At 37.6% G+C, this 224677-nt stretch overlaps 15 protein-coding genes across 27 annotated transcripts; 3 read left to right on the top strand and 12 right to left on the bottom strand.

Moving 5' to 3' along the window:
- Positions 1–738: 738 nt before the first annotated feature.
- Positions 739–13671, bottom strand: calb1 (calbindin 1). The gene is made up of 11 exons (XM_065298497.2): positions 13456–13671; positions 13123–13199; positions 9714–9788; positions 8010–8090; positions 7742–7798; positions 7425–7502; positions 7280–7335; positions 7146–7185; positions 7012–7065; positions 3378–3449; positions 739–2165 (listed from the first exon to the last, which is right to left on the bottom strand). The coding sequence occupies exons 1-11, from the start codon at positions 13532–13534 to the stop codon at positions 2052–2054; spliced, it is 783 nt and encodes a 260-aa protein (XP_065154569.1). The 5' UTR covers positions 13535–13671; the 3' UTR covers positions 739–2051.
- A 4917-nt stretch (positions 13672–18588) lies between these two features.
- Positions 18589–33704, bottom strand: pnp4b (purine nucleoside phosphorylase 4b). Its single transcript, XM_065298494.2, has 6 exons — positions 33556–33704; positions 32132–32304; positions 28662–28765; positions 21931–22106; positions 21645–21835; positions 18589–19526 (listed from the first exon to the last, which is right to left on the bottom strand). The coding sequence occupies exons 1-6, from the start codon at positions 33576–33578 to the stop codon at positions 19282–19284; spliced, it is 912 nt and encodes a 303-aa protein (XP_065154566.1). The 5' UTR covers positions 33579–33704; the 3' UTR covers positions 18589–19281.
- A 23046-nt stretch (positions 33705–56750) lies between these two features.
- Positions 56751–62419, bottom strand: tdp2a (tyrosyl-DNA phosphodiesterase 2a). Its single transcript, XM_065298490.1, has 7 exons — positions 62362–62419; positions 61729–61845; positions 60587–61159; positions 58158–58249; positions 57966–58084; positions 57462–57632; positions 56751–57372 (listed from the first exon to the last, which is right to left on the bottom strand). Exons 2-7 carry the CDS (start codon positions 61755–61757, stop codon positions 57088–57090), a joined length of 1269 nt encoding a protein of 422 aa, XP_065154562.1. The 5' UTR covers positions 61758–61845; positions 62362–62419; the 3' UTR covers positions 56751–57087.
- Positions 62420–63511: 1092 nt separating this feature from the next.
- On the top strand, positions 63512–81098 carry kiaa0319 (KIAA0319 ortholog). 3 transcript variants are annotated; one of them, XM_065298484.2, is made up of 21 exons: positions 63514–63728; positions 64042–64153; positions 64332–65050; positions 65962–66118; positions 69645–69743; positions 69830–69927; positions 70024–70111; positions 70190–70285; positions 70932–71064; positions 71401–71629; positions 71919–72054; positions 72165–72294; positions 72670–72818; positions 73879–74030; positions 74733–74871; positions 75032–75191; positions 75308–75444; positions 75532–75654; positions 75812–75902; positions 76591–76682; positions 78337–81098. In XM_065298484.2, the coding sequence occupies exons 2-21, from the start codon at positions 64105–64107 to the stop codon at positions 78492–78494; spliced, it is 3135 nt and encodes a 1044-aa protein (XP_065154556.1). In that variant the 5' UTR covers positions 63514–63728; positions 64042–64104; the 3' UTR covers positions 78495–81098. The 3 variants fall into 3 exon arrangements, with proteins under 3 accessions (XP_065154558.1, XP_065154557.1, XP_065154556.1); XM_065298485.2 differs by lacking the exon at positions 69645–69743 and having other exon boundaries at positions 63513–63728; XM_065298486.2 differs by lacking the exons at positions 75532–75654; positions 75812–75902; positions 76591–76682; positions 78337–81098 and having other exon boundaries at positions 63512–63728; positions 75313–75444.
- aldh5a1 (aldehyde dehydrogenase 5 family, member A1 (succinate-semialdehyde dehydrogenase)) lies at positions 80374–85899 on the bottom strand. Of its 3 annotated transcripts, none has more exons than XM_065298488.2 (11): positions 85814–85899; positions 85076–85344; positions 84457–84540; positions 84150–84320; positions 83932–84048; positions 83647–83790; positions 83381–83524; positions 82952–83110; positions 82667–82830; positions 82309–82367; positions 80374–82134 (listed from the first exon to the last, which is right to left on the bottom strand). In XM_065298488.2, exons 1-11 carry the CDS (start codon positions 85827–85829, stop codon positions 81923–81925), a joined length of 1539 nt encoding a protein of 512 aa, XP_065154560.1. In that variant the 5' UTR covers positions 85830–85899; the 3' UTR covers positions 80374–81922. The 3 variants fall into 3 exon arrangements, with proteins under 3 accessions (XP_065154560.1, XP_065154559.1, XP_065154561.1); XM_065298489.2 differs by having other exon boundaries at positions 80375–82134; positions 85076–85358; positions 85814–85885; XM_065298487.2 differs by lacking the exon at positions 85814–85899 and having other exon boundaries at positions 85076–85782.
- A 470-nt stretch (positions 85900–86369) lies between these two features.
- Positions 86370–88612, bottom strand: elp6 (elongator acetyltransferase complex subunit 6). 2 transcript variants are annotated; one of them, XM_065298495.2, is made up of 8 exons: positions 88408–88612; positions 88209–88332; positions 88045–88123; positions 87893–87963; positions 87563–87687; positions 87276–87471; positions 86644–86796; positions 86370–86574 (listed from the first exon to the last, which is right to left on the bottom strand). In XM_065298495.2, the coding sequence occupies exons 2-8, from the start codon at positions 88260–88262 to the stop codon at positions 86452–86454; spliced, it is 801 nt and encodes a 266-aa protein (XP_065154567.1). In that variant the 5' UTR covers positions 88263–88332; positions 88408–88612; the 3' UTR covers positions 86370–86451. The 2 variants fall into 2 exon arrangements, with proteins under 2 accessions (XP_065154567.1, XP_065154568.1); XM_065298496.2 differs by lacking the exon at positions 88408–88612 and having other exon boundaries at positions 88209–88393.
- A 359-nt stretch (positions 88613–88971) lies between these two features.
- On the bottom strand, positions 88972–95394 carry gabpb2b (GA binding protein transcription factor subunit beta 2b). Its single transcript, XM_065298491.2, has 8 exons — positions 94899–95394; positions 93950–94057; positions 93700–93867; positions 93380–93574; positions 92835–92982; positions 91528–91674; positions 91326–91444; positions 88972–91244 (listed from the first exon to the last, which is right to left on the bottom strand). The coding sequence occupies exons 2-8, from the start codon at positions 94055–94057 to the stop codon at positions 90885–90887; spliced, it is 1245 nt and encodes a 414-aa protein (XP_065154563.1). The 5' UTR covers positions 94899–95394; the 3' UTR covers positions 88972–90884.
- Positions 95395–95547: 153 nt separating this feature from the next.
- cdc42se1 (CDC42 small effector 1) lies at positions 95548–111267 on the top strand. Its single transcript, XM_065298498.1, has 5 exons — positions 95548–95669; positions 96514–96827; positions 102354–102458; positions 109360–109438; positions 109520–111267. The coding sequence occupies exons 2-4, from the start codon at positions 96774–96776 to the stop codon at positions 109426–109428; spliced, it is 228 nt and encodes a 75-aa protein (XP_065154570.1). The 5' UTR covers positions 95548–95669; positions 96514–96773; the 3' UTR covers positions 109429–109438; positions 109520–111267.
- A 4690-nt stretch (positions 111268–115957) lies between these two features.
- Positions 115958–131789, bottom strand: bnipl (BCL2 interacting protein like). Of its 3 annotated transcripts, XM_065298508.2 has the most exons (11): positions 131693–131789; positions 131518–131570; positions 128441–128521; positions 126913–126983; positions 126197–126448; positions 124573–124764; positions 124384–124486; positions 124164–124295; positions 118347–118433; positions 118156–118254; positions 115958–116847 (listed from the first exon to the last, which is right to left on the bottom strand). In XM_065298508.2, exons 2-11 carry the CDS (start codon positions 131559–131561, stop codon positions 116823–116825), a joined length of 1086 nt encoding a protein of 361 aa, XP_065154580.1. In that variant the 5' UTR covers positions 131562–131570; positions 131693–131789; the 3' UTR covers positions 115958–116822. The 3 variants fall into 3 exon arrangements, with proteins under 3 accessions (XP_065154580.1, XP_065154579.1, XP_065154581.1); XM_065298507.1 differs by lacking the exon at positions 131693–131789 and having other exon boundaries at positions 131518–131686; XM_065298509.2 differs by lacking the exons at positions 131518–131570; positions 131693–131789 and adding an exon at positions 129413–129603.
- Positions 131790–131948: 159 nt separating this feature from the next.
- prune (prune exopolyphosphatase) lies at positions 131949–149540 on the bottom strand. 2 transcript variants are annotated; one of them, XM_065298506.2, is made up of 8 exons: positions 149401–149540; positions 146476–146580; positions 146020–146222; positions 144713–144897; positions 138037–138195; positions 137712–137806; positions 136269–136427; positions 131949–136151 (listed from the first exon to the last, which is right to left on the bottom strand). In XM_065298506.2, exons 1-8 carry the CDS (start codon positions 149401–149403, stop codon positions 135741–135743), a joined length of 1320 nt encoding a protein of 439 aa, XP_065154578.1. In that variant the 5' UTR covers positions 149404–149540; the 3' UTR covers positions 131949–135740. The 2 variants fall into 2 exon arrangements, with proteins under 2 accessions (XP_065154578.1, XP_065154576.1); XM_065298504.2 differs by having other exon boundaries at positions 149412–149540.
- Positions 149541–149833: 293 nt separating this feature from the next.
- On the bottom strand, positions 149834–166267 carry myo1eb (myosin IEb). The gene is made up of 27 exons (XM_065298501.2): positions 165983–166267; positions 164457–164594; positions 163189–163278; positions 162848–162942; positions 162661–162748; positions 162261–162350; positions 161783–161914; positions 160768–160902; positions 160492–160624; positions 156598–156794; positions 156369–156449; positions 156162–156248; positions 155728–155811; positions 155457–155624; positions 154435–154520; positions 154027–154108; positions 153243–153448; positions 153010–153154; positions 152804–152918; positions 152382–152551; positions 152103–152248; positions 151496–151642; positions 151256–151413; positions 151041–151115; positions 150762–150948; positions 150504–150679; positions 149834–150404 (listed from the first exon to the last, which is right to left on the bottom strand). Exons 1-27 carry the CDS (start codon positions 165983–165985, stop codon positions 150328–150330), a joined length of 3291 nt encoding a protein of 1096 aa, XP_065154573.1. The 5' UTR covers positions 165986–166267; the 3' UTR covers positions 149834–150327.
- Positions 166268–167838: 1571 nt separating this feature from the next.
- pi4kb (phosphatidylinositol 4-kinase, catalytic, beta) lies at positions 167839–184307 on the bottom strand. 2 transcript variants are annotated; one of them, XM_065298502.1, is made up of 12 exons: positions 184168–184307; positions 181488–182524; positions 175208–175252; positions 172336–172563; positions 172011–172238; positions 171821–171930; positions 171636–171740; positions 171427–171550; positions 170929–171194; positions 169887–170019; positions 169685–169805; positions 167839–169606 (listed from the first exon to the last, which is right to left on the bottom strand). In XM_065298502.1, exons 2-12 carry the CDS (start codon positions 182517–182519, stop codon positions 169425–169427), a joined length of 2574 nt encoding a protein of 857 aa, XP_065154574.1. In that variant the 5' UTR covers positions 182520–182524; positions 184168–184307; the 3' UTR covers positions 167839–169424. The 2 variants fall into 2 exon arrangements, with proteins under 2 accessions (XP_065154574.1, XP_065154575.1); XM_065298503.1 differs by lacking the exon at positions 175208–175252.
- Positions 184308–186242: 1935 nt separating this feature from the next.
- Positions 186243–193696, bottom strand: selenbp1 (selenium binding protein 1). Its single transcript, XM_073811551.1, has 13 exons — positions 193517–193696; positions 193074–193197; positions 191832–191888; positions 190978–191090; positions 190704–190889; positions 190455–190575; positions 189780–189962; positions 189240–189425; positions 189068–189142; positions 188626–188747; positions 187316–187408; positions 186943–187061; positions 186243–186646 (listed from the first exon to the last, which is right to left on the bottom strand). The coding sequence occupies exons 2-13, from the start codon at positions 193075–193077 to the stop codon at positions 186484–186486; spliced, it is 1422 nt and encodes a 473-aa protein (XP_073667652.1). The 5' UTR covers positions 193078–193197; positions 193517–193696; the 3' UTR covers positions 186243–186483.
- Positions 193697–195687: 1991 nt separating this feature from the next.
- pogzb (pogo transposable element derived with ZNF domain b) lies at positions 195688–212897 on the bottom strand. 4 transcript variants are annotated; one of them, XM_065298512.2, is made up of 21 exons: positions 212724–212897; positions 212135–212212; positions 211840–211967; positions 211576–211692; positions 211104–211285; positions 210381–210489; positions 210044–210292; positions 209608–209787; positions 209400–209506; positions 208978–209264; positions 208437–208585; positions 206430–206530; positions 206149–206295; positions 205570–205704; positions 203662–203834; positions 203440–203580; positions 202911–202961; positions 202712–202824; positions 198929–200590; positions 198622–198655; positions 195688–198200 (listed from the first exon to the last, which is right to left on the bottom strand). In XM_065298512.2, the coding sequence occupies exons 3-21, from the start codon at positions 211961–211963 to the stop codon at positions 196481–196483; spliced, it is 5781 nt and encodes a 1926-aa protein (XP_065154584.1). In that variant the 5' UTR covers positions 211964–211967; positions 212135–212212; positions 212724–212897; the 3' UTR covers positions 195688–196480. The 4 variants fall into 4 exon arrangements, with proteins under 4 accessions (XP_065154584.1, XP_065154583.1, XP_065154585.1 ...); XM_065298511.2 differs by having other exon boundaries at positions 211104–211288; positions 212724–212896; XM_065298513.2 differs by having other exon boundaries at positions 202911–202958; positions 211104–211288; positions 212724–212896.
- Positions 212898–213418: 521 nt separating this feature from the next.
- Positions 213419–216696, top strand: LOC135788978 (retinol dehydrogenase 13). Its single transcript, XM_065298516.2, has 7 exons — positions 213419–213681; positions 214132–214266; positions 214354–214545; positions 214658–214819; positions 214993–215112; positions 215273–215477; positions 215591–216696. Exons 1-7 carry the CDS (start codon positions 213621–213623, stop codon positions 215688–215690), a joined length of 975 nt encoding a protein of 324 aa, XP_065154588.1. The 5' UTR covers positions 213419–213620; the 3' UTR covers positions 215691–216696.
- The last annotated feature ends 7981 nt before the right edge of the window (positions 216697–224677 follow it).

Genomic DNA, 224677 nt, shown 5'->3' with positions numbered 1-224677 from the left:
AAATGTTTTGTTAGCTTTTCTTCTATGTCATAAAATTTCAGAACCCCCTGTGTGAGGAAGAACAAGTTCTATTTATTGTCAGTTTTTTATGTATTGTGCACATACATAATTATTGTATAAATATAAATATTTAACGTGTCTGTTACATTTTGTTAAGGTATTTAAAATTATCTGACATAGTATTATTACTTAATGACATTTGTATGGAAGTTTAATGTAATGTTAACCCATAAAGCTAGGTAGTTTCTTAAGTTTGATAGTTATTCTGCTGTGTCATGTTTATGACAGATTTATGACAATTTATGATGTATTGGTTTATGTCAAGTTGTCATAACAAAGAACATCTTAAACTATTTCATCTTTGCATTAAAAATGACATAATTCAACAAATGACACTCAATGACAGTGGTCATAAATGTGCATACAATCTCCTTCATGTTCATGACATGTATCTTGTCATGATTATAAATGTGTCATGTCAGTCATATGAACACCCCTTCAAGTAAAGTGTTCCCAAACCTAGACAAAATGTGACTGAAGGTCCGAAAGGTCAGCTCTTCAATTTTCCAGATAAGATCGTTGATTTTGGACAGGCATTACACTGGAGTCTGATTTTTTATTTACTGAAACAACATAAAGTAGGGTTCTGATGCTGTTATACTGAACTGATCTGTGTTTACAGAAGGAAAAAAACATATATTATGCACAGTAACGCACACAAATGAATTTTTAGGTAGCCAGTCTTTCAGTAATTTTAATATTTTCTTACACAGTGTCTATGGTGTTCAGCATAGAAGAACATGTCATTTAACAGTGCAAAATAAGGTCAGAGACAGGACTGGGGCGATGCATTATAATCGGCATGTGCCTACAGTCATAACACTGGTCTAAAAATTGTGTTAAACTATTGACCTTCAAAATAAAGTGTGTTAATTAACATATTTTGATTAGATAAATTACAAAACAGGTGATAAAGGGGCTGTTTGGCTAAAGTTTTCAAGATACTTCATGATAAAGATTTCCAATTATCTTTACCCCGGCGGGTATATCTGCCCACAAGGGAGGGAGGGGGTGTCAGATGATGATCATGATGCCTCGTAACCTCTCGACAAAGTACAGTAAAACAATGAAAAAGGTACCATATGAAAGTTTATAAATGTATCTTCACTTTGGTCTTTAATTGTGAGGAAACATTTGTCTTGGCCAGATCTACGCATCATACAGAAACATTTGGCGGCTTGTGAAAGTGTCATTGCCTAACATTTCCAAGGAACAGTCACATGATATTTTTCCTTAGAAACAATTCGGTCAGTTTTTTTATGAAAAAGCATGAAAATTTACATGATAACTGTAAAATGATGGTTGCGGCACCATTCTCCTTGCTTTATTACATTTTGCGGTAACGTTATGGAGCATAATCGGACAATATTTGGAGGCAATTTTGACCTGAAGCTGTATCTCGGAAACTGAAGCCAATTAACACCCAGGACTTAATTTCCCTTTACCCAATTCTAGTAAAATTTAGCTACTTTCCTTGTAGACAAGTGTAAAATCCTCAAGAGCAGTACTTGCCATCTATAAACATGCATCACAAAAGTATATATAGCCATTTCAAGTTTAACACAAATCCCACCAACAGGCCATGTTAATCATCATTCTGTGTGACATTATTGCTTTCGGCTATGATGTTGTAAGATAAATAAGTTATTAATAAGAATACTCATTATTGGCTCTTGGCATATATTTTTGATATTAAAAGTACGTATGGCAATTGTTACTGTGTTTCCTCTTTGTTAAAGATGTTTCATGTCTGTGGTGCGCATGGTGCGGTTCATAAGTTTCGTATCTGTGTCGTCATAAAAAAATCTGTACACTTAGAAACCGTATAGAAACAGCAAATCGAAAATGATGAGTCACTGCTTGTGGGTCTATGTGAAGTCAATGTTAAAGGTCACTGAAATGTGCATACGATCTAGCTGCTTTAAACGTCACAGATGAACAGTGGGTGTGGTTCTAGGATGGTATGAGAGGCGTGGGGATTGTGGTGGGCTTCACATCTCCTCTGCACACAACACCAGCGCTAATTCTGTTCTGTACAGCTTTCCTCCATCGGACAGAGCCATGATGGCGCTTTTATATATCGGGATTTTGTTGACTTCTAGCACCTGTTGGAGAAAATTGTCATTAGAAGATCTCTGGTTTAAAAACTCAAAGCAGGACAGTATCTTTGGATGTCAATTGACATTCATCTGACCTGTTTGAAAAAGGTACAAAAGGCATCACTGGGACTGTACCCTTAAAAAATGGCGCTTTTCCATTGCATAGCATGGTTTGGTTTTGGTCGGGTCAGCTTACTTTTGGGGGCTTTTCCACTGGGTGCAGTAAAACATGATACGAAAACACTGTAGATCACTGATTGGTCTGAGAGAATCGTCACTACCAGCATCATCGCTTTATTGTAAAAGATTAGCTTTACCTTCATGCTAGCTTGCACGGTCTTGAGTAAACCTGTTGTCATCTGTGCTTTGCTGTAAGTTCCCAAACTCCAATTTAGTGATGAAAAACATCCACAGGTTGAGAATCAGGAACACCATAACAGTTTTTTTCAGACTTGCAGTTTGTGGCGGCACATTCTAGACGCGCACATCCGCATATATGCTTAAATGCAACTTAAATGTCAAGTGAGACAGAGGTAGTGATTAACGTAATGTGCAAACATCTACTTGTGGTGGTCAATTTTAATTTTGTGGCGGACTGAGAAATAAATAAATGTATGGGAATGTACAACAGCGCTCTCACTTGTATGATGTCACAGCAGTAGGCAGAGCAAATATAATGACACGCCTATAAACCCTCCCACTACGAAGTGTTACTAAACTCGATGGAAAAGCTAACCAAGCAAAAGTTAAGTGAGCTGACCCGACCTGACCCAAACCAAACCGTGGGGTACTATGCAATGGAAAGCGCCATAATATATACCTTTGAGGTACTAATTTACGCCGTTAAAGTAGAAAGGTGTACCTTTTGAAAGGGTACCGCCCCACTCACAGCTTTTGTAGCTTTATTTCTGAGAGTGAGTGTATTGTACCTTAAATATTAAAATAATGATAGTCATCAATAATATGTTATTTATTATAATATGTTGTTTAATAATATTAAATAACATAACAGTTATTTCCCTGGCTGCCTCTAAAGTTGCAAATTTGCATGCATAGCCCACGTAAACAGCAGGAGATTTGATTTGCAACCTGTATTATCATGCTATTATGTGGAAACCCAAGCTTACACAACGGCTCCAAGTGAGATTCAAAATATATAACCACTGTTTGTCTCGTCTGAAAAAAATAGGTGCGAAACCTCAAAAATAATTGGCTTACCTTGTTGTTTTTCTCGCAAAGATCTTTGAGAAGGGCATCAAGCTCATTTTCATCCATGTAACCGTTTCTGTCCTGTGAGAGGTGAAGAGCAGGGTGAGCAATAACAAGCAGACATATGTGACAGCAGCCGAGGAAACTCGGCGTCATGCCACTTTACCGTCATTTCCCATATTCCCTGCTAGGACATTAGTGACGCCTCATGCAACGTTCTCTCGGGAGAGATTGAAAATCAGGCCATTGAGGATCGGTTTTGCACAGTCAATGCAATGACATGCTGGGTCTCAGGGTGCTCATTTGGCCCTCTGAAGAATTAATAGCCAGAAAAACTAGGCTTGTAATTTCACCCTTCAGAAGATTTGAAACATTGAGATTTACTTAAATAACACAATATACTTTGAGTTACCTTTCATAAGGTTTAACAAAATAGTTAGTCCTGAAATAAAAATGTACTAGTCCATTCCATATATGCCATAGGTTTGTTTGTGTAAGGAACAGACAGTATACTAAATCTGTATGTGAACGTGGGCTAGATGAGATCCTTGAGGGTAAAGTAATGCTGGGTACACACCAAAAGATTTTTTACATCTTATGAGATTTTCAAAATGTGATCGACCACAAAAATGAAATAAAACAATCCTAGATTTAACCATTTTGCTCCTATAGTGTATGGTGTGCCATGATGTGTCAAAGACAGCACACCACACATAAACAAATTTTCAACCAGAGTCTCGATTGTGAACGCAGAAAATCTCACAAAAACTTGCGAGACTATAGAATAAGCACGGTGGACGATATGCAGGAAGAAATTTTACTTTGTGAAATTTCACAATTTTCACTTTCCACATCAACTTCACTTTGTGCTGCGCCATGACGCATCATCTCGCTTTCTGATTGTATATTGCTTTCGTTTCACGTTATATTTTCAAGAGTGTGGGCACGTTTGTCCTCTGGGTTCCCCCTATACATCAGGATTTCTGATCTTAAACATTAAACATGTATACAAAATTATTTTCAAGAAAAAAATTCTTAGTATTTTTGTCTTGTTTTTAGTAAAAATAACAAAAAATTCTTAAATTAAGATGCTTTTTCTTGATGAGCGAAACGACCCAAGGAAATAAGTCTAGTTTTCTGATAAAAAATATCAAATTTAAGTGATTTTGTGCATAAAACAAGCAAAAAAATCTGCCAATGGGGTAAGCAAAAAAATCTTGACAATTTTTCTTAAACACTAAATTCAAGAAAAATTTGCTTACCCGATTGGCAGATTTTTTTTGCTTGTTTTCAGTAAAAATATCTAAAAATTCTTAAATTTAGATGCTTTTTCTTGATGAGCAAAACAACCCAAGAAAATAAGTCTAGTTTTCTGATAAAAATTATCAAATTTAAGTGATTTTGTGCATAAAACAAGCAAAAAAATCTGTCAATGGGGTAAGCAAAAAAATCTTGAAAATTTTTCTTAAACACTAAATTCAAAAAAAAATTGCTTACCCCATTTGCAGATTTTTTTGCTTGTTTTCAGTTAAAATATCTAAAAATTCTTAAATTTAGATGCTTTTTCTTGATGAGCAAAACAACCCGAGAAAATAAGTCTAGTTTTCTGATAAAAATTATCAAATTTAAGTGATTTTGTGCATAAAACAAGCAAAAAATCTGCCAATGGGGTAAAATCTTGAACATTTTTCTTAAACACTAAATTCAAGCAACATTTTCTCACCCCACTGGCAGATTTTTTTGCTTGTTTTATGCACAAAATCACTTACATTTATATTTTTGGTCTAAAAACTAGACTTATTTTCTTGGGTTGTTTTGCTCATCAAGAAAAAGCATCTAAATTTAAGAATTTTTAGATATTTTTACTGAAAACAAGACAAAAATACTAAGATTTTTTTTTCTTTTTTACTTAGTATTTTGTCTTGTTTTCAGCAGAAATATCTAATAATTCTGAAATTAAGATGCATTTTCTTAATGAGCAAATTTTAGAAAATAAGTCTAGTTTTTAGACAAAAAAATATACAATTTAAGTGAATTTGTGCTTAAAACAAGCTAAATTATCTGCCAGTGGGGTGAGAAAATGTTGCTTGAATGAAGTGTTTAAGAAATCTTATTTTTAGATTTTTTTTCTCACCCCATTGGCCCATTTTGCTTGTTTTAAGCACAAATTCACTTAAATTGTATATTTTTTGTCTAAAAATAAGACTTTTTTTCTAAGGTCATTTTGCTCATTAAGAAAAAGCATCTTAATTTAAGATCTTTTAGATATTTCTACTGAAAACAAGACAAAAATACTAAGTAGAAGTCATTTTTTGCAGTGTAATATTTACGCAATCGGGGCACCACTGACCTTCCAATCAGGTTCGGATACTCTTAACACACCTCACACTAATGGAAAATCTGATAAGATAATCTGTAGAACCATCAAGATAATCGGGACATGGAAGGGACACCCCCTAGGATTGTCGGAAGGGGGAAAATCGGCCTAAAATCAGCCCGATTATCTTTTGGTGTGTACCCAGCATAAAATCATTACTGAATTGAGTTAAAATCATAGTTCACATTTTGTTCCCATGATCTGCACAAATAGACCAATATAAACCAAAACGGCAACTGAAACAGTTTATTGCATTTATAGATCATGCGTAAAAGTCCCGATCCTTCTTTAAAGCAACACTATGTAGTTTCCATGTAAAAATGACTTACAGCTCCCCCATGTGGTTGAAAAGCACAACAGTTCCTGGTATCAGACACTCTTCTGCAGGCAGGGGGAGGGGCGGGGCTGTGTTTCCTACCCTCCACCGACACTTTCAGAGTGTGCTTGTAGCAGCTAGGAGGCTGCTCAGGTTGCAGCAACAGTACAATTTGTCCAGTTAAAAGTTGTTCTATCACTGAAATAATTTTAGAGACATTATTTAAAGGTAAAAAAAACTACATAGTGTTGCTTTAAAGATGCGAAATCGCATACAATAGCTTCTCAGAAACATCTCATGTTTAAGCGACTTTCCTTGCCATTAATGCTTGGATAACACGCCTGTGTCTCCTTCGGTTAAAAGTAATGACTAGTGCGGTTGGTGCAAAACACGTAGGCTAAACCTATAATTCGTCGCCATGATTTTACAAAAATGACGTTTTAGTCGGTTAATGAAACTGCATCATCAAAGCATCTACATTTAGAAAATATTGCTACATTTTTTGCACAAATTTGTGATGGAAACCAGGCTAGCGACGCGTGTGTGTTGGAAAATGCCTTCAATCTTTATGCATATGTTGTCTTTTGTAATGCATCATTACCCCTCTGTATTTTCTAAAGATGAATGTTTGAGACTATCTTCCTGTGAGTTTGCAACCTAAACCTGCCAAGCTAGATCAGATAGATCAGGGGTACTGTCATGAACAGTGAAGAATTCACTCCATTCATGGACATTGTAATAGATTACAATTGAGCCTGGACCAAATGCATCAATTGTGTTGGAGGTGATATACTGACAAAGTACTCTCTTTGCATACTAATGGCTGCTTTTACAGATACTGTGGCTGATCTGTGCTTTTTTTAGTGCATAAAACCTACCAGGACTGGGTTTGAAAGACATTGTGCTGTATTTTAAGGTTGATGGACTTGCAAAGACCCTCATGTACGTACCTGGTCATATAACTCAAAAATCTTGTTGAACTCTTTTCTGGCCATTTTTACACCCTGGTGAAAAGAGGTAAACAGCTTGTTCAGTTTGAGTGTGTAAGCTCAGAGAGAATTTGACTGAATTGAAGGATACAAACCTGAAATTTGAGTAGAAAATTCTCTGGGTCTGGTAACAGCCTGTTTAAAAATAATGGAGGCCACATTTACTTTTATCTTCTCAAAGTTAAAAGCCAGCAATACATATTTATGATGAAAGTGCAAATGTACTAACCTTGCCATTTCTGACAGACATAATTTTCCATCTTTATTTGAATCGAAAATCTTAAGCTGAAACATTAAAACATATCTTCTCTTAATATGATGAAGCTCTCCAATGTGGCATTAAATACAGATTATCTGATAACTAGCTCTCTTACCGTAGTCTGTGTGTATTCTTCTAATTTCTTCTCATCATATGGTTTTTTGGCCTTCTGAAGCAGATCTTTCAAAAAGTTCTAAAAAACACAGCATCATTTTACACTGTCAAAAAAACCTGTACCTTTTCTGTCGCTGGGGTAGTACCCCAAGGTTCCGGTTTGTACCTTTACAGGAATACTAAACATAATACAATGTTGTATCTTTTGGGGGACATTACTGTACCTTATGGACCTATCATGTACCTTTAAGTGCAAGAAGAAATTTTACAGTATAAGCCACTGTATAATCTTTTGAATGTTTAAACAATGTTTATAACCTTAAGTTCATCAGCTTCAATGTATCCACTGTGATCAGCATCATAATTTCTCCAGGCCTGAAAAAAAAAAATAAGCAGGATATGACATCACAATAAAATAAAGCACATCCTTAGCATTAATTTGGCACTACATTAGCATACTGTAAATGCTTTCATGTCCAGCTGTAAATATTGCTCTGTGCAGTAACAGTGTATATGGTTGTAATTTCGAAATATAATCATTTTCAGAAGATGATTTTAGTATATTTCATTAAAAAGCATTGTGTACCTCCATAAATTCTGCACAGGACTTTAGCTGTTGTCTGAAAAATAGCAAGAAGTTTTCTTCTGTGGGTAGTATTTGTACCAACTGCAAGAGATGATAAAGAAATAAATCAGATCAACATACTGGATAAAACATTTCGGTCGTGTCTAATTTAATGTATAATGCAATAATTAAACGATATATGCATTAATTCATACACTTTAAAAGTGCTGGGTTGTTTCAATCCATAGTTGGGTCATATATGGACAAACCCAACTGTTGGGATATAATAACCCTATGCTGGGTTGTTGTTACCCAACTATGCAACTTTTTTTTAGAGTCGAGGTAAGTGAGGGTAACAGTATCAGCTATGAAGAGAAGTCAGTTTATAAAATGTCTAAAAAAAGGCTACTGAATCCGAGGGTATCCATGCGTAGATAACATCTTTTAACAAGATCCTCCCGAGAGACCTGTGGACAGCTGCACAGATTTTCAAAAATCCATCTGCCCTTTCTTACTAGGCAATGCTTTTTTCAGGAAGGATGGTCAAATGTGGCCTCAAAAGTAGTTTTGTATGGCATACATTTAGGCCTGGGACACACTGGACAATATTTCTTAAACTTTTTTAAATCCATGGGAAAACACAAGACCCCACACGTGACATAATGACTATAGTAACAGTTTCAAATTGATGAATATCAATATCACAGAAACACAAGATCAAACGTGACTTGAGAAAAAAAGTCAGTAACACTGTAATTTCTACAGAATTTTTTTTACAGTGTTAGGGTCACGCCCCCTTTCGATCGTTAAGGGTGCAAATCGGGCTTAAAATCTTCACGTGTGTGGCCAGCCTTAGTCTCTTGTTGAAATGTAGTTTTTTATGTTATTTAAGGCTTTAGTGCCTCTATCCAGCAGAGTTCAATCTTTTTTATTAAAATACAAACAGAAAATACAGGAAGTATGTACAAAAAAAATTATTTTCAGGACTAAATGTCTTCTTAAGGCATCGTCTGTGTTAAGTGTGACCTCCCTTGGCACAAAATACATCTTGAGGGTTTTTGAGCAGAATGAAGTAAAAAGACTAATTTCTTTACAATTAGAAATTAGGATTTAATTTTATTTAGGTTTAAGAGATCCTGCAGTCTCCTGCTATTGCTCAAGTGGAAGGGGAGTTTACCCAAAAAACTTCATATCAGTTTACATTTTTATACAGTTTTAATACTATACACATTTCCTGTATTTTTTGGATGTATTCTATTAAAGAGACTGAGAAACAATTATATATGATCACTATAAGATTGCAAAAACAACAAATCTAATTCTGGCATGGTGGCCTAAGACTTTTGCACAGTACTGTATATCTACATCACATTCGACATCTGTGAAATCCTGTCTGAAGTCTCATAATCTCATTTTGAGCATCAAACTTTGATTTCAGTTATTGATTTCCATCCTTGACACAATCTCAGTCAATATAAAAGATATCAAGGGTATTTTTTCACAGAATATTCTTTACATTTTGTAGGATGATTTTATTTGGAAAACAGTCAAAATGACTTTAGCTGGGTTTTCACGGTCAGGGCAACATTTATGCATTCAGCAAACGTTTTTATTTATATGGACTAACAGAGTTTTTGTGTGTGTGTGTGTGTGTTCTCTAGGATCTACTTTTGCATACAGTATCTAGCACAATGCTCTCTACCAGTTGAAGTACAGGTTTCTTACCTCAATGATACCTATTTTCCCATCAGCATTTTGTTCATATTTCTCCACAAAGGCCTTCATTTTGTCTGTTAGTTCCTGCGGGGAAAAAGCATTCAATAAACAGGCAGTCCTCAGACTGAGTTATTCTGTAACTTTCAAGCATTCTAAAAGAGCACATCGTCCTGCTGTTACATTTCATTTACTACAAAAGTTTTTGGTTGATTTGTTTTTTCCTCAGGAAGCCGCTGATGTGTAAGAAATCCAATCCGCAAAGACAATTACACATGCTGTTATCTTCAGCCCTCATTGCACAGTGCTGATTGTGTTTTCATTCTGCACTTCACACATATGGCAGAATCATCTCAGGTAACAGGGCATCTTGGGTGATTCAAGAAGAATGAATTAATTTGAATCTAATGTACATAAACAATATTAGCATTAACAATGTTATCTGAATTACTCTACGGAGTTGTCTGAACAAACAGAGTTGTTTTGTTTGCTGTTAACAAACTGGAAGGTCCCAGAATGCATTGCAGCATGAATTAATTATACATTTATACACACTAAAAACAAACAGTGCTAATAGCACTAAAAGTGGTTCTTGGCTCTTAATCACAGAGGAACCATTTTAAGTGCCATTTGGCACCTATGACAAACCTATGAAGAACCATACGGTGGCTGTAGCACCACATATGGTTCTACACCGGTGCTACTTAATCGTTGCTATATGGCACTTAAAATGGTTCTTCTATGATTAAGACTTAAGAACCACTTTTAGTGCTATTTAGCGCCGTTTGTTTTTAGAGTGTACTCTTACAGAGTTTGTGAGCAATTTAGGTAATTTAATTTCATTTGGATTTATTTTTACTTTATTTCTCAGCCAATCTTAACACTGTTAAACAGGTCTTTACTTTAGAACTATTTATTATATGGGTGGTTATATAATTGCTAGTACATTTAATGTCTAAAGTCATTTTTCTGCTCTATCTAATGGTTATATATTTTATTATAATAACTTATTATAATAATTATTATTTATTATAATACCTTGGTACTCATTGTCATGGATCACAAAATTTTACTGGTAATAACAATATAATAATATTTTCTGTACAAATGTGTCTTATAGCTGGAAAGCTTGAAATACCATAGCTTGGGAAGTCATTATTTCCAGTTGTCCAAATTAGTCAGGGTCAGTTTTGTTTCTTTCAAAATCTGTTACCTAGGTAGAGTAACAGTGTTGACAGTCATGTATGTGTGTGTGGGTATGTGTGTGTTTCTCTGTGTATGACTGCCAGTTCTGTTTCATACTGTCACATATGATTTTTCACAGTGTAGCAGGAAACACATACAGCAAAACATATTAACTGCATGCCCCTCTTTAGCATTTATCATCCAGCAAAATCACACTTGTAAGCAAAAAAATGTGCACTGCTTCATGTCTTTTTAAAATTGAATTGAGCCAAGGTGGGAACACATGGACAATGTATATCACAAGTAATGCTTGAATAAAAAAACAGAATGTCATAGAGGTAAGAAATGAACCAGAGGTTGGTTCTCCTCAGTTTTGTGCATTACCTCATCCTTACACCTTACGGTCCAAAACTCATTGACACAGGGATCTCAATAAAACAATGCCACTGGATCAAAGTAGTGTCGTACAGGGCCATAACCAAGGGTTTACTTGGGATTTGTTGTGTGTGTGTGTATGGGGGGGGGGGGGGGTTTGCAATGGGCATGTTAAATACTGATGACATGCAAAGCCACTGGTGTGTTTCAGTGATATCCTGGACCTCTGATAAGTTTTAGCTTTCAAGCTGTTCCAGAAGTTGACCCAAAATCGCAACTTGAATTAAATATTCCAAATCTATGGGTGGTTTCCCGGACAGGGATTAGACTAGTCCTAAACTGAAATAAATGTAAGAGCTTTCCAAACTGAAAACATCTTGCACTGATATTTTGCCTGAAAATGCACAGAAGTAATGTTTTTGATAAGGCATGTTTGTTAAAACTAGGAATATTTCCTAAACTAAGGCCTAGTCCTGGCTTGAGCTAATCGCTGTCTGGGAAACCCGCTATGAGTCTGACACCCTATATGGATGTGTTGCATGTCATCATGCACATATGATCAAACTTTCAGGACAGGAAGTTAAAAAAATCATACAACTTCCTTGACTAATTCTAGGCATAAAAGACTCAATTAACAAGAAAAGGTGCAACATATTAGCAACATGTCTTATAAATTAGCCATAGAGATTCCTTAGGTCACCACCAGCTAGTAAATACAATAACTAGTTTGTATAATCAAAAATACATTATTTTATTGTTATATGTAGTGTTTTCAAGTTAGCAAATTGTATGAGTGACATGGCAGGCACATTGGTGTGGAGGAGAACGAGACCTTCAGCCTGTGTGCTGGAGCACAGCCCCGGCCCAATTTAAACCCTGGCCATAACCCTGCATGACCCAATATTCAGATTGGTGATCGAATAAATTATTTTCGAAACTCAGTTTTTGTCCCATCCAATCCTAGACAGTGAATGTGAATGTTGCTGGTTCAAGTAAGCTGCATGCACTCGCTATCATCATTTCATGTGCTGTGACCTTCAGCAAAGCATTTATTCTCAGGTTTCTCCAGCAAATTTTTTTCTGTAACGAGTGCTATTTTATGTTCTTTGGATGACAGCATCTCCCATGTGACAAATTACTAAACTTAATAATGAAATAAATTCTAGATGTTCATTATAAATCATTCAGCGCCTGTCTGGCAATGTGCCCCATGTTGTTTGCATTTCAACAGCCTAAATTTCTATTTTCCCAATCTAATAACATACTGTTCACGTTGTTTTTATGTCAATTCATTATTTTACATTACGTCTAAGAAATGACAACCAAAACATTGCAGCTACAATAGGTTGCTGAGTTATTGTACAACAAAAAAGTATCCTCTATTTAGCATGTAATCCAACAGCAGATGTGACAGATGCGGGACAGACTGACTCTGGTGTGTTTGTCTCTTTCTCTCACTACTGTTTACACATCTGACAACAAATTGCTTCCTCATGTCTTAAATAGGAGAAATCCATCATATTGTATATTATTATAAATGCTTATGCATAAAGTCACTAAAATTAGGAAGTACTAATGCCTTACAAAAAGGTAGCACTGTAGTAACTGCGCCACTCATTGTACTAACCAAAAATGAAATCAATGCACACATTTTGAGGATTGAAACAGATTTCAGCATATTCTGCTCCTCATTTTCATTTAATATTTCTCTTAATGTTTTCTGCAAATTATTACTGCTATAAACATATTATTATAATTTACTCGAATTAGTGGTACTAAAGCACAACATCTTATAATTTACACCTAGCCTAATTTCAGAAGACCAATTTTATGATACCAACATCAAAACTGTGTTACTCACCAATCCGGCTTGTTTTCGTGCTTGTTGAAGTTCTTTGATAAAATTCTGCAACTCCTTACCCTCGATATATCCATTACCTGAGAGCATTCACAGCCCAAATCAATGACACAGCACACTTTCATTTCACAGAAGATGACAAAAAAATCTGAAATGAGTTAACAATCTTTCTTTTGCCCAAATCCTCACAGGTTATTGCACGTCAACTAGGTCGTATTAGACAAACTAATATAAACAAACTTTAATAAACGAGCCGTCAAAATAATCCCCAATCGTTCTTCCTCAAAAATTCTTTAGGCTACTTCATGAAATCCACAATATAAGGAAAGCAATTACCATCGTTGTCATAATGATGGAAAATATCCAGGAACTGTGAAGCGGAGATTTCTACTCCTTGGAGGTAAGCGTTTGCCATATTTTTGCCGTGTATCAGTTGCTTATGTTTGCAGGGTGATGCTGTGATTCTGGATGTGTGATGTCTCCGGTATTTAAGCGCTGTTGCGCCCTCCTCCTCTCTGATGCGCGCACCTCTGTCTCCGCGCTCCGCAGGTAAAGCGCGCACTCCAGTGACTGTAGCCTACTGCTGAGCTGCACATATGAGACGCATTCAGATCAGGACTGATGTGACAGAATCAGCACATTGATTCTCTGTTGAAATTAAAATAGAAACCGTGGAACATCTGGTTACAAAAAAATGCTATTTGGCAATCTGACACGCTGTATGGCACCATGTTCATTTTCGGTTTCAAACTTCATAATTATTTAAAAAACCCTTTTGAGGTTGCTCTCTTTTTAGACTTTCAAAGCCAATGGACACTTGGAGAATATAAAATTGAAGTTCAAGGTACAAAAAATAAAGAAGAAGATGAGTTTACCTGGGTAACAAAAAGAGAGACAAAGATACTGACATTGGGTATTGGAAGGTATTGGTGTGCTTTTATTCTTTTTTTATGCTTTCTCCAAAAGTTCAAATTAGCCTATACTGTCTGAATGCTGTAAATGTAAAATTATTGCATTTGTAATTTTATAATAATTTAATAATACTCTAAATGAATTAATAAAAAAATTATAATCAGTGATTTGAGATAATCAAATTTCCATTTTTTTGTGAGATTTCAATGCATCACTGAAATTGATATATGTGTTTTAAGCTGATACAATGTGTGAATTTCCAAATATTTAAATATAACACATGTTCCTGTAGTTCAACTGGTAGAGCACTTATGGGTTCGGTCCCAGGGGACAAACATAAAATGTACTTTAAATGTACTGTTAGCTTTGAAGGCGTTTGTCAAATGCAAAATATACAATACAATAAAATATACAACATTCAGTACCTGAGGAGATTTTTTTCATTTGGGATCTGGGTGCAGTGTAGAAGCAGTTAACAAGATGTATGACTTTGTTACAGAAAGCACAGCTAATAACTTTAGGTCTGTCAAGGTCAAATCCATAATGCAGTAATGTGAAATGCTCTGTAAAAGCCAACAGCTGCCTACTAAACAACCTGAACCTTACACCTTACAGAAATCACAATCTGCCCTATAAGGTTCAAAAGACAAAATCTTCTTTTTTGCAAACCTGAAAAAAATTTTTTTTTTGTTTAAGCATTGCGTTTCTTGTTTGTTTTTGTCTTGTTTCTCTTGTTTACAGAACATTAATTTCTAAAAAAGCAATGACATAGGAGGTAATTGCACTCCATATGTTTTTAATGAGGCTCCCCCCAGACAGACTGGCACTAGCTCTCTGTCACTGCATCCTGCCTGGCAGGTAGGCAGACAGAGAGACAGATAGATGGACAGCTCTCCACACAGGTACCCTCATGCAATTACAAACCTCACTGGTAACCTGACAGTGAGTAAAATGACCTTTAATTACATGGTGCAAATCCAGATGTTAATAAAATACTGTTCTTACATTTTTATGAAAAATAGACACTATGCTGCCATCCACCCTACTGTCCGAGATAAAGGTACAAATGCTGTCACTGGGTGGTATCTATCTATCCATCCATCCATCAAGATATGTTGTAAATGTTGTATGTGGACATTGGTAGATGAACACTGTTTGCTGCCTGAATTCATATAAGTTGGCTGACACATGTAGTGTGAGCAAAGGCCATTATGAAACACTACTGCAGAGTAATATTGTAAGGACCTTGCATCACACTTTAACAAGCACACGCTGGCACCTGCACATGTAAACAACCCATCTACACCCAGGTGCTTCTTTTACCACAAGGCTGTTGAATGCTTCATTCTGATTGGTTAAGAAACGTTCTACAGGTTTGCATTATTTTTAAGTAAATGCACAGTTCCAGGTCCATCAACCAAATTTCCATATTTGTACAACAAGTTTAACTGATATGATGTATCGATTTAATTTCAATAAATAAGGCATAAATATAAGTGTGGTAAATAAATAAATAAATTGAAGAAAAATTAACAAATTTTTTAAAAGGAAAATTAATACAGTAAATAAAAACTGATTGCCTGCTTGTTTAGTTTTTTTTTTTTCATTTCTGATTATATAAAACTAGAACAAAGAGGGCTTTTCAAATTTTAAAAATAGTTCCCCTGGGTTAACGTTGTAATTTGCATATTTGCGATGTCAACTGTCATGATTGGACAAATAAAGTCGTGTCAGACTGCTTCCGCATCAGTGACAAAACATCACGCAAATCTTTATTAGCTGGTGCGCTTTTTTTAATTCAATTTAGAAGTTTTTCCATCGTTTCAGCGTCATTTTTCAGGTTTCCCTCAAATGGTGAAACGGCTGTTTACATAGCGTGCGGAGTTTCTGTGGTGAGTGTTCGTTACTGATGACCAGTGGACTGTACAGTATCTTCAGGTACATGCTCTGTTTCTGATTGGCTGTCTGTTGCTATCATTCTAACCTGCTTCATTTTACAATGTAACATACATGTTAGCAGGGTTTCATAACCCTGGGTTAATATCGCTTCTAAAATACAAATAGACACTTTTACAGCCCACGTGATCAAATAGACTGGCGCATTTTAGCAACAAAAGTGTTATTCCCCATTGGTTCTAACATGTTAGCAACTCAGAAAGTTTATTAGTTGCGTTTGGTTGCACTAAATAATACTAATATACGTGTATTTGTATCTGGCAACTTTATATTTGGGCGTCTGCTAATGTCTTCTATCCACTTCAATATAGTACACGGATATGGTAGCTGTGATAAAAAGTTGATAAAGTAAATTTTTTAAAAATAACTTTGTCTGTGTTGCTTTACTGCTGATTCTTGCCAAACTTCCGTTGCCAAACTGCGCGCGCATACGTTGCCACGTCATCAATGTGTACAAACAGTAAAAGGGTCTTTGGGAAACGCTCCTTAACCCAGGGTTTATAAAGGCAACCTGGGGTTAAGCGCAATGTGAAAAGCCATTTGGTATTTTCAAACTAGAGCACACTAGAACTCAATGTGATTTTGCATTATCATTTTAAAAGCCTGAAAACTGCCTTACAATTAAAAGATGTGAGCAAGGAACCATTTTTGGGGTAGGCCTATTTTTTTGTCTTAATCACTCATGCATTTACTTTATATTCCCTGCATACAAAATTGTGTTTTTGTTTGTTTTCTTGCAGGAATTGTCTTTGTTAATTGCATATGGTGAAGTAATTATAATCTGCATAATGCTTACATTTATTTGTAATATTTCGTATCTTAGTCATTTGCAAATAAATCCAGCCTTGGTTCTAGCTCAATAACTTTTAGTATGTATGATTGCAGCCTGGACAATAAACATAAAGTACTTTTTGTCTATAAGATCCTTGTGTAGCCCACTGCACAAATTTGTTATCAGTAACCACACAAATATTTCATCCGGGGTGTTGGAAAAGCTACTGATCCTGGAAACATTTGGAGCATGTCCGAACACTTAGATTATGGCACAATAAGCATTTTCTTCTCTGCTAACATATGTAAGAGCTAAAAGAGAGTTGAAGTTTAATCTTACTGTAAGCTCAGTGAGGGATTAAATGCAGTCTAAAAAGTGTTTGAAGACCCATTTTTCTACCAGAACTTTTCAGAAGAATGGTCAGAAGGGACCAATAATTCATGCTGACTCAAAAAAGCAGAATGCAGCTGTCTGCTTTAAATTATTTTGAGCCCGTCAGGAATTTACTTTCCGTACTTGAAATGCACAGAAAATCAAATAGGTTATGCCCGCAATGACAGCACAGTCAAACTCTTGATTAAGTAAAAATCTATTTTATTGATTGAAATACTCATTATAAGATGGTGCTAATTAGAAGAATGACCCTTTGACCCTCAAAGTTGCATATTAGGAGAGTGAATTCATTTTGCTTTGGCAAACAATATTCAAGTCAAGATTGCACAAGCTCAAATAAACACCACAAACTTGACAACTTTTTTCATAAAAGAGATGTTTAGAGAGCTACACTGTGCAAAAGTCTTATGCCACCATGCTCCTATTAGATTGGATGTTTTTGCAATTGTATAGTGACCATAATTATTTCTCAGTCTCTTTATAGGAATACAACCAGAAAATACAATAAATGTGTGTGTACTGTGTAGTATTAAAAACAGTATAAAAGTATAAGCCGAAGTGTCAAGTATTTAGGGTAAACTCCCTTCCACTTGAGAAATAGCAGGCAGGATGTCTTGAACCTAAATGAAATTAAATCCTAATTTCTAATTCTAATCGAATGACTTCAGGACTTCAGTCTCCTCAAAAAAGCTCAAGAACATGTGTTTCGTGCCAAGAGAGATCACACTAAATACTGACTGATGCCTAAAGAAGACAATTATTCCTGAAAAGTGTTTTGTTTTTAATTTTGTGTACAAATTTCCTGTATTTTCTGTTTGTATCTCAATGAAAAGAGTGAAAAATAAATATGGATGGACATTAAAACTTTGCTAGAACAACAAAGCTGGTGATGATGGCCTAAGACATTTGCACATTACTGTATATTTATTATACGGCAGTGATGGTTGAATAGCCGAAAGCTGTAAAAGTCAAAAGATCAAGTATGAAAGTGAATGATTTTCCTGTACCAAAAATGATTATGATAGCTAAATTATGCAATTAGTGTTCTCGAATATCAACCCCTATCTTCTTTCGGTATTCCATTATTTTGTTTTTATAAACCTGTTAAGCCGACAAAGATAAATCTGTTTTTAATGCATCACAGAGCAAAGCAAAGTAAAAAATTAAAAACCTGGCATATTATGAATAATTGGTCAGTTGTGATTTTGCTGATGCAAGTCTTCAAAGTATCTGTTTACAAAAGTCATTTCAAAATTACAGTAATTTTGATTTGTCAGCAGTATTACAGTATGTAACTTCCTCTGAACAACACTTTATCTCAAGTAAAACTTCATTTAAAATACCTGAAGGAATTGATAAAATGATTATTCAAGATACCCACAGTAGTCTTACTCGGGGGTTTATAATACAGCTTCTTCTTACAACATCTTAACATCTTAACTTGCATCAATATAATTTTATTAGTTCTCAATAAAAGTCAATATATAAATCCACTATTTTAACATCCATGCATCTTCATTTTAACAGGGCTATGCTGATTTACAGTGCAGTATTAGAAAAACATGAAAATCCCACTTTGGACATCAAATACATCCACTCTAAAAGCACCACAGGATCTTCTGGAAGGTTTCAACCACATACGCTGCTGATAAATTCGACCCTGCCCGTGAAATCCAAGGTAAAGTCTCATAATTTAATTTTGATTTCACTCATTGATTTTACATTGACTCCAATCTTTGACATGGCCTTACTCAGTCGATATTAAAGAAATCAAGGTTATATTTTCACAAAATGTTCTTTACGTTAAAGGCGGGGTGCATGATTTTTAAAAAACACACTTGTAGCCAATCAGCAGTAAGGGACGTGTCGACTAAGCGAGATCGTTGTCTGAGTTGCTTATGTGTGGGGCAGGTCTATCAAAAGAAGATCCAGATTCTATTGGGGTAGGGACGTGTTTGTTTGGGTGATTTAAATGTTAACATTGGCTTTCAGAGATCATGCACCCCGCCTTTAAATCACAAAAAAATGACTTTAGCTGGATTTTCACAAGCAGGGTCACATATAGGCTTTAAGACATTCACAATCACATGACATCTATAATGCAATTGGTTCAGTTGGTTTGATGGCCCCTACACCGCATTTGGGTAGATGCAGTTGTTATTAATGGGCTCCACTTGATGAGAACGAGCAATGAATGTGATGAGAACGTTCTGAAGCATCTCAGCTCTCATCTTGCTGATCTGCAGGACCTCTTCATGATTGACCTTCTCCTCCCGGCTGTAGTCCAGAGAAACCTTATTGGTGATAAGCGAGAGCCCCATGACCCTCAGTCCACAATGCTTGGCTACAGTCACCTCAGGAACCGTGCTCATGCCTGCATGGACAGCAGGAGAAGATGGTAATGAGAGGGGAGGAACCAGAAAATCTCTAGTGGCACAGTAGGTTCTTGCATTGCATCATTATATAGCAAACACAGTCTGGATCTTACTTAATACTTAATGAGGACTATTGGGGTCCTGTTGGAAATATGGACACCAAAACTGTACCAAAACAGGCCGGTTATTAAAAAGGCTAGCACATAACCCACAGTACTGCTGTTTGGTAATCTAAGCCCAATTATCTAACATACCCTTCAGCTCATCAGAGGACCAGCAGTGAGTGGTTTATGCCAATCATGTGGCCACAAGCACTGTTGAGATCACTGATTAACCAAATTAAATTGATTGAAGTAGTCTTCGGGTGGCCCTAATCTCATCAGCTACAAGGGCAGGTTTGCTCTGCCTGCCACAATATGGCACATCATTATACATTTTTTTTATAAATGACCTATTAAGGTAGAAGCACTGCATACAAAGAAAACCTCTTTAAAGACATCTCAACACTGAAGGGTACCAATATGCCCACCATCTGATCTAAGTGTGTAATATGCATGTAGCTTGGTTTTGCGGTCCTGTAACACTCAGTTAAAAAAACATGCTAATACAGTAGCACAGCTTCATCTCCTCGTGAAAAAAAGCTTTTTAGAGGGACTGTATGTCACACATTTCAAATAAAACACTACTAATGCTTTTTTTGAGGTGAGGTTTGGGAGCACACTCTTAAAGGAAAACACCACGTTTTTTAAATATTTTACTAAGTTTTAACCTCAACTTAGATAAGGAGCATAAAAACGTCAGTTTGGAGCCAAGGCATGCGCGTCCGTGGGGCCAGAGGCGGAGCCGCGGTATCAAACTTCCACCCAAACGCTCGCGCGACCAATCAACCACGCAAATCATAACGACACGCCCTGTTTCTATAGCATCAAATTACAAGCTAAAATAAAACTTTCCACAATAATGAACACTTGAACATATTTCAGCGTGATAACATCTACTTGAAATGACCAAAACCATCTTTGGGAAAATTTTATTGGAAGTGTAAATAATTTTTTTATTTAGAGCAGAGTCCCATTCGGTTTATGACTCTTACTGCAGCAGCCAGCAGGGGGCGATCAAAGAGCCAGAGGCTTCACTTTTCAAGGCTTATGAGGCACAACCAAAATTAATACATACCTATGTTTTTTCAATACATGCACTTAATCTTTGTACAGCGCATCGTGAATGTGTTAGCATTTAGCCTAGCCCCCTTGGGATCCAAACAGGGATGAATTTAGAATCCACCAAACACTTCCATGTTTTCCCTATTTAAAGACTGTTACATGAGTAAGTATGGTGGCACAAAATAAAACGTTTTTTTTAAGCGGATAAAAATGAGAACTATATTGTATAATGGAAGAGCACTTAGTTTGCAGCAAGTCAAAGTGCTGCAAACTAAGTGCTAAGTCACAATCCTCTCCAGGGTGCGGTTACCCCTATTGCTTGTATACTTTTTTCTACCACATCTTTTCCTTCCCTTCGCCTTTCTATTAATGTGCTTGGACACAGAGCTCTGTGAACAGCCAGCCTCTTTTGCAATGACCTTTTGTGTCTTGCCCTCCTTGTGCAAGCTGTCAATGGTCGTCCTTTGGAAAATGTCAAATCAGTCGACTGAGAGACCATTTAAAAGCATTTTCAGGTGTTTTGAGTTAATTCGCTGATTAAAATGTGGCACCAGGTGTCTTCAATATTGAACCTTTTCACAATATTATAATTTCCTCAGATACTGAATTTGGGATTTTCCTTAGTTGTCCGTTATAATCCTCAAAATTAAAAGAAATAAGCATTTGAAATATATCAGTCTGTGTGTAATAAATAAATAAAATATAAAAGTTTCACTTTTTGAATGAAATTAGTGATATAAATAAACTTTTTCATGATATTCTATATGATATATAGAGTAGAGATGCTAATTTAGTAAACATATCTATGGGTTATATTTGGGGTAATGGACAAACGACCTAAATGCTTGTAAGGGTTCTTATGGAACCATGCACCCAAAATTAGTTCTTCTATAGCATCATGAATCTCCTTTATTTTCAAGACTGTATTGGCTTGTGTGTTGTGGCTGTCCATACCCACTGAGTCGCTTCCTAAGATTTGCAGCATGCGTGCCTCAGCAATGGTCTCAAAGTTTGGTCCACTAACCATACAGTAGACCCCCTCACGCACAAAATTGGAGTATCCTAGCTCAGCAGTGATGTCTAGAGTAAGCTTTCTCAGGTCTTTGCTGTAAGCATCAGACATACAGGGAAACCTGATCCCAAACCTTAAGAAAAGAGAAAATTTTAGAGTTAGCCTTTTCTATACAATGGAAAGCAGCGCATAAATAATTTCAAATACTGCTCACTCCATCTCCCATACCGTTCATCATTGGGTCCACACAGTGGGTGCTGTCCAGCAAACCCAGGCAAGTTAATATGATCCTTAATGATCATGATGTCTCCCACTTTAAAATCTTGACAGAGACCTCCAGAAGCATTAGTTACAATAATGGTCTCCACACCCATCAGCTTGAAGATCCGAACCGGAAATGTGACCTAGAAAAAAGAAGAAACAAACTGTCATTCGCCACAGATAATCTCCATGTACTATACGATCACTAAACCCTCAGGGGTGGTTTCCAGAATATGGATTATCTTAAACCAGGACTAAACCTTAGTTTAAATAGGAAATATAACTACTTTTAACAAACATGTCTTCTAAAAACATAACTTGTGTGCATTTTGAGGCAAAATAAAGGGAACTGATGTATTTGAAGATATGTCAGTGCAAGTTGTTGTCAGTTTGGACAGCTCTTACATTTATTTTAGTCTAGGACTGGTCTAATCCCTATCTGCGAAATTGCCCCTCAGTGTCCACATGACTGTGGGTGTCCTATAACATATCATGGGATTTATCCCCAAGGTAATGGATGCAAAATGTGCCATGGTTTTCCACAGTGGCTATCCATAGTTTTAGCAAGGATTCAATGTGATCCTCTATGAAAAGTCCAGGTTTTATCATCTAATTACAAGATTAGGAGTAAACTTTATTTTAAAAGATAATGTTTTAGACAGAGATACAGTATATTGTTGCTGTGGTCAGTAACTCACAAGTGTGTTCTATCAAAACCAGGTGGAATTTTGAACAAATGTAAAACGACCTCAGTGTAATTTTACTTTAAACTTAAGTAGTAATTTGTTACTTTCGACCCCACCTGCAGGGACGAAAGTAACACACAGGTGGGTCAAAAGTAAAACAACAAAACAAGATAGATTTTTGTGTTACACGTATTTTTATTAAATATAACTATGACCTTGTTAATATGTAACTGCAAACATATTTTGTAATTTATCTTTGTAAAAAATAATAAAAATACATTTTCATTTTTATATTTCAGTTTTATCAAATGTTTCAAAAGCAACCAACAGTACAAACTTAAATTGTTGAGAATAAAAAAATTTTTAACAGTTTGAACACTATGAAAATGAAATTAAATCAAATTAGAATAATATAAATTTTTTACATATACAACAGTATTAGCAGGGGGACAAAAGTAACAATTGTTACTTTAGACACAACAGGATCTCTTCACATTTAAACTCTCAGATTTACTTTTATTTTGAAAAACTCAGAGAGGTCAAACTTCAGGATGTGTTAGAGCACTAAATAACCTGAAGATTGATCAGTACTGTAACACATGAAACGGGAAACACAATGAGTTATAAGAAAAAATTAGTGCTTTGGGAATTTACTTATCATGGTTGAAAACACCTTTCTGGATCTACACACGGAAAACGGGGAGTAAATAATGCGATATTTGTCAGCTCTGTCAAGGATAAAGATGCTGTCATAGTGTTGGATGCGAATGTTATCAGGGCTCTGAGAAAATCGCTTTGTTACTTTCGTCCCACGTTACTTTTGCCCGGTTCTCTCCTACATTATGTAGAATAGAAGACAGTATATCACAAAAATAGCTGGGGTTTCAAAGGCAGGGTCACAATTGAAGGAGGCGCAATGATATTGCCCGAAAATAGCACCTTAGTAACTTTCAATGGCAGGGGACTGTTTCCGGCACTGCGTAATATCATTGCGCCTCCTGCAGCCAGGTTACGGCTGCAAAGTCAATGATTATTACGCTAGAATGAGAGTATAGCTCCTAGCCATATCTGCCTAGAAAATCGCAACTTTTAATTTTCAGTCTTTTCAATCAGTCTTAGTACACAATGTAGCTACAGAAGAGTCAAGTTTTATATAAGAAAAATATCAAAACTCTTTAGTTATTTTTTATCGCAATGCTAATGGTCTAATCAGATTCAATGGATTGTGCTAAGCTATGCTAAAAGTGGTTGCGCCAGACCTGGAGATTGACTGAATGGATTCCAAAATGGTAAAAATCAAATGTGTAACTCTAGGGAAGCTGGAAAATTTGTATATTTTTTTTAAAAAGTGAAGTGTCCCTTTAAAGGAATAGTCTACCCTTTTTCCATATTAAACTATGTTATTACCTCAACTTAGACAAATTAATACATGCCTATCTTTTTTTAATGCGTGCACTGTACAGCGCTTTGTGAATGTGTTAGCATTTAGCCTAGCCCCATTCATTCCTATGGTATCAAACAGGGAAGCCACCAAACACTTCCGTGTTTTCCCTATTTAAAGACTGTTACATGAGGAGTTATACCAGTAAGTATGGTGCCACAAAATAAAACTTTTTTTTGGTACCATAGGAATGAATGGGGCTAGGCTAAATGCTAACACATTCACAACGCGCTGTTAGGGTGGCCATTCGTGCCAGTTCCGCCGGACACGTCCCGAACATGTTTTCGGGTTCGCTCTCCGCGCCGCGTCGCGTTGGTCAACCACATACGTCATCAAAGTTTAATATTCCGGGTTCAATTTCAGAAAAGCAACCATTACATTTCAAGGTAAGAATGAAACTACAATGATTGTATGTCTTAAAAGAAATAAATCTTCATTTTCTAATGTATTTTAACTGAAATGTGAGAACCTTGATGACGTATGCGGTCGAGCAACGCGACTTCCGGAGAACAAACCCGAAATCCTGTTTGGGACGTGTCCGGCGGAACTGGCACGAATGGCCACCCTACGCGCTGTACAGTGCACGCATTGAAAAAAGAGAGGGACGTATTAATTCATCTAGGTTGAGGTAATAACATAGTTTAATGTGGCAAAAGGGTAGACTATTCCTTTAAGCTTTAGTAATCCAAAATGGTATACATATAGGATTGTAGAGCAGCGTGCCATTAAGTGAAGTGTCAATATGAGCAGGAAATGAACAATGAATCTGCAGGCTCAGTATAGCGCAGCACAATAGAGATGTCACAGTCTGTCAGCTTGTCCTCCATCTGATGAACCAAAATGGATATGTGGGGCAGCCACATGCAACATAGCCATTACAACTGTACACTTAAGGGTCATGAAGGTGCACAGGCACATTTTCAGAAAATACACTCCAAACCACTGCTTTTTAAATCAAAGCCAACATCTTTATGGGTTGTAAACTCTCAGAAATGACTATATTTGAGTCTCTAATGTTCTTGAGAGAATTGACCTACAGTAGGAGCTACATTATATAGATGGTTCATTGATAACATATCACTGGTTGATAAATGTGCAGTAGTAAAACTTCACTTTAAATTTATATGAAAGGAAGGCACACTATTTTTTTTTTAAATATATGATTTGCTAATCTTTCGTGCCTTTTAGGATAGATTATATGCTGCTTCAGTGTGTTTATATGGCAGAAAGAAAATAGACATTATGACATTAAAAACAAAACCAATGGTTTTGAAGGCTAGAGGTTAATAAAAGAGGTTACTGATGGCTTTAATACCTTAGCATCACATTAGGAGTGAAAGGCTCTTGCCTGGCTATGGTGACCATGGCAACTGATTGTAATGCATCGTGTCATGTTGTCAGGGCTGCAATTATTGTAAATGTCCCACTACAGGGCAAGAGGTTGTAGATTCCTCTGTAATTTGGTAAAAGTGGCTTCCTGGCCCTTTGTGCAACAGACAAATTGTTCCCCTGTAGACGGATGTGCATTTGGCTTAGTTTGAGCTTTAGCTAGAAGCTCAGACAATCTTTACTGTGTTTAGGTAAGTTTAGCCAATTAAGACAAGTTAACTAACCAAACATAAATTAACTAGAATATGGGGACAAAATGGTAAATTAAAATGCCCCCTAGCTTTAACCCCTTAAAAAATACACCTTTGCACCTAAATGGTTCATATTAGTACCTCAGAAGCAGAGTTGTAATAAAGTAGTAATTTTACTTTCTAGATATCTGTAAATGTACTTTATCAGTGTTTTTCTTAGGAAAGCATATCACATTCGTAAGCTTGTTTATGGTAAGTTTAAAACAGTTTAAAATCCCTTAATTTTGTGCTGTTTAAACCATCAAATTGGACTAATACTGTAACATCTATGACTAACAATTTCGTTTTGAACATTACATGAAACCTTACATAATGAAATAAAACAATGTCATCAAACGCAACATTTATAAGACTTGATTACTTTACCTCATCCGTTAACACGATTTCTTGCTCCCGTCTGATTGATGGCCATCAGCGGTTGAATTAAATACAACAAATCCCATAATTCCATGCTGCTTTAGTGTCATAAATCAATGTCATTGTTATTTTTTTGATCGTGCGCATTCTAGCGGTGGATTCTACAAAGTTAAACTTCTACTTACACTTACTTTAGTCAAAGTAAAAAAGCACTAGAATTTTAAGATAATCATGTAATAAAGGCGGGGGGCATGATCTCTGAAAGCCAGTGTTGACATTTGAAATCACATAAACAAACACGCCCCTACCCCAATAGAATCTGGACCTTCTTTTGATAGACCCGCCCCACAGATACGCAACCCAGGCAACGATGTCTGTTAGTAGACACGCCCCTTACTGCTGATTGGCTACAAGTGTGTTTTGGTACTTGGCCCGGTTCCCTTTTCCAAAGCGTTTTCCAAAAATTGTGCACCCCGCCTTTAAATGAAATTTAATAAAATATAGTGAAATACAAAACTGTGATACAACATATAAGCCAATTAAACCTCTTAAACGTTTTGACTTTTAACCTATGAAAACAAATTTAACATGACGCATTAACATAAACATATTTGACCTCATTTTTTAAAGTATACAGATTGCTGCATAGTACATAACAGTACATCAAATGTATGCATATTTGTGGTACATATTAGGACCTTTTTAGAGGGTACTGACCTAGTGATAGCATGGGACCATTTTTGACCTTATAGCCAATAGTTCTTCTATGGCATTTTAGCACCTTTATTTTTAAGAATGCATGTTAATCTGTTTCATACTTAACATGCTAACACTCTAACGCAGGAAAGAATGCAGAATAATATGTTAAAGTATTTGGTTTGGCAATATGACGTCCAGAAAAGATGTGCACAATAAGCTTTTCACCAAACGTCACATGAACATTTGGCATTATCTTTATGCTCATTTTAATTTAACATACTGTAGCATGCAACAGACTACAACAGCAAACTGACAATGCAAGGCTGTGATTTGAGAGTGACAGTGGCAGTTTGTTTCTCCTCTGCACCTGCATTCTCAGCATTCATGCCGTGTGCTTCCTGATTGTGACAGATAAAGTTAATGGCCCATACAGGAGGTAACAGCTTCGCTCTGTTTTGCAAATAGGATCTGTTTTCATCGAGTTCTTGTCCTTGAGGTAATGTTTTGAGGAACAAAGGCCATTGAAAAACATGTAGTTCAAGCATTGATGACATAAAATAAACAAGGACTTGTCATTTAAAGTTCACTTCAAGAAACCCTTGCATATGCAAGCAAGTATTATAAATGGATAGATCCTAAAAGTCAATTGAGGCTGGTACAAGAATAACAGAGGCGAAGAACATTAAAGGGATAGTTCACCCAAAAATGAAAATTCTGTCATCATTTACTCATCCTCATGTTGTTCTAAACTAAATTTTTTTTTTAATGAACACAAAAGAAGATATTTTGAGGAATGATGGTAAACACACAGCATATAGTGTCCATTGACTTCCATAGTAGGAAAATAATATTTTGGAAGTATTGTAATAAATGATGAAGAAAATATTTTGATAAATGATGGAAAGCACACAGTTGATGGTACCCATTAAATTCCCTCATACTTTTTTATTCCTACTATGAAAGTCAATGGACACTATATGCTGTGTGTTTACCATCATTTCTCAAAACATCTTATTTTGCGTCCATCAGAAAAAAAGACATTCATACAGGTTTAAAACAACATGAGGATGAGTAAATGATAACAGAATTTTCTTTTTTGGGTGAACTCTCCTTTTAAACATGTTGACGTTCCTTAAGATTAACTGGTAGAGTTTTGTGTAAGCAGGACAAAAGGTTGCAGGTTTGATTCCCAGGGAACACACATAGCTCATAAATGTATATTTTGATTGTACGGCTTAGTTTACGCTGAAGGTCATAATGCTCAGTTCACATTATCATTTATATGCGACCGTATACGTCCCTTAAGGCGGGGTACACGATCTCTGAAAGCCAATGTTGACATTTGAAATCACCTAAACAAACACGCCCCTACCCCAATAAATAAAATCTGGACCTCTTTTTGATAGACCCGCCCCACACATATGCAACCCATGTAACGATGTTGGTTAGTAGACACGCCCCTTACTGCTGATTGGCTACAAGTGTGTTTTGGTATTCAGCCTGACTCCCTTTCCAAAGGGTTTTTCAAAAATCGTGCACCCCACCTTTAAGTGATTTGCATGCACAGAATTGTGACATCTGTTGTATTTCAATGGTGTAAAAGTCAAATGTAAATGTGACATGGCAGTTCAGGCTGAAGTCGCATCGCAATTCATCAGATATGTATCCGATTTAGGACCACATATGAAAGTAGCCTGGGTCTGATTTGAAAAAATCTGATTTGTGCTAATAAGACTATCATTAGAAATCAGATATGGGTCACATTTGGGCCACTTTCGCCACTTTGGATAAAAGCTTCTGGCAAACGTGTAAATGTAAACATTATACATAAGTCACAAAAGTTATAAAAAATATGTGTTTGTTAAATCAGCTTACCTTGCACAATGAGTAGCCCTCATAGAGATGAAACCTTCCTTGCATGAAGACACAGGACTTGCCTTTGATATGACCAAACACAAGACACCCCTCGTGGCCAGGAACTATGCACAGGACACACACATCAGTAAAAACATCTACATTAGGTACATATTTTGCTCAAATGATATAATATTATATTAAATTAAACTTTATGGGTTGCACTTGGTCTAACACGATGTAATATATGAAGCGGCGTGTGATGATAAACTGCAGTGCACTGCGCTCTAAAGCTGTCTTTGTCTGATAAATAACCTCATCCTTTAAAGCATTTACTCTTTGCTCTTTTCCTAATATATTGCGTCTACCCAAGGAGAGGAGATATCCATCTGATGATGCATTACTCTGGAACAAGCACATAAAGGGTCACATTCTGCTATCCAAAAGTGCAGCCATCTAATCCTTTTCTGAAATGTAATGTTAATTGACTAATGATGACTTTTCCCAAGTCTCAGACTTGGAGATCCTGCTGGCTTGGCTGTATTTGTAAGAAATTCATCGATTTGCATTTGTTTACTCATTCAACATACTGATGGTCTCAAACAGCCAATCAAAAGAGTCGTTTCCGGTCCTTCGGGAGGACTGCTGATGTCATCGCGGATGGCATTACCAAGACTGATCATCATCATCGTGCATCATTAGAGGAGTAACACAGGTACAACAAACTTTGTTTTCTAAATTTATAAGCCAGTGGGAGACTGCAGTTTGTTTGTGGCTTCAGGAACTCGTATTGACATGCTTGCAGGTCGACTGAGCTAAGTGAATGAGACCTTGTTTAAATGTAACCTTGAATTCTGGCTGATGAGATTTGTTTGGCCCTAAAACCTGCAGCGTAATGAGGTTCTGCCTGGAATAATAGCTCTATTTTAGGGGCCGATCTGTCTTTCCTTGCTTGAGCGTTGATAAATGGCTCTCACAAAAACTATAAGGGCTCAGATAGGGAAGCGTTACCCTCAGCGTGAAATTTATTTCCTGTAACCCTCCGAAAATGAATGAGCAAATGAAGTTCAGCGCATGCAGTCTGATTTTCATTTTAATCAGACGTCACGCAATTTGGCTAAACAATATGGGTAATGAGAAAAGTTTGGAGATAAATATAGCACTGCTTCACATTTCTTAATTACCTGAACTTTGCTTGAATAAAAAAATAATCATTTGTGAATATTTTTAAATAAAATTGACAAACAATTTAATAAAGAATGCCTGGGTGCAAATATATACCCATAAATTAAATACAATCAGTGACTTGGTAGCCCCAATATCTGTCACTTAAAGTTTATGAAATCTGATATTCGACAGATTTAGACACATTGAACATATTTAAATGTTGTTCTTACTCTTTTAAGCCACGATTTCAATGCACACACACAAGCTACAGGTGGTGCAAATACGATCTCATGCATCTGAACACTTCTCAAGATTATTCACCTCACCGTATAAATATTTAAATCTGTCCGAGATATCATAGTATGAACTCCCTGTGGCAGATATTAGGGGCTATTTTTGCTCCGGTCATATTTTATTCATAGTCAGTAGTTATTCATTTTGTAGCTCATATTACCAAGACCCGTGAGTAATTTGTTAGCCACACAATGCAATGAGAGACAGAATAATAAACTTGATTTCTGATTCAACAACTGCACTTTTATAGACTTGAAATGTTGGCGAAAATGACTAGGGTGTGTAAATTCACAGCAAGACATTCACATCATTTACTTTATTATGTTTACATTGAAATCAAACTTCCTTAAGCCAATAGAATGACACAGGTTCTAATCACCTATTGCTGAATCATATTTATTGCAGATATGTAGTAACAAAACTATACTATTAGTATCAAAAATATAGTATAACCCAAATAAAACTGGGTATATGTTGTGACTAAAAACATAAATCAAACTATGTTATATTTTACCATCTTCAACCATGCTTGAAGTGTACTTCACTGAAAAGAATTATTCATTCAAATTACTAAATTTTTTTAAGGTAAGTGGTTGCAATCACTTTATTTAAGCTACATTTAAACAAAAAAAAATTAGAAAGGCAAAACAAAACAAAAACTTTTGTTTAAATGTAGCTAAAATAAATTGATTGCAACCACTTACCTTAAATAAATTGAGTAAATTAAATGAATCATTTTTTTCAGTGTTCTGGCATTTTATTAGCTTCTTGATATCTCACCTTAGGATGTATTCAAAACAATATTGAAAAAGTTCCCATCTATCTATATTGCTTTATCTTTGTTATTTCTTCCAAGTCATGCATTTAAAAAAAGTGAATAAACTGATATGTGTCGTTTTTGCCAAAATAACTTGGAGATGTACCATATTCTATCATGTAAGCGAGGTCAACAGGTGTTTGCTTTTATGTCTTTTACATCTAAAAGTATAAGCATTGTCTATGCTTGGGATATGGTTAGACGTCTATTACTGTGGGTTCACACCAGATGCGAGTTCAACGATTTGCATGAGTAGATTACATACAAAGTCAATTCAAAGACGCGATCAGGCGCATCATTCGCATCGCCCCGCGAATTGGGCGGCGTGAAAACAATTCCTTCACGCAAGTTGAAAATACTCAACTCAAGTGAAAAATTTGCATGACACAAAGCTAAATCCCGCGAGTAATCTAGAGCGAGTAACGCAATGCTACGTGTTTGGTGTGTACTAGAGGTCTTCTTGGGTCCAAAGAAATTTACCCGACCCGAAATGACCCAAATCACTTCATACCCGACGTGCATAAATATATATATATTTTTTAAAGAAAGACCCGACTCCAGACAATCCCGAAAAAATAAGATCCGAGTCCGACCCAAACTAGTGGCAAATTTTTTAACCCGACTGAATCCGAATGTAAACGGCACTGACGTGTGTGCATTCTGCAGATCCACACGCAGCAGTCAGACAGAAAGAAACCCCGATGGCCTCGCAACCAATTTGGCAAGCTGCTCCATTTGTTTTACTTTGTTGTCTTATGACGACACCAAGGTAACCGCTAAAATTTACATTTAAAATTGACTGACATGTCTATCTAAACGAAAATTAACCTACCGCAAGCCACACAATGTCGCAAGCGCCCTTGGCAAACAGATGAGAGGTTTGAAAAGAACATTGATGCACACACGTGAGAGTTCGGGTCTTCTCGGATCCGTTCGGCAAAAACACATTTATTTTAAATTACCTGAGACCGCTATTATTGTACCCGAACCCGTGTCCGAGGCACATGTGAAACTTTTAGACCCGAAACCCGATTGGGTCTCAGGTCGGACCTCAGGTTATTGGATCTAAGTGGACCCGTGAAGACCTCTAGTGTGTACGTTAGAATTTCGAATTTTTCCTTTATCCAAAATTGCTTGCTTGTTGTTATATAAATTTTTTTAACTATGGTTTCAGCCATAATTCAGCTACAATATGTTTCCATAACTCCAGTACCTGTGCTTACTGGGAAATTAGGAATGTCCTCATAGCGGAAGGTCTGTTTGTTAGAGACGTTCTCAGCGAGGAGCCCCAGACCCGAGCCGCACACGATGGCGATCTTCGGCCTGTGTCTTGTTCTGCTCATTAGCCATTCGGTGGTCAGTTTACAGTCATCAAAAGAGCAGCAGCTTGAGTGAGAAAATGAGAAAGAAAGATGAGCTCCTAGACAATCACAAATCATATCAGACAAGGTCACTAAATGACAATTTTACTGTCTGTTAATTACCAGCTGGTGTTTACAATCAAATGATCTACAGTAGTTCGTCAAAAATTCAAGGCTGCGTGATATAATGAAATCACAAAAGAAATTTTAAGAAAAGTAACAAGTAAAATCACTTCCTAAATGGCTAAAGAAGCTTTTAGATATGTTCACTGTATTGATTACATTTTTATTACATTTATAGGCATTAATACTGTAGCAGATGCTTTTATTCAAACTATGACTTACAATGGTGAGGAAAACAATGTAGAGATTAATCTTAAGGAGAAAATAATGCAACATGATCTCACAGAAAGTTGTGTTATTGTGACGAAAAATTGCATTAATTTATTCGTGTCCATGGCACAAAATTTAGCTTTATTTCATGCATGGAGCACGAATGTCTTTGTCGTGTCACTCGCACAAATTTATATTCATAGTTGGCACGACTTTCTTTTTGTGTCATTTTATGTTTTGTTTTCTCATTTTTTCCTACTTTTACATCATTGTCACTTAGGGTTAGGAATAGATTTGGGGTTTGGGGTAGGATGTACTTTGTTTTTGTTCCGCTTTTAAAACTATTCTCGCCTGGAGTTGGGGTTAGAGTTGGGGTTTGGGTCAGAATGTCTAAAAATGTAACAAAGTGATTCTAACCCCAAGCGACAATGGTAAAAAAATAGGAAAAAACTATGAGAAAACAATACATAAAATGCCACGAAAAAGAAAGTGCAACGGACACGAAATTTATAGAAATTTTTGCAAGTAACACGACAAAGACATTCGTGCTCAAGCCATAAAAAAGCTGAATTTTGTGCCATGGATACAAATAAAATAATCAAACTTTTCGTGGCTATAACACGACTGTCTGTGAATTAATATGAGAAGTGAAATACAACGTATCAGTTAATGTGGTAATAAATGTTGTATATTTTCAAATGCTAAAAAACAGCATAAAAGATAAATTAAAAGCTTTTAAAAAATAAATTATAATAGAAACCAAGTCACATATTTCAAATTCTAATTTGAGTCCAAAAACACATGTAAAGCAAATTATCTGCATGCAATAGTCAAGGTTCTAATTTATTTAAGTAAATGTAATATTTTTTCAATAGTTAGTCTCTCTGTATGCATTATTTATAAAGTAAATTATATATATATATCACATAAGAGTAAGAATTACCATGAGCTTTCCTTGGTGTGCATGATCTCAGTTTTTGGTAGTCATAAACTTAGAGCACATGGAAAAAAATAACTTGTACTGTATGAGAACAGATAAGAGAGAGAGAGAGAGAGAGAGAGAGAGAGAGAGAAAACTAGATAGCATAACCTGTCAATGGACTGTATGGTCTCATCTCATTGGCTGCATAAATGGTGCGTGAGGAAACCTCCATATTCATTCCAAGAAATTAAAATGTCCCCTGAAAAAACATGACTTTATACACACTGAAATGAATGAAAACAAACAGACAGGTATAGACAGCTAGTATACAGGCAGTGTAATGAATTTCCTTTAGTTTATGTTGTAGGTCTACACGTAACTCTTATTCAAAATGTTGCGTTTATTTTACACCATGTTCAAGTATTCAAACACAACTGAAGTTTGATTTAAAAACTATAACCCAGATGGGTCTGTTCCTGAGGGAACTTCTAGACCCCAGACAATGTTAAATCCATAAATGCCTAAAGAAAATGGCAAGAAAAATAATGAAATAATTAGTATGCATTTTTAATAGATAAAGCTGGAGTATACTGCAACTCTTGGTTTAAAAAAATATATTTTTTGTGCACTTACGTATTTTTATTTGTACATTTTAAAGTGTGCAAGCAGTGTTACAGAGTATAGATTAGTTCAATTACGCATGTGTGTATTGTCATATGTTTGTTTTTATAAAAAAAACTTTTAAATGACATTATTCAGACTAATCCTTTTTTTCTCATTTGCTGCATTTTTTTATGAGACATGTTTTGTATAGGGGCTTTTATTGAGCAAGGGGTCCAAGGTAGCACCTGTTAATGAGTAATACTAAGATGTTAAATTGCGTAAGTTAAATGTTTTCCAAAGCAAGCTGACCGGCAGGGACATCCATGTGAATGGATTAATTATTTATTAAACTTTACTGGGTTCAGATGGTGAAAAGATTACTTTCCCAAGTGCACATTTTTAGCTGAAAGGGAATGTACGGAAGGGTAGTCACGAGGTTTGTGTGGCGTTTTGGCGTTAATTTACTCTAAAATCGGATGTCGCTTATTCCTGCTGTGTTGTTGGTTTTGTGTGTTTTTTTTTTAATCTGATGAGGCATTGCAGGGGTGACAGGTGAGACTGACCGTGACTGTTAGTCCAGATGCACAGTCTGCCAGCTGTCTGGCCAACATAAACTCTCAGTCGGAGCCGCAGGGTCCCTTCAGTTAGCAAACAAGTACCTACAGGAAAAAGTAGTGTGTACTTTTTATGCACAGTCCCCGCTGCACGTGTCTGAAGTGTTTTGCAGGTTTTTGTGGGGTTATATAAGGTACAGTACGGTAAATATTATCCTTTGGCTGAAAACCACTGCGTTTATGAGTTCATCAAAATTGGGTAAAATATGGACAAACTGTAGGTTTAAATTTACCCAAAAAAGGGTCATATTTGATCCAGCCATGTTGAAAGCCCAGCTTTCATAGAGTGTATATTGTTTTCTAAGGTGTATATGCCTTTCAGATGTGCACACTGACTGTCTGCACAGGATTCATTATATTGTTGATGGCATCTATACCAACTTATCCTTTCTTATTTTTTGTCCATTATCCTAAATATGACCCATCCTCCTAGATCTGATAACCCCAACTGAAACCTTTAGTATTTTTATTTTTCATTTAGTTATATTATGTTGTATGTTTTTTTAAAGGTGCAGTGTGTAGATTTTAGTGGCATCTAGTGGTGAGGTTGTGTATTGCACCCCTTCCTTTCGAAGCACATAGAGAAGCTATGGTAGCCGTCACAAGACAAACATGTCATCGTTTGAGATAACGAAGTGACAAACACGCTTTATAGAAAAGTTTGTCCGTTTAGGGCTACTGTAGAAACATGAAGGCACAAAATGGTGGCTTCCATGTAAGGGGACCCTCAGTGTAGATACAAACATCTTATTCTAAGGTAATAAAAACAATACAGTTTATTTTGTAAGGTATTTATACAACACAGTTATCTATATTATATTGCATTGCTGTCTAAAGATCCTTCTAAAATTTACACACTGCACCTTCAAGTGATTTTAAATGTTTCTGTCCTTATGGGGTCACACATAAACAAAACAATGCTTGATTACAAATGTAACTCAATATACAATTTCACCCAACGCTGACTTTTTGTATTTGCTGTCATTGTGAGTGAATCATCTACCTTGCTGTGAACCATTTATCTTGAGAAGATCTGAAAAATTATGCTTGCATTTTAATTACAATATAATAAAGCATGCACTCAGAAGTTCAATGAAATTTCCTTTGTTTCCAACGCATCGACTGTTTAAGTGTTTGTGTTGAGGTGTCTTTGTGTTTTCAATGCATTATATAATATTTCCTAATGCTTTCCTATTGTGAATCTTTAAAACAAGAGCTTTAAAATCAAAGTTGGGCTTGAAGCTTACTATAATTAACCATCTGAACTTTGTTGAGAGCAAAGATTAATGATCCATCAACCCTAAATAAATTCACTGGCTGCCCTTGCTGAACTGTCTGATCTGTCAAGCCTGAAATCTCTATAGAGTCCTGTCTGTTTTTTCCATAAAAAATAAGTTAAGATGACTAGACTAATGACATTACTTTACAAAGTGTCAACACTGTCTTACTTATGAATCAATATGCAATCATTGTGAAATAGCTATTCCATCTTCCCACTGTCAGAGAGCAGCTGGAAAAAAGCGATGCAAAAAAGTCTCATCTTTTTTTCGTGGGGTTTTAAATCAATATGGCTTCTGCATTTTGCTTACACTGTACTTTGATCGTCTACAAATAAAACCCAGCCGGAAATCAAGGCCACTATGCGTGAAAACTTGCAAAATAAGATTGCGCATACAAATAAGTCCTCAGGACAAAAGACACCGCATATACAAAAACAAAAAACTGGTTTCTTTATCTGTGCATCATATCTAGAACTATAATTTATTAATATTGACAGATACATTTAACATTAATACAGTATAGCCTCAAGCATTTTTTTTACTTTGTGAAAACGTATATGAAAAGAGAACCCAACATACTATGAATTTGTCTTTTCTTTTCTTCCTACAGTATAATGGTTATGTGCACGCACAAATATTAAGGAACAGCAACTCCAAACTTGAGTGATGTAAGTGTAAATGTAAAGACATTTATACCAAACACTCAAAAGCCATTTTCTCCGACTCTGAATGTCTTGTGTAATGTCACAGAATGGTATTACACTATTTCAAAAATGTTTAATGGTCATTAATTCAGATCAAACGAGTGAACCACCAAGGTAAATTACTTTTAAATCAAATGTGAAACAACAGCTTTTATTTATATATAAAAAGTGTCAATCATTTCAGATATTCATCACATCCCCATTACATTTTTGATGCTACAAACTTTGTGTTTGAAATTTAATAAGGCTGTTTGTTTACCTCCTGATATTAATTAGTCTAATGAGTTTAGAGATTATAGTTTAAACAAGCCAAATACATATATGCAATTTTCCAACACTATGTTATCCAAAATATCCAAGGTCATTATATCTATGGTTACATTTATTTTAAAGGTCCCTTTCTTTCTGTTTTTTTGAAGCTTTGATTGTGTTTACAGTGCGCAATATAACATGTGTTCATGTTTCACGTGTAAAAAAAAACGTGGTATTTTTCACACAATTTACTTATCTGTATAGCGCTGTTTTCACAGTCCTCAGAATGGGCTGATGTCGTCTTTGTTCTATGAAGTCCCTCCTTCAGAAATATGTGTCGAGTTCTGATTGTGTAGTTTGTTTAGTGTGTTGTGATTCGATAGCAGCTCAGCTTGCCGTTAGCTTAGCTGGCGACTGACGAATTCCTGTGGGTGGAGTTTAGTCAAAAAACTGTTCTACTGACGTCATTAAAGCAGGAAGTAGAGGGCTGTAGTCCAAACCGGCCGTTCGCTGTAGGCTTTGAAAGGTGAATTTTGTTAAAGAAAATGAAGAGTTTGGTCCCAAACGCGATGAACGCCATTTAAAAAAAAAACATTAGTATTGTATCAGGTCAGTATTTAAAAGTTAATTCTTAATTTTACGCAAAATCCAATATCAGCCACGTTATTCTGTCATCTTTTCTCCCTTTTTCCACAAAACGCCTTTTCTGCAGAATGCAATAAATCCGCTTAACCAATCACAGCGCACCATTCCACGCATTGTTGAATAAACAGAATCCTTGTTTTCTTCATCTTGTACTTTGTGATCAACCAACAAACAAAATAATATTTTGATGGCATTGCTAAACCTGTGGTGGTTTTCTGTGACAGGAACATCAACATCTAATCATTTACGCGAGAGGCACTCGGGAGACAGAAAATGCAGACCCCAGGGGATCTTATGAAAAACTTTCCATTATTTTACGTGAAGCCAACAAAAATCGAACGGGACCAAAACATTTTACAGCTGATCGCTGTAAACGCCAACGTCCCAAGTATAACCGCAGCAATGACACTGTTTTTAATATGACAAAGTAATGTAATTTATGTTTTTTTAGCAGTAGTCAACTTAATGAATATAACATGGCAAAGATGAATGCACATTTATAGATGGATTCAATTGATTTATAGCATTTTGAAGAAACACTTGTCATTGATTTATTGCATTTTGTGGAAAAAATTATCAGTTTTTATAATAAATCTTTGAAAATCAAATTATGCATTTGATTTTTTATGTTTTTATAACCTAAAGATGCTATGTGAAAGTTTGTAAAAGAAAATAGTGGTTTTCATCTTGTCATTTTCTTGGTATAGAAAACGTGTTTTTACCAAAATTAGTCAAAATGGATTTACTGTGTTTTGGAACCAAACTCTTCAAATATATCGCCTGGCAGTGAACTTTGAGCTTTATCATTTTACAGGTATTATTTATGCTATTATAGCAACATTACACACTAACTAGGGTTTAAAAATGGGATCAGAAAGAACGTGACCTTTAAAATGCACATGTTTATATTCATACACTATTTTTTTTTTGTGATTGACAATTGCATTTACTAAGAGGTCATACAGTTTACTATATGCTGTGTCTTTTTCTGACAGTGTAGAGTGGGTTCTCATTTTCCTAGCATTTTCTTGTGTGCATGCTATCTAAAGTTTCCCCAAATATAATGAGATGGCACTGCAGTGCTTGGGTATCCCATACTGAGCCCACTTGCCGGAAACAGTGAGTGCTGACATTACCTCATGCATTTATTTATACAAGAAATGAAGAGAAGGAATATATAAATGTCGTGTGAACTTTTGTATTTCATCTGGTAGAATTTTTACAAAGATGTTACAAAAGGTAATTTGCCTACTGTTTATCTTTTCAAGCAGAACTGCGGTTAGACATAATTTTCCTTTTGTACCCAAAAACACATGAGTACTTCACATAGTAAATAATAATGCTCAACAAGAGTCCAGTTTGTATGGAGTGCAGTCAGTTAACCACCCCACAGAGTATTAGACTAGTACTTCAGGGGGTTAATTAGACTGAGGTACAGCATGCTGATTGATTACTCACTACAGAGAGTCATGGGGGCTTAGCATGGCGAAAGGTCAAGAAAAGCAAAGGGTGTATTTACACTGAAAATGTAGAACAGATGCTCTATGTGAAATGGCTAATACAGAATTATCTAATGAAAATGTTAAAGAGCACCAATGGTCCGATTCACGATTTTACATTTCCTTTGGTGTGTAAGTGTTTATTTGTACAGGGTTTTCAAACTTTTTGTGTGTGTGGACCACTATGTGTAATCAAACATTTTCGCGGACCACCTCAAAATACTCATAATAAAATATGTCTACACAAAGTCCTGAATTAATCTGCACCTCTAAATAGGCTTACTAGCTCTTGGATATAGTCAACATATCAAAACCTTTGGCAATTTAAGGGGATTATTTGTCTTCAGAGTTTTTAAGTCCACTTAACAGCACATCCGCAAAACATTTCAGAAACACGAGATCAAACCACCAACTGGACATTAAAATAATAGCAGGCCTTATTCATTCCATTTATAAACATTTTGTTTCATATAAGCTGCCTGGCTATGAATGAATTAATGAATTTTTTATTTCGAACTATTAAAAAATAAATTAAACAAAAGACAGCAACACATGAAATATTCATCAATAAAATAAAATATATAAAAATAAAAACAAGTTGTCAAAAGGAAAAGCCATTGGAGTCCATTTGCCAATATATCAATAAAGGCTTACATATTCTTATATTATTAGAATATGTTTTATATATCTTGTATCACACTGAAGGGGCTTATTTCACGATAACTACCGGCTGCCTCTACATTATCCAGCTTATTACACGGCTACTTGCCACATAAGAAAAAAAACTGGACATGAATATGAATTTGAAACATTTTATTGGCATATTTGTTTTAAATTAAAAATTTTATCCTTCTGCGAAACTTTGCACAGATGCATAAAATGATCGTAATACCTTATTAAGATCCTCTGCTTCATACTTGTCTGTCTCCATTTTTTCTCTTTTAGCCAGTCTTTGAGAAGTTTTAATGCCCATTCTGTATTTTTTTGTGTGTTGGCTTCGTAGCTGTCATGCTCTATTTTGTCAAGTTGAGTCTCAGTAAGCTCTCTGTGTCTTGTCGTTGTTCGTTCTTCTATCCACTGTTTAAATGTTTTGTTTTTTCCGTACATGTTAAAATTATGGTTGTCCAGTGTTTGTCACAAGAAGGCGCCAAACAGCTAGTAATCTTTATTGGCGCGGAGCGATTTTAATCGTACAAGTAGTACCAGCTATGCGTTATTACTTTGGAGCGGTTATTATTTGAAAAGAACGAACCTGCAAATGTCTCAACTGACCAATCAGAATCAAGCATTCCAGAGAGCCGTGTAATAACAAAAACTAATACACACTTACATATCATGCTATAGTTTAATTGGGATTAAAAAAGAAGCAAAGGTTGATTTTTTTTCATTGTAGGGTTGTTGTGTCCACACTTGCCAACACAAATTTATGTCCAAACAACTTGTAAAAGTGAATTTTGCATAATAGGTCCCTTTAAAGGATAACTGGGAATAACTGTTACCTGGTGTTGAAGACCACCTTGGTATGAGCATACAAATTGTTACCTTTAGGCAAGGATATTGCATGTCAGCGAGCGAAGGTAAAGCAAGTAACAATCACAGGTTAAGGACCAAGTGAAATAGAAACAATGACCTCATCAAAACAATAGAAATTATACTGGAGAAACGGCCACTGTTGCAAGTGGTCCACTTACATTTTACCCTTTATTTTCTGTGTGGCATGTTATTAAGAAAAATCTGTACCACAATGCCCCAGGCATTTTTGTATCACAGATACAAACACCATCTCAGATTGTTGGTTGTAAGGATGACAAGGTTAGATTATGATGACATCATGCTCTCTGAAGAGGTCATTGGTGAGAATGACAGCTCAGTGATAGGAGAACAGATTGAACCTCCACTATCTTGTCTGTATTATCTCAACCATTTCTGTGTAATCTCTTTTTGAAGAGATTCCTCTCTCTGATTCACCTCTGTGCAGAGATGCATTTTCCTCTCTGATCTTTCATATCCGGAAAATATCACTGAGGCAACATATTGTGATCATAATATGACCATTATGAGATATGGCTGGGGAGATGTCCAGCGAGAATCATTCATCAGATGGTGAATGTGTGGCAGAGATGAGAAACTGTGGATCTGCGCAATTACTTTTGCCACAGATTCCCATATTTTACAAAAGCTATAAAATAATATATGTAGGTTATTGAGTACTACTATGGACCATACTATGAATAGATAATGTAGATTTCACTTTATGATAAGGTTTTTTCTGCATAAATCCTTATTTTCACAACCGTGACAAAAATGTACATTAAAGGCGGAGTCCATGATGTTTGAAAGCCAGTGTTGATATTTGAAATCGCCTAAACAAACACGCCCCTACCCCAATAGAATCTGGACCTTCTGTTGATAGACCCGCCCCACACATACGCAACCCGGCATTTGATTTGATTTGATTGGCTATAAGTGTGTTTTGGTAGTCGGCCCGTCTCCTTTTCCAAACCGTTTTTCAAACATCGTGGACTCCGCCTTTAACTAACTAAAGGATGTGCATAGGTTAGGGACTTTGTCTCTGCATTGCATAATATCCCAGACAATCTGATAACATGCATAAGCCATACAGTAGGTTGACCTCTTGAAGAATATTAACGTCAAACATTGCAATTTCTTGTTTAGCCAATGGTGTGAGTTCAGGGGGCGACCAATCCGTGCATTTTATTATTTTGTGCATTTGACCTATGAGAAAGCAGTAAGGGTCAGTCCTCTACTGCCTGACAAGTGATGATGCTTATGTATTTCAGGAATGTGATTAATTCTGTTTCGCCTCACCTGAATGGGAGACCCACGTGGTTACGCATATATTTGAATTCATTAGGGACGTTACAGACAGGGCTTGTGTTTGGGTGATCCATCGCTTTATTAGGAAAGGGTGGCCTTTTGTTCCTCAAATGCCAAACACTATACATGAGTGCTTCAACCAGGCTGTCTGAGACAGAGATGAGGTCTCATCCAAAAATACAATGAGACAGAGGTCAGATAAAATCAGAAAGGGTGGAGGACATTTTCGGTGTCTGACAGAATTACTAAATGACTGGAGGATATAATTTGGTAAATAAGTGAATTCATTTAACCTTCCTGTTCTGTAGCTATTTTAGATGCATTTACACCTTGCGTGTGCATTATTTTCTTATAATTCAACGGCCCGTCGTCAATTATTCCTTATACGTAAAGTGTGGTTGCACGACACATTCATTTAATTACGTTTTTATACACACTGAAACGTAATATCAACATATTGACAGGATACGTTATACATTAGTTATTTGCGTATTAACAGCTTTACAGATATGTATGTATTCTTATTCATAAATTCAAAAATAATCACAAGCATTGACGTTTCTTACTCATAATAATGACACATTTTTTGTCGTTTTGTCTGACTTATTAATTTAAGACCGTTTACTCATTTACCTAACGAAATTTAAGAGAAATACACAATACTTCACTACACAAAACAAGACTACACTTTAAAACCTTTTAAAAACATAAAAACATTTCTATAATCATTTAACCAGTTTGTTATATTTAGTTTGTTTGCCATGACACACAAAGGGCCCTATTTTAACGATCTAAAACGCAAGTGCGAAGCGCAAGTGAGTTTGTGGGCAGATCTTGGGCGCTGTTGCTATTTTCCCGGCGGGAGAAAAACTTTGCGCCAGGCGCAAATCAATAAGGGGTTGGTCTGAAGTAGGTTCATTATTCGTGGTTTGGGCGTAACGTCAAATAAACCAATCAGAACACTATCCAACATTCCCTTTAAACGCAAGGGCGCAAGTTCCATGGCGGGTTGCTATTAATATGACGGACTTACCAGGCGCACGCCAGGAGCGGTTCACAGCCGAGAAGACCGACGTTCTTGTAAGAACAGTCAAAGACAGAGAAGTTGTTTTGTATGGGGATAGGAGAAACTCGCCCAAATCAGCGTAGGTTAAACAGGCGTGAGAGGAAATAGCCACAATTGTCTCATCAGCTGGCATCCCCATCGTTGCGCCAAGCGCTACAATGATGTCAGGGGACGGGGGAATCCCAAGCTTGCCAGCATAAATCGGGCACGCCGTGTAACGGGAGGTGGATCTGCCTCTACACAGACGCCAGCAGAGGACATCGCTGCGTCCACCCTCACCGCTGAAAGGGTTTGGGGGCTTTGGAATCGGACCCAAGAAACGCAAGCAAGGTCCAACCCCAAAGTACTCTTACAAATCAAGTTCATATACATTAAGGTTTCTTATGAAAACATTTTAATTATTATTTACATAAAATAAACGTAATACAGCCACACAACAAACTTATGAAAATATTGTAATCGTTATTTGCATGAGAATTTTTTAATGCACCCACACAATAATTAAAAACAATCACCACAATGTTCACCACTATGATTCCCCTTATCTCATGTATTAATATTTTTTATTGTAACAATTTATGATTTGCAAAAATAACTGTTGCATCTGTGTAGATTAGATAAGCACATTGTGTGCGCGTTGTGCACGCTATACATTATGGTCAAGCATGCGCCCTTAAAATAGCATAATGAACCAAGCGCAACGCGCCACTGACTTTAGACTAGTTTTTTTTGGTCAGTGCCGCAATTGTTTTTTGAAACTGCAAAATAGCATCAGGGATGGTTTGCGCCGCAACACGCCTCCTTTTTTGCGCTGAACCGCCCAAGGAGCGCAAGTTCATTCCCTAGTTTGCCGACGTGCGTCTGTGGAGGGAAAAACCCGCTGTGCGGCGGTGGAAAATACGAATGATACATGCGTCACTGACAAAGTCAATTGCGCTGGGTGCAAGATAGGGCCCATTATGCGTTTTCTCCTATGCAACAATAATTACACCAAATTAATTCACAAAAAATGTTGACATTTTAAATCACCTAAACAAAAAAGGCCCTACCCAATAGAATCTGGACCTTCTTTTGATAGACCCGCCCCGCACATACGCAACCCAGGCAACGATGTCTGTTAGTAGACACGCCCCTTACTGCTGATTGGCTACAAGTGTGTTTTGGTAGTCGGCCTGACTCGCTTTTCCAAAGTGTTTTTCAAAAATCATGCACCCCACCTTTAAAAATCCATACTTTTGTGAGGAACAGATCCAAATTCAGCCCTTTATCCAGCAATCTTGATTCCAGTTCTCAGCAGCGACCATAAACGTCTCGCATTCGTTATGAATTTCAATTCAAATATTGCGCCTCAAGAAGATTTATGACACATTGCTTTACAGCTTACAGCATTGATATCAAACACTCTCTTGCGTGCTACATCACAGATTTGCAACACCGATTGTCGTTTTTTAGTCGACTTTTGAAATGTGCGCCTTCACAGAGAGAAGCAGCATTAATGTTCTCGTGGATTAATAACTTTAATACTTCTCTCTGTACTTCACATACTCCAGAGGGGACAGTGGCTAAAGCACATTGTCAATTTTAACTACTTTTGGTACTGCTTTTGAAATATCGCAATTAAATAAGTTGTTGTGATTACGTCTGTCTGTTATGCTTTTTATTTCTAACAGTACATAATTTAATAAACTGTTTTAGTTTTAGGGAATATTTTTAGGCAAGATCTTTGGAATGCTAGGCTGTTTACACTTGGCATTAACATGCATTTTCGTTGATCGGATCACAAGTGGACGACGTTAATGCCAGGTGTAAACGGTGTTCAAAACGTTTTGAGCTCGTCCACTTTCGACCACTTTCAACCACATCCAGTAGTCGAAACCACTTTCTATCGGATCGCTTTGGAGTTTCGGAACGCATATGTGGTTGAATGTGTTCGAATGTTCGAACAACCACACGCGACCGCCTTCTCTCCACCCATTTATCTAGTCTGAGGTATTAAAAACAAGTTTAACGTCTTTTTTTTACTTCTGGCGTGAACATACGGTGAACAGCGCTATTAGCCTTTCATTGATAAACCTAAAGCAGCTGATCTCCGTAGTTTCGTTTTGAAAGCGTGTGAAAGTTGCGCGATCCTATTTCATCAATTGCGCTGAAAATTCAGAGAAAGCTCTTACATACACACGTACAAAACACTGTGCAGCATGTTTACTTGCTAAACAAGCAGTGGACTTGGATTAGTTTGCGTCCATATAAACTCATAATTACTCGCGCTCGCGTTTGAATGACAGCAGAGAGACTCGCCCACCGTCTCACAGACCATCCCCTCACAGTATTCAGGACAGAAGGGGCGAAAGTGGACAAAAGAGACGGATTTAAATACCAGGTGTAAACGTAATGTGTCTCTCTCGTCCACTTGTGATCCGATCGATGAAAACACATCTTAATACCAAGTGTAAACAGCCCCCTAATATTGTTACTATATAAAATTCCTACACAATTCTGTCCTTTACGTTGCTTAATATTAAAAGAATACATTATGTATTTTTATATTTTTGGTTAGAGAATGGTTAAAATATACAAAAATCTTTATGGAATTAAATATTTGTAAATGTTTTACATTTTGTAGCCTTAAAAGTGTAAAAAGTGTAATATGACAAGAGATGAGTTGTTACAACTTATAAAATATAGTTGAAATAAGTCTTAATTTTATAAGTTATACCAACTCATCTCCAGTCAAGATAAATAAGTTAAAAGGACTTGTAAATCCTAATTGATTTTTTACAGTGTACGATTAAATGTTGCAGATATGTCTACTTTATGCTTCAGTTATCTATTTACAAAAAAGTATGTTTTGTGTTTTTGAAAGTTATGTATGTATTAATACTACATAATAACAGTAAGACCAGGCTGACTGTTGTTTTACAAAGATTTAATGTTATGTTGAGTTGTGCAGTTGGGGGAGTATATTGTTATTCTCATCTCAGTGCCGTTTTCACCCCGGTGTTATAATTTCATGGATGATCTAACACACACACACACACACACGCAGGCACGCACGCATACCCATACACACAAATATGTGCTGTGATGCTTGGCAGAGTAGCCCTGGGTCATCACAAGCAGATGTAGTGTGCTGCTTACACATCTGCTAAAACAAAAATGGAAAAATATGGGAAACTGTCCCTTTTAAAATTAATAATACATAATTTTTGTTATATGCGACCCTGTCTGTGAATTCAATTTGACATACAGTTAAAGTAGGTGGTGACCAGATGCACTTTCATCAAATGGCTTGGTATAAATGTAAAGACCACTAAATGATAATATAATCATATTTTTGGGTGAACTGTTCCTTTATTAGGTTTGGGAAGAATGAAGGTCATGAAGAATAAACAGTTTTTATTTTTGATACAACTGACAGTCGATTACTGTAAATCTGCAGAGGTTAGCTGGTCACACATACACAGGTGGTGCCTTTGAACTATCAATTCACATTGTATTTCTCACCTTTTGACCTGTTACCTTTAAAGCAATGGTTTTGATTCACTGCAGGTGAAAAATACAAATATATTAAACCAGTCATGGATTGAAAGCAATGAAGGCAACTGCTGCCCGGCCAGCACACACACCTAACATGATTTGAACCGTTATGACACTTATAAATCTCCTGCACATTTTGCCTTCTGCCTTTCCAGCCTTGTGTTTCCATGATTGGCTCTTTTCAGAAGGGAAGAACCTTCACATTGATATTATCTTGTCTGTCCCTCGTGCCAAGTGCTTTTATAGGCCGTTAGTTTTATAGTAATGCAGGTTGTAAATCTTGTGAAATTGTAATGGTTATTTAACTGATACTATCTCAGTACGATTTATTACTGCAGGACCTACAAGCTAAACAAAAGAACAGAAAAAGGGGGTGGCGGAGGGTATAAACAAAAACGTAATATATTTTTTCATCTTGTTTCCTTTTCGTCTCTTTGTTTCAGGTTTCATTTACAAATATGTATGTAACTTTTTTATGTTCAAAACTCTCTTTTGAAAGATTAGGTAGTGTAGAAGTTGACATTAACGGAAAGCTATTTTACATGCCATGGCTATAAATCTTTTTGGCTACACACATACAACCCTCACATTTTGAGGCACATTTGACAAATGATGTTTAATGTTATTTTTGTCAGGCTGCCACCTTGTCAGCTTTGAGACCAACATTGATGTGTGAATTTGCACTTGATATGAATTTGCATTTTATATATAACATTGTTTTTCATTTATAGTAATACATATATTTTTATTTTATTAGACCTCATTGTATATATGCAGTGTCCATAGGTCAGGTAAAAGAAGTATACCAGTATGCATATAAAATTCACCAAACAACACTAATGAAGGTCTATTGTTTCTGTAATTTTTGTTGCCATGCATGTGGTTTAGTTTTACCTTAAGATCTGATATGTGGTCGTAATATATAAATACAAATGTCCCCACTGCCGTCGTCCCGGGGCAGGTGATAATGAGAGTCTGGTTCCTGGGGGCACTTTGGTCACTTCAGACCTGCCTGTTCTCATGCGTTTCATGTGGTGTCCGTTTCATCTGTAGATCAGAAACCTTCAGGTGTCAGGAGATTAAACTTGGGGAAAATGGATTGCATTGCTGGGTGCCCTAACATGGAGCTTTTTGACATGGAGGTGAATTGTTGTAAAAAAAACAGTGTGATGGGGTAATAGCAGTTGTGTCAACATTAAATGTAGAAAGTCACATAATATGAGAAAATGTGAACAAGAATGGGCAATGGATTGAAACAGGTTTTGAAACATTTGGTACAGTCTGTCAGTGAGGTAAGTAAGGAGCATAGTAAGGCTTTATATTTTTTACTACACAATGTACACAGGATGTTCAGCTGCAAGTCTAATTCAAATTATATATTTTTTTGCTTTCAAACTCTTTGCTTTTTTTATACACGTCTGCAAATAATTTAGACATTAACAACAAGTAGGCTCAGCCAAGTGCAGCACTTTTTTCGGTCCACTTGTTAGACTTATGTTTTCATCTGTGCTATTCTGTTCAGCGCGTTTTTGTATTTGTTTGTGTTGTAACGATTTGCAGCGCATTTCTATATTTGGTTGCGTTGTTACGCTCTGCAGCACGTTTCTGCATTTTGTTGCATTATGACGATCTGCAGTGTGTTTCTGCATTTGTTGTGTCATGAGGATCTACATCGCTTTTCTGCATTTTGTTGCATAGTGACGACCTGCAGCACATTTGGGCATTTTGTTGCGCTGTAACAATCTGCAGCACGTTTCTGCATTTTGTTGCGTTGTGCGGATCTGCAGCTCGTTTCTGCATTTCATTGGATTATGATGATCTGCAGTGTGTTTCTGCATTTCTTGCATCATGAGGATCCACAGCACTTCTCTGCATTTTGTTGCATTGTGAGGATCTGCAGCGCATTTTTTGCATTTCGTTGCATTATGAGGATCTGCAGTGTGTTTCTGCATTTCTTGCATCATGAGGATCTGCAGCACATTTCTGCATTTTGTTGTGCTGTAACAATCTGCAGCACGTTGCTGCATTTCATTGCGCTGAAATTGTAACAATCTGCAACACATTTCTGCATTTAGTTGCACTGTAACAATCTGCAGAATGTTTCTGCATTTTGTTGCATTGTAACGATCTGCAGCGAATTTCTGCATATCGTTGCATTGTAACGATTTGTAGTACTTTTCTGCATTTTGTTGCATTGTTACGATCTGTAGCATGTTTCTGCATTTTGTTGCATTGTAACGATCTGCAGCGCATTTCTGCATTTCGTTGCATTGTAACGATTTATAGTACGTTTCTGCATTTTGTTGCATTGTAACGATCTGCAGAGCATTTCTGCATTTCGTTGCATTGTAACGATTTGTAGTACGTTTCTGCATTTTGTTGCATTGTTACGATCTGCAGCACGTTTCTGCATTTTGTTGCATTGTGAAGATCTGCAGCTCGTTACTGCATTTCGTTGGATTATGAAGATCTGCAGTGTGTTTCTGCATTTCTTGCGTCATGAGGATCCACAGTGCTTTTCTGCATTTCTTGCATCATGAGGATCCACAGCGCTTTTCTGCATTTTGTTGCATTGTGAGGTTCTGCAGCGCATTTCTGCATTTCGTTGCATTATGATGATCTGCAGTGTGTTTCTGCATTTCTTGCTTCATGAGGATCTGCAGCATTGTAACGATCTGCAGTGCATTTCTGCATTTCGTTGCATTGTAACAATTTGTAGTAAGTTTCTGCATTTTGTTGCATTGTAACAATCTGCAGCGAATTTCTGCATTCCGTTGCATTGTAACGATTTGTAGTACATTTCTGCATTTTGTTGCATTGTTACGATCTGCAGCATGTTTCTGCATTTTGTTGCATTGTAACGATCTGCAGCGCATTTGCTGCATTTCGTTGCATTGTAACGATTTGTAGTTCGTTTCTGCATTTTGTTGCATTGTTACGATCTGAAGCACATTTCTGCATTTTGTTGCATTGTAACAATCTGCAGCGAATTTCTGCATTTCGTTGCATTGTAACGATTTGTAGTAAATTTCTGCATTTTGTTGCATTGTTACAATCTGCAGCATGTTTCTGCATTTTGTTGCATTGTAACGATCTGCAGCGCATTTGCTGCATTTCGTTGCATTGTAACGATTTGTAGTTCGTTTCTGCATTTTGTTGCATTGTTACGATCTGAAGCACATTTCTGCATTTTGTTGCATTGTAACGATTTTTATTATTTTTCTGCATTTTGTTGCATTGTTACGATCTGCAGCATGTTTCTGCATTTTGTTGCATTGTAACGATCTGCAGCGCATTTGCTGCATTTCGTTGCATTGTAACGATTTGTAGTTCGTTTCTGCATTTTGTTGCATTGTTACAATCTGCAGCATGTTTCTGCATTTTGTTGCATTGTAACGATTTGTATTACGTTTCTGCATTTTGTTTCATTGTTACGATCTGCAGCACATTTCTGCATTTCGTTGCATTTTAACAATCTGCAGCACTTTTCTGCATTTTGTTGCATGGTGAGGATCTGCAGTGTGTTTCTTCATTGCATTGTAAAGATCTGCAGCACGTTTCTGCATTTCGTTTGCTTGTGAGGATTTGCGGCACATTTCTGCCTTTGGTTGTGTTGTGACGATCTGAAACGCATTTCTGCCTTTGGTTGCTTTGTGACAATCTGAAGCACGTTCTGTATTTGATTGTGTTGTAAGGACTTGCAGTGCATGTGCTGTGAAAATAATAAAGCTGTTATCTTTAGCTAGACGTATAGTTCTGTTTTTCCGCATACGCGCACCACCAGATTTTGTAATCAGAAGAGTGCCTGCCTACGGTTAGGTTGCACATGTGGGTACGGGAGAATGTAGTATGTACAGTAGCCCAGAAGATGCATTGCATTTTGTCACAATGTGCATGCATTGAATGTCTGCGTACACGTTTCAAGTCAAATAAACTATGCTTTGCAAGACCATGCACATATGTTCACGTACGTAAAAAAAGTAAACGACTGAATATTTTTGTCGCTTCACACTGTACTGAACAAGACCAACATTTCCTGCAGCATCCTCCAATCGACATCACAGACTGGAGCTCAGAGCAGCTGATAAAACTGATACTTTGTCCAGACTTTGTCACAGCTGTCTTATCACCTGAAGAGCCAATGAGGTGGCACTGGCAATTGTTGGGTTATAGGGTTATAGTGATGTGAATCGATACATAAAGTCAAACTTAATGACTAGCCTCCTTCATAATGATGAATAGAGTCCACATGCAAGTCAATGTAGGCCATCACACTCTAAATGAAAGGCATGCACACACATGCTTACATGCACTCAACCGTTATGAGCTGGATTTGTTGTCTTGTCCGTATGAGGATGATTTATTGCTGTGGACATTGTTTATTTGGCTCTGTAGTCTCTTTATGTTTCTGTGATGTCAACAGTCAATGCAGTAGTCACAGGTCATATAAAATGTCCTACATAGCTAAGAAACTTATCCCTAGGAGTTATACATATACCGATACTGTATTGTACAGTACTTTTAATCTAAAGGTGTATTGTATGTTTAAAGGTTTTTTGTAGACAAAAATGTAACTGTGACAACATATTAATCTCTTTCACTAGAAAACTGGAATTTAATACTTTTCAAATAGATGACTTATAGTTATTGTCCTTGATGTAAACTGTAAAAGAACAGTGCTACGCAATAAAAATAACAGTCCACTATGTAATACACAGAAGCTAGGTGATAAGGTCTGAAACATCATTTTATTTTTTTAATAAAAAGGTTTCGGCAACCACAACAGCAAGTTTTTAGTGTAAATATAGGAAAATGGATTTTTAAATGGTAAGGAAATGAGACAGAAGCAAAAGTATTATTGATCTGTTTTTATCGCTATGATCCTGTCATATGCATATCATTTGTTTTTCATCAAGCGATGACAATAGGAAGACAAATCAATGTTGTGTTTCCCTGAGGTTTTAATCAGAGCCTGAGAGAAGGACAGATCCAAATTATGGTGATTATAATAATTTATTTATTTTTTTTACAAAAATCTTCTCAGGAAAACAGTGGAATGAATTGATTTCTATGTTACGTTCTTGGCTGATGACAAAAAAGATGAATCATAATAAATCTTTCTCTCTGGTGGATCATAACTGGTAGTTATTTTTAAAATTGTGTCTTGTGGGTAATCAAAATCAGCTACTTGGAATAATAGGTGCACATTTGAGATTAAATGCAATTATTAAACAATTAAGTCCATTGTTTTAAGGCCACACGATAATTAAAAACTGCGTTGGAAATTTTCTTACGGAAAATGGATGGGAATTTCAATTAAAATGGATGACTGTAATGTCATCAGTTATTCATGATTACCAATGCAAAAGCAGCAGTTGAATATTAAAAGTGACAGCATCTACAAGCTAGAGGGGGGTTGCCGGTTGGTCACCATGCATGTTTTTTCTGCAGGTCACTGACATGGTGTTCATGCCAACCACATCCTAGAGAAAATATGACAGTGCCACAGTGCACCGCTGTCCAAAAATAGGAAATAAGGCCACCAGCTGTTAATTGGTCACTGCAAAAACAGTCTGTAAACATCTGTGTTTATGTCTGACTATTAGCCATGCAGATCTGAGATCAGTATAATGTGTGCAATTTCTCATAGTGGCACCACTTATGGTACATAGCAATATTTGACAAAGATATGGCACTTTTAAATATAGGTGCTATGAAGTGGTTCCTCTATAATTACAAGCCAATGAACTGATTTTTGCATGTAGCCATGATTCCATCACCCAGATTTTATGCGCATTTTGAAATATCGCATCAAAATCGAGTGATGGAAATGCCAAATAATCCATTAAATCACAAAAATGTCTTTTACGTTCGCTAGAGGTGTTTTTTGATTTAGGAGAAAAAGAGTAAATGCGAATAATGGGAGATTGAAACGCATTTGCCGAATTAATTCTGACGTAGCGAACATTAAACCCACGTGACTGACTGAGCTGTTTCCGCTGAAGATGTCTTTACCATATATGGGCCTCGACATAGTCGCGATTGCGATGTCCTTGCTGCTGGTGCCTTCATCAAAAATGCTGCATTCTTCCTTCTTAACAGTTTGGCAATTACAAGCTTGCCCCATCGGGACTACATGCAGTCCTGTGTCCATTTACCACGCGTACATTGTTTTGTTTACGGTTACTAGGTTACCAATACCACCGTCATTCGCTCGAACAACTTGATGGAAATGCTCATTATTTGCATTTCTTAGTTTTAAAATTTTTAAAAACCCTGAAAAGATTCGCTTCACGTTTAGATGGAAACCCAGCTAGTGTTTATATCAGTTTGGCCAAGCTAATAAATGGATGAGGTGTTTCCTTATGCAAATTTGTCAAATGTAAAGTGGAGGAAGCTTTCTGATGTCATTATTTTCTCTGTTAATCTGAACAGGCACAGGTGGAATGGGGAATGTCATGCCAACTTATGATCACACGCTGTCAAGTAATTTTACTTGTGATGTACAGTATGGGGGTGTGCATGGGTCCCAGATCTGTCAGTATAACCTAGAAAATAGCTGTGCATTATGTTTTTGAGGACTGGCATTAGGACATCCTCTTGTTTATAATGTAAGAAGATTGTAGTGAAATGTTTAGCACGTTTATCGTAATATTTAAAGCATAAATCTTAAAGAGTGACATTCATTTTTGTTTCGCACCCCTGTGTTATTGTAGAGGCAACCATATAAATGTGTGCAATAATAAGACCATATTGTTGTCTATAAGAGTATGCAAAACCAGGCAATAAATGGAAGAAAGCCCAATGTCCAAAAAATAGCTAATTTGAGTCAAGAGTCCCCTCATAACTCTTTATGATATAGGATTATCAGGCAGCCGTGCTGTATTGAATTTGTTCATTGCGTAAAAACTACATTTCAGTTATGGCCACACTGAAACATATCTTAAAATTAAAGGGATACTTAAAGGATTAATGGGTGTATTTTTAGGATACTGTAGTATAATGACTTAAGCTTTTCTATAACAGGGCATTAGTGATGACTTACAATCTTCCTAGTGGTTTTTATTGAATAATGCTTGAGATTGAATACCTCAATATGTCATTAATACCTTAGGGGGAGATTATATGCCAATTAATCTGAGTCCATGATTTATTGGAATAATGCAAATAGATTCGCATGACAGATCAATCCATTTACTGTTAAACATTTGATTAATGGCATTCCCATACAGTTTTAAACAAGACATTTGAAATTGGCAGTTTTTTATTATTCGCATGTTATTACTGATGTTTATTGATTATTAATTATTGTTAATTGAGGTAATGCTCACAAAATATTTAGGAAACATTGAGGACAAACATGTCAAGAAAAAAAATTAGATTAAATACTTCATGAGAGATGGAAACGATTTATCCAGCGGTTCTTTGTTAATCACATTCCTGAAACCTTGCCAGTGACAAAAAATATTTTTTTGCTGACAGTCTGCCACCTCTCTAAATTGGCATTTAACTTCACTGGCACATTTCAATTCTGTTTCGTGTAAGCAGTGAAGAGATTGTGCTGTAAATCATTTCTGCAAATAAAAACGGCCATGTTTCTCACCAAAGAATGTTTTCCCATCTATTCATTGAAACTTGATTGCTCACTGTCACCCATGAAGATTTAAGCCACCCTGTCATGACCCTGCCAGCCTGTCACAGTAATTCATAGTTTATGTGGCAGGATCGTGGCAATATCCATGTTTTGTGTGGTAGCACTTGGCCTTTGTTGGGGCTGTGTGCTGCCGTGTCTGGTCTCTGCCCCCCCCTTTTTTTCCTGGTTAATTATTGGTTAACTCCCCTCACCTGACCTTTCCTCCTTATATTGTTTAGTTTTCCCTATTTAAGGCCCCAGTGTGTTCTGTCTATTGCTGAAACATTTTGTTTGGTATATCTGTTACTATTACCTTGAGCGCTCTAGAGCTTGGTGAAGTTTATTAGTTAAGTCTGTTAGCTTAAGTCATAGTCAAGTATGTCTCGTCTTAGTGGGTGAACGATTCATGACAGAACGATTCAGCCAGTCAGAGACCCAGCAGGTTTCGGTGGACTCACCCAGGACCTTGGTGGACCGGCTGCTCATGAAGGTTTGCTTTCTGCGGGCCCCGCCGGCAGATTCTTTCTCATCTGCTATTGCAGCTCTTGTCTGCGCAGCCACAGCTACACCAGTCTGCCCAGCCCAGCCACAACAGTATGGGAAGGCGCAGCAAAAGCAGTCTGCGCAGCCGCAGCAACAGCAGTACGAGCAGGCGCAGCCACAGCAGTCTACGCAGCCACAGCAGTCCGCGCAGGCGCAGCCACAGCAGTACGAGCAGGCGCAGCAACAGCAGTCTCCGCAGCCATGGCAGCCTTCGCATCCACAGCAGTCTGCGCAGCCATGCCGTTCATAACTTCAGCAACAACAGTCTGCGCAGCAACAGAAGTCTGCGCAGCCACAACTTCAGCCACAGCAGTCTGAGCAGACACATCAGTCTGCGCAGCCATGCCGTTCATAACTTCAGCAACAACAGGCTGCGCAGCAACATATGTCTGCGCAGCCACAACTTCAGCCACAGCAGTCTGCGCGGCCACAACTTCAGCCACAGCAGTCTGTGCAGCCACAACTTCAGCCACAGCAGTCTGCGCAGCCACAACTTCAGCCACAGCAGTCTTCGCAGCCACAACTTCAGCCACAGCAGTCTGCGCGGCCACAACTTCAGCCACAGCAGTCTGTGCAGCCACAACTTCAGCCACAGCAGTCTGCGCGGCCACAACTTCAGCCACAGCAGTCTGTGCAGCCACAACTTCAGCCACAGCAGTCTGCGCAGCCACAACTTCAGCCACAGCAGTCTTCGCAGCCACAACTTCAGCCACAGCAGTCTGCGCAGCCACAACTTCAGCCACAGCACTCTGCGCAGCCACAACTTCAGCCACAGCACTCTGCGCAGCCACAACTTCAGCCATAGCAGTCTGCGCAGCCACAGCGTCCACAACTTCAGCCACAGCAGTCTTCGGAGCCACACTTTCTACAGTTATGTGTCATGAATAAAAACACATACAATTCAAAACAACAACATGATTTTGGTGTATTTGAAGTTTACGATTTTTGATGATGATCTTGAATTACAATAGTTTAAAAAATAGGGCCAGTAATCCTAAATCATTGGTTGATTACTACCCCATAACATATACCCTGATAAAAAGACCATCTTCAAAATAAACACACATAATATAAACTAACAAAGTAAATAAAAGTAATTACTAGTAATTAAAGTGTATGGTTCATATAGTCCATATAAACCAGACATGCCTTAAAGGGATAGTTCACCCAAAAATGAAAATTCTGTCATTTCTGATGAACACGATGGAAGATATTGAGAGAAATGTTTGTAACCAAACCGACCAGACGCCCCATAAGCGTTGCCACCCGTCCTGGTTTTCCCAGGATTGTTCTCTTTTTTGAGTCACTGTCCCGGAAAATTTATATTCTTTCCCAGGACACGAATTGTCCCGTTTTTTTTGTGAAAATGATCTTTTAAAGCAGATTTTCCTGGTTTCAAATTAAAGCGTTTCCTTCCACTGTTTCTGTGTTCATCCAATCCTGTGTCTGTAACCGGGTAAATTAGAACAGGTAACACAGTGGATTGGCCAGGCGTTTACTTTTATTTGATTGGAAGCTCAATTTATCGCCTAGCAACTTGGTCGCACACGTCGCATCCACAGATTCCACACACACATCGTGGATGAAATAGTTTGAGTTAAGTTGCTAGTCAGCTTTTAAAACGATCAATGGGGTTGGTCAAAGCTGTACTTCAAGTTAGATTAAACTTAAAGGGGCGGTTTCCCAGACAGGGATTAGCTTAATCCAGGACTAGGCTTTAGTTTAATTAGGAAATATAATTAGTTTTAACAACAATGCCTTAATAAAAACATTACCTGTGTGCATTTTGAGGCAAAACAAAGGGAACTGGTGTATTTTAAGATATGTCAGTTCAAGTTGTTTTCAGTTTGGACAGATCTTAAAAATGTTTTAGTCTAGGACTAGTCTAACTGTTAACATAGTATATTTGCAAATATTAGTTGATCCCCCCTCCAAAAATCAAATCAAAAATAAATTTCATCTGAGTGTCCCGGTTTTTCACAAATCAAAGGTGGCAACCCTACGCCCCATTTACTTCCAAGGGAACTCTTACTTTAAAGGATGCAACTTGCATAAGAATCACAGGCTTGAGGTTCCCTCTAGTGGACAAATAAAGCAATTGCATACTTTCACTAATGAACTGTACCATGCAAAAAACATAAAAGCTGTACATATTATTATTTTATTTTGCCAGATGTCCATAAATTATTATTTTATAGCTAATATGCTAATGTTTAAACTAGAGTTTAACACAAAGATCATTTACCAGCAATGACTTAAAATAAGCTTATGATACAGAGCCATTTCATTAAAATTTGTAAAGGCCATAAAAACAAAAATTGCAGACACAGACATTGTTGTTATGCCGACCCAAATAACAACGTACAAAGGATGCCCCAATGATCACTGATGAAATAGTCACACTTCAGCTTCTCCAGACCAATCAGGGTCATTGTTTCAGGCTGTAGCCGAGCACCTTCTGCTGCTTGCCTGAGGAAAAGCCGATCAAATCGTAGACGTATGGAATTAGGGATTTCGTTATTATCATTGATAGACGTGTCCCAGGTATATCTGCTTTCTTCTGGTTCCCCCAGCATTTCCCACACATCGTTGATACCATCCGGGAGCCCCCCAAGCTTTTTCACCTGTCATAACAAACACAGACAAATTCAAAAACCAAACTTTGATGCAGGATTAAAAAGGATTAAAAAAGTTTTAAACCATCAAGCACAACCTCCCAATCTCTAAGGTTGGTATCTCCTCCAAATATAACTGTATGGTCCTGCGGTGCCTCTTTCATCCATTTCCAGACTCGGCGTAGCTGGTTTAAGCGTTCCTGCGAGCTGGCCTTGCAGCTTTCCAAGTGAGATGTCATAATGCACAATGGATGACCTGAAATGCTAACCTAAACAAGCATGCAAAACTTAACAGATATAGGAACTTATTCCTGCATCAGTGTTGCACATTATGAAGTGAACGTTACCATTTAAAAGTTATAAGAAGTGGTGAATATTCTTTTAATCAGTCACATCCACATTAAATTATGACCTTAACCTCCGGTTTCACAGACAAGGCTTAAGGCTAGTCCTAGACTAAAACACATGTTTGAGGTTACAAAAATAGCTTACAAAACTTAAAGATCTTAAAATGTGCCGGTGCCATTTAACTATTGAACTAAGGCCTAGAACAGGCTTTTGTCTGTAAAACCAGGCCCACAAGCGGACGAAAATAGGCTTACTTTTGCTATTAGAAGATTTCTACCCATCTCTGTGGTGGGATACTTCACAATGTTGCTCTCAAGTAACTGCACTCTGTCCTTTCTGAGCAAAATGCCGGTGAAATAGCCCTCCTGACTGCCTGAAACGTGATCACAAAATTTGTTAGACAAAAGTAGCATAGAGAGTTTGTATATAGCTATGAAGATGCATACTTTGCAGAAACTCATAATCTTTCATAATGTTCTGCAATTGACTCAAATAAGGGGGAACCAGCTCCTGTAACAATACCACATCTGCACGGTACCTGTGAAAAAATGATAATTCAGTTATTTAAAGTCTTTTGAAAAAAATGCATTGAATAAGAGAATGTGTTGAATGACTTAAAGTTGATGTGTTTCATATTTTTAATGTTAACACATTCGGTTGCTGTATATAAACACAACTGTAGGTACAGTGAATCATTTGTCTAGGCATCTTAAAAAGACCAACAATGGCACAACCAATGGGGTCCCAAGTGAAAATAAAGAAATATACTTAAATACCACCAAGTACCAATGTATACATTTTTAGTGCATAGTTATTTTTTGTGATAAATAAAAGTGTTGAAGTTATACTATACTAGTCAACATTTGAAGTGGATCAATACCTTTCATAAAAGTTCTCTTACAATTTTACAACTTTGATGAAATGTTTGATCCACTTTAAAGCCCTGGCTAGGTCAGGTGGCCTTTCTGTGTAGAGTCTACATGTTCTCCCTGTGTCAGCACGCGTTTACTCCGTGTACTCCGGTTTCCTCCCACAGGCCAAAAACATGCAAGTTAGGTGAATTGGAGATACCAAATTGACCATTCACCAACATCTGTATGGATCAACTTGTGTATGGATTAACTTGTGTATGATTAACCAGTTCTCACTATGAATATAGCCATAGATGCCAGAATGGTGTAAAAAATTAATAAATAAAAAATTAAGAAAAAAGTATACTAGTAACATACTAGTAAATACCAATAATACTTCCATTGATTTTCAGTGTATTAAAATGAAAGGTGTCTCAAAATAGGACAATAGATGTTCTTAAAGCGTACCTCGACTATGAAGGCTTGCTTGACGTGTAATGGTTGTCGAGAAATAAGTAGCTACTATAGTTTTTCATGCCCGAATTTTAATTTTGATCATCTTTCATTTGTATGTTTCCTGTATTGTTCATCATTTATGTAACTCTTCGGTTCATACTGAAAGGGCTCAACAGATGATGTTGATATTCTTGTATTTGTAATGGCATGCTGGTGTCAAGACCACATACCACATACGCATCTGTGTGCATTTATAACTCTCATCTTCTGTTTCACATCATTTTAAAATCTACTTATATTTACCTCGCTGTAGCGTTATGACATTTGTACTGTTTTTAGTTTCACATTCATATACTCAATCCCATTGTTAATCTATTTAGCCATACATTTGCTTATAGTGATGGTATGCTTTAAGTTTATCATAAAAAGTACTAAAGGCTCTTTTTAGTGTGTGTGTTTAGTGGTTCAATGACGTGAAGTTATTTATTTCGTGTCTGTATGGATAAATTAAATATGAAAGTGTCAACATTTAAAAATATTAAAATTTGCAGATTACATTCTCTTTTTTGAGGACCAAGTCTAAAATTTCTGGTTTTATTTCATTTATAAAATATACAGCTTTTGGGGGATAATTGCAAAAATGTCAATGTGGTGTAACCCGTCTGTGTCAACTGGTGTAACTAGTTTTAAAAATATAAATATATTCATAAAAAATGTGGAATAAAACATAATTATTTAGTTTAGTGTAATATGATTTTTTAACATTCATTTTTACATCATTTGTCAAAGATTATTTAGAAAACAGAGCTGTTTTCAACATATGTCAGAACAAATATTACAAAAACGCATTGAAATATACATTTATAAATAACTAATAAAATGATATTTTAAAATGAAAACCGTTTTTGTCACTGACCCAAGTACAAGATTAGTGCGTGAAAAAGTACATAAATAGTTGTACTTAAATAAAGTATATTTTAGTGCACTTTTTTCACATAGGGAGTATAATACTGGACTTTCTGCTTGTTAAATCAATGGAGGTATTTAAAGGCGTGGTGCACGATCTCTGAAAGCCAATGTTGATATTTGAAATCGCCTAAACAAACACGCCCCTACCCCAATAGAATCTAAACCTTCTTTTGATAGACCCGCCCACACATACGCAACCCAGGCAACGATGCTGGTTAGTAGACACGCCCCTTACTGCTGATTGGCAGACTGCCTGACTCCCTTTTTAAAACTTAAAAGCTATTATTATATATAGTTATTATTTTGGATTTAAGTTAATCCATACACAGGTTGAGTAGGGACAATTTGGTATCTCCAATTCACCTAACTTGGATGTTTTTGACCTATGGGAGGAAACCGGAGTAAACCCACGCTGACACAGGGAAAACATGCAAACTCCACACAGAAAGGTCTCCTGCCTTAGCCGGGGCTCGGGGACCTTCCACTTGTGATGAAACACTTCACTTTTAAATGTAAATTAATAAAACATTGATAAGTTTAGCTACAAACACGTGAACATTGTATGCAACTTTAACTATTCAGCTGGTTATAAAACTCACTTTCCTAAGTGTGACAGCAGGCCTTTACATCGAGCAAAAACATCTTCTGGATCCAGGCCATCTATGTTCCAACAGATCACAGTCAGCTGGTTGCTTGTGGAACATGACTGAGGTTTCTGTTCCGAAGCAGACACATCCATGGAAGATTTTCCCCAGTATGCCTGGTGTAAGGGAAAGCTGGACATGATTGTCTGGGTTGGCTTGGATTCTGTTGCTGGTGAGTGTGTACTCTGGTCTGGGGGAGTTTGAGTTGACTGCGTTTGGACAGACTGGGTCTGGGAAGACTCTGTCTGGGTGGACTGGTCGCAGGTAGACCTAGCTGATGCATTCTTGCTTTTTTCTTGCTTTGATCCTGCAGACCTGTTTTTGTTCTGATTAGGCATCTGTTGTGACTGTGATAACGGATCTTTAACTGTGTTGCCAAAACATTCAGAATCTGTTTTCTTTTGGCATGAACTATTTTTTTTGTTTTTCTTCTTTTTCTTCTTTCCAGTTTTACCTTCAACTTTAATGTCCACAGGACAAGAAACATCACCATTACTGCTCACAGATGGCTCTTCTGAGCAGGTATGACTGTCAAAAAAAGGATGTCAACATTTGCATCTCTTTTACAAGTTTTCAAAAAAAATCATTAAAGCACATACTTTTTAAATCTGCTACGTATTTTTTATCCTACTCTAAAATAACCAGTTCTAGTAGTTCCAAAAGTAAGCCAGATTAGTAACTACCCAGCAAATAATTTGTCCAAACACAGCGCAGTTAGTTGGCAAAATTACATTAAAGATTATTACTGTTGCTTGCTGGGTATTATCCAAGTTGGCATTATACAGTGGCTATAATTTAAAACAATAATTAACTTATGTTCTACAGAACATAACAGATATTGCTTTGTTTGATAATACTTCATTTGCTTATACTGAATAATAAATTAAGGCCCAGTTTTTTTTTAAGACAAGACTTATAAATCTGACTTACTGGGGTGCATCTTGGGGCAAAAAAAACCCAATGCTACTTATAAATTTTAAGATCATGCAAGACTGCTCAAACATGTATTTTAGTCTAGAACTAAGCCTTGTCTTCCAAACAGGACCAAAATATTTTAATTTATTTTAAGATATAAATTAAAATTCTTGTAATCTTACCTTTGTGAACTGTTTGATTTGTCCTCCATTATAAGTAAGGAAGATATTTCAGGATCTTTTTTATTAGTTCTCCCTAGTGTGCCTTTTGAATTGACTTCTGCCTTTAAAGGTGTGATCCTGTTTAACAGTGATTATTGTGTAGACCTAAGTTAAACATGACGTGGACAAGTTTATACCACATTTTTGCAAAGCATAGTTAACGTATTACTCACCCACAGATAGTCACATCATGTATTGTTTAGGCTATAACAATGGGAAAAGATCTGCAAGTACATTTATAGCTAAAACCTAGATAAACTATGCTGTGTGTGTGTGTGTGTGTGTGTGTGTGTGTGTGTGTGTGTGTGTGTGTGTGTGTGTGTGTGTGTGTGTGTGTGTGTGTGTGTGTGTGTGTGATCTTTTATAGTTTAAATAAATGTACCTTTAGACAACTGACATAGTTGTGAACTGTAAACGGCTACGTACGCGATTATTTTATATTACTGTACATGGTCCAATACTACAATAAACCTGGCGTGCTAAAATGGCACAATTAAGTGAAATAAACACCAAATATAGCAATTAGCAACTGCGAGATGTTTTAGATACAAAGTCAAATCTACGAGAGACTGTAACATTTGATAAGCTACTTACTGTAAACCGTTCGTGTCTTTACACAAAACTATGCTCCTTTCAGTTGGCCCTACTGTATTTAGCAGTTTTAGCACGAAACAGTAGCTACAGTCTGTACGTCTGCAAATGTTCATACGAAGCTGCGCAGATCAATCGGCATATGATATTACTGTACCGCGAGAGGGATTCAAAAGCATAGCTCTCGCGGTACTGTGATGTCATATCTTATCTGTATGCGCAGCGCCGCATGATGTCATACATACATTTAACTTTCGATTTCCCACGTACCTCTCATTGTAAATTTTGTTAAATGAACGCTTGATCTTTTTTATACACTTGGTGGCAAATGGCAGTGCATGCAAATCTTATGATATTTTACAGTAAAATAAAGTCGTTTATAATATGAAGAGTTAAAGAATTGGTGCATGAAACAGAAAGACCCACACCCACAGTTCCATATGGGTGTTGATTATTTTCCGTAAAACGCACACATAACTCAAATGCCTTAAAATAACTACCCGAGCAATGTTTAAACGTGGTATAAGCGAAATAAGTGGGTGTGCATTATTTTCGAAAAATTCAACGGCCAATCTTTCTTCCGTAAATTAAAGTTGTTTAGGTATTTAATTAAATTTACGTAGCGAGAAATTTAAATAAGTGCTTTATTTAGACGCTTAATTCCCATTCTTTATTTATGTGTAATTATATGTTTTTCTAAATTTAGAATAATAGTAAATTTCACAAAAATAGAATAACAGAAATGTACATGGAACGAAAACTAAACCCATCCAAAATAATTATCAGTGTTATGTGTATAGTGTTGCAAAAATCGTATATGCAAGCCCACTTGGTTGACGACTGTATCTAATTTCAATTATTTCGATGTATTTTTACTGCGACCACAATTAAAGTACAATAAATAACTCAGGTGTTAATTCCTAAACACTTTATTGTATTTTTTTAGTCACTTTAGTTTCAACATATTATAAAAAGCGGAATTATTATCATAGGAGCCTGTTTTGGTGGTACAACCAATGTATCAATATAATATTTAATAACGTGATAACAAATAAACTGTATTAATTTTATTAATAATAAAGGTCTTCAATGATGAATGTGATGCGTTTCTGGTTTCTGCAACATCACGCGCACGTTGATCACGTGTCTCCCTCTCCCCTGCTCGTGTACTGACACCCCCTCCCGCATATCAACATTACAGCATCACTTCAGTGATATATCGGCTCCGCATCGCAACAATACTCCAGGCGTTAATGTAATTATTAGTAAAGCAGTATTTATAAGCACAGTGCAGGTTAGCAATGGTACAGATGACCGGATGATGATGACCATGGAAACAGATGCGTAAATAATAGCATCCATGCCGAATGGTAAGCAGCAACACACAATACCACACATTTTTGCTTTTGGCTTTTCCTAGAGTTTGAAAGCTTTGTTGCTTTTTTTTTGTTTATATGCGATGTATACCGTTTGTGTACAAGATAATACAATGTCAGTATATTGCCATGGTTAAAAGGGTGCTTTATTTTGGGGGTGGTGTGGATGTTAAATGTTGTTGTGCTGTTAACTGTACTGTACAATATTAAAGTGGGTCATCATATAATTGATTTGTGCTATATTTTCTTTGTTTACTTGTCTGTGCTCAATCCAATATTCTGTTTCTTCCCCTGTCTTTCACCTAAGACAACAATCTGAAGATGTGATGATTCCCAGAACCCAACCCTGTCAAAAGACAACAGTGCCATCATGAATTTTTCATCAATAGTCTTATTTATGCCTCTATTCTGGATCAGAGGTGAGGAAACATTTTTTCAATCCACACTGCCATTCAGGATCATATCTGTCAATCAACAAGATTGTAAAATAACAAGAAGCAATGTAATATCCAGTTTGATTATTCTGCAACCCTGGTATACTGCTTAAAGGTTAACATATCATCTTATATTAGTCTCTTAATCCTTTTGTTGATGCAGCTTCGGGACAGTGCTGGCAGGCCGCAACCTATTCAGAGAGTGTGGTGTCACCGGAGCTGAGGAGCAGCAGTATCTTGCGGGTTCCAGAAGTGTCGTCTTTGGCCCAGTGTGCAGGAGCCTGCTGTGATCTCCCGGGCTGCGACCTGGCTTGGTTTTTTGAACGCCGCTGTTATGTGCTAAGTTGCCAGCGCAAAGAGAACTGCCAGCCGAAGCAGAGACCCGGTGCTGACTCTCTCTTGGCTTTCCTGCAACGTGGGCCTCCACAGACATTGGTTCTGCAGTCTTTAGTGCGGGAAGACTCTTTTCCTAACCACTGGCAACCTCTGCCCAGGCACAGGGGCTCAGAAGATCCAATGAAGGACCTTGCCTTGTTGGAAGATATTCAGAATTTGGACAGCAACGATGCAGAGTATGCTGAGAGTTTTCGAAGTTTAGAAGACAAAAGAGTTGATGGTGTTGAAGCAAGGAATGGTGGGACACTAGAACACGAGGAGCGCCCAGGACTATATGATTGGCCAGTTCTTCAAGGAAAAGAAGAATTCAACCAATCAGAGGCAGAGATAGTTGGGGGAGAACTGACAACACTGCGGGGGGACCCATTGGAAAGTAGCACCTTATCCCCAAGCAACTTACCTGAATTGAGAAATGAAAGCAAATCGTCTCTTATTGAAGCAGAACCCACTGTTTCACCTTTGTTGACTACTATACTCAGCCTAAGGGTGAGTGTTGGCTAAACATTCTTACTTATTTTTTCAGATGGTGGAAAAACCTGTTTTGCAGATTACAGAAATTACCATGTTATTATAATCCAAAAAAAATTTGTCCAGACACTAATGGTCAATAGTTTGACCATTTGCTTTATGTCTAATGGTGATGTAGACTTTTTAAAATGTATGGTAATGCGGCTGTTCTGTTATAAACAGTTGCCAGTTCATAATCATTATCTGATAGTCTTGAGGTCAGTGGCAGCTCGTGACTGCTCTTCCGAGGGGCGCAAATTCAAAATGTGTGTTCGGAGTGTCATGTGTGTTGCTCGTGTTTTCAAAATATGTGTTTGTTGCATCATGTGAACCATGTGCATCACGTGTTTTGTCAAAATAAGTGCCTGCTGCACACGCGTCAAAACCGTTTACGATAAAAGAGACGCTCACGTTCACAAAACGCACGCAAGACACTCCCTTGACAGTAAACTCTGATTACGCATGAGATTATGCGAGTATCTGGCAAACGCGAGCGTCTCTTTTATCATAAACCCTTTAGACGCGTCTGCAGCAGGCACTAATTTTGACAAGACACGTGAAGCACACAGGTTCACTCGACGCGCTGAACACATATTTTGAAATAATGAACCACACACATGACGGGCGACATACAGGTTGTGATGAACTTCGCATCCTGCGCCCTCGAAAAAAGAAGTCACCGGCCGCCACTGCTTGAGTTTATATTATAATATTGTGATGTCATTAGGAAATGTGGCGCAGATGTACTCACACTCTCCGTGGCCAAATGTTAAATTAGTCACAGACAATCTGCTGTGTCAAATCTTTGTATAAAGAACGCATTATCATTGGCAGGATCATTCAATTTTTCCTGTGCAATTTATTTGTCTACTGCACTTTTCTTATTAAAGGTTAAAGAAGACCCTGAGAACATTATGTCTGTTAGTACTGAGCCCAACTCGTTTCAAGATATCAACACGGAGCCCCTGAAGTTTAGCACACTTGCTAGTTCCTTCACTACTCAGCCCAGCAATGAGCCCACATCACAGATGATCTCAGAAGAGCCAGGTACAACTACAACAATATAACAGCAATAGCATTTCTGTGCTGTATTATGAAAAATCAATTAAGTCTTTTTGCCCAATAAAAATATTTAAGTATCCTTAAACCCATTTGTGGCCGGTGACTTATTTTTTGAGGTCGCACGATGCGAAACTCGTCACAACATGTATGTAGCCCGTAATGTGTGTTGCTTGTCATTTCAAAATAAGTGTTCGGCGCGTCATGTGAACCATGTGCATAATGGATCTTGTCAAAATAAGTGCCTGCTGCACACGCGTCAAAAGGGTTTATGATAAAAGTGAGGCTTGTGTATGCTAGTTGAATCAGAATTTACTGTTAAATAAAATCTTTTGAGTATTTTGTGAACGTGAGCGTCTCTTTTATCATAAAACCTTTTGACGCATGTGCAGCAGGCACGTATTTTGACAAAGCGCATGATGCGCATGGGTCACATGACACAACGAACGCATTTTTGAAATTACGAGCAACACACATGACACTCATATTGAATATGCGGCCCTTGGAAGAGAAAGCACCAGGCAGCCACCACTGCTTAAAACGCAATAAGTTTACAATCAATTTACTTTTAGGTATGAAAGCGGTTACTGGTTACTTATATACATGTTTGTGCCTAAAGGGTCCACGTTAGTACCTCAGATGTACAAATTGGTACCAAAAATGGTACATATTAGAACCCTTTAAAGGGGACAGAGAATGAAAAACCATTTTTACCTTGTCTTTGTTGAATAATGGTAGTCTACCCGCGTTCACGAACATACAAAAAGTGCTAAACATGCTAAACATCTCAGTCTCATAGAAATTCCTCTTTTAGAAATGTCAGCCAGAAAACGGCCCAATCTGAGAAACTGATGCTTATGACATCACAGGCAACTCACTGCCCCTCCACTTTAAAATAATTGGCTACATTTTTTGAGTGGCAGCAAATCAGCCAATCAGTAATGAGATTGCAAGTTAAGCCAGTAGGGGGAGACAAATAGGTGCAAAACCACTTGTTTAAAATCCCCCACCCTAATAGAGCTATCTGAGAGAGGTTTTTAGGAAGCTTCTAAGGCATTACAGACCCAAACAAAAAAATGTTTGTTTACATGTCACATCACAGAACAAGGATAAATACCCCGTTCAATCATTCTATGTCACCTTTAAAGGGCACCGTCCCAGTTTCAGCTTTTGAACCTTTTTCTGCGAGTGTAGAGCACTGTAAATTGTATTGTAAATAGCTTTGGATAAAAGGGTCGTGTTGTTTTAAGAATTCATTAATGTGCATTCTGAAACAGGGTTTAAACATGTGGTTGGATAAAATATGGAGAGATCCAAATGTTGGGTTAAATTAAAAATCCAGATCCAAAAATCCATATTCAAACCTACAAAGTGCAACCCAGTTCATTAAACCCAGTAGTTGGGTTTGCCAATATTGCACCCGATCATTGGTTGAAAACAACCCAATATTTTAGACTGTAGTATGACTTAGTGAGGTTTTCAGTTTTGCAATGTGGTAAAAACAAAAAATGTAAAACTTAAAGGTGCAATGTGGGACCTCAGGAGGATCTATTGTAAGGTGACCAGATTTTTAAAATGAAAACCGGGGACATTTCCTAGTTAAAGGCACACAAGGCAAGTCTGAGTATTATTTCTCTACTAGCTCCCCCTAGTGTCTGGGAGTAAATGCTTTCTACATCTGAGACTTTACAAGACTGAAGGACACCGGGTCGGATACAGCGAACTTGCAAGTGGGGTATTCTTCCTACAGACGGTAGGGGCGGGCGAGAGAGTCTTCATTCGTCATGTAATGAATCATTTAACCATATACCGACTTACGAAGATGATTTATTAACATAAAAATGCTGCCTTGTGTCCCTTTAAATGGTCAAAATATCATTAAAATCTCATTTGTTGTTATCTATGACTTTTTATTGTTGTGGGTTTCTCTGCAAAAAATGACTTCTTACTTAATTGTATTTTAATTGTCTTATAATTGTCTTATTTTCAGTACAAATATCTAAAAAATCTTAAATCAAGATGCATTTTCTTGATAAGCAAAATCTAGCTTTAAGACAAAAAATAAATTTAAGTGAATTTGTGCTTAAAACATGCAAACAATTATTTTTCTTGAATTAAGTAGTGGTAGATTTTTTTGCTTGTTTTAAGCACAAATTTGATATTTTGGTCTATAAATTTGATTTATATTCTTAGGTCATTTTGCCATCAAGAAAATGCATCTTGCCTTAAGAATTTTTTTATATTTGTACTGAAAACAAGAGAAAAATACTAATAAGAAAGTCATTTTTTGCAGTGTTTCTAATTCAATTAATTGAACAATTTATGTATCCTAAAAATCTATTTTTTCCCGTTTTTTACAAAAGAGACATACCCCATCAAAAATGACTTCTAAGGTACTACTTCAGCTGATTTCATAACATTGTAAACGTGAAGAACAGAAGGAATAGTGCAAAATGTAAACATATTTAGCCTACACAAAACAAATGCTCCGTAACATACTGTGATCAGTTCACTTCATTGGTTTATAATTTTAATTTAACATGAGTATTTAGTACCTTAAGCCACCATAACTTTAGCTGTTTTCATATCTTATGATAACTTGATTGATGATTATGACGCTTTCTCGTGTGTCTCGTAGTAAATTCTTCATGCTAAATCAGTGGCATGCGCAAGTAATACGCAGCTCGCGGCACGCTCTGCTGGTGAAAATAATCATTACATGATTGCTCCGGTCTGGTACTACAAACGCTATGTTGATCGGGTTTTTCAGTGCATTTGCTGGTTGTTTTGGACATGCTGTAAAACGGGGACATTTCCAGGGACAGCTTCAGTCGGGGACAGAACACCAAAAAAACGGGACTGGCCCCGGAAAACGGGGACGTCTGGTCACCTTAATCTATTGACAGAAATGCAATATAACTATATTATTAGTGGTGTACAAAGACCATAATTAATTAATTAACTGTATTGTTTTTATTATCTTAAAATTAGCCATTATCTACATAAGTTGCGTGTCCCGTTACATGATGGAAGTCACTGCCATGTTTCTACAGTAGCCCTAAACCAGTGGTCACCAATCCTGTTCCTGGAAATTCTTCTTTCCTGCAGAGTTTGCATCCAACCCCAATCAAACACACCTGAACCTGCTAATCAAGCTTTTCACGCGACCTAAGAATAAGAGGCAGGTGTGCTGAAGCAGGGTTGGATCTAAAGTATGCATTAGGGTAGATCTCCAGGAACAGGGTTGGTGACCAATGCAGGTTTTCTGTCCCTATGTTGACTCAGACAACGACATGTTTGTTATGTGGCAGCTACACAGCAAAATCTCCAGTGTTAAATCTACACCTACCGTAGCTTTTCTTTGCATTTTGAAATCGAGGTTGGTTGGCCCACATTGGACCTTTAAGATACATGTTACCTTTGAGAAATGTGGACAAAAATTTAAATAAAACTTCAAGATTGATGAAATGCAAATGAAAGAGATTCTTTTCACTGATTCATTCTCATTGTTCAGTGAGAACCCTGAATGTGTCCATTGGAGACCCCATGGAAGTAAAGCTGCCTCTTAACACTGTTGAGTTGACAGCTTCAGTCAGTCCAGAAGACACTGCAGGTGTGCTTTTATAAAACTCTGCCTTTGTGTGACAGCATTCTGAATTATGCCGAATTACAATTTGAATAATTTCCCTTCTTTTTTAGAGGCTCCTTACACGTACGACTGGAGTTTAGTCGGTTTCCCAGATGGACATTATGGAGTGATAGAGGGGCGGCACAACAAGTCTGTCAAACTTTCAGAAGTGAGACTCAAGTCACTTTCATAATTATAATGATCATTTAGATCATGAGATAAAACGTTCTTTTCTAAAAAAAATATTTTTTTAAACATTTTGCAGCTTATTGTGGGTGTCTATGTTGTTAGAGTGGTTGTAAGGGGAAAGCAAGTATATGGAGAAAGTGTTTTGAACTTCACTGTACATCCTGGTACGTGACAACCTCTTTCAGTCATATTTGAAATTTTTGTCAAGTACAACAACAGGCCAGATTTACCTTTCTCTACAGCAGTGAATGTAAACATGCCTCCTAAAGCCATCACTTTGCCCGAGAGCCAAGATGTGCTTCTCCAGACTGACTCGGTTTTCATCATCAATGGCAGCCGTATGTAGCAGCTTCTCACCTTTTCTTTTACTAAACCCTACTTATAGATTCAAATATGTCACACATATGTCTGTGAAATCCAGGCTAAAGTCTCATAATCTACTTATGAGATCAGGAGAATCAAAGTTTGATTTCACTCATTGATTTCACATTGATTTTAGTCTTTGACATGGACTTACTCATTCAATATTAAAGGAAAACACCACCGTTTTTCAATGTTTTACCATGTTCTTACCTCAACTTAGACAAATTAATACTTACCTATCTTTTTTCAATGCACAATGTACACTTAATCTTTGTACAGTGCGTCATGAATGTGTTAGCACTTTGACCTCGGCGCGCAGTAACATCATCACTCCTGACTACTCTCTCTCTCGCTCAAACTTCCGTCAATATAACTACGCCCAAGTTGAAGTGCTGCAAACTAAGTGCTCTTCCGCCATACAATATAGTTCTGATTTTTATCCGCTTAAAAAATGGCCACACTTTATTTTGTGCCAACATACTTACTCGTGTAACTACTCATTTAACAGTCTTTAAATAACAAAGATTAAGTGTACGCATTGAAAAAAGATAGGTATGTATTAATTTGTCTAAGTTGAGGTAAGAACATAGTAAAATATTGAAAAACTGTGGTGTTTTCCAGAGAGCTTGGATGATGATGGGATTGTCAGTTATCTGTGGGAGAAGGTGAATGGCCCTCTATGGGAACCTGAGGGACCAGTTGACACACCTGTTCTGCTGTTAAAGAACCTTTCACCTGGTGAATACACCTTCAGGTACGGGCTTAGCTCTTGTCTTTAACACCCTATATATTATATAGAGCACATATGTAATATATCAGATGATCCAGCACACTACAGATGTTTATACTAATATTGCACCAGTTTGTCTTAGAAATCTCTGAGACAGTCACTGATGCTGTTACAATTACACTTTTTTTAGATATTGTGTCTGAATACACTACTGAAGTCAGATCTTGTGGTTACTGTAATTTCCAGTCTTCACTTTTCTACGTTTTGCTTTCTCAGAAATTGATGTCTGTCTCTGATGATTGGTTCATCTGGGATGTTTTTTCAGTTAGCTTGACTGTCCTGATTTTTGGCCTACATTAGGTTGACAGTGTCTGATTCTGATGGGCAGACTGACTCCAGCACTTCCACCGTAAGGGTCAGCAGTCCAAAAGATGACCCTCCTAAAGCCCGAGCAGGTCATGATCAGGTCATCACTCTGCCTCTCAACCACCTCACCCTGTTGGGTAACCAGAGCACAGATGACAATGGCATTATGAGCTTCTTCTGGACTCTACATCCCAGCAGCCCAAACCAAGAGGTTACCATGCAGGTAATTCGATTGTAACTTTCATTCAGACTTTTTTCATAGTTCAATTTTAAAGGGATAGTTCACTCAAAAATAAAAATTCTGTCATCATTTACTCAGAAACGGATTCCTCAAAATATCTTTATGTTCAGCATTTTTTATTACATTTTATTTACATTTTGAAGTTTCGCACTAGCTTACGTGTGCAGGTACCACTGAATTCTTAAGGCAAAAGTCTTCTTGATCAGCTTTAAATATAACACTAGTGTAGACAGTAGTTATGATGTTCAGTTGATGTTTTGTATATTTTCAGGGTGTGAAGTCACAATTTTTGCAGCTCTCTGACCTCCAGGAGGGTCGGTATACATTTCAGCTGACGGTCACTGACTCCATAGGTCAACAGGACTCAGACGCCCTTTCAGTCACTGTCCTACCTGGTATCACACTGTGTATATGAGTACAAACACATACCCACACAAAATTCATTATAATTATGGTAGAAAGTGTAAAAATAAAAAAACTACTCATACTGTATAACATATATTTGATTGTGTGGTAGCAAACAGCCCACCAGTCGCAATAACAGGACCAGACATGCAGTTCATTCTCCCAGTCTCCAGCATCACATTGAATGGGAGTGGCAGTGTTGATGATCATGCTATCAGAAGCTACCAATGGGAGATGATCAGGTATTGGTTCACAATGGCATAACAATGTTTCTAGGTCAGTTTTATACAAGAAGATATACAAATAATGCAGTTAATTCCAGAATAATTATGGTATATAAAGCCATTCATCCAATACAGAGATATAAATTTTGCTTAAATTCGCCCAGCCCTAAATCAGATTCGTGTTTTTAGCTAGCTCTTGACATTTTTCTGTACAATGTGCATGAGCTGGTTGCTTGAGATTAGCCGAGAGCCTTAGAAATGTCTACTTATTTGACAAATAAGCAAATCGGTGTTAGATAAATTTATATAAACACACTGAAACACGGTGAAGGATGTGATAAAGCTTAATAATGTACCAATACCGTTCTCCTCTCCTTACATATAACTGTGAAGTGGCCCTTCGGGCTTAAAGATGAAGGATGCTAACAAACCGGTTGCTATAGTGACGGGACTTAGAGCTGGGAATTACAAGTTCAAGCTGACAGTAAAAGATGAGCAGGAAGCAACAGACAGCGCAATACTGACCATTGCCATTAAAGAAGGTGAGCAGAATCATGCATTAGAAAAACATCTCACAAACAATGAGGTTCAAGTCTTCCACAACAATTGTCCGATTCCCGATTTCCTTTGGTGTGTAAACTGTGTTTTAGTACATGTTAACAATATGCAAAAGGTGCAAACCCCAAAGTAAACGATGACGCGAGTTATAATCTCCAACGTAAATATATTTTCTTGGACTACAACAAACACACGGATTGTAGGCAACAGTTTACTTCCTGGGATTGGTGACGTAGAGAAGACCGACATTATCATAATTCCTGCCCCTACGGACTCACAGCCTGTAAGTTAACTCCTGTTAGCAACCGAATCTTTCAAACATGGTAAGGAGCGACAATTTCGCTGACGTCAGAGGTATTCAGGCCAATCACAATGTACAGATTAGCTGGCCAATCAGGGACACAGAGCTTTCCAAATCCGTGCTTTTCAGAAATCTGGAGCTACAAAAATCTACAGTATGTGGAAAATAATGTGTTTTTAACCATGAACCATGCAAACACATTGTATTATACCAAATACACAAAATAACTTTGTTTTTAGCAATGTAAATCGGTGCTCTTTAAAGTAAAAGTTTAAACTTTTCACTAAATTATTATATGATACAACAGTTCTTTCGGGGTTCTCAAATCTGATTGGTCGAGAGTGTTTCTATCATTTCACCACTGGTCGTTTTAGAATTTCTTGCTTTTGTTAAGTGCGAAAAAAACTCACACATGAAAGCATGATATATACACACTTTCATAAGCAATTATTGTGTTAAGCATCTTTTGCAGCGATTTTTGTGTGAGCATATCAGTGAACACCCCTGACCACTCGGTGAGTTTCACGTCTTTATAAACGAAAGTTTAATGCATTTTAGGAAGGATTGTTCCAGTGCACCTATGCACCCATTGTAGAGGTGGGGGCTGATACAACAGAAACCGGAAAATTCTCGGGCCAGCACCATATGTCCACATTTCAGTCAAAACCGTTCTATTTCATCATAAACAATCTGAAAACAGGGCTTTAAGTGTTAAATAACGCACTTGTCCTTTAAATTCACAGCCAAAAGTCTACCATTGGTTGCCCATGCAAGCGGCAGTCACACACTGACTTTGCCCAAGAACTCACTGGTGCTGAGGGGCTCCGTGTCCAACAGTGGAGCAGCCAATGTGTCTTTTCTGTGGGTCCGAGATGAACAAAGTCCTGCTGCAGGGGTAAGTCAGATGATTGAGTGTTTTCTTGAGTATTTAACAGGGCTCCAGACTGCCACCAAATGGTGGCATTTTGCCACCAAAATTTGAGAGTGTGCCACTGAATTTTACATCCAGTCGCACGTGCGACCAGTAAATTTGAACTTTTTTTTGGATGTGACGCTGAATTTAAAACAGAACATTGTACTTTCTGCATCTATCATCAAAGTATTTATTAGTAATACAGTGTATTACTTAGTAGAAATGTGAATATTTGGTTAGCATGTTGATTTATGCTATGTGCCCCTAAATTTTCTGGTTGCGCCCCTAAAATTTTCAGTTGGGGGCCACTGTGCTCCTAGTGAAAAAAGTTAGTCTGGGGCCCTGTTTAGGTCAGACAAACTTTTAACAATTTGTCTTCAGGTTAAAGAACAATTTTGTATAGTGTGGACATTTTGTTGATGGATATTTTAAATGTGTCCAGCTTAATGATGCATTATAATATTATAGTTGCAATAAAAAATCTCTTAATAGGGAGTCATTTTAAATGCTATTAAGTGGTTTAAATATTATTTCTTTTCAATTCCACCATTTTAAAAATTCTAACCAGTTTGAGGTTCCCCCTTCGAAATTCATTCCTGTGACTCCATCCCCCTGCGTTCCCCCCTATTTTCATCAGTAGTGACTTTTACCTGACAGTCTCTCTTTCTGTCTCACTGAGAGCAGGATGTGTTATATGGTTCAGATCACGAGGCCTTCCTTTACCTGGCCAACCTGGTAGAGGGAACATACCTGTTTCAACTCCGGGTCACTGATGCTCAGGGCCGCTCAAGCACGGCCACAGCTACCATAGAAGTGCGACCTGGTAAGATTTATTAGCAGACTGTTGCCAGATATTTATGATTCGCCATTTAAGTAGTATCTGCTAACGATACTGCATATACAGGACAATTTAGTCATATTTAAAAGTACAACCATAGAATATGCGGTTGTGTGAGTTTAAATCCATTAATATGTGTGTGCAGATCCACGTGAACGAGAGGAGGTGGAGCTTGAGCTCCAGGTGGGCGTGGCTCAGGTCAGTCAGCAGCAGAAGGACACAGTGGTGAGACAGCTGGCCGCTCTACTGCATGTTCTGGATTCAGACATTGCATTGAAGGGCCTGCACGGACAGTCAGACATCAGGTACTACCTGCATCCAAACAAAGCTGTCTACAATTTACTTATTGTCCCAAACTGCTCATGTAGATGCAACTGTAGTAGCAGTGAACCAAACATCTAGATGTGCTATCTGTGTTTAGCACAGTATTTAGGTTCTCAGTTCAAGGTGCTGATGGAACCCTCCCGGGTCCTAAACTTGCCCGGCTCCTAAGAAACCAGCTGTTACATGAAAAGACAGATTTTTTACTCTTCAAAGTCCTGCGAGTGGACACAGTCAGTGAGTCATTTAATACGTTACATAAACAGAAAAAAAATAATTAATTCTATGAATTAAGTTTAATGCACACATCCTGAATACGTACAGTGTGCTTATTGCTGTGTTCTGGACGTGGCGAGTGTGACCCTATTACAAAGAGCTGTTCCTGTGACCCTCTCTGGATGGAGAACCCCATTCGCCGTTTCCTTGACGACAACGGGAGCAACTGCGGTACGTGTGTCTTCATCTGTTTATCGCACAATGAATAAGACAAATGCATCAATGTCTGAATGCAAAACATATGAACTATGGACTAATGTAAAAAAAAATACATTTTGCTGCTTTCATGAAAGATTGATAGCTTATCTTTGGTCTCTCCTGTCTGCAGATTGGAGCGTGTTGTATGTCACCATCTCTTGTTTAGTGACAGTCATTTTCCTCTTGTCGGTCAGCTGGGTTTGCATCTGCTGCTGTAAAAGGTGCTTAATATCTCTGAAGATCTGGGCCCGTATTCATAAAGATTCTAAGAGTCCTCTCAGAAAACTCTTAATTTAGCTTAAAAACTTTTACATAGGAGTCTTATCTTAAGAGCTATTCGGTACTGATCTGAGAGCAACTCAGTACATTTAAATTTTCTGGCCTCTTATTGCTACCTGTCCCAACTTTTTTTGGAATGTGTAGCTCTCATGAAATCCAAAATGAGCCAATATTTGGCATGACATTTCAAAATGTCTCACTTTCAACATTTGATATGTTATCTATATTCTATTGTATATAAAATATAAGTTTATGAGATTAGTAAATTATTCCATTCCTTTTTTACTCACAATTTCTACAGTGTCCCAACTTTTTCTGATTTGGGGTTGTATAAATGAGATGGTTATGTAATTTGGTCTTGAAACAATTTGATGAGAAATATTTAGCTTTGCATCGAAATGTGACTTTAACTGCAGGTTTTGGTGCTTTGGCAACTTTGAGCAATTTGAGTTTTCACAAAGATTTACACTTTCGTAAAAGTCTTATTGCCCCGGTTTTATTCATATTGTGAATGTGGTGTGTTTTTTTTCATAAATTTACATCAGATTACAATTTTTAAAAAATTGTCCACGTTTGTTCATGTGCGTCCAATGTTGTATCTATAAATTTGCTTTGCATATTTTGGTTTAGAGGGAGACGCACAAAAGTAAGGAAGAAAACGAAGTATACAATACTAGACAACATGGATGAGCAGGAAAGAATGGAGCTCCAACCAAAGTATAGTAAGTTCCAGGGGCCTCATGTATAAAGCATGCGTACGCACAAAACAAGGCTGGAAACGTGCGTACGCCAGTTCCCACGCAAAGGTTGTGATTTATAAAAAAACAAACTTGATGGGAGAATGGGCTTGCAGGGTGGGATATTAGGATGATTCATGTACGCACACTTGCAGGTGATCTGTGATTTATAAAGGGAACATTGCTTTGTTTTATAAGTCCTCATAATTTTTGGTGTATGCCATTTTTGGCTTTTGTGCGTAAGTAGGCTTTTAGTAAGAATCCTACGAATAGTTTTATACATGAGGCCCCTGATCTGGTGCCTCATTTATAAAGCCTGCATAGGCATAAATGTGATCATAAAGTGTGCATACACAATACACCACAGTAAAGTTCATATTTATAAAAAGCATTTATATTTATAAAAAAGTGCTTAGTGCAATGATATTAATTAGGCATCATTTACAAGGGGATCTGAAACTGTTAAGCTGCGGCAGATTTTATGATTAATACATTTCACATCTAAATAAGAGGCATAAATGCATTTTTTTTTTTTGCGTTTGTCCATTCTATGAATCACACATACGTACTCTGAGAAATGATTGTAAGATCAAATTTCAATGCATCATTTTATAAATGACATCCCCTGATTTCTCACCAACCCTGTTTTAAAGGATTAGTCCATTTTCTTAAAAAAATCTGATAATTTACTCACCACTATGTCATCCAAAATGTTGATGTCTTTCTTTGTTCAATCGAGAAGAAATTATGTTTTTTGAGGAAATCATTCCAGGATTTTTCTCATTTTAATGGACTTTAATGGACCCCAACACTTAACATTTTTAATGCAGTTTAAAATTGCAGTTTCAAAGGACTTTAAACAATCTCAAACGAGGCATAAGGGGTCTTATATAGCAAAACAATTGTCATTTTTGCCAAGAAAAATAAAAAAGATGCACTTTTAAACCACAACTTCTAGTCTTCCTTGCGCTTCCTCCAGCGCGACCTCACGTAATTACGTCATCACGTTAAGAGGTCATGGATGACGTATCGAAACTACGCCCCAGTGTTTACAAGTGTGGAGAAAGAGGACTGTTCCGACGTTGTTGTATGTTGAATGATACTAACTAATGTCTTTGTGTCAGTTTATTGTTTAAAATGGTTCACAAATGTGCATTTCACATATGTAACACGTGACCTTTTGACGTCATTACGCAATTACGTGAGGTCGCGCTGGCTCGTCAAACAGCCATAGCAAGATGAGAAGTTGTGGTTTAAAAGTGCATTTTTTTTATTTTTCTTGCCAAAAATGACAATCGTTTCGCTAGATAAGAACTTTGAAACTGCCATTTTAAACTACATTAAAACTGTTAAGTGTTGGGGTCCATTAAAGTCCATTAAAATGAGAAAAATCCTGGAATGTTTCTCAAAAAAACATAATTTCCTTGACTGAACAAAGAAAGACATCTTTTTTATGACACACATTTTGGATGACATAGTGGTGAATAAATTATCTGGATTTTATTTATGAAAATGGACTAATCCTTTAAGATAACATCCCATGTGAGTATCTCCTTGGAGGCATTTTTAAGGGATATTTAATGACAAAAATAGCATGTGTTGTGTGTGGCATTTACATGTTTGCGCTTGTCCTCTCTAGACATCAAACACAGGAGCACAGAGCACAACTCCAGCTTGATGATGTCAGAATCAGAACTGGACAGCGAGCAGGAAAATATTTTCAACCACACAAGAGCCGGTAAAGCCAGTTACAGAGCCAACGGAGAGCTCCGAAACAGAGACGTTCTCAACCTCTGACCAGTGGAAGGTTAAGCTCCAGGTGAAAAGTTTTTTAGGGTGGACTTGGATCAGGACATTACAAGGGCAGAGTGGAATATTCCAGTTTACAAAACTGGCAGACTACTGAATGCAATGTCTAAATGTATAAATTGCCACTGCACTGGTTTGCTGAATGATACATTTTGACTTTCCTAAGTGCCGATGGCATATTCAGTTTGAATTTAAGCTGTGCATTACAATCGCGATGCCCCTTATATGTGCGTAATAACGCTTGTATGTTCAGTGATGCTGTGCAAACAGTTAGCATCTGTCTTGATTTTTTTATCAGTGTTTTTGCTTCACAGAAACATTTTGGGGATAAATTGCATTTAACTCAGGCATAGAAAGGAAATTTTTTTAAGGTAAGCCAAAATGCCCTTTTCTTTATGCAAAAAAGTTTTATTTAAAGCTGCAATCCGTAACTCTGGCCTCTATATCGCCATCTCTGTTTGAAATATAAAATTGCAGCTATTTGTGGAGTGAAGTTCTGTGCGTGTATTGTTGTGCTTCGCCCCGCTACTCTTTGCGGATGAATGTGATGTCTTTAACAGATGATTCCCTAGATGTAAATATGTCAGTTTATTTATATGCTGTTCAGCAGATAATTGTCTTTTGAAACTTTACAGATTAAAGGGATAGTTCGGCCAAAAATGATATTAAACCCATGATTTACTCACCCCCAAGCTGTCTGAGTTGCATATGTCCATCGTTTTTCAGACAAACACATTTTCGGATATTTTAGAAAATGTTTTAGATCTTTCAGTTGATTAAATGTATTGTTACGGGGTCCACGACCTTCAAGTCCAAAAAAAGTGCGTCCATCCTTCACAAAATAAATCCAAACGGCTCCAGGATGATAAACAAAGGTCTTCTGAGGGTAATCCGCACGGTGTTGTTGTAGAAATATCCATATTTAAAACTTTATTAACGTAAATAAATACCTTCCGGTAGCGCCGCCATCTTAGACTCCTCTGTATTCAGGAGAGAGTATTAGCGTAGTGTACGCACTTTTCTTAGTGACGTTTGACAAATTCGGAGGGCGGGGGCACAGGGCAGCAGCAGAATAGCCTCTGTAGGCTGCGTAAGCTCTCATCCTGAATGCGGACGCGACTAAGATGGCGGCGCTACCAAAAGGTAGTTATTTACGTTAATAAAGTTTTCTTTATTAACAACCAAAAATTTTTTTATGGATTGCAGCTTTAAAAATATTTTGTTAATCAATGTTGTGTGGCCGATTGACAACAAGTCTTTACTCATTATTTGCTGGTATTGTCGAATGATGGCATTTAAATCTGCTACATTTCAGATGTTTGGTTTTATAGCCTAAAATGTTTGCTTATTCTGAAACCGCAATAGAAGCCATTTAGGTACAAAACCTATTTCATTACAAACATTATTGTTGTCACGTCTCAACAAGAAGACATTTTGTTTTAACTATAAAAATTGTGTCAAAAATAAAATCGTGGCGCTACACAGAGACAAACTTTTTTCTTTAGAGAGAAGCCCTTTTGTTTTTATACTTTTGTGGTTCTTTGTAAGATTCAGCGATCTGGGGCTGGTTGCATAAACAGTGCAGGTAAGTAAAGACTGTGTCTTAAGAACTAGTCTGACCAACTAACAATTAGTTAGGGCTAATCAGGCTTATCTCAGATTTAAATTAGATCAGTCTACATTTTTATGCAACAAAAATTGATGACTAATCTAAACAGTTTAGTGCGGCAACAAGAGATCATTTTAATCTCTCCTTTAAGTGTGTGTTAATTCAATAAATAGACTTCAGAAATATTATAGTACACCAAACAAATATGTTTATTTATATTCAATTATTATTTACAATTTAAAAATATAAACATTAATACCTAACAAAATTACATTGGCACCCGGGAAATCATCTGACTATGAATGTAAGTTTAGACAGTCTAAACCTGGATAGACAACCTGTACGTGTACATCTTTTGACAAGACACATGATGTACATAGGATCACTCGACCCGCAGAACACATATTTTGAAATTACGAACACACACACATGACAAGCTACATACATGTTGGGATGAACTTCGTATTGAGCGCCCTCGAAAAAATAAGTCACCGGCCCCAACTGCTTATTACAGTCGATGCTTTAATATTTTAACATTTTTAAAATATAAAAATAGAGTACTCGTATCAAGTTCAACATTTTCAGCAATGCATTTACCACCATCAGCCTGTAAGTAAGAACCATCGCTAGTAAGATGTCATTGGCAGATAGTTCAAATGCATTATTATGTAATAAATTTGATTTCCTTAAAGGTGACATAGAATGATTGAACGGGGTATTTATCCTTGTTCTGTGATGTGACATGTAGACAAAAATTTTTTTTGTTTGGGTCTGTAATGCCTAAGAAGCTTCCTAAAAACCTCTCTCAGATAGCTCTATTAGGGTGGGGGATTTTAAACAAGTGGTTTTGCACCTATTTGGCTCCCCCTACTGGCTTAACTTGCAATCTCATTACTGATTGGCTGACTTTGCTGCCACTCAAAAAAATGTAGCCAATTATTATAAAGTGGAGGGGCAGTGAGATGCCTGTGATGTCATAAGCATCAGTTTTTCAGATTGGGCTGTTTTCTGGCTGACATTTCTAAAAGAGGAATTTCTATGAGACTGAGATGTTTAGCATGTCTAGAACTTTTTGTATGTTCGTGAATGCTGGTAGACTACCATTATTCAACAAAGACAAGGTAAAAATGGTTTTTCATTCTCTGTCCCCTTTAACATAATTTTTTTTCAAGTACCTTATTATCATTGGGCTTTATTCATGAAACACAAGCACAACCAATTTCTCTTGTAAATTGTTTAATAAAACATTGCAGAAGAGTGATAAATTGTTTCATGAGTAAGGCCCATTGTGCACACTGGTAATGTCAAACCTGTTTGGCGAAGGATGTGTTTCTGCAACTTAAACCCTAACATACATGACATACATAGATTTAGTTATAATCGGACATTTGTACACCAACAGCTTTACCTGATCCGATGAAAGTTATAAACGCGCATAAACCCTATTTCTTAAACTGCCCAAGTGTTAGCTAATTTTCTGGTTGAATACATCATTTGTGCTTTTGATTTTTCATTGGATCCACCCATAGCAACAAAATGGTGCGTCCTTAATCCCAAGTCTACTTTTTTATTTTCTTTAGTGCCATGAATTAGCTATATGCATCTTATTTCAGAACTAGGTTATAACAATCAGCTATTAAAAACTAAATCTCAAGGAAGATAACACTGACAATAAGATATTTGATGGACGGAGAGAATTTAAGTTCTCAAAGATGGCTGCCTGGGTTCACAGCATTTTTGGGATTGGTCTGGCTCAGTATTTTACTGTAAAACTTGCCTTAGACGGTAATAACTGTAGCTTGGGCATTCAAGAAGCAAGTCCCCCAAAACATATGTACTTCACATCCAAATACTCATCCACTCCGTATTTGGAGCCCTCTCTTCCCAGTCCAGACTGTTTAATTCCACCAAAAGGAGCTTCTGTGGCAGAGATCAAACCTTCATTGACCCCCACCATGCCCACCTCCATCTGCTCAGCCACTCGCCAGATCTGAGCGATGTCTTGAGAGTAAAAGTAACCTGTGGAAATGAAACAGATGTAAATGTGGTTGAACTTTTGCTTAATTTTAAATGGTACTGATAATAAATGACAAGGAAGATGAGAAATCCACTGCAAAGTCAACACAGTCATGCCAATGAAACAAATGCATTTGGGAAGTACACCGATTTTAAAGGAAAAGTTAGAAAACACACCTGCTAAACCAACTTGTGAAGCATTGGCAATGTCAAGTGCCTCCTGTTCTGTGTTAAACCTGGTGAAGAAAAACACAGTCAGCGACTGGTAGAGAGGTCAAAAACTTTTGAATCATTTAGAGAAACATGTTGCCCGTTAAAACTTATTTACAACAATATGCAATCTAACACCAGACATTTTTACATTTTAGTCAAGTTTCTAGAATTCGCGTCAAATCCTGTTTGGTGATAGTTTCTATGCACTACAGTTTTTATAAACCATTATCCGTTTCACATCTCTAATGTGCAGTCTAAACCGAGCTAAGTCATAAACGGATTATGCATCAATATGAATTTATCTCATAAAATAAATGCTTACTTAACAACAGGAACAAGGGGTCCAAAAGTCTCCTCCCGCATACAGAGCATATCAGTGGTCACGTTAGACATGAGGGTGGGCTGCATGAAGGAACCTTCCAGTCTCTTTCCACCTCTAACTATAACAGCACCCTGAGCCACAGCATCTGCAATCTGGCTTTCCACCTACAACAACCAAAAGCTGATCAGGAATATCCAAGTGAGCGTTTGTGCACATTCATGTCAATTGTTGTGTTTGCGCACACTGGATTCTCAGTCACTGCGTTTAATGTTTTTAGTAAGACACCTTCTCTGCGGCGCGGTTATTGATAAGCGGTCCCTGCGTGGTGGTGGGCTCGGAGCCGTGGCCGACCCTCAGCTCTGCGTCCATGGCCTTTCCCAGCTTCTCTACAAATAAGTCATGGATTCCACTCTGCACTAGGAAGCGGTTGGAGCAGACACAGGTCTACGGAGAGATGAGTACAAGTCAAAGCCTAATAATAAATATCTTAATATACTTGATGAGGTAATATAAGATAATAAGAATATATCCACATGCAGGGTTATCATTAAAAAAATTCAATACATAGGAAATCACATCATAATGGTCACTATTAATAGTTTGATTCATGCATTAATATAATGAATTGTATAATAATTCACTTCAAAAACAATGTGTTCTAGTCAAAATTCATCCAAATATTTTGGTTAATATAGTTGATATGAAAGAACTCACCTGGCCCGAGTTCCTGAATTTGGAGGCCATCGCCCCTGCCACAGCTTTGTCTACATCAGCACTGTCAAATACAATAAAGGGTGCGTGACCTCCCAGCTCCATGGACACCCTTTTGACAGTTCCTGCAGCATGTTTAAGCAGTATCTGAAAAAAAAAAAAGGTTGATTCATGAAAAAATATTTAGATTTATTGCATGGCAAAGAGGGCACATTTCAACATTAGATACCAGCACATGTACATAGAAACAAAGGATTAGATTTTTTTACCTTGCCAGTGGGTGTGGAGCCAGTGAATGAGATTTTGGCCACCAGAGGGTCAGTGCAGAGCACCTCTCCCACACCAGGGGTCTTTTCTCTTGAGCAAGGCACTACGTTTATCACTCCTGGAGGAATGCCGGCCTCAACTGAAAGCTAGATAGAAACGAGAAGCATTTATTTATATCAATAATCTAGCAGACTGTCTAAATTTATGACAAGCTTAAATTACTTTTAATTTCTTAAAGACTGTACACAATAATTACGTTTAATAGATGGTCTTTAAAACAGACAGACCTCAGCGAGGGCCAATGCAGAGAGAGGCGTGTCCTCAGCCGGCTTGATTACAACAGTGCATCCCACTGCCAGTGCCGCACCCACTTTTCTGGTTATCATGGCACTGGGGAAATTCCACTGTAATAAAAGAAAAGTTGGCAGTTTTAGTTTAGTCCATTAATCTGCAGCTAACACAGCTTAATGATAACATGCAGCTTAATGATGTCATCAGCTCTCACAGGTGTAATGATAGAAGCCACTCCCACTGGTTGTTTGACTATTACGATCTTGCGGTCCTTGGCTGATGATGGCACAACGTCCCCATAAACACGTCTTGCTTCTTCTGAAAACCACTCTAGAAAGGCAGCAGAGTACGCAATCTCTCCTAGAGACTCCTTCATGGGTTTTCCCTATATGCACATCATGACACAAATGAATACTTGCATGAATCTGTTCGTCCTCATACAAATTTAAACAAACCTGGATTGCATTTAACTATGTGTTTGGATTAATGAGATTTTGAATGAAATCATATACATTACGTACACATTCTGCTGTGATCAGCTTGGCAAGATCTTCCTTGTGCTGAGTGATCAGATCAAACCATTTTCGCAACAAAATGCTTCTTTCCTGTAAAACCATACATATAAATACATTTAAGATCCCAAATAATAGAATTTTATATTACATAAAATTATTACAGTGCAATTACAACCATTTAAGTACCATGTATCAAGTAACCACATCTTGAACATTGGGGGGACCAAAATATCCAGGGCTTTGCATGTATATTAAAAATAACAAAGTTTCTTATTATGGGGGGGGGCATGTCCCCCTCAATGTATAATGTGTGAACGGCCCTGCCATGTATATGTATCAGGTTAAATTACCCATCATCAGAATAACAACAGAAATCATCACAGTAATTCTAATGGAATTAATGGTTATAAGATTGTTATTGGTCTAAGTGGTCGTACTGGTAATGTTTTTGGTTCTATTGGTGGGATGTTTTCTGTTGGATGGGAACCAATAAAACACAAATAAATTAACGATGAGCGTTCCTTTGGGGTTACTATTGCCTATGGTTACAATTGTAATTTATTGATCTGCAATAATCTGCAAGGCATACTATCCGCCTGCATGATATTCTGCATAATAAACTCACTTTAGCTGTGTGATCCTTCCACGTGTGAAACGCTTTGTATGCAGCACTGACAGCATTTTGGGCTTCTTTGGTACCGCAGTCTGACACCCTGACGATCTCTTCTCCTGTGGCTGGATCTAACACGGGGAATGTGGACGCAGCTGACACCCAGCGCCCGTCTATGAAGCCTTCAGTCCGGAGGAGCCGCGCTGAAATGTCGAGACTGTATCGCCGATGCAGCATGCTGCTGGGTAGACAGGAGAACATCTGCCGAAGAACACACCGACCTCCTGAAAGATATAAACTCCCCATGGCGAGTAACACGTCTTGTTATGATTAGGAGAAAACCGTGTTGCAGTTTTTGCTGTTTGTTGTTCTCGCGTGCAGCAGGCCTAATAACAACGGACGTTCGACTTCATGAGACGCTGCGCAGACTGATCTGCGTACTGCATCACTGTGCCGCGAGAGCGATTCAGAAGCACTATTTTGAATCGCTCTCGCGAAATTGTGATGTCATACGCCGTTCAATATGCGCAGCGGCCCATAGAATCAAACATACCGAGGCTCTGTGCGGCGGTCCCATTAAACACGCATCATTTTACAACAGTAATTTGCCTTTTAGATTGTGCTATCGACAATTAGATATCAAGAACAACCGTACAGCCAAACTATTTTCCACAGTCTATGTAAAGAGCGCTATTTAAAACGGTAAATGCATGACTAATTTGCATGTTACGTAACTGTTTGCACTTTACTCACTGGAAATACAGAACATACACGAGAAGGCACTTCAAGGCAGCCCGTAGATCTTGAAACGGGGGCGGAAAACTCCAAAAAGGACACGCCTATCACAAACCCAACCCATACTGTTTTTATTATGGGAAATTATGGACATTTGAGTGCATTTACAAAGATGGTACATAATAAATCTAATTGTGACTGCTATTTAGTACTAATAATAGTCCACTACGTGGACAGTAAAGTAAAGTAAAATTCAAATTGGGATGCAGAATGGCTTGGTAAACAAAGTCAAGCAAACAAATGTAACAATTCAGTTTGAACCCAGACATTTTGCTCTGCTAATCCACTGTAAATGTTTTTTTGTTTTTTTTTTATTATTTTAGACTCCAAAAGCCTGATTTATCCAAAATAATGTTTAGCTGGTATTGTACAGTGTGTTCAAAACATATTTCAATCATAAACCATATATTAACAGTCATGCTAACATAAAATAGTTGTGATAAAAGCTGGCATATATACCAACTCCTGATACAAGCAATTAAAATGAACTCAGCCAGTAATAAAAAACAACTGGTGATGTTTAACAAATGTATTTATTTATATAAAACAAACAAAATAATGATATTGTTACAGTAAGAGAATAGAAATAAGGTTTTTTAGAGTATAGCACTAGAAGACCCTCGAGCAAAAAATGATGCTCCTTTTTCATGGACTTTAAAATGAAAGATTTTTCTTTGGTTGTACATGGCATCTTCCCTCCATCTCCACCACACCTCCAACTGGAAAAACAATCTCCGATTAATATAGATTTATTTATTAGTTCGAGTGACTTTAACATGATAGCACACCTGTCCATGTATGTCCCTGCAATATCCTGTGGGCAGTCCCTCTACATGTAGTGCCAAGCCGCACTGATGAATTAGTCCTCTCTGGAGCAGGTTTGAATCTTCATCATCATCTAATTCCTCCTCCTCACATCTCACCAGAATGACCATATTTCCCTGGACATTCACAGTTACAGTTAATATATCTTAATCATGCCTGACTAAGGTTGTAAAACATTGTATTATTAAGAAGATATTTGCAATGTGGCACTTTTAGAAGGATATTTGGCAGTAATGCAATATAATATACATAACTATATTTTCCCACTGTCGGACATCGGGGGCAGATAATATCCTACCAATCAAAAGTGGCTGCTTATTTTGAATTGGGTTACAATGACAACAGTACTGCAGTTTGTATGCTCTGCAATTCTAGGATTTCATAACATAATACTTTTCATAAGAATTAAAAAAATCTAAACTATTGGTATCTCTCTGTATCTGTAAATGTCAAATATCGGAATCTGCACAGATTTTTTTTATCTGTGCATCCATAAATGAAATTGTTTTGTTGTTTCCAAGCTATAAGAGTGCACAGGACCTGTTCTTGTTTTTCATACAGGCATTGATGAAGCGTATTCCACATTCAGACTCACCTGTAACTCAGAACAGATGGTGGCTTGGCAGTAGAGGCTAAAGTCTAGTATTGCTCCAGCACTGACACCTAAACTAAGGAGTACGCTCAGATCATCTATGATTAATACTGGAGGACCCCACGTTTCACCATCTTCACTCTGACGGACAGAACTTTCCACAAATTTGAAAAGACATTCCAGTCCAGCACCCGGGGACCTAGATAAACAAAAAAAGCTATAGTAAGACAAATCTTTTTCTTAAAAATCTCATTTATCAGTATACAAGGGGAAAAATGTGCTATATATGCCTGAGATAATTCAAAGGTTGTATCTTCTGGCTGGTGTCTTCTTGTAATACAACTCCAATAGAGTCCTTTAATCCTTCAAGAAAGACTAGCTGCCCCTTCTCCCTTGCCTGGGTCAGATTGACACCCTGCACAGTAACACATGACCATCAATAAGCATTATTACATAATTTAATACTCTGAGCTAATGTTATCTTATACTATTGTTGATTATTATTTCGTTTATGTTTTTACTCCTAATATAATTTTTTTAAATGTGAAATTAAATCATTCTTATAAATTAGGAATGAACATTAACCAATATAACAAATTCTGCAAAGGTATTGGACTTACCAGCCTCTGACTGACAGCACTGTAGTGGCTAAAGGACTGCACGAGACCCAAAAAGCACACCTTACAACCAGCTAAACAAACACATAAGTTAGTTAAAGTTTTACAACAATTTTTATTCCGGCAAAATACCCCTTAATATGTAGGTCACTTACCACGTAAGTAGAAGGACAGATAGTGATGAATGAGAAATGAAGCATCAGCTTGTCTGTCAGATAGCAAGATGAAGTCACCCTATAAGTGCAAATAGTACGCATTTATTCCTACTCTATGACATTTAGTAAGTTTCGTGTCAAAAGATGTATGATTAAAAAATTACCGATCTGAAATTGTTTGGGCTGGTATTAAGAATACTGTTCAACTCTGGAAACATGTCTGCAAGATGATTAAAATCCTGCCAGTCAAAAGTTGAGCAGGCCCTACTAACTTTACGTTAAGGCATGCTGTTGATAAAAGTAACAAGATAAGTTACGTTTGTAAAGAAAACACGTTTACAAAAAAGTGGACGTTTTACTTACAAAGGTATGTTGAACAAACACCAAGTTAAACAGATAAAAACCAGCGACACCGTAGCCGATTAAAAACGAGCATTTAAACTATTTTAATGGTTTTAAATTTCCCTCAAAGGTCTCTGAAAATGTCGCTAAATGTTTAAATTTTAAATAAAGGTAAAGAATCCCTTGCTGTCAACAGTCTCGAAAGCGTCGTTTGCGCTACATTGGTTTTGGCTAGATGGGATACAGCTACGCCCTAAATCTCGCGAGATGTTAGGTTTAGGGTTATGTTTGGGGGTAGGATTAGGATAAAAACAGCGGTTCTGGCTGAATGGGATACAGCTACAACCTAAATACCGTGAAATATTGGGATTATGGTTAGGTTTGGGGTAGGTTTACGATAAAAATAGCGCTCATCCGGCGACATTTAACGAGATTTTGTCCGTTGCTGTATACTTTCTACCCAAAACTCGCTACATCACTCAACGTGGGTACGGATGCCGCATAAGGACAATCTTCACGCTATGCTCGTTTCAGTACGAAGTGTTTGGTTTGTCATGAGTGTTGTCATGCACAACAAAGGACCATGCGAATACGTTTTTTTAACGAGTGTTTTATTACATTATTCATTTCCCCCTATAAAACTAGTATGTAACAGAAAGTTTAATTTACATCAGAAATATAACTGCAACTTAAGACAGGACCCAATAGTGTTATTACAAAAATATATATGCAAATTTATAAAAACGAGTAACATTAAGGAAAATCTGTTCATCTTGCCTCATGTTTGGGTCTGCCTGACAGTTCAAGGAGCTTTAAGCATTTCACACTAAAAACATTTAAAAATTATGGACTATTCTGTAATACCCCACAACAATGAAATATGTAAACATTATTTTCTATGTCTGAAAATTACACTAAATTGCCAATTACCAATTGTTAATATGTGTCAGATTATTCTGAACCTCTAAAGCAATATTGTATAACATCATATACAACTGAAATTTTCAGTGCATGAAAAAGTAAGAGGGAAAATAGTATATTGGCCAAGAAAATTACCCAAGCACCTATTCAATAAATAATATAATGTCAATGGGTTTCAATGAAAGGAAACAGAATTATCTGCATATGTACAAAGCATAATTAGAACAACAATAAAGCCCTTAAAATTCAATAAGGAATGTTATACATTAGCTGTGTACTTGGGAAAACTCAACAGAAATACTGCCAACATATTTCTCTAAAATGAAAAATGTCTACAGAACATGATGTTAAAACAATATTCATAATCATTCACATTTTAAAACTGTTCAATGTCATGCAAAGACACAAATGGCATTCTTCAACACAACTAATGCTGCAACTTCCCGGACTGATCAACTGTAAATCCTGCTGACGTCTGGAAATACACCAGAAGAAAAGAATACAGACACAAAACCAGCTATGAAATGCATGCAAAAGATATTGCATATTCTTTAGATCAACAAAATAAAAGTCATGATTTAGTGTATCTCATAAAACAAAAGTAAAAACAAGCAAAACATCCATCAGAATGGATTAACAGTAATTTTTAACAACAACTAAAAGCATCATAATAGTTTTTACTAAGTACTTACATAGCTACTTAAGTTAGCATTGCCAACTAGCCCACTTCTACTACTGTTCAATACCAACAACTGCCTTATCTTTGATTAATGCTTGGTATTCTGCCATTTAATGCCACCATGTCAATGTGAACTTTACTAAAGTATGAAGTTAAAAATGTGGCTTGAGCATTATCACCAAAACATACATAACTTGCTTTAAAGGGGCAATAAGTAGGATTTACCCCCATCTAGTGGTGAAATTGTATTTTGCATTCAAACGAACAGTGCCCCCTAGCTCCTCCCCTTTTCAAAAGCGTGTTGCAACTATAGTAGCCGTTATGTAATCGCTGATCTCCTTGTCTGTTGCAGCTGGTTCACGTGTTCTGAATAAAAAAGCATTGTGGAAACGCGTTGGTATGCTAGTGCTTTTTGTCCCTCTCTGCTATTATAGTTTAGCAATACGGCGGAACGATATGGATGCCTTCTTGGACTTACCCATTCAATGTAAGGAAAAATTCTAAGCTTACAAAGAAAAGTCAGATCACTGGCAAGAGGTCATTTGACACCAAAGAGGACTTATTTATGAATAAAGACATTGATTTTGATTAATAAAACACTTTAAATCCTACTTATTGCCCCTTTAAACATTTCATGTTAAAGGCCACACGCCTCCTCTCCCTACTGTATTTCTGTAAATCTGAACAGTTCAGGATTATGGTTGCCACTTTATCGTAATTCCTGCTGAGTCTTTGTGGAGGTTTATCCCAACTGTTTTCTTAAAACAAGTAAAAAAAAAACAATGGATAAAAAGAAAAGGTTATGATTTATAATAAATAAATACATGCCGAAACTCCAGGTACACAGACTTGAAGAGTTTATGTAGTTCCAGAGTGTTTTAAGTCTTTGGATGTACTGTTATGGTGAGACTTCTGAGGTGGATGTTATATCTGCTGCATCTACTAATGTCACTGTCTCTCCTTCTGTGGAGTCAAGGGCCTCCTCCTTAATGATGATGGCCCCCTCTGGCAACATGACAACTTCCTCTCCACCAACCACCTCCTCTTCTTCCTCCTCCTCTTCCTGAAGGACCACTTCCTCTTGGGGCTCTGTGCCAGTGCCATTGGTCTGGCCTATGGTAATGGCCTCTAGTTTGAGCCGGTACTGTTCTGCTTCCTGCTCTTTCCTAAGTAACTGTTGTCGATACTCCTGGGCTTTCCTGTTCGCTTCCTTTAGCTGCTGCTCCAACTGTTCCCTACTGTCCTTTTCAGGGAGCTCCTAAGCAAAACAACAAACAGTTAGTCCTGACATTAATTTTCCAAGTATTACATGGAAATCTGTGTTTTCCATTGGCCAGACCTTATGTTTGGTATCTGTGTGGTTGACTGTTGATTCAAACTTCCTCTTTCGATTTGGAAGTGGTTTGGTGTCCTCTGTTATGATTTCTTCAGAAATCTGTCCGGCGGGCACTGCAACCACTAAATATATACAGACATGTCTAAAAATACAGAATCAAAGCCTTAAGTGCATTATGCAATGAACAGCACAGCAACCTACTTACTTTGTTGTCCCTGCATTGTGACAAAAAACTTCTGTCCCAGGCTGCCCTGTTGGTCTGTTACTATGGTTATCACTCTCTGGCCATCTTCCCCTACAAGGTGCTGAATAGCCGAGTCCACAGAGTCAGAAGCTATCACACTCTCGCCAGCTGTTAAAGGGGACAGAGAATGAAAAAACATTTTAACCTTGTCTTTGTTGAATAATGGTAGTCTACCTGCATTCACGAACATACAAAAAGTGCTAGACATGCTAAACATTTCAGTCTCATAGAAATTCCTCTTTTAGAAATGTCAGCCAGAAAACGGCCCAATCTGAAAAACTGATGCTTATGACATCACAGGCATCTCACTGCCCCCTCCACTTTAAAATAATTGGCTACATTTTTTGAGTGGCAGCAAAGTCAGCCAATCAGTAATGAGATTGCAAGTTAAGCCAGTAGGGGGAGCCAAATAGGTGCAAAACCACGTATTTAAAATCCCCCACCCTAATAGAGCTATCTGAGAGAGGTTTTTAGGAAGCTTCTAAGGCATTACAGACCCAAACAAAACATTTTTTGTCTACATGTTACATCACAGAACAAGGATAAATACCCCATTCAATCATTCTATGTCACATTTAAAGGAACATAACATAGCATAACATAACACTTTAAACTTGAGACAAAAAAAGATCACAAAACCAGTGTAAAGATGCAACATTTTCACATGTTAAAAAAATATGACCTAAAATTACATTTTTGCACTGCCTCCATAACTTTCACAGTCATAAAAAAAGGGATCGGTTCAATTTTGGGGTTTTTCGCATCTGTAGCAAGCATTTTGAGAGGTGTTTTATATGAAATAAATATGAAAAAAAAATTATTCATGCTCTTTGAGAATCGATTTTAAATCAACCACATTTAAAAAAAAAAAAACGATTAATCGAAAAAGCCCTATATGATAATATGGATTTTTTTTTTCAGAAAACTTCCCAGGGCCTTGAATTTTTCTCCCCAAAGATTCACAAACTTTCAAGGATTTCAAGGACGACCTTTGGATACCAAAGATTATACAGTTTTGTGTTCAAGTTAGCGAAACAATGTCATTCACCCATTCGTTATGAATAGTGCTAACATTATGCTTTTTTGCGCAACAGAGTAATTAATACGCATCACTGAAATCATTCTAATATGTTTCCAAATAATTGCCAGAAATATTGTTGCAAATACATCATACATATTAATTTTAACAACAGCCCTATGATTCAAATAAAAGGTTAAATGAAACCTGTAATTTAGACAAAAAAATCTATAAGGCCTGTAACTCATACCCGTGTTAGTTTTAGCATTGGTAAGAACAATATCGGAGAGATTGACCCCTCCTGGTGATGAGATGATGAACTGAGGACTGGAACTGGCTGGAGATGTGCTCAAGATAGTCCTCTCTGGATTCATGTTCACTTGGTTCTGCATTCCATCCTAGAATATTAAGATAAAAGAGAACACAGACAAAGATATGAGCAACATGACTGCAAAGTGCAAACATTTCATGATTGGAAAACTCTGTTCAATGTCCTGCAGAGTTTACAACCTAATCAAACACCATGAAGACCTTGATCAACGTGCAGCAATACAAACTCATGAGACATTCATAGGTGTTGCTGATTTTGGTTTAAGTAAATGTAATTGGTGTAAATGTGTAATGCAGCCTAATACACACTTACACACCAAAGGAAATGTAAATTCATGAATCGGATATATCGGATTAAAATCTTTAATTTAATGAACAATCAGTCCCCACGTTAAATATTTCACATCTGTATGTTTGTTCAGGAGTGTTTGATTAGGGTTGGAGCAAACCTGTGTCTTACTTTACCTGTAATAAGAGCATAAGCTCAGTGTTTCCTTTGTCCACTGCAATGTTGAAAGGTGTCTTATCAAACTTGCTGAGGGCATGAGTATCGGCACCGTATTTGATCAGTAGCTCTACGACCCCTCTGTGACCGTGTTCTGTAGCCCAGTGCAGGGCAGTCATTTTCAACATGTCCTTGGCGTTGATGTCTGCTCCACTCTGTCCCAGTTATGATCAAAATCAGATACAATAATACAAATGAAAGATGTCAGAATACAACAAAAATGTAAAAGTGAGTGATAGCCAAAACAATCCAATACTGTATTGAGATAATGTGCCTTTACCTTGACTAATAATTCAACAATGCTTGAGTGTCCCTCTGAAGAAGCCATGTGAAGAGGGGTACGATCGACTTTGGTGCGAGCATCTCTGCTCACGCCGGCACGGAGGAGCACTTCAGCTGTAGAGTAGTGCCCATACTGTGCTGCTAAATGAAGTGGTGAGGTCCCCAGCTATCACAGAAGATTGGTTACCATTATCATTACTGGTTAGATACACATCACCATTTAGTCCACAAGCAGAATAAAGGCTTACCCAGTCTGTAGTAAAAGGTGCTCCATTGGCCATAAGAGACCTCACTTCATCATCTTGGCCTTTACGTGCTGCCTCCAACAAACGCTTTCCCAAATCCACAAGAGACATCTAATGATGGGTAGGAAATGATACATGTTTTTAAAAAAATAAAACACTGTTTATCTTACAGAGGAAGATACAACTTCTTAAGATTGTTTGAAATCCCATCATATGTCCATTTCTGTATTATTGTAATAAAACGTCAAACAGATGGGTTTTATTTAAAATACTATATCATTTGTGACGCTTTGTGTTTAGTAAATACCCGTAAGATCTAACTCCACAAAATAATCAAATACTGTAAGCACAGGAACCGGATGTGTATATTACTGTATGATACAAATCATCATCAGTGACAGGACGGGAAACAGTTCTGATTTTAAAATCAAGGCAAGTTCCGGGGTAAGTGAAACTTATGCTGGCTCTGCTGTTTACACTACAGTACGGATTGGTTACCATTGCATGCACCAAAACTGACTGTTAAATAATCACAAATTTTCCAAACCAATTACAGACTGTGATGATGATATAAACAATTTGTATTGACCGGTTAACATTAAATTTAATATTATTGTCTTTCTTTTACGATGTTTCTATCCAACATAAATACGTTGATTTAACAAAATCTTAAACTACATGTTTGTGTTCAGAATTAATAACCATCCAAGTAAAAACGAAGTGGTTGTAAGTATGCATTTACTATTTTTAATAAGTTTTAAACTATGCTCAAGTTATTGTTAAGTTATTAAACAACTATTCTGCTTGCTATGTTCTCGTCTGCATTTATTGCATCTCAAATACAATGTGTATTTACGTCATTATATATGTACCTTTCGATAATAATTATTCATTAAACTCCTGCAGAGTCAGTTGCTAGTAAACAGAATAAAACAAAACTTCTGCTGCTTACCTCACTAAAATGTCTTCCCAGCAAGTTTTACAGTATTACACTGCGTTAAATGCAAACACTAAATGGATGTTTGCGGTATTTAACGGGATTTAGTGTTGTATCATACTTTCCGATACTTTATGAAAACAAAAATAACATAGATGGGCTGTATATCGTCAAAGATGGCGCACGAACGGTACCGGAAGTAGGAATTTTTAAGCGCTTCTTCTTTGATGGTGTTGTAATATTGCAGGGTCTGTTGCGCCCCCTACTGCTTAAAAAGAACACACCGTAAACCAAATCTTGTCCAAAAACAGCACCATTTGAGATTTTCCCCATTTTAATATTAAAATATGACATGCTATTATTTTTAATAAAAAAATGTGGGTCGGAAATATTTTATTGCTTTTTGTGAAACACCCTTATAAAACATATAAGTGGTTTTAATTGAACACCTATATTCCTCTAAAAACAGACAAATGGAATTTTAACAACAATAACAGGTTGGAAATGAAACCAGCGATTCAAACAATTATTTATAATAATTATTCCTACTATTTTTTTTACAATACCATAAAATGTACGTATGGATGGTAAATGACATATATTGGCCGTTAGTGGCGCTGATGGTCTCTGTTTTGGAGAGCTCTCAGTATTTCCTTATATTAAGGGGGGAACTTCAACCACACCTCGGAGATCTGGAGAACAGAGTTTTTTCCACCCTCAGCTCACTTCACACAAGAGATCATTCACTCCAGTCTTTACATCTGGACTCTGTTGTACGGTTTCAAGGTACAGTATTTCTCATGCTTTTGTATTCTCAAAAAACTTAGATTTTAATTAGTACTGAAGAAATAAAGTTCTCCTGTTGTCGAATCAATTCATTCGAGGCGCTTATGTGTCTGTTACGGACACCGATCGACCTTAACGTGCCAAACTTTCAGCTCTTGTTTAATTTGAATAGTGAAAATATCGCATGAAGTATAAAAAAGAAAAGGTTGTATTTTGTTTAAGTCTAGTAAACTAGTTAACGCAAGCCGCATGACTATTTGACAACTTAATCATCGTGGACTGCAAGTTTGAACTAGTCAGTCAGTGGTAAAGAAATTCATTTCAGATTTCAAAGTTACATTTGTTACCTCAAGTTTCCGCGAGATGTTTGTTTACATTTGAGGCGGTTTACGCTTCTTTTGTTAAGTTTATAAACCATTGACATGTGTTTTTATAACTTAACTGTCTTTGTACCTTTTAATACATACCGGTAGATTTTTTTTTTCTCACGGTATAATTCGTTAGATGCAAAAGTTATGTGGTGTGATATAACCGCTATCCCACATTAAAAAATATGTAGTATACTATACTAAACTAGTAAAATGTATATATTAAATATATACTTATATTAAAGTAGTATATACAAAATACTATAGCATACGTTATAAAAGCATACTTATGTTACAATTAACTACAGTAAATAAATACTAAAGTATGCAACAGTATTTTTTTTCATGTGGGTACATGTAAATACATACATAATTTTTTTTTATTTGAATTAGTTGTATTGTGTTACTGTGTTTTTAAGGAAATTCATGTAAAGTGTGGTTTCATTAAAATCTCTTTTCCCCCTTTCATTAAACAGATTTGAGTGAAACAGCAAAGCCTCACATAAACGTCAGAACCAATTGGAAATCAGGGTCCCGGAAACGCCAGAGGGAATAAGGGGTCTTGTGTTAATAAAGGAAAAGACACAAGGACAGACTTGATCAGGGCGAACGTTTTTGGACAAGGCCCAGTTTATATCACAGAGAGTTAAGGACTGAGATTCTCTGTCTATCTCGTCTCAAAACGGTCATCAGGGTGGCGAGAGAGAGGGAGGAATCGAACCGGTGTGTGCCGGAGATGAGTGCTTTCTGGCATAAGATTGGCTGCTGTGTGGTAGCCAAACCTCCTCCGGTAAGTTTCTCATAGATTTCCTGAGTCCATTTTATTTCTCAATAACATTTCTCAAGACATGTGATTTCATACTGTTTTCGCACAGTAATGTTCGGTTTTCAGAAACCACCATGAATCACAGGTACGAATACCAAGCTCGTTGTGAATTCAACATCTGGACTAATTTAATCAATTACCCTATGGCTCAATCATTTGGCCATTGTGGGAATGTAGTGTTTGGGGATCACGTGAAAGTGAGTCATGCCGGTTCTGCAGTCGAAGACCGAAAAGAAGCTATTCAGCTGATGTGAATGTGACCCAGATACTCTCAGGGGTTTGCCAGTTCTGCAAATGTGTTTTTGAGAGCAAAGCCAGACATTAAATGCAGATGAACAAAGGATACTCTGTCATAGATCGCTGCATGGGTAAATTTATGGAGTTAGCGTTGGTCCTAAGGATTTAGTGTGTTGGTAGATCCAGATCATTTTGAAGAAAGGCAGTCTGATATGTCCACACACATGCACTTGCAATTAATGATTCTTATCAGGAACATATGTGGCTTAATCTTTAGAGCTCCAATACGTAACTTTCATGGTTAATAATAAACAAAAAATAGTAACAAGTACATAAACAGTCATCCTGTTACTAGGGCTGGGCAAAAAAATAGATTTTTCGATTATTCGTTGTTTTGTTTTTTGTTTTACGTGGACGATTCAAAATCGATTCTCAAAGAACAAAATACGTTTTTTTTCTTTCATATTTATTTCTGCAAACATTGAATGTTTTGTACATTTACAAAGATGGATGCCGCCATGGAACATCACTCGTTCGAATCAGCTATCGCGTCTGTTTTAAGCGATTTAAACTTTACCTTTTTGCCAAAAACCCAAGCAAAAAACACTAGTCTCCAGATGTTACCGCTGTTTTACCGACTGGATCCGGCAAAAGTCTGATATAGCTCTGCATACGCCTTCATCGCTGTGATTGGTTTCAGGTCTATCCAATTGTACACAGAGGCATTTGAGAGACGTCCAATAGTGACGCCCCTTTGGAAATGATTTGTCTATGAAGTTTTCCCAGACCATAACTCGGTTACTACTGAGAATGGTCTGTTTTTTACCAGGCTATGTTTAAATCAAAATCAGGGTGAGAATTTTCATTTTGAGTGTACTGTTAGTAAAAAGAATCATGGTTGTATTATCAGAATTGTTTTGCGTACTTGAGAATTGGCTCGATCGAGACTTGCCAGCAGGTTTGTTTTTACCTGTCTTGTGGTTCTGAGCCAATGATGAGGGACCCAGGTTTAACACAGCCTCCTGTAACAATGACAGGGGGATATGACGGGAAGCTGGCTGCTCTGAGCTGGGAGTTCTCATTCTTTTCCTCCCTCCTTCCTCTCTTTATTTTTAGGTTCTTGTTTGTTCTATTGTTGGGTGGGGGGGATGATGTCAGAAGACAGTGGGCATCTGTAACATGGACAAATGGTGCTTCCCAGCACTAACTGTTTTTCAAACCGTTTTAGATATAATAGTTGTATAGATAAGCTGTCACCTTACTATGTGATAAGAGTTAAAGTGTATACTGTGTAGTGTGTATTTATGTGGTGTAGGCCTTTGAGTATACAAAGATTATGAAAGTAAACACCTTTGTTAGATGTTTGAAGTTACGTAAGAGGTAAAGCTGGAAAATATCAGGTCAGTATACAGGATTATTTGGTAGATGGATAAATAAAGACTAATACAATACAGTACATGCTGCTACAGTAGTCACTGTCGGAAGGCAAGTAATAGCATGTATGCCAACTCCCCGACTATGGCACATGATCTCATCAAATAATTATTCAGATTGTTGATGTAGGTATTTTTTTAGACCTTCATTTATTTAATCCCTCACTAACTCTTACCACATAGTGAAGTTCTGGGAAAGCACAGTGAAATATTTTGGAGTTGTACTGTATAATGGTATTTTCACAAGTTAAATAGTTAATTTTAAAAGAACTAAACCCAGTTTACCTAAAGTGAACCAGAAAAGGAACTAGTCGAATGTGACCTCAGTCTTTTTGGCGTTCACAATATAGTGGACTTAAACCCAGAGGACCCAGTTCTTTTTTTGGTCCTCTTCAGAATTGAAGTGATCTCAGACCCTTCAAGCAGTTGCTTTAAAAAAAGAACCAAAAGGCAAACCATACTTAAAGGGACACTCCACTTTTTTTGAAAATATGCTCATTTCCAGATCCCCTAGATCCCCTAGACATTTGATTCTAATATCATTGTGCAAATATTGAAACCATTTGGTTATTTTTTAGCGCGATGCTAATGGTCTAATCAGATTCAATGGATTATGCTAAGCTATGCTAAAAGTGGTAGCGCCAGACCCGGAGATCAGCTGAATGGATTCCAAAAAGGTAAAAATCAAATGTTTAACTCTAGGCGAAATAAGCATATTTTCAAAAAAGTGGAGTGTCCCTTTAACCACGTCCGGAAGTGGTCGAGGTACAGTTCACTTTTGGGTTCTTCTAAGGGGGTCTGAGAGGCTGTTTACACTTGGCATTAACATGCGTTTTCGTCGATCGGATCACAAGTGGACAACGTTAGTGCCAGGTGTAAACGGTGTTCAAAACGTTTTGAGCTCGTCCACTTTCGACCACTTTCAACCACATCCAGAGGTAGTCGAAACCACTTTCGATCGGATCGCTTTGGAGTTGCGGAAAGCATATGTGGTTGAATGTGTTCGATCAGCCACTCGCGACTGCCTTCTCTCCGCCCATTTATCTAATCTGAGGTATTAAACACAAGTTTTACGTCTTTTTTTCGACTTCTGGCGTGAACATACGGTGAACAGCGCTATTTTTAGCCTTTCATTGATACAACTAAAGTGGCTGACCTCCGTAGTTTCGTTTTGAAAGCGTGTGAAAGTTGCGTTGTCCTATTTCATCAATTGCACTGAAAATTAAGAGAAAGCTCTTACATACACACGTACAAAACTCTGTGCAGCATGTTTACTTGCTAAACAAGCAGAGGACTCCGACATAATATTAGTTTGCGTCCATATAAACTCATAATTACTCACGCTCGCGTTTGAATGACAGCAGAGAGACTCGCCCACCGTCTCACAGACCATCCCCTCACAGTATTCAGGACAGAAGCGGTCGAAAGTGGATAAAAGAGACAGATTTAAAACCAGGTGTAAACGTAATGTGTCTCTCTCGTCCACTTGTGATCCGATCGATGAAAACACATCTTAATACCAAGTGTAAACAGCCCCTGAGATCACTTGCTTTGTTCACATATACACACTGAACTGCTCCGAGAGTGTTTGGAGGGCTCAAACAAACTAGGTGTGAAAACACCCTAACACACTAGTATGAGTATCACCAGAGTTTTTTTTACGTGTATTTGTTTATAACCAAACTGGGTTTGGTTCTTTTTTAAATGAACTATATGTGAAAACGCCATTATAGTTCAATGAACGCTGTTTGTGTTCAGAATAGATCCATCAATAGTTATATCAATGCTGCATAAGTTTTCTGAATTGTACAAAACATATGTAAGTTACTATGTATGGTCACTTACCCCAATGCTGGCAGTTGTACAAGAGCAAATATCATGAAAAAACAAGCATTCGCTCACTTTGTGCAGTTACAAGATCCAGTTGCTTTTTTAATGAGCCTTTTTAATGCTCTTGCACAAACATGAACATTAGCTGGACCAAGAAAGGAATTTATGATACCACTGTTGTTGTTAGATTTTATTGCTGATTTGACATTTATACTTCTATTGAAACAGAGATTTCATTCTTATCATATTCAAGTTGTTTGCTTTTAATATATAACAGATTTTCTTTTGAGGTAATATGTATAATTACAGTACTGTGCAAAAGTCTTTGGCCACCAGAAGTTAAAAGAAGTTTTAATGTGTCCCTCCATATTTATTTTTCATTCTATTTTATTAAGATACAAACAGAAAATACAGGAAATATGTACAAAAAAATTAAAGATAAAATTTTCAGGACTAAATATCGTCTTGGGCATCGTCAGTGTTTAGTGTGACCTCTCTTGGCACTAAACACATCTGGAGTGTTTTTGAGCAGAATGAAGTAAAAAGACAAATTTCTTTACATTTAGAAATTAGGATTTAATTTTATGTAGGTTTAAGAGATCCTGCAGTTTACTTCTATTGCTCAAGTGGAAGGGGAGTTTACCCTAAAAACTTGACACATCAGTTTACATTTTTATACGGTTTTTAATAGGGATGCACCGAAATGAAAATTCTTGGCCGAAACCGAAAATGAGGAAACCAAGGCCGAAAAACCGAAACACCGAAATAAATTATTATGCCAATTATTAGTACAAATGCATTTATGGCTATCACTGTGTACTAACTTTACTAGGGGTTTGTTACAGATCACAAAACTCACGGTTCAGATCACATTACAGTTTTTGAGGCACGGATCGGATTATTTTTCAGATCAGCAAAAAGGGTGTGGGGAAAATCTAATAACAAATAAAGAAATTACAAACATTTATAAAAAAGAACAAAGCTGCACATTAATAAGGGTTAACATTAGCATTAGGTACAGAAATCGAATTAAATGAGTCATAACACTGTCTTTATTGTATAAATTAAATATATAATTATTTTTAGAGCTATTTGTCTCTTTGTTAGACTTCAGTAGGTTATTTGAGGTTACTGTAAGCAGAGACTGGTTTATGACTGTAATCTATACATACACGTAAGACATAAACAAATGTTTTTATTAGAAAAAGAATACTTTGGAGATAATTTTGTTTATATGTGCCCTGTCAATAACAGAAAGATTTTACGTTCGCTTGTTTGGGTCTCACTCGTGTGTGCACTATTGAGGGCACTTAAACGCGCACACACACAGAGAACGAAGGCGAATCCCAAACAGCGCAGCATAAAAACGTAACGTTGTTTTTCATTGCTTTGTTCGGCACATGTTAATGGACTATACAGTATGAGACACATTTGCGCGACTCTCTCTGAAGTTTACACATCAAGAGTTCTGATCTTTGAAGGGCGTACTCACTGTGATGATCACGTCTGGACCGGACACAACCGCATGTGCCTCTGTGCGTACTTTAGCGCCTTTTTGCGGTTAAATACATCCACGCCGCATACATGTTGCTTCAGACAAGCACGTGCAGGTCGTGGATTCTGTTTGCGTCATCACAACATTTCGGCCGTATTGTTTAGGTGATAAAAGTCTTTCGGTCGAAAGCCGAAAATGCTCTTTTGGGCTATTTTCGGCCGAAAATTTTCGGTGGCCGAATATTCGGTGCATCCCTAGTTTTTAATACTATATACACATTTCCTGTTTTTTCTGGATGTATCTATTTAAGAGACTGAGAAATAATTATATATGATCATTGCAAAAACAACAAATCAAATTTTGGCATGGTGGCCTAAGACTTTTGCACAGTAATGTGTATATAAAAGGAAAGCTGTTTGGCTGATCTGCATGACATAAACACTGAGTTATGGCATAACTTTATATCTTTATTAATATAAACATCTATCTTCACAGAAGAAGAAACGGAGGAGAATTGATCGTAGCATGATTGGAGAGCCCACAAACTTTGTCCATCTGACGCACATAGGCTCTGGTGAAATGGCAGATGGCATGCAGCCGGTAAGCCGTACTTTATTGCTTTGGTACAGTGGGACTTCTCAATGTTTATGTATGTGTAATTAACAGAGCGAATGCTTCTCCTCTGACAAGGATTCTTTCTATGGTCGCTCTGATATACAGTTATGTATCTGTACATGCACACTTGGAAACAGAAAGAGGGTTGCTGGAATTTTTGGAAAAGTACATCTAGTTCCCTCTCAAAATCCCCATGGTTTCACTTATGAACTCTTTTCCTTTCATTTTTAAGTTGGTATTATAATCAATACACCTGCCTGTTGTTTGAACATGTAGTCACTGTTTAACTGCTGCTCATAACGTGGGAGTTTACTTGATGAAGTGGTCACAAGCCAAGCCTTCCTTAGTTTTAGATATAGTTTAACACTTCATATAGTCATTGTTATTAATATTATTATAACTAAGATTTCCAGTTAATTAACTTGGTTCTATAGCGCTTTTAACAGTTTTGTGTCGTTTCAAAGGATAGACACATATTATTAAAGGTGACATTTCACAAGACTTTAAGATGTCAAATAAATTTTTGGTGTCCCCAGAGTACATATGTGAAGTTTTAGTGCAAAATACCATATAGATAATTTATTATACCATGTTAAAATTGCCACTTTGAAGGTGTGAGCAAAAATGTGCAAATTATCTGATTTCTACACTAAATGGCAGCGCCTTGGTTGGATAGTGCTGATTTAGGGGTGATATTACCCCTTCTGACATCACAAGGGGAGCCAAATTTCAATATCCTATGGTTTCACATGCTTGCAGAAAATGGTTTACCAAAACTAAGTTACTTGGTTGAATTTTCACATTTTCTAGGTTGTCCCCTCTTTATGTCCCTTTTAAAGATGGCAGAAACTAAGTCTTAAAATAATTGTGTTTGTAATCAGACCATTATGTTCATGGTGCTATTTGAGATTATGCATCAGGCAGTGCATAAATATTTGCATCAGATTTAACATGTGCGTAATTCACATGTCAGCATTTACAGTATTTAATAAAAATTGCTGTAAACGTTTATTCAATGAATTTGCTTAACTAAGTTCGGGAGAAGCATGGTCATGTAATCCAACAAATCAGCGCAAGGGGGTCTGCATATAGCCCTGTCCCAGTTAAGAAGGAGGGAGTACTCCGGCTAATATTCCAAGCTCAGAGCCCTCCCCTCAGACAACATGCCAAAAATGCTTCATTTCATATTTGATTCCGTTAATGCGACTTATGAAACTCTTATTTCTATTTTTTTGTTAAAAATGCTAGCTGTCACTTGGGCGGTACCTTTCAAAAAGTGCATCTTTTTACCTAAAGAGTTCATAGTAGTACCTCAGAGGTACATAGGAGTACATCAAAGGTGCATATTGGTACCAAATGTATACATATCTATCTGTACCTGAAAGGTACTGTCCCAGTGACAGCTTGCAACCATTTTTGTTTTGACCATTTTTGCTGACAGTGTACTACAGAAACTGTTCAGGAATATATAGGCTAAAACAGAAAAAAACCCAGTTGAAAGTAGACAACATGTTACATGCGTACAATAGATATGTGACTCATGTATTATCTTTAGTTTGTGCTCATTGGGCTGTACTGTGTTGTCATAAGAAAGGTAAGGAGTTACCTAATCCTGCAACCTCACAGAGGAATTGAATACCTGGGCAGAATCAAGCAGACTTCAACTTGCTCAGAGGAATGTTGGCGAGTGGCCCGTTATACAGAGAGAAAGATTAGAGCTATTTAAATAAAGACATTTTTATCAAGGTCTTCTTTGCAGTGGTTACGTAAAGTCAAATATTTCTATAGCTTAAAGTGTTCTTTGTGTAATGTATAAAAAGTCTTCAGTGGCGGCGTTGGCCGTTTTATTAAAGCCCACACTGGAACCGTTCACAGCACTGATAGTTGAACTGACTGTTGATGAGCAGTATCGGTTTTTACGGTCTTTAGTGTCCATGTGAGCTGTGATCTGCTCGTTATTTAATAAATCCAAGGGCTTTTCCCTTGTGTTTCTCTTCTTTTGTGTCATGCTTGGAAATTGTGTAACGTGTATAATAATGTCTCTATGAGGACAGACTTCCTCCTTCTGTTGTGGTGTGATTCCGTGTCCACACGTGATGTAACAGCGGGTGTGTCGCTGTGAAGAGCTCTGTATGTGTGTGTGAAACAAGCTTGTTCTTGCATGACGGACCTTGCGTGAATTTTTTCAGTTCCACTTTTGCCTGTTTGTTTTGTTTGTGACCCAGCCTGTGAAAATTTTGCTAAAGTCATTTTTTTATTGCCATTTACACTGTGCTTAACCCTGGGTTATATTCGTTATAAACCCTGCTTTTAACCCTAGGTTAAAAATCGTTTACACTTGTAATTTAGAAGCGGGGTTAACCCTGAAATTAACCCAGGGTTATGAAACCCTGCTCCAATGCAGAGTTAGCACCGCTTTTGTGGGATTAACCCCCGCATTGCGGTGCCAAACCCATGCACTGTGAAATGAAGCAGGGTTAAAATGTTTTAACCTCCATTAAAGGGATAGTTCACCCAAAAATGAAAATTTGGTCATCATTTACTCACTCACATGTTGTTACAAACCCGCATAAATGTCTTTGTTCTGATGAACACAAAAGAAGATATTTTGAGAAATGTTTGTAACCAAACCGTTCGTGGACCCCATTGACTTCTATAGTAGGAAAAAAGAATACTATGGAAGTAAATGGGGTCCACGAATGGTTTGGCTACAAACATTTCTCAAAATATCTTCCTTTGTGTTCATCAGAACAAAGACATTTATACAGGTTTGTAACAACACGAGAGTGAGTAAATGATGACAGAATTTTCATTTTCGGGTGAACTATCCCTTTAAACACAGCTGAAGCAACTAATCAGGGTGTTCAGGGTTGCTTGATAATTACAGACAGGTGTGTAGATGCAGGGTTGGAGACTCCTGACCCAGGGTTTAGGAATGCACAGTGTGAAACGTCAGATTATGAATACCCGGGGTTATCTCTTAACCCCTGGTTTAGTATGAACAGGGTGAAACGTAAAACTGATATCCCAGGATTCCGTAAACCTGGGATTTGGAATAACCCAGGGTTAACTATTTCAGGTGTGAAATGGCCTATTGTGATTTACTGTTTTGTGCATAAAATCATTGTACACATTACAATGTAAAGAAATTTTGCGGGAAAATATAACCTTGATATCTTTAATATTGACCAAGACCATTGAAGTCAAACTTTGATGCTCCTAATCTTAGATTACAAATCTTAGATTAGACTTGATCCTGGTCTTCATATTTGTGTAACTGAATTTGTAATTTAGACATAAAGGGCCCTATTTTAACGATCTAAGCGCATTGTCTAAAGCGCACAGCGCAACATCTAAATGGGCGTGTCCGAATCCACTTTTGCTAATTTAACGACGGGAAAAATGGATTTTGCGCCGAGCGCATGGTCGAAAAGGGTAGGTCCTATTGTAATGGGAGTATTTTGGGCGTAACGTGCAATAAACCAATGAGAGTCTCTGCTCTCATCCCCTTTAAAAGCTAGTTGCGCTGGCGTTATGTCTAATCCCTATTTAGATGACGGACTTTGTAAACTGAAAAAATAAGCGGAGGAAGAAGATCCCCAGTTTAAGATTAATGTTAAATAATTGTGTTGTTTTTCACTTGTATTGAAATTGTTATTTTTTTTATCAAAACCTTTAAAACCCGTTTTCTTTTAGTCATGGAAGTAAAAAGCAGGCTTGTAATTGCTTTTAATGTATGGCTATCCAATATCATCAAAAAATTATTTACAAGCATGTAAGATAAGGTTTGTACTCTAAAAATACTTTATTTGTAATAAACAGGAGATAAAGAATTTACAAACGGCTCTCCTCACGTTTCAGCACTTTGGACAGCGTTTTTTTTTAGCAAAGAGTTTTTTTAAGCATTACTTAAAAATGTTTCTCATCTCACCATATCCACAGGTACAGAGTCATCATAGACAATAAATCCGTGAGGTAGCATTAAAAAAAAAACATTTAAAAACAGACGCATTTGTTTAAAGCAAAGCATTTATTTACTTAGCAGGCTGCAGGTGAAGCAGCTCTTTGCGCCTTCTAACGTCTCATAATCTGTCCTCATTTATGTCCAAGAGATTCAATAATAATCTTTTACATTCAATCCTTTAATCTTTCATATTTAAAAGCATTTTTGTGCTGCTGCGCATTATGTACCTTGTGATAAGCAAACCCGCGTTGTCCTCCCATGTTTAGGCGCATTTTACTAATGCGCTCTTTAAATAACATAAAACACATTGCGCCATTGACTTTAGACTTTAGACCAGGTTTTTGTTGGTCAATGGCGTAGTCTATTTTAGTTGCCTCAAAATAGCAACGCGCCAACAATGCGCCTGAACACACCTCGTTTTCAGACCAGAACGCCCATGGGCGCAAAAGGGGGCGCAAATGCAATTGCTATTTAAACAACGCGGCGCTAAACGTGAAAATTAGGGTGGAAACTAGCGAAAGACACTTGCGTCGCGCATTGCGCTGCATTGCGCCGGGTGTAAGATAGAGCCCAAAGACTACTTATACACATGAATCTTACACACTTCATTCCTAGGTCTCCAAAATCACGTAAACCAGGGGTGTCAAACTCAAGGCCCGCGGGCCAAATCCGGCCCGCCCCCTCATTTCATCTGGCCCGCGAGAGTTTACAAATTATGTTAATTATGTGGCCCGCGAGAGTTTACAGATTATTTTATTGTTATTATAAGTTTTATTTTTGCAGGTTATTTCCTATATAGATTTTTTTTAGCAGCCACCAAAACTAATTTTTGCCCCGCCAAAGTCTTTTTGTAATGTAATTATAGTGATTATGTTGATGATTGCATGAGAGAGAATGAGCAGTGCCCCGCACGCGCGCACTACCAGAATGGGCGTGTCTGAATGCGAACGCTGCAGCGTCCGGAGCTCGCATTTCCAGGCTGCATACGTCATCAAGACTGTCTTGTTTCAGAATATTAACAATTATAAAGTTAAATATTATTCTTTGTTTATAGTAAATAGTTGTAATATGCGTATGACTTGCGAATGTAATGGTCAGTTAACTTAAATAAACCAGGCTTGATGACGCTGCCTATGCGACCTCATCTGCTCGTTTTTTCTCTCCCTCTCTCGCGCCCGCTCACGCGCATCCAGCGAAAAAATGTTTTCCGACTCGTGTACAGAAATGTTTCGCGATGTCCAGCTGGGATTAGTTTACAACGCGTCTATTTCCGCCGAACTAATGACCCATCTGACTCATTAATAAACGATTGAATCTATTGATCTGTAGCCTACAACAATGAACTCATGAGACGTCAGTCAAACAGTCAGACACTCAAAGCCAGGTAAAAAAAATCACAGCTTTTTTGTAAAGAGGGCAAGAAATGACAAGCGAGGGTAGATGTGTTTTAATAAATGCCTAATTTTGTGGTGGAGATGGTAAAACTCTTTAATAGTATCTAAAATGCCTCTCATTTTCTGACCTGCACAATGAAGGATAACATAACATTTTGAGTGTACTGTACTCACATACAACATGTGTTTTTGTCACCACAATTATTTTAAAAATAATCTGTAGAATAGTTGTACTCTATACACTTTGTCATTATTTGCCTGGGCTTCTACTTTCAAAGCTAGGTATTAATTGAGTTATTAACAAAACCAATAGTAAGCAAATGCAGAGAAAATTATGCAATATACAGTAATAAAAGAGTTGATACATTCATACAGTCATTCAAATACAACCGGCCCTTTGAGATTAACCGTAATGCTGATGTGGCCCGGGATGAAATTGAGTTTGACACCACTGACGTAAACTATAAGAAATTAGATTTTGACTTGAGAAAGTAAAAGCCTTTTTTAAGGCCATTAAAGGGATTGTTCGGCCAAAAATGATATTAAACCCATGATTTACTCTCCATCAAGCCATCAGAGATGCATACGTCCATCATTTTTCAGATTAACACACAATTTTCTTATTTTAAAAAATGTCCCAGATTTTTCTGTTTATAAAATGTAAAGATACAGGGTCCACTCCTTCAAGTCCAAATAATGTGCATTCATCCTTCACAAAAGTAATCCAAACGGCTTCAGGGGATAAACAAAGGTCTTCTGAAGGTAAACCGTGTGGTTTTGTGGTAGAAATATCCATATTTAAAACTTTATAAACAAAAATAACTACCTTCTGGTAACGCCGCCATCTTAGTCGCGTCCGCATTCAGATGAGAGTGTATGCAGTTTGCGGAGGGTTCTTTGCTGCTGCCCTGTGCCTCCGCATTTTTCATAAGTCACTAAAAAAAACTGCGTACACTACACTGATACTTTACTGAATGCGGATGCGGCTAAGATGGCGGAGTTACCGAAAGCTAGTTATTTTTGTTTATAAAGTTTTAAATATAAATATTTCTATGACAAAACCACACGTATTACCATAAGGAGGCCTTTGTTTATCCCCCTGGAGCCGTTTGGAATACTTTTGTGAAGGATGGATGCACATTTTTGGACTTGAAGGAGTGGATCCCATATCCTTGCATTTTATAAACTGAAAGATCTAGGACATTTACTAAAATAACTCCAAATGTGTTTGTCTGAAAGTGATAGATGTGGATCTAGGATTGCTTGAGGGTGAGTACATCACGGGTTAATATTGATAATTGGCTGAAATATCACATTATGTTCATGATGCTTATGCATATTTCTCTATTCCTGTTTATATGGTGGCTGTGCAAAGAAAAACCTAATAGGCTTTTATTGTTTTCCTTGCACAATAGTGCTAGTGTTATTAAAGGAAGTACCATGGTTTCGGTTCATGTATGCATGTTTTGTTAATAAGAATAATGTATTTTCTTTGGTGATAACCTGCTTATGTCACTTCCTCTTACAGTCTGGCCCAATGCAGGAACAGATGAGATCCAAAGTGCCTCACGCTAATGGCCGAAACAGCCTGTTATAGCCTCTTTACTGTGAGTATGCGTGCCTTTCTTCATCTTTTCCATTCTCTTATAATCAACCATTCTGATATTAGGCCATCTTTTGTTTCCCAGGTGTTTTTATTTTAACCCCTCAGCAGAACCTGTCCAACAAGCGGCACTTTACCAATTTGAATACGGACCAGCTTTACATCAACAGAACGTGTTGTGGTCACAAATGGCAACATGGCTGCAGTTGCCAACATGGACGACACCTCTGCTGGGTTTTTTATGTTATGGGTCTTCTTTTTAGAGGAGATATTGTCCCTCCTTTAAGACTGTGTTTTATTATTTGGACCGGGAACGTGTGGAAAAGTGTGGACGTGTGAAGTGTGCGTTTGAATGTTTTTGAGACACTGGTTGCGTTTGGAAGAGGAAAGGCTCTTATCACAGTAACACAGGAGACTATTTAACTGCCTTCCCAAAGTTATAACTGGCATGTTTGTCGTAGTCTGTCATTGATAAGGATGTGCGCGAATGCGTTTGCTTTTGTAATGGAAAATGTTTATCTGTACCATAACAGCGTCTCAACTATTTTACAGTTGCACAAATTGTTGGTGATGAAAATGATCCAAACCCTTTTTAATAAGTGTATAGTACATCTGTAGTATTAATAATGGCGTCTCAGGATTGCAATAAAAACCCTGGCGGAAGTATTAGAAGTATTAGTTGATTGCTCTTTAGCTTTGATAAATCATTTATTTACACACCTTCATAAACTCATTGTATGCGAGACAAAGTAGAAATATTTGGATGCAGCTCTTGCCAGTTTATGGCATGCCCATATCTGTCAGGCTCAAAGGACAAAACGGTATTAAAAAACATGCCCGTATGACGCATGCCCTTTCATTTTACTTTAAATATTTTAAATTAAACTAAACTGCCAATGTATGCTGCATAATAATTTTTTTAAATGTTTACACAAAAAATAACTATACAGGTTTTACATGATGATGAGTCAACAAAGACTAAAAATGAATAATCATTTTTGGACCTTTAACTGCTCATCTGATAGGACTTTGAACGCCAGCTATCTTGCAGGCTTCCTGCCAGTCGAAGTTAAATGATCAGACATTTACTTTCACACATCAAGCTCCACCTCACACAAGCTCAAACACAAGCTTTCTGTTTGCAGAAAATCACATGGCACCGATGTGCACCTGCCTGTGACGGCCATTAAATCGCACACATGCACCTCGTATACTAAACTCTGTATGTGTTTTGGATACGGCTCTGTGTAGCACTGTGTTTGGGAGAATTCCTCAGTTGACAAACAGATGTTTGCTTGTAATTGTTTTATTTTGATGCTTTGCTTCGCAAGATCCCAAACTGTAATTTACTTGTTAGAAATGATGTATGTTTTGGTAGCGAAACCTTCAGAAAGCTTTCACGATGTCTGTATTGCTGTAGAAATGTAGTGTATTTTTAGTACTGAGGCACTCGAGAAACATTTCACTTTTTTTATTCGGTATAGAGAAAATCTTTTCATTGCAGCCAAAGACATCTCTGTTAGACCTTTTGATAAATGTTGCCTATGGTTTCTATGGCTTTTTTTCATGTGAGCTGTTTACCATCTTTAAGTATCTGCTGTCACTTTATAAAGCCAAAATGGTAATGGTGCATAGCACTCAGTTTGCTTCCTTATTTTTCTTCTTTTTTTGTTTAATTTTTTTTTAGTTTATTAGTTTGTCATCGATTGTGTGATCAAACGTGAGCAGTAATAGTGTGATTCACATGACATTGTGTTATGTCGGTGCATCTTTTCGATTTGTACTGATTGTTGTGCTTTGACTTGTAACAATACAGTTGTACAAAGAGTGCCATGCTTGTTTTTATTTGAATACACATAGTTAAAAAGGTTTGATATGTTTATACACTGTAAAAAAAATCATTGTTGTACTTAAGTTAAATCAACTTAAATTTACAATTAATTTCAAAATTTTGACCACTGCTAAAAATTAGCTTAAACGTATCGCGGAAGATTTTTATTTTCAGGGTGGAACATCAAGACTATTGGTCATCTCAGTTGTCAATCATTCTGGTGATATGTTTACTTAAAGGACAAGTTCGGTATTTTACACTTAAAGCCCTGTTTTCAGATGATGAAATAGAACGGTTTTGACTGAATTTTCGACATATGCGGCTGCCCCGAGAATTTTTTGGTGTTTGTGTTTCACCTCCCACCTTTACAATGGGTTTAATGGTGCACTGGAATAATCCTTCCTAAAATGCATTAAACTTTCGTTTACAAAGATGTGAAGCTCACAGAGTGGTCAGGGGTGTTCACTGGTATGCTCACACAAAAATCGCTGCAAAAGACCCATTCCAACAGGTTTTATCGTAGTTTTTGCCAACTTCATTGACTTGTATTAGATGTCCTGTGAGGTACGGTATTACTCCGCGCCGGGAACTTTGTTTCTATTCTTGCAATAGACCCCTTCACGGTTCACGTCACAGGCGGTTCCCACTGCGCATGTCGGGGTCAGAAAAGTCATTACAGCAGATTGAGTTGCGTATTATTCGGTATCGTCAAAAATGCTTACTTGCGTCGTGGGCTTTGAAAATCGCATCAGGTCTTCCGTTACGTTTTCGCAATTCATGCAGAATCTCAAAAACAAAAAAAATACAACATCTGCGGCTGCAAGCAATTAACGTGCAGACTGGGACAATGCAAATATCAAAGAGACTTGTGTTTGTAGTGCTCACTTCATTTGAGGTAAGTCATCATTTTTCAGCCCTGTTAGGTTAAATTATAAAGCCAGGATAGTATGAACAGTTTGACCCCATGCTGCGCGCGCACCCGATAATCATTCAATGTTTACAAACCTTGAAGGGGTCTATTGGCAATGGCGGATTAGCGCCACCACCTGGGCTGGAGTGTCTATTATTCAAGCTCTAAGCGGAAGAATGTACGGGTGTGAGGCGTTTGGGAAAATAGGTCCACAAGTTAACAAGGAATGCACAAACAGCTGTTGGAAAGCATCTTTTGCAGCGATTTTTACGTGAGCATATCAGTGAACACCCCTGACCACTCGGTGAGTTTCACGTCTTTGTAAACGAAAGTTTAATGCATTTTAGGAAGGATTGTTCCAGTGCACCATTAAACCCATTGTAGAGGTGTGAGGTGAAACACAAACACGCGAAAATTCTCAGGGCAGCCGCAAATGTCGAAATTTCAGTAAAAACCATTCTATTTCATCATAAACAATCTGAAAACAGGGCTTTAAGTCTAAAATACCGAACTTGTCCTTTAAGGCCGTCGTACGTGCTCATCCCTAGATTCGCTTTCTGCACATGCGCACTTTCAGGTGTGTGTGTGGTGGGTTACGGTGAGCCATTCATTGAAGCTCGCGTTCTCACCGTGTTTGTTCAAAATATCTGAGAGTCGCAAGAGACAAAAGTGTCTACGAATTGCATGACAAGAAGAAAAAGGCCTCTTAAGAAAGAAACAAGACCAGAGTGTTTTTGGGAGAATATTTCCACGCTGGCGTGCGCTAAAAGCACAGGTTGGGCTTCCCACAGATGCCAGTCGCGAAGTTTCTACTCGACAGGTAAAGTTTGTCATGCTATTTGGAGAAATCCATTTAAATCACTGCTAGTAAAAGTTGATGTAAACTATGACTAGCGATGCTAGCCCTGGCACAAGTCGCGAACCGCGCAGACACGGTAAACAGAGCGAAGAGAACAGGCTCGTGCATGCGCTCTCTCGTGCACTTTTAATAGGCGTACCCTCTCAGTAGCAGGTAAAGTGTGAGTGGCAGTTCTTCTCAAAATTGGGGGAAATCTTCCGCTATACTTTTTACGTTTTTCAACTTTATTTTAATAATAATTTATAGCAACTCCTCATTAGTCAATTTAAGTTGATTAAACGAGGAACAAGGAATTTTTACAGTATAATAAATACCCACTTTAATAATAATTTTAATCGAACCAAATTAAAATTTTGGACTGCTTTGTGGGACTTAATTCAAAATTCATTTGATATTTTACATTCCTTTTTACTTGCCACTAAGATGGTTATGCAATTAATCTAGTTAAAAAACCTTATTGGAGGCTTAACACATTAATTCACGAAAGATAGATGGTCAATTCTTTACTTTCCATCCACATTTATATTCATTTAAGCTTTTTAAAAATGTACGGGTAGTGAAATCAAAGCTGAAAGTGAGTTTAGCATCTGAATATGCTGTTATATTTATTATCAAGCCAGCTTCTAACATAACATGGACCGCTGCCTAAAACGCTTGCATAAGAAATTCTCAAACAATGGACCTTAGGCAAGATTATTAGGCTTGCCAAGATTATTAACCAAACCGTTACCTGCTTCTAACAAACAATGACACGATAAAAATTGATAAACAGGCTGTTATGATATGGACTTATCATACCCACTTTTTAAAAATGTTAAGTATTTCACTTGAACACATTTTAGACGATACACATTTGGATCATAGAAGATATCGCCTCAGGCAGCACCTTGGTAACTTTTTAAAACTTAAGTCCATTGGCTGGTATGGCAAAAGGAATCCATTATTTAACCTTCAAAAATTCACGCCTCTATTCCTGTTTATGAGTTCGATGCATAAAAGAAAGTTTCACCTCTCGGCTACCTTCGCTTCCTCACCCTGGCAAAGCTGGCTTCCTGAAAGGTTCAAGAATGTTCCCATGGTGACAATCACAAGGTTGAGAGGGAAAAAAAATTCCCTCCCTTACTTCCTCATTAATATTAACTTTTGTTCAGTATGGGACATAACAACAATATATGAAAGCAGGTATTTAATATAACCCTTTATTGCAATGAATATTGTTATTTTATAAAGCCGTACAATCTGTCCAATGTTGAAAGTCGTGGTTGCTTATTAAGAGTGACTTTGTATAAATATTTGCACCTAGGATTAAGAGACATTTAACCAATGCCAGCTGGTGCAAATTTTTTGGGGGGCACAACAAAGTGTTCTGTTTTATATTCAGATAACTGAACACATACATATATAATATTGATTGGCTCTATAATAATACAAAAGCTATATTATAGATTATAATGTAATATCATTGGATTTTAATATTTATTTATTTATAATAGCAGAGAGAAAAACTAAGTTACATAAATTCCCAGAACAATTACAATAACACACCATACGTTGCCATAACATAACATACTATACATTGTCCTAAATTAAAACCCATATGTTGCCCTAACGTAACATACCATACGTTGCCCTAAAGTAACAAACCATACTTAGCCATAACATAACACACCATATGTTAGCATAACGTAACCTACTATACATTGCCCTAATGTAATATACCATACATTGCCCTAAAATAACACACCATACGTTGCCATGACACAACATACTATAAGTTATCCTAACGTAACATACCATATGTTGCCATAACATAACACACCATATGTTGCAATAACGTAACTTACTATACATTGCCCTAATGTAACATACCATATGTTGCTATAACGTACCATACCATACGTTGCCCTAAAATAACAAGCCATACGTTGCTATAACATAACATACTATACGTTGCCCTAACATAACATACCATACGTTGTCCTAACGTTACAACACCTTTCATAGCCCTTACGTAACATACTATAGGTTGTCCTAACGTAATGCACCATACGTTGCACTAACGTAACACAGCATACCTTGCCATAACATATTATACGTTGTCCTACTGTAGCATATCATACGTTGCCCTAACGTAACACACCATACCTTGCCATAACATATTATACATTGCCCTAACGTAACACACCATACCTTGCCATAACATATTATACGTTGTCCTACTGTAGCATACCATACGTTGCCCTAACGTGACACACCATACCTTGCCATAACATATTATACGTTGCCCTAACGTGACACACCATACCTTGCCATAACATATTATACGTTGTCCTACTGTAGCATACCATACGTTGCCCTAACGTGACACACCATACCTTGCCATAACATATTATACGTTGTCCTACTGTAGCATACCATACGTTGCCCTAACGTGACACACCATACCTTGCCATAACATATTATACGTTGTCCTACTGTAGCATACCATACGTTGCCCTAACGTGACACACCATACCTTGCCATAACATATTATACGTTGCCCTAACGTAACACACCATACCTTGCCATAACATATTATACGTTGTCCTACTGTAGCATACCATACGTTGCCCTAACGTGACACACCATACCTTGCCATAACATATTATACGTTGCCTACTGTAACATACCATACGTTGCCCTAACGTAACACCTTGCCATAACATATTATACGTTGTCCTTACCTACTGTAGCATACCATACGTTGCCCTAACGTAACACACCGTACCTTGCCATAACATATTATACGTTGTCCTACTGTAACATACTATACGTTGCCCTAACGTAACACACTATACGTTGCCTTTATGTTACACCATAGCATACGTATAGCGCATGCACAGCAATGAATTTAGGACATGAGAAGCAAGACAAACAGCACATGTAAGTAAATCCCAATAAACATTTTAATGTCAATATGTAACAAATATACAGAAGTACAAACTGGTAACAGGTCACCTTATAGAAATAAAATAAACTTTGTTTTATCTGATTTTACATTAAAATATCCAAGTATTCACCACTGTTGGCTTTAAATTTGAGTTCAATAAATATATAGACTAAATTGAGCATAAACTTAAAACAAGAGGAGGCTAGGGGTAACATTTAACAAAACCTATCCTAACAGAAAATATAAAGTAAAACAACTCCTGTACATATGGCCAGGCAATGGAAACAGATGGTAGTCTGAAGAATGATATGAATCATGATTTATATGGCTTTCAGATAAATTATTATTCTTACTATGATACAGCGGAATAAAACTACTTAGTGCACATATATAAAAAAGAAAACAAGGTACAACCTTATTAAAACAATAATGTTTATCATAACAACTTTTGTTATTCAGGTTTGTTGGCTTGATGTGAAAATTCCCTTCTATTTGGCCATGTACAACTTAGCAAAATACCCGAATATTACTAAAACACCTTTTTTAAAGGTATAAAAAAGTGATTTTCTCCCCTCTAGTCTAGGAAACAGTATATGTTTGAGATGTTTTGTAACAGTTTAAATTAATGACATTAAAAAGCCTCTTATGTGATCCACTTCTTCAGTGTAATGCCCCAGACGTGTCTGTCTAACAGACACTATCCTTTTGTATTTCATCAAAGAGTCCTCTGTCAGGAAGCAGTTTTCTGTCAATGCGCTAAAGCTTGACCTTCAACCCCAGCCAGCTTTAACCCCATCGATGTCACCCCAGTGTGAAGTCTATACAGTATGTACACATTGCTGTTTTTCATCAGACACCTTCACCTGTTCAGCTGCCCATCATACCTGCACAACAAAACACATTGTTATTATATAACATAAGTCATTTCTTTGTGCTGCTTACTACTTTAAAACTTGACTAGAGATAAGTTCCTATAACCTAAGTTGAAATTGCTTAATTTGATAAGTAAACATATGTTGATATGACCATGCAAATGTAAAAACATGATGATATTGCTCACATCATGTTACACAGTATACTGAATTCACCCTTACAAAAAACAAGTGAAAAGCAGTGGCGGCCGGTGACATCGTTTTTAGAGGGCGCACGATGCGAAGTTTGTCACAACATGTGTGTGGTTCGTCATTTAAAAATATGTTGAGTGATCCTATGTGCATCACATATTTGTCAAAATAAGTGCCTGCTGCAGACGCGTCTAAAGAGTTTATGATAAAAGAGACGCTCGCGTTTGCCAGATACTCACATAATCTCATGCGTAATCAGAGTTTATTGTTAAGGGAGTGTCTTGCGTGTATTTTGTGAACGTGAGCGTCTCTTATCATAAACGGTTTTGACGCGTGTGCAGCAGGCACTTATTTTGACAAAACACGTGATGCACATGGTTCACATGACGCAACAAACACATATTTTGAAAACGCAAGCAACATACACGACACTCCGAATACATATTTTGAATTTGTGCCCCTCGGAAGAGCAGTCACGAGCCGCCACTGGTGAAAAGTGTGTTTTTGGAGCAGATGCACGTACTGTTTGTCTACTGTATTGTGAAAACGGAGTATCAAGACGTATTGCATACTGTGCAGGCGGGATGTATGGATATTCAGAACGAAACTGCAGGAAATTATACGGAAAATAGGGGGAAGGGGACAAGGAAATGATGTGAGCTGTACTTGAAATTGTGTCGCCAACATGTGCGTCATGGCTGTGGGATCATGAATGTCAAATGTTAAATCAAGTGCAAGGTTGTAACTTGTATGTTTGTGGATCTTTTACTAAAAGAATCAAGTATTGTTATTGATGTAATGCACATTAATATTCAGCAACCAGTACAACTATAAGATTGTAGAGTTTTAAGAGCTGAGTTTAAGTATTCGGTTTTAATGTGTGGTGAAATACTGTTTATCCGTGTCACACACCTAAACTTTGAGACAAATAACTATTATGTAATGTAATTTAATTTATTGCACCACACATTACAAACCTACAGCTGTTTACTCAACTTGTTGGACCCGAAAACAAAACCACTTTTTATTAACAGGTTTAAACCCCAAATCCGAGGGCTATTTACACCCCTGTGCCCAGGTGAAATAACAATAAGTAAATGTGCAGCCGTGCTTCATGTGTGGACTCACTCTCTGATGCATTCTGGGATTTGCAGCTGGTCCAAAGGAACAAACTCAGCCAGTTCCTGCAAGCTGTGGATGAAGCGCATCTTCCTGCCAAACTTCTCACTGCAAGAGAGAAGAAAAGAGTTAATGCCGATAATCCATTAATAATGACTGTGACATCTCGGTTTACTGAACGAAAGTGTATCCGTGCTCACCTGATAAAAGGTTTGATGACTGTGATTAAAGCTCTCACGTACCAGGCTGGGTGAACCACAAAAAGCCCCTTCAGGTCTTTCCTTAATCTGCATAGGGTTTATCGTAAGAGAAAAGACGTCTATGAACAAACAGTTGAATTATAAAATCATAAATAGCATCATTTCATTTCTGTCACTAGAAGAGATTTAGCCTAATATTCCCAAAACATGACGACACAAGACAGTAATCGCTGACTGGCAGCTGCGCCACCCTAACCCGTGTGAAACACAAAGCGGTTGAATCATACAGAGACAGGGCGGAAACTTGGAGACGTTGGTTTGTTCGTTTCATCGCCCAAGGATCATCTAAGATTTATCAGGTATAGCAATTTACCTTCATCACATTTATCTTTGTGTCTTCCAGATGTGGTTAAAGGGTTTTGTTTTTCATAAAAACACTCATTAGCCTCTTTCACACAGTAATTCTGGTAAATTACCATGAATTTACCAGAATGAATTTACCAGTAAATACAAAAATGTGCTGTTCACACATGCAGTGACGTTTCGTCTTTTTACCAGTAAGACATCATTCACACATCAGTATCAAAATACCGGTAAACTCGGAGAGAAAGCGGAAGTTACCTGTGGCGCGCGGCCGGCGAGCTCCGTCCGTGTCGTATTTGTAAACGGCGGGTTATGACTTAATATCCACGGTCCGTATTTTGTTGTTTTCTCATCTGTGGCAAACGGTCGCGAAGTTGCTCGTGACCAAACAACATTGCGTTAGGCGGCGTCAAACGGAACCTGCGCGTTTGCACATTAGGCTTCACAGATGGTGTGCTAAGGACGTCGACAATTTGGCAATTAGATGGTAAGCTGTTTTAAACAACTTTGGTGAAGAAATGTGGATGTTAACTTCAGGTGTGCTCGACTTTTAATCAACATGTGTGTGGAAACGTCTGTAAACAGTCTGGGGGAAACCGCGTCACCTGTATAAAAAACTTTCTGATTGGCCCGCCCGATCTGTCAGCGCGGTCTGACGTCATCTAAATGCCGGTAATGCTATATTTTTCGTTCACACACAGCGCTTACCGGCAAATTACCGTTAATCTTACAACCTGTCTTACTGGTAAATTGGGAGCACTGATTTACCGGAAAGGTTCTGTTCACACATGACATGTTAACTGCAATTTACCAGTAAATTACCAGTAAAGACTGTATGTGTGAAAGGGACTAATAACTAGTAATTGCAAACAAGTGTTACTTATAGACCACAGAAAAGGCCTGGTTTACATGAAGAATCTACCCCAGATCGGATTATATTGCACATCGTTTAAATTTCTCAGAGTTTCCACTGAATACTTTAAGTGCTAATGCACTAATACATTGAACTCAATCCAGAGTTGGGAAACTCCTCTCATGAATGTTTTGTTATTCTACCAAGTATAATAAAAAAAAGTTATCGGAGGGTTTTTCCACATCTGAACTCAATTAAGTGTTATTCACATGCACTAGCAGTTATTTTTAAGTTCCTTTTTAAATCTATGATATCATGTCTTATGATGGTTGTTTTGTTGCTTTTCTTCCCCTGTCTGTACAGTCGACTTCATGCAGTGACTCATAGACAGCGGGAATGACAAATCAGGCTTTCGTTAACATCCCACACTCCTTGTTGCTAATGGATCTCCAATGTTAAGTCATAGAAAAGTCCCTGAATCATTGGGTATACAAATTCCTCACATAAAACATTTGAATTTATCCTTCATCTGGATTACTCAACTGCTGAGAATGCAATAAACTTGTACGGTTCAAAAGTTTAGAAACACTTGACTGAAATGTTTCTCGAAAATCTTGAGAGTGTAACATGATGTACTTTTGGAAACATAACTATGCCAAATTTATTTGATTAAATTATGTTTGAAATGAATGACTTAGCAGACTTGCAAAACTAAATAACGAAGAAAAGTTAAATAAAAGTACGATAATTGGAAATTCCTTTCAAATTGTTGTATCAAAAGCATCCCAAGGTGAAACCTTCAGAAGTTGCTTGATAAAATGCCAACAGTACATTTTTTGCAACTTCAAGGTGGCTACTTTGAAAACTCTAAAATAAAAAATATTATAGTTATGATTTACTTTGGATACTTTTAGTCACAACATTGCTTTCATTGTTTTAATGAGTTCTCTATTATATTAAAATGTGGAAAAAAATAAAGTTAAGTTTCTAAAATTTTAAATGGTGATGTACAACTAGAGAAATTAAACATGGATTTTATATAAAAACAGGAGGTTATTGTACTAATTCAGATAAGAGTTTCATATTGACCACTAAACTGTTGCATATTATTCCTGACATCCATATCACATAGTATGCTAGATTTTTGTATCTCTAGCATTTGATGGCCTCTTGTTAAAACATAACTGATTTTGTGGTCCAGGGTCACATTTAATTATAAGTCACACGGGTATATTGGTAGCAATAGCCAACAACACATTGTATGTGTAAAAATTATCGATTTGTTTTAATATCCAAAATCATTAGGATATTAAGTATATTAAGATCATGTTCCATGAAAATATTTAGTAAATGTCCTTCCGTAAATATATTATCATTAGTAATATATGTTGCTAAGGACTTCATTTGGACAAGTTTAAAGGAACAGTATGTAGGATTGTGGCCAAAACTGATATTGCAATCACAAAACTTGTGGCCAAAACTGGTACTGCAATCACACAACTGGTAGCCAATACACAACATAACAACATAAACATCAGTTGAGGGCTGCAACTCTTCAATATCCTTGCCAGACCACTGTTGTCAGTGATAAGTATTTTAAATGAAAATGATTTATTAAAGGTATAGCGGAGGATTTTCTTGAATTTTAGAAAAGAACCACCTTCTCCACTTTTTTAAAAATGCAATTGCGCAACACTCCTGATTGACTACTAGGAGGACCAATAGTCTTGATGATCCACCTGGAAAAAGAAAATCCTTCCCAATACCTTTAATGTCTAATGACATATCAAGGCCATTTGATTCATTGACATACATTTCTTACATATTGTTCCTTTAACTGTGATTTCTCAATATTTAGATTTTTTACACCCTTAAATAGTTGTATTTCAGCCAAATATTGGCCTATCCTAACAAACCATACATCAAAGAAAAGCTTATTTAATGATTTTAAAAGAAATGAACCTTATGGTTTTGTGCCCCAGGGTCACATTTATAATAGTCATGTAATTAAAGTGATAACGTACAGTTAGTCAGCCATTATCGCTAAATAAATCAACAGGTTGATCAGGACCAATTAATATTGAATATAAACATACTTTAAATTATTTGAGTACATTATCCCTAACTAGAAATGGATATTATCATTTATATGCACTCTAAATTCTGTTGGGTTATATGCTGGGATGTTATTAACCCATGTCGAAACAACCAATCATTGCATTGAATCAACCCGGCATATATTTATTTATATGATAGCATTTATATGATTATTTAGTTTGGTCCAACTGATCACAGCTTTCCTGCATTAGAAATCTTGGCTTTTTGTTTGATAACAGCCGTAAATTTGATAAGCAGATAGGTGCTGTGGTTAAGTCTTGTTTCTATCAACTTCGCCTTATAGCAAAAGTTAAGCAATTTTTGCCTGGTAAGAATCTTGAATCTGTCATGCATGCATTTATATCGTCCTGTCTTGACTATTGCAACTGTTTTTACATTGGTGCCTCTCAGACTTGCATTTCACGCCTACAGTAAGTTGAAAATGCTGCCGTCCGGCTCCTAAAAGGGAAGTGTAAAAGGGATCACAATACCTGTCAAGTACACGATTGATTTAAAAGTTTTGCTATTTGTTTTTAAGTCTTTGTGGAACCAGCACTACAGAACCTATGTGAACTTTTGCACCTGCCTTCTCAGTCTAGAGCAATGGCTCTCAAACTTTTTTGGCGTGCGGCCCCCCTTGTGTAGTGTATCGCTTCGTGGCCCCCCAAAGAAAATTTATGACATGAAACATTCTAAAACTTAAATTTGAATTAAACAAAATACATTAAATTATACAATGTAGTGCTGTTAGTTAGTAGTAGTATTTTTCTGAGGTTTCATTACACAGAAATGATGAAAAATTTATGTATTTTATAAAATGTCATAAAACTGGGGCCCCCCTGGCACCCTCTTGCGGGCCCCCAGTTTGAGAACCACTGGTCTAGAGCACTTAGATATGGAGACTCTGATTTATTTTTTGATCCAAGAACTAGACTTAAAAACAGGGGTGATGGCGCTTTTGCGGTCATTGGTCCCAAGTTATGAATTTTTTTTCCTTGGCCTTCAATATCATTTGATTCTTACTGTTAATTTTATTTTTATATCTTCATTTTAGTTTATATCTTTAATTTAATTTAATTTATTTAGTTTCTTGTCTTCTAACCTTCTAAGTGTGCTATATAAATAAACTTGTATTGTATTGAATTGTTTTAAATTAAGAACACCGATACTGGCCTTATAGAGAGCCTACAGATGAGCTATGAACTTTCCAAAAGTGATCCCCCACGAACTAACACGCTAACAATTTCTAAATATATCCAAAAAATTATCGTAGCTGAGAAAAGATCAGAGGTTATCTGTAGAATGCCTGCCTGAATTCTGATAACGCAACTATCAACGTTTGAGTCCACAGCATTCCTATCATATTTCATAAGAGGGGTATGAAGAAAGAGAACAGACCTAGGTTCTGTGTTATACAGGAAGTGAGAGTATAACCACATGAGATCTTAAACACACAGGCGCCCTCTACTGGAACTGTGATATATTTTTACAGTCGATTAGATACAAAAGAAGTTACAGTTTTCGAGTCACTAACACCATAAAATGACTGTTTCCAAATATTGCTTGATTGCCAAATATTGCTAGATTGCAAATCTAGAAAACAGATAACCGCCTTACAGTATATCCATGTCATTGGTTAAGACAATGGATCAGTGTTGGGCTGGTCAGTTTGCTTAAACAAACAGAGAAATGTTTTGATAGCAGTGGTCACAAAGCCACACAGTGTTTACACTTTTTGGGAAAGGCAAATTAGTAAAAAGGTTTATTTATAGTTTAGTTGTCTCTCCATAATAAACTGAAATAGGATGAAGTACTTAAGCATAAAAAAAGTTTTTAAAAATAATAAGATTTTATCATGAGAATTATTATCGCGATGAATCACATACAAAATAAAAGTTTGTTTTGCATTATATATGTGTGTGTGCACTGTGTGTAATTATTTTGAATATATAAATACACACATACATGTATACATTTAAGAAAAATATTTTGTGTGTTTTTATCTATATATAATATAAAATATATCATAAATAAATATATCAAAAAATAAATAAATATTGAATATATAAATATATATATATATATATATAATTTATTTATTTTCAATATTTATTTAATTTTTGATATATTTATTTATGATATATTTTATTCTATATATAGATAAAAAACACACAAAATATTGGCCATATAATATATATTAAATAATATATATAATAAATAAATGTAAATATATATATCATAAATAAATACATGTAGAAGTTTCTTAAATACATACATGCATGCATGTGTGTGTATTTATATATACAAAATAATTGCACACATATATTATGCAAAAACAAACTTTTATTTTGTATGCGATTAATCACGATTAATCTTTTGACAGCTCTACTTTTTACTATTTTGTTGTATTTGTCCGTTTGATTGTACAACACTTTGCGATATTATCTTAAATGAAAAACTGCTGTATAAATAAATAAAGCTCATTATTATAAACTTTTACTCACCGTCTGTCAATGGACATGTAACACTGCCTGAGCCACTTAATGCCAGGCATCTTATTGCGAGGAGCCATGCCACACAAATAGACCAAAATGTAATTCTCAGACACCATCAGGTCCAACGTGCCAATGATGTACCTAAATCCATACATGAATCATGATTAAAATCCTGTTTGCTTCAAAACACAATGTTCATTATTTCACACCAAACCATCACAGGCTTTACCTGAACAGATTGTCCATCACATACTCATAGTGTTCTGTTGTATTTTCTGGTAGGTAGCAGGAGGTAAACATGATGATGGCTGTAGATCCGTCCCCGTAATACCCTTAGGACGAAGAAGATTGAATTTCAAGTCAGTCATTTTTTATTCAGTCAGCATGCTTTTCACTGCTTGTCCCAAAACATGCTCACCTCCATGGGAGAGAACTTGAAGGTAAGGTTCCAGTACGCTCATGTTGACTTGGTAGTCCTGCCCGCCAATATGGAAGCGTCTCCATCTCAGGCCATTGCTGTCCACCTGATCCAACTCCAGGTGTCCCATTTCTGCCTGGTCTAGCAAACTACTCTTTCTAATCGCAGCTTTGCCCATTTTAGGAAGATCGTCTGCAATGACCAGAGTAAAAACTGTAGACTGCATGCGCGTCATGTGTGTTGCTTGCGTTTTCAAAATATGTTTTTGTTGCGTCATGTGAACCATGTGCATCATGTGTTTTGTCAAAATAAGTGCCTACTGCACAAGCGCCAAAACCGTTTATGATAAAAGAGATGCCCACGTTCACAAAATACACGCAAGACACTCACTTAGCAGATTACGCAAGATATTATGAGAGTATCTGGCACACACGAGTGTCTCTTTTATCATAAACCCTTTAGACGCATCTGCAGCAGGCACTTATTTTGACAGAACATGTGATTTACACAGGATATCTCGACGCGCAGAACACATGTTTTGAAATAAGGAACCACAAACTAAGGGCTACATACATGTTGTGACGAACTGCGCATTGAGTGCCCTCGAAAAAAGAAGTCACCTGCCGCCACTGGTCACCAACCCTGTTCCTGGAAATCTACTTTCCTGAAGAATTCACCTCCAATCCTAGAATGACCATACGTGCCTTTCTTCCCGGACACGTCCTGGCCAGGATTTCGGGGTGCTTCTTCTGGAAGTCATATTTGTTGCATACATCATCGAGGTTTATTATTTCAGGTTTTATTTCAGAAAAGCAACCATTACATTTAAAGGTAAGAATGAAACTAAGATTGTATGTCTTATGTTTTTAACTGAAATGTTAGAACCTTGATGATGCATGCGGTCGACAAATATGACTTTTGGAAGACGCACCCGAAATCCTGGCCAGGACGAGTCCGGGAAGAATGGCACGTATGGTCACCCTATCCAACCCCAAACACACCTGAACCTGCTAATCAAGCTTTTCACGGCTACCTAAAATTAGGCTGGTATGATGAAGCAGGGTTGGATCTAAAGTATGTTGGAGGATAAACCTCCATGAACAGGTTTGGTGACCACTGATCTAGTACATTGTAATAGTTTTCCACAAAAAATCCTGGGAAACAAACAAAACACTCTTGAAAATAAAGGTGTTACATGATGCCATGGAAGAACAATTTTTGTCTGTATGGTTCCATAAAGAGTCCTTAACATTGGAAGAAACTTAATTTAATTTAATGAAAGGTTGTAATGAAGGAATATCCGATATGCTTTGAGCTCAAATAAAGATGCATAAAACGTTCCACTATAATTATAACAACATATAATATAAAAAAATAGCTTACAATGCCAAGAAAATGTAGTTAAAATATTATCTTGTAAAATAATTATTTTATCTCAACAACAAAAGGAAAAAAGGATGTGGAGGGTTAGGGGGCTGAGATTGTCGTATATGTACTTGCGGGGCAAGGAAAATGGTCGGAAACCACTGCTTTAGACTGGACTGAATGGTTCTTTGGTTCTTCTAATTGCATCGCTGTGTTTTAAATATGTACAAGTCAATTAAGTATTTAAACGAGTTAATACCTTCCCACTCCAACTCCCGTATACTGTCTGGAAAGTTGTAAGACTCGCTGTCTGAAGGTGTTTCTAAGGCCTCCAGGTTGATGTCCATTTCTGGGTCATCGTCAAAAGATGGCGACAGGGCAGAAGCCTCAAACTCATCTGATTTTACGCTCCGGTCAGTTGAGGTTTTGTCCAAATTTATACTGAGACTAGGTGCCATTAGACGCTTCTTTCTGACGCTGTTGCCTGTCAGGGCCAGACTGGTTGGTGGGGCTAGCAGAGAAAAAAAGAACAAATAACTAGGCTAAAACCTCTTGCCGATGTTTGTTATAAATGTGATCAACAACAGTTGTTTCGTTTAGGGTTGGGGTTATGGGAAATAAAACACAAAGCCACAATAACAGAATGTAGAAAAATGTATTCAAATAATGGGGTGTTACGGTTATACAGAAAATACTCAAATATAAAGGCAGAAATATTGACATAACACAACACAACATATAAAGGTATAGTAAGTGCCTCAAACAGAACTAGCAAATGAAATATGAACTGGTGACTTTTAACCAACGGTTGATTTTTTGTGTGTATTTTGCATCAGGGAACAGACTGTGGGTGTGTCGGCAGAGATTGAGAACTACAATAGCACTATCTCTAACAGCTTATCACAAACATACAAAGTCAATATAGAGGGATAAAAGGGCAGAATAGTTCAAGCAAAAATGAAATGGAGAAATTACCAGGTCTGTTTTCATCAGCTTCAGAGCTTTCAGCTTCCTCACCAGGATCGTGTGAATCCTCAGGAAGGGGCCTTCAAAATATTTAATGGTAACTTTTTACAATAAGGTTCATTAGTTAACATTACTTAACTACATTTGTTAACACAAACTAATTATGAACTACACTTACACAGCATGTATTAATCTGTGCTAATGTTAATTTCAACAATTACTAACACTTTATTAAAATTTTGTTAACGTTAGTTAATGAACAGTGATCTAACATGAACAAACAATTAAAACCTTTATTTCTATTAACTAACATTAATAAATACTGTAACAAATGTATTGCTTATGGTTTGTTTATGTTAGTTAATATACTAACTAATGAACCTTATGGTAAAGTGTTAACTATTTGGTATAAATATTACAAATAATAATAATAATATCCAAGTGGCATTTACTTTTTAAAAACACTTTCAAGCAACAGATGTTTTAAGATTATTACGACAATAAAAGGTACCCTGGACCACAAAACCAGTGTTAAGAGTAAATTTTTTAAAATTGAGATTTATTTGAAAGAAATAAGCTTTCATTTTATGTATGGTTTGTTATGATAGAATAATATTGGGCTGAGACACAACTTTTTGAAAATGGAATATGAAAAAAAATTGAAATATTGAGAAAATTGCCTTTAAAGTTGTCAAAAAATGAAGTCCTCAGCAACATATATATTACTAATATTAAATACATTTTTGTTACAGTAGGAAATTTACAAAATACACTCTCAGAAATAAAGGTACAAAACTGTACCTTTTCTATCACTGGGACTGTACCCTAAGTTTCAGTTTTGTTCCTTTACAGGACTACAAAACAGAATACAATTTTGGGTAGATTACTGTACCTTAAGGACCTACATTGTTGGAAAAAAAGTCAAAATATGTACCCTAGCTGTCAGAAGGGCAGCACCCTTTAAAAAAATAATTGTATGGACCATTACCAGTATGTACCTTTGAGATACTAATTTGTATTTTTGAGGTATTAATAAGCTCTCTTTGGTCACAGTATGTACCTCTGTGGTCCTAAAATGAAATCCCTAGGTGCAAAGCTTTACTTTTTGAAAGGGTACAGCCCCAGTGACAGAAAAGGTACAGTTTTGTACCTTTATTTCTGACAGTGTATATTCATGGAACATGAACTTTACTTAATATCCTATTATATAAAAATCAACTCACACAATGTATTATTGGCTATTGCTAAAAAGATACCCATGTCACTTATGGTTTTAGGTCCAGGGTCAAAATTTGTATAATTCATATTTTGTATACATCTATATACTGTATTTGTTTTTTACCACGCACTTTTGTTAATAATTTTGCATAAACTTACATATTTTGAAAACATTTGGGTCAAATAGAGTAATATTTTGCAGAAATTGCAAAATAAAAGTGAATTAAGTTAAGCGCTGTCTGTTTTGAGGTCATTACAACTCCAGTAGTAAGAGACAGACACAGATATATAGGTGTGTGTACTTGTTAGAACGGATTACCTGGGAAATTCCTCATCTTGCCACTCCTCCCTAAGCTCCATGTCTGGAATAAAGGCAGATGTCTTGGCGTTTTCTGAAAACCTGCAGGAAAAATTGCAAATGTTAAAGCAAAGCTCCCTGGTACACTTGTTGATGCTGATGTTCTGCTCAAAGCAAATTTCTGGGTTTGTTTGATTTCAATGATAGACGGTCTAACTACACATTAATACATGAAGTGTAACGATTAATAAACCACATTAAATGACACTGATTTTGTCTTTATATTTTCTACCATAAAGTAGAGTAACACTTTCAGGAAAAATCTGAAAGACCACAATACAAACTAATGGTAGCAAAGAACATAGCTGCCTTTACGTGCTGTTTATTCAGTGTTATATATAAGTGTGCTGTCTATGATAACTATACACAGAATAAATACTAACTTTCTTGCAATATTTGATGTCAATCTATATAAAACAGATATATATTCATCTGTGATAATGCATTACACATTCTTCAGAGACAAAATGTCTGTGGCAAAAATCAGCATAATGATATTATAAATAATGTGGTGTGGTACTATAATATCAGGTAAGACTGGTATAAGGCACTTTTAACATTTATTAGAAATGTAATGTTTTTCTCACATTTTTAAAATGATTTTAGATACTAAATTTGTAAGATTAATTTGTTTTTTATTAATGTACACAAATCACAAAAATAGTAACAATAAATAAGTATTTTTACTATGAAATATGACCAAAATATTACGTATTATTTTCAGATAGACCTATACAGACAGAAAGACAGCGAGACTTGTCGGATGTGCATACAACTACACATAAAAATATAATTTAATTTATCGAAAATAAATTGTAAGTATTTGCTAACGTGTTGTTAAAGCAGTAGATGTATGTAAAACAGGGCTAACGCCCATCACATCGCTCTTCGTGAAGATATGTAAATAATGACATGTAAACATGCTGAACTCACCTTCTCACCAACAACTAGTAGCTGCGTGTCAGAAACAAAGCGCTATTACGTTTAATAAAAGCGGAAACATTGCCCGAGGGTATTATAATTTGTTTACAGTAGCTAATAATAAAGTTCGCTTTCCAACTTTAAAACGAAAAGGACGATACTCTTCCACACCAAAGCACCTTCATGTCTAACCAGAATCCGTCCGGCCAATTAGAGCGCGCCTTACGTGATGACGTAGTCTCTACACCTGAGAGGTGCTTAAACGGACCGCCCACAAACATACCGCTGTATGTACAGTAGAAAAGCACAAGCTTTTTTTAAAAGTGAAATACACTTAATGCTACAGTAAAATCCCAGTAACTTGATATTAACTAACACAACAAAAAAATTACAGAAAAAAATCCTAGAATGAAATTGTGGAAGAGGCATATCATTTAAATAATATCTGCAGTGCCAATGGTGGAAGTAATTTTCATAAAAATAGGGGTTGTGATGAAATCCCTGGACATTTAATTTGCATAGATTCAGCCAATGTATGATTGAAAAAAAATATAATAATAACATCATACGCCCTCAGAAATAAATGTACATCATCTGTCACTGTGGTGTTACACTTTCAAAACGTACACATTTAAACCTAAACAGTGCATATTTGTACCTTAAGGGTACATATTGGGACCAAATGTATACTTATTGTACATTTTTAAGGGTACCGTCCCAGTTCCAGCCTTTGTACCAGAGTGGATTTTTTTGGAGAAAATAACCTTGACCTATATAAAGTGCAATACACAAATAAAACCGGTTCCTGGTACCTTAAACATTTCTTTTAACCTTTTGTTACGTCAGTACACGTGGCACCTATGACTAGACAATCTGGTTTTGTTTTCATCCGATTCTACGCAGGTAACAAGTCAGCAAGTTTGTTTGTCAGCTTATGACTGGAGCATCTATCATATGTGAATCATATCAGAACCTTCACAATTTTTTAGATCTGCAGTTAGCGTGAATTTCATTTATATTTGTATGGTGTGTGTTTCTAACCTGTGACATTATACACAGTACAAATGTACTAAAGGATGTTTGTTGCGTCTGTTGAGGTACAGTTTTAGGCAGCATCTGACTCAGACCTAGGCCGTCAGCCAATCCAATCTTAGCCAAATGTCTTTCAGTATTGTTCTAACTTTACATTTGAGAGATCATAAGATGTCAACATATTTTTAGTAACAAAGAATCTAGAGCATCATTTTTGACTAATTATATATGAGGCAACATAATACCACTCTAAAGAATACTGGTGTGTACTGTTTCATCAGTTGTACAGGATGCAACTCTTATTACTAAGTAATCACCTATTGAAATAGAAACCTTTGTCCTGGTTTGTTTCGATGATTGTAATTTACAGTCTTTAAAATAAAGTTTTCTGTTTCTGAGCTTGGCATGAGTTAAAACTTGAATTTTTTTTTAAATCAGAGCTGTGAATTACAGAAGTATGGTTATTGCAAACAGTCATAGAGACTGATAATGTTATGATGATATCCAATGTGCCAATGATTATTTTATCTTTTCAGAATTTTTACATATTTTAAGACTAACACAGAAAGGCCGTATGCGACCTTTATCATTGTCTCAGGTGTAAATGGCAAAACAATCTGACAGTACATTAATATCAGGTGACAGGACATGAGAGATGTCATTATTGCGAACAGTCGCTGTGTGCGGTTAATAGGTTTCAAATATTAGTCAAGAAAGTTGACGAAACCTCAGGAAATCAGTTTAACTTCAACTTCCTTTTTTTCTGAAATCCTCTTTTCACATAACATGATACAGAAGTGATACACAAGGATTTATCACGTGTCCCACTGTTGTCCACTTCATAACAATGCTGAATTTTTCAGACTACTCGTACGTTAATCTCTAAACCAACAATGGTTCCTATGCTATGTGTTGTGTTTGTATATTATCAGGTATAAATAAAAACAGAGGCAAGTTTAACTTAATAATAGCATAATGTATAACAACAACAGTTTTGTATTAAACTTCCTTCAACGTTTTAAGAACAGATTTTTTACATTTACTTACAATGACAATATGAATTCATCTAAATTTAAATGACTTACCCATTTTGCATGTACCCTTCCTTCTGGTCTGAGGTAGTCCCCATATCTAATGTCTAAAACAATGGTTTAGATTAGAAATGCATTCAGTTGAATACCAAAAGTGGGGAAGAGCGCTTTAATTCGCTTCCCCCACAATGCCAAAGTCAGTTTTTGTATCTTGTGTGAGAGAACTCACCCTGACTGTCACTACAGGTTTTACAACATTTCTGACTTCTGCTGAATGAATTGTCCATTTCCCATTGGCTTAGCTGCTATGAGCACTTCTGCTCCCCCACAGGGAAGGTTGGGAAGGTGGAGGAAGCAGCAACAAACAGACACGACTGCATGGTCCTAATACCCATGAGGTTAATGGCCTCCATAACAATTAACTACTTAATATCATCTGCATATTATATAACAGTGGGTGCATTAAAATATACATAACATCCAAATATTGAACAAATTAAATTTATTTATATTCAGCATTACAAATGAGATTGGAAATAAAAAAGGCCTTTGCATTAAAATACATGTGGCAGATTAGGTGCTTTTGAATGTCCTGCTCTACAACCAAGCACATTAATATGTGTACATTACAATTTCACCAAGTTTTACAAAGTATTGATTTCTCAATATATTGGCAAATTAATCATTTCTGAAAAAAAAAAATTCCTGAGGCAGCATGCAGCAATTCTCTCTATTGACCATCATCGATCAGGGTTAATAATACACAACATAGAGAAATACCTTACAATATCAACACACCATATTATATGCAACAAGTCCAATATGAAAGACCAACCTGTTGAAAGTATTGAAGAAACTTGTCCAACTCATTTTACACAACACTGTCATGGACAAACCCGTCCATGAAAACTGTAGAAATGTTTCATCCATTTGGTACCTTGTAACACAAGCTGTGTCATTACCAACATAATGCATAATGTGTGCTTTTTATGATGCATCATCTTTATATCAGTTGAATTTTGAATCATAAGGTGTTTGATCACAAACACACTAATGAAAATAAAATAAAAATGGCACCCATTCAAAAAATTATAAATCAGGGCTACTCAGCTGTGTTCCTCAAAGGCCATTGGCCTGTAGGATTTAGATTTAAACATAATCAAACACTCCTATTGGTTCTTCTATTAATCCTGAACAAAGACACATGCACAGATGCAGCATTGACTGCTTTGGCCGTTGGTGCCATACATCAAGGAGTCCCCCATATTGGGGAGGGCAAAACGGCCCTAAATAAACAGACGAGTAAACATAGAAGCTACGGTCTGGATTTAAAAAAGCACAATCATGTTTACATTTCTCAACCGATTTCAACGCTTTACAATCTACAATCTTTAAATATTAATAATTGTCAAAGAACTGTTAAAACTCACATTGTCAAGCACTGAAATTGGACTACAAACATAATTATGCTTTTTTCCAGAAAACACCAGCTTTGCTTGGTTCATAGGACAGCTTTGGCCTCAACAATATGGCAGGGATGTATAATTCAGCAGTCAAAGCGGTGGCTATGTAGGTCTATTAACCTGAAGTATGTTAGTATTGGAGCTAACCCATACTAGCTTTTGAAGAGAGTGGACCTCCAACACTGAAGTTAGAATTTTTGTTACATATGTCTTTAAAGGGATAGTTCACCCAAAAATGAAAATGATGTCATTAATGACTCACCCTCATGTCGTTCCAAACTCGTAAGACCTCTGTTCATCTTCGAGCACAGTTTAAGATGTTTTATATTTAGTTCAAGAGCTTTCTGACCCTTCATTGAAAATCTATGTACGGTATACTGTCCATGTCCAGAAAGGTAATAAAAACATCATCATAGTAATTCATGTGACATCAGTGGGACAGTTAGAATTTGTTGAAGCATTAAAAATATATTGACGTTTTCATTGACGTACGATGACGTACAACGTGGCTGACGTGTTATCTGGTGCATCCCAGCTGTTTTTTTTGGTGCACCCAGGCTTCGTTTACAGTCTTAAGGAGATGCATGCTGTAAGTAAAAAAAATTATAAATTCGCCAACATGTCTGAGGATAACACCTAATCTGCGTCACTGCAGTCACGTGACTTAAGCATGCGCTTCACAACAGACGCGGAAGAGAAGACAATGCTGAATAAAGTCGTCATTTTTGGACTGCTTCAACACATTCTAACTGACCCACTGATGTCACATGGACTACTTTGATGATGTTTTTATTACCTTTCTGGAAATGGACAGTATACCGCTCGTAGATTTTCAATAAAGAGGCAACAAGCTCTCGACTGAATATAAAACATCTTAAACTGTGTTCCAAAGATGAACGGAGGTCTCACGAGTTTGGAACGACATGAGGGTGAGTCATTAGTGACATTATTTTCATTTTTGGGTGAACTATCCCTTCAAAACATTTCATGCACCAAATGCAACCAAAACCCAAATTAATCCTTATACAAATTATATAACATAATACAAAGTAATGGAATACTGAAGGTATACACTTAAAACACAAATGATCAAATGCTTAACATGCCGCACACATTTCCACAAAACTGAGATTTAAGCATATCAGATCTATAACATCTACAAGTTCACTCTGAAAAATGCTGGGTCAGTGTTGGGTCAAAAAGGAATTAACCCAAACCGCTAAGTTGTAATTTTACCTATGCTGGGTTGTTTTAACCCATTGTTGGGTCAAATATAAACATTTTACCCAAACGGCTGAGTTTGTCCCTTTCTGACTCAATGACAGGTTGATCTAAATGAACCAATTTTTAAAGTGTGGCCAAAATGGTATTGAAATTATTTGACATTATGAATCTTTACCTACAATCACTGGGAAATCAAGACAAAATTATTTAATTAGTAAAAAAACTTAATATATTGTATATGCACCATATTAGTGGCATGCTGTTGAATACCACAGTCAAAAATGCTTGCTTGTTCCTCAGTTTGTTAATAAATAGAAAGCACTTACAGTAATCCGCTTACAGTGGAAGTATTAACAGTATTAACACGTTAATGATTAAAACTACTACATATGGGCATAGTACTAATATTTTGCTTAACTATAGCATTGTAATGAAGACCAACAAAAAGTAAACTCAATTACTGTACTTGGTTACATTTCCCCAACAAGGAAAGTAAGTAATCAATCATACAGCTTAAAAATAGTCCCATCCCACAGGGAACTTTACAATTTGAGAAACTTTAAAAAATTTTAACTTGAGAAACTTTTATATTTTTAACTTGAGAAACTTTTATATTTTTAACTCGAGAAACTTTTATATTTTTAACTCGAGAAACTTTTATATTTTTAACTCGAGAAACTTTTATATTTTTAACTCGAGAAACTTTTATATTTTTAACTCGAAAAACTTTTATATTTTTAACTGGGAAATTCATGTAAGTACAATAACAAAAATGCAAGAATCAAATTTCTGCTTATGAACCTTTTGTGTAGTAGTATAAATGGACTTTCCATTTAATTTAAGTTTAAATACTTTTTTGAGGAAATCAACAACATGCCATTCTAACAACCTACAAACCATCATGGCATATAACTTTTATTGTTTACACCTACACCAACAATAGTACCTACTTTAAGGTATTCAACTTTATGTTGCATTGATCTGTAATATAAAGACACTACATTGGATTGGATGACCGCAAACTCAGGACCTAACTGTACTGATAATCTTGTTTCAAGTCAGTGAAAACACCTTAATCCAAAATTAAGATGAAAAACTTAATCTATACTACAAAAGCCACAGAAGTGAGTATCTATCATAACAGCAAGAACTCATTTTGAATTGAATGTTGCATGTTGTGATTGTGACCTGAACACAGCTACTTAATAGAAATGACTTGACCAAGTCAATCAATTGGGAGTCAAACTGGGAGTCAAATCTTTAGTAAATCAAAATGAATTTTTATAATTAGGGAGAACCTGAGTCAAAAATAACTAACAACCTAAATCTACATCTTGAGCCAGTAACATCTCAAATTCAAACTTTTTCAAACGCTATGATAAATATGACGCTGCATTCAAATGTACCAAACCTCAAAAAGTCAAAAGAAAGGTCTCTTTTAACCATGTTGTACCTTTGACAGTTTACAAACAACAAAATTCCCCCTTCATTGTTTTGCCTTTGTACACCACTGCTGTTTATGCACTGCCTTTTCTGGAGGTCATAGAAAGGCTCCAGATCCTAAAGGACTCTATGGGAACAGCTTCCTCATCACTGTCCTTCAGGAGACTCATCCTCCATGCTGGCCATCCTGCAAACTTTCTCCACCAAAATCTCAGGATTGATTTTTGGCAGGCCATTGTCCAAAGGACAGCCCTCAACCAGACTGTTCATAGGTGTTGGAGGGAATGGGGTATCATCCTCAATCCCAGCATCCTCTGCACATTGCAACGAGTCACTCTGGTCTTGATTGGAATCATCGTCCAGATCTAAAACATCTATATTCCCACTTTGACACACTTTCCGATCCCACTCCTTCAAGAAGTCTGTAATAATGGGTAATAACTTCTTGCGTGATGCCACTGTGTTACCTTGTATGTATGTCTTGATATCCAAATATGGACTGCTTATTGGCCTTAGATCCAAACTGGGGTTTTTGGCCTTTTCTAGTGCTTTACTGATCTACAAAAATAGAAAATGTATCAAAATAAGTCATCTTTAAATTCAACATTCATCAAAACTCATTGAAATCACCCAATTTTAACTTTAAATGTTGACTTTGTTCACCATCTCAGGTACCTCTTCTCTGTAGACAGTGCTGGAACTATAGATGGCTAGCTGTCGGAACGGCTCCTTGTTATCTCTAAAAGAGATTGTCATTGCAACCACCAGGTTATAGTTGTGTTTGTGGCAGAACTCACAGAGGTCTTGTTGCAGGCCCCGCCTCTGTAGAAAATCCTAAAGGCGAACAGCGCATTTGAGCATGAATGTTTGGAAAAAAATGGTGTGCGAACATAACTCTGACACAGTTGAACGTGCGGTGTGTGAGACAGACTGCCCAGCCCTGCGGTGAGGTTGGGTGTGTCTGACTTGGAATCAGTTGTGCTTAAGGATCACTGAAGCGTTCACGTGAGTCATGAGGATGGGCACATGAGCACATTTTGTGCCCACAACAAGAGCTCCTCACATTTCTTAATTTCCTCTCTCGCTTTGTGGAAACAAGTACTGAGGCTAGACACACAGCACTCGCTTCATTCAAAAGGAAACGTGTAATTTGCATGTGTACTTGGGAATTTAAATGAGGAACAGCACTGCAAAGACTTGCTGGAGGTGTTTTTTAAAAGATGCATCAATATATCTGCCATACCACAGCACCAATATTTGTCAATAATAAGAATAAAAAAACAACCCTTCTGAAAACTATATTACAATATTTAATTATTTTCAGTTATGTCTTTTCACACATCCTGTTATACATGTTATGCAGATAATGTCAAAGGCTAAATATGCAATGATCGCTGTTAAAGGTTAACAACAATAACAAAGGCGTAGCTGGATCATGTTTATGAATGATGTAATGAAATAAAGTTTTATAACCATTACGTTATTTACTTAACCACCAGGCTGGCTTGATAGAAATAACATCTAATAATGCTACTTCCGCATGTGGCGTTCGCAGATTGAACGATATATGACATCAAAGTATGGGAACGACTCAACAGTACTGCTTTCGAATCACATTTGTGATACTTTGATGTCACATGCCGATTGATCTGCGTGGCACTCATGAAATTAAGCACCTGTATGGTTTCTATGCTGGTAAAATGGAGGATAACATGAACATGACACTATTGACAGGCGATGAAATGAGCAGGGGCGTTATAATGGTTTAAATTGTGAATTTCTCTGGATCAGACATTTTTGGAGACTTCTGGGATAATGAAAGTACACCAGTGAACAAAATCTATGTTGCAAGTGGTTTCTGGTTATTTTAATACAAAAATCTTTGCCTGTAATAGAAATGGGTGAAAGCTATGGCAATAAAAACAGCTTTTGTGTGTTTTGTAATGGTGTGTTTGAACACTAATCCTTTAAAAACATAACTTATCAAATTTAATCTCTATCAACAGTTTTTCTTAAAATTGCCACTGGCCACAAAATTTCTAAATCAGTGCCTTCCTTGTTTCCTTATTTCAGAGAGCATAAGAATGTCATAAAAGGTCATCGTGTAACATTACTGACCTCTAGTGTCAAATAAATAACACTGACAGCCAGTCGTAGATCCCCACCACTTGCTGCTTTCATGTCTTTTAACAGCATCTGCTCAGTGGACAGACCTGACAAACAGATGGACATAACATAGATTCATATCAAATAACCTGAGACCGATTTAACTCGTGTCTAAATCACTACTTGGAAACGTTTGTCAAACAAAAACTAGAAACCATTAAGCCTATCTCATCTCTGTATGTCTAGTCGAGAGAAATTAACTAGTTTGCTAATTTTTGTATTAATGCAGATTACTAGGCATTTTGTTTTATTCACTACCCAACAAAGATCCTCTCACCTGATACGTCAAACTTGGCATTTTGTAAAGACTGGAATAAAGCGCCCCTCGGAGGCAGCTCGGGAAAATGCTTTTCCAAAAAGACGGCATACTGGCTGTCCTTAGGGGTAACTTTACCTGCCTCGGGTGCCATGTTAACGCAGTCTAGGATAATGGTACCTTTGACAGAAAGCAGAAATACAGGTGAAATGCAACGTTAACAAGATGTTTATCTGTCTGCTGACGTTGACTCACATCAATATCATGTTGCATCGAAACAACAGGGCAGCAAGAAAAAATGAAGAGTTTGGTTTCAAAACGCAGTAAATCCATTTGGACTAAATTCAGTAAAAATATGTTTTTATACCAAGAAAGTGACAAGATGAAAACGCTTAGGTTACTCACGTAACCCCGGTTCCCTGAAATAACGGGAACGAAGCATTGCGTCAGTTTGCTGACGCTATGGGGGAAACTCCTGTTTACTCCGTGATTGAAGCCTATTGGTTAACGTCTGTAGAAAATACAGACCAATGACGTTTGAGCCCGCGCGGGGGCGTGGCACACGTCCCTATATAAGCCGGTGAAATACGTCAAGAGCTCATTATTATTCGACTGAAGCGCGCAGCCGAATAACACTCGCTGCGTAGACGTTTGTAGCACGGCCAGCGACGCAATGCTTCGTTCCCGTTATTTCAGGGAACCGGGGTTACGTGAGTAACCTAAGCGTTCCCTTTCAATACGGTTCACTTCGCATTGCGTCAGTTTGCTGACGCTATGGGGGAACGTAATCCCATCCCGCCGTGCATACACAACGGACTGAGGTGCCCTTACCGGAGAGACACTGCATGTGGCCCTAACCCAGCATATACATAGCTCTAGCGAGCGCAAGTGTAAGCACCATATATGAGACAGTAATACGCATACAGTGAAGTTTCTAAACGCACCATGATGCATATACAATAGAGCACGAGACGGCGGGTTCCCTGAGCGCGCCGCGAGCTGTGCATGATTTATTAATAGGTAGCCATGACGGTGAGCTAGCAACGCACCGTGAAGGCATACAGAAACGCAATCGCGTGAATCATTAAGCCGATAAGACCTGTGCTTGTAAGGCAGGGACATCCAGGCTATAAAATCTGACAAACGTAGACGGCGAGGACCAGCCGGCCGCGTTACAAATGTCAACGATAGAAATCCCCGTAGACCAAGGCCAAGATGAAGCCATACCCCTCGTGGAGTGAGCTTTTAAACCAACTGGACAATGTTCATTCAGGGAGGCGTAAGCCAAAGCAATGGCTTCGACGATCCATTTAGATAGCCTCTGTTTAGTGAGCGGCATACCTAAGGAATGTTGTGCGAAGCTTACGAACAGCTGATCTGACTTGCGGTATGAGGCAGAACGGTCCGTGTATATTCTTAACGCTCTGACGGGGCAGAGCGTGTTCGGGGTTTGTTCGCCGTCCGCCGTTGGAAGGGCGAGAAGTGAAACCACCTGAACTCTAAATGGCGTGGTCAAAACTTTAGGAATGTATCCCGCTCTCGGTCTAAGGATCACTTTGCTATCGTTAGGACCGAATTCCAGACACGACGGGTCAATTGAAAACGCGTGTAAATCGCCCACTCGTTTAACCGATGCCAACGCCAGGAGGAGAGCGGTTTTAAACGAGAGAGCGCGCAGGTCAGCCTGCTCGAGGGGCTCGAAAGGGGGACCGCGCAGCGCTTTCAGGACCGTGGACAGATCCCAAGACGGGACCGTGTTAGGTCGCGGTGGGTGTAGTCTGCGAGCGCCTCTGAGGAATTTAATGATTAGATCATGTTTTCCCACGGTGCGACCGGCGATAAGGGCGTGATTCGCCGTTATCGCCGCCACATACACTTTAAGCGTCGAGGGCGCGCGACCGCTGTCCAGCATTTCCTGCAGAAAGGAGAGAATATGCTCCACTTCACAGGTGTTTGGGTTTAAGTCTTTCGTCGTGCACCAATCAGAAAAAATAGACCACTTTTGAGCGTAAAGGCGCCTGGTAGATGGGGCCCTAGCTTCAGTTAGAGTATTTAACACTCGTCCTGAAAGGCGTGAAGGTTGCCGTTCAGAGACCAAACGTGTAGATTCCATAGCTCCGGCTGTGGATGCCATATCGTCCCTCTCGCCTGAGATAGGAGGTCTTTCCTCAGCGGTACTGGCCATGGTGCTGATGTTTTCAGCTGCCATAGGTCGGGGAGCCACGGTTGATTGTGCCAAAACGGAGCGACCAGAATTATCGCGCATTTCGTCTCTCTTATCCTCTGAAGGACCTGTGGTAACAGGGCCACCGGAGGAAAAGCATACAGAAGACACGCCGGCCATGCTTGCGACAGGGCATCGTGATGTCTCGAGAAGAAGATCGGGCAATGCGCGTTCTCGTCTGATGCAAACAGATCGATCTCCGCCCGGCCGAAGACGGTCCATATTCTCTCGACCGTCTGAGGATGCAGTCTCCATTCTCCCGGCGGCGGACCGTTGCGCGAGAGAATGTCTGCACCCGTATTGGCTACACCCGGTACGTGAGTCGCTTTTAACGAACGTACGTTCGCGTGAGCCCATAATAAAAGCCGTTTCGCCAGCCTGGATAGGGAGCGAGATCTCAGCCCTCCTTGGTGGTTTATGAACGAAACCACCGTCATACTGTCCGACCGCACTAGAACGTGTTGATGTTGGAGTTTCGGTCGAAAGTGTCGTAGCGCCAAGATAACCGCCCACATCTCGAGGTGGTTGATATGTAGCTGAGACAACTGGTTGTTCCACGCACCGAAGGCGAGCTCGCCGTCGCAGTGAGCGCCCCAACCCGTCGCAGACGCATCCGTAGTCACCACTTTCCTCCTGCTCACGGAGCCGAGCTCCGTGCCCGAGAGGAAAAGGTGAGGGGATGTCCATATCGAAAGCGCTTTCACGCAGCTGTACGTGATTTTGATTAATAAGCGGCCCGACAACCAAGCACGGGGCGGAACTTTCGCTTTCAACCAAAACTGAAGCGGCCTCATGAACAGCATTCCCAACGGTATTAGTGGGGATGCTGCTGCCATCAGACCCAGCATTTTCTGGAATCGTTTGAGAGGGAGATGTGAACCCGCTTTGAACGATGCCGCCTCGCGTCTGACCGTGAGCGCGCGTTCCTGTGTAAGCCATGCCCGCATCTTTAATGAGTCGAGCGTCGTGCCTAAGAACGTGATTCGCTGCGTGGGGGTGAGCAAACTCTTCTGGAGGTTGATTTTGAACCCCAAATTCTCCAAATGCTGGAGTACAACGGTCTTGTGCGCAGTAATTTCCCTCTCTGACTGTGCCAGAATAAGCCAATCGTCGAGGTAATTCAATATGCGGATGCCGCTCTGTCTGAGAGGGGCGAGAGCCGCATCCGCACATTTGGTAAATGTGCGTGGTGCCAGAGATAATCCGAAGGGCAGAACTTTGTACTGGTATGCTGTCCCGTCGAACGCGAATCTTAGGAACGGCCTGTGACGTGGCGCTATCGGAATGTGAAAGTAAGCGTCTTTCAGATCCACTGATATGAACCAATCGCCCGGTCGAATTAACGCCATGATTCGTCTGGCTGTAAGCATTTTGAACGGCCGTTTGGCAAGAGCGCGATTCAAAACGCGTAGATCCAATATCGGTCTGAGGCCGCCGTCTTTCTTTGGAACGAGAAAATAACGACTGTAAAAGCCTGATTCGCTTTGATCCGCCGGGACCGTCTCTATCGCGTCTTTTAGTAATAAAGAACGCACCTCTTCCCTGAGGATCTGTATACGATCGTCTGGGACAGTGGTGTAGAGAACGCCGCGAAACCGGGGTGGTCTCCGGGCGAATTGAAGTGAATAACCGTGTTGGATTACGTTTAGAATCCAGCCCGGCATACCGGGGGTGGATTGCCAAACGTGAAATTTGACGGCGAGCGTCGATATGCTTATGGACGTTAAGCCGTGTGTGTGTGTTTGTGTGTACAGAGGAGGAAATTTGCTCTTTTTGTGAAAAGGTAAAAATTTGTGTTTCGCTGTTACAGCGAGGGTGTGTCCAGCGCCCGAGGGGACTGAAACACGCAGAACTTTCGAGGGCGGGCCGGCCGAAGCGGGACCAGAGCCTCTTTTCCTCCTCAGACTCTCTTCAGGGAGGCGGTGCCGGCGTCGGGTCCAGCGTAATCCTAGGACGGGGACCGCGGCGTCGAGGCGGGCCAGCCGGTCGTGCAGGACGCTGGCGCTTGACCTCCGGTTCAGCTCTCGGCTGGGGCTGAGCTGGTGCTGGCTTAGGGCGTTGAGTTGGCGGCGGTTTTGGGCGGCCGGTCTCAGACGCTGAGGCAGATCGTTTCGGTAGAAAATGCCGCATAGCCTGCGACGATTTCTGTGCCTCAGTGAAGCGCTGGGTGAACCCCTCCACAGCGGAGCCGAAGAGCCCCGACGGTGACACGGGCGAGTCAAGAAGGGCAACCCGGTCCGTGTCCTTGATTTCCGTCAAGTTCAGCCACAGATGTCTCTCCAGAACAACCAGGCTGGCCATGGCTCTTCCTACAGCCTGAGTGGCGACTTTAGTGGCGCGAAGGGCCAGATCAGTCGCGCTGCGCAGGTTTTGAAAGGTCGACGGGTCCGGACCTGACTCGTCCATGTCACGGAGGAGTTTTGCCTGGTATACCTGCAGTACCGCCATCGTATGGAGAGCGGATGCAGCGTGTCCGTCGGCGGCGTAGGATTTCGACGCCAGGGTCGATGTCAGGCGACAGGGCTTCGACGGATGGTTCAACTTAGCCCTCCATCCGCCGGCTGAAGACGGGCAGAGATGGGCGGCGACAGTTTCCTCGAGCGGCGGCATCTTAGAGTAGCCGTGTTCGTCGGCGCCGTCCACTACGGAGAGGACGTGGGAGACGGCGCTCTGAGCTCGGGTGGAGTGGGGAGCACGCCAGGATTTGGTGAGCTCCTGGTGAACCTCAGGGAAAAACGGCGCCTGCCGTTGGCGGGATGATTGACGGCGCCCGGGCTGCAGAAACCACTCGTCCAACCGGCTGAGTTGAGGCTCTGACGGCGGCGACCACTTGATATTGAGCTCCGCCGTAGCTTGCGTCAAGATGCGGATGAGCTCAGAGTCGTGAGGACGCGACTCGGTAGGTTCATCGGCGGCGGCTGCGTGGGCGTCGTCATCCGAAGCCGCCCAATCCTCCAACTCCTCAGAGGATGACATCATCTCCAAGTTGTCACCGGACCCAAAGGAAACCATGCCGCTAGCACTCGGCAGGGGGCGTAAGTCCTCACGGGCGAAGGTGACAGGATGACGGCGGGGAGACAGAGCACGCGGGGGATGAGCCGGCGTGGACTCGGTCTCAGGGCGTCTTCCAGCTTCACGGCTCCGCTGCTGTTTAGGCGGGAGAGCACGGGAAGCCTTCCGTTTAAAGATCTCGAGGCGGGAGCGCAGCACCGCGATAGGAAGGAGCTCGCAGTGGGCGCAGCCCGCCTCAGTGAGTACGGCCTCGGCGTGGGCAGGACCCAGACAGATGACGCACTCTTTGTGGAAATCCTCCACGGGCAAAGGGGCTCGGCAGGAGCCGCAATGCCGAAGCGACATTATCTCAACGCGCTTCTGCTCTTTTAGATACTCTTGTAGGCTCACCGGAAAGCGGCAGGGGAACACGCTGGTGTGTTGTAGTCCGCTGCAGTGCTTGGATCGACGGCGAGTAAGGGCTTCTTCTTCGGAGCAGCGAGAAGGTTCGCGCTGAAGGAGAAAAGTAATGAGCTCTTGACGTATTTCACCGGCTTATATAGGGACGTGTGCCACGCCCCCGCGCGGGCTCAAACGTCATTGGTCTGTATTTTCTACAGACGTTAACCAATAGGCTTCAATCACGGAGTAAACAGGAGTTTCCCCCATAGCGTCAGCAAACTGACGCAATGCGAAGTGAACCGTATTGAAAGGGAACCACTATTTTCTGTTACAAAATTTCACATAGCATCTTTACATTATAATAACATAAAAAATTCAAATCCATAATTAGATTTTCAAAGATTTATTATAAAAGCTGATTATTTTTTCCGCAAGTTTTTATCTGAGGTCAATGCGTCAGCATGACAGAAGATTGATGCTGTCGGGTGAGAACAAGCAACAGCCGCCATTTTTCCGTCGCCCATGTGCCGAGTGGCTTACGTTTCTTCTTCGCCACAGAAAACCACCACAGGCTTATTACTTTCATCAAAAGTATTATTTTGTTTTTGTTTGTTTGTCACGAAGTACAAAGTAGATGAGGAAAACTAGGATTCTGTGTGTATTCAATGTGCCACCATTGTTGTTTACAATGCGTGGAATGGTGCGGTGTGATATGCTGAGGGATTTATTGCATTCGTCAGAGAAGGGGAACTGGCGTTTATCGCGTTTTGGGAAAAAAAGGAAAAAAGATGACAGAATAATACGGCGGATATTGGATTTTGCGTAAAATTAAGAATTTACTTTTTAATACTGACCTGATACAATACTGATTTTGGATGGTAACTAATAAAAAAAAGGGATTTAGCACGTTTTAAGAACCAAACTCTTCAAATACACTGTAAAATGTGGATTTTCTCCACTTTTTAAATGTCACTGAAAACCATGCTGGGACCAGTAACAGTTTCAGACAGATTTAACAGCAGTCCTGCTATGAGCTTTGGCATTCCTGTACATGTTTAATCATGTCACCATGGCACTCACCATATAAAAGCTGAGCCACTTGTTGGTCGAGCACATCAGGTGCTTTTTGGGTGATGCGCTCCGTAACCAGTGTGGCACAAGAGCCTACTCTCTCTACGGTGACAGAGCACGAGGAAGATGAGGGTCTCTGTAGAAGGTGATGGTCAATAACTTCAACAACAGCTTCTTCCAACTCACTATCCGAACTGAAGAAATAAAGACTTGTATTAATACTTTTAATAATTTGTAATGGATCATAAGGGGGCGGTCTCCCGTACATGGCTTATCCTAGTGCCCAGAGTGAAGTGCATGTTCGAGCTACCTTAATTTAAAAACACCTTGTACTGACAAATCTTAACATATATCAGTGCCATTGTTTATAGGGATGCACCGATAGGATTTTTTTTGTTGCCGATGCCGATACCGATTTAAACAGACAACTTCTGGCGGATACCGATGCCGATATTAAACACTTGTATACAATACTATACAGTTGGTCTATTAGCTAGTTTATTTCTGCATCATGTGAACCATGTGAATCACGTGTTTTGTCAAAATAAGTGCTTGCTGCACACGCGTCAAAACCGTGTATAAAAAGAGACGCTCACATTCACAAAATACACGCAAGACACTCCCTTAACAGTAAACTCTGACTAAGCATGAGATTATGCGAGTATCTGGCAAACGTGAGCGTCTCTTTTATCATAAACCCTTTAGACGCGTCTGCAGCAGGCACTTATTTTGACAAAACACGTGATGTACATAGGATCACTCAACGTGCAGAACACATATTTTTAAGTGACGATCCACACACATGACGGGCTACATACATGTTGTGGCGAACTTTGCATCGTGCTCCCTCGTAAAAAGAAGTCACCGGTCGCCATTGGCTATAACAATATAATATTTTCTGAATAAAGTGTCTTATATAAATGAAAATACTCTGTTACCAATGTAGAGGAACAGTGTTGACAGTAAACTATGTAATATAACTGTCAGTCATACACAGAGACTATCTCTCTCTTTCTCACGCACGCACACACACACACACACACACACACAAACACACAAATGATTAAACCAAAAGCTAGTTTGTCTTGTCTGAACTTTGAACTTGTTTGAACGTGTCTCATCTCAAAATGTTTTTCCTTGTGAAAGGTCTGCATTTCTTATAATCAAATCCAATCAAATAAATCAAATCAACATTTTGTGTACATATATTTACTAATGTAGCAAGCAATAAGTGGGATAAGGTTATCCCCTAAATAATGCGTAACTTATTGGTGTTGACAGAAATAAGTTATGGTCCTACAAAACATAACTCTGACCTGGGCAAAACGTTATGGTCGACCAGTGTCAGTGTCAGCTGTTTGGCCTTGTGTAGACTGTGAAGGTCCACCTCGTCCCTGAAGAGCAGATCGTCCTGAGACAGACCGGTCTCTCTCAGCAGGAAGATGCTGTCTGAACGCAAGGGGAACTCGCGTCGTGGGATATTGAGTATAGGCACTGGTAGCCTCTTAGAGTTCAGAGTCTATGACGGGTAAACAATACTGATGAGCAAATCAATAATCCTCCATCTTCAATGCACAGTCATTATGAAGAGACAGAGCAATTTGGAAATGACCTCAAATGTTTATCAACATGACAGATCTGAGACTTTCTAAGAACACAACAGGAAACACAACTGTTACTCACAAATAAAATACACACATTTGTTTACATATCACACAAAACACAGTTAGTAAACAAGACCCAGTGAGTGTGCTAGGTTGGTCAAAGCATACCTTTGAAAGAAAGTAGGCGAAGGTCAGGGCTGATACCATCGAATCCATATCACAAGCCTCATTCCCCATTACGACATGAAGCCCTGGGCTGTTATTACAACAACCCTGAAAACAAAGAAGAACAAAGTCAGACCGCTGGACAACAATATAGGGCAATATACAATGTATACAGGTACACCAAGTATCTATTAAAGCAGGCTGACAAACAATATAAGAAGCCTATTCTTGGTACAGAATCTGATTATTAAAGCGAAGAATCCTGGAACTGGATACAGCGTTTGTCCTTGAGAAAGCACTTTAACCACAAGGTCCATGAAGTCATTGCATTTAAAGACTAAAAGATGATCTTATCTAAGTTATCTAAACAAGGACAGTACAGGTGGTATAGCTCATTTGGGAGAGCACTGCATTAACACCGCAAATTGTTGAGTTCGATCACATACTGATAAATGTATACCTTTTAATGCACTGCAAGTCACTTTGGATAAAAGCTTTGGATAAATGTACATTTAAATGTAAGAATAGCTTCCCTACAATAAATAAGTGAGAAGAAACGTATACGTATACTGTAGAAGAAGACGTCTTCATATCCAGAGAAAGGTTTATCTGACAAACAATGTTGAACACTTATGGTCACCCAGTAACTCAATATCTCTAAGAGCCAGTGGGAGGTGGGGTGCAACGTGCCAGAGATAAAACACATTCAGTAGCTTACCAACAGATTCAAGATAGCAGGCTTTTATTCTCTATAGCGTTCGAAAAGATGTGCTGATAACAGGTCACCCAAGAATAGTAAATTTACATTTATGCATTTGGTAGAAGCTTTTATCCAAAACAACTTAAAGTGCATTTAATCTATACATTTTTTAAACACCATGAACTCCCAGAAAATGGTTCCAAAACTGTCACTGGGACGGTACCCTTTTCCAAGGTCCTCATATCTACCATTGAGGTACTAATATCTACTCTTTATGTACAAATATGTACTTTTTGGAAGGGCACCGCCCCAACGACAGCTTTTAGGGGTCGACCGATTATCAGCGCCGAAATTAACTCTTTCCCGGCCATTGACGTCAATTAAGAGAAAACGCTTTCCTGCTGCTATTTATTTGTTTGTTATATGGCTTCGTACCGACATGTGGATGAATAAATAAACCAAATTTTTACTTATGGGTGAACTATTAAACAATCATACCTTTAAATTGAGCTAGTATTGATAACAGGCAGACCCTCCCTTATGTATTAAAGCCCATCTGTTGGACGATTTGCAAGATAAAGGGCACTTTAAATAGAACAACTTTAAATGGATCATCCTGGTTCCAATAAAACCTTTTATCTCTCATCATGATGACTCCTATAGTGTTAATAACCATTTGGTCTCATTCATTACTCCAGCTGAACACAAAGACAAACTGTGACGTCAAAATCAAATAATATACTCTGATCTGGGCAGTCAGCTGGGATTTGTGTAAATACTGAACGACAGACTGTTTGTTCAACACAGACTGAGCTCACAGCTGGCACAGACCAGAGGACTTGGGTGAGGTTTGGGCAAGATGTCTCTCTCTCTCTCTCTCTCTCTCTGTCTCTCTCTCTCTCTCTCTCGTGTTAATCAGAATAAAAAATCTTGTTAGATGGGGAAGTGCAGGAAAACATGCCTATTCGTGTCCATATGTGTGCAACTGAAGGACCGGACAGGAAGTTAGTCACAGCGATGTGAAATGGACCACGGGACAGTGAGTAAACAGTACAGAACCACTGGGTCTTGGGTCAACAGAACGAGTGGAAAGAGCACTTGGCTCACCATCGCGCTCTATATTTGCAACCTCATGCTTCATTGCAGACAAAAGGCACTTTAACCAGAAGCGTAGCTGTGTGTGTTGGCCGTTTTCGTCTCTCTGTTTCTTCAATCATTGACTGAATTAGTAACAGAACCCCTCTCTGCTTGCTTCTCCTGGCTGAGGGTCACACTTTAAGGTAAAACACAAAACAAACACATCGTCTTCCCAGCAATGGGTGAGTGAGTGCAGAGGTGTTTGGGTTTAAAACAACAGTGTTTGGGGTAGAGAGATGCTCTGCTGTTTTTGACAGATGCTGTAAGGATCATATGCACCAGGCAGCAGGTATTATTGTCTCAGCAAACAGGTATTATTGCCTCAGATCAACCTTTAGTCGTGAAATGGAGCACATTAAGCTGTAAAACTAGAAATGTGGGAATGGCTTTATTGACTAAACACAACGACGACTCTTTTTTTCCCCACCAGAATAAAATATTGCATGTGCAAAGGCTGAATTGCGTCATGGTTCAGGGTAGATTTTTTTTTAAATAACTTAAAAAATATATTTCTATATCAATATGTCGAAATTTTTCATATTAAGACAAAAAGAAAACCACAATGACGTCATGGGAACTACAGTGGTCAATAAAAATATTACTAAAATATTATGTTGCATGTTTTTACAGGAAGATTGCACAATCTCTCCACAACCTAAAAAAAGTGTCAGATTTTGCATAATAAAGCTATATGAATACGTTGAGTTAAAATGCATTAAATACAAACAATAAGTGTCTCAAATGACAAAATACTTTTTAGGACCACTGGGTAACTTACATGCAAGACACTCCCTTTAATGGAGACATACACCGTATGACAGTTACTTTATTTACTTAAGAAGTTTAACAACTAATGAATAAGATAACGGTCTTTGTCTGCTTTCTTTTCTGTCATAACTGACACATTGAGTCCACGCACGAGTCTACCATATCGCAAATATACTTCAAACATAACCATACATTATTTTTAAGATTGTATAGTGGGTAAACATTAATCTGTGTAGTGGGTCTCGACAGGAACAGTGTAGATAGTCACGCGGCGGTCGGATAACAAGTTTGTAAAAGGGTTAAATCCAGCAGAGCAAGCGCACCATTGTCTTACCTTCAGTACCTCGCGACAGCTCCGTAAATACGCCTCCATTGTCACACGGAGCCCGAAGGTTTTCCCGAATCGAAATATCTTTCACGCGTGTAAAAATACCCCACACAGTGTGACTGAAATGTGTACTGAGCGCCAGTTTTGTGAAAACGTGCGTAGTGACGCACTGACGTAACACTGGGAAATGTAGTTCGCTCCTGCATACGAATGAACTACATTTTACCTCACAGCAAGGTTTTCTCTAATGTACTGCTTTTACAAAACGTATTTTCTGTAACGCTGATTTGCAGAAATGCTAAATTATATATATATATATATATTAAACACAATATAAATAAATTAGATTGATATTAATGCATTCAATTACACTAGGTAGTTTAAGTAAACATACTGTAGCAGCATATACTAGGAGTATCATGACACAATTAACCTTGAACCAAACAGTTTCATTTTATTTTGTTCACCAAGTATTTAAAGACACTTTCTCTAATTTTATACAATACACAATATCGGTAAAAATGTTGATCTTTAAAAATACAACTTCAGTAAAATACAGTACATTAAAATATTGACACATACATATGATTCTCCAATACACATTTAAAAATACCTAGTGTTTTACATTGGGTAAAATGGCGAGTCAGGATGTCTACTTTTTTGAATGTTATTTGTGTCTAATATTACATAATAAAAAAAATTATCATATAAAAGTTCATGTAGGTGTTCTGTAGTAGGATTAAACACATTTTATGTTAAGGTGGGCCAGTTTAGTAAACATCCACTTGCTTTGGTCTAGAATACAGCTTCCAGTCACATCATCGATGGTATAAGCATGCTGTAGCGTTCACCTTCACAACCAGCTGCTAGTTTTGTTCGAGTTAGTGTGATCAATGAATCACATGTTCAGTAGCACGTCAATTTAGATCTTCTCCACATAGTTGCCAGGAAACATGCCTTCCTTTCCTCTCAGACGGCCAGTCCACCAACCTGATGCGTCTTAAGACATAACAAGTATAGTACAGATCAATTTTTTTACCTATTATGCTAGAATATGCATAACATTTATTTTCAGGTTAAAAAATACAAATAGGTTACCTTCAGTTAATATTTCTATAACATCATCCACATGAAAGCTGAGCTCATCTGCGTCCTGAGCCTCATACGCATAAAGCGCTTTGCATTGTGGCGTGCGGGGTTTCGGTCTGGGTGCTGGTTTAGGTCGTCCTGATCCTGGGAGAGGTTTGTATTCTTTTGAACGTCTGCGTTGCATTCTGTGGAAAAAAGGGATTAAAGGGAGGCCAAAATTTGTTTAATAAATTTCTTCAAAGTTTTTACAATATGAGAGTATCTCACCCTGCCACGCCTTGGTCAGGAACCTTCATAAAGCCCATGTCAGCATATACCTGGCCCTCATTTTGACTGCGACGAGAGCCCCCATGTCGGGGTAGGGTGGGCTGTTCCATAGAAGACTGCTGACGTAACAGAGAGTTCCTAATGTAGGATGGAGTTCCTCTTCCTCGACCACCAGTCTTGGATGGTTCTTAAATTACAGAACATATGAAAGTTTTAAGGCTCTATTCAAAGAAATTAAAATAGCACCATCACTGTAAATATGCAGTATTGTAATCTTACCTCGTGCATACTGTCCTGAGTTGGGATGCTGGTTTGCAATGTACCTGCTTTTTCGATTGTCGCGGCGAGTGGGTCCTGTAGTGACAAAAAACGTTTATTAGTATTATTACTGTTATTGTAAACAAACACAACTGATCAGAAGTACCCTTAAACAATTAATAACAGACCACTTTCCAAAAAAAATGTTATGAACATTTATGTAAAATTCCACTCACTTGCATTTTTAGGGAGACCTGGTCCAATACTGACAGTAAGGACTTTGTTACTGGGTTTCAGAACAACCTCATCCCCCTGCCCCCCCTGAAACTGGATCTGCCGAGAACCAGCGGATCCAAAAGGACCCCAGCCTCCTTTCTTTACCTTAAATTCAAGTCTGTAGGACAGCAATGTAAAAAACATTACAGACCAAAAGTATGAAAGAATTGGCTTGTAATGGATGCGGCAGTGATGCTTACAGGTTATTGAACTTGATTGGCAGTTTCTTCCTGGTTTTTTCCTCGTAGCGTTTGTACAGCAGACTGAGGAACTCCGTTTTAAAGACAGACTGCAGCACACTGTCGTACTGCTCCTCATGTATTATAAAGAAATCATCTTGTAGTGTGCTGAGAAATAACAGAAAATAATATACAGATGATTATAAATATACCAGAAACAAAAAAATCAAAATCCACAAATCTGAATGAAGAATATCACGAGTAAGTGCCAAGCTCATGCTAATATACACCTGTATCAATGCAAAAACACCAAATCCAAATTTTTAAGTCAATAAAAAAATCCAAGATGACCAGACTCATGGACATGGATTTTTTACTAATCATTAATATATTGCTGTCGGTGATTCTGTGAGCCTGGATACTGCAGTGTACACAGTGAGTAATATACAGTATATAAATAGTCCTCAAATACTGTTCCCAGGTCTGAGCCTCGATTCATTTAAATAGAGAATATTATTTAAACAGTTTAACTGTTCTGGCCAAATACGATATTAAGGAAGAGGCTAAATGATTAGTGTAAAATGTGAGAACGTTAAAAACCACAGGTAACATATCGATGTTAATGCACCTTAAAGAAACCGACTGGATCTTCTCCACCTCGATCTTCCTCTTCAGCACTTCCCGAATCTGCCCTTTCTCTGGACCCTGCTTCACCTTCTCCCGTCCAATCAGATAGAGGAACTTTGGAGTGAGAATGAAGTCACGCTTAACACTCTGTGGGTGTAAGTAAAAGCATGTGAGAGCAGTCACGTGAAATGCGGTTATCAAGCCACTTTAGTACACTAGCACAAAATACAACTGTTGTCACATGAGATGATCTAGCAATTTGGTAAGAGTTGGGAAGAACCTTAAATCTGCGGTCGTATTTGACAACCGTGTCAGAAAAGTCGATCCTCTCCCTGCGACCCACAAACTGACGGATCTCCGGACGGTTGTCTATGCCGATGTAGTCGCCTACAAAATTACGGTTCAGGCTGTTCTTTCGTCTCTCCTTCTTATTCAACAGGAGGTCAGATGCTGAAATAAGAAGATAATGTGATTTTTAATAAAGTATACTTTGTGGTTTTAAGATTATATATGGTTTTGCTTTTTGTCGCTTTTAATTAAGTAGAAAGAAAGACAATGGGAGAGTTTAAACTCTCCTGTAAAGACTGTGAACACATGCTTAAACTATATAATGGTTTGATTCAAATCCAGAATAACATTACAATTTTAACGTCTAACATTATTATACATGCATAAAGGTGAGGAATTTAAGTAAGTCCTTACCCTCCTCTCGCATGCGGACGTACTTGCGCACAGCAATGTGTTTGCGCCAGGCCTGCTGAATTACCCGAGCATATCCGTTGTATTTTCGTTCCCTCATCTCTTCCAGCAGAAACAACTGAAAACGGCAGATTGGCATTTCCATCAAATGCTAGATAAAAACATGGCCAAAACATATTTCAACTTTTAAACTAGGAAATCATGCATACTGATTCTGGGGCTTTGATGAAGACTTTGGTCTTGCCCAGCTGGTACTGGTCTGAGTCCATGTTGACAGATTTTAAAAGATGAAGAACACCCTGTTTCTCATCTCCACGCCACTGAGGCCACGTTTCTCTGGTCAAGATGGCATATCTAAGCAGATATAACCGAACATTGTCATTAAAACACTTTTAAAACTGTACTTATACCAAGACCTGGATAAGGAGGACAATTATTTTACCTTTGCAGAAATTTCTTAAAGACACGACGGAATGCGTAGCCAGCCCTGCGTACGCGAATATTCTCCCGCAATCCCAGATACTCCACCTGATGTTTGACTCGGCTTTCCTCCCAATCACGAGACTTCTTGGTTTCGTTGGGCTTAATGCATCGAATGTAGTGCGGGGTGCATTTCATTAATGTTTGCACCAGATTGTTTGCCTGTTTCTGTAAGTGAAGACATAATACCACATTCATATACAAGACACTTCTTAGTTTTAACTTCGTTTCTTTCAAAGCTTAAAGGGACATTCCACTTTTTTTGAAAATATGCTCATTTTCCAGCTCCCCTAGAGTTAAACATTACATTTTTACGGTTTTGGAATCCATTCAGCTGATCTCCGGGTCTGGTGCTAGCACTTTTAGCATAGCTTAGCATAACACATTGAATCTGATTAGACCATTAGCATCGCGCTCACAAATAACCAAAGACTTTCGATATTTTTCCTATTTAGTACTTGACTCTTCTGGAGTTACATCCAACAGAAAATTAAAAGTTGCGATTTTCTAGGCAGATGTGGTTAGGACTAGCGCGATGCTAATGGTCTAATTAGATTCAATGGATTGTGCTAAGCTATGCTAAAAGTGGTAGTGCCAGACCCGGAGATCAGCTGAATGGATACCAAAACGGTAACAACAAATGTTTAACCTTAGGGGAGCTGGAAAATTAGCCTATTTTCAAAAAAGTGGAGTGTCCCTACTGTATTTATTGCTTTTTAGTATGCATTTATGTCTTGATGTTTGACCTTAATCTTTGAACTCGCAGTGGTTGGACGGCCTCTTTTCTCTGCCTCGATGTTCTCTGGAAACAAATCTCTGATGAAGGCACTGTAGAGATGCAAAGTTAATAATACAGTTATTTATACAGTTATTAATATAGTTTATACTCTTACAAGCACATCACAAATAAAATTATACAGCTGGCTCAGTCTTAGGAAGTTACACACCGGCAAATATTTTCCTGCGTGGCAAAAACCGGAGATATGCCCCGCCATATCGATTTTATGACTTATTTATGTTGTTTATTATATCAGGAAATTACAGCAAGACTGTAGATGCTCTCCAAAATTTGGGTGCATTTAAGGCTTTTAAAAAATCGCCTGGAACCTGGCTGACATGGGCTAAATAATTATAAAAAACAGATAGGCACTTACAACTCACTGCTCTGCATGAGCTCGATGATATCATTGAACAGCACATCTCTGTTTCTCTCACAGAAGCCGCTAACATCATAAGACACCTGGAAAAACAGGGCTCTTATTACTTATATTAAATCAATCAATATCAGAGTGACTCTGCTTGCTGGAAGCACTCACTACAACACTAAAAGCATCCATATATTCGGTTGCAGGAAATCTTGTGTTTTCATTTACCTCCAAACCAATAATGCACATTGTTAAGACATGAGGAAAATCTGCATATACTTTAAAATGGATAGCTTTAAAATAGATTTATTACTGTTCTGTGGAAATCTGAAATACGATTTAAAGTACAAATAAGCTATTATTATGAATCTAATTTAATTAGTAAATAAACACATGTTGTTAGGAATGTTATTGCAGGACACACAAAATCAGTTTTAAAGACGTATTAGATGCACACCGGCTACCTCCACAAGGGGGCAGCGTTGCACCCACACTACTGTCAGTATCAGAAAGTGTACAAAGGCCCTGTCCCAAATGGCACACTGCGGACTTGTGGACTTTCTCAGAGTACCCACTTTGATGACATCATGTAGTGCAAACCTTTGGGACCCTTGGCGCGAGTTCATGTGGGCGCTACGGAGTCGTATTTTGGGACAGCCTCGAGCGTCATGCCAGAAAAAAGAAGAGAAGTTGCCCATCAGTGTGAACTCCTCCCATCCGTTGTCTGATTGCTCTTTCCCAAGGACTTCTGGGATGGTAAAGTGCGTGAAGCATTGCAGGCTTCACCGAAGACCGCATCAAGGGTGCAAAGTGAGCACTGATGAGCAGACTTCAGAGAGAAAAATGACAGATGGGACACCCTACAGATTCGTAGACTAAACGTGCAATTTAAGGCCACGAGAACAAAAGTCCACATGAATTGCGCCATTTGGGACAGGGTGAAGGTTTGCCTGGTTAGCATAGTCTACCCCTTATCTGATGCAATAAGCTTTTTTATCAAATTTTATTCATTTAAAAGTAACTGTGTATACCTTGCCTGCATAGTGGTGCACTATGAAACCCTTGTTCCAGCTGTTAAAGTGCTCGTGAGTGCCAATCTGTGACTGAAGTTTCTGGAGGAGAGTCTGGTCTGCACCCTCTCCTTTAGCATGCATGGTGGCACACACATCATCCAGGATGCTCATAACACCAGGAGGATTCTAGGTTATAAGGAGGAAACCATGTGAGGAGTTTGCGTTGTATTGCAGATGATAAAAACATAATTTGGAGCATTTGAAGAGCATTTAAACTATTCAGACTTACTTTAGACTCAATTAAATCACAAACAACTTTGTTGTTGAAGTACTCAATAGGGCTCCATTTGATTCCTTCTTGTACATACTCCTCCTGCCAAAGGGACAAAATATCAGCAAATGCTTCCAATTTAGGCTATACTACACACAGTCAGAAAAAAATTTAAAAATATGTATCATATCTGTCACTGGTGCCCTCTTAAGTCCCTATTAGTACATCAGAGGTTCATATTGGTACCAAGGAAAGCTTATTAGAACCTCAATGATACATATTAATATCTCCAAAGGTACATTTTGATACCAAATGTATACATTTCTGTACCTAATGGAACATAATAGGACTTTTTTAAAGGTTACTACCCCAGTGACAGCTGAGGTTCATATTTTGACAATTTCTTCTGACGGTGTATGCATATTTAGCAAGTTATTAAAAACCTTACTCACCTGCTCTGCTTTCAGTGTGAGCTCGATAAAAATCTGCTGCAGTTTTTCATTTACAAAGTTAATGCAAAATTGCTCAAATCCATTTTTCTGAAAGCAGATAAAAGCATGAGGTTACCTACAATACGAATATGAGGAATTACATTTTTTTTTTTTTTGGAGAAGCTTCGAAACATACACTTTAAAGCAAATGTAAAACTAAAAATACACCTGAAAAATTTCAAAGCCATATATGTCCAGGACCCCAATGTTCAACTCTTCATGGTCTTTCTGCATTGCCTTGTTTATGGCCTACAAACAATAGAAACAAATGTAAAGGATATTTTCAGACATTTCTCAGGAACACAAAATCAAACAATTTTGACAGTAACAGATCACTTATAAATAAAATTCTAACATTGAAAGGAAATAAAAATATAAATTTAGCACACTGACTCACATCAACAAGGTAGTCAAAGAGTCTAGAATACAGGGCTTTGGACAAAGCATCTCGGGAGAAGGAGGCCTGCTCCGTGTTTAAAGTGACAGAAATGGTCTCAGTCTTGCCACCCCACTTGCTGTCCATGATGCGACTGGTCAGTTTGCTCTTCAGACCGTCCTGATTAATTCCCAGCAGATATGATGGGAATGCCAGAACTTCACCGGGATAACAATTGAAAAACAGGAAGCACAATATCATAAAATAATTAATAATGGCTTGGATTCAAAGTCAAGGCTTTAGCCAGCATTAGGTGTTAAATAAATAAGGACATTTAAGTAGCTTTTATTAATGTATCGTATTTTTCGGACTATAAGCCGCATTTTTTTTTCATAACTTGGCTGGTGCTGCGTCTTATAGTCAGGTGCGCCTTGTAAGTCAGTATGATTTAATTTTGACATTTATGAGGCAAGAGACATCATTACCGTCTACAGCCGCAAGAGTCTGCTATATGCTGCTCTTGTATTTATGTAATTCAATGGATTTAGTGATGCGGAATGACGAGTCTGTGAAATTCAGGCTAGTTGGCTTGTTCGGTTACTTTAGACTATTCAACCTTCCAGGTAAGTTCTGTATGCTATGGTCTATCGTTTAAATAACTTATAATATTACTTTAACGTACAGACAACCTGCTGTTTTGTCTGCTATTGTTTAGTTGAATAACTTGCCTTTCCAGTTTAAATGTCTGTTCTTCGACTTGGATTTTGTGAAATAATTTTCTAAATAAACGCGCCGTATAGTCCACTGTGACTTATACATGTTATTTCATCTTAATGACACATTTTTGAATGATGCGGCTTATACTCCAGTGTGGCTAATAGTCCGGAAAATACGGTATTTTTTATTCATGTAAAACATTGTATAGCTTAAAATTATTTCCTACTGTAAATATAAAAAAACATTATTTATTATTAATAAAATGTGTTGCTAAAGACTAAGGACATCTTTAAAACACCCTCCTTTGTGCATCCTCAAATCTTCAAATAGTTGTATCTTGGCCACATTTTGTCCTTTCCTAACAGACCATCCATCAATGGAAAGCTTATTTATTCGTTTTATGTGTAAATCTCAAACAATTTCAGAAAATTGACCCTTATGACTGGTTTTGTGGTCCAGTGTCACATTTAATTGTAGTAATTTTGCCATGATTAGTAGATATGTTATGCAGGTGTTCCTGTAGCTCAATTGGTAAAGCATTGCATTAGCACCTCAAAGGTTGTGGGTTCAATACCCAAAATGCACTGTAGGTCTCTTTGGATAAGAAGCATCTGAAAAAATTTATAAATATAATGCAGTAAAGCTGATCAAAAACCAACAGCCCATGAAATAACAGTATAACGTTTTAGTACAACTACACTCAAACTCTTTTCTCTGCATGGTTAATAACTTTTTAAACATTATTTTCTATGCAAATCTCTCTTTGTCTCTCAAAGAACATTCTTTAAAACACTGCAGATAAAAAACGTAAATGTAGATATATGTACTGGTTGACCTCACTTGAATGACAAGTAGTTTACATGTCACATGTACTTGGCAGATGCTTTTATCGAAAGGGACGTATAGTGCATTACAAGCTACACATTTGTGACCAGTCACGGAAAGTAGGGACACAAGTCGGATCTGGGGCATTTTGAGTTATTCATAGATTCTGAAAGTGCAGTTTCTAAGCCTTCTAACGATGTGTAACACATGGAAATCTGATAAGATTTGGAGAAGTTGTAGCCATTTGAATGTAACACATTCAAGAAGGAGAATGCTGAGAAATTTGAGAAAGAAAAAAGTTAACACTTTCCCTTTTCCCTGGCTGGAGAGACAATAGGGCTCATTTACATCTCATTTAGCTAAGCCATACCCCCTGTAAAGCCGTTTTGAGGTACAAATGTTCTAAGCATCATATGTAGTATTTTATTACAGAAGTCCAAATGAACAACATGCAAAAATAAACAGGACTTTTACCTTTGTGGGGATCACAAGTCGAATCAGTCTGTTTCAGATGTGTGAATCATCCAATGATTTTTGTCCACAAATGCGTATAATCCGTGAAATATAGATATATATAGTCTATTGTTTACATCAGATTTCACATGAACTTCTGGTAATACAATATAATATACAATCTGAGGACTATTTACATCGTAACATGTAAGGGTATATCAGATTACACTCCGGTATTTGCGTTCCGTTAAACACATGAACCCGCCTTCAAATTTTGTATTTAAAATAGGGTCTCTGTGGAACTTATGAGTTTGACTTCATGCTGCGCTGCAAGACGTCAAAGTACCGTGAGAGTGAGTCGAAATTAAACTACTCCGTAAGATTTCTTGAAGAGCTCTCGCGGTACTTTGACGTCATCCGACTGCGGCGCCCCATAAAGTCAGTGACGCGGCTGACGTACGATGCGGCTGACTGTTATTTGTTTCGCCCCAGCTTCTTTTATCATTCTTTTGTTTTGTGCGCCCGAGCTTCATTTACAGTCTGGGGAGACGCACACTATAAGTTTGAAAAAAAATTAAATAAAACTAAGCAAACATGTCTGAGGAACAGTGCAGCCGCGTCACTACAAGTCACGTGACTTCACGCTCGAGCCGGAAGAGAAGACAATGCTGAATAAAGTCGTAATTCTTGCTATTTTTGGACCAAACTGTATTGTCGATGCTTCACCACAATCTCACTGACCCACTGATGTCACATGGACTACTTTGATGATGTTTTTATTACCTTTCTGGACATGGAAACCGTACATAGATTTTCAATGGAGGAAACAGAAAGCTCTCGGACTAAATCTAAAGTTAAAACATCTTAAACTGTGTTCCGAAGAGGAACGGAGGTCTTCCGAGTTTAGAACGACATACGGGTAAGTCATTAATGACATTATTTTCAGTTTTGGGGCGAACTATCCTTATTCAGTAGTCACGCTGTTCCCTGTGGGGGCGGAGGCGAAAACACAAGCTTATACAATATGTAAATATACACACAGACAACGACGCCCCCCGCTGCACGCTAGAATCTCTGGAAAAACAAGCCTATTTCAACCGCAAAATGTACGCTTTTAAATATACATAAACTGCTATCTCAAACATCGAGAGGCTTCTTCGTGATCTCAACTAACAGATTCTGCAATAAAACGAAATTCACAAATTTTGAAAAAAAAACTTTGATTCTCATTTTCTCGAAACTTGTGCTGCCGACTTGTGCCCCTGGTTTCCGTGACGGGTCACATTTTATCAATATGCATGTTCCTTGGGGCTCAAACCTATGACTTTTAGCACTGTTAGCACAATGCTCTACCTATTGAGCTACAGGAAGACTAGTTGACAATCCTTGGCCGTCTTTACTGTGTGCGATATTATTCTGTGTGCCTGGTCAGCTTTGTATATCTCTGCATTATAAAATTTCAAAGTTATTTAAGGTGCAATGTTGGACTTTTAGTGGTGAGATTGTGCACTGCAACCAACGGCTCAGTCCACAGCTCACCCCTTTTTTTTGAAATGCAGAGAGAAGCTAATGTAGCTTCAGGACAAACATGTAATTGTCAGAGACAACGTAGTAACAAAACACAATCTATAAAACAGTTTGTCTGTTTAGGGCAACTGTAGAAACATGAGGCCGACTTCACAAAAACGTCTCATTCTAAGGTAATAAAAACAATACATTCTGTAAGTTCATTATGTAAGGTCTTTATACACCACTGATAATATAAGTATGTATATTATATTGCATTTCTGTCAAGAGATCCTTCAAAAAGTTACACAATGCACCTTTAAGAAATGTTTGTGTTGCATTATTCCTCATTTGCATGATATTCAGAATCATTCACAAGTATCAGTTAAAATAATCAAAACACAACAAACTCACAATCTTCACTCTCCACTACAGCATAGTTGCCCTCCTCTCTAAAAGCAATGTTGCCAAGATGAAGGATTCCCGCCACAATCTGTAGCACTGTGTCCTGTTCTTCCAAGGACAGACCAACCACCGACATGGCAGCCTGAACACAACATTTCCATTAGGATAGTAAACACAGGGTAGCTTAATGATAGAGGAAACTCAAAACAAAAAACTTATTTATAGATCTTTGCTAAATGACAGAAACACCATCAGAAGGTATAAAGAGACAATGTCTCCACTCACCATGGTGTCTGCAAACTCTTTCTTGTCGCTGATGTCCTCCACAGTATAGGTGTCGGATTGGTTTAAGTAGTAGTAATAATCAGGAGCGGTGACGCCTAAATTTTCTCTCTGCTCTTTGGTGGCTCCTTGCAAGAGCTAACGGAAACATAAAAAAGCACTTGCATCAATATATAGTAGGGCATGCTGAAATGATCGCAATACTGCAAACGTGCATATTATCATACGAATACTGCAATGGTTTGTGATAAATGAGAGATTTAATACTTCATAATGTAAAGTATAGTCAAAGTTTTATATCCATGAGGATAATTTAGTAAATGGTTGGCAGATTTTACTTCAGATATACATGTTTGTGCAACAACTACGCATGATAAAATGTTAGTGGCTTTTCACTTTCAGAAGGAAAAAGTAAAAAAAAGTAAGGGAAAAAGTATCATACAGTGAATATCATATTATTTAGCATGCTAGCGCATATTGTATTTTTCTTCAATATCGCACAGTCCTAATATACAACATAGTGGTTTTTATGCTGCTTTTATCTAAATATAAACGCCAGATTATGTTACTGCGCCAGAGGTTGAAGTGCTGCAAACTAAGTGCTCTTCCGTCATACAATATAGTTCTCATTTTTATCCACTTAAAAAAATCGTCACGTTTAACTAGTTTAACTACTCATGTAAAAGTGTTTAAATAGGGAAAACATGGAAGTGTTTGGTGGTTTCTAAATTCATCCCTGTTTGGATCCTAAGGAATGAATGGGGCTAGGCTAAATGCTAACACATTCACGACGCACTGTGCAAAGATGAAGTGCACGCATTGAAAAAAGATAGGTATGTATTAATTAGTCTAAGTTGAGGTAAGAACATAGTTAAATATTGAAAAACGGTGGTGTTTTCCTTTAACCATTTTTTTACACTGTCCTCACATTACACCAAACTATTGTCACACTGCATGACACATCACACCCTGACATGACCTTTTCCTGATGTGTTTGCATGATGATCCCAAACTTTACCTGGTAATATATATGGAAACTTCTTTCACCATTGTTCTGGGACACTACTCTGGATTTTTCCAGCAGGAAGTTATAGATCTTTCCTCCATCCGGTTCTCCTCCACGGCTGAACTGAATTTCGAAGTATTTGCCCTGAGGTACATAACATACATCATGGCAGACATACAGTAAAGAATCTCAGGTCACATCTCCCAATGTTGACATATCATTGCGGAGAAGACAACGAATGAAAAATCTTCCAGAAATACACTTTCACAACATCATGATTCACACACAAAGTGCACTCATATACTTAATCTTGCAGCATCAACATGTTGTGACACGTTGCCAACCGGCATGCTAGAAATGTGGAATTCCAGGGACTGAACAGCAGAGAGGCTAAAGTACTCCAAAAAGTCATTTTTTTTACGTTCATTGTTATTCACATCATCAAATTATCATCACTCCGCCCTCATAAAATCACTAAGGCAAGACTTACAAAGCGACTTGAGTTGTTGTTGCGGACCGTTTTAGCATTCCCAAAAGCTTCCAGGAGTGGGTTAGACTGAAGAATGATGTCTTTAACATGCTATGAGAGAAAACACACATGAAGTCAAAGGAAGATAACCAATGTACACAAAACACTAGAAAAAGTATTAAGTTTCTTCCTAAACTTAATCTACACAAACAAAAATCAAATCTGTTAATGAACTGTTTAATGTCACAAAACAAAGTAACAAGAGATACCTGTATTCATCTGTACTGTATTTAGATACCCACGCACATCAAATAACCATTTAAAAGTGTAACATTTCACATTTTAACAATAGAAACAGCCACACCCGAATTCATTCAGGTTCTCATCAACATTAAAACCATTTGGGAAACTATCAACCCACCTGAACTTTAGGTCCACCTCCTGACACTTTAGAAATGTAGCTCATAATGTATTTGGCCGCCACCGTCTTTCCAGCTCCACTTTCTCCACTGTGTTATAGACACATTTAAATCAAACATGATTCAAGCCTTTGATGCAGGACAAACAGATTCAATACGGGATAAGGTGTCAGATCTCTGATCCCCGACCTGATAATGACACACTGGTTCTCTGAGTCAATCATCATGTTGCGGTACATGTTGTCAGCAAGTGCGTAAATGTGGGGAGGATTCTCATACTGTGCCTGGAAACAAGAGAACAGTAAATGTCACTGTGGTTTTATTTATTTTACACGATGGCCCTGTATACTGTATGGATGTTTTCAAAAATGAAATGTCAGATTTGATCTGCATGCCTTCTTAGTACGAAAGCAAGACAGTACATGCAGAGGTTTTACACAGCTCTGTCCAGCCATGTCTGAATGACTTGAATCATCTGAAGAACTTTAATTTAGTAATATACAAAAGTCTAGATGTAATGTTTTACTTACGGCTCCCTGGTACAGCTCAATCTCACGATCTGTGAAATATGGGAGCTGTTTGAAAGGATTGACTGATATCAACACAGAACCAATGTATGTCTTAACAGTTGTGGTTAAGGTCTTAGTGATCCATCATAGCATGTCTCTTATTTAATATTTTCATTCTGCTGAACTTTTCACTGATTTATTGCTGAAGATTTGAAAATGGATAATTCAGCAAAACTGGATATTAAAGACACAATATATGTAAGATGTTTGCATTAAAATATTCAAAAATTGTTTTATACCCCAAATGTTTTCAACATTGTTTTAAAGGGCACATTTCACAAGACTTTCAAAATGTAAAATAAATCTTTGGTGTGAAGTTTTTAGCTCAAAATACCATATAGATCATTTATTCTAGCATGTTAAAATTGGCACTTTGTAGGTGTGAGCAAAAATGTGCCGTTTTTGGGTGTGTCCTTTTTAAATGCAAATGAGCTGATCTCTGTACTAAATGGCAGCGTCGTGGTTGGATATTAAAGGGCGGTATTATCCCCTTTTGACATCACAAGGAGAGCCAAATTTCAATACCTATTTTTTCACATGCTTGCAGAGAATGTTTTGCGAAAACTAAGTTACTTTTTTTTTTACATTTTCTATGTTAATAAAAGCACTGGGAACCCAATTATAGCACTTAAAGGAACAGTATGTAAGACATTTATATCAATTAATCATTAAATGGCCCTAAAATGTCACTAGACATTAAGAAATCATTTTCATTTCAAATACTTAAATCACTGACAACAGTGGTCTAGCCAGGATATTATAATTTAAAAAGTGAAGTTGCAGCCCTCAACTGATATTTATGTTGTCGTTTTGTATATTGGCCACCAGCTGTGTGATTGCAGTACCATTTTTAGCCACACGTTTTGTGATTGCAATACCAGTTTTGGCCACAATCCTACATACTGTTCCTTTAAACATGGAAAATTTGATTTTCATGATACGTCCCCTTTAATTCAGAAAATGTGCAGTTCCCTGTTCACAGGGGCACTTATCAATAGTGTCTTGTTTATACCCATCGAGAGAGGAAGTAAAGACTACAACACCCATTATTACACTCATTATTGAAGCATTATTAAGCTACATTGCTGCTTGCAACTTCTATTGGTGAAAATTACACATTGTGCCTTTAAACCAACATGCAAGTCAAGTGGATGTCTACATCTGTCAATGTGAGGATTGTGAGGAGGTTCAGTGCACACAGATAAAGTACATTACTAACAAAAGGATACAAATATAAAATCATCCATGTATCTTTTCTTGAGATTATCCGTGATGGCATCTTCACTGATCTTGGAGAGGAGGACCATGTCATCCACTCCACTCACTTTCACATTCTGCGTCTGCCAGTGGTATTTCTCTTTACTCCCCTGTAATGAGATGAGAGATGACATTATCTATTCAATCACATCTCTTTTTTGGGGCATACTGATCAATTGCTGAAACACTGTGTAATTCAAACTGATTTTACTACTTTATGCAAGGCATCATTACAGTGAACAAAAAAAAATCCTGCTGAATTTTTGCATGTGGTTTTAATGTAGTTAATAAGTGAAAAGAAAATACTTATTAACAGAGAGACACTAACAACATTTGTGAAGTGGCTCTACACACAGGAGGCCATTGCATGTTTCACAACACAGTGTTTTATATCCGGCCAATATTCTGTATTCTTTTTCACACAATCGACTATTGGTCAATAATTTTAAAACAGTCAATGGTCATGGCCGATAGATCCTGTCACTCAAAAATGAATCTGAGCTCCGAGTATAGAAACATCACTAGTTTAATGTTAAATATTAATGATCATTACATGAATGAATAACATTGAGAAAAGAGTTAATGCAAGTTCATATAACCACCAAACGAATTGTATCAACATTGGTATCGGAAGATATTGCTCTGAATAATCGTCTTTCGGTATCAGTAAAAAGAAAATTCACATCGGTGCATCTTTAGTTATTATGACCTGCAACATTGTGTCAACCATTGTAATAAATCTAATAATAAATAAGTCTTTGTCCTGAATTAACTTGGATGAAGACAATGTCACTATGGAAATAAACAGCAGTAAGTAACCCTTTGTCTGCAGCTTTGAAGCATGTCATTATGTCAGGAAAATCCAGTCTTGGTATTCAACAAAACAGTGAAACTTGATCCATACAGCCTCTTAACCAGAGCATTAGCATTTCTTATACAGGTCATTATAAATTTCAGTTTCTGTTTGACCATTTAAATCAGTTGAGAGTATCTGGTGCTTTGATCAGTTCTGGCCATAACTATACATATTAATTCTGAATCTAGTTTTTTTCACATATAAATGAATTATTATGTAATTAAATGATTTTTAAATGAATAAAAAGCAAACTGAACACTCTAGGCATGTTTTTGATCTGTAATCTAATGTCCCAAATCTCTCAGTTTAATGATGCAAGTGTTGAGTAAGTTAAACGAGTATGCGTAATGCCACGACGGGCTTTACTATGCTGGACAGGTAACGTTAAACTCAAAACTGAGTAACTCCATAAGTAATTTGAAGTTTTTCAAGTCACGAACTCCTTTGAAAAATCTTAATAAATCCTTTGTTCACTTTTAATCTGCAACTCAGTGAACAAATATTTCGTGTATTTATCATGTCTATCAAACAAATAATAACAAAGAAAAAAACTTCTAGCGATTTAATTAACAACTGCAGCTCCAACTTTGTGTCCATCTACTTTTTAAATCATTTAAATATTTTTAATTTAAATCCACTTACCATGATAAATCAAAGACACTTCCTGTTACACCCTCAGGAAAGTATGAGTCCTGCGCGTGGAGTTCTCGAGGAACTCTTGCAAGTTTCAGGTGAAACTCCGGGATTTAAAGTTGAGATTACAAGTCGTCCATTTGCCTTTAAAGACCTATACGATTTGTTAAGTATGCCCAAAAGTCTAAAACAAGTTTAAGTATTGTGTTTCATGGATCGCTAGAGCTTGTGCAAAAGATTAAATTATTGGTTTTACGGGTGTTGTCCATACAGCCGCAAGTGTAGACAGGTAACTTGCTGAGTGAAAAAAGGTGTGTTCAACGTCACGCGCGCTGCGCAGACCGTTTGGCGATTGGCACCAAAGTACCGCGAGAGACTATGCTTTCGAATCGCTCTCGCGGTACTTTGATGTAATGCGCTGACCGGTCTGCGCAAAGCTGCCTGAAGCCAAACACTTAATATTTCTCCCTTCTGTTACTTAAATAACGGCGCCACCCCACGAGCTTTAATATATTTACCTGCGGGACAGGTAATAACAGCATGCTGCAAAGCAGGGAAATGAGCCTTTACAAAAACAGAATGCAAAATATTTGGTCTTAACTTTCAAGAAAAGTTCGCTGCTTTTCAGATAGTATGCTACCCCAAAAAAGTTTCTGCATGTAATTCCTGCTACCCTAAAACAAAAACTGTCATAAAAATGTGTAATTTATATTTAGAAAACAAATGTAATTGTCTAAAAAAACACATTTAATGTGTTTATGTACACAATAAAGTCTGAAAGAAATGAAATTCTAATGGTTTTCATAACAAAACATTTTTAACAGTGTATCCTTAACAATTTCAAAGAAGAACTATAGATGAAATTACTTAAAGGGGTGGTTTCCTGGACAGGGAGGCTTGTTCGATTTCATGCGTCGCCGCCAGAACTAAAAAGCGGATGATGTCAAAGTACCGCGAGAGCAAGACCCAATCGAATCATTCTCGCGCTACTTTGACATCATCGGGCTGTTAGTTCTTGCGGCGCCGCATGAAGTCGAATAAGCCTTAATATCTTAAAACAGGACTAGACCTTAGTTTATTTAGGAAATATAAATAGTTTTAAAAAATCATGCCTTACTAAAAACATTACTTGTGTGCATTTTGAGGCAAAACAAACGGGCATTGATGTATTTTAAGATATGTCAGTGCAAGTTGTTTTCAATTTGGACAGCTCTTACATTAATTTTAGTCTAGGACTAGTCTAATCTCTGTCTGGGAAACTGTCCCAAAACAAGACAAAACAAGCATTAACCCCTTCAGACCCTGCATCCACTGAAATGGACATCACATGTTGTGGTTCAAACCAATAAAAATGCTGATCAACCAATCAAAATAAGGCACACTGATTAAACACCTGAAATCAGGTCTGAAGGGGTTAAAATAAGCTAAACGACAAAAAAAAGTAAATATATAGTATATATTTACAACTGTTTACCATTAAAACCGTGTTGTAAACCTTATTCCAGTAGGATTTAATGGTATTCAGTTGGGTCCCATCAATCAGATAACATCTCATAAATAAAACCCAACATATTGTCAATAGAGACCCACAGATACCATTATAGTATCTATTAAAACCAATACAATTAAAGATTTACCTATAATCTATGATGCTATCATGACTTAGCATGAAGCAAACATGATGCGATTATGACGCTAACATAATTTAACATGATGCATTCATGAGTTTTTATTAGCAGGGTAGCTAAAATGATTACCATAATCCATTTCTCATAGAGATTTAGCTAGGAAACTCATGGGTCCAGTAATAATCACGAACAAATCTGGGTCTCACAGGAATTTTGTCAAAGACTGAATGTTTAAAATGTGTGGAATAGGTACATTTAATTTATTATACAAAGCAACATTCACAAAGGAAGGTTATTCACATGATCTTAAGAGCTGGTCCATTTTACAAGTTTCAAAGGAAAGAAAGAGTTTGACATTGAAACAACAGAAGTTTAAAATAGTAAAGAGAAGCAGCTGAAAACGTACACATCTAAGCTGTCTTTACACAGAAAGGAATATGTGGCTTTCACTGAGAAGACGAATTAAAATAGTTAAGAAACGGATAAATAGAACAGGTGTCACAAAAACATATGAGAGGCTTAACACCCCAATTACTATGAAAATAAAATAAAAATAATAAAAACAAAACTAAGCAAGGAATCGTACACCTGTACATGTAAAGAAATTAAAACAAAGATTTAACGGGTTGATTACCCCCATTTATTCATAGCCCTTTCCATTTCTCTTTCTAAAATCTGAGCAGCATTCATTTGTCAATCTAATCTTGTGCAACAGCTTCTGAACAACTCCTCTCCCACAAAAAAAGAAAAAACTCCAGTGGCTCACAATTTAAACAAGGTTGACCCACCTCAGGTAACTTGAGGTCAGATAGAAGAAATAAAAATGATAAATTCAGGCTGTACAAATTAGCACAACTAAGATAACTTGTGTCAAACATAACAACAAAATGAAATCTACAAACAAGAAAGTGTATTTCCGAAAACTATATGAACTGTTTGTAAAGGGGTAATAAATAGTGTTTTTGCCTGTTAGTCTGCCTTTTTATGTTTCAGTCTGCAACATTTAAAAAATAGCAACCAGGACCTTTGGAAACACAACTTATTTAACCCTTGAAAAACAGACCAGGATGTTTTAAAGTCGTGATTATTTTATATAAGTGTACTTATATATTCTCATCTAAATGTTGAAGTCACTGGTCTGTGTCTTTGGTGTTTTGAAGTTTAAAACATCCAAAAGCTTTATTAACCCTATTACTGCACAAGGGCTCTTTAAGCAAAGTCTCACGGCGTAATGGTTCTCTTCATTGTGCGGTGCTGACTAAAAGAGAGAGCTGAAGTTCTCTTCGAAAACATTTAATGTAACACTGACTTCACAAAGCTGGACAAAGCAGCAATGTTTACCACTCAATTCTCTTATTTCACAATGCAATATACAGGCTTAGATACAGCATCTCCTGTTTGCCAAATCGGCAGAGACTAGATTGCAGATGTGTTGAATGTTATTCAGTGATTTAAAATCACCCAAGGTAAGGAAAACATAAGTGGTAGAGCAAAAACAGAAATTGCAGATGATAATATGGGATGTTAAAGTCTGTACACAGCCTAGTGTTTAAGTGAGGCACTGAAAAGCAGGGTAAAAAACTCTATAAGGGCATCCAGAACAGCGTAAGACAAGGAGAGTTTAAGCAAATAGAAAGCCTGTTGAGAAAAGAGGACAGTTACTTCACATCTCAAGACCTCTTTAAGATAAAAAAGCGAAGTCCATAACAAAGGAAAATCAGTCAAGCAGGGCTAGGGTTGGGATTATGGCAGGGGGAGTGGTTTTTTTCAAAACGGTGCAGCCTTTTTCCAGTTCTAGTGCTCTTGTCCAGACGCCCGTCTGCTCACATGATGCCGTTGGTGAGATACTGGAAGCCGTCGTACAGCTTGGTAGTGATGGAACGCATGGAGCCGTCCACCATCTGCTCCACCAACACTTGCAGCTGCTCCTCCGTCAGGTTCATGTGAAATCGCTCCTTCAGGTAACGTATGGTGCTGGAGCCGTGAAAGCAGGGAAGCTGAGATCCTGCCAAAAACAAACACGTTTCTATAGCAAAGCTGAAAAACACCCTTAAAAGTTCAGGTTTTCAAGGTTGAGTGATACCTTGCTGCATGATTTCTACGATCTGGATGACTTTCTCCATGTGCTTGCGTGCGGCGATGAGGCCCTGGAGCATCAGCATCTTGTAATAGTTGAACATGTCTCCATCCAGACCTCCCATCACCTTGAACACATCTTAACTATGAAATTTCTCCACATTGAAAACGACCAATAATCTCAATTAAAAACAAAAATCTAAACTTACATCGACAAATTCACTGGTGAGTTTGAAGGCAGATGTCTCGAAACCCAAGTTTCGTGGAGAGCTGGAGAGGATGAAACCGAAGTCAATGTGAATGATGTGGCCCTCTGAATCTAGCAAGATATTTCCATTGTGCCTAAAAAGACAAAATTAGTAATTCATTGGCTGAATATAAACTAGTAGATTGATTGGCATTCAAAATTTTGGCTCACGTGAAGAAAACTTTTACACTTTGGACTAATGCAACAGGGTGATTCTCGCGAAATTAGACTTATGAGGTGTCATGAAACATTTTGATAAAAAAAGTAAATGCAAAGTAAGAGTATCAAAATAAGAAGCATACAGTTACAAACATCTCTTCATGTACTATTTTGCACATGATTTCAAATTACATAATACAAACCAATTTTGTTTTTTTCCACATTTAAAAGGAATATTGCATTTTCTTAAAAGAAAAATCCAGATAATTTATTCACCACCATGTCATCCAAAATGTTGATGTCTTTCTTTGTTCAGTTGAGAAGAAATTATGTTTTTTGAGGAAAACATTCCAGGATTTTTCTCATTTTAATGGACTTTAATAGAGCCCAACATTTAATACTTATCTCAACACTTAACAGTTTTTTTCAACGGAGTTTCAAAGGACTCTAAACGATCCCAAACGAGGCATAAGGGTCTTATCTAGCGAAACAATTGTCATTTTTGACAAGAAAAATAAAAAATATGCTCTTTTAAACCACAACTTTTCGTCTAGGTCCGGTCCAGCGTGACCTAACGTAAATGCCTAGTGACGTAGGGAGGTCACGTGTTACATATATAAAACGCACATTTGCGGACCATTGTAAACAATAAACTGACACAAAGACAATAATTAGTATCAGTTGACATACAACAACGTAGGAACGGTCCTCTTTCAACACACTTGTAAACACTGGGGCGGAGTTTCGCGTTCGTCCTCTGTGACCTCTTGACGTCATGACGTATTACGTGGGGTCAATGCAAGAAGATATTTATGGCTGGTTAGGACAATCTGTCTATGGCTCACCTGTCCTTAACCTGCAGCAGGTAGCAGATGAGGCAGTAGCCAGCACAGCTCTGGACAAAGTTGCGTTGAGCGGTAAGAAAGGCCTCTGTAGTGTAGTTGCCGTGCTCCTGTCGGAAGTAGTCGAGCAATGACAGCTGGCTCTGTTTCTTCACCTGGTGAATGGACACAGCATTGACCACCGGCTCAATCATGCCACTGTCTGAAGAGATGACCAAAATCTTGTAGGGCTTAATCCACAGGGGAACCCGCTCTTGTTCCCAGACAATCTACCAGAGAAGATAAAAATAGTTAATCTTAACTGACCACATTATTCAGCTTTATTTAAAATGTTTGCACATTAATTTTAATTAAAAAGACAGCCCTATGTGCGTAACAATTACATTCAGCAATTTCTCTAGATAACACTGATGTTATAAATTATTATAAAAGCAACTCATTTTAAATGGCAAATTTTATCATTTTGTTTTTGTAACAGACAATGACTGATTGGCAAGCAACCTGCAGTTGTTTCAGCACTTGGTAGGCAAGCAGCTCCTGTCTCAGATCATCTCCACATTTCACAATAACAGAAAGAAGTCGCCAGTAGGGCAGATGCCCATAGGGGGAGCACTCTCTGATTCGTCTATACAACAGCACAGAAGAGAAAACTCAACCACAGAGCAAACAAGTGAGAAAACAAACAGTAGTGTAAAATGTGCTACACAGACCTCACTTTCTCCTCCCATGGTTCCTTTAGAGCGACGGCTGAGGGATCTTCCGGGTCCCTCTTGAATGTTGTGGGCGTGTGGGCAAGCTGCTCAGACAGGCGTCGCCTAATACACAAGCAATATATCTGTATAATTACTATTGTCTTTTAGTCCAAGATGCATGAGCTCAAAGTTTGCAAATGTACCTGATGTCTCCAGCTGCAATAAAAATTGGTTCTTTGCTCTCCTGGCTTGTGATGCTATCCACCGAGAACTGGGAGATGTTGTCACAACTGTTGGTGTGGATCTCCGGAAGCTTAAAAAGGGAAATAAGGTAAGTTCTTTCAAGACAATGACAAAAGTACATTTTAAAGTCTAGTCACTTCTGTCCTGTACCTCCACCTGCAGCTCTCCTATGTCATCTACAGACCACGCCTCATCATCGTTGTCATAATTGGGAACCGTAGAGAAGCTGCTGGCACGCTGGTCAGGCGTAATGCCACATTCCGGGAGATTCTCTACGGAGCGTGTGCTGCGGATCCGTGTTTCGGGAATCCTGACCGGCACGCTCGACGTCTCAAAGTTCTCACATTCCAGAACTTCTACATAGATTAAATAAGGTGCCTGAACAAGCACAAAAAGAATATTTGTACTCCATGATTATTACAACACTAATCTAAAAGCACTAATCCACATTCACGCAAGACTGAACATCTCTCACCTTATCCTTAGAGTTGAGCACGACGGCCTGCGTATGAGGCACGCGCACCACGTGGTGGTCAAAAGCAGCTGTGGGCAGCCAGACTCGAGCAGGCAGCTTGTGGTTGAGAAGGGACAGCTCGGAGATCAGCCTCTGGGTTTTCTGTTCTTTAGTTGGCAGAGTGGCCAGTCTTTTGCCGATGCCCATTAGAGACTTAATAAATTCCCTCTGGGGAGTTAGACGCACAGGCTGAGAGCAGAATAAAGATGGAGAGAAGAAAGAAAAATTATTTTATCTCAAAATTAAAACTTACATAAATGATTTGAGCATTTCATTTGGAGATTAATTTTACCTAACAGGGTTTGTATACGGGTACCAAACATGCATATAAAACTAATAATTAGGAAATTTTGATAGCTTATAACAATTTGATGTTATATAGTAAAGCTCAGCAGTTGAGGAAATGTGACAAAGTTAAAAGTGATGTGTGCAATTTTTTAATTACTTTCTTGTATCCAATAATAATGAGGATAGGATACTTTCAAAGAGATATTCCTACATTGATCTTCTGTGGCTCTGTGACTCCAACAAAACATTTGGCAAGAACTCTCATTAATTGCATTCCCAAAACTGGGAAATATCATCTTTGTCAAGATTTTGATTTAGTATTAATATTAAAGGGACACTCCACTTTTTAAAAAATATGGTCATTTTCCAGCTCCCCTAGAGTTAAATACTTGATTTTTACAATTTTGGAATCCCCTTCAGATGATCCCTGGGTCTGCCAGTACCATTTTAGTATAGCTTAGCACAATCCATCGAATCTGATTAGACCATTAGCATTGCGCTAAAAAATAACCAAAGAGTTTCGATATTTTCCTATTTAAAACTTTACTCTTCTGGAGTTACATTGTGTACTAAGACCTAAGCAGATATGGCTAGGAACTATACTCTCATTCTGGCGTAATAATCAAGGAATTTGCTGCTGTAACATGGCTGCAGCAGGCGCAATGATATTATGCAGCGCCTGAAAATATATATATTTGGGCAGTACGTAATATCACTACACCTGCTGCAGCCATGTTACAGCAGCAAAGTTACCATTATTACTTGATTAGTTCCCAGCCCATATCAGCCTAGAAAATCGCAACTTTTAATTTTCCTTAGGTCTTAGTACACGATGTAACTAGAAAAGAGTCAAGTTTTAAATAGGAAAAATATCGAAACTCTTTGGTTATTTTTTAGCGCAATGCTAATGGTCTAATCAGATTCAATAGATTATGCTAAAAGGGGTACCGGCAGACCCGGAGATCAGCTGAATGGGTTCCAAAATGGCAAAAATCATGTGTTTAACTCTAGGGGAGCTGGAAAATGAGCATATTATTTAAAAAAAGTGGATCATCCCTTAAAAAGTGATATTAGAGCTGGTATTGTATTAAAGCTAAAATGGGCCAACCCGACTTTCAATAGAAAAATACAATATTTTAAATTTCAAAGGGCATACAATTTATTATACAATACTCTGACTGTTTTAAGAATCAGCACAAGAAAATAATGAGCAGTGCTCAAAAGAGCTATAAATCTGCATGCATGCATGATTGACATAGCACAGTGTTCTTCACTCCCAATCCTGGAGAGCCGGTGTCCTGCAGAGTTTAGCTCCAACCTTAATCAAACACACCTGCAAGCTAATCAATGTCTTCATGATCACTAGAAAATCACAGGTAGGTGTGTTTGATTAAGGTTGGAGCTAAACTCTGCAGGACACCGGCTCTCCAGGATTGGGAGTGAAGAACAGTGACATAGCATAATGAACTGAAAATGAAGCATGGAATTAACAAAAGAAAAAGGAAAATGTGAGCAAGTGCTTTTAGCAACAGCTGACCACAGGGTGGAGCAAGGGAGTCATAAATGAATAGCATAACCTGAAATAAGAAAAGTATTAACACAAATACATCATCCAAGGACAGAAAAATGTAGCGAAAGACTCTTCAAACTCCTCCACATGTGCGACCTGTGGTTGCAAATGCCAAAGAATACATGGATATCTCTAATCCATGTACAAAGGGTTACAGAAACATATGACAAGAGTCATGAAATGATTTCCAACTCAAAGAACGTAAGGAGAGTAATAGTCTCTTAAATCCTTTGCATATGATACCCAGAGTAGAAAGGAGTCCATATTGCCAAATTTAAATATCTTCCAGAGAACTTGTTAACTTTGGTATTAAGTCTCCGTAAGACAGCTTGAATTCTTTTAGTATGATCACATTGTACTTGAAAGAGAAAAACCCAGTTTGAACCCAACACAAACAAAATAAATTTTTCCATCCGTTACATCATTATAGCCGAAAGCTGAAAAACTCATACACTGTTACATTTGATTGAAAAAGAGAATAAGAAGACAATTTCACAACCCAATAATTGTAGCCAAAACATAAAAGAACATACACATGACGTGTTTGCAAGCATGCTGTCAGTTTTCATCAAATAAATACCTTGGGTCAGATGCTTAATATCGTTTAGGCTTTTTCTAGAAATAAGGTACACAAATTACTTTTATAGTATTATAATTATATTATAAATATTATTATTATATAATAATAAAATATAAATATTATTTTATTATTATATATTAACATATATTATTTAGAGCAACCCAGGTTTAAAGCTTCTTTCCTAGATGTGGAGTTTAAATTTAATATTTTTAAAAATATATTTTTTGCACCCTTTTCATGAAATATGCGAAATAATTCACCTGTGACAGCATGATTGCAAATCTTAAAGGCACACATTTGAAGGAATCTGTGGAGTCAACCCCGCCTGCAAACAGACACAGCCATCATCCCATTACGCACAGAGGAGAGTTAGACATAGACATTGAGAGACTTACTGTACCAGCCTCCTGTTCGAGACTGTCGGAGCTGGAGCTCAAATCCTGAGAAAGGAAAAGGGAGGGGGGCAGTTACAGTACAAGAACAGGGGGAGGGTGGGGAGGAGAGCAAAACAAAAACACAAGGTTACACTCCGCTCATGTGTTTGAGCTGCATCCGTGACTCTGCAGGACTGCAGAATGTACAGTCATGTCTCTCTGGACATTGATCGGGACTCTTGTCTAATATTGATGTAACACACTATAAGCGGTGGTGAGGACAAGCGGAGGGATTACAGGACACACAGAAGCACACTCACATACACAACGTAGTTTACTGCTGGATTAGTTGTTTTCTCTACATAAGAATTTTATTTGAATACTTTGCTGTGTCTAACAACAGGCCACAAAACAAAACACAGACCAGGTTTAAAAACATCAGTATAATTGTGAAAATAAGCCATATAGCTACTATACATTTTAAAGTACAGTAAAAATGCCAATACTGTTTGTAGTTTTAAATGTAATTACCATAACCAAGGCATGGTTCATGGAAAAATTTTAATGATTTGATTATTTACCCAAGTTGTACAACCTTAAATTAGTAAACAAAAGTGTAACCATAAATGGGGCACCATTCATTTCAATAGTATTCTTTTTTCCTACCATGGAAGTCATTGGTGGCCCAGATCTGCTTGGTTAAAACACTCTTTTCTCACTATCCCTTTAACCCTTTTATATTAAACAATATAAAGCAAAAATCAGCTGGGGTTTGGGCTTAAGTGTACTGACATGCAACAGATACACATTTTGCTAGCTTCACTATTTATTATTACATTAACCACCAGTCTATATGACGTAATCATGCCTTTCTTCACATGACAAATCCTGTGACTCTGCTCACTTACACACAACACATAAAGACGCAGAGGATATGATAGAGTGATTCTGATATCAATAAGGAACTCTGAGTCAAAATAAAAACACAATTTGAACTACCCTGTTGAAGAAACTCAGGTAAAATAAGCATATTGTTTGCTAAGCAAGCTGGTCGGGGCTGGTTTAGCAGTTTAAGAGGGGTTTTGACTACTTTGTTAGTTGGTCATGCTGGTCTTAGCTGGCTACCTACCAGGTACCAACCAGCTGAACACTTGCTTGGCTGTTAAACCAGCTGGTCTGGTTAGTAGTCCATGTGACATCAGTGGGTCAGTTCGAATGTGCTGAAGCATCGAAAATAAATTTTTGGTCCAAAAATAACAAAAATTACGACTTAATTCAGCATAGTCTTCTCTTCCGCGTCTGTTGTGTATAGCATGCGCGAGACTAAAGTCACATGACTGCAATGACGTCTCCCTCAGACTGTAAACGAATCCCAGGTGCACAAAACAAACAACAACAAAAAAATAGCTGGGGGGCACCAGATAACACGTCAGCCACGTCGTACGTCATCCGCGTCAATGCAGTCACGTGACTTTAGTCTCGCGCATGCGCATCACAACAGACACGGAAGTGAATAATTAAGTCGTAATTTTTGATATTTTTGGACCAAAATGTGTTTTCGATGCTTCAACAAATTCTAACTGACCCACTGATGTCACATGGACGACTTTGATGATGTTTTTATTACCTTTCTGGACGGTATACCGTACATAGATTTTCAATGAAGGGTCAACAAGCTCTCGGACTAAATATACACCATCTGCTTAAGATGAACAGAGGTCTTCAATTAAATTATTTTTATTTTTAGGTGAACTATCCCTTTAAAGATATCAAAGTTGTATATTCACAGAATGTTCTTTACATTAAGTGGGATGATTTTATGTATGAAAACAGTAAGTCACAAAAAAATGGCTTCATATGGGTTTTCACAGTCTGAGTCACATATTGGTAATGGTCAAATTACATCTGGTTTGTCTTTAAACACCCTTAAAATTTGGATCTTGGAACAAGACCAACATCATGACATCATACACTGTGCAGATGCCATGACTATGTTGAGTCTTATCAGATGATGATAAATCAGCAAGCACATGTGCAGCGGAAAGCAAATTTTGGTAGAACACATCAGCATCTTAAGTTGATGTTGTTCAAACTAAAAAAAAAATAAAAAAACTCCTCCCTTTCAGCCATCTGGAAAAAGATATCATAGCATCTGAGCAAGATTTTCCAGACTTCATGCTTTCTTACCCCAAACTCAACAGACCTACACAGTCTGGCCACTTTTATAAACATGCCGTACATTTCACTTAAAAGATGATATTTTGATAAATGATGGTAAGCACACAGTTGACGGTATCTACTGACTCCCATAGTAGGAAAAACAAATACTATGGAAGTCAATGGAAGTCAACTGTGTGCTTACCATCATTTATCAAAAAAGAAACTTATAAAGGTTTAAAACAACACAAGGGTGAGGAAATAATGACAAAATTGATGACAACTATCCCTTGAACTGCACAGTCCAACATAATGTTAAGCAGTTGTTATGTTATCATGTATCATATTTAGCAAATGATCACTTACTACAATGGACAAATTTTACTATGGTGGAAATAAATCCCTTTGTAAGGAAGACCGAGCCATATCGAGTAACCAAAATATCAAAGGTTCGACATCAAGGAACCACTCAGTTCCCATGTAGCAATGCTCTAGGAACACAATACCCTACCATTGCGTAGGTGGCATTTGCAAGGGGAACCGGCACTTGCATTCTCTTCAGAAAAAAATACACAAGTTGATTGCGCCACTAACTGATTGAATTGTTTGGGGATGAGAGTTATTTAATTCCCCTGTATATTGATTGAATGATAAACTTTGGCATGATAAGGTCAAACCCATCAGTTTTTCTAGAAAAGCAGGGGTCCAAATTCCACCTGATAACGCAGAGTAACATTCCCTTGTTCCAAACCCAGATAAAACATCTATTCTGACAAGCTTTCTTAAATAGGGAAATAAGACTACTTTTTACTCTTTTCTTTCTGAAATAAATCTTTAGTTTAGAGAAAGTGAGAAATCTTTTAGATTAAAAAGCCGCAGCCCTTTGTAAATAAATCACAGTAGATACGATTGACTTGTCTTGCAAACGCCTCTGATAAGACTCTGCACCCATCCCACTTGAAAACTACATAAGTGACGAGGCTCAAAATGCCAAAGATCAACAGTACTATGCTACGGCTTGAGTGGTAATTTGTTGCCTATTTTTAAAAAGTTTAAGTTACTCAATGGAAAGAAGAGACACTGACATTGCAAGTCACAATGTGAATACTAAAGGTGGAGCTGAACTGACTTTTCTTTGTCACCTTTTACACATTTCAAAGAAACTTCTTTTGTGCGCTAATACTGTGAATTCATTTCGTAATCACTGATCATTTACAAATGAACGCCTCACTGGAACGGAAACTACGTCACCACTGTTGCCACAACTCCATGTGCCAACGTAGCTGCACCGAGATCACGTTCAGAAAGAGTGTGAAAGGGAGATAAAAGAGGAAGATGAACGAATGTGCGCATGACTGAATGTCAGAACAGAGGGTGTAATGGGTGAAAGGAGTGGTGGCGGGGTGTGCTGAGCGATGAGGTTAAGATAAAGGAACAATATAGACCAGCTGAAAGGAGTTCTGAAGTTACACATCACAATAAAACCTGATACACAGGAGAATATTACATAACCTGTGGCCCTGTGAACCTCGAAGACTGGGAAGAATAAACAGGATAATATACTTTTGTATACTAAACCATATAAAAATTTGTTACTATAAAAATGGCTACTATAAATTAGTCACTGTCGGATATATCAGATTGGCAATAACATGACACACTAGATCAAAATGACGCTGATATTCACAGACAATCCTGCAAGATCAATTTTCTTATCTAAACATTACCATAAAACTATCAAGATTTTGATGACAAACCGTCAATCATTAACAGAAAGTACATTTAACTTTTAGACAAATTGGCTAATGTTATGATGTATTGTAAGATAATACCGTCCACCTTGACCATGTCTTACAAACAGGAACGGATCCATCTGCTACACTGATCTCCAAACTAATCTTGGAGATCTGATCCACTGAGAGGTTAACATGACACTTATTTTATTTGAAGAATGCACATTACACGCCTGGGCCGGAGTTAACTTACGGTCTTTTTTTATTTATCGTTTGTTTATCAGTCTGTCAACCTTTTTGGCAATAATAATGTTTCAATATTCTAAAGTAAAGGGAAGACGGCTAGCATGGATCACTGCTGTGCAAATAAAGATTTGGCAGGTGGGTAAGAATTCAAGGTTCTGTAGATAACATTGTATACATTAATTTTACACAGTAACGTTTGCCACTTGTAGTAGTTAATATGCTTTAGCTATGATTTAAATTGCAATTCACTTTTTAGTTTGTTTGTTATCTGAAATAATATACTCCAGTGGGACTCTATTGATTTGATTCTTTGCCGAAGTCTAAAGTAAGTCAATTATGGAGAGGCTTCTATGTGAACACAAACACGTCCCGTAATTGTTCTGCAATCGCCCCCGTAAAGAGGGTAACATTTCCTTAACATTCACGGCAGGCATTGTGTGTTAACAAGATGCAGAAACAATGCCATAAGGAGCGTGCCGTAGTGACAATGCACGTGTCATCGCAACAAGAAGGTATGGTTCAGCTCTTTGACAAAAGGATTTAAATGCAGATTAACATTCACGACGGGAAATGGTGGAAAAACTGGATTAAAGCAGATATCAGGGAACTCCCCACTATCTGCACTTAAGCGGAGATCATTCACCAGCATGACAGAACAGCGCATCATGCGCTCCTAATAATCTTGTCATAAACAAAAAAGCATGTGCGTGGTTTCTTGAGAGAGAAATCATGGATAATTAGCAAACTTCAGACCTACCAAGTGCAGGACTAGGGATGTGCGATAATTTGCATGCGATATCATGCGCATCTCGTCAGTAAAGCCAGTTCCTTGATTAGTAGTAAATCGCCATCAGCTGGTTTCAGATGGAGCGGCATTTACTTAAAAAAAAAAAAACTAAAAAAAAAAACAACGTAGTTCACTGACAAGCTGGGCCATATCGCATACATATCGCAGGTGATATATCCGCGATAATTAACGCAACATCGCCCCGATTGTCTGTGAACTACGGCTTTGTGTAGTAAATGCTGCTCCATCTGAAAGCAGGTGATGGCAATTTACATCAAGGAACTGGCTTTACTGAAGAGTTGCGCAATAACAATTACATGCAAATTATCGCCCATCCCTATGCAGGACTTTTACGATATGTGTGTGAATGCACGCATAGATTCCAGAAATCATTGCCAGTGTGAATGAACCAAAAATCTAACGATCCCAGATGCATTTTCCATAATCCCTGTGTGAAAATGGTTTAAGTGGCATGACATTTGGCCCAAAGGATTATTAGCATGACTGTGCATATTAAAACAAAGAGAAGAGAGTGACCTAACAAGTAGAGTTGCAGAGGCGTCATAATTCCTCTGGGAATCAGAGTTAATTATTTTAAATCTATTCATCCCCTGCTGGCTCCTGCCTTCACTGGGATTGGTGCTTCAAATTTACATTTGTGGATGTGGTAGAATAATTCAAATATATCAAAATACCACGACTCTGTTGCTAAACCAAATAAGCTACCCATCTATATCGGTACTAATATGACCTTAATTGCAAAAGAAGCCAAAAATGTACCCTGTGGTCAAAGGTAAGCTTTCAGACCAACTCACATGCTGTGCAATTGTATATTTTCAAACAGGGATGAAAACCCTGTCTTTTAAATTTTATTTTCATCATACACTGTTTTAAAAAAGGTTGTTGTGACATCTCACGTGAGGCTTTGATTTGCATTTATTTCACTTTGTAGAAAACACTGAGATATTTACTGTATATCGCCATTCATTCCAAACTTACATAGATATGAATATGGAGCCCTAAAATGTTGCTTTTCTAATAATAATCCTGTAATAGACAGCAACAGCCTATGTAAACACAAGCCACCAAGGAAGCTTACAAACACCTGTCCTTAAAAAAACCTCCTTAATATTTCTTGTCCCAGGGACACACTTGCTAATGTGGAACATGGACACACCTTTTCCAGCGCAGCCATAGAAACCACACAAATCTCTGAGCTGTGTGCCTTCCACATTTGCATCAAACAGCTGAGCAACAACATCCATGGGATGTTTAAGTAATGGCTAGAGAGTGATAAACTAAATCAAAACACAAATGTGACAATCAAACCACATGAGTAAACAAGCATGTAACCATTGTGACCTCACAGGTATCTCACCTCATCTTGACTCGTCTCTACTTTGGGGTTGCTTGCGGTTCTCTTCAGATTGCTGCTGAGGCTAATACTAACAGTGGCGTCAGATTTCGAGCGCTGGTGCGTACGTTTGGATGGCGAGAGGCTGTGTTCGCTCATTCCCTGAACGTGATGAAGGGGAGGGGGGCAGGAGAGAGGAGGCTGCGCCATTTCCCTGCGAATGCGCTGGCTGGCGGGCTTGAGCTCGTCTGACAGGATGAGTTTGCGCAGCTTCGTGCCACGAGAGTGCCGCTGCGTGGAGATGTGCATGTCAGAAGAGTAGGCCCCCAACAGCCAGGCACACTGCAGGGAGAAGTTGATGCTTTGCCGGCAGCGGTGAACCACGTAGGGTTTGATGGCATCGCCGACGTCCTCGTCCATGTGAATGTACATATTAAGCAACTGGGGCAAGTAGAAGTCCACCTCGTCGTTACGGAAACTGAAAAGTCTATTTCCGATATAGGCTTGGACACCGGGCTCCTTGGAGTTGTACAGATAAGAGATAGCCATTGATATATCAAACAGCTTTGACTCGAAGAGCCGAAGAAGCCAGGACTGCTTCGAGGAATTGTTCTTCTGACGGCGTCGCGCGCTTTTCACTGGCTCCGCCTCCTCCTTGCTGATCTTTTGAGGCTTTCCTCCACCACTTCCTGCATCTGTTGAATCATGGTGCGCCGTACCGTTTACCAAACCGGGCTCTGCATTGGCTGGAGATACCTCTCCGTCCCCTTTCAGAAACTTTACCTTTTGAAGAACCTCCTGGCAGGCTTTCTTAGCCACCTCGGTATCGATCACCAGGCTGAGTTCACCCACTCCCTCGGTTATGACATCCAGAGGGGGGCTAGAGGTGGACAGGCCTTCGCTGGTGCTCGGACTGGAGCTGGTTAGTGGATGAGGGCCAGAGGAGGGAGAAGAGGGCAGGGACAGAGAGGAGGTGGTGGAGGTAGAAGAGGCTGACGGGCTCTTCTGCAGCTCTTCAAGCCGGGCGGGGGAGAGCTCCAGCTCTGTGTCACCCATGGCCACTGTATAAAAACAGAGACAGTAATTATGAGAGAGACAACATAAGCAGCCAGCATGCCAATACAGAATGCATTCACAAAACAGCAGTCAGAATTATAAAAAAAAAAATACAGATTCATCATCCAAAACTTTTATATTTTCCGATAAACAGCCTTCAGTGAAAGCACCAAGAGCTTGGTCACACTGATCTACATGCAGAACAATGCTGTAATACGCAAAACAACCTGACCAATACCAACAGGCCAATACTAAACAATAGGAAGCATCAGTGTCTCAAATACCATAGTCAGATCAGATCACAATGGTGCTGCATTATGAAACATAAGCGCTTTAACTGAAGCACTACATAAAGATAGGTGACACGGTTCATCAGATAGCGTTTTATAAATTTTTTGATTCTGTTAACATCTATGAAAAGTCAACTGCATTAGATTTACTTTTTTGCAAAACGAAAACATGATCTGATCTCTCTTTAATCATGAAGGGCACTGACATAAAAGCTGCAACAAACTGAAACTAACAGCACACTTCAAAACTGATTCAGAAAGTGATGCAGATTACAGCACATGGCAACGGATGGAGACTGAGTCATCTAAAATGAAGACACCAGCTTTCTTTGAACGTGTGATATTGTGCATCCAACTCTTATCGAATGTTTACTCCGAGTTGACAGTTTGTGTGTTAGCTTGCCAGCTCTTCCGTGTGATAATGAAAAAAATATTGCACTGAAAAAAAAACTTCTAACTACTAAAAGATGATCACAAGCCTCTATCAAAGAAAACCGTGGCTGTAAACAAGGACTTTATCTTTTGTTTTTTCGCAGCAAAACTTTTGACAAACACATGCTTCTCCTATTGCAATGGAAAGAAAGCAGATTCAATCATTGAAATGTGAGAACAGCACAGTCTGACACAGTAATCTAGAGAGGAACACTTATCACGTAGATCATAGGACCTAGGTCTGCCAACACCCACAGAACTGAACAAAGACCACCATCCCAAACTCATCCTTAAGGAACTACAAAAGTAAAACTGATATGCATCATGAAATCCACTGTATTAGTCACCAATTATTGGTAACAACAAGTAAAGTTTTAATAATTTACTATGTTAACAGGGCAGACCAAGTAATCAACATCGAGGCAAACAAATACTGGATTTAAAGAAAACACAGCCAAATTTAAATACCTTTGACGTTTCATAGTTAAAAGTCTGCGACGATGCATCAAACTGGATAACAGCACTGTTACGACTGACAAATCACATAATAGCACTCATATTTATCACTTGATCAGCTTTAAAATCCCAATATCACTTGTTTTGTCTGACTTTTATAGTAACAGTTACTGTGTTAGCATGTTTAGCTGAGACACGTCGACTACTTTCCTGCTTTTTAAGACTCACAAAAACATATTCCGAGAAGCACTTTTACAGTATCTGTGTTGAATTGGTGAATAATTTAGCAAACGTGAGATATAATTTAATGTTTTACTGTCGCGAAGGCCAGAGAGACTCAGCCTCGTAAATACACAAGCGGATGCTACACACTTAGCTAAGCGGCTAACGCAACGTCTCTACTTTTTAACGTTTCTAACCCTCAGAACCGACCCATAAGAGCGTGTATTCAAGTGACACCGCTGTCTTACCTCAAAAATAACCGGGTGAGGGGGTAAATGAATCGGTTTATTTGTGTTTTAATTGCGCCATTTGGGAGCTGCCGTTCTCCTGTTGCTGGATAGCCGGTCCGCTAATAAAGTGAGTGGAGATATGACACGCTGGGGCTGCCCGCATCAACTGCCTGAAGCGCTACGCACATCAATAGGCATATGACCTCACGGTATCGCGAGGGCGATAGACTATTGATTTGCTCTCGCGGTACTTTGATATCACGAGAGCTACGGTTTGCGCAACGCGTATAAAAAGTCGAACACACCTACTTCTGTGTCTAAAAACATATGGAGCTGACCACGTAGACATCATTTGTGATCTAAAAAATGTAGCTAGGTAGGAGGTTTACTAAGTTTTGAGACACAGCCAGAAAGAATGGGAAATAATTATTTTACATGTTTGTTATCATTATGTAATTCTAAATTAGGCAGCAGTAGTTTTGGATCACAATCATATTATATTAATAAAAAAAACTAATGTAATTATATTTGAGTTTAATCTTCACATATAGATATATTAAGAAATATTCAATATTGGTTTTTAACACAACTTATTTGTTTACTTTAGTTTTTTAAAGTAATATCATTTTAATATTATAAAAATATATTTTGAAATAGCTTTGCTTATAAAATATGTTGACACACAACACAACGCATTAATTGACTATTTGGGTCATTCTACAGAAACGTCCACTTTTGGTATGGCAAGATGTCTTGAAATGTATTTATTTTTCTAACATTTAAACTTCGACCACATTATTAGATTACTCTTTGACTTTATAAGTACACATAAATGACAGCTTAATGATTTTTTATTTGTTGTGTGCATGTACTTCAAGACTGCATAGACCTTTATTTTGTCACTGTTGTTATCTGACTTCTCCAGCAATATTAAAGGCGTTTATGAAATTTTATTTTTAGTGTACATTTAAGTGTAGCAGAATTCAATAAATTAAAATGTATCATCATGTCACATGTGAAAGATTTTATTTAATGTGAAAGAAAAAAAACACAGTATCTTCACTGCTGTTATCCATAAGGAAGGTAACACCAGTGACAATTTTCATGAAAACGGCATTTTACAAAATTTCTGCTGCAAAGTATCAAACCACATGTTGTCAATCATTGTATATTCACTAAATTAAGTAGTTTAATCCATTTAGATTCTAGTTTTTTGCAATTCCCAAACAATAAAGGAGGTCATACCAATGACTTAAACTAAAAGCTTCATATGAAATCATGAGATAAATGAGAAGATTTCTGATAACTGAAAAGAGACAGTGGACTTACCATGGGCTTCTCTTCATGGATCTCCAGGAAATTCAAAAAAAGAAAGTCAAGTGATGTCATCAGTGTGATTATTATTTAAAAATAAGAGCTTTTTTGTTAAATGGTAACACCAGTGACACAACTCCCGGGGACCACTACTTTCATTATATATTTTATAATATTTATTAAGCATTTTGTCTTTTAATGTAATTTACATCATATATTTGATAGTTATGGACACATTATTGTATTTTAAATAGAAGAAAACACTGTTTTTGAGCTCAAAATAAAGCATTTTCCCTCTGTACATGACTGTGGGAACGAGCACTTCTGTCGTGCTTGGAATACTAATTAATTAATAAAAATTAAATATTGCTTCATTGATGGCTCAAGAATGTGTAATTGTTCAAGTAACATATTGTTTAATAAATAAATAAAAATTTAACCCTAAAGGGTGTTTCAAGTGTAATATTTCTGTAAAGGCTAGGGACAGAAAAATTGACATTTCCAGTGAATGACCCATTAGTTATATAGTTCCATATCTTTACTGCCAGATAGAAAATATTGAGCTGTGCAAAATGTTCTCTATTTATTTACCATTTGTAAATGTTGTTCTCTTTGATTTTTCTAAGCCCAATTAATTGTTGTATTCCTGACTATTTCTGCAGTTATTATGTTAGACTGCATCCACTCTGTGAACTTTCACTCTGTGTTTAAAAACCTATTTTGCAATTCTAATGATCTGGAAAGCCCTTGCAACAACAAATGAAAAAGACTTCAGGACATTGCTGAGTTAAACATATTTATTAAAAATGAATGGAAATTAGTTATGTCAACTCATGTGATTCACATAATACACAATTTGTTCTTAAAGTTGTTATTTGATATGCCCTTATACCATTAAGCATTTGGTCCGTACAACCAATAAACATGATTATAATAATGAGGATGACATCCAACATCCTCTCCACTAAATTGTGAGTACTACATAGAAATAATTGAGTACATGATGACATGGTCACAGTTTTACAACCAGATATCAGAAGTGCAGTCTCCACCAGGATATCTGATCTCATGGGCCAGCACTGGACCATCTGGTTCTGCTCCAAAATCCACAAGAAATTTTTCGTTGAGCTTAAGGCCACCTTTATCCGTGTTCACATCAATCTGCATCATTACCGAACCCTCCCTGAAGTGAAAGTAAGAGAGATGCTGAATCATGAATAAATCACTTAGATCACGTCTGAAACTATTTAAAGGCACATACAGTCATTTTTTTCCATGTTTATCTATACTGACACCTGTAGATTAAGATTATGCAGAACAGTCCAACAATGACAGGGTAAAAAAGTCAATAGTATTGTGCTGGTCAACGTGTCGGCTCAAAGAAAGGTGATTTAGTATTTAACGAAAGTAGTAATTATTTATTTGTATAAAAAAGTAAAAATACTGCTTATATATCATGTAAATAATATTTTGTCTCACTTGACAAGGTCTGGGTAGAACTGCTTGTCCCATCCACTGTATAAAGAAGTTGTAACATAGAGTCTTTTTCCATCCAAGCTCAGCTGTATCATCTGAGGACCTCCCTGTATCCGCTTTCCCTGATATGGAAAAGAAAAATTAGAGTCCAGCAATTATGTGCACTAATAAGGTCTGTGTGACCTGATGATTTAGAGGACAAATCAGTTGGGTATTCATCATCCGTTCTGTTTTTTTGAACATGGAAACATGCTTGGGCTTATTGTATCCACACAAGCTATTGACGCAATAGGTTTATTTTGTTATTTATTTTTGTGAACAATGCAAAAACACATAATCTTTACAAAATGATGTCAAGTACTACATGAAAAGGTACCTTTATTATTCTTGGGCATGGCTGACTATCTAGTTCTTGGTCCTCCAACACCTTGACTGGTCCACCTTTTACAATGCTGCCCCCCAGGAACAACTTGAAAATATTCATTTATACATTTAGACAGACAATCACTGTACTGTTTGCAAAATTTACCCCATATTACTATACAGCAAATAAGAAATATGAAACTATATGAGAGCCAGTGAAAACCAAGCTGATGATTTATAAAAAAACAACTTACACAATCTATGCTGTATATATATTAGAAAGTAAATAGACAAGAATAAATGTAGTATGAATTTGTGCCCACATAGAGTATTTATTCCACTATTAGATTTAATAGTAATAGTATTTTACTCAGGGCTAAAAATGGCAGAAATTCACTGGGGGAACTCTAGTTTGGAAAGGGGCGGGTCATTTTAGATGACGTCTAAGATAGATAACATAACATTTTTGATATCACACTAGATTTTAACACAATATTTTTTACTTAGTTGTTTCCTACTAAGTATGTTTATTTCAGTATTGAAATCACACAAACTTTTAACAATAAATTTGTCCTCAGGTTAAAGAAAAAATTTGTAGTAGTGTGTAAAATTTGGATTTTTAGTTAATGAATATGTTAAAGGGGACAGTTCACAATACTTTTTAGATGTCAAATAAAACGTTGGTGTCCTCAAAGTCCGCATGTGAAATTTTAGCTCAAAATATCATAAAATTGTTAAAATTGACACTTTGTAGAATTGAGCAAAAATGTGCCGTTTTTGGGTGTGTTAAATGCAAATGAGCTGATCTCTGCACTAAATGGCAGTGCCAGATTAAGGGGCGGCATTATCCCCTTCTGACATCACAAGGGGAGACAGATTTCAATTACCTATTTTTCACATGCTTGGAGAGAATGGTTTACCAAAACTAAGTTCCTGGGTTGTTCTTTTTCACATTTTTTAGGTTGATACAAGCACTGGGGACATAATTCCAGCACTTAAACATAGAAAGAGTCAGATTTTCATGATTTATTTCCCTTAAATAAGAGGAAAAATCTTAAATATAACTGATACATCAGTCATACAGTGCCAAGCGTGATGAATTATGATAAAATAATAGTTGCAATAAAAAAACTCATTATGGGAAGTAATTTTTAAATGCTATTTAGTTTATATATTTCCTTCGAACTATTTTGAATTCTAGGTAGAACTCGGATCCCTCTCAAAATTCACCCCCGGACTCTGTCCCCCTGGGTTCCCCTCATTTCCAGCCCTGATTCTACTTACATATGAATTTTGATATGTAAACCAAAGAATCTGTCTCACCTGACCCACCATACGTGGGTTTCTCCGGTCAGTGATGTCATACTGACGGATGTCTCCATGCAACCAGTTACTGAAGTATAGGAAGCGGTCATCCAGTGAAATTAAGATATCTGTAATGAGACCTGTGGGAAACAATAATGCAACAATAAAAGTAAAAAAAATCCTTTAAATAATAACTGATAATTACATTTCACTTTTGCTATTGCAAAGTTTTTGTCTGTTTTAGGTTTTCCCAAAGATCTTTGCTGAGGGTAGATTTTACAATACAATATTGTATAAACGATTTTGTTTATAAATATACAGAATTTTTAAACAAAGATGTCGCAAATATCCACACAAACCCTGCAGTAAAAGATCCAGTTAAATAGAAATAATTTAACCACAGATAAAACATACACTGTATGCACTTTTTGTGTTTGGTACAGTTTAAAACAACACTCACTTGGCATCTCAGGAAGAGCCCAACCTTCAACCTTTTTGCTAGGAACTTTGATGACCCGCTCGGCTGCCCAATCCCCTTTCTGTGAAATATGAAATGTAATAAAACGTAACATAGTCTTTCTAAACAAGTTATTTACAGTAGATTTTATCTCCACATTGCATTTGAAAAGCACTTGCCGGAGTCTTATAGAAGCGGAAGACCGTGGCCCCTAGCGCGCAGCCCACAAATCCCTCGCTTGCAGCGGGGTCATGCAGGAATCGGACCTCAAGAGGAATTTCACCCTCTTCTCCCAGATCCAGAGTCTGAATTCGCTTATGTGTGGTCCAGTCCCACACATGAATGCTTCGTCCGTAGAGTCCTACAAATGTATTGTAGTAGTGTCAATCAATTAAAATATTGAAGTTTTAAAATGAATGCAACAAGCATGCAATTCTTATTTATAATAATATTTATTTTCAAATGCATAAATATGCACATTTCACCAATGGATTTTCCCTATAAAGAGGGACTTCTTCCACTATTTTAGGTATGCAATGTGTGTATGCATGAGACATAATAATATACAGCATCATAAGAGCGAAAAAAAAATATGATGCAGTAATGTGCACCTGTGACACCCCTATACTTCTCATATCATTACTTCCTAAGACGAATCATATGGTTGTGTTTCTCACTTTTGTAAGATGCTTTGGATAAAAGAATGTACACGTACCAGCTTTGACATCAGCAGGATTAAATCCGTACACCAACGCTTTAGGCGCTCCCCACTCGGTGCTTATCATGACGTTATGACGAGGCTGGTACCAGAAGTCGTAACCAAAGGGTGTTGCTTCACCCGGCAGCTCCCAGTTGCCAATAACTTCAAAGGTCTTACCATCCAACAGCACGAAACCACCTTAAATTATAACCAACTAAGAAGTAAGCCTACACAGCAAAAAATTACTTTCTTACTTAGTATTTTTGTCTTGTTTCCATTAAAAATATCGAAAACATTTTCTTGATGAGTAAAATGACCTTGGAAAATAAGTAAATTAGTGCTTTAAACAAGCAAAAAAAAAAAAAAAGAAATCTGGAATAAGCAACATTTTCTTGAAATAAATTAACTTTTTTCATAAACACTTAATCCAAGAAAAAATTTCTTATTCCATTGGCAGATTTTTTTAGCTTGTTTTTAGCAGTAATTCGCTTAAATTTTATATTTTTTTGTCTAAAAACTAGAATTATTTTCCTATGCCATTTTCCTCATCAAGAAAATACATCTTAATTTAAGAATTTGTAGATATTTTTACTGAAAACAAGACAAAAATACTAAGTAAGAAAGTCATTTTTTTGCAATGTAGTCGAATGTGTTTATTTAAAAATACCACATGGCGGAAATAGCACCTACCCTTGCCATTGCCTGAGGTATCACCGATGGTACTTATCATGATTTGGCCATTGCCTAGGCAGTGAGAAGTGTGGGGATTGGCTAGGCCACATTTCCAGTACAGATCTATGGGCTCCACCATCTGAAGGTAGATTAAACAGATTTATTGGTTTGACATCAGACATTAGTGCAACTCGAAAATTTTAGGCTAGAGATGGTGTCCTTCATTATCCGTGCTATGATCTAACTGAGAACTTTTCTAAAGTCCACCTTGTGAATCCTTGGAGCTAGATGATCCGTCCCCACATCAATGACGTAGATACGAGAAGAGATCAAGGAGGGCAATATCAGACGATCGCGTTTTTTGGAGGCATCGTCATGGCAACTGCTACAGGCATTCCAACCAGAATGGTGCAGCTCGTCCTTCATATTGGGCATCGGTAGCCTGTGAATCACCTAGATGTATACAATACAAAAACTTTTAAAAAAAACATTACCCTTTGTGTTTTATGCATTATGCATATTTACGCATAATTGCTTTTACCTTGCAAAAATGGGAAGACTTTGGATTTACATCCACAGTTGCAAGGTAGTCAGGTTTTTGGATGCCTGTGTTGCGATAAATGCATGGCAGGTAGACAATCTTTTCTCTTGGCCCTGTTGGAAAATGTGTGTATGTTTAAATATATTGATGGATATTTGTTTTCTGTCATCTAGCAAACTATATTTAAATGAGACCAGGCTTATAATGCATGGTTAAAGACTCAATACTCAGATTAGGGGGACCTCTGGTGGCAGGGAGGAAAGATTCCAGATGTTGCACAATGATGATGTTTCTTGGCATGGGTAATAATTATCTTCTAGTAGGGTTGCCAACTTTCTCACTCTGAAATACGGGACAAAGGATGGCCTGCCGCAGCATTGCGGATATGGTTTTGTGTATAAAGTGTATCTAAGCCATTTGACAAAATGATAACTTATCTTCTTATTAAATATTAATTTATAACTCTTATGCCTTGGCAACAGGTTTATTCATAGTTTGTTAATTTACAGCAGGTACTTTTAACACAGTCCTTTAACTAAACCATTACCTATAATATCTGTCTAAAACAAAACACTTGTGACTCCTCCACTAAGAGTAAAAAAAACATTGTGTCATGATCAGCACTGCTGATGTTGTGGCACTGCAAGAACTGACAGGTGGATGACATCAAAGTACGGGCAAAGCATTTCGAAAGATGTCCCGTACGGGATAAAAAATTAGGCACAAAATACGGGACATCCCGACTAATGGCAACCCTAACTTCTAGTGACTTGCAACTTTTATATTGCCAACACAAAAGTTACTATTACCTTCTTCATTGAGGCATTATGTGTTTTTATGTTATGTAAACTCACCTTTCATGGCATCCAGAGGGCTTTTATATCCAGGTCCACACCCTGAGCAGGTTGAAGCTGTAAGCATACCGTAAATGCCAAGAAATTACTAATATTAAAATGTGACATTAAATTAAAGCGGTCACACCCAATGTTAAGGGAACATTAAACATGACCTAGTTAAATCCTATGTATGCCACTGGTTAAACCTGTACATTACTAATTAACAAATCATTACTCTTTGTTTGTGTCAGCATGTACTTGTCTCTATGTGTGTCTTTGTGTCTTTCTTTCCAAACATTTACAAAACAAAGTACTACAGCAGATGTTAAATGTCACAATAATCTATGAGACAGTGTCTTGGCAAGATGTTTTTCCCAGAACACTTATCCCTTGGGAAATGTTTATAAGTCACATTTAGGTCAGTCCCCCCTCAGACCATGCATCTTGGTTAGTCAAAGCAAAAGAGAAGTGAACATTAAAACAAGAGTATGAATTATTGTATTTTCCTATACGTGTTAAATTATAGATGCAAAATCATAATGTAGTTAAACGTAAATTGAGCTCTATAGAACCACATACAAACAACTTTTTAATGATTTCTTAATATTTTTAATAGTGCCAGCTGGGCAAAGATTAATCCCATACAAAATAAAAGTGATTTTTTTGCATAGCTGTGTGTTATTATTATGTATATATAAATACACACACACATTAATTTATGCATTTAAGGAACATTTACATGTGTATATCTATATTTTTACTTTTTATATATTCTCTATTAACAATAATGAATGAATATATAAATAAATCTGTTATGAAATGTATATATGTATGTGTGTGTGTGTGTGTGTGTGTGTGTGTGTGTGTGTGTGTGTGTGTGTGTGTGTGTGTTTAAATATACATAATAATCACACACACAGTACACACACATATATTGGGCCAATGCACTTTTATTTTCTCTTTGCCAAACACTAAAAGATTCAGATTGCAGTGCAAAACTAGGACTAAAACTGCATTAACATGTCTGCAAACTCAGAATCAATAAAAACAAGTAATAAAACTGTCACCTTTGATAAACAACATTATCTACTAGTACGCATGCACAATTTAGTACACTAGTAGCTACAAAATAGGGAACATGAACGCGTCTAATTTGTTCTATTAGTAGTCAATGCATTAATATATTGTAACATAAAACCTACAAAATTTAAGAAAATTTATTGAATCAATAATATATTAGCGAAAAAAAGTGACACTTACCCATTTTGCTAAACTGGCGGTGACTGGAGGAAAGTTATGTTCTGCACCAATGAGGCGTCTCAGACAATGTAATATTTCACAGTTGTTGGATGGACTCCAGTGATGTTCTCGCCGCCTACTAAACCTATAAAATTATCAATAACATCCACACCCAGGACTTGTTTTGTATTATTATTAAAGGATCAAATATCATTTGCAGCCACCCGGAAAACATCCGCGTGTCACTCTTCAGGTGACATCTACAAACCAGCAGATAATGGACATCAAATATTGACCTGCTAAATACTAGTTTTGCCATTGCGTAGAAAGCACGCGGGTAAGAAAGCAACTTTGTTGCAGGCAGCTGCTGTACAGTTCTCTCGTTAGTGTTTATTACTTTTTACGCATTACTTTTAATCATTATTATAAATAAAGGCATTTTAAGGCAAGAAAGTTCTTTATACCTGACAGTCCTTCAAAAATGGCAAAATATGTTGTTTGAAAAAGCTTGTTGCGTAATCTTTGGTAAACCGAGGAATGCGCATGCTCAGTATAGAGCTCGGGAACGTTTAAGGTACTGAGGTACTTTTGCTCCGTTCCAGGCAACCTGTAAGCAGTAAATCACGACTTCAAAACCACGATTCTGAACTGGGAGTACATCGATCTGGTTCGAGTTCACGGGTGGGAAGTCACGGGTTTGACTGCCGTTCCAGTGCACTTTCATAGGTAGAAGGTTGTAAAAACACGGGTTACAGGCTGCCTGGAACGCATTCTCCCAGTTCAGAGTCGTAAGTCTTGGTTCTGAAGTCGTAATTCACGTGCTAAAAAACCTGCCTGGAACGCAGCACTTGTGGTCTTTGGACTTGACCGCTTAACTACTTATATGACGTATTTCCTGTATTTTGCCCAAGTGTTCTAGTGGGCGTGAAGATCCCAAGCGTGCATGTTAAAATTATTTACCCCATGTGATACACTTAGCAAGTGTTAAAATGAAGAGCTTCGTTGCAAAAATCGTTTTTGGGTTGTGCATTCTAATTAATATCAATTCAACTGCAGTTGGTTTGTTTTGATTTAAACCTTCATAACTTAAAAAATACAGCCAAGTAGCACAATAATAACATGATAACAAACATGTTTTTGACAAAAATGTTAAAAACGGATTTATCTCGTTTTGCAAAGAAACTCTTCAAACGTTAATGCAGGTGGTGGCAGCATTTTGAATCAAAAAGTATTCATTTTTTAAATTCAGGCTACTTAAAATAAATATATACATAAAATGAACACATGAATAAATAAATGAACATTTAAAGATCATTATCTTCTTACCTGAAACTTCCAGAACCAGAATTATTTGCACCTGTAAAAAACTCGTTAATTTTGTGCATGTAGGTTTGTTAAAGTTTATTGTTTATTCAGTAGTCCCTGAATAAACGACACCAATAATGTCGTTTCTAATCATGTGATAAAAGCGGTTGCAGATATTTTACAAAATACATGCACCAATGAAATGTGCAACACTTTTCGTTTAATTACCAACATAATATGAAATACCCATTTATTAACTTACAATTAAAAGTTTCTGGTCTAAAGTTTGGGCAAAGGTCTCATGATCTACATCCAGAACATGATGCATGATGGGATACGCTCCGAAGCGGCACTGCACTTTGCCAGTTTGAAGACATGGGACAGTCTTGCGCATTTACTTCCTGTCACGTGCATGCGCTGTCAAGTGGCCAAGCCCGCATATGTGGGTATTTGGACACAGCCATAGTAGTAAATTATGGGATAAAATAAATGTGAGCTTTATGCATACAAACATACTTTATTTGAAATGTATTTTAAAGTAATTATTAAAGCAAAGTCAAACACACAGCACATTCACCTTTTTCAATATTTTTTCATCACGCTCTTAGATTTATTCAAAATAGTAACACATTAAAAAACTTTCATTAATATAGTAAAACTTACTGTTTTGTTTGTAATCAGATTATGATTACATTCAAGTCCTAGTATTTATTGTCATTAACACAATTTTAATTATTTGCAAAAAAAACCCTCACCAAAAAAATTTCACAAAAATAAAAACTTAAAGGAAAACACCATCATTTTTCAATATTTTACTATGTTCTTACCTCAACTTAGACAAATTAATACATACCTATCTTTATTCACTGTGTACACTTAATCTTTGTACAGCGCGTCATAAACGTGTTAGCATTTAGCCTAGCCCCATTCATTCCTTAGGATCCAAACAGGGATTAATTTAGAAGCCACCAAACACTTCCATAAGTTTTCCTTATTTAAAGACTGTTACATGAGTAGTTACACCATTAAGTATGGTGGCAGAATATAATCGTGGTGATTTTTTTGAGCGGATAAAACATGAGAACTATATTGGTTGGTGGAAGAGCACTTGGTTTGCAGCACTTTGACCTCGGCCGCAGTAATATTGACGGAAGTTTAAGTGGGATGGGGAATAGTCAGGAGTGACGATGTTACTCACTGGTCTCAAATCGTTCAAAAAGCCATACCAAAAAATACCAAAATTCTTCAGAATCTCAGATCTGCATTACTCATTTAACCAAATGGAAGAACTTAACCAGAAATCAGTTACTCACAAACATTAACACTGAACTTCAGCACAGCCAATGAATGTTTAATGTAAAAAGATTAGTAAAAACATGATGTGACAGTCGTAAAGTTCAGAAATAAGAAACATTTTAATTCAGACTTACAGTAACGCATTATTCAGACTACATTTCTGTCCATTAAGTCAAAATACTTGGGCAACTCAATTTTGCTCCCGTTTAAAGCAGAGCATCGTGAAACTTCTCTAAAGAAAGAAAGGATATAAATAATAAATGCTACTTTTACTTAATTTCAAAATTCCTTTATATATTTTTGTGAAAACCCTTAATAACAACAAATGATCTGTAAAAACAAACACTGCATGAAATAATTGTAAATTAAACATTTTTAATCATACTTATAAAATAGGGTGTAACTGTTCTTCATTTAAGATGCAATAATTTAGGTAATTATTTTAATTTGTTTTGAGTCACTGCCTTCAAGCCAAGTAGATTAAATCTGACTGTGTGAAAATGTCTTATATTACAGGTTCAGGTCCACTGTAACACATAATGGGGTACCTATGCTGATCAAGGATGTAAAACCACCACATTGTCAGTCCATAGACAATAAAGTCTAACACTGCATGTGCGCTGATGGATTGCTTTCTGCTGACGTATAAACAAAAAGAACAGTTATGTCGTTGAATGAATGCAGTTTTACGCTACAAAAGAAAAATCCCATCCCACTTACAATTTCCACTCCACTGTACAATAAGTTAAATATTCAACAACAGTCTCAGTAAAGACACTCAGATCCAGTCACATTTACACGCATTTATACCAGCAGCTGCTCAAATATCACCTGTTGGATGCAGCATCGGTTTGGTCGGCTGAAGTATCATGACAGGATTCTGAAATATCTTTTTCAGAGTTATCTGAACCCGCCTCTGATTCAGGCGATGAATGCGAGACGTCCGTAGACTCGCTTGTGATTTCCAAACAATCTTCATTCCTTTCAATCTCATTTTTTTCTGTTATGTCTTCATCATCTATTTGAGTGACTTCATCGTCTACAATGTCTGGCTCTTCTGTTAAATCAATCTTCTCTTCAACTGGATTCACCTTGCTTACAGTACACGTGTCCATTGACTCTTCCTCTTCCACGATTTCTACTACGTCAGGTCCAAGCGTGGCATCCGACAGCAAACGAATTAGCTCCATTGGAGTACCTGGCAAATCCGTATGTTCTTCCTGCGAATGTTCAGGAATCAGTCGGGCCAAGCAGAACGAATGCTGAATAAACTCAGGCTTACTCGACAAGCAAGTCATGGCCTCTCCTAACCAAGTAACAAGAAGATCCACCAGGTCTTCAGGCTGAACACCAGATGCACCAGATTGTGACCAACGATCAAGTAGAAACTTTTGAAGCGCAGGGCGCACACACATCTCCAGGGGTTGGTGTCGTCCGGTACACCCAGCTGGAACAACAGCAGGTAAAGTTTTAGTGCTACTGACTGTTGATATGAAATCCTCAGATGCACGACTATGGTGGCTATCCATAACCAGCACGGCCTCGGTTTCACTCTGTGAGTCGAGGTGCTCTTTCCACACCTGGTTGGCCCAAAGCTCGATTTCTTCTGGTCCACTAAAACCTTCCTCTTTGGCCATAAGTAGGACTGAGTCGGGCAGGCTTTTGCTCAACTTGTGACTCGTGAAGAGCATCGCGGGAAGCACCGTTCCATTAGCAAGCATTGAAAGGTAAATTTTAACGAAAGGTTTACCAGACCCAGTCAACTGAAATGCCGTCTCTTTACCTGTGCCGGTGTCGTCATTCAGCAAGTTGAAATCCACATAAATAGACAGCTGATCCATAGCACCAATCACACATTTCTGGACACTGTTTGTCTTGATTTGGCTGTGCACGATCTCTGTGAAGCACCGACAGCTTTCTTCCATTGCACGAGGAAGTTCCCGTTGTTCTGCGATGGAGACATCCAAGCCCAGTTTGTGCTGCAACATGAAGCTCACAGCCCACTCATATGATAAACGAAAAGAGCTGCTCTCGTTGAATTGAGTTTGCATCTCTGAAGCTTTCTCGAACAGTTTCGCCTCACTGACAGGATGCTGCTGTTCCCGTTTGGCCAAAACCCACTCCACTAGACGATCGACGGTCTCTCCGGATCTACTGCTGGTGCCTTCGGCCGAAAGCCGTAATTGTTTCTCTCTGCAGCGAAGCCATTTTTTAATGAGCCGAGGCTTGGTGTCTTTTTCTTTCGAAGCTTTTTGGATTCCAGAGCACAATGCTAGCAGTAGTGTTTGATGTTGATGAATGGAGAGAGGCTCCTCTTTGTCTTTTAGAGTTTGGGACAGTGTGGAATTGGTTACCTCTGCAGGTTCCATTTGTTTGTTTAATGTGTCCTGTAGCTCCACATCACTTTCAGTTGAATCAGTGTCCATGTCAGTTTCTTCAAGAGGGGCCATTTCTTGGTCCATACCTTCATTCTGACCATCACCTGGACCGAACGATGAGGTGTGCAGCCTTCCTGTGTTATAGGCAAGTGCAGATGAATTGCCTTCCCTAAAAGAAAAACAGGCATGTCACTTCAGGACAAGGACCCCTTAATGGATAGAGAAGAGGAGCAGGGACCCCCAGCACATTTATTGTTGATTTTATCTCATTTTATATGGAGAACTTTTCTTTCAATCAAGTTTTTTATCATTTCTATTATTAGCCTAATGCATTTTTGTTGGATGCCTAATTTTCTTTATATAAAAAAATGAAATCAAACAATATTTGGAGCACCCGCGAGTTGTAATATCACGGACACCCAAGGGGCCAAGGACCCTCTGTCAAAGTATAAAGAAACACATATCGTGCGATATAGTCTATTATAGATATCCATCTATTAAAATAATGTATCAGAACTTACAATTTTGAATAAATCAATTATTTGGGGTAGAAAAAGTATAGTTTAGAAAGCGACTTGAAAGATATGTACCTCTTAGGGGCCACAAATCCAACCCTGGGATTACCTGTAGAGAAAAAAATAACACAAATTTAAACATTCTAGTAAAACAAATGTAAACAATTTATAATCTAGATGTTTGTGGTCTTAAAAGCAGCAAAAGCTTGTATGCCTTCCAAAAATATTTACTATTTTGACTCATTTATCATCACTCAAAAATATTCCATGTATATTAAAACATCTGGAATAAACTTTTTTATTTTACTTCTGAAAGCAAAGCAAATATACTTATTAAAAACATTTTGATGAATATTTAGTGTCTGATTCTGAGCTTTATAACCTTGGAAATTAGCTGAGAAACCATGGTAGTTCCAGAAGCAGGAAGGGCGCTTGCACAGATTCACAAGGCACTCCGTACAGCCATACACACTCTCACGACGCAGGTTCATTATGCTGCAAAGCTTACATCTTCTCGTTTTACGTGAAATTTTGGCTAATTGATGTCTGATTCCTTCTTGTGTCTCCAAATTCTCTGTTTTGATCTCTCTTTTGATGCTTGGCTGGGATGTATTCCCGAAGTTTTGGTTCTGGCGGGCATATCTTTCACCAAACCTGGCCAACTTATACCCCAGCCGTTTACGATAGATGGCCTGGGAGAAGTGTCCCCCGGGCAACCACAAAGGTGGAGTGTCTTTTCGCATCTCTCGCAGAACAATGAAAGAGTTAATGACGCTCAAGTTCACAAGGAACCAGAAGAGACGTCGCCAATTGGTGTCAAGAACCAGTCCGCCGAGTTGGTTGCAGGTCAGCAACTGATTACAAATGTCAACTCCACGCATGTTGTCCTGGAGTAGCTTAAACGCCAGAGGTCTTTCGATGGAGACGAGATCACCAATTTGAGCAGATCTCCTCCAGACTTTGTCTGGCTGCCTTGCTTCAGCGTTTGTGGATAGGCATACCAGTTGCTTGGAATCTTTCCATCTGGTAACAAGTAACGGGGGGTATTTAAACTGTTGAAAATCTCCTGGATCGTCCAGCGCAGGGAGATCCCAAAACTCAGTTGGCAGAATAGGACTGTGAGGCAAGACAGAGGTGGAGCAGTATATGCCGGCCTCATACAGCTCCTGCATTAGAGGAACAGACGCTAGTGAACTGGACAAGAAGATGTGGTGATGTTTACCCTGAAGGCCTTCTATGAGTTGCGGCACGACAGATTTTCCCAGATCTTTGCGTTTGTCCTGTTGCGTCGAGATTAACAATTTGTGGCAGTAGCCAGACTTGGAATCACACAGTAGCCATATCTTGGGCTGGGAATTTTCACTCTTCTCCCTTTTGATTCCCTTGTCGTTGCTTGGTAAAAAAGCTTGATCAATTGTCAGACACTTATTTGGACCGTAGGCCTTTTGCATGCTTGTCTGTAAGACACTCAACACAGGCTCAAAAAAGTGTAGCTTGTCAACGCTTTGCTTGTCTTTTTCCACAATCATACTGCTCATTCTGATGTGTACGCTGATCTGCTTGAAACGTGCGTAAGACATGGTCCAGTGAAAGAGCTCAGATGTTTTGTAGCAAAAGCTTCCACTGCGATAGTCCGAGGACCAGTACGTCTCTGGATCCGCCAGGCCATCAAGTCCCATGAGGATACAGAGACCAAAAAAGCCTTTGAGCTCCTCTCTAACCAAAGGATACCAGGTAGGGTCTCCGTTGCCAAACGAATTGCAATAACTTGCATAAGAATTGGTCTCGTAAACAATGTGATCAAAGACGACATCCGGAAAAACAAGCTGGAAGTAGTCGAGGACATCGCTCGTCTTGGGAACTGAATGCAGTGGGCCGCAACTCTCTGTGAATTCTTGCACAGTTTCTTCATCACCTGGCACACTCCAGTGCTCCATGGACAACCAGTCAGGCTGTGTCCCAACACCACTAGCTTCAACCCCTTGTGGACCCTCCACCTCCTCCTCCTCAACCTGGCAGAACTCTATGTCTGTCTCCAAACACTCTGTAGGGGAGGGGAGGGATGATAGGAACACAGAGTTAGTCTTCTCCTTGGAGTCTCTACCATCACCAATATTTTACTTTTATTTTAACACCATGCTCAATGTATGTGTGGATTTGATAGGCCAGTAAGCTTTTCAAACAAGGAAACAATAAGCAGCTCAAAAGCAGCAGACATTTTTCCGAGCGACAGTCCTTGATTTAATCATATGTCATGTGTATAAATCAATCCATTTTAAGTTTTTTTTTGTACTCCTCCTGATATTCTTCGGTGCAGTAGCTTTAAATACTGATTGTCTTTATATTCCAGAGTGATTTCACAAAGGCTTGCCAGTAAGTCCTGTAAAGTCACAGCAAGTAAATGCCCAAATCTGTGCATTTTATCAATGGACAGCTTGAGGTTATATCCCACACCTGCAATGGTTTCATCACATACTGTGGGCTATTACACTCAGCTGTGACATTTCCCCAAGATTGGCCACTTTGTTAATGTTGCAGGCAAATCGGTCATGTCTGAGTGTGGCGGCGTGTACATGGAAAATTATTATTTGTGACCCTGGACCACAAAACCAGTCGTAAGTCGAACAGGTATATTTGTAGAAAAGCCTAAAATACACTGCATGGCTTTAAATGATCAATTTTTCTTTGATGTCAAAAATTATTAATATATTAAGTAAAGACCATGTTTCAGATATTTTGTAAATTTCCTACCAAAAATATATCCAAACTTAATTTTTTTTTCAAATGGATGCAGCCTATATCGGCATCAAAAATTTAACCTACAAACTTCGCTTTGCTAACCTGTTCCTTGGGGATTTCCCATTCATGTAAAAGCTTAACCCTTTTCAGTCAACAAGGTCGTTTCAGCGGTCAGCCAGTAGAGAGCGCTAAAACAAACCTTTTTGTTTATAGTGTTTGTTTATTTGGATTTTTTGCAGAATCAAACTCCAGAGTTTAAAATAGTTGTATCTTGGCCAAATATTGTCCTGTCCTAACAAACATACATCAATGGAAAGCTTATTTATTTCAGATTATGTATAATATATCTCAATTACAAAAAAATTTACCTTACGACTGGTTTTGTGGTACATGGTCACATAAAAAAAAGAAATTCATCTTTATTGTAGGTGTCAATTGATGTAATAAATAACGAAGGACAGTGGACAACCAAGTAATGCTTTTATTAACTTGGTGACAAGTTGATGTTACTATGCTGTGTTGTTGATACACTCTATTACCACAATTTTCATGTACTTTTTACTTTTATTGACACCTACAATATAGTTGGATGTAAGAAGGTAGAAAAAGAAAATCAAGCATGCAGATTAATGTATGTGCGATAAGACAAAAATGCTTAGTTTCCTGTACTTTCAGGACTATGGGCTTAGGACTCGGAAAAACACGTTGCATCACAAAGCATGCATCAAGCCGAAGTATACTTGTTTTATTACGCACACAAATAGAACTTAATGAATAGAAATGGGACACAACACTACATAACTCACAACCTGTTTTTTTGTAGAGGTAGACATGTCAGCTCGAAAGTATTAAAGACATCAAAAAACCTGATGGCTTAGTTAACTCTTTCCCCGCAAGTTGTTTATTAAAAAGTTGCTGGCCTGCGGCAGCATTTTTGATCATTTTTACAAGAATATTTTCTCCTTTGAATAAATAAATGTATATTATATCAATTAAAAGAAAGGAGCTTTTGCCCAAAAAAATCTCTTGCATTTCATCTTTATTTGTAAAATTAGTAATTTTTTTAAAACACAACATTTTTAGCAATAAGCTGAAATAATTGCATTTGTGTTGACAACTGTACAGATTTGATAAGAAGCAAAGATTTAAAACATACGGTATTTACTGCTTTTGGATATTCTTTCAGACGATGCACCACCTGTTGTACAACAGTTAAAACATGAACTGATTTGTACAACTATTTGAGTACGAAAACTCAGACCAAATTTCTCTGCAGGTCACGAGAAGACGAGACTATGCTTTGACCATCTATGTTAATGGTAAAATGCATTGAAAGGCTGGGATGCTGTACATGTATACTTGTGTGTGCATTAAAACCGAAGTACACTTTTGGCTTTATTGTTCTGCTAGCAAGTAAACAACCCACCTCTCTGAGTGAATATACAAGCCGAGTGATCAGGGAACTTCACCAGGTGTTTAGCCATCAAATTCCCTTGAGGAGTTGTGTAGTCACAATCTGCACAGCTCAGCTTCCAACCGCTTTAAAAGAATAAAGGTCAAACAGACATCAAAGATTGTAACTGGGTTTCAGACTAAAAATGTAAAAATGCTAATTAATGCGTTACCTTGGCGGACTCCTTTTTAAAGCTTTCGCCATTCTTCCAGGTACGTGACTGCTGAAATTAATCATTGCATTTGATTAAGTATTATTTCTAATTGTTTACAGCTAGACTGCAAGATGGCAGCATCTACACTGCATAGTTTAAGTGACTCAAACTTTTTCTTGTGGGTCATTTCTGGCGGATATGACCCACAAACGAGTAAGCAGTAAAAAGCACTCGAATTCTGATATTCTCAGATCGGTTTCAGGTTAAAAAAGTGACGTTGGCAAATGACTCTTTATAGAATATAGATATTGGATAGGAGTCAATTTTAAAAGATGATGTTAAGCGGGCCATGAAAAAATAAAAACGGATATCAACAAATCAGACTTGAGCATTAAAACTTGCAATGTAAATGCAGCCGACGAGTAATGTGTCTAATTTCAGCATGCCAAATTGAACTTTAAACTTTAAGTGCCCTCCATCTTTGTATTCATAGATTGTTTAAATGTTCACATCACTATAAACAATTCTCTTAAGATATTTGACTCACTTGATCATGTGGTTTGCGTAAGCACGGGAACAGCATGTGCTGTAAAAGCAAAGTGAGCAGTGGACGTATGTAGGATAGTGATTGGCAAAGTCTGTGATTTCAAAAGTGCATTCCACACACTTATGTTTATCCAGCAGCGGCCTACAATAAAAAAGGTGATTAAATGAACATGCAAGAAATATTGAGCTGTATTTTCAAGTCAATTTCAATTCATGAACTTACCTCTGCTCTTGAAACTTGGCCAGAAAGTCAAACATCTTGCTTACTTTCTTTTTCGGAGGTCTTAATTGCTGGTCATCACTATTTACAGTTTGGGAACTGTTCTTACTAACCGATGTTTTTGAGGACGCCTGACCTGCTGTCTTCTTATGTCCGACATATGCCCTAATGGTTACCTAAAAAAAAAGAATAATTACAATTGTAAGTGTACCTATATTAGGAATGCTGCAACAGGTTTTGTTGCACTTAAAGCGATACTTCAGCCAAATACCCCATGATTTACTAGGGATGTGCATTTATGTCATTTTTTCATTTTGATTAAGCCATAGGTCTGAAGAACGAGTACTCGATTAACTGGGGGCAGGGCTATCAAAGGGGCGGGGCGTACACGTCATGGTGAAAATGAAAATATTTTGATTAAAACACTCAAATAAAACCTAATTTTGAAGAAACTATGACATAACAATGAACACATACTAGATTCCTAATTAATCAAATGTTTTTAACAGAAACCTCTAACAGGAAAAGCTGCGTGATGAAGTGAAACTAAAGGGTTAATAAACACAAACCGAAGCCCTTTCTATTTGACGCACTCTGCATAATATTAAGCCTTTATACAACATAAATGTACAACGTGCATCTATCTGCATAAAATGCAAGACTTCAACTAAGGTTTCAACTAAGTTATCTAAAAAAAAAGAACGTTTAACTCCCTTTGTTGATGTGCAACAAAAACAGCGCACTTTTAAACACGTCCAGTCAAAGTTCAAGCTTCATAACATTAAGCAGCTTTAAGTGTTTTGCTATCATTTAAGCGTTTAGCTGTGTCGTGTCGTCCTCTTACCTCAGTCAAGATGTAAAGTCTATCTCTTGACATTTGATGTTTAAATATGAGATGATAATCCATTGAACTTTTGACGGCGCTGTACATTTTGCACCTGACTGACTGTATTTCCGAAAATCAAGGCATCCTTTAAACCATAGTGCCTCAGTGATGTGAGTTGTGGCTGGCTACACGGGATCGGCGGGCTGCCGCGCATTGCGCGGATGGGCGGGTTTCTGCAGTTTGTTTTTTAATCACACATGGTAATGTTACTAATGTCATAAGTCGGTCTGCGTAGCTTGACACGACGTCAAACACGCATCTCCAGACACAGTCTTTACTACCACATGCGCTTGTAATGCTAACCAGACATCCAAATCCCGCCATATCCACAATAAATAAATAAATAAACCCACATGATTATCGTTTTCGTGATCGATCATTGATGCCACGTTCGAGTACTCCAGCAATCGAGTACTCGTGCCCATCCCTATGATTTACCCTCAAGCAATCCAAGATACATATGTCTATCATCTTTCAGACACACTTGTATGGATTTATTTTAGTAATTGTCCTTCCTTTCCAAGCTTATAATGGTAGAAAACCAGGATCAGGGAACAACTTCTGACTTTAAAGTCCAACCTTTACATTGCGTGAGCCCAAGATGGCGTCGTTAACCGAAGCTAGTTATTATAGTTTATAAAGATTAAAATATGGAGATTTTTTTTACAAAATCAAATCTATTACCCGCAGAAGACCTTTAGACATATTGGAGCCCCGTGGATTACCTCTGTGAAGGATGAATAGACTTTTTGGGGGTTTAAAGTCAAAAGTTGTTTTCTAGTCTCTGTTTTCTAAAATTATAAAGCTTGGAAGAGCAAGCACATTTACTAAAACAACTCCAAATCTGTTCGTCTGAAAAATGATGGGCACATGTAACTCAGATTGCTTGAGGATAAGTTAATCATGGGGTAATTTTGATATTTAATGTTATTTTTATATTCTCAAAAATGCAAAAACAGTAAGAAATAACACTACAAATATTTAACAATTTGATTCTGAACTAAATATCACTATTTAAGTCTTACCTTTGTTCCTGGCTGGAGCCCTTCTAATTCACGAGGTTTGCGGAAAGTCTTGTGGTGGTTAATTTTATGCTCAACTTTGTCTTTTGTGAAAAGGAACTGAAGACGACACTTGTTACAGTGGTAAACTGTTGACTTCTGTCGGAAACAAACAAAACAACTGAATTTATACAGTTTTACATTATTCTATATAAATAGACTAATTTTTTGTGTTATAGCTCCTGAATGGTAAATGATGTAAATTGGATAGTTCTCCCAAAAATGAAAATTATGTCATAATGTATTCACCCTCAGGTTGTTTCAAACTTTTATAAATGTCTTTTTTCTGCTGAACACAAATAAAGATGTTTGTAACCAAGCGGATCTTGGGCACTACTGACTTTCATAGTAAGAAAATTTTTTATTATAGAAGTTAATGGTGCCTCAGATCTATTTGGTTACAAAAAAATGCAAAATATCTTCATTTGTGTTCCGCAGAACAAAGGAGTTTTTACAGGTACAGAACAACTTAAGTGTGGGTAAACAATGGCAGAATTTTCAATTTTGGGTGAACTATCCCTTTAACTGTGAATTCCTGCTCACCTGATGACGGACATAGTGCTGCTGGTAACTGGTAGAATGCTTGAAAACCTTAAGGCAATACTGGCACAAAAGGTGGCGGGTATCCTCATGCCAGGTAACAAAGTGTTTAAACACATCAGAGTAGAGGGAAGACCGATATTCGCACACCTGAAAATCACAGTGAAAGCTATTATAGATACCTAAAAAATTCTACTGTAGTGAGAAAAACAATTGAACAGATTTAAGGTTATAAAAAGTGAATCTATTAACATTAAAAGATAGACACATTCACACTGGTTTACCTGGCACACATACGGCATCTCTCCAGGTTTGTGCGTGTTCTTCATGTGCTGCAGAAACACCGGCTCACTCTCAAAGGACCACTCACATATCTTACACTTAGCTGCAAAGATAGCATCAGTAAATAACAGTCTTTTGCCATGTACTGATTTTCAGGTGTCCACTATAGCAAGAGCTAGATGACAAGGGAGATGTGCTTATATCTAGCCTACTAATAGTCAAAACAGACAGAAGGTCAGAACATACACATTACATCTCTAAGTGAATGGTCAAAAACACAATAGGTATGCAATAAGTACATTATTTCAAGCTATTTTTTTGTTGTCGTTATGCAATACCCCATTCATCCGTTTGTATTTGAATTTATCCAAATAAACTCCTGTTCAACGCAAGAGTTGAGAAACTGTATGTACACATTCTTAGCAGCATAACTGCTCCTGCAAGCTCATTCTCCTAAAGGGGCAGTCACATTAGACTATGGCCATGCAAATATTTTTTGGACGTTACTGCGACTATGGGTGGGGAGTGCTTCATTCATGTTTGCTTTTCAGTAGAGAGAAAGATCACGCTGTGAAGTACCGGTTTTCTACTGGTCAGACGTCTCTACGTAATAAGAATTTGCAGTTTAAAGTTCACCAGACTTGAAATTTTGTATGCAAAGAAATATTTTCGCAGTATTTCGCATTTCCGCCCTGGAAATGTATAAATAAAAGTCAATGGAACGAAAAATTTAGTATGACCGCCAATGTGGGGCTAGTTACTCAAAAGAAAATTACTATATTACTCATTACTAGTTACTCTTTTCAAAAGTAATATTATTACATTAATTATTACTCCTAGCCAACAGCAATAAGTTATATTTGTATATATATATATTTGTATAAGTGTATATTTTTGCAGTCTGTAAATCCATGAAAGTTACAGATTTAAGGGCTCGTAATAGTCGTGCGTAGGTCCTACGGCGTAGGTTCCGCGTCGGTTTTCATTTATACTTTTGGGTCGTCGTCGCTGTCGACGTGCAAACACACGGCCAGACCGCTGGTAGGCAGTAACCACAGTAGCAGCGCAAACGTAAGAAGATGCTTAGCAAGTTAACCCACAAACGAAGAAGAAACATCAACTTGTGTATAATTTGAGAAGACCAGGAATGATGGAAGTAAATAAACAGCGACGTTTGATGCAGTTTGAGTTAAATCACTCCTCAAATTGGCTCAATTTTGTTTTCACCGTCACAAACAGAAATACCTATGAGTTTTTTTTACCTGACGGGAGGGGTTCTGGTGGACCAATCACAACGCTTGTGGTCCACGTAGATCTGTAGATTTTTGCGAGGTGCGCGTCAGGCTACGCACAGGCTACGTATAGCCTACGCCCTACGCACGACTATAAATCGGGCTTAATGAAGAACACAACTGTCTTAAACTATTTTTTAACAACTGTAATTTAATAAAGCAGTAACATATATACTAAAATCTGCAAAATATTTAGTATATATAAGCTATATTTATATATATAACATGTTGGCAGAGCGAAAACTTTTCCTGCATTGGTGACAAAATATAACTAGTAACTAGTTATTTTTAGGGTGGTAACTGTATTATTATTATTTTTGGTAATTAATTATACTACTAGTTATCAGGAGAAGTAATATCACGATTTAAGTAACTATACTAGTTAACATTTGAAGTGGTCAAAAAGTGAATCAAAGTTGTAAGACATGTATGGCTATTGGGTATTGGTTTTAAGACAACTTTTATGAAAGGTTTTTATCCACTTCAAATGTTGACTAGTGTAGTTACTGCCCAACACTGGTGACCGCCCCTAAAAGGGTTATATCTGGCTCAAAAAACGTTTTTTTTTTTTTTTTTTTTTTTTTATCAAGGCTTGATATTCTCTGAGAAGGATGATGCTAAAATTGCTTATGCATAAGAATTTTACAATAAATAACAATTTAAATATATAATGGCCTTTTGTTTGTGTGATCAAACATAAATGCAAGTAGCTCTTACTGGATGACTCAAAGGAGGTGTGGACGCTCTCCAGGTGGCACTGAAGGCGAAACGGGGTGGGAAAGTGACGAAAACAGTGCTGACAGGAAGTGTCCATGTCCCCATTTTGCTGTTCCAACTCTACATGGTACCTCATATGGGTCATAAGTCTGTAGGGAGAATGAATACTTAACAATCTGTGTACCTGCCTGTGAAAACCAAGCTGAAATCTTTTTGTGATTTACTGTTATCTACGTAAAATCCTCATGAATTAAGATCATTCTGTAAAAATATAATCTGGATATCTTCTATATTGACTTGTGTAAGGTCATGCCAACGACTGAAATGTGAAAATAATTATTGAAATCAAACTTTGATGCTCTAATTTCAAATTATAAGACTTTAGCCGGGATTTTGCAATATCACATATAATTTACTTGCTAGAAAGGTAAACCATAGCTTTGCAACACATGTGGCGACAAATCTAAAATATTAATAAATATTAGCTTGTAGTGTGTTTAAAAAAACTTTTACACTGGGGAGTTAATAGATGCTTTTCTACCTTATGTTATTTTTCAGGCTCTTGTTACAGGCGAGGCATCTGAATGATAAGGGTTCCTTTAAGCTGTCTGAAGGCTTATAGACCCGATTTCCCTCAAAAGTGCCATAATAGAAGTCATCCACCAGCATGACAAGTCTGGACTCCTTATCCACAGCCTTGGTAGGTGGACTGTCTATCGTAACCTTTGGCACAGGAGTGAGGCTCTTAGGTGCAGTCTGGGTGTCTGAGGTGTTTGCAGCAGGTGTGGTTCCACTTATCCCAGTCGTCCGTGCATCTGGACAGCAGAACTAAAAGGAGGAAGAGAAAAAGAATAACGTGACTAATGCAGGCCGTCTTTATCGCTAACAGTATACTGGTAACCAAGGTGTCTAGAGATTGGTGTTTGTAACTAAAACACATGTAGTGTCATTTCATGTACTTACACACATATGACTCCGCAGAGCCTCAACCATTTTAAACTGAGCTCCACACCGAGGACACAAATAAATTGGTGAAGATTGTGCTGTATTCGTCGCTAGAACAGGGGTCGCTGGAACATAAAGAGGTGCACATTTAGCAATGTGTCTTTCCTCCAGTATTAAACTGAAGATCATGCCTAAACAAGACTGTGTTCAACAAACAACTTCTTACTTTGGACAAGAGTTTGAGTTGTGACAGGAACAGCAGAGGAGACAAGAGAAGTTCCATTGCTTTTTTGATTTCCCATGACGACAAATGTCTGCGCTTGAGCTCCACCAGGTAAGTTAACTGATTTCACAAGGCACATTAGGTTTTGTAGATCTATGGAAGAAGTTCCTGGCTTTATCGTCACTGCAAACAAATGTAAATAAAAGATGGTTTTACGACAAAACAGACAATGCTAATTTGTAAATGCAGTGTTCCAGGCATGCTAACACACACAACATTGTAACAGCTATGACGTGTAAATCCTATATTACTACATTTACTATCAGAAAGATTGCGCTAAGAATTTGTATACTTATGGAAAGTAGTAACTATAGCTTGTGTGTAAAAATGTCTTAATATAAAGGCATTCAATTTGTCATAATAAAATAAAGTATCTTACCAATTTTAGTTGTGGCTTGTGCTGCGGAAGGCTGAGTGGTTGTAGTGGGCATGGTGGTTAAAGAATTAGCAGTAGGCATGGTTACCGGTGTTGTTGTACGTATAGTAAGAGTAGCGGGAATTTGCAAAGTGTTGAAGGACCTAGACGTCTGGATCATGTTCGCAACCGGAGTTGCGGTTCTCATTTGAGCTGGCTGGGTAATTATTTGGGTTGATCCAGGAGCTGGTTTAAAAATCTGAGTCCCAGGTGCTGCCACACAAAAACATGCAATTGCAATATTGTTATACATGATATAAAAAGTATGTGAAAATGCATACTTAAGATAATATTGATTTACCTTGCACCAATGTAAAAGGGCGAACAGTTTGGCCTTGCTGAACATTCAGCACCAATCCCACTTGGTTCTGGCCTGGCTGGACAGGACGCATATTCTGGACAGGAAGACCCTGTTCATACACAATAGAATAAAAAAATGATGCCAAACAGTGCCGGCTGGTGACTTCTTTTTTCGAGGGCGCACGATGCGAAGTTCGTCACAACATGTTTGTAGCCATCATGTGTGTGGTTCATCATTTCAAATATGTGTTTGACACGTCAAGTGTACCTATCTGCATCACGTGTCTTGTCAAAATTAGTGCCTGCTGCAGACGCGTCTAAAGGGTTTATGATAAAAGAGACGCTCGCGTTTGCCAGATACTCATATAATCTCATGCGTAATCAGAGTTTACTGTTAAGGGAGTGTTTTGCATGTATTTTGTAAACGTGAGTGTCTCTTTTATCATTAACGGTTTATTTTGTAAATGTGAGCGTCTCTTTTATCATTAACGGTTTTGATGCGTATGCAGCAGGCACTTATTTTGACAAAACAGGTGATGCACATGGTTCAACATGATGCAACAAACACATATTTTGAAAACTCGAGCAACACACATGACACTCCGAACACATATTTTGAATTTGCGCCCAGCGGAAGAGTAGTCACGAGCCACCACTGATGCCAAATAAGAATTGTGGACATATGCAGAAATGAGCTGGGATCTATGTGGAAGAAAGGCATTACCTGTGTGGTGAAGTAAAACGGCTGGCTGCTGGCAGCACCGGAAATCGGGGACGTGCCAGGCAGAAGAACCTGTGATAGAGCCACAGTGCTCAACCCTCCTCCACCAGGAGCCAAGATGACCTGCTGCCCTTGCACTGGTTTAGGAATATCAGCAGGCATAGGAGCGGAAACTACTTGAGGAGCTACTAAAAGAAATAATAAAGAATGATAAATAAGTATAATAACAAAAGTTATTCAACATTTTAAACTATTTATTAACCTCTTATATCATGAGACTTAATACTGCAACCAATCACAAAGCAAAAATGTATAATCATTATTATTGAAATTAAACAAATGAAAGAAACAATTGTCCAACTATTGAACTCCTCTGCTTTGATAACTTACAAATGGCAGCAATACCCACAATGCATTTCGTTTTTGGCAAGTGTGATGTTACCTGACAAAGATCAATAGGGTACAGTTTACTTACATGTAGTTGTTAGCAGTGGCACGGTGCTCACAGCATTCACTACAGATGGTAGATTTGGGATCACCATGGTCTTAGGCTCGGCTGGAATATCAATTGTTGGGGCAGGAGTGGAAGACACTGGGGAAAGAAGAAAACTGAGTTTTCACAGTGTAATGAGTTTTAAACATTTTATTTAAAAAATGAAAAACAACTCTTTATAAGAAAAATGTAACTAAAACATAAAATCAGGTAAAAATATTACAGATAAAATGTAAAATGGCATACCAATGTTTGTCTCACTTGTGGAAGCATTGCTTTCAGCACTGCCCACTGGATCATCCATTGAATGTTGCTGTTGCCATGGTTCTAACTCCTCCTCCTCACACTCCATAAACAAATCTGCATCCATGTTTCTGAAATCCAAAACATTTTTAATTAACAAACTAAAAATTTAAGATTATCTTTAATATTTGGTCATTCAGTACAAGGCAAAGTTACAAACAAGCTAATTTTATGGTTTCATTTTAGGATCTGGAAACAATCTTTAACGACAAATTTGAAGTAAAGACCCTTAACTTACACTCTTCACAGTTGCCCTCAAGTCCGACAGGTTTCAACGTCAAATCTGGCGTTTGCCCATACACATAACCACTTCATCCTAAAAAAAAACATTTTACAAAATAATTCATAAAAAAATTGTAAAATGTGTGCTTACATACACGATGTATAATATTATTTTCTGCATTAACATGAGTTATTAACTAAATGCGCTGTCATATCACTTTTGCAAAGCACTCGAAAAACTGTGTAAGTCCGCGCAATGCATTTTATTCAACTACTAGAGGCGGGGAGAAAAGTAGTTCCTGCGCCCTAACATCTAGCGCGCAAATCCGGGTTATTTTACGGACCAGAACGAAAGCACAATCCTTAGACAAGTGTACAATAAAATTACGTGCTAGTAAAAAGCAAACGGTTATCGTAATGACAAATCGCGCGACGTTTATTGCAAAAGCTCGGTCACAAATTATGCAGCAGCCCCTCACACGTCGCCTACCGAGTGCGCACTCCGCATACTACCCTCTTGCGCATATAAAGGACGGCGAACATCTAACGAGTGAATTAAACCATCAAATCAAGCAAATATGATCGAATTTATGAATGATACTTACCAGTTAATAGACTATATTGATATATGTTCAATGCGATATACTGAAAGAACACAAAGCCAACCGGCACGTCACAGACGAGACAAATAAGTGCGCTAAATGGGCAGACGTTCAGCTCGCTCCGTGGCTTTCATTCGTTGATACGCGGAAGACGTAATTTCCGGGTTTGAAATCGGGCCGCTGGTTTGCTGAAGCATCAGGAATAAAGGGGAGTGGTTAGTGAAAGAAGAAAATGGCTTCCTTCCTTGAAACGACAACATTTTCCAGCACTCACACAACTGTCATTTTGATATTCCAGCGCAGATTGTGTTGGGATTTTTTTCAACACAACTGCTGGTGCTTTACAAATAAACTGTAAAGTCATCATACAATGTTTTATATACAGTCAGTTACTAGTGTAATACTATGAATCATATTAAATGTCTTCTAAATAAAAACATCTTACTTATGTAAGCCATGTGCATACACAACGCACAGATTAAACGGTGGATAACGTAGTTACCGTGCCTAGATATGTTTGCGTGAATCCGTGTGTGTGCGCGCGCGCGCGTCGTCCTACCATTTTCTGCTTCATGCAAGAAATACCTATTGTCAATGTGGTGTATATTATTTACTGGTGTGTATATTTGTAATATTATTCTTTTTATAGGCCTAATGGTAAATATTGAAATATTAACAGTAAATGTGACTCAAGCCATTATTCAAATAAATACATTTTATAATGTTGAGATAAGTGACGTATGATACTCGAGTAATCACGCAGCAGGTGAACTGTACAGCAGGCGGTCTCTAAGCTAAGTTGCTTAAGCCCTAAATACAGTCCGATTTTAGACAGAGAGAACACAATGTGACATCTCCAGCATTTATTCTTAATTTTGGACAAAGCTAGGTCTGTGTTAGATGATTATGTATCAAATTATTACATCTTATCATGTCGCTGTCATCGCGCTGCTGGCTATAAGTAAGTTACTGTATGTAATTAACACTTTACAGTGTATTTGTTAGGCTAACGATGCTTTTAACAAATATGCAATTTTTTCAGCATTTATTCATCTTAATAATTAATGTCAATACAGTTTTTTATGTTAGTCCATATGCATCAACTACGTTAACTTTTGATTTAAATTAAATTAGTTAGTTAGTTAGTAAATTCTAAAATGAACACGAAGAAAGGAATAATATAATAGCTGTAGACATGTTGTTTATTGTTTCAGATCGTTACAGAATTGTTATTATTTTGTTTGACTGCATCAACCTGACCTTATTAGGTTGGATAAAGTAGATGCTAAATGAATAAATGTAAATATATAAATAAACTACTTTATGCATCATCCATAGCAATGCAAATAATATAATTAAGTTACATTTTATTAGCATCCCAAGTGAAGCTGAATGTAACCTTTCTTTACAGGCTTTATTCTGCTACGAAAATGGATAGCTGGTGGTGTCTGCAAAAGTCGTGCTCGTCTCGATGGAAAGACAGTTGTGGTCACTGGTGCCAATACTGGAATTGGCAAGGAAACTGCAAGAGAAATGGCTCGCAGAGGTATGGCACATTATTTAGACACTCTTTGAATGTCCTTTCTGTTAGGTATTTGCAAATGTGCTTATGTATGTGTGAATGTGTACTTAGGTGCCCGAGTAGTGATGGCCTGCCGTGACATCACTCGTGCTGAGAATGCTGCTGATTCTATTCGTCGATCCACAGGAAATGGCAATGTAGTCGTCCGACACTTAAATCTGGCTTCTCTTTACTCCATTCGAGAATTTGCCAAAGAGTTCATTGCCACAGAGGAGCGCCTGGACATACTCATCAACAATGCAGGCATTTAACTGACAATAACATTTACACCAAGCTATAAGATTAGAAAGTTAAGATGTTACATTCTGAAGCATCACTATACCAAGATAAATAAAAAAGTATTTTTTCCCAATAGGTGTGATGATGTGTCCCAAATGGATCACAGAGGATGGCTTTGAGACACAGCTGGCTGTCAATCACTTGGGACATTTTCTTTTAACCAACCTACTATTAGGAATGCTTAAGAAATCCTCACCAAGCCGTGTTGTGAATGTTTCCAGTATTGCACACGTTGGAGGTAATCTCCTTTTTGGGAGGTCAGCATGCATAAAGTGTGGTGCTTTATCAGACCAGACTGTTTAAAATATGTATAGATACAATCATGAAATGTAATGCCAGAATGCCAACACTTAATAGACTATGTATATATTTGCATAATATAAAATAACAATTGCCAATATTTTCCCACAGGAAAGATTGAATTTGATGATCTGTTTTACGACAAGTGCCCTTACAGTCCTTTGATCAGCTATAAACAGAGTAAGCTGGCCAATGTGCTTTTCTCCAGAGAACTTGCACGACAAATGAAAGGTAACCATTCATGTGCTAGCAAACAGTTATAATATAACGTAAACTTGATTTTATAGTTTATGATGCAGTACAATTTTAGACCAGCTCATCTTTCAATAAAGCATTTATACAAACCTTTTGCATGTTTAGTTTATTTCATCTATCAGTTGATGCCCCATAGGTACTGGAGTCTCATCGTACAGCTTGCATCCAGGAGTGATTCGAACAGGGCTGGGTCGCCATGTTGAGTCGTGGTGTCCAATGCTGAAGACTATACTGTCTCTGCCCTGCATGCTGCTGATGAAAACACCCTGGCAGGGTGCACAGACCTCCATCTACTGTGCAGTCACAGAGGGCTTGGAGAGTAAATCTGGCTGCTACTTCAGGTAAATCAGTGATTCACAGAGAAAATAATGTATTTGTTGGTATTTAAGTAAAAAAGTGTCTAAGATTGCTATAAAAAGCTGAATGGTGGTTTGGCTGTGTACATGTATTACAGTGACTGTGCTGAAAAAGATCCTGCTCCAGAAGGTAAAGATGATTCAGTGGCAAGAAGGTTGTGGGAGGAGAGTGCTCGGCTGGTTGGACTAACTAAATGACCAGCACTGAAACATCATCCTGCACAAGTAGGCCTGTACTCTTCATAATTACAGGTGCTCCCCCTAGTGGTGATAACTGTAACTTAAGTGAGGTGGCATAACCAGGGATGACGCATTTTTGTAGGCCAACCCGGAAGTGAGCGGGACACTGGTTCCCTAACAAAAAGGCCTATTCATTTTTCCAATAGACTTTGGGATTATTGCAAAATAAGCTCTGTGTTTAATAAAAAAATGACAATCGTTTTGTTCAACAAGTTAGTCTTCACAAATGAATACAACTTGTTTGAATTATTCAAGTCAAATAAAAATGTGGCTTTTTATATTTCTATTTAATGCATTTAGACTTCAAAAAATTTATAAATAAAATTATACACGTGTTGGTAATTTAATTAAAAAAGCTTTTTCACTTGTGATCTCAGAGTGTTGGACACGTGCACGCATTGATTTTATACAACCACTAGATGGCATTAATGTTGTTTTTGTAAACATGATACATTATGTATTTGAAAAGTCCTCAACTTTTAAAATAATAAAACAAAGTTGTTTTATTCCAACACTAAAGCAGATCATCTGTATACTTATGGAAAATATGTAAATGAAGGAAACAGATACTTTATTACATTATAACCCTGTGATATGGCCATGGTGTGTCAGTACTTATGTAACAAGGACACTAAAATCAATATATAGACAATCTGTGTTTAAAACATAGACATCCTATTTGGTGTAACTTAATGTAAATTGTATTTTTGACGTAAATTGTATTTGCATTTTTAACAATCTGTTAATTTGTATTACCCCATAAACATTTTAAAATAAAAGTTATAATTTGATAATATATAAAAAATGTTGTGACCAAAACTTTATTATTTTTCAGATATAATAAGGATAACTAATATATAACAAAATAAAACAGACAATAAATCCATCAAGGGACGGGGGAGCAATAGACACAATAGCAACAATTCACCCTTTAAAACATAATAAGTACATTAAAAAAATAAACAGACAGATTGGTATTTGCTGGACTGTTACCCCATATAATCAATTTCATTTATATAATCCAATATATTGGAAGGGAAACAATTCCAGGCATCAATAGTACAAGGTTTTGCCTTGACTAGTCGCTCTATTGTACATTCACAGATAACTATTTTAAGGAGGACAATTCTAAAACTTTTTAATGTTATAAAATGTTCAAAAATGCCTGATTATAATGTTGCTGTAAAAACATTTGCTGAAATTTCAGTCATCACCTTTTTGTATACATTTAAAGTACTAGATGATTTATTTTTTAAGATGATTCTTATATTTTTATGGAATAATTAACTTTTCCTACACTGTACACATTTACACCTAAAGAGTTCATATTATTACCTCAGAGGTTCATATTAGAACCAAATAATATATACATATCTGTACCTAAATAATACATATAGGACCTTTTAAAGGAGACCGCCCAGTGACAGTTACTGACCATTTTGTCTGACAGTGTAATTTAAATCACTTGGTTGTAAATATATGCAAAACGTGACTGTGCTGCATAAAGCAAGCCAACAGATTTGGGAAAGCATTGTCTAACTATAGGACTAAAGAGAGTGTGGTAGTCACTGTCCTTCAGCGCATTTTCACAAAACCACTTTAACTCCTCAACAGGAGAGAGATGTTTCACATGAAAAATGTGATTTATCAAAAACTTAATAGCATGACAACATGAAACATTTGCAGCCGTATGTCTTGCAACAGAGAATAAAGATGAAATCTAATTAAAAAGCGATCACAGGGCCGCTGTGTATCATTACCACATCATTTATGGTCAACACAGTGTGTAAATCACTTATATCTAGCACAGCAAGGAATGGTCAAGCCGGTGTACTCGGCCAATGAGTGCTCTGCATGCCTGGCCCCTATAGGTAAAGCCTGGCGTCAGTCTGTCTGTTGGCATAATATAGAAAAAGACATATTTGTGCATGAGGAAAATATTAAAGCATCACTCACCCTACTTTTCATATAAGCAAAATAGCAGACATTCACATCCTCTTTCATACTACCTCTTTTATGAAACCCCCTTTCTTGCCAAGTTTTCATATTCAAATTTGTTTATTAACTAATAATGCTTTCCATGAAAACAGTTTTGCAATAAAAGAAGAACTTCTTTGTCGACCTAAGTTTTGTCATTATCATAAATGCATTAAATCATGAGCAAACAATTTGTTATAAGGAAAATGATAATGATTCCAATTGGCCACACTTAGTAGATAAAAACAGCAACTTCCTTCTGGCATCCTGCTGTTCGTTCTCATGCCTGCACATGTTGTCCCTTTGTTTGATTAGTTAGATACTTGTTAGGTGCTATAAACATCATCCTCAGGGATATTTAGCAAGTAAAAAAAAAATCAATGTAGCAAGGTACTTACAATGTAAAAGATTTCTGTATACAATTAAAGTATTACTGCCAGCTGTAGATTTAAATGTATTTTATTTATTGGTTTCCCTTAATGCTTTGCATGAGGCTGTTATTTTATGGTTTTGTCCTGCAAAGACAAAGACTTGTTAATTTTCATTTAACTTTAAACAAACTGTTTAATCCAGTAAATAACATACATTTAAATCTACAGTTAATTACTGGCAAACAGCTTAGGGTGGCCATTCGTGCCAGTTCCGCCGGACATATCCCGAACATGTTTTCGGGTTCATTCTCCGGAAGTCGCGTTGCTCGACCGCATACGTCATCGAGGTTCTCACATTTCAGTTAAAATACATTAGAAAATTAAGACATACAATCATTGTAGTTTCATTTTTTTCATTTCATTCCATTTTGCCTTTATTGATAGACAGTAGATTTTTTAGACACGACAGGAAAGTAGAGGGTGGAGAGAAGGGTTTGGGATCGGCAAAGGACCTCGAGCCGGGATTCGAACTCGGGTCGCCGGAAGTGCGTTTGCACCATATGTCGGAGCACTGCCCACTACACCATAGGCTCCGACTGTAGTTTCATTCTTACCTTGAAATGTAACGGTTGCTTGTCTGAAATTAAACCTGAAATATTAAACCTTGATGACGTATGCGGTCGAGCAATGCGACTTCCGGAGAATGAACCTGAAAACATGTTCGGGACGTGTCCGGCAGAACAGGCACGAATGGCCATCCTAAAACAGCTGCATAACCACAGCCATTTTTTACAGTGTACTAATTTAATAAAGTACGGGGTGGTGCTTTTTAACCTAAAATTTGGGGTTCTTTCAATTAAAAGCTGTAAAAAGGGCACTTGGGCACTTCAAAAAGTACACTGTAGTATCTCAAAGGTCATATTAGTACCAAATGTATATCTATACCTAAATAAATGGTACATATCAGTGGCAGCTCGTGACTGCTCATCTGAGGGGCGCAAATTCAAAATAAGTGTTCGGAGTGTCATGTGTGTTGCTCGTGTTTTCAAAATATGTGTTTGTTGTGTCATGTGAACCATGTGCATCACGTGTTTTGTCAAAATAAGTGCCTGCTGCACAAGCATCAAAACAGTTTATGATAAAAGAGACGCTCACATTCACAAAATACACGCAAGACACTCCCTTAACAGTAAACTCTGTTTACGCTGTATCTGTCAAACGCGGGCGTCTCTTTTATCAAAAACCCTTCAGACGCATCTGCAACAGGCACTTATTTTGACAAAACACGTGATGCACATAGGATCACTCGATGCGCAGAACACATATTTTGAAATTACGAACCACACACATGATGGGCTACATACATGTTGAGACGAACTTCGCATCGAGCGCCCTCGAAAAAAGAAGTCACCGGCCGCCACTGGTACACCTTTTATGACAGATTGGGACTATTTTTGACCATTTTTACTGATAGTGTAAAAGTCAGTGCCTTATACAATCAAAACATCTATGTTTATAATAATGTTTCTTTTATTTTAATAATGACACATACATTAGGTGGTCTCTTACCCCGTATCACTTGATTTATATATTTCCATGACTCCGAAAAAAAAGGCAGTCCGCTACCCTGTATCGCGGCACTCGCAGGACGTCATTATAAATATCTCTATTTGTTTTCCCTCAGGGGTTAATGTTGTGCAAAACCCCTTTCCATTATGTCTTGATGAGGCTTCTGGGATAATTTGTGGGAAACAGGAGGGCCATTGTAGAACTTCAATAGAGACCAGTTGAGCTCATAAAAGCTTCCTCTTTCAGTGTCCCAGTGTGGTTGGCTCCCGGGAGCCGTGGGGTCACAGCAACTGCTGAACCATTCGGCTGACTTGACGGTTGGGGCACCATTAAAGTCAAACTTCACTAGCGCAGAGGGAATTTGATTCAGCCAAACTGCCTTGTTTTTTTCTAGGCAACACAGAGTCAGGCTTGGAATGCAATAGACTCAATAATAATGGTACATGGAGAGGTCTTTCATTAGAATGAATGGGCCAGTGTGCAAGGCCCTGACTGCTCCATTCCCGGCAGGCCTGTCTGATTTGCAGCACCTTAGGGGTCATCATCGGTTTCTATGTTATTTATTTACACACACACATAACCACTAAAGCTATGTGACCGATGGGGTGGTGGTGGCACTAAGGAACTGCTAATAAAAATAGCCCAGGGGCACGGTGAAGGGCTTTAAATGTGAAGAATATTCACTCAATGTTGAATTGGTAAATGGTATTGTTTTTATCCTAATAATAATCAGTGTGAACAGCTATGCGTAACAGTTGATGGAAACCCGAGATCTCATCCTCTCAACATCAGTAAACATGCTGGGACTATGACAGAAGGTGGACAAGGGTGAAAACAGGTGAGGAAAAGTGAAATCTAAGAGGGGTTTAGACCAGCAGTTATCACCCACAGCTGATAGGAGACCACAGTCGTCCATAAGCTGCTTAGTCAGCATGACACCCTCCTGCAAGAACACACCTGCTTAAAGTCTTTAACCCAAGGGTGTTTTGTGTTCCTAGTTTAATTGGTAGAGCATTGCATTACAGCTGGAAAGGTTCTAGGTTCGACTTTCAGGGAACACGCATACAAATATATGTAAGATGTTCTTCCTCGCTGTTTCACATGAAGCATAAGATAAATGCAGAACAAGAGCGTAATCACACCCAGCACCCTAACCACTTCTCATATGCCCTGGATCTGCGGTGGTCTGCTGAGAGTTTAAGCTGGGCTCTTTAGATAAAGACAGACAGATCAGTGCTGCTGTGTAATTAACACCGAGCAGCTGCACACGTGCAGTAATCACTGCTGACTGCTTTGTGCTAGATGGATACATGCGGGCATGCACACAAATTCTTTGCGAGCGGTATAGAAACAGCTGGCCGCTTTTACAAATGCAGGGCAGTAAGCCTTGACACACATACACAAATTTGACACACATAAACACATTTCCATGGTTAATCACATGGTGTATGGGGTGGTGCTTTTGAACATTAGTGACTGATGATGACACAATCATACACATCTGTCTATCTTAAATAAGTCACAAGGCATTTAACATTAGACTAGACTTATGAAAGATACAGAATGTGCTGGCTTTATTTGAATAAAGTCTTTTCATTTTTTTTATTATTATTATGTGGCTGTAACATAATTATTAAGTTAAAGGGATAGTTCACCCCAAAAATAATAATTCTGTCATTTATTCACCCTCAAGTTATTCCAAACTTGTATAAATGTCTTTGATCTGCTAATGTAAAGAAAAATATTTTGAGGTTTGTAACTAAACAGTTTTGGAGCATCATTGACATCCATAGAATTTTTAATATGGAAGTCAGTGATGCTCCTACCAAGGAGGATTAGGGCCAAGCTAAAATAAAAACATCTGGAGATTATAGTCATTGTAATGCGAGATTCCAACAGTAGATTTTCGAGAAAAAAATCAAAATAAATAAAATTACAGGAATAAAGTCATAATATTTTGATGATAAAGTCAATATATCGAGAATAAAGTAATAATATTTCTAGAATAAAGTCATAATATTTTGAGAATAAAGTCAATATAACGAGAATAAAGTCATAACATTTTGAGAATAAAGTCAATATAACAAGAATAAATTGGTAATATTTTAAGAATAAAGTCAATATAACGAGAATAAAGTCATAACATTTTGAGATTAAGTCAGTATAACGAGAATAAAGTCATAATATTTTGAGAATATAGTCAATATAACGAGAATAAAGTCATAATATTTTGAGAGTATAGTCAATATAATGAGAATAAAGTCATAACATTTTGAGAATAAAGTCAGGATAACGAGAATAAAGTCATAATATTTTGAGAATAAAGTCAGTATAACGAGAATAAAGTCATAATATTTTGAGAATAAAGTCAAAATAATGAGAATAAAGTTATAACATTTTGAGAATAAAGTCAATATAACGACAATGAAGTCATAATATTTTGAAAATAAATTCAATATAACGAGAATAAAGTCGTAATATTTTGAGAATAAAGTTAATTTAAATAATAATATTATGACTTCATTCTCGTAATATTAACTTCATCCTCGTTATATTGACTTCATTTCTGTGATTTTACAAATTTTCACTAACCTATTAGTTTAATCTTGCATTATAATGACTTTAATTTTTATTTTTTTATTTTAGCTTGGCCCTAATCCTCCTTGATATGCTACAGGCTCCTGCTTCCTGCAAATATTCCAAATATCTTCGTTTGTGTTCTGCAGAAAAAAAATAATCCAGGTTTTGAACAACTTGAGGGTGAGTAAATGATGACAGAAATTTTATTTTGGGGTGAACTATCCCTTTAAATTTAGTACAATTAATAATGCATAATACTTGTAATTGTATTCTTTGCCACATTGTAATAGTAAGAATGAGATTTGTCCACATATTTTGGATATTTGCAAACACTTTATATCGGATTTAAATTGTCTTTGTTGGGTTTACTGTAAAAATGTGTTTCTGTTTTGGTTAAGATAACAGTGCTTTATTTTTCCCAGCATTAGGATCAATAAAAAAGTAATCAACTACACCCTTAGACCCTACAGACTTATTTGAGAGAGAAAAAAAGGGATGTTAACTGCCTGGATGGAACTCTACTGGAATATCACAGCAGCGGCCTTTATAATAATATTAGTTATAATAACAGTACTATATTGCAAGTAATGAAACTTTACCCCAAAATAAAAATCTTGTCATAATTTACTCGCGCTTAAAACTCCTACGACTAATGCTTTGGGTGTGTATGGTAAGTCATAACCCATACTACAGAGATAACCTTAGATCATGCATCCTATTGAGAAGATTTGCACCAGGAATTTTTATGGATCTGGGCTGACATTCAATAAATTGTGCAATCAAATAATCCCCTTGAAGAAGACTATACCCAGGGGTTAACATATCACTTGGGCTTTTTACACTTGGATGAGTAAGCAATCATTTAGCAACCAAATAGAAAAGTAGTTACAGTATAGCCAGTCAGAACACCTTAGCCACTAGAAAGCACAGAAACGTATACTGGAAAGTAATAGTAGTGTATAATAATTTTTTACTACTACTACCTGGCATGTGAACTGTACTATAGTACAAAAATTAATGCAGTGCCCATTGCAATTCCAAACAAACTAAAATGATACTTATACCTCATCCATTTTTTCCAGCTAAAGAACAGTATAATTTATTTAAAAAAAAATGCGTTGTGTGTTTCATAAAATGTAATCTCACTGTGAAAGTCACTGTGACTTTGGTGTATGATCACAAAGAGAAGGATGAGGGCAGTATTGATCTCAAGAGCTTCGATTGCGTTATCTAATGTAGCCGGCAGACATTTGAAGTGACCACACTGTGCTCTAAATGGAAAAACACAAAATTATGCCTGTGTCTGTGATGGAGAAAGATCACATGGCAAACAACAGCACTGCAGAAAGAACATGTCAATATCACAAACCCAGCGACCTGGTTTGAACTGACTGGAGCATGTAACTATCAGGACAAAACTGTATAATTGCTCTGGTGGGGTTATGTTATCTTATGTACACTGTCAGGAAAAAGTGTCCCAAGCTGTCACTGGGGCAGTACCCTTTAAAAAGGTCCTAATATCTACCGTTTAGGTACACTTTAAAAAGATACCACTGGGGTACTATTATGTACTCTTTGGTATCAATATGTACCTCTAAGGTACTAGTATGAGCTATTTAGGTGCAAATGTGTACTTTTTGAAAGGGTACCACTCCGGTGACGGCTACAGTCAGAAAAGAATAGTATCAAGTTTTGTCACTGGGGTGGTACCCTAAGGTTTTGGACCTTTACAAGTATACTAAACATAATACAATGCTGCACCTTTTTTGGTACATTACTGTACCTTAAGGATCTAATGAGTATCTTTAAAAGTACAGTTAACTGGTTTGAACCCTTAAAAGTTAACTGGTACAAAATTGTTCCTTACACAATAGGTCCTTAATACATTTCAATGTGTTGTATACCCATAAAGGTAGATAAAATGAACTTTTAAAGGGACACTCCACGTTTTTTAAAATAGGCTTATTTTCCAGCTCCCCTTGAGTTAAACATTCGATTTTTACAGTTTTGGAATCCATTCAGTTGATCTCTGGGTCTGGCGGTACCACTTTTAACATAGCTTAGCACAATCCATTGAATCCAAAGAGTTTTGATATTTTTCCTATTTAAAACTTGACTCATCTGTTGTTACATCATGTACTAAGACCGACAGAAAATTAAAAGTTGTGATTTTTCTAGGTAGATATGGCTAGGAACTATACTCTCATTCTGGCGTAATAATCAAGGACTTTGCTGCTGGCTGCAGGAGGCGCAATGATATTACGCAGTGCCCGAAAATAGTCCCCTCTTATTGAAAGTTACTAAAGGGACTATTTTCGGGCACTGTGTAATATCAACTGTAAAAATCAAATGTTTAAATAGGAGCTGGAAAATGAGCATATTTTCCAAAAAAGTGGAGTGTCCCATTAAGGATACCACCTCGGCGACAAAAAAGTACTGTTTTGAATC

The sequence above is a fragment of the Paramisgurnus dabryanus genome, chromosome 13, assembly GCF_030506205.2.
Source record: "Paramisgurnus dabryanus chromosome 13, PD_genome_1.1, whole genome shotgun sequence".
Classification (NCBI taxonomy): Eukaryota; Metazoa; Chordata; class Actinopteri; order Cypriniformes; family Cobitidae; genus Paramisgurnus; species Paramisgurnus dabryanus.
This window is presented reverse-complemented; position numbering and strand designations above follow the sequence as displayed.

Bases quoted from the DNA above. Each gene is read 5' to 3' on its own strand.
- calb1 (XM_065298497.2), bottom strand. From the start codon at position 13,534: ATGGCAAACGCTTACCTCCAAGGAGTAGAAATCTCCGCTTCACAGTTC. The intron at 9,789-13,122 runs GTGAGTAACACA...TTTTCCCCGCAG, and splicing joins CACGAAAACAAGCCGGATTG to GAACTAACAGACAAAATGAA. The intron at 7,799-8,009 runs GTACACAATGCT...TTTTTTTTTCAG, and splicing joins CCTGTGCAGAATTTATGGAG to GCCTGGAGAAATTATGATGC.
- pnp4b (XM_065298494.2), bottom strand. From the start codon at position 33,578: ATGCACACCAAGGAAAGCTCATG. The intron at 32,305-33,555 runs GTAATTCTTACT...TTCTCACTCAAG, and splicing joins CACACCAAGGAAAGCTCATG to CTGCTGCTCTTTTGATGACT. The intron at 19,527-21,644 runs GTATGGACAGCC...CTGTCCATGCAG, and splicing joins CTTAGGAAGCGACTCAGTGG to GCATGAGCACGGTTCCTGAG.
- tdp2a (XM_065298490.1), bottom strand. From the start codon at position 61,757: ATGGAGGACAAATCAAACAGTTCACAAAG. The intron at 58,250-60,586 runs GTGAGTTTTATA...ATTTTTTCACAG, and splicing joins CTGCTGTCACACTTAGGAAA to GTACCGTGCAGATGTGGTAT. The intron at 58,085-58,157 runs GTATGCATCTTC...ATCACGTTTCAG, and splicing joins AGATTATGAGTTTCTGCAAA to GCAGTCAGGAGGGCTATTTC.
- kiaa0319 (XM_065298484.2), top strand. From the start codon at position 64,105: ATGAATTTTTCATCAATAGTCTTATTTATGCCTCTATTCTGGATCAGA. The intron at 75,655-75,811 runs GTACGTGTGTCT...TCCTGTCTGCAG, and splicing joins CGACAACGGGAGCAACTGCG to ATTGGAGCGTGTTGTATGTC. The intron at 75,903-76,590 runs GTGCTTAATATC...ATTTTGGTTTAG, and splicing joins TGCATCTGCTGCTGTAAAAG to AGGGAGACGCACAAAAGTAA.
- aldh5a1 (XM_065298487.2), bottom strand. From the start codon at position 85,366: ATGGGGAGTTTATATCTTTCAGGAGGTCGGTGTGTTCTTCGGCAGATG. The intron at 84,541-85,075 runs GTGAGTTTATTA...ATGGTTTTACAG, and splicing joins GGAAGGATCACACAGCTAAA to GAAAGAAGCATTTTGTTGCG. The intron at 84,049-84,149 runs GTGAGAGCTGAT...CTTTTATTACAG, and splicing joins TGGCTTCTATCATTACACCT to TGGAATTTCCCCAGTGCCAT.
- elp6 (XM_065298495.2), bottom strand. From the start codon at position 88,262: ATGTTTCCAGAGTTGAACAGTATTCTTAATACCAGCCCAAACAATTTC. The intron at 87,964-88,044 runs GTAAGTGACCTA...GTGTTTGTTTAG, and splicing joins TCTGTCCTTCTACTTACGTG to CTGGTTGTAAGGTGTGCTTT. The intron at 86,575-86,643 runs GTGTGCTATCAT...TTGTTTTTCCAG, and splicing joins GCAGGGACATACATGGACAG to TTGGAGGTGTGGTGGAGATG.
- gabpb2b (XM_065298491.2), bottom strand. From the start codon at position 94,057: ATGTCTCTTGTGGATTTGGGAAAGCGTTTGTTGGAGGCAGCACGTAAA. The intron at 93,575-93,699 runs GTAAAGGCACAT...TAACTGGGACAG, and splicing joins TTGTTGAATTATTAGTCAAG to AGTGGAGCAGACATCAACGC. The intron at 91,245-91,325 runs GTCTGGCCAATG...TGTTTTGCTTAG, and splicing joins ACACAGATACCAAACATAAG to GAGCTCCCTGAAAAGGACAG.
- cdc42se1 (XM_065298498.1), top strand. From the start codon at position 96,774: ATGAGTGCTTTCTGGCATAAGATTGGCTGCTGTGTGGTAGCCAAACCT. The intron at 96,828-102,353 runs GTAAGTTTCTCA...CTATCTTCACAG, and splicing joins TGGTAGCCAAACCTCCTCCG to AAGAAGAAACGGAGGAGAAT. The intron at 102,459-109,359 runs GTAAGCCGTACT...TTCCTCTTACAG, and splicing joins TGGCAGATGGCATGCAGCCG to TCTGGCCCAATGCAGGAACA.
- bnipl (XM_065298508.2), bottom strand. From the start codon at position 131,561: ATGGGGACTACCTCAGACCAGAAGGAAGGGTACATGCAAAATGG. The intron at 118,434-124,163 runs GTGAGTAAAAGT...AACCCTATGCAG, and splicing joins TACATGTCCATTGACAGACG to ATTAAGGAAAGACCTGAAGG. The intron at 116,848-118,155 runs GTGAGTCCACAC...TTTGTTGTGCAG, and splicing joins ATCCCAGAATGCATCAGAGA to GTATGATGGGCAGCTGAACA.
- prune (XM_065298504.2), bottom strand. From the start codon at position 149,450: ATGGAGGCGTATTTACGGAGCTGTCGCGAGGTACTGAAG. The intron at 144,898-146,019 runs GTCAGAGTTATG...TTATTTCTTCAG, and splicing joins GACCATAACGTTTTGCCCAG to TTCGGATAGTGAGTTGGAAG. The intron at 136,152-136,268 runs GTACCTGAGATG...CTATTTTTGTAG, and splicing joins GCACTGTCTACAGAGAAGAG to ATCAGTAAAGCACTAGAAAA.
- myo1eb (XM_065298501.2), bottom strand. The intron at 151,643-152,102 runs GTGCATTAACAT...GTTATTTCTCAG, and splicing joins ATCCAGTCGGTTTCTTTAAG to CACACTACAAGATGATTTCT. The intron at 150,405-150,503 runs GTAACCTATTTG...TTATGTCTTAAG, and splicing joins TATAGAAATATTAACTGAAG to ACGCATCAGGTTGGTGGACT.
- pi4kb (XM_065298502.1), bottom strand. From the start codon at position 182,519: ATGGGTGACACAGAGCTGGAGCTCTCCCCCGCCCGGCTTGAAGAGCTG. The intron at 169,806-169,886 runs GTAAGTTTAGAT...GATGTGTTCAAG, and splicing joins TCACCAGTGAATTTGTCGAT to GTGATGGGAGGTCTGGATGG. The intron at 169,607-169,684 runs GTATCACTCAAC...TGTTTTTGGCAG, and splicing joins CGTAGAAATCATGCAGCAAG to GATCTCAGCTTCCCTGCTTT.
- selenbp1 (XM_073811551.1), bottom strand. The intron at 190,890-190,977 runs GTAAAAGCAATT...GTATACATCTAG, and splicing joins AGTCTTCCCATTTTTGCAAG to GTGATTCACAGGCTACCGAT. The intron at 190,576-190,703 runs GTGGACTTTAGA...ATCTACCTTCAG, and splicing joins TAGCTCCAAGGATTCACAAG to ATGGTGGAGCCCATAGATCT.
- pogzb (XM_065298511.2), bottom strand. From the start codon at position 211,963: ATGGATGCAGATTTGTTTATGGAGTGTGAGGAGGAGGAGTTAGAACCA. The intron at 202,962-203,439 runs GTGAGTCAAATA...GATTAATTTCAG, and splicing joins TACGCAAACCACATGATCAA to CAGTCACGTACCTGGAAGAA. The intron at 198,201-198,621 runs GTACATATCTTT...TTTTTCTTTTAG, and splicing joins GGATTTGTGGCCCCTAAGAG to GGAAGGCAATTCATCTGCAC.
- LOC135788978 (XM_065298516.2), top strand. From the start codon at position 213,621: ATGATTATGTATCAAATTATTACATCTTATCATGTCGCTGTCATCGCG. The intron at 214,267-214,353 runs GTATGGCACATT...ATGTGTACTTAG, and splicing joins AAGAGAAATGGCTCGCAGAG to GTGCCCGAGTAGTGATGGCC. The intron at 214,820-214,992 runs GTAATCTCCTTT...ATTTTCCCACAG, and splicing joins CAGTATTGCACACGTTGGAG to GAAAGATTGAATTTGATGAT.